The 288,358-nt window shown below is 41.4% G+C and overlaps 3 protein-coding genes and 1 long non-coding RNA gene across 8 annotated transcripts in view; 1 reads left to right on the forward strand and 3 right to left on the reverse strand.

The window, feature by feature from the left end:
- The first annotated feature begins 25,157 nt into the window (after nucleotides 1–25,157).
- KLHL8 (kelch like family member 8) lies at nucleotides 25,158–43,804 on the forward strand. 3 transcript variants are annotated; one of them, XM_013957404.2, is made up of 9 exons: nucleotides 25,158–25,364; nucleotides 32,967–33,515; nucleotides 36,556–36,742; nucleotides 37,419–37,562; nucleotides 38,400–38,511; nucleotides 39,273–39,441; nucleotides 40,066–40,225; nucleotides 41,404–41,605; nucleotides 42,134–43,804. In XM_013957404.2, the coding sequence occupies exons 1-9, from the start codon at nucleotides 25,158–25,160 to the stop codon at nucleotides 42,255–42,257; spliced, it is 1,854 nt and encodes a 617-aa protein (XP_013812858.2). In that variant the 3' UTR covers nucleotides 42,258–43,804. The 3 variants fall into 3 exon arrangements, with proteins under 3 accessions (XP_013812858.2, XP_067153512.1, XP_013812859.1); XM_013957405.2 differs by having other exon boundaries at nucleotides 25,293–25,364; nucleotides 33,046–33,515; XM_067297411.1 differs by lacking the exon at nucleotides 41,404–41,605.
- Nucleotides 33,334–42,187, reverse strand: LOC106496669 (uncharacterized). Its single transcript, XR_001294655.2, has 4 exons — nucleotides 42,103–42,187; nucleotides 37,951–38,049; nucleotides 35,473–35,591; nucleotides 33,334–33,413 (listed from the first exon to the last, which is right to left on the reverse strand). It is a non-coding gene; the product is annotated as an uncharacterized lncRNA (long non-coding RNA).
- Nucleotides 43,805–49,798: 5,994 nt separating the features above from the next.
- Nucleotides 49,799–157,412, reverse strand: AFF1 (ALF transcription elongation factor 1). 3 transcript variants are annotated; one of them, XM_067297413.1, is made up of 21 exons: nucleotides 156,964–157,412; nucleotides 124,682–124,802; nucleotides 123,216–124,127; nucleotides 91,962–92,003; nucleotides 89,313–89,399; nucleotides 88,481–88,517; nucleotides 88,051–88,102; nucleotides 80,161–80,215; nucleotides 79,992–80,029; nucleotides 78,367–78,523; nucleotides 74,742–75,662; nucleotides 72,017–72,114; nucleotides 68,839–69,085; nucleotides 67,302–67,393; nucleotides 66,715–66,778; nucleotides 63,421–63,557; nucleotides 62,229–62,300; nucleotides 61,544–61,637; nucleotides 61,400–61,443; nucleotides 59,711–59,940; nucleotides 49,799–56,688 (listed from the first exon to the last, which is right to left on the reverse strand). In XM_067297413.1, exons 1-21 carry the CDS (start codon nucleotides 156,978–156,980, stop codon nucleotides 56,567–56,569), a joined length of 3,639 nt encoding a protein of 1,212 aa, XP_067153514.1. In that variant the 5' UTR covers nucleotides 156,981–157,412; the 3' UTR covers nucleotides 49,799–56,566. The 3 variants fall into 3 exon arrangements, with proteins under 3 accessions (XP_067153514.1, XP_067153513.1, XP_067153515.1); XM_067297412.1 differs by having other exon boundaries at nucleotides 91,962–92,006; XM_067297414.1 differs by lacking the exon at nucleotides 59,711–59,940 and having other exon boundaries at nucleotides 56,595–56,688; nucleotides 91,962–92,006.
- Nucleotides 157,413–205,532: 48,120 nt separating this feature from the next.
- The window catches only part of PTPN13 (protein tyrosine phosphatase non-receptor type 13), a 100,101-nt gene continuing 17,275 nt past the window's right edge, over nucleotides 205,533–288,358 (reverse strand). The window contains exons 3-47 of the mRNA XM_067297415.1: nucleotides 287,372–287,437; nucleotides 286,203–286,388; nucleotides 283,288–283,381; nucleotides 270,002–270,565; nucleotides 259,025–259,120; nucleotides 256,191–256,290; nucleotides 249,983–250,202; nucleotides 248,519–248,593; nucleotides 248,236–248,410; nucleotides 247,616–247,769; nucleotides 247,338–247,476; nucleotides 246,766–246,918; nucleotides 245,204–245,386; nucleotides 243,965–244,127; nucleotides 239,639–240,062; nucleotides 239,369–239,466; nucleotides 237,441–237,497; nucleotides 235,365–235,457; nucleotides 233,852–233,959; nucleotides 232,973–233,104; nucleotides 232,115–232,581; nucleotides 230,880–231,023; nucleotides 228,710–228,803; nucleotides 227,772–227,857; nucleotides 226,743–226,905; nucleotides 225,383–225,597; nucleotides 225,182–225,280; nucleotides 223,153–223,514; nucleotides 222,644–222,818; nucleotides 221,122–221,280; nucleotides 220,264–220,435; nucleotides 219,922–220,132; nucleotides 219,143–219,213; nucleotides 217,485–217,546; nucleotides 216,603–216,759; nucleotides 216,077–216,253; nucleotides 214,549–214,628; nucleotides 213,229–213,284; nucleotides 212,062–212,165; nucleotides 210,661–210,809; nucleotides 209,948–210,038; nucleotides 208,876–209,213; nucleotides 208,097–208,312; nucleotides 207,308–207,370; nucleotides 205,533–206,361 (exon numbers count right to left, since the gene is read on the reverse strand). Of these exons, the coding sequence (XP_067153516.1) occupies nucleotides 206,281–206,361; nucleotides 207,308–207,370; nucleotides 208,097–208,312; nucleotides 208,876–209,213; nucleotides 209,948–210,038; nucleotides 210,661–210,809; nucleotides 212,062–212,165; nucleotides 213,229–213,284; nucleotides 214,549–214,628; nucleotides 216,077–216,253; nucleotides 216,603–216,759; nucleotides 217,485–217,546; nucleotides 219,143–219,213; nucleotides 219,922–220,132; nucleotides 220,264–220,435; nucleotides 221,122–221,280; nucleotides 222,644–222,818; nucleotides 223,153–223,514; nucleotides 225,182–225,280; nucleotides 225,383–225,597; nucleotides 226,743–226,905; nucleotides 227,772–227,857; nucleotides 228,710–228,803; nucleotides 230,880–231,023; nucleotides 232,115–232,581; nucleotides 232,973–233,104; nucleotides 233,852–233,959; nucleotides 235,365–235,457; nucleotides 237,441–237,497; nucleotides 239,369–239,466; nucleotides 239,639–240,062; nucleotides 243,965–244,127; nucleotides 245,204–245,386; nucleotides 246,766–246,918; nucleotides 247,338–247,476; nucleotides 247,616–247,769; nucleotides 248,236–248,410; nucleotides 248,519–248,593; nucleotides 249,983–250,202; nucleotides 256,191–256,290; nucleotides 259,025–259,120; nucleotides 270,002–270,565; nucleotides 283,288–283,381; nucleotides 286,203–286,388; nucleotides 287,372–287,437 (7,272 nt within the window). The 3' untranslated portion in view covers nucleotides 205,533–206,280. The remainder of the gene's footprint in view (nucleotides 206,362–207,307; nucleotides 207,371–208,096; nucleotides 208,313–208,875; nucleotides 209,214–209,947; nucleotides 210,039–210,660; nucleotides 210,810–212,061; nucleotides 212,166–213,228; nucleotides 213,285–214,548; nucleotides 214,629–216,076; nucleotides 216,254–216,602; nucleotides 216,760–217,484; nucleotides 217,547–219,142; nucleotides 219,214–219,921; nucleotides 220,133–220,263; nucleotides 220,436–221,121; nucleotides 221,281–222,643; nucleotides 222,819–223,152; nucleotides 223,515–225,181; nucleotides 225,281–225,382; nucleotides 225,598–226,742; nucleotides 226,906–227,771; nucleotides 227,858–228,709; nucleotides 228,804–230,879; nucleotides 231,024–232,114; nucleotides 232,582–232,972; nucleotides 233,105–233,851; nucleotides 233,960–235,364; nucleotides 235,458–237,440; nucleotides 237,498–239,368; nucleotides 239,467–239,638; nucleotides 240,063–243,964; nucleotides 244,128–245,203; nucleotides 245,387–246,765; nucleotides 246,919–247,337; nucleotides 247,477–247,615; nucleotides 247,770–248,235; nucleotides 248,411–248,518; nucleotides 248,594–249,982; nucleotides 250,203–256,190; nucleotides 256,291–259,024; nucleotides 259,121–270,001; nucleotides 270,566–283,287; nucleotides 283,382–286,202; nucleotides 286,389–287,371; nucleotides 287,438–288,358) is intronic.

The raw sequence follows: 288,358 nt of genomic DNA on the forward strand, positions 1-288,358 counted from the left end.
ATAAGGTAAAGCCTTAACTGGCAAATTAGAAACTCTTGAATAAGTCTTAAACTAATTAATGCATTCATCACCGCACAAAATTAAACCAAAACAGACCAGATAACATACCTACCTCATTCCCAAGTCCATTTTAAATGCAGCCTAGGTACTTAAGAGCCCACCATAATGACAGTCAGTAAGAATGAAGTTCTGAAATCTCTTACAATCAGAGAGCACAGGTTTCTAAGTCCTTTATCTTTGCTCAGATAAGTAAATAATAATCCACAGAAGACATTATTACCCTTTGAAAAAAGCAATTTCTCCAGTAAACACAGGGCATGCCACTTAAACCAAATCCTGCAGCTCTGACAGAGGGAAGCTACAAAAAGAGCCAGTTTATCACAGCTGTGATTAAGCATAATCTTTGATTCTTAGTGTTTTGTAAATTTATACGAGTGCTAATTTTTAATTGCAAATTTAGGAAAGATATTCCTGGAGAGCTAATCTTAATTCACAGACTTTTTGCAACAGAGTTGTGTAAGTTTTTCACAATTAATACAAAGCCTATTAGGAAGATCCTAACTAGGACATGTTTTGTCCTAGTGTTTTGAATGCTAAATTCTTTTGTTTTGCCTGCTTAATGCGGGCAAGTGCTGCCTCTGCTTCAGTAAGTGATACTCCTCCTCCAAAACTAATGGGAAAATGACAGTACAGTCCTATGGGAGAGATGATGTGCCATAATTTAGGTATTACACAACAGCAGAGCAAACCCTTCCTTGGGGGGAGACCGTACCATCTATTATAAACATGATAGCTCACAGATCAGCATGGGCTTTGAATGATATCAAAGGGGCAGTGGATGACCATGTATTTTGTGGTTCACAGTTATTAATTTGGTTTCTTCAGAGCACAAAAACTTGCCCTGTACTTCTTCTAACATAAAAAAACCCTAACTTTTTCTCCTGTCTTTGCAAACAAGCATACACCAGAATGAAGGTATTCTACTCTGAAAAGCTGGTCCCATTCATTTGTGCTTGGAGAAGAAGTCAGAAAGAAACAAGATCATCTTGCATGATTCCGGTCTTTACCTTCCCATACCTGCTCTTCCCCTTCCAGGTGCCAGGGAGCAGCAGGACTGGAGATACCCTGCACAAGAAGGCAAGCCAAGAGCTGAGGGTTACGGCAAGGCAGGCATCTCACCGACAGGGCACTGCCCCACAGTTCCCAAACAAGCAGAACAAAGCAGGTCTCGTGGTGGTAACCAGGGTCAGCTGGTCTGCCGATCGCCATGCCACTCCATAGTGATAAGGCTGGTCCAAGGTCAAGCCAGGAAGTTACGTCAGCAAGGCATGGACGGGATCAGCAAGGTACAAGGCTAGTCACAGGCATGTCTACAGCACAGCCCAGGCAAGGGCAGGGGCTGGAGCTAAATGCAGGTCCCAGGCCAATGGGCAGAGGGTGCATGGGTGAACGCCCCTGAGAAGGCTCTTTCTCACAACCTAACTGTCCTGAGCTACCTGCTATAACAGGACCTGCTCTGAGCAGGAGGTTAAACTTCCAAAGGTCCCTTCCAGCCTATACAATTCTGATTCGGTTTTCCCAGCAGGCTGATCCCAGTTTACAGCTGATCCCAGGTTACCGTATCAGAACTGAAGAGCTGACTTTGAACACTGGCAGCCAAACCTGGCAGAGTGGGGAGTGATAGTTATGGCAATTACAGGCCATTGCAGGCTGGTTAGGGCAATTACAGCCTGTTGGTGAACTCAGGGCCCCCACACCAGCAGCAGTTTGTGTTACTGTTTTAGATGTTATAGTAAACAGGATATTTTAAGTGCTGCCAGGTAGTCTGTACAGTTTATCTATAAACTTCTTTTAGGCATGTGGTACAAAAGAACAACGTGTGATGAAACACTGGTCAAATAACTGATCTTCAGAGCACAGATTATCTTTTCATCTACTTGTGCAATCCCTGACTTGGCAGGCATTTACTGGCCAGCCTTACTACTGAGTGAGGCTTGAAACTGCTGCCACATTATGAACAGGTAGAAATTGGTGGCTTCTGATATAATCCATCCTGCTGTCCTGAGCATTTGGTATTGTTCTGCAGACTGAGGTTCTCTGGAAAATGGAGAGCCCTTTTCATCCAGCTCCATTTGCTGTTAGGTGGTAACAGGTTAACAGGTAGAAGTTTGTGCTGATAGTCTAACTGGCACAAAAAATGGGTTTCTCTTCTGGTTGTATAATTTCTATGTAATAAGATTCAGAGTGTGGTAAAGGACATGTTCCCAGCTTGGGACTTTTTGCTTCATAAGCAGAATTGCTGTAGCTGAGAAATGGAAAGAAAGAGTAGGGCTGTAATTTAATTTGCCTTATACACTTAAGGCTGATCAGGATCTTGGCCTCTGGTCATCCAAAACTCTGTGATACCAATGATAATAGATTGTCAATGGAAGCAGAAATGCAAGTCTTGGGCTTCGAGGCAGCAAATAAAGAGCACATCTATTTGGCTTTTTCATTAGGTTAACTTGCATCTATTCTTCTAGTGAAGAGTTAGGTGATATAAAAGTAGAGATGCTTTAACAGCACAGTCAGAGAGAGCAGCACATTGGCAAAAATGTTTGCCTGAGACACTAGAGCCTAAAGGCTAAATCAGTACTTCACACACACATAAGTTTTTGACATTTGTCTCTTGTATTGCTGGAAAACGTTCTTAACTCTTCTCCCAGCTTTGCTTCTCCTGGTTCAAGCCCTTAGCACTCCCATTATCTCATAGTTTGAGCTTTTGCCTGAAGGAAGACATTTTTGTACAATACAGTCAAATGACTGTGAAGGAAGATGCTCAAAAAGATCCCTGAGACAGACAAGTCAAAATCTTGATGAGCAGGCCCTCCTTTCAGATAAGGGAAGGTCTAGCTCCAGAAGGAAAAGTCAGGTAAGACATTTGGTCTCTCTTGTACCAGCTATTCCCTTAGAGGCCTTAGAGTGAATCAGATTCTGATGGTAGCATTATGAAATAAGAACAATATATCTATCTAGGGAGTGAGGGAAGGAGTGCGCGCTCCTGCAGAGCCTCTTTCTCAGGACACTTACCGAGGGAAAGGGAGATCTGTGTTCAGTCCTGCTTTGCTGGATCTAGTTCAGTCTCTCTGTGCCAAGAGGAATTTCCAGGCAACAAAACTTACACGCTATTATAAATATAGCTATGGTTCTTCTGCATGTCGCCTACAGCTGCAGCTGTTCTGCTTGGCATAAAGGAACAAACATAAAAGCAAGGATTTAAACCTCAGTATCCTGAATACCCAGTGATCAGAGCATCAAATCATCAAGCCTTCCAGGCTCCTAGTTTCTTTTCCTGGCCATAAGAGACAATACAATTGAAGCTTATCCCAAAATCTGGTAGCTACGGGCACCTTGCGAGAGTATATGTGATCAAAACTCAGGTATCTACCTGCAGCAAGGTCCACAACTCAAAGACTGGTATCTCAGATTCTGGATTAGGGAGCTTATGAGTCAGATAAGTGATTCTCTCGCCTCCTGCTCTGTCTCTCTCTCACTCTTCTTTTAGAGTAGGTGTTTCTCTGCCTTCCCTGCCTCCACAGCCTCAACCAGAGCACTGACTGGAGTCATGTGCCAGGAAAATGACAGCACCACTGAGCTGTAGAATTAGAGTCTGGCTGAACCACTGATGTGTTAATTAAGAACAGAAGGAAGTTCCAAGGGAATAGTAAGAAATGCCTAGCGTTGAATCTCTCTGCTGGAATCAACTCAGTCTCCCACAGACGAGGTGAATAACTATGCAGCCAAAGCACTGGGACATTGGTTAGAAATCTATGGAGCTCCCTCCCCAGCTCTTGCAGCTGTTCCACTTGAAGACAGAACACGATTGCGAGGACCCTTCTGGAGTTTATGTACCAGGTGCACGATGGATTCACGGAGCTGCCGCAGCCACCATGCAGCGCTGCCTCTGCGACCACCCTGCCAGCTGACAGAGATGCTGTTTCCCAGCAGGGGAAGAAAGGAAGAGAAGTATTGACACCAAAGACTAGATCTATTTTTGTGAACTAACTGGGTCAGAAACCACCCTCAAGCACTGTTCCACAATCATCGGCATTGCTGAATCGTTAGTATGCTTTCTGGCATAGTTTGGCCCATGCCCTGGTGTGCCAGCAGGTGCTCAGGCATAGCATGGGGGCAGTGCAGCCCCCTGGTACAGTGCTGCTTGGTAGGCATTGTGGATGAGACCATATGTTTTGGAGGAGGAATGGAATCCCATATGGATCGAAGGGCTGTGCCACTTCCCCTCAGACTGAGAGAATATGCACTGGACTGCTTTTTTATTAGGGTGGATATAGCCCAAAAGTCTGTAGCATACGTGCCTAGCATTAGGCTCATCTGCTAGAGAGGTTGGCATATAACATAAATGAGATCAGTTTACCATATCCAAGGGAACTCACTCAAAGTGATCTCGACTAGCCATGTAGGTGATCTCAGTATGTTTGGCTGGAGCTATCTGAGCACACTGCTCAATCTTTTTCTCCAAAGTGTGAGATTAAATGGCCCAATGTACTGTAAATCAGACTGCTAGTGGGTGCAAACAGGATCCCAGACCCGTTCCTCCCCATTCTCTTACCACAGATCCCCCATGCCATCTGTCTTCTATCTTCCTCCCGAGTTTCCCACCTCAGGTCAGATGAAGCTGCTTCCTCAGTGTCCTTAGAAGCACAGGCCCTGGCACTTCCTTGAGCGCTGTCAAGTATGCTGCTAACAAGCCAGCAGAGCCACACGTTGCTGCCTTACCAGAGATGTATCATACAATCAACCTGCCTTGTCAGAGTTGTGATGCATATGCTTCCGCGGTGACAATCCTGGCAGAGCAGCAGACCCACAAAAATCTTAATGAGAAAAGATTTTGGGGGGGAGGTCAGGCCTTCAGGGTGCCCAGAAGCCCAAGGAATCATCTGGCCTGCTCCTGCCTACAGCTAGCACCATACCTGCTGAGCTAACCCACAGTCTAAATACATTTGTCTCTTGGGCTGGACCCAGGCCATAGGCCAGAGACTGGGGACTTCTGGCCCAGGCTGTGGACAAATGAATATACAAAGCTCGAGAAATGCACCTGATGCAAATAGTAACTGTAACTATTGCAGAGAGATAAGCAGAATTCAGTCTTAAAATATGAGAGAAATGTGGGCCCTGCATTAAAGGAGAAAATAGCTGTCACTGGGTCAGGACTCTATTTAAAGTTTGTATCCAGCATCCACAAGTTTTAAAACTAGGACAGTTTAAGTTGTCCTAGGGCAAGCTAGATCTATAATCATAGCCTTTCCCAGGTGCTTCTATTATGACTTTGTACCTCAGAGGGAATAAAACCCATTGAATTTGAATCTAGTAAGTGAATGAGTAATAGAGATTACAGACACAATCACACAACCAAATTACTAGGATGTAAACCTGGGCCTTCCAGCACAGTACATATTCTGCTGTAACTGCCCTTTTGCTCCTTCAGACTGGGGTACCCCGCAGGCAGCGTTAGCCTCCATGAAAGAGAGCTAAGCTGCCTGGCCTAGCAACAAGAGAAGAACAAGCACACAGCTCTGATTATTATGGAGCATATCGTGTATGTAAGGCCAAATACCAGCTCACCCTCCTTCCCCACAACATTTTTTCATGTGCCCATTCCCTAAGGTTTATCCTTCCTATTTCCAGTCCTCAGTCCTCACCAAATCCCCAAACCCAGAACAAGCCCTGTGATATAGGGCAGTCCCAGGCACCACACAACAGCGTGGAAGTCACCATGTACAGGGAGCAAGAGTAACTACAGTGCTGTTGCAGTGAAGCACCCAGTGGTTCTACTGACCTGCTACAAACTAAATAGAGCAGGACTGGGCCCCCTCACTTCTTACTAAAACTCACACACAAGCCAGAGATAGTTTTGGCAAACTATTCAACAGGTACAAATTGAAATACAGGAAATTATGTTTAAATCTAAGAAAAAATGTTTTTTTACTGTGAGGGTGGCTTAACACTGGAACAGGTTCCCCAGTGAGGTTGTGGAGTCTCCGTCTTTGGAAATATTCAAAACCTGTCTGGACACAGCCCTGAGCAACCTGCTCTAGTTGACCCTGCTCTGAGCAGGGGGGGGGGGTTGGACTAGATGAGCTCCAGAGGTCCCGTCCAACCTCAAGCATTCTGTGATTCCTCATTTTATTCTACATATGAAAATGGTGACTGAATTGTAACTCAGACAGAAGGTAGTAATAAGATGAGTAAGAGCCAATATGACTTAATAAACAGCTATGAAGTTCTCAGCCTTAAAAACAGAACAATTCTCTCTTGTAATGCCAAAGCACAAGGTGAGAAGTGGGAGCTAGGCATTACCTACAAAATATGTATCAACTAGGACACTGAAGAAATGAGGGGACTAGATAATGAAATAGTGATGTTAATAAAACCAAACTGAAACTGAAACAGATAAGACACAGCTATGGAAGCTTGCTTTCTTCCCGTCTGATAAACTCTGTCTTCAAAAACGTGTCTCTACACTCTAAATTGAAGAATATGGTGGGCATTTTTGCAAGTCGCTATTCCATTCCGTGTTGTATTTTACTTTAGGAAAAGGAGCAGTGAAAGAGAGAGAAAAAAAAAAAAGATAGGCATGGTATTTACAGGTGGAAGAAACAAATATCTTTTCAGCAGTTGTCAGAACATCTTAAGGTCAAAATACTGTCATTTCCCATCCCAAGCTTCCCTTATGAGATCATCTCAGTGATTTCTGGATGCACAGATTTAATGAAAGCTACTAGGACTGCCATATGGCCATTCAAAATGAACCCTGCAATAGTCATGGTGTCATGGCATATTTCTGCTGGTACAGCCTTTAGCTGAGTACAGTTAGTCTGCTGCTCACATGGAAGCCTACAGAGTGTCAGAATCAAAGCCAAATATAACAAAAAAGCAGTGTGATAGGTTCCCCTCGTCAGCTATGTATACAGCCCTGATTTGTCTTAAATTTCTCAGAGGCTCATTATTAGAGGAAAGAGCAACCAGTTTTACCATTAATCATTACTATCTCCATAATCATAGGTAAAATTTTCAGAAATCTCTAAGTGGTTTCACCTCATCTCAGTCATATCCAGTCTTGCTGAATTTTTAACAGCATAGATTAAAGCTCCCCACAGCACTGCAACCTGATCTGTCTCACAAGCAAAGCTTGCGATTACTTCTTTGGAGAAAGGATCTACAGCATTTTTCCAAAGATCTTGAATCCTACCCAGAATGTTAAAAGAAACATCATGAACCATATTTCTTGTCACAAAACGAGGTCTCTTGGCAAAAGCCATGATTTCCACTTGCAGGTAGATGAAAAGTTTGGTGAACTGCATTTACAGGTCAAGAGGTCATGTGCATCCTAGGAGAAGAGTTATGCAGTCACTACTGCAGCATCTAGGCTGAGGCTAACCAAAGCTGTAAAATGGTATTTTGAATTATTCCACTGAAATTAAGGACCTGAGATCACTGGGTGTTCACAGGGTTGCAAAGCTGTCAGTAAAATTCCATTCTGAAACTAATTTTTGGTACCCTACCCCTCGCAGATTCCTTCACTCTCCATCTAGCATTTGACCATGCACTTTGCTCCTTTCTAAGCATCTCTTGCATTCTGTACTTCTGCTACAGTTTGAGCTCACCCCTAAGAGTACCTCAGCCTCACTGCAAAACCTCTGCTAAGGTATGAGCAAATTTACATTTATCCAACAAGCCAGGTGTTACCAGGCAGAAACATGCTTTCATGCAAACCATTTTCCCCCTGGGTTCTCAGCCTTTTGATGTTCACAGCTGGTAGCTGATCATTTTCCAAAACACCATGATCAAAATCTTTCGAGAAGCATTCCAGTTAAATGGATGCTGCAACAAGAAAATACGTTCATATCTCAGAAATAATACATTGAAAATAGTCATTTTATTTTTATATAAAGATGTTCCAGATACTGATGCTCACTGGTGCCTACCAATTTGCTGAGAACAAGTGAATCCATAGTGGAAGAAAACCACTGAATAGGAACTTTCACTAATCCTTTGATGTTCACTCAGTTTTGATGATAAAATGCTGCTGCTTTTCTTTTAAAAATCTGGCCTGGAATATAGTACAGAAGTACAGGAGTACTGTTTTTAATATTAGACAGATTTGAGCTAAACTGCAGTCTGCATTTTACGCTTATCTAGTGAGATGCATCTGTGTAGAGGCACTGAAATTATACTGACCTGACAGACAGAAGAGTTCAAGTTCCTCTGATAATAAAAAACAGGAGAAAAAAATATTGATTTGGAGCTCACCTCACAAAGCCCTTATAGCATAGGCATGCTGTTAACACCAGTTTCTGCTGCATAGACTAATTAGCAGTCTTATCTGCTCAGCTAAACATTTTATTAGTGGCACATTTCCACTTCCACCTTCCTCTCTCTTTGACATAAAATGATAGCAAGACCCCTTTTAAACCTGTGCACAATTCCAAGTGGATTTTTATAAGTTTGTTTGCTAGGAGGCTAAGTTACAATTCACAGCAAGCAAAGTAATATGTGATAAAAAAAGATAAAACGTTTTAGACAAATGGTTTATTTCCTTAGACATACCCTTTTAGGTCACGCAGAGCTACATGTCAATTCCCGTGAATTCAATGAATACTTTCAGCCAAAATATGTGGGGAACATTTTGTAGGAAAAAAACTGAGCTAAGTTTAATTTTAAGGAGTGATGGGAGGGGACCAAATACAAACATTTTGTTTGATCTAAAATAATTTTTAATTTTTTTTAAATTAAGCCACCAAGACAAAATATGCTAGCACTGGCATGAAAAAAAATCTTTAATCCTGGGTATCACAACACAGATCTTGCTACACAAAGGCTCTTCATTTTATACATACTGGCTTGGTTTTTTTATGACAAATCTCTAGCCTGGTTTCCTGGGTTTGGCCGAGGAAGCTCACCTATCTTGGGCACACAGCTAACAGGCTACAGGACACATCAGGATCCCTACCTTCCTAAATAATCAAACTGAAAATAAGACTTACATAACAGAATTGCTTGCTATAATCACTTTTCAGCCCATTCTTGATTATTCTAAACCTTGTACACCTTTCCAGAAGGCACTGCCTTTCCCTGTCTGTCTGTACTGCACACACTGATTGGGAATACCACTGAAATGCAAATTAATCAATACAACTCATTTAGTATGATAAGAACCACTAGTAACAAATACTGATGTAGCATTATATAGCAGGAGGAATTTTGTAGACCTCATTTTAGGAATTTTTAAAGAGTACAAATGGAGTAAGAACATAACACAGGCAGAGTGCCAGCTAACACAGCTATGTTGTTCCTGGGATTCAAGTGAGTATCTTACGCACAGGCCTATGGAGATACTTTGTTAAGGATAAGCCTTTTATATCCATTACTTATAATGGATGCACGCATCAGGAATGAGTGGTTGAGAATCATTTGAAATGCAACATTTTGTAAAAGTAATTTATGCTCACTGTTTATGTATTTCTCTTCCAGATAAAGAATTTCTGATTCACAAGGACTATTTTTGTTCCTAATCCAAATGCTTACCCAGTAACCACCTCAGTGGCAAGAGTGGCTGTAGCTCACTTCATGCTGTCTCTCCTCAGCAGCAGTGAACGGATAAAAAGGACGGAGTGGTAGCATATACAAGACAGAGGCTGTGTTCTCCTTTGGCAGGATAATGTAAGTCCATGTATACCCCAGGCCTATATATGAGAAAGCAGCAACACAGATTTTTCAAGCAATTCTTTTTAAAGCTGTGGATTTTTGCAGTCTTGCCCTGTCACGCACAAGACTGCCCTTAGATCTGCAGCCTCAGAAGTCAAGAAACTCTGGCTGCCCCATACTCAGTTATTTGAAGCACAGATCTTCAAAAAGTCTTAAATACATAATAGGGGTTCCAGACAGCCAGATTCTAAAGCACAGTCCTCAAAACTTCTCTACCTTAAAGGCAGTTTTAGATTATATCTACGCTGTGCAATATCTGAGCTATCTCAGTAATAGCTCAAATGCACTCAGAAAGAGCTGTTTTGCATACATAACCCAACGCCTGTCTGCTGGCTTGCGTCCTGGCAGTGGTACACCTGAACTAGTGCCGCCCTGCAGTATTATGGTTGGGAAAGGGATTGTTTTTCATTCTGCAGCTAACAAACGGATCTCTGGATGATGCTGAGCAACACAGTGCAAACCTGCACTCTGGGCATGACACTTTCTTGGCAAGACAGAACAATTCGGCATTCAGTCTCAAGCTGAAGCCTCCTCAAGGTAGGTGTTTCTGCTCCTGCAGCATCTAATCCAGTAGGCACATGTGACACATACTGGTTTAGCTGAGCTTGGCAAACAATGCAGCAGTCACTCAACACCCAAAGATCCTTTTCACCCAGCCTGTCTGAAATCTGAGCTACCAAGTCATGGACTAAGTGAACCTGATTTTTCCCCCTGAGAAGTATCACAGGAAAAAACAGTTATTTAAGCGTTTACAGTCGGTTCTTTACTTATATATCTGCTTCTCATTTTTTTGAGAATAGTTACTATCAGGGAGAAGCAGTATTTTTAAATTCATTATTCTGAGGATGTTCCTGCTCTCAAAGTATCCCTGCTTGGTTAAGGGTCTGTATCTTCTGCCTGACTGGGCACAGTTGAAAACTATTTCTTAGCTCATTATCATTAATCATGGATACAAGATATGTTTAAAAATAGACAGCAGAAAGATACATGACAATAAAGCCCAGTTTTAAGAATCTATATTTTAATTTGTTGTCTCTCTCAATTTGAAATAGTTAGCCTTAACAGCACAGAGATAAAGGGTGAAAGGCTTATGTATTTCTTAAAAGAAGCCAACAAGCTGAGTAGCCATCCAGCTAAGCAACCATCCTACCTTTATTCTTTTGTTGTAGATTATTTTAAATTATCATTAATCCTGCCAAGAAGCTTCCCATTTTACTTTATGTTGCCTAACTTCAGACACAGTCTGAAGCTCAGGAGTGTAAAGCCCCTTTTATTTAGTAAATGTACAGTGTGCAGCATTGCATACAAAGACTGGCCTTTTGTGTTCATACATTATTGCTGCACAGCTAAGGAGACTGCTCAATACACTTAATTAAATATATAAGGATACTAGTCAGATTTTCATTTCCTAAAATATTATTCCTGACCAGTGTAATTTTGTAAATGTTAACTGCATTTATTAAAGGAAATTTTCTGATTCTACAATTCCTGGCCCAGTGAGCCAGTACAGTTTTAAACTCAAGTCTTCAACAGACCCCAATCACATTAGTTATTTTATATTCACTAACAGAACAGAGGAAAAGCACTTACCAAAATACGCTGCAGTCAAAAGGGATTACCAGGAGTTCAGCCTCAAAGTCTCTCCAGACAGAGAAAAAAGTTACCTCTTTCTATCAATAGAGATTATATGTTGCACGTGTAAACTGTTACTTTCAAGGACTTAATAGATGTGTGTATTTGAGGGCAGGAGGGGAGCACTATGCCCAAAACCCCCATGGCAGCAAAGCTAAACAGCAGCATTTTTGTGGGTTTAAGGCCTGCTCCAACCATACCTGAAGTCAATGGGAGCCTTTCTGGTGGTTTCCAGATTACATTACAAGCAGTAGCACCAATATTCTAACAAACAGAATTAAGAGCATGAAAACATGACTGTCTCATTTGAGATAGCAGACTGCCCACTGATTCCTCCTGCCTTCTTTCTGAACAGGGCAGTGAGCTAGTTCTAATCTTTATGAAGCAGCCCACGACCAACCATATATACACAAAGGTTAGGAATTTTCAAACACACAGACAGATTTTTTTTGGTGATTGCTTGGTTTTTATATTCAGAAAATAGCCATTAAGGCATTGCTGTGTTGGAATTTTCTGAGATATATTTACACGAAACATAAAATTCTCGGACTGTTCAAATCTAGTGCACTCTGGATGGTTCAGCACATAATGTAATCATTTCAGCTGTTTGACTACTACTGAATTTTCACCACCTCTTGCTTCTTTAAAATACACAAAGGGAAAGAAGAAATCAAAACTATTACATGGTTATATTTTAGATTATAAAGACTACTCCAGTTTCCCTTGGATAGTATTCTAGTTCTTGCTCAAATGTGCCAGCTGAAATACCAATGTTATTTAGTTAGAAATTTTTGCCTTTTACAGCTGTAAAACAAACGTGCAAGTCCTCCTTAGTGTAGTATACATATTTTCAGTGTGGAAATGTAAATTTCCAGCCAGTCATTCTGAGATAAACCTAGATCTGTAAAACACCTTCCTGCTTTTCAGGAACTGTACTGTAATCAGGAAAAAAGGAAATCCTAGAATTATTATGCATATTTGTAGAGCTGAATTTGACCTTCAGCAGTACAGTCCAACTTTCTACTTTGCCAAATGCAACTGGAAAAACTGTTCAGTTATTTAGCTGGGGGATTAGAAGGGGGGGATTTTTAGCTGGTTCTGTTTGTTTGCTTTGGTACAAGAGAGTTACCTAAGAACAGTTCGTTTGTACTTAAAAGGGCAGGTATTTGTTTAAAAAGGTCAGTGAACTTTCCCTCTTTCTTTGATTCTAACAGCCTGTAATACATTCCTGGCCAACTCTTTTCAGATTCGTAAGTGAAGTCTTACCCTTACTGCTCCATGGACAGAGGCTCTACAACCCAAGAGACCGAAATAAACCTGGAAGAAAGTGTGTAATGGGAAACATATTCCTAAACTGAACAGAGACAGGGTGGTGTATGGCAGCACCCCATGACACATACATATATTGTACAGCCCCAGGTGGGGAGAGCAGGAGCTGCTACAGCCTTTTCCTCCTCTGTCTGAGCTCACGGAGAGCAGTTCCTCTAAAATGTAGTGGGATCACTGTGGTCTGTAGTACTTGGGAGATTAGACAAGCGCAGCTTTGGCGGTGGCATTTTTTTCAGGGTTAAAATTGTTGTATCTGCCTCTGCTGCTCATTAAGGGATAGCTTTTTTAAATGTTGAGAAGAAAGGAGATAAGCTTTGATACATGTCAGACTGTCAAAGAATTGGAAATGGGCAACATGGTTATGAGAGAATGGCAAGCAAACAGACTCATTTCCACTGCAAAACCTGCCTGCCCTGGGATACCTAACATGTGCTCCAGCAGCACTCATGTGCCTTCACTAATGTGCCAAGAAAAGTTTTTTAAATTGAACTACACAATACTTTTTCCATAAGAAACAGCAAACCACTCTATCTCTGCTGGAAAAAAAATTGTCAAAGTAAGAGACCAACTACAGAAAGAACTGTAACTTTTCTCACTTGCTATTTCATAGGAGAGCAGAGCTGGCACAGAAAGATTAGCCTCTCTCATGCAGAACTGTCAGTTCTTCCTAACTTTTGTGGTTCTCTAAGAAGATAAAGCAAAGCACTGCCAGAGCAATTAATGCCAGCAATACTGTGTTAAAGCCTGCTGTTGGAGCAACAGTGGCAGCATGCAGTACATGCTCTGCACTGTCAGCTTAAACTGAGCTAAAATAAACTCAACTAGCCCATTGTTAAATAGCTACAGAGCCAAATGCACATTCCTGCTTTAGTGCAAAGCTTGCATTCTCCTCTCATTCAGCAGATCATTTCATATCAGCAAAAAGCTCACATGCAGCTGTCCCTTTTCACAACGTTTTGTCAGCGCTTCTTAAAATCTTTCATTGTCTGGATCATCTCCCAGACTGCAGCCTCAGAACTACTGCTAACGTGGTACGCTCATTTCCAGTCCATTGCAAACTCCAAATCACCCCAAAGCACAAGAAAAGAGATTTGCTGAGTCCTTGCACCATAAAAATCCTGCCCCATATAGTTTGCTTTCAATTAAATGTCAAGGACATTCAGAAATGAAATGTCAGCTTAAACACAGACTAAACCATTTGTTCTCATAACTGAATTTCGGAAAAAAAGCAAGTGCTGTGTTTTTTTGGTAACGCGATAAGCTAAAGATGGAAGAAGCATTTATCCCTTGCAAAAGCAGAGTACAGGGTGAAGACAGCAGTGGTTATGAGTTACTACCTTCATCACAATACAGATTTCATGTTTTGAAAAAAAGAAAGAAAAAAAATCTAAAAAGCTAAGGCTTCACAGAGCCCCAGATTGCACGTTCTGCTGGTATGGAGGAGGATACCACATATAAAATGCACTATATTCATCACCCCCTTCTGAATGATGACCTGGTATGCGGAACACCAGACATGCTCACTCCAAGAATGTGTAAGGGAGTAAAGGCACAGGGCAGAGGTGATAGTTGCACAGAAATGTTTATTCAGCAAATGAAAATCAGATTTCCCATATCCCTCTTGCTAGAATTGTGTCCCTTTCTGTTGTTTAATGACACTGTTCTTTCAATATTTTACTGGCTTCTTATTTTCTCTTCCAATTAAGGGAAAAGCTCCTTGTGCTTTCGTCATCAAGGTAAACTCCTCCACAGTTCAGGATCTTTTCCCCGTTTCTTTCTTATGCTCTCTTTATGGCTTATGTTTACCACAAACCTATATTCTTTACTACTCAACTCTCCTTTCCCTATCCGTCTTTTCAATACGCTTCCCTATCTGTTAGGGAAAATGTAAATTATGCAGCTCTTACTAAAGAGTGTCTTCCCTTCTTCCAAACCTATTCCTGCTGTCTCTGGCTTGGCTTTACCAGCAGCAGTGGCTTCATAACGCGTACCTGCATCTGCTCTGAGCAGGCCTGATCTAACTGCACAGTGGCCTATCAACATTTCGCACAGGAACCAAGTCTCGGAGGACATCTGATCAAGGAGACTCAAGATCTTCCACACTTGAAAAATCAACAAACAGAAACCTGAATAAAGTCACAGGTTAAAAAAAAAAAGGAAAAAGCTCTCGGGCTGGTTTGCAGGGGATGCCCCCAGGTGCGGGGCTTCGCCGCGCCGCAGCGCTCAGTCCCGCCCCCGCTCGCTCGCGCGCGCGCCCGCCCGCCTGCCCGCGGCGCAGCCCCGCAGCCGCCTCCCTGCGCACAGCGCGCCCCCGCCCAGGCTCGCCTACACGAGGGGCCGGGGCGCGCGCAGAGCCCCACTGGCCGGGCCCCAACGGCCTCCACGCGCCCGCCACGCGCCCCCCGCCCCAGCCCCAGCCACTGCCCCGCGCGTGCGCGCCGCGCCGCCCTCGCGCCGCCTCGTCCTTCCTCCCCGGCGAGGGCCCGCGCGGCGCATGCGCAGCAACCCCCCCCAAGTGCCCCGCGCGGGCTCGAGTGTCCGTTGTGGCGGTTGGTCCCGCGCGGACGGCAGGTGAGCGGGGTCGAGGCGGCCGTTGGGGCGGCGGGCGCCCGTCACCCGCAGCGACGGAGCGGCCGGCGGTGCTTGTCACACCGCCCCCGCCAGCCTGCGTAGGGGCAGGACGGAACGGGGCGGGAGGGACGCGCGTGGGGGAACAGGGGTGGACCGTGAGCGCAACATGAGCCGCAGGCCGCGTACCCGGGGGCGGCTTCCCCCTCCTCCCCCGCCATCGCCTCGCCGCTTCCCCTTGCCCCGGCAGCCGCAAGGCTCGCGGCTCCTCCGGTGCCCCCGCCCCAAGCAGCCGGGCTTCAGGTGCTGCGCCGAGGGTCCCTGCGCTCACGTTCTTTCTCCTGATCTTTTCTCTCTCTCTCTCTTTTTTTAACGTACTCGAGAGAAGCGACCACGATTGCTTTGGGAGACTCGCATTGCCTTCATGCCTCGCTCGCAAGCAGGAGCCTTGTGAGCGCTTGGCTGGTCAAGCAGTCAGCCGACTGTATGCGGTTCTGTGCTTTGCGTGTGTTTATGTAACTTGCTTCTCCCCCCCCCCCCCCCCCCAGCATTTAACTAAGAGAACGTTCAGGATTTTTTTTTTTAATTGATATATGTGATTAAGCTGTTTTTCTTTTTTCCCCTCATTGCTTCCCCCGTGTATTGCTCCCCCCACCCCAAGATATTTTCTTACCCCCAGATGCAACTTTGATGGTAGATACCTATCTTAAAATACGTTCTGAGTAGCCCCCGCTTTGTCCTTAAGGTAGTGAAGCTAATGGTCCATACATACTTGATCAACCTGGTAAATTAGGGAATGTTACAAGCCAGGTTAGGCTCACTTGAGTTGTAAATGGTTATAACTTAAAAAAGAATCTGTCTCAGGGAGCTAAGGCCAGTCTCTGAGACATGTAAAGAGAGGACAGACTCTGAACATGGATTTATTTTATTTTATTTAAGATTAACATAGCATTAATGCAGGACTGAATTATTCCACTAACAGGAGCAGAATTATTGAGCAAAAGGGAATTAAGATGTACTTGTCTCTTGTCAGAACATGGAGGTTTATTCTTTGAGATGCAGTAATAGAGTCCCTAGCTGTGGTGGCATCAGTTGCTGTATGATTCAAGCACAGTTACAAGAGCATATAAATAAACTGAGTTGTAAGGCTGTAGATTATAAGATGCTCCATAGTAGCAACTCACTTTTGTAGAGACTGCAGCCCAAGCAATTAGTGCTGTAGCCTAGCTGGTTTACTGTTGACATCCCCTTATTCACAACAAGTAAAATCATTTCAATTACCCCAAGACAATAATTTATGTTATTAGAAAACAGTGCAAGATATTATCTGTTGCTACGGGGGGAGAGCATCAGGGATTCCTAGCCTTCACTTCCTTCTCATATAAATGAGAATTTTGAATGCCACTACTCTACCAGCTCTTCTTCTACCAGCTCTCCTCTTTACATTGTCTGCTGGAGCTTTCTTCCTGCTTTGATAGGTTCCACCTTTCCATCTCCACTCAAGCCAGTTTCTTACTGGTTTGTGGGAAGCATCAGTTAAACAAGTTCTTATCCTCAGAGACATGGAGATATTTCATAAGCCAGATAGGGCCTCCATGTTTATAAATCTGTATTTCCTTCTTTCTGTAATAATTCTAATGCATTCTGTGGTAATAAAAGTTATAAAACTCAAAAATACCTAGCTCTCTGTGCCTGTTGCAAAGGCTTCTAGAAGTATAATCAAGAAAATATATCACATATGTGGTAAGATACTGCATCAGGTAAAATCACTAAATGTTAACAAGCTAAAGCAACAACAGCTGTTTTACATGTGCTTTGATTACTTGTAAGGAGGTAAAGCTGTGCAAGATTCAGCCTTGTTCATATTAAGCAACTGGGCTGAGGCTTCTGAATTAGTTTAGGCTGATTCCCCCACAAGCCGCGTACAAACTCTTATGCTATGTCAGAAGCAAGTCTGCTTTGTTATATGCTAAGATTACACTTGTGATAGTTACTGTGCAGCATGTAATCTGCAGAGTACTCATGACTTGGCTCATTTTATAAATTGTTAGTGGTTCCATATGGAGTTCAGTAGCCTGGCATCTGGTTTTCTAGATGGCCATTGATTTGGAATAGTAAGTCTAATCACTCTGGTCATAACAGAAGACTAATGTCTTCTGTTGAGTAACATTGTGTAATTACTGGCAGTAGTTTGCAGCAGTGTAAAATACTTCCATGTTAGCCAGCCCTCGGGGCTTCAGCAAATAGATGTTGCAGTAATAATTCCCCTCATCAATAGATACAGGTTCTTGGCTTCAGAAGCCTTTTATCTTGTATTACTTTTTTCCTCTCCTGCTTTCAAGTAGATTTTGAATGAGACACAACATGAATGAACCTTTCAGTTGTGGGACAAAAGGAAGAAAGTATTACCATATAGTTTGAGCTGTTTGACTTTGAGTGTCACTTGAGGCTGCAGCCTCAGTCTGGATGGACTAGATGGTGATCTAAGGCAGAGGCCTGAGAAAATGGGACTAGCTAGTGCATAGAAAACAACATTTGACTGTAGCACCAAGAGTGCTCTGTTGGGTACCATACCTTGATTCAGAGATCCAGGATAGAGGGCAGCTGACAAATAGCTTAGAAACTGTTTTCTTGTCAGTTTACACTTCCCAGGAAGGGCTGGCCTAAACACTGCTGTAGAGACCATCAGACTACTGTTATTTTTAATCTGATCGCATCAGAGACAACTCTCCTTGGCAAGGGACTGTTCTGTGTTTTTACAAGCGCAAAATACTGGTGGCAAATCGTGTTGCATTTACTGCATCTATCATTACATCATTTTGCAGTGTTTCTTTTGTGTTCTGCTTTTCCAATATTCCCAAGGATTCCTTGGATAAATAAATCATTTTTTAAATACATTTTGTATATCTGCAAAACAGAATCCTTAATCACTGTTCTAGGTATTCTGGTGGATTTTGTTCTGGAAAAAGTAAACAAAAGTAAATCAAGCATAGATAAATATTGGTACATTAGGGATTTTTTTTTTAATGCAAAACTGAATAAAATTGTCAAGCAATCATCTCTTAGAACCTAGCAAATAGTTGTTCTTTGTGGTGCTGGCTGGAAATGGGTTAAACCTCAGCAGAATTTTGTTGAGCATATTCGTATCTTAGATCAAACGAAGCAGTGAAAAAATTGTCTCAGAATAGGATTAAGGGATTTTGATGCAGAATTATTTCCAAAACGAGATTTTATCTATGTTCGTCATGCTCTACAAAAGACCTTTTCTTTCCTTTTTCTGTTGTGCTTTTCCAAGAAAATGCAATCTTCATACATTGTTTGTGTGTCTACAGCAATGATGTGGGTTTGGTTATATAAGTAGATGAAAGACTTTTGATGGTGCCAAATATAAGGAAGCTTTTTTCCCACCTCTTTCACTGTTTTCTGAATTACCCATGTGATGTATAACACAAAATAGTTATACATGTCAGCTTTTGCTACAAAGAACCTTTAAATCTTGAAAGAATCTAGACATTTTATAGTAGTGTTCTGTAAGCTATGTTTTTATGTTTTTCTACTAAAGAAAGCTAGGTAGTTTTAAACTAAATCTGTTAAATGTATGGTCTCTCTTTTTTTTTTTTTTTTTAATTAAATTGCTTTTCTTTTCCACTAAAGAGTATACTCTAAGAGGGCTTAGGCTTGGAATGCAGTGTGTAACTTAAACTGTCCTATATTTTCCTACCTTGCCTGCTTTGTCTGATTTGTCCTAATTACCGTGGACATCTGAGCAGTTTGGCATGAAGTTTCCTCAACTCCAGTGATGGAATTGGTAAATGGAGGAGAGAGAAGCATTGAGGTTTTGCTCAAGTATTTTGTGCATCAGTCCTTATTTTTGTCTCCATTTTCCTTCTTCATGATGCAGCTGTAATCAGAAGAAATAGTGAACAGCTGCTTGTGCAGTCATTGCCAAAGCTGCTGCTTGGCTGCAGTTTGCACTGCAGCTGTCTCCTGCTCTTCCTACTTTTCTCGCTCTGTCGCTTCTTTAGCTCTGCCAACTGCCCTGTTTCAAATGTTAAAGTTTTCTTATCAGAACAGAGGACAACAGCTAGACTTATTCTGTTAGCTAGATGATTAAACTGTAAGGATCTTGTCAGTGACTATAACTGCCTAATCTTGTGGTCAGCTAGCTGCACCACATAATTCCCTTCAGGGACTCATCAAACTCCATATATTAGACTAATTAATTTTGTACATGTAAACATGTATATGTCTATATATACACTTTCCATTCCCATTGGAGTCACTTGCAAAATCTTCCTGCTCTTATGGCTACAAACTTTCTTCTAGCAGAAAGTTGTGTTGATAACTATGTTGAACAAAAACATAACAAAAAGTTATGTTGAACAGTTGATGGCTGCTTTTTGTTAAAGCTAAGGAGAGTCAGTGCAACAGCTGTTCTCTCTCTTATGCTTAGAGAAGGTAATTCTGTCCTCTTTCAGTCCTTGTTTTGCTAAACTGCAGAAGGCAAACTTCTAGTCTCCTTCCTTTAACAGGCCCTTTTGTTTTCCTGGTCAGCCTAATGGTCCTTCTCTGCACAGATTATAATGTTATTTTTGTCTTTGTTGCATGTGGGTAACAAAAATTATGTATAGTATTTCAGGCAAAACTTCACCTGAATCTTGACTTCTCCTAGAATTTTGCCTTCTTTTTTTGTGACTTTAGTATGGTGGCTCATAATCAGCACTGGATCTACTAATACCGTAACACTCCTCACTGGAACATTTCCTGGTTCTGATTATAATGGAAGTCCTTGGTTTTGCTTCCATTCTGTATCATTGAAATATCTTCCTCCTTTGTGCCAGTGGAAGACAGAGGATGATCCCCTCTTTCTGGTGAATTGTCTCCCAAATTACGTGACGGAGGAGGCCATGTTCTCCAACTTCTAGGCTGGCCTGTCAGTCAGGAGTCCTAGTTTTTGAATTTCACGACAAAGGAAAACAGAGTGATGTTCGTGTCCTGCTCCTGTCTAATGTCTCGCTTTTCTTTTTGCTTCAAAATTATTGGGAAATTATAAGGAATGTAACTACTCGATCAGACTTACGACTTAAGAAATTTTATGCTTACTTCAATTTCAGATGATTTGGCTGGAATGTCTGAATCAAAATCTGTTAATTTTAAGATATTACTGTTATCTGAATGGAAGCAGATCTAAGATAATGTACCTGTGCTCTGACCTACAATCCCTGCTTATTTTTTTTATATTTGATAACAAATAGCTAGGATGGGGATACTCTGCCTGTTTTCTGAGGACCAGCACTGAGAACTGGAATAAAAACTCCAGTAATATAGCTAGCTGCAGTCTGGAAATGGCCGACATCATAAATATTTCTAAATGTTTGTAGCTTGAACAGCAGAATTGCTGACTGGCTGTTAGCAAACAATGGTGAGATGTAAACAGTGTGTGAGATATTTTTCATAAGACAGTTATTCTTTCATGAAATGTGTTAAGCAGCTGTCTACAAGGAATAATCGCAGATTATGTTATGAATGGGGCACTTCCTTTAGTTTCCTTAGTGTTGGTCACTTTCTGTTCAAAATTGTACTCTTAATGTAGTTAAAATACTAGATTGTGCCCAGGCTTGAAGACTCAGTTGCCAAGATGAAAAGGGAGCAAATCTTAACGATAGTTTAGAATGGTCATGACAGTATTTTGTTCTAGAAAGGACAGACAGTGGGTGTGCGTGTGCATGCATGCATGCAGTATTCACCAAGTACTAATGTTTAGACTAGTTGGTCATTGTTGTTGATAGTAGGAGTATCTCTAAATGGGTTTTCTGTCTCAGTTTGTGGATTCTTAGTACATAATTGACAGAATATCATGCATACTAACATAAATGCTTACTATTTCTCCTAGCAATGATTTTGAAACTAGTGAACTACTATTTCTATATAATTGAAAAACGTAAAATAAAACTTGAACTTCTGGTTCTTTCCCTATGCTCTCCCTTTAAGGCTGTGCAATGACAATATCATTCCACTTCAAACTGGAAGGAAGGAGTTGGTTTGATGAAGTATACTGACTTAAAATATGCATGACCTTCAGGTTTTTATAGTTTAATGTCTTGATTAAAGCACTACTAAAACTCAATTCTGTTCTGTTTAAAATCTGAGAAGATTAAAGGTCTATAGCTGGACATTCAAATCAACTCAAACCTGTATCTTCTGCAAACAAAACATCTGCTCTGTCCTTGTGCCTGGGTCCTGATAAGCTGTATCATATGCTTCTAATATATGATCTTAATATTGTGCATTACATCTTGTAATATTACTTCTGTTTGTGCTTAACTCTACTGGTGCATCATTTTGATGTGACAGATGCTTTACAGAAGGTTGTGTGATAGTGGCTCTTGACTTATTTTAAGTCAATATGATTGTGAAAATCCTTGATTTTAAAAATAGAAGATATAACTGAGGACAATAATATATCTCAAGTCTGGTACACCTTGGTACACCTTAGTTACAAAAGCAAAATGGATATATACAGTGATCTAGATGTCCTTGAAAGTTAACTTTACTCCTGGTATTTTCCATAGTAGACAGTGACTTGTTTAAAGACTCAAAATGTGAGCTGTTGTAACTAAGAAAAGCGGAGGATTTGTGGAGAGTATATCTAAATGAATTGGAGGAGCAAGATGCATCACAGAAATAAGATGCTCCTCAAGTGGTGACTTGGAGAGGAAGAAGGGAATTTGTGGTGTGTGTGTGTGTATATATATATATATATATATAAAGATTTTAATATCTGTCATAAAGTCTCATCAAAATGAAACAGAAAAATGACAAACTCCTTGGTGTCTGAATTTTACCATAAGGTTATAGTAGACATGTTTTGCAGAAACTGCTTAGATGAAGAGCAGTAATTTACATTCTTCTTGTTCCTGTATGCTTACTTTATATTGCCATGGTTTGTATTGGGAACTCCCTGGTGCATGTGATTGCCTTTTAAGACTATGTACCTATGTAATGGGCTTGGTCTTCTCTGGTGTGATTTCTAGTTTGTGCCCCTGCAATACTAGTATATACCAAGTAGATTAATCAAAATATGCACTAAACTTTTCTCCTTACAGATGAGAACTCTGAGGACCTCCAAGAGCTTCGCTTGATTTGAGCATCATATGAAGATAAAAAACACTGTTTAAAATCTTCTATGTTTGACTTCTGAATTGTTGCTCAGTTTATTAAAAAAAAAAAAAAAAAGTCAAGCCAATAGCACTTATTCAGCTTAAGAATCATTGGGTTTGCGCTGTTGTTTACAAAGGAGCATCCAGTATAGGTAAAACTTGTATCATCAGCCTGTTTTTAGATAAGCCACAGTATAGTTTTGGAAAGTGGTGTGTACAGTTGCAATTAAAGCATTAGGATAAATTTAGCACATATACTAGATGGAAACATCTCATGACAGAAGCTATGAACTATCGTTTGGTAGTCAGTGGTGAGACTGTCTAAAAGCAATGTTTCTACTGAGGTGTAAAAATATTTTAAGTGCGATGGCTAGGGGGCGGTGAAGTGAGCGCCAGTCAAAGACCAAAATAAGCAAGGGTTCCCTAGAGATGTAGGCTAAAGATCTTACTTGTGAATGAATAATATATGATGGTTTTCAAAACCATTGTACAGCATTTTAACTTCTGTTTCGTCCTCTTATTTGTCTCTGAAGCATTGTGTTAGCTTCATATCTCAACAGTAGTGACTTCTTGAAGGGCATCTTAAGTTAATCAAAGTTGATGAGTACCAGTTGTGAAGGATTAATTTGAAGATACAGCAAAAGAGAACTAAATGATCTAGGTTTTTTCTTCTAGGAAACTAAGAAAAACATCTTTGTATACTAATTTGTCAAGTGTGTTGCACAGTAAACAATTTTCAGCAAAAAAGGTAATCATTACTATAAAGAAACTATATAAATACCCTTTAATCTATAATATCTTTGAGTTAGTTTGTATTTTTGGAAGAAATAACATTTTTTTTTGGATATCTTTCAAAGTAAAGATACTTATTTTACTTACATCAGCATTTGTAAATAATCTAGCCACATTTGCTCTCACTTGATGCTATCTGGCCCAGTGCAACCAGCAGCGCTGGAACCACACAGGATATGGAGCTGGCAACAATGTTCGGAGCTACAGCAGGAGCACGTACGATCACTAGAAGCCACTTCCTGCTATTTTTCCAATACTGATGCATGAAGAGTTGTAAATCTAGGAAGGGACATGGATACTTTTAAAATATTACAGAAGAAAATCAATTCTGTTTCCAGATAAATGACTTCCATGTTCATTTTAAAAGAATTTTTTCTGACAGTCTACTTCCTCCAACACCACAGACCATAAGCAGAAACCACTGATTTACGGGAATGATCAACTCTTGGGGCAGAATGAAAAACAGCTGCATAGTAAATTAACCAGAAAAAATTAAAACCAGAACTAGCCAGTATAACAGACAAACATACTACTAAATATTTTCTCTGCTTTCAAGAGGCTTTTCAAGTCTTAAAATCTTACAAATCTGTTTGCTTCCCCTACCAACATCTAACAGAACACCAGCTTGTAAATTGAATCAATAACTCTGTGCTTTCAAACAGTATTTCAGTTTTTCTTGTGGGCTTCCAGAGAGTACCTACAATTACTATCTTTTTAAGAAATACAATCTTCAGTAGTCCTCCACAAAACACATGGATGTGCAGCCCAAATCTCATTGACTTGATGGAATATATGTTTTCAAGGATTTTAGACACACAGAGCTGAAATTGCAAGTGTGCTACTGAATTTGAAAAATTTTGCTCTTCCTCTGCTGCTTAACTTCTATTTGTAAATAAAAAGGTGGACTTCAGACTTAACCTAACTGAAATTTGCAGCAGCAGAAAGAGTAAAATACATGAGAGTGACGGAAGGGGAAAAAGCCCTCTCTCCATTGTGTGTGGTATCCCAGATGGGTCTTTCAACCCTGGAGAAGATGTGGTAACAGTAACTGAGATTCCCTTTAGTCAGAGCTATATAAATCTTAGACACCTTAAACTTCTTAAACTAAGCTAGGTAGACTTTGGGTTTAAAATAAAAGACAGCAAGCAGGAACAAACTTTTGCATGATACACACTTTCATGCTTTAAATATCAATCAGTTGGATTAATAAGCTGTTTAGATAAAAGGAAATCATTTTAATTTCAGAACTTTTCTGTAAATATAAATTTCAGTACTCTCTAGAAAACTTAGTTCTTGTTTAAAAAATATTAGAATATTTTAATTTTTCTATTTTGCTTACATTTGACTAAATAAACACCACATTTTCAGATTGATTTAGCTTTTGAAGGGACCTTGGAAAAATGAGCAGTAAATGTGTTAAAAACATACTTGTCTGGGTCAGATCAATAGTCTGTCTCTGACAGTGGCAATCAGAGATACTATTTAGGGAGGACACAAGCCTAGCTGTCTGTGGTCCATGCCCCTTTTACTCCTCTACCATCCACAATTGTTGGATTGTGCTAGAGGAGACATCCCTGCCTACTCTCTTTAGTATCTTTTTCAAGAAGTGTGGACAACAGGTTCATAAAGAATGGGTTTTCTTAAAGGTATACGCGTAAGATTCTTATTCATGGGTCTCTTCCCCCTTCCAAACCGCACTCCCCAGAGTAAGATTAGAGGTAGTATTTAGAACATGTAATCTTAAGAGTTAGATACTAGTAATACCTAATATGTCTAATCTACATTTATTTTAATATTATAAACAGGAAAATGAAAAGAACTTAACTGCATTTTTGGACTGACTCCTGATGGGCTGGATTTTGTCTTCGTGGGAGTATTTGAAGATTCACGCTGTGAAAGAAGAAACAGCCAATGGCTTCAGAATCCATGGTCCCAGAGCAGGCAAAACAGCATCTGATAAAGGGAAAAAGGCGGCAGCAGCAGCAGCAACCTAGGTCTTCCAACAGTGATGGCGAAGATGAAGTCTTCGTATTTGAAGCAAATGAGGCTTGGAAGGATTTTCACAGCTCTCTCCTTCACTTCTTTGAAGCTGGAGAGCTCTGCGATGTTACACTGAAGGTGACATAAATTGTCTTGTTCTCACCGTCCAAATCTATTGTGTTTAACAAAAAAGTGTGCTGTCGATAGCTGTGATTTGGCAGGAGGGGGGGGTATAGAAGCCATAGAATACCAATTGGATTGGAGGCATCTCTAGAGGTGATGTTTTTTTCCTCATTTAGAAAGCTCACAACTTAAATGTAAACATTCTAAGATATTGACAGTGCAGGAGAGGAGGTACATGACTTTGACCTCACCCAACTTGCCTTCTATGAAGCAAGCTCCTACAGTTGTTCAATATATTACTATTGGATCTCTGTGTACCTCCAGTTCCTCACATCCTCTTTCTTCTCATACACTTTCATCCTAAATTTATCCCTGTTTCTGCATTCTGTGCTGCTCTGCTAGATCTTTCTGAGAAACAGGATTCTCAAAATCAAAGACACCTCCCTTCCAAACAATTACATTCTACAGCTGATCAAAGAGTAAAGGAAAAAGAGGAAACTTGCCAGCGTTCTTACCAGTGTTACTCGTTTGTCTGCTTGCTTTAATGCATTCTTGGTAATTTAGCTGTATATTGCTTATAGCCTGATCACAAGAAACTTATATTTCACATCCATAACAGTGTCTAAAAATAAAGTAGTGCTTAGCTAACCATTTTAGCAATGCTACAGGAGACAGTTACATAAGAGAAAGATGAAACATAGTTCCAGTACCACGAACAGATAACAAATGCCCTTGAGAGAAGTTGCTTCCCTGCCACTTTCCTGTTGCATATCAACAAGGAAAACCCTCGACAGATGTGTCCCCATGGTGCCTCCTGGTGAGCATCGCATCCTTAAATAAGCTTGCTGTCCCTGATCCTGGGAGACAATGGAAGTATCTGTGAGGAGGCATGTTTCTCTCCCTTCCACACCTGTGGACAAAAGGAGTAGAATAAGCAAGAAATGTTTTTCTGCTCTGCCCCACAACAAATATTACATGTTGAAATTGCTTTTCACCATCTGAGCAGAAACTATGTGCAGCAGAATAGCACAAGTGGCTAATGACAGTTGAGTTAATGCTCATAGGATGCTGAATGGCAATATTGAACTTGAGTGCTTTAGTTTGCTGCCCCTGACATGACAGCCATGAAATGGAAGCCGCCTGTCATATTAAAAAGCATTCTGGGGAACATCATCCCTCTCATCCTTCTCCCTTTCCACCCACCCTCCTCCCAAAAAAGAAAAAGGTCTTATTTTATAAACATAACTAAACGTATATTCCTGCTAGGGAAACTTGGCTTTGAAAATGTACTTTACTAAGGCTGCAGTTCAACTTTCCATAAGTAAGTTATGCTTGTATTATCTTTCATTTGTATTATCTGTGTGAAGCACAGTAAATTAAGAATATTACATTGTATGACTTGGCTGCCAATCTTGTATGACTGAACTGCCAATCCTGAATTGAAGAATATAATCTACGGAGACTAGAGATGCACATCTTGTCCTAAGGCTTCCTAAATCAGTGATTTTCAGTAACTGGTAACCATATATTGAACTTGAATTTTCTGGAGGGCTTGCTTTTCTTTCTGTAGTGCTCAGGCATTTTTCATGTTTTGAGAATAATTGCTTCCAGACTGAACTTCTTGCCTTTGTCCATGAATTATGATATTGAGCGATTTTGACATAGTCATTGTCAGAACTGATTATTCCTTTAACTACTGAGTTTCAAAACATGATTGTATATTCTGTGACAGTAAACAACTGGAGGAGAATTCTGATTTCAAGATATCAATAAGCTAGATATTTAAAATTAAGCAGTTGTGGGTAAAATAGTGTAGCCACTTAATTCAAAAGAAAGATCAGATTAAAGAGGGGGATGATAGGCTGAATAAAAATCTGTAAAGGCAAGAATGGCCTAGTAGCTTCACCTTATATAGCAGACCAACTGGTAACATCTGTGTGGATCCAGAATACGATTAATAATTGCAGTATTGGCACTGTGACAATAGTAAACCCTGAGAGCGCAGGAGGAAGACTGTCTGTGCTCTGAAGAGTCAAAATCTGAAATTTCACCTGCAGTACTGCTCCTTAGGAAGTAGGAGAGTGGCAGATGTGTGCCAACTGTTTTTCTCCCGGTTGTTTTGTTCTAATTTGGTTGGTCTCTGACTTGTTCTTTCTGGAGTGATCTAATGACTTCACAGTGAACCTTCCATCTTTTCCTCTCTTTTAATCTGTACATTCTTTTAAAGTGTGCTTGCTTTCTGTACTGAACTTGCTGTTCACTAAGCAGGTTACACTTGTGCTGATAATACACAGTTTTAAAGGGAAAAGTGATTTGAATGGCACTTTTGTATTTTCAATCGGAGCTAAAAAAAAGCCCTCCCAATTATCCTATATAATACTTTTTTTGTAATTGCAAGTCAGCCTACTATAACATTTTGATCTGAAAATGAAGATGTAATTTCAGTCTGTCAAGGAAATTTGTCTCATAACTGCCATCCCTTTATGTTACTGCAGACTGAAAAATGATGAAGGCCGAAAGAAAGCACTGCTCTAACAAAAATAAGTATTAGTGATTAGAACGTGCCTTAAAAAGGAGACTGGTAGACAGACTAAAACTGACTGGTTTTAATATTATGAAGAACTTCAATAATTTATGCAGTAGGAAATTCTTCTTTAAACTGTTTTTGGGTGGGGGGGGTTGCATTTTATTTTCTGGCATATTCCTTTCGTAGCAGAATTGCTCAAAGACAGATGCTTTTTCAGTTAAGAATATCTTGGAGGGTTTTTGTTTGGCAGAAAGCAAGTGCACATGTTAAGTAAAGAGCTAATTATGCAGTGTTGCTTAACTTTTTAACTGTGACTGGTAAATTTAAGCTGCAGCAGACTTCTTGCTGATTAGAAACACTTGCATAAAGGAGAAATTGTTTCATGATTGTCTAATGACGTGTGTCATGCCAAAGTTCAGTTTTAATCCTTGTTTCACTATTTCTTAATCTCAGTACAAACTTTGCCTCTTAACCGTAATTAGGTCCTCACAGCTGATAGGACATTTTCTGAAACTTTAAACCTACAGGCAATATTCCTAGATGATTTTTGAGCAAGATACAGGAAGTTTATAACTTCTTTAAAGAATTAGCCAACTAACAGTTTTTTGATATTAGATGTACTTATTCATAGAGCAGTAGTACTGTCCCCTGTCTTATACATCTTTAACAAAATATATTCTGAGCATAAATAGTGGTTCTGTAGCATCTCTTGGAGGTCTCTGCAGACATTTCTTACAGCTAGATGAAGTAAAGTCATAACTAGCTTCTGCCTTAAAGATGTTTATTACTGAAAAAAGTCTAAGTTGCAGAAACAGTGATTCACTGTTGCTATTAGTGGCAATTATTATTGAAGATCAAGCTCAGGTAATTTGTGGAGAGTACACCTTCTCTTTTTTGAAAAATGTAACTTTAAAGCATGCAAGAAGCTACTTCTTATTTCCAAAGCACAGTCTCTTGTTAATTTATTTGCATGGCTACCAGTAACAGCATCTTCCTTGGTGGGAAGGATTGTATCCAGAAACGTACACTGTACATTTAAAGGTTAGGAAGAAGGATTAACAATGCAATGTAACTGTAAAGTGAAAAATACAGATCTTTTCTTTAAGGCAGAATCCTCTTAGATGCTGTTTAAGCTTCTGATACCAGTATGAGAGGCCTGCCAAGGTATAGATATCTAATGAAATATTTTATCCAGCAACTTCTCTCTAGGGTGAAAAAGAGAACTTTCAGTTTAACAAGATAAAAACTAAGCTGTATCTGTCCTGAATGTATTTATTTTCACTGTTAGTCAAATCTCATTTAAAAGCATTTGTTAAGATTATTTGCCATCTTATTTTATCTCTGCACAGTTATCCTCTGGCTTAGCTCTGCAGCTCCATCTTGTATAAGGTCTCAGCCTCTAACCTCCCCAAGTCTCTAAATGTCATGCACAAGCCCCCTCAGCCTCTTCTGTACTCCTTTTGCTTTGCACAAAAGTAAGTTTGTTTAGGTAGAATTGGGAAACCCTCAGTCACTTGCTGTGAGATTCAGCAGTTTTGCCTAATAATCTACAATAGAGCAGAAGATTGACCCCTCATGTGCGAATCAGCCAGGCTTGAGAGGAGGATGCAGAGATGGCGCCACGACCTTCAGAAGAAACACCATGCTTCAGTTTTAGAACTGCATAAAGCTTTGTCCTGGGTACATCTTGTATTTCTGTCTTCTGAAGAAAACTTCCTGAGGAGTGTTGTCGCAGCACCCTGCTTGTTGACAGTCTTTAGTATTAGATTCCAGTTATCTTCTGGGATACGTTTTTAAAGCCTCTTGGTTATCCTTTATAGCTACAGGTGAAAAGCATGAGCTACATGTTCACTTTCCAACACCACATTTTATATTTGCTATTAGACTTTGTGTATGAAGTATTTACTCTTCAACAGATGCTCAGACAGCGGTGGGAAAGTACTGCACTGTTGATTCAGTTGTGATCTGGCTGCTGCACTAACCCTGAGCCCTGGGGAGATGCTTAAAATGCTGAGGAGACTGTTAAGATCACATCTCTGTTCATTTCAGTTTAGAGATGATAAGGAAATAAAAACCATCAGAACAGGACTACAGAGAACTTGACTAGTTACACCAGTGACAATTTCTCAAACCAATATGCTGTTAATACAGCTAATCCCTTCCACTGTAAGCTTATCAGTAAACCAAAACACTTAACATTTGAACTGAATAGAGTTGAAACTACATTGCAGCATGAGCAGTAACTTTTCTGATAGGTTTTTAAGTACTTTCAGAAGCTTCCTTTAAGTATATCCTGCATTTTTAGGTTAATTCTGTTTACGTCAAATAATATGCCAGCTGGACACCATTGAAGCTAATTTGACTGCAACTCTTACAGCAGAGAAGTTCCTCATTATTGAATTTAAGGCGACACAAATTTTAAATATTAAACAAATTAAACTGTTCAGAGGGCAGATTTTCCACAACTTTTTGAAACATTTATCACTATTGAGTAGAGGTATTGTACAGTTCTCAATGGCCAGTATTTAAGGTCCCTTGTAAAAATATGATGGATAACAGCTTTCAACCAAAGGAGGATAAATACATTGCATAAGAATCTGCACGATGATGGAGATACCATTTGTTAATGTTTAAAATATATTGGTCTTTCTAGTAGCTGTCTCTCTAGAGACTTACAATCAGATTCTTGAATGTTAATTTAAATTAAAACTTCTTTTTAGGAAGATATGATGGATATTTTTTTTCTATGAATTCAAATGAGGAGTACCTTATAAGCATTGGTAAATCATATCCTGACACATTTTGGCAGTCTTTCAAGTCAATTTATATAAGAACTTTTGCTGACATTTATGCTACATGTTAGATCAATCAAAAAGTATCTCTTATGGGATGCTTTTTTCATGTATTGCCTGACACTTAGAGAATGAATATGCATGTTTTGAGCCTACAACATTACCAATGATGAAGCACTCCTGTAGCCTTGTCTTGCCTGTTGCAATGCTAGACTGTGCTGCAGAATACAAGTAATGGCTTGGGAGATAAAGTGAATTTTTAAGATGGAAGTCAAGTTAGTCAGATTATTACAAAACACATGTGAAAATGTTTAGAAAGCAAGAGAGACCAATTAGCTGAGAGTGTCAATCATGAACAACACGAAGAATGACTTTTTTCTTGGTAAATCTTACATTTTTACAGCAGCAATGAGCTGATAAGGCTCTCAAGTGCAATGTTAACAGCACTGCTTATTTAAGTGAATTACTTCCTCATTCTCTTTAGAGCATTTGAATGTGTTAAAAGCATTCAGTGTATACAATGACTTTATTTAAGTGGGTAAATGTCTTTTTTATGGTTCATTAATTTAAAAGGATGGAGTTCCTTCATTTAAGGAAACAGCATGCCATTTCCCTATCTTACAATCTTGCACGTAGTTAAAACATTCAATTCAGATATAACAGAATAACTTTTTGCCCTGGAATTAAGCTGTCCAGTGAAAATCAGTTAAGTTATCTTTGGAAAAGACATTCTGCTTTTGGCTCAAAAGAGATTTATTCTTTGCAGCCAAAGTGGAAATTCTTTGAGTTGAATAAAAGCTGTTGTATACTATTGCGTTGGCTGTATACAACAGAGCATTGCATTTGTGATGGACTTGACATCTATTTGTCAAGGGCAATTCTTACAAGGCTTGCTTGTGTTGGTGGAACATTTTCAGTATAAAATTGTTCCCTCATCTTAGTTGCTCCAAATTGCAGGTGAACTTTAAAACTGAAGAATAACTGTATTCTTTGCCTTAAGCCATCATGTTTAATTCCAGTCAATGGAAAAAGTTCAGGTAATACCACGGTTGTGCAAAAGATAGGCTTTAGAGTGAGTGAGTGTGTGTTTGTGTGTGTATAAACTCAAAAAAATTGTTAGCAAGGACTGGCCGACTTTAGTTTGTTATTGTGGTTTAAAAGAAATGCATTAGAGTTCAACTCAAGCTGTCTGACTGATGTTTTAACCCAGGTTACTTGAGTCCTACCTAAAATGATGCAACTATTACGTGTCTTACCTGCATATGCTACATATGTGACTTCGTGATACCACTTTTTCTCTTGCACAAGGGAAGGTCTGGGCCAAGAAACTTTGCAGGTCTAATAAATTTGTCAGTATTCTTGTTTTAAAAAGATTGCTTCTATTAAAAGAAAAAAAGAACAAAACCAAAAAAACCCCAAACACAGTAAGATTTTTCTCCTGTTACATCTGCACATTTTGTACAGAAGTCCCTTTCTTGACTTCTGATAAAATGAAAAGCTCAACTCTTTTGTTTTGTTTTCCACATACTTAGCATGACTGTGATTTATTCAGGAATAAAGATGGAATTTTTAACATAGGCATGCTATAAAGAAATGGAACAAGTTTCAGTCTCCTTGGTATGCTTATCACCAATAATTCTACTTCCAAAGACCATGTGGAAACACAGTGCTGGCTGAAAAGGGAGCTGACCTCAGGGTGAATACACTCTTGGTAAAGCTGTGCCTGAAGGGTAATTTTTAATAATCTCTGTGCTTTTGTCTAAATGCTTTTATTGCTGTGGTTTTACAGGATTTTGCTTCTGTAAATGGAATTATCAGTTCCTAAAACAACAGTAAAATGCAGATTTTTAAATTAAATAGTCTAAAGTTGTCACTTTACAATTTTTTTCCCTTCAAGTCTCTGTATAAATGTAAAACAAACAACTGCCTAGCAGTCTCCTCCTGTCTTCTAAGGCATGGATCAAAGGTTCTTAAGAAAGTTTCATTTTAAAAAATGGGAACAGGCTCTTGGGGGGGGGGGGGGAAGTTAATGATACTGACTTTTCATGTTACAGCCTTACCTGATTCTAGCAGACAAGTTAAAACCAAAATTTGCCTGGGATACATTGATCTAATGACAGAAATATGGGGCAAATGGAGTTCATTTGTTTCAATAAAATAAAGCAGCTCACTGCATATTGAGTCCAGAATTCCCATTTCAGGTTAACTGTCTTTTGTATTATAGTTTTAGATATTTTCTTTAAGCTAACATTTCAGTAAAATAGTCCTTTTTTTCTTTTCTTTTCTTTTTTTTTGCAGGTTGGTTCAAAGCTTATCTCCTGCCACAAACTGGTGCTAGCTTGTGTTATACCTTATTTCAGAGCCATGTTTCTTTCAGAAATGGCCGAAGCCAAGCAGACGTTGATTGAGATCAGGGACTTTGATGGTGACGCAATAGAAGATCTAGTGAAGTTTGTGTACTCCTCCCGACTTACTCTGACTGTGGATAATGTCCAGCCTCTCTTGTATGCTGCTTGCATTCTTCAGGTGGAGCTTGTAGCAAAAGCTTGCTGTGAATACATGAAGCTACACTTCCATCCCTCCAACTGCCTGGCGGTCAGGGCATTTGCAGAGAGTCACAACCGCATTGACTTGATGGACATGGCTGATCAATATGCTTGCGAACATTTTGCCGAAGTGGTGGAATGTGAAGACTTTGTGAGCGTGTCACCGCAGCACCTCCATAAACTCTTGTCTTCCAGTGATCTGAATATAGAAAATGAAAAGCAAGTTTACAATGCTGCTATCAAGTGGCTTCTGGCCAATCCACAGCATCATGCTATGTGGCTGGATGAAATACTTGCTCAGGTAGGGTAGACTGAGGCATTGGGTGCTTGGCCCATCACTGGTTTACTTCTCTATCAACTGTTTTCAGTTAGGTGGCTTTTAAGAAAGATGTTCTTACCAGTTGGTGCTTCATCTGTTATTCATAGCTGTTAGTTGAGAGTGGAAGCAGGTTAGACCTGAATATCAGGACAAAGTCATTTTCTCCAGGTTCTATAAAGAGAAGAGTGCTCACTTTATGCTAATGTGGGGGGGGGTGGAGGGGGGTTAGGAGCCAACAAAAAGCTTTATCTGTGCCAGAGCAGAAACTTTCTAGATTTATACACAGTGAAGTGGAGAACATAAAGCCATCACTTCACATGTTTGGATACTACTACAGTCTGAAATGCTGACTTCCTTTGTTGGTAAGTATTTGTACTTAACAAAGCAAAGCATAGCTATTTAGAAGTTCTGTTACACAGCTAGGAAAGTAAAACACTATAAAGGGAAGATGTGTCACCAAGCTGTGCTGCTTCTAGAATATTTTGTGTATATATAATTAACAGAAGACCAAGATTTTGTACCTGTATCAATGGACTAAGAAAATTGAGCCAGACCCTTTAATGCTCACTAGACTAGGAAAACCATCAAACTACTCATTACCTGCAGGATCCACAAAATGAGTTTTCAGTTTAAACCTCTAGACTCTTAATGAGTCCATTTTTTCTGAAAGAAATTTATAAATGCATCAAAAGGGTCACTCAACTGAAGCTATTTAAACATCCTTCAGAACATTCTCTTGTCAAAATATTATATACTTCAGTTATGCAAGCTCCATACATGCTGTTAATGGAAGTTTAAAATACAGTATTTGAGACAGGTATGGAGAGTCTGCACTTGAGTGGAGGAGCAGTTCCCATCTGCTAGAAAATGCAATATATATCTTAGCAGGAAGGAACACCTGTGCTCTTTCAGTTGTCACCAAATTATATATTTTGCTTCACAAAGTTTTGCACTTCAACAGAATTGCTAATATTTGCATTATGTAAGTACAGAGAAGTCCACTAACATGAGGGTTTCATTGTCTTGTATCATTTTTCACTTTTCCTGATGAAAGATCACAACTCTTTGTGAACTGGCTCCCAAAAAGCTTCCATTTCCTCTAGACTATTATGAAATTGTTGTATACTTGCACATATTTATAGTATACAACTAATAAAATTTAAGGGTAATGTTAATTTGAGCCTTTTTTTTTTTTTTTAAGAAATATATATATATTTTTTATGGTCCGTTATGTTAGGAATGAAGGTAACAGCTTTATCCTATTCATGGAAACTAAGTCTGGAACAAAGCAATGAAAAAGTAAACCCTTACTCTAAATATGGGTTATTTGCCAAGAAGTATATGGAGTTTTCAGTGGCATTGGACATTGTTGCTAGCTGAAAACAAGATTGGGATTCTGTTGTTAAAAATCTAAGCTACCCACATCATAATCAGACTTATGGGTTAACTTTGTCATAACTAGATTCTGAACTTTAGTCAGCCTTGAGTTCTTAGTGCATCATTAGCCTCATGAGTCTACTAGCAGGGCTATTGGTGATGCTTTGAAGCAGCCTAAAATGAGCAAGAGCCTAAGTAAAGGAAGAAAGGGGTTTGGAGCAAGGGGGTAAGGAAGAACTGAAAGAGACTCCTGCTGACTTGAAGGTAGGGACACTTGTCATCAGCATAACAATACCATCCTACTGCCTGGAGAAACATCTAAGACACTGGACTACTACTTCTCTATTGCTGATCTAACTGGGAAACTCCTTGACAGCGTTGGCCCAAGCCAACTACTATTTGAAAGTCAGGCAAGTCCCACCTTTTGGCCTTCCTTTTGTCACCGCAATGTGCTTTTACTTCATATTCCTCATGGTTTTTCTCACAAAGGCAAGTGAAAGATTTGCAAAAATCTTCTACTGTGGGGAGGAGGAGATTTCAAGGGAGTATTTCAGAAGCTCACCTTATTTCAGACCTGCCTTGTCCCTGGGGATTACTGCAGGCACTGACTGCTGGTGGCTGGGTAGAAGTGTCCCATCCCATGCAGAGCCTCACCGTTCTTGAGCTTGATCACCAGGTTTTCTGGGGAAACACAGGAAGGATTTGGGAAAGAAACATCTTAGTAATGAAGGCTAATGGAAAAACTGAAGTCTGTTAGTGCAGTAAAAAAAATTTTCACAATACCCACAGACCTCTGCCAGTACACTCATGTCCTCTTAGCTCCCATCAGCTGTTTCTCTGCCTCATGAGACTACTTTTAATATTAATCTGTTTAATGATCTTGGACCTGCTCTTGTTATATTCTGATGTTAATCTGACAAGAAGATTTCATAGTCTAATTTGAGTGAACTACACTGCATTATAATTTTCGTTAGTCTTCTCTGCTGCCTGGTCTGCCCTATGTTCTCCGGTGACTTTAATAATTGGCTCCCAACCTTTTTCTTATCCTGCAGGCTGTCAGGCCAAGTCCACACTAGAGAAGGGTGTTACTGTGCTAGCGCTACTTTCTTAATATGCCCTTAGTTCACGCTGACAGAGTGTATCAGTTTTTACTTGCCACTCAAATGAAGTGAATTATTCTAACAAAAGTCCTCTTATGCTGGCATATAAATGAGATAAAAATTCATATCCTTAACAGACTAATCCAGAATAGGCTATTCCAGTAAAATTACAGCCGCTGCCTGTATCATGTCTGGAAGAAATACCATGCAGCGCTTGATGTGCCCGCTGGTGTTGCAGCTAAGGCCATGCCAGCGCAGGCAGCTGCAGTCTTCTTGCCTGCGCTCAGCCTGGACAAAGTGACAGTTCTCCCAGTGCTGCTTTATGCAAATGGTTATAGCAAGAGTTTGTCACTAGAAGGAACTGTTCATGCCAGCGTTACTCTTGAAGAAAAACATGAAAGCAAACTGGAACATAGTTACTCTTTATTGAAGAGCGTGGGGCTGATGTTTGGCTCCGAGGTTGCAGTCTGGTATGTATACATCACTGTTAATAGTTAGATGCAGTCAGTTTAGCCAGTCATTCCAACTGTGTTCATTTCTGTCAGGTACGACTGCCTCTGTTGCCCATTTGTTTCCTTATGGGTGTTGTGGCAAAGGAAGAGATTGTCAAGCAGAATCTAAAATGTAGGGATTTGCTGGATGAAGCAAGAAACTACCACCTTCACCTGAGCAGCAGGGCAGTGCCAGACTTTGAATACTCCATTCGCACAACACCAAGGAAGCAGACTGCTGGTAATTAAATGTGTGTCTGATTATCCAGTATCGAGTGGTGTGGAAAAAGGGCAGCTCATCTGTTTAGGGTTAGTTAGCTTGGTATAAATGGTTGTTAATGACTTCATGCACAACTGGAAGAGCCGTTGTGTACCCCTCTGGTGATTAGGTTGTGCGCTGCATTTTCTTAGCAGAATTTTAAAGTCTTTGTTTGGAACAGTACTTATTTATCCTGATCAGCTGTATCTGTATTCAAGCTAGAACTTTTAAGTTACGTGTAGGCAGTATGCTTGAAACTATACAGAAAATAATGAACACTTTTTTTTCCCATATGAGAAGGTTGAGCTAACTTTTAAACTCTTTGGCTAACCCAAACCAAGTGATGCACGTAAGACTGCAAATCCTGTTTTTTACGTTTAGTTATATTTAACAAACAATACAGTTGTCTCCCTAAGAAAATGACAAAAAGCATATTTAAAATATATGTTACTTTTGCAAGGATATTGATAGTTAATTGCCAGAACAGCATGCCAAATGAAGGCCAAAACCCAGGGTCCAAAATGCAGGACAGTGAATGTGCCCCTTGGAGGGAGATGTGACCTATCTCAAACTGTATAGTTTTTGATCCACTCTGCTAGACAAATTTAACCCCATGTTTTCCTACTAGTTCTCTAGAAACCTCTTTTGTCTTCTTCAGGTGTGCTATTCTGTGTTGGTGGTAGAGGTGGATCAGGTGACCCATTTCGCAGCATTGAATGTTACTCTATAAGTAAGAACAACTGGTTCTTCGGCCCTGAAATGAACAGCAGGAGAAGACATGTGGGTGTGATCTCTGTGGGAGGTCAGTAACAAAACGGCCCTGCTCAAAAGGCACTTTTTTGCTCCTTTTGCTGGAATTGGTGCTTTTAGTAAATTAATCTGTCTTGTAATGGCTTAACTGGTGGATATCCTTTGATTTTGTACAGCTCCTTCCCCGTGAAGAGGTTATTACTTTTGTAACAATATGAGAGTATGGTTATTGAAAAGACATTAATGCTGTATATAGCCTGCTGCTAGCTTATTAGGTGATTTAACATTTACCTATCCATTTTTAAAGAAATGTTGTTATTCAGGATAGTAACCCAGACTTTGTTAATACTCATACTAGCTTCCTTCAGAGTTAAGTCCATACAGGCTTTTCTCTGTTAGGCAAGTCACTAAGAGTATAACTCTTCTAAGAGCAGACCTACCTTTATTTTTGGGACTCCAACTTCTGAAACCAGGTCCGTGCAGTCCGAGCAGCTTAGCATCCATGGCTCAACTCTTCCTCATACATGGTGGCCTCTGTGCTACAGCAGAACAAAGATTTTTTTTTTTACCTTAGAAAATCTGGAGAGACTGATATATCTGTGTAAATGTTCAAAACTGATCTGAACTGCAATACTCTAATAAGGTATATGAAGGTTTCCTGTATACATATTTCAAGATTTGTATAGCAGTCCATGTTAAAACAGATCTTTGGCTGAGTACAGCATATAAAAATAGGAAGTCCTAACTTTTTAAGAACTTGATACTGAAAAACTTCAAAACTTCAATGTTTACTTGAGCTTATTTCTCCATGTAGGCAGGGATATTATATAAATGAAAACTGAAATGTTGCCAAGCAATCCCTGTATCTAAATACGTGTACGCATTTCAGGTAAAGTCTATGCAGTAGGTGGACATGATGGAAATGAACACTTAGGAAGCATGGAAGTATTTGATCCTCTCACAAACAAGTGGATGATGAAGGCATCAATGAACACAAAGAGGTACGTGTCTTAGGATCCAACATGGGACAAAAAATTTAAGTCCCAGTCCTTGCTCTATCATTTATTGTTGATGCTGGAAAACATTCTCACGTCTATCTTAGGCCTTAGTTGGGTTCCCAAACTCAGCTACTTTTAGGATTTTTTTTTCTATTTTGGTGTTTAAATGCTAACACATTCTCTTATTTACTAGCAGCAGTTACATTAACACAGTTAAAATCAGCAGGTTTATCTCCATCAGATACAACAAAGACAGACAGGAGGCATAAAATTCAGGACTGAGGTAGAGGAATCGAATGCTCAAATAACACAGACAGGCTTGGGCCTTTGATGACCTTCAGTCAAAACAGTATCCCATGGCATTTTACAGGTCCCTCATCTTTTTCTCAGTCTAAAAAAAGTCTAGCCGCAACAGTCCTCTCTACTAGTTTTGGATCACAACAACAACATAGAAGTGGCTGGAAAAAGCTGAGGTGATGTTAAGGTAACACGAGAGCCCCCTAACGGGAGGCTGTGAGTTTATAAGAGACATTCTGCATAACGCTGCAAGACTGTCAGGCATGCAGAGAGCCCGCAAGTGCTGAGCTTCTGTTCGCTTGACAGTTATTGATCATTGTTTATTCTAAACATCATTTGCTTTTAGGTTTTCCTTACTTTTTTCCCATACTTTGAAACCGTTGCCAGTCAAGTAAAGTTGCACTTGATGCATCTTTCCTACTCCCTTAAGGATTCATATTGAAGTATTGATCCTACGATTTTATTAGGAGAGGAATTGCTCTTGCCTCCCTCGGTGGTCCCATTTATGCAATAGGAGGTTTAGATGACAACACGTGCTTCAGCGATGTGGAAAGATACGACATTGAATCCGACCGATGGAGTGGAATAGCCCCAATGAACACTCCCAGAGGAGGAGTTGGCTCTGTAGCCCTTGTGGTAAGTTACTGTTTTCTCCCAAGTAAGGGATGAACTGTGAGGAACCTACCTCTAGGACTACTTTTTAAATTCATCTTACAAGGCAAAACAGCAGGATTTTGAATAAAATACAGTTGGTGGGTCTGATCATTTCTGGCCATCAAAATTCTATGGAACTGTGCAAAAAATAAGGATATTTAGAGCCTTTATCACATTGAACTGTGCTCCCTGTTTTAACCATATTTCAGATACTGTGAGCAAGCTTGTCATCAAGACACCTTTAATTACACTAGCATAAGAGGGGAGAGGGAAACTAATGCTTCTGGTCTCATTCGAAAGACTGGTTCATCATGGTTACTATGTTTAATGTACTGCATCCATCACTACTTTAATCCTTGTGTTGTCATGTATGCTCTGCAAAGTATCTGGAACACTATACAATTTTTTCACTTGCTTTACTAGAAATAGCATTTGCAAGCTGTTAAAATTGGTCTATTGTCAGAATACTTAAACAGGACAGTATGGATACATCAGGCAAACTTTCTTCAAATTTTAACATTCCTTATGAAAAGCTACATGCATATATATATATTATATATATATATATGCATCAATATAATTTTTCTCTAAATAACTTTTTTTCAGAACCATGTTTATGCTGTGGGTGGTAATGATGGTGTAGCATCTCTTTCCAGCGTGGAAAAATATGATCCCCATTTGGATAAATGGATAGAAGTGAAAGAGATGGGTCAGCGAAGAGCTGGCAATGGTGTTAGTGAGCTCCACGGCTGCTTGTACGTTGTCGGTGAGTAGAAATGTGGCATTTTGTATGCTGTTTCTGGCAAGCACTTTAGTTTGGAATAGGTTGTTGTTGCTAAAGGGAACAGATAGACCTGACCTGCACTTTGTGTTCTTGGATGGGAGAAGAAAGTAAGCACAACCAGGGCACACCTACAGATATAATAGTGAGGACATAAAAAGAAGTTTGTATTTCACATTTCAGGAGCGCTATGCTGTCGAGAACAAGATGTCTACATGGAAAATCCTCATGAGACTACTCACTAATCACTAGTTTCCTTATTACGAAAGTTATTCATAAATCCACGTACTTTTAAAGCATTCAGTTCTATTCTGAGTGTAGACATCATTAGCTTTCTGGCAGAGTGATTACACTCACTCCACTGCCTGTTGACCAAAGCCTGCCTTATTGTACCCCAGCTGTGTATTGCATTTACCCGCTTTCCTGAGGGAAGAAGCTGTCTGTCAGAGTGATGATTACAGGGAGCAGGCTATGCACGTGCTTTCTTTGCTATCAAGTTTGACATATGACTGTACTTCCCTAATTGCACTCGTCATAATGGTGGTCAGCACATCATTAGTTCAGCTGAGTAAGCTACAGCAGTCAAACTAATGTCTTGTGTATTAAGTTAAATGATTAAAACAAGAACATAGGATTTTTCTGAGTTAGATGTCTGTTCCTTTTACATCTGCCCCACCAAGTAGGATGTTTCACTGAAGCCTATCTTACTTGAGGGTTTCTTTTTCCTGTTAAAGTTTTCAGCACTACTTCATTTTGAAAACGGTGCAAGAGCCAGTTTTGCTTCAGCCAAAATAAAATCAAGACCGTACTTTTGCTGGTCTTACTTTTCTTTTTCTTTTTTTTTAATTCCAAATTAGCAGTGACTTCATTAAAACTAAATATAGTATGAACTCAAGGAGCAAATAATACAAATACTCCTTGTAAAGCGGGGTGAAGAAGAAAATTGTCACTCTGCTAGGTGAATCTTCCCTTGAAGTTATCATACTCGGACAGGACTGAGAGCTGTTACATTAATTTTTTTTTAGGAGCTTTTAAAAGATTCATATAAAAACATAGCCCTGGACACCAGCCCACTGAATGCAGAGAATACCCACATAATGTGCATCCTGGATATCACCACCACTAAAAGTGGCTAAATACCAATATATGATGATTCTTTGCAGGTGGTTTTGATGACAACTCTCCACTGAGCTCTGTGGAGCGGTTTGACCCGCGCAGTAACAAATGGGAGTATGTAGCAGAGCTTACAACTCCAAGGGGTGGAGTTGGCATAGCAACGCTGATGGGTAAAATTTTTGCAGTTGGAGGTCATAATGGCAACGCATACCTGAATACAGTGGAAGCATTTGATCCCATAGTGAATAGGTAATTTAAAATTTTTCATTTGGCGTAATAAAACAATGATATCTGCCTATCTGAAAGCACAACATAATGGGAATAGTGTGCAGGAGGAGCATATTTGTTGTTTCCTGGCAATAATCGACTAATATTCATGACTCTAGGGATGTGGGAGTACTGCTCACGCCACTGGGTTTTTCTTGTAAATATTTAAGCATGGCATAAGTACGATTTTAAAAGATGAATACTTTCTAATCCTTCTTTTCTCTGTTTTTAAGCATTCACTTACTTTCTGTCCTTCTTTTCCTGTCCATCCCTTGTCTTCTTCCCTTCATTCAATAAGAATCTAAATTCTTGTGGTTGTTTCAGTCTGATTTTGCACTAAACAATCAACTTACCAGAGAAACAGTGAGAATAAACTAGTGGGGTGTATTTCTGTTCAGAGGAAACAGTGAGCCTGTACAGTAGTGTTTCAGCCACAGGAAAGAAATACTTTAAGCTGTTCAGAAAGGGCGAGAACTTACTTTTCTCTTTTTCCTTCACCGTCTTCTTTAGGTGGGAACTCGTCGGCTCTGTGTCACACTGCAGGGCAGGGGCAGGCGTGGCCGTGTGCTCCTGTCTCAGCAGCCAGATCCGTGATGTGGGCCAAGGATCCAGCAATGTCGTTGACTGCATGTGAACTCTGCCGCCTCCTCCAAATTCCAGAGGAATAACAGTAGGGAGGCACTGCAGAGCTTTTTAAACACAGTGTTTTGTATGGTAGGTTATGAAATAAACACGAAGCATTTTCTTTGTGAAAATGTTGCTTACTGCAACATTAAGGTTTTGGTGGAGTTCTGACAACTGAGAGACAGAAAAGCCTGTGGAAACACGGAATAGAAGTCTGTCTTACAGGAAAAAACCCACCAGAGTTGTACTTACTCCATTTTTAAGAGGTTGGAATTTCAAAATCATTTCAGGCAGCTGTTGCAGGGACTCATTATTGAATTGTAAACCAGGCACTGGGTGAGAAGAGAGCAGCAGTCAGTACTGCTGAGCCTTACCCAGCAGCCCTGCTAAATGTTTTCTGAAGGACTGGTGTGCCATTTAAATGTAACTTATTTTTCAGAAATGTAGTCTTAAACATTTTCTAGTTCTAGAAGAGCTTTGAAACACAAAGCCTTTCAAGTTTTAGAAGGTAACAACATCCCTGTTTCATACTAAGCTAACCAGAGCAGAGAGGTTAACTGCTCACCTCCCAAGGGACTGAGTGTCCACAGCTGCTGCTGGCTGCAGTGGAAACTTTCTTCAGACTGAAGACAGTCTGAAGTTGTCTTTTAAGTACTTTCTCACTTGTTGCAAAGCTGAAAAGATACTTGACCTGTTTGTGGGACTTAACCACTGGAATACTGGAATTCTTCTATCTTCAATAAAACGTATAGTAATGACTCCCTCCAAAAGGGAAGTTTCTGTTGAGATATCATTCCTGAAGTATAATTTGTAATACAGTGCAATTTGTCCTACTTTTAGATAATAGTGTGACAAAGTACAGAGTTCAGCGGTCTCTGGTCTGCTAATACCATTTTTATATGAAGTAGCAACACATCATAGAAGTTGCAGTATTCTGTTATGACCAAATAAAAATCACCTTTAAATGCAACTCTAGGAGCTTACATGTCCAGTTTCCGTATCTAGCAGCAATGCAGTGATAACAGTAGGGCACTGGCTTTTTTTCCCCCTTTTTTTTTTTTTTTTTTTTAAAAACAGTTCAGACAGAAAGAATCCATCCCCAAAACACTTAAATGACTGAAAACTTATATAAACCAAAGAGAATCTGCAGCAAAAAGCACTGGAAACAAAACAGTACTTACATTAAAAATTAAACCCAAAACTTAACATGAAACCCTGAATTCAAGAGCAAGTCCTGCTAGAAAGACTACAGATTACTATTCCTGAATCAATCTCCTTGAACAGACCAACAACTGACCAAGAATCTTCTGTGACCAAAGTTTCACATTACAGTGTTTTCCAAGTGACTGGAGATAGTGCAAAAAACTTCTTTGCATTCAGTACCAGGGAAGAGCTGTGACTGTACCAGCATACAGCACAGCAATGTTTTACTATTGCATTACCATCATCTAGCTTTTCTGTTTCCAGTTGCTTGCATGCTGGTGGCACCCAGGGACAAAATGAATGAACGGTACTGTAAATAATGGAACACTGCAATAAAACATTTGTATTTCAAGGCACCTTGTGTGACTGGAGCATGCTACTGTAGGCAACATTAACGGGAGCATTTCTTGGTTTCTGCTGGCTATAGTTCTGGACAGGAAGCCTTTGTCAGCAGGGAAAATCCTGTGTTAGAGCCATGGGTCAGAAGTTTTTGTGCACTCTGTTTACAACCCCGCACCCTATCTCAACCAGTGAGTGAAGAAGGGTTTGCTAGGATGGCACTGCTCCTGCTGTGGTTTTGCCAGAATGCCCTGGGCATAAGGTGGGACCTTCTGTAGGGCCTAACGAAGCAAGGGGCAACAAGCCCTAAGCCACTGCTGACCAGCCCCCTCAAGCTGGAGGCAGTGGTGAGACCAGAGCACTCAGTGGTGGAGTAGACATACCCGAGGACAGCGATAGCTGCTGTGCACAGGAGGTATGGCGTGTCACTGCTGTCTGCTTCCGTTAAGCCTCTTCCCAGCTTTTGCCTTTCCCAGTGTTGAAGGCAGCCTGTACAACCCCATGATACTTCTGGCTAGAAGGAGTGGAAGAGGTGTAGATTCCCTCTCTAAAACAAAGCAGGTTCTCTTCTACAGCTCTCCTCCTAGTGAAGAAACTTAAAGTACCACTGCCCATGAAACGAAGTAGCCCAGCACTGCTGTTTTCCAGCCCACATATCCCTCTTCTTTGTGGGAAAGTGCTACTGCCCTTGGGCTCCACCTGTGAACTCCTTACACCACAACTGGAGCGCACCAACATCAGTGCCCCTTTAAGGCACCAAAGGAAGATGCGTGTGGTCAGCAGGGAAATAAGGTTATAGCAAATGCACCAAGACACTGTACTGGATGGGAACACAGCTGTCAACCTGTAAGTGTAAAGTCAAATGGTACTACTAGCTGTGGAGTGTGAACACCACCTCACTAATGCACAGACTAAACACGATAGTAAGACAGTAATATTTCAGTTTTCTCCCCTCCTCAAACAACATTTGTGTTCAGGCTTTTGGAGGCACGTTGTTAGCAGCTAGTAGGGAGACTGAAGAAAAGTAGGAGAGGAACAGACCTGTTTCTGATAAAGCGGTGTTTACATTCCGAATTTTAGCTGGTACTGGAATTACAGGTATTTTGTGCAAAACTGGTTTCAGAAATGCTGTTGCTGAAAATGTGAGAGCAGTCTCAAATTGACACAGAATTTTTTTTTAATGGGACTACTGCAATAACAAAATGCAATAACTTACCCCCATATAAAGCTGCAGTGATTTAAGACCAAAAAAACTCCACTCCAGTTTTCTTTCTTCCAGTAGGGACAAAAGGACAATGCAAAATTGATCAAGAAAATGTAATCCAAGTCTAAGACAACAGAGTAGGTCCACTGTGGCTTTTAGTGATGAGGCAGCCCTCTACTGGTAGCAGTCCCTAATTCCTACCACATATTCTATTTTAAAATTAGACCTTTGATTTGTGGTAGCAATTCTTCAAACATTTGGGGTGGTGAACTCATTCCATGTAAACAGTAAGCATGATTCTTGCTGAGTCTCAATTTGGAATTTTTACTGCTTTTGTTAGTGTTTCTGCGTCTAAAAGCTTTGACCTCACCCATAAAAATTATAAATCTGTCTAGTGTACATCCTTGTACTACATCTGGCTAAACACAAGGAAACTATCTTTTTGGAAAAATAAAGCAATGCACACTTATAGTCATTCACATCAAAGCTTCCAGCCTGTAGCGTGGGGGTCCAGCTGCCAGTACAGGCCCCTGCACCCCTGGCAGCGCTCCCAGGCGAGGCCTCAGCCTGCACCTTCCAAATGTCCCTCGCCTCCCGTGCGCTGCCACACACCAACATGCTGGTCTGCCTCCAGCACACTTTAGTCTAAGCACTTTTTTACATACAGAAGATTAGCATGTAGACAAAGTTTTCCTTTTAAGTTAGGTTTCTGCAGCTGAGTGCTATAATAAAGTAGTAATTTCTGATTTTACTTGGGTCTTTTCCGGACACTCCATAATTGCCTGATACCTAAAAATCTTGCATGTATTACTGTTTATTTCAATTTTCTGAATGATATCCTTTCAGGAGTTCCAGAGTTTTTATGGATAAAATATGGTACGATTTTTTCAAACGTACAAAATACACATTCACTGCCAATCCTGTCAAAAAAGATTACGAGTTACTTTCCTCATACTGGAAAAGAAGTGGAAAGAAAATGCTTCCACCGAAGTGGCTGACCAGCAGAGGGAGGTGCAGCCCTGCAGCCACCCTTTGGCAGCTGGGCACCCCCACACCATATTTAAGCAACATATGAACACACGATCCATCAAAGATCTCAGGCTCCTGCCTGGAAGCTGCATGTGACACCCTCAAAACCCCCTAAATGCACAAGAAACAACGATCATTAACGCACAGTTTAGTGGACTGAGTGTCCTCCTTGTCAAATCTTATTTCAGGTGCAGTGCGATTTTGGGGCAGTTATTCCAGCATCAGTTTTGTTAGCCCTTGCAACGTATGTGTATTTAGAGCACAAAACACGCCAATTTATCCATCTTAACGGATTTTCTTATGTTCATAATCTGGTAACACATTTCTATTTTTTTTTGGAGCAGCAGGGAGGTAGCTAAATACACAAAAGTGCAATTGCCGCCAGTGTTACTGGCAGCAGATTATGAAACCCACACTCAGGCTGACCAGCCTCTTCGCCTGGACTCACTCCGACTTCATGCAAGTTCCAGCATCAGAAATGCAGAAAGTCAAGTAGTAAAAGGTATCGAAATCCTAGTGACTTTTATGGGCCTACTTTGCTATTCACAACTTTTGGGTGTGCTTACCTAAAATCAGATTGTTCTCCTGCGTCCTGACTGCATGCTTTGTGTACTACCTCCACCTGCACCAACGTTTTCCTTCTGGAGTGATTCTTCCGGGAGTTGGAAATGAGCTGCTTGAGAAAAATCATGTCAACAGGCAAAGATGTTTACAAATGGCAAACGCAGAAGAAGAATGAGAGACAGTCCTTCACTAACTCAGAGAAAGTCTGGAGTAAATAAAGGTTTGCTACAGATAAAAGTCAACGTTCAGATACAACACCGATCACACAGCTTTCCAAAAGCTCCATCATGACACAACTGCCCTGAGCTGCACAGAGAAACGTGTGTGGTTGTGTTTACCTTGCTTGGTGAGTGTCTGCTCTCTCTGCTGAGGCTCCTACTGCACGTTCACTGCGATAAAAGCTTGTGACCACTGTTCCAGCATGAAATGACACTCAGACACATTTTACAAACAAGTCCTCATCAGGCAATAAAAACTCAGCCAATTAACCTGTTCAAGCTTACTCAGAACCAATGCCTGCAAGGTGAGTAACTCCAGATTACTCTCACACTTAAATGTGACTTTCTACCTTCATCTAGGCTGAAATTCCTTTTAAAGCTATTTTCAACATCCTCTCGCTGGGGTGTTCAGTTTTGCAAATCTAAGTACTTTATTCTAGATGCTCTACTTTATTTTTTTGCTGGCTGCTTTTACCACATCTGTATGTTTTCTGAACCTTTGCATGTTCTCTCAACTGGAACTGGCAGAAAATACAGCACCCTTGGCCAGGAGATTAAACTTTTATTTTTAATTCTTTCCTGGCCCTGTCAACAAGTTTGGTGCTGCTGTCACTTCATGGCAATTTAGAGCAATTCTTTGGCTTCCAGACAGTTTCGTTTTAAAGCTGCTCAAGTATAAAAAAAAGTCAACAGGCAGCTATATAATTTCTGTCATCAGACTTGTCTGGTCAAAAGGGTCTGCAGGGGTTGTCATGCGCAATCGCTTTGAGCAAAGAGCCCCCACAAATAAATACCTGCTGTTTCCTCCCCCATGCCATGCCTTGTCATTCGCTATGATGTGGACAAGTTTAGCCCAGTTTTGGATGATTTTTTCCACTGAAGTGGTGACTTGATCTTTCAATTACCGCGCACAACCCGCGTGAAGTGGTGCCACAGCCAGTGTCCCGATTAAAATAATAAAGCACGCGTGCACTGGGCCACGACTAAGAGGACGCACGCACGCCTGTGGCTGACTGCTTTGCTTTTAAGTGCCCCTGCTACCTGGCAGCATCCCACAGAAGAATTTCTCTGATGCTTATTAAATTAATGGTCCCGAAAATGAATGTGCTAAGCAGGAAACTATGCAGTTCTAGCCGTTCTTGGGAGTGGCAGTAAGGCTTGGCTCTGGTTACATGGCCAGCAAGAAAACTTTGTGTGTCTCCATTTGCTTGACGGGTAAGACTGAGCACAGGCCAAGAATCACACGTAAATTATGAATTATCTTCCCCTACACACATTTTCCAAGAAGAAAAGCAGGACTGTGCAAGTCAGCACACCTAACCCAGCATGGGCTGATGGGAGGAGGTAATTGCAACTCCGTGCACCATCCTGAGCCAGTCTGAGTCAGATCCACACCAAACAACTACCAGAGGAAACAAACAGCACAAGGCAGCCACCAATATGATTGCATTTAGCCATCAAATAAATTGTCCTTGCACATTACTCCACAAAGCAGCTTTCTGCTCCCTTCTTACTGGTATGTTGTGCAAGTGGTCACCAGCTCCCCAGCCAAAATCACGGTCAGCACAGGACAGAAAGGAGAGGAATGAAAGAGCAGAGCCAAGCAGCCTTCCTTTCTTCCAGTTCTCAAAGGGCATGCTAGCTGCTGTTGCTATATTTCTGTTTTGTACCCTGTCTTCCTTCTACCTTCAAAAAACTGCCATGCCCTTTTCCCTCCCCCTTTTCCCAGCTGGTCACCCTCAGCTCTGCCTCACCCCAGCTGGTTTCCAAGCTCTTCATCACCAAATTAGAGTTGCTGGACCACTGCTAGGTCAGCTAACTATAACTTATTTTACCTCTGACAACCTCGCTGGTAATTCGGCACTCTCCATCTTTACCGAAGATCCAAGACTCCAGGTTTCCCTGCGAGATGCCCCACGCACGTGCTTTTCCTGCTTGTGACATCTGTGTGCACTTAGGCTTTCAGCCTAAGCCCTTCAGGGTAGAAGCCCGTTCAATTTTGGCACTAACGTTGCTCCAATATAGGCCAACACTCCCTCCACCAGAGCCTCTCAGAGGAACTCAAGCAGTCTGACGTGGGCACTACTTGCTCTGCTCTGTAATGCCCACGGCCACTTGAATGGGCACAGCTATCCTGGAGGAGCAGACTCCGTCACAGCGTCTCAGTTTCGGAGCCAGCGTCACTGCTATCTCCAGCCCCCTGTGGAATCTGTCTGCTTCTGTGAATACCGCAAGGTATTTCCTCTGCACCTCCGTGGGGTTGATTCACACCCACTGATGACTGTTTTCTAATAGAAGGTTAGTTACCACCCTTAATTACCATTTCTCTCATTGAAAGAAGGTCAAAGTTGTCAGACAAAATGAACCGGTAAAATGGACATCTGTTTTTGTCTTTTTTTAATGCTATCAACCAAAAGAGACAGCATCAGACCACTAGGCATGAAGTCATTACGAGAGGAAAAATGGGAAATGCATACCTACCAGGCATCCACGGCTTCCGAGACTGCTTGGCCCAGTAAAACACGCCCAAGTCTCATCAAAACAAATTGGACTTGGAAATACACTTCAATATTTGCTAAAGCAGTACTTAAAGAGTACTGATATCACTGTGTCAAGATGAACACCTGGATTTCAAACTTCAAGTTTAAAGCAATTAAAAATGTAGTTTTGACACCTTCCCTCCAAAGACGGTGATAAAATGAAGCCAGTGGCAAGTTCGTGTCATCGAATGCTTCAACCAGTTCAGCCCTTGTGCTGAGAAGGATGTTTGGTGCTATCACACATGGCACGACCACACGAAGCCTCAGCTACGGAGGTGACCTGCACCCCGCTGCTGGGCTTGGGTGGCTGTGCGTGACTGGAACAGAGGAGGTTAAAAAAAACCAGTTTCAGATCACAAAAACAATTCCCTCTCCCCCGGCTGCTTACTTTTCATTTCATCTTTACAGTTTTGACCAATATCCTTTTCATCTGAAGAATTTGAAGACAAGCAAGTCAAAATTCACTTTTTTAATTTATATATATATATATGTATGTATGTATCTATACACACACGTACACGGAGCAATTCATCCTCAGTACAGAAGAGAAACAAACAAAAGATCTGTGGCACAATTTCTTTGGAGAGTTTTTTTTCTTTTCTTTTTTTTTTTAAGCTGTATCACAGATCTGATTTTCATCTTTTTAAAGGACTACAAAAGGCCGCTAATTCTTATTCACAGAAGCCTCAGAGTGCAGATTCAGTGCTGAAGTACTTAAAATATACCCATCCCCTCCCCTGGTTTAGTTGCACATCTTTTCCCACAGGAGACTCTGTTCTGCGAGATGTCGAGTGTCCTCAGTATTCCACGAAGCTCTAAGACTCGACGGTACCCAGGCCACAGCTGGGTCCCAGCACAGGTGAAGAACTGCTGAGGGAGCGAGAACTGGCACGTTATTCCACAAGAGATGGGGACAACTTAACAGATTTAAGATCAATATGCCCCCTTCAGGCAACTTGACGATTGCTTTTTAAAGAATGTTTTCACCGAGAATTGCGGTGTTTTATCTATGCTCAGAGATGAGGAGCAAGGGCGAAAAAACCCAACCTTGGATGGTAACACTGAAAACACAAATCACACGGCAATGACCCGGCAAGGCAAGGACAGCGCGGCCGACAGCTGAGCAGATGAGCAGCAGTTTGAGCGCGATGCCATGATTCACGTGCAGCCTGGAGACCTGACAACATCACCCTTGCCTGCGCTCACAGCACTATAATAAGCATTCGCTTAACAAAGAAAACACCATTCAGGAAGCCCGTCTGCCTTCTGCCCTCATTCCCAGATTATGTCTCGCTGATCCCCAGTTCCCAGGGCTTTCTGAACAACAAAACAAACCAAAAACCTTACACAAAATGCTAACTAGCTCTCTGGGCATTTCTGAACAGCGAGGACAGCTCACGAATAAGAGTTCAGAAGCTGCCGCGCTTCCTACAGCAAGCAAAAAGGTGTACAGGTTTGGGGAACTTGAAGAAAGGCCTTGCAGCTGCAACAGATCACGCGTGGACTGACATGCACATGCAAATGTTAAATCAGAACAGAAAAAAGATACCAGTTGGGCTGCAGCTTTGCTTAACAGAAGTGGACAACATTGCTGTATTGTTACGATGAAACATTGGACCCAAAAAAACCCCTCAGCAATACTGAGCAGGAGAGGAAAAAGCCACCAAGAATTCCAGGAACCGTGCACCTTTGCAAAACGCATTGCCAAACACAAGCGACAACATGGTGCGGTTGTAACACGTACACATCCTTGTTTCAGGGACACAGAGAGTTTATGGAAACCAATTCAGAAATGCTGATGACGGCCTAGGAATACTGTTGATGTCGGGGAGTGACAGTGGTTCCTAAAAGTGCAATTACTACAAAGAAAGCACAGGCTGCCAAAGAGAGATTTTAGCGCTTGGAGACCAGGATAGGGTTGAGAAGCTGCAATCAACCTTTAAGGCAGCTGTTTGGCTGGAAATAATGTAAGGGTAAGCAAGGTCAAAGGGAGAAAGAAACCTAATCTATAACGTATAAAAAATCTCAAAATAAATTAGACGTGGTTTCAAAATTAGGTTTGGTCAATAAATAAACAATCAAACATTATTGGAAAACCACCCCAAAATATTTTACCTGATGCTGGCTGCCAGTCCCAAGACCTCCCATGCCGCCTTCACCCCTCCACAGCTTTTGGGCCCTTTCCCTACCGACGTGCCGTGTCTCCTTCCGCACTGCGCGGCTCCTTGCCCTCCCCGCCTCCATCACTTTGCCCCCAGGGCAGTCTGATACGTAGTGTGGAAAACCTACCTTTTGGGGACTACAGCGGGAGCCAGGAGGAGAGGAAACGGTGCGCCAGAGCACGCGAACGAGCCCCGAAGAAAAGGCTCCCTGCAGGAAGCACAGCTGCTTTTCAGCTACCCCTCTCACCCCACCAAAACCAGAACCAAGCCAAACTCGCAGGCATTTAACCCACACACCCTAGGCATATATAGCCGCAACCAGAAGCGATCTTCACACGGTCTTTTTCTTACCCTACGTGAATCTTTTAACTAGCCTCCGGCCAACATGGTTTCACGCTGCTTGAAAAAAAACCAATTGCAATGATTTTAGTCCCAGTTCCAGCTTGCGTGAGTAAATGCACCAGCAGGCTCCTCCAGTCTGTTTGGTAGCTAAAATCACACCAGATGCTCACCTGGGGATGTTTCACATTTCGCTTTTGATAAACTATGTTTTCTTTCTTTTATTCTTACTTCAATACCAATATTGCCATTGGGATTTTAAGTGTGCAGTGAAAAAGTGCATTGACCTAAAAAGAGTGTATATTTCTATATACAGTATCTGTAACAGCAAGATATCTAGTGAGTATTAAAACAGGTTTCAGTATCTTCTACAATTTACATACTATTTAAAAAAAACCCACATCCATAATTAGCAAATAGTCTTAGGTGCAACGCGTGTCGCAAAAAGGACCTGAATTATACACATGAACTATATCACAATAGTGCATAGAGATATGCAAAATCATTCTTCCAAGGAACAGTTACATTTTTCAACACAAAACAGAAAGTAGAAAAATACCCCAATGAGAAGTATAAGGCCATTGCCAAGAGATCACCTTACACGACCAATGAGAAGTAGAGCCACTACAGGAAATAAAATCCCAAAGGAGCACTCGGGCCAGCTGGCAAAAATCCCGAGACGGTCAGTACTCTCCTCCTCCCCAGGTTTCAGAAATGTAATAACAAACTGTATATGAGCAGATCCGCCTCCTATAACTAAGCCTTGCAACATCTTTATGGCACATGCATAACAGTACACTTGAATCACAGTTTCTGCCTTGTATTCTTATTTCCTTATTTAACTTGTCAGACTGCATGAAACAAAACTGTAGATTTTTCCTCCAAAAAACCCCCAAAGCCGGTCTCTATCGGACATTATTTGCCAGTTTGAAAAAGAGACCCCAACACACCCCCGAATCCCTCTCACTAGGATACAAGGCAGATGTCTGTGTGTTGTGACTCTCCTGCCACTCTGAGCCTCTAGATTTGCACCCATTCGTGTTCCTAAAGGAAAGGCCGAGAAGTGACAAACACGGAAAAAATTCAAACAATGACTTCTCGTACAGAAATTTATACTCAAACCTAATTCAGAAATGAAACACTAAGACCGTTCAGAGAGAAGAGGCAAATTACAATTTCTCTACAAGAAGCTGAGAACATGAGGACTCTTGCAACAACGCTTCACGAATAGGCTACTTCATTTATTGTTTATTACCCCATATGCATGAATCAATCATTTGGGAAATTCCATCACACACAGGGCAGAAAAGGTTATTTACAAGAGGGAGATGCACCCCCCAAAATAAATTTAAGATGTACAGATTTATAATGGGAACCAAGAGGGAGCGGAGAGGACAAAAACAAAAACAAGGACATTGCAGCCAGACTTTGACTTTCAGTTACAGAAGAGATCTACATCTCCACCTAGGTGGGGCTTTTCAACTATTAAATAAATGGCATCTTAAAAATAGAACATTTGACAATTTAAACACACGTATTATTTCTTCTAAATAAATATTGCATGGAAATGATGCTGCTTTGCTACCATAGCCTCCTTCTTTCCTTCTGGGACTCAACCATCACCTTTGTTTTTCCTTTGATTCCTGGGTTTGCTTCCTAATGGCAAATGGTATTTCCCCCACTCTTTTTGGGGGGCCTGACCAGGCCCCACTGAAAACTATGGGCATCTTTCCTCACCCTTCGTGGGCCTCTGACCTGGCTCAAGGTTGAAACATGATGGCTTTTTAAAAATTAGCTATTATTTACATGGTCTCTTCTACAGACTAAAACAGAACGTAGCTTCATGGTTTGCAGCTTATCACAGATGCTTCCAGAGCCCACTCCTCACTTTTGAGATGAGATCCCCAAAACGAAACCCCCTACGCACGCTGTGCTGGCTGCCTGTGATCTTGTTTCTGACCGCCGCCAAGGGGAGCTTGCTGACGGCTGCCCTGGGAGCGGGAGCGGGCCTTGCACAGCCACCGCTGCAAGGCAACGGGCCACGCACTGCGTTTTCCCCCACCGCCCAAACCGTCAAGAAGCAAATGGCAGCAGTGCATCTGCAGTAACCGAGTCTCTCCTTGCAGCCCTTGCTCGCCCAGCTCCCTTGAATAAGCTTTCCCAGGAGCAGAGCAGGACATTAGCGCTGCCCAGGTACCAAAGTGCTCAAGAGGCAGGGGAGGAGAGGTCCCCGGGGACCTGCGGCCGGAGAGCCGCGTGCTCCTGCCAGGCCAGCAGGCAGCCACAAGCACTGCTTCCCAGGGTGAGAGCACCTTGCCGAGGCGGCTCCGATGGGACAGCAGCGGCTGAACGGCAAGGAACCAGACCCGGCAGCAGGGAGGCAGATAGATGGGCAGGTGCAAAATGGAAGTACCTGGATGATGAGGGTCCCTATTTCACCTTACACTTACCCCTAGTGCTCTGCTGCATTTCTTGCAGACTCCCATACTGATTTTCAAGTTCAGTAAAGCTTTCTACCTTCCTTCCTCCTCAGCTGACAATCCTAAAACTAGCCTTATTTAAGTCAGAAGAAGATATCAATCCGCTGGTCTGTAATCCAGCTCGTTACAGTCAGAACAGCGGCTCCAAAGTGCACATTGAAACTTGAATTTTGTTTGCCATTCCCACACTTCCTGAGAATAAAACAGTTAATACAGAACCTCTGCCCATGCATTTACTCAAAGCAGTTGTTCCTCCTGAGAGGAGGTGCGTGTGTGGAGTTTCATAAGTAAAACTGGGGGAGAAATATGGACTTTCCTTCCACTGGTTAGGATAGCTTATCCCTGAAATGCACTAAGGCTTTTAGTAAAGTGAACGTAAAAGGACAGTTCCTTTAAGATCTGAGGAGACACACCTGGGATCCCGAAGGCCCTCTGCCACCAGAGGAGGTAAGAGGAGAGCTCTCGGTGCCGACCCCACGTGAAGTGCTGGGGCTCCCCAGCTCCAGCAAGGCTCTCCCACATGGTGCACTCCTGCCAGTGAAGCCTTCCCGGAGGAAGCAACTTTTAGAAATTCAGAACTTTTGGTGATATCTGCTATCAGTTTTCATGAGCCTTAAAACTGCGACCAAATATTTTACAAAGGGGGTACTGCTGTACTGCAGCACACATGTTCCTCCATCCTGAAATTATGTGGAAAAGGGAGCTAATTCACTGGAAATATTTTCTTTCCTGTAAGCACAACTATTCTGTGATGCCATCCTGCTCTTCACCACTCCCACTGGTCTGTCAGAAACGGGGTGAGGGGTGCAAGAGGGGACCAGAGAGCTAAGGCACACTATTAGGTATGAGGATGGCAGAACGCTGTTGTAATGCAACAGGAAATCTTTGGGTAAAGAAGGGTGCCATCTTACTGAACATGAGAATGCTGTGGATACGTTCTTCACTGTTATTGCTGTCTGCAAAACCACCATTTCAAAAATGCAGCCCCTGACAAGGAAGAAATGCTTGCAAACAGCTAATGATTCCCTTTTGTGTTCCCTTGAAGATGGATTCCTAAGTTGCTGGGCCCAACCTGTAGCTCAGTTGAGAAAGAGCACACGAGTTATCTCCCACATGAACGATGTAGTACTTCAGCACCAAATCCTGCTCTTAGATATTCACCAAGACCAGCGATGGTTGTGGGCAAACATCCAAAGGCAAAATTTGTTTTATGTTCCACATTCAGCAACTCAGTCCCACCTTAAGTAGAAGCAATTCCTCCCAATTTAAGCTCTAAGACTCAGAATCATGTCCAAACTATCACAGTGACCCCATATGGCTGTCTTCCATCCCGCCATTCCCCCCCCCCATCAAAACCGCAAACAGCAATCAGACGAGGAGTCAGCCCTCAGTGGGAGTGATGTTCCTCCACCACAGAAGAGACACGGAGCTTTCCCTAACCTCACCTGATAATTCCTCCACCGCAACTGTGTTTGGCTTACGAGGCTTAAACTAAGCAAGACCATAAGTGAAATCGTTCTAGTGTTAAGGGCGCGCGTGTGCATGAGTGCATGGCAAGGAAGAAAATCAAAGCAACGATGATTTAAGAAGTGAACTTGCAGCACTGAAGGCAGTGGTTTCACTCGCTTCTCAGTAGAGCAGCTGGCTGAAAAATGCAAGAGGGTGAGGTTGGAAAGCAGGCAAGGCAGACCACTCTGCCATTTTTATTTTAATGTAATGCTGTTCGGTGCTGATGAGGATTCGTCCTCCCCTTGCTCTGTCATCTGAGAAACAAAGAACCAGCATTATGGTTTGCATCTGTGTTTGCAAAAACACTTCTCTGAAATTTCTTCTGGGCACACAACCGTTGCAGACTGCAGGATGTTGCATAATAACTTCTGGAGGCAGATTTCCTTCTTGTCGGCACTTCTTCATGTGTGATTATTGTCCTGCTGGTTATTTGTAATAGAAATGTTTATAGACCATCAATACATTGAGCCACTCAGACAATTCATTGCACTTCGTCGTTTTAAAGGAAGGCATCATCAACTCTGAGGCCTTCCTCCATCTCTTCTTTTTCAAGGCAGCAAAGTGCTACCCTAAAAGCTCAGTTCAAAATTTTTCCAGTGTAACCAGATCCCTTCCATCTTGATTTATCTTCCCTTGCAGGTGCTTTGTATCCAATGATTCAACAAGCCAGACTGTTTCTGAGGCTTCCAAAGTGCAAAAGAGTTCAAGGTATTTCACCACCTTGAGCACCAGTTAAGGCGTATTTGTTTCCAGTCTCAGCCACTGTAAACCCTGTCTAGTGTAGTGTACCAGTTCAGTCATGCTACTGTTCAGTGCCAGAGTGCACACCGCTGTGCTGAGTTCAGCAAAAAACTCTAGAAAAAGGGGAGGGAGAAAGAAAACGGTTGGTTTTCACACAACAGGCACATCCGAAAGACAGAAGTGCAATAGAGAGAAACAACAGCAACATACTTTCAGTGAGGAAGTCTGATCAAACACGTTAATGTGAAAGAGCATCAATACTAGAAGGCCGAGAAGTGTAACAAACCTGCAAGACACAGCGTGCACGAGGAAAACCGCCTCGTGCCCACGCAAATTGAACCTCCTTGCATTAAAAAAAAAAGTTAAGATTTCACAATAAGTGTTCGAAAATTTGGGTGTTCATATCCAGGTCTCCCACCCACATGCTTCCTACAGGGCTCGACTCAGACCTACCCAAGTCGTAGGGGTGAGGGAAGGAGGGAAGCCTGCAAGCCCGGGCACACTGCCTACTCCAGCGCAGCTGCCGGCTGACACCCCTCAATTATGTGTGCATGATCAGACATTTTTTCCACAGATTTTAAATAAGCCAGATTTGAGTGCTTTTCTGAGCGATGCCTGGAAGCACACATAGCTGTCATCACGCTCGTCCCCATCCTTCATCCCCAGGCCTTGGAGCCATCACAGCTTCTCAGCAGAACAGGTTTAAAAATGTTGTTTTACGTGGGCAAAACAGCATACTCCCTCCTCAATCTCATGCAAAGAAACCTCGACCCACTAGATGTGAAAACTTTGGAAAAGAGTTCACCTCACACGAGGCAGATACCTCGTACAGCTCAGACAAGGTATGGCCAAGTTGCAAGTCTTTGATTTCAGTTGCTCGCAACTGGACACGTCAGGCAAATTTAACAACAGTGTTACTATCCTGCAGCCCACTTCCAACAAACTGTTCCCCTTCTGGCCTGGGAAGCAGATGCTTCGTGCAGCGCCGAAGCCTGGCAGGAGGTGATGGACTTCTGCACCTATGCAGGCAACGCAGCAGGGCCGAGCGCTGGCAGATGCCTGCTGCACGTCCTGCTGAGACAGCAAAGCACACCCTGCTCTGCACTGCCAACAATCCATGCAAGTTAGAGTAAATTACATGAAACTGTCAGATCTTTTTCTTTTTCAGTCATCTTTCCAAGATGTTACTACATGGCCCACCTTCCAGTTACATGGGCCTGTCCCAACCCCTCAGTTTCTCCAACCTTGGGCATAAGCCCAGGTGAGAATTTCTTCTTGTCTGTGCAAAGACCTCTTCAGAAGCAGGGGGTGTAACATTTTCACTCTCAAGCTTTCCACTTGCCCCCGATTTTCCTGCTTTTGTTTACAAAATGGGTATCCAGTCTGTCCACCAGGAACAGAGGATCTTTGCAGGAGCTGTAAGCAGAGAGAGAGGGTTCAAAACCACAAGCCGGGGCAGTCAGAAGATAATTTTATCCGTGAACACGGCAGAGTTTGGATTTAGAGTGACTCCACATTCACGTTTGCAACCTCAGCTTGTCCTCTCTGAGGAAGACTTGAGGCCAGAAGACAACCTGTTAGAGCGTCACAATCCACAGCACTATTCTGAATTACCATGTTGAGCTGGGTCCTGTCCTGGAACCATCTACTTGTGGACCCAGAAGAAAGCATTTTAACTCCGCAGAAGTGACTCAGAAACCAATTAAAACTAACTGTTTTCCGCTAACTTGAGACTTCCCTGTTTAAGGGAACCTGATGGCTGAAAGCCACTGTTGCTTTTCTGTTCTTCTTATATGCTATGAATAGCATAAAAGCGTCAAGGATGTGGCCTTTTAGTTTTATGTATTCACTCCCCCTATCTTTTGGCATCTGTACGTTACACTGAGTATCTTAAACTTCCAAATCTGAAACTCCTACACCAACCCAAACAGTCAAAACAACTGCTAAACCTCTACGGGTATTTGCTGTTTTCCTGCACAGATATACTCCTTCGGGAATACGTACTACCCTAGTAATCATTCACCCACATTAAAATAACAACATAGAACAGGTTTTGAGTTTAGTCTTGATTGATGCAAGATTGTTCTCAGACTGCCCTCCCACGGGTTTTCCTTGGTGACTCATTCACTTTCTGGCTTATCAGCAACATATGCTGCTCCTTATATTTGTCAGTCTTTAATCAGCCTTTTGAGGATATAGTCCACAATATTACGCTTGAATTGCTGCTGTGAGCACAATTTTGCTCAGAGGACAGCCAACAGTTACTTTATTCAAAGGTGACTCGCAAAACCTTTTTGGGTTTCAGCCCAAGCTGCCCGATTAGCATGCATGTTTTTACAGCCTTCCAAGAATTTAGGCAGGCATATCATACATTTTCTTTTTCAAGTTTGTCATGGAAATACATCCCTTCACCTTCAGTAGCTCAAAAAACCTCACCTTTTAGAAAAATGACACTATAACTTCATGTGGGATGGCACATTACAGTCTGAACTGCACCCATTCTGAGGGCTTTTGCTTATTCACCATTGTATGTACCACATGATAACAAAACAACATTTTTAACAACAAAACCATAAAAGAAAAGAAATAGCAGCAATTATAGGAAATGTTACTGGCAAATGCTTGTCACGGGCCCAGCAGGGACTCCAAGTCAAGTGTTGCTCGCTTACTCTCCTAAGGAGAAAAGCCAGCTTCACAGCTTTCAACACAAAAACTCTGACAGATAAAATGAAACCCAAGGCCACAGACCACAAAGCTTTTGTAAAGAAAGGGAACCAACTCAGAAACACAAGGCCCCCCAAAAGGAAAAAACGAACATTAAAAAAACCCCTTATACTTCTCATGTTACCCTGAAATGAGCTGGGTGCTTTCCACCACTTGATACCCTTGTCCCTTAGCTCTTAGATGTCTGAGCAGGCCAAGACAACCTTTTAACTGGAACACTCACTGAAGTACCGCCATAAAATATCTCCACCAATAACCTGCCAATATGCCCCAGATGTCTTGGTTACTTCAACTATTCAAGACTTCGATCTTTACATCTGGTGTTTGCTTACCTGAGTATTAGGATTTAAGCAAGTACATACATGCAAGCACAATACATTAAGACAGAGAAGCCAACGGGAAAAACCTTACCCTTATTCTTCCTGGCCAGGGCATCAGCCTGTTCCCAAATATCATACGCATAGAGGATATAGGAAGTGATGTTGACATAGGAAGAGGTGATGCTTGGGATATTAAAGGGGACGCTGACTGAAGAGCCAATGCTGTTGCCACCACAGTTGCTAGCATTTGATCCTGGCTGAGAACTCACAGAACTGGCAGGAGAGGGCATTGGAGAAAGAGGAGAAGGCGTGCCTGTGCTTCTGCGGGAGAGAGAAACACCATCATGAACACTTAACTTTGAAGTTAAATATCTTGCCACAGGTCAATCTCCTGCCAGGAGGTATCTGGTGTCATCCAGACCTGCACTATGAAGTGGAGTATTGAAAACTGAGATGCGTTCAGCTACATAACACACCGTTGTCCTCGGAGTGCAAGGCCACAATTTTTGAAGTGATGTGCAACTCTAAGGACTCCTCTTATGACAAAAAAAAAAAAAAAAAAGAGGGACTAGACCTCAGAAAATGCCACCCATCCAGCTTACAAAGTCTGTAACTACTTGTGGAAGTCTTACCCACATTCCCTATATAGTTTGCCTAACAAATTCCATTTTAGGCATGCTTAAGTTGCCCAGATATGGTGTCGTGAGATTTCTGAGAGATAGTCAAAGCAGTTGGGTCAGCTTAGGCATATTTATTCACAGAACTGGGAAAGCTACCTGTGGTCAGCTCACCCATCCTCTGGACGCAAGCTGGCTTCCTTACATCACTTTCCTAATTCTAAGTTACTCAAATAAGAGGGCTCCACCACCGCACTGGGAGACAATTTAGATACTGCTAAACTATACTGTGCAAAGTGGCAGAAAAACAACTGGAATTTCAACAGCAATATTAAAGTCCAAATAAGCATCTTTTAACAATTAAGTTAAAAAGGGACAGATGTGAAGCTAGGTATCTGTCTGCCAAATGCAATTATCACAATACACAGAAAATAAATTCTTACACATTGTCACAAAAATGCACTTGGCCACCTCAAGATATTTCCAATTAGCACATGCAAGTATTGCATGAAATGCAGGCCCAGTCTTTTAAGCATCAGGCCAAACACTCTTATGTGCCATTGTTCCTTTCACTTTTGCTGTCACATATACAGCAACACTGCTGCTGACACACAAAAAATGACAAAATTTTCAAAAATTAAATTAGAAAGTGACTTTTTAAAAAAAAACAGTGGATAAGCTAATGAGAAAATATTGAAGTATCACTTTAAAGTTATGCTACCACAGAGTAAAGGCATATTCACACAGGACAGCGGCCAGGGAGATGGGGATGCACTTACAAGTCCTATGGGGACAGAATTCCATTAGGTCTCCATGGATCTGAGACATCTAACAGAACAAGGATGAAAACTATAGGCGCTGTCAGAGAAGCACATTGACAAGACCTTCCCTGTTCCTCTGAGCCTGCTTCTTTGGTGGAGAACAGTTCAGTATGATATGCAGTAAATCTTTGCATCTTGTACCAAAAACAACTCTTTCAAACTGAGATGACAGCAAAGCGATAGCTGAAATATATTCATGCCCCTGACAATACGATTTCTGTCTGTGAGATAGAGAGGGAGCTGTGAGTCACTCAAATACAGCTTGCAACTCAAATACTCCGGCTACTACTTTTGCTCACAGCTTTATTGACATACTACAACATACCTATTTTTTAATCTTACCTTGCAACACATGGAGAAGGTGCTTGTGTTACTCTGGAAGAACTCTGCAGCAAAGAACAGAATTGTTAGATTTGGGTTTGACAACCAACATCAGTAGCTATCCCCATCTGTTAAGCTGGTAGCCTAATAATATACATGTTCTACCTTGAAGTGGTCATTGAGGATCCTGGAATACTTTATTGCAGTGTCTTTTTTGTAACGAAACATTGCCATGTGCAGAATGGACTGGCAGCGCATGCTGTGAACAGAAACACCAGAGAGTCAGCGCTCACATCTGCCTGCTGCCCGCTTGGCAGTAATTAACCTTGCAGAACAGGGGCAGACACATATCAACTTTATTTCAAATTCAAGAAAGCTCAATCTCTCCTCCTTCTGCTCATCATAAAGACTGTGAAAAAAAATCACATGAGAGGAAAAAACAGTGGAAGGGTCACATCTGCTATTTTACAGAAACAGGTGCCCAGCCTCTTATAGGTGCCATGGGCCCAGTGTGCCCCCATCCAGAAGTGCCTCAGCTATGTTCAATTGCAGCTTCTGTTACACAGCTCAAATGTGGACAGCCAAATTTCATTCTTTCACCTTAGGTGAAAGCCCTTATGCATTCTCAAGTTACCAGCAGATCAAATTTTAGAGCCTTCACCTTCCACGTGTGGTCCCTTGTGATATTCCAGCTCAGCTTAGAGATGTTTCAGTTCGCTCTGGTTTTTCTATCATTTTGTTTCCTTGCAAAATTTTGCTTCCCATTTAACTCATTCCTTCACCCCTGAAGGTCTTTCACTCCAGCAAGTCCAAAACCAGAATATGAAGGCACAGAAAAGCAGTTACGTACCATAACACAGCAAAGATTTTTTCATGTGAAGATGCTGAGGAGTCCATAAAGGATTTTAATGTCATTATGAATCTAAGGAAACAAAATTAACAGAATCTTGTCAGCTACCAGGGCTCTGAAGTCACACAATTTATAATGTAGTGCATGCCACCGGTCCATAAGGGGTGACCCCTTATGCCATTCACTCTCCTAACACACTAATTAACAGGCAACATCCCTACAAATAGATGCCCCCCCCAAGGGCCAGCTACAGATCTGGGGCCCAGAAGAGGTATCCACCTTACTACAGGTAAACTATTAATTCAAGCGCTTCTGGCCAAGACAGACATCTTGGTGGAAATCTTTTGGCAAAAAAACTTTTGGAAAAAAACAAGCAAGCAAAATTTATTTTTGAAAACAAAGAAGCAAAAGTCTTTTGGAAATACAGTCCATCAAAACCAGAAAACAAACTTAATGCAATTAAAAAAAAAAAAAAAAAAAAAGGCTGAAGTCCACCATGAAAGGCAACTCACAGCTGTTTCAGCCAGCTCTAAGGCAAAAAGTTGAGTCAGCCCTTGTAAATACTCACATAATCCCAAAGTTCGATATAGATAAAAAGACACCTGTTTCTTTTCTCTCCAGTATATGGTTCCTTGGGCTGCATTACCTGTGTATGTCATGACTATCACAGTGATATCTACTATAGCTGTGAAACACAATGGGGAAGCCTGCTATAAAAACTCCAGTAAAATGTACTGGTGGAGACATACATAGAAGAAACCAATATCATCTGCCTTCAATCAAACTGCAAGACCTTTAAAGGTACACTGTTCCATACACTACATTGTTGTTTTGTTTTTTTAACTGAAACACTGTTGATTCACATGCAATTGCAACTTCGAAACCAAATAAAGCCAAGGCTCCTTCGTGCCTGTGAATGTCTTGTCCAGTATTCACTGGTGTACCTCAGCTGTAAGGCTCAAATCCTGAGCAGCGCATGGTACCTAATTCTTGTGATAAGCAATGCTGAAACACTTCAAAAGATTTGGTTCTGGTGTCTTTGGATGGTCTGTCTGTCCTGTGTGTTTGCACGGCAACCAGAACTCTGCTCCATGATAAGAATCCGCAGCTGCCACCGTCACAACTAAACACCACAACCAGCCCTTCCCCTCCAAACGTGCCATGCGACCAGCAGGCTTCTGCAACCACTTACTTGATGAGATCTATGGTGTCAGCGAATATGCTGTAAGCTGATTTTGGTGCTGGTGCATCCGATTCCACGGCAATCCCATATTCAATGAAGGAAAGAGCAGCATCCAAGTACTGAAAGGCCTTTCCAGTCTTGTCGGTCTGTTGGGAAGAAAACTCTCATTTTTAGACTATGTGAAAAGCTATTTCTCTCAGGGTACTTGAACTCCTTTTCTCTCCCTAGAGAGGCAGAATTTGTAGAAAGAAAAAGATGCAAGTAAGGCCTCCAAATGGTATTTAAAGGGTTCTCAGCAACTCTTGTCACAGGGAAAGTGTCCCTGACTGCTTAACGGCGAAAGGCATCTGTCCTCTCTTGTTGCCACCCTTCAAGGTCTCAGCCTGTAGGCTTCTCTTTAGGAAATACGACAGACAGGACCATTCCGCTACGATACTTTCTGTCCTCACCAAGCTACATTTGTAGAGCAGACCGACTTCTCAACCTCTCCAAAATGTACCCTGCAGTAAAAAGTGCTAACTCCCCTTCCTCCAGCTCTCAGTCTGGGTCCTGGACAAGAAAAGCCCTGTTTTCAACCATGCTAACATTATAGGTGTTATGGTGGCAACTAGACATCCCTCTGTGCTAAACAGCATGTGCTTTAAGAGTCCTAAAGTGACTCCTCTGAGTACACCTGTCCAAATAGTTGGAAAAAAACACAAGGGTCCAAATGCAACCCAGCACTTCTGTAAAAGTGCAGGTGATGCCAGATTTACAAACAGGTCATGCAGAGCTGCTAAATGAGGTCCCACATCAGCTTTATGTGCTCTGGCTATCTGGGTCTCTTCTGGAGTAATTCTTTTCTTCTGATAATTTAGTATCCTCACATTCTTTGGATATTACTGCCTGGTCTTGGAGGCCTGCCTCGTGGCAGGCAGATGGGGGCTTCCCACTGCAATATTCACTGTGATCCCAGGGCTCTTCACACCCTCCCTTGAAATATAAAATAAGGAGAGGGAAGATCTCTCTGTTTTACCTCCCTGCCCACTCTCTTTAAGGCTGCTACAGGAGTCTTCTTCCTAGAGGAATCTTCTTTCGAAACTTGAGATCTTGTTTTATATTCAAATTAAGTATTTGGAAGAGACTCACAATAGCTTTCATTTGGTTTGAAATCTGTCCTGCTGTGAGAAAAAACTCCTGCATTTACCTTTACTTAAAAAATACAGTGCTTAAACAACGAAGTTTCAAAGGAAGTACTTTGGTGCATTTCTTCAGTGTGCAAGGATGTTTACTCTTACAGAACTTAGAAAGCTTGAACAAGATTTACCTGCTGTTTAAACAGAGACCCTCACAGATTACCACCTCCACAATCTGCACACGCACGTCCCACGACTTCATATGCAAACAGATGACAGCACAGTCAAATGGTATTGCTGACCTCCAACGGGAGCTGGATGTGGTATCAGCACATACTAACATTATCATCTGACTAGCTATATATTTTTGCAGGAACATGAAGATACCTTACAAACATGAGGGTTTTGCAGCCAAAACTCCTTCTGCAACTGTGAGTACTGAACCTTGAAATGATTCTTACACACATAAAACTAGTTTTCTTCTGATTTACTTATATGCCTTGACTGCAAATTTATCTCACTGAACTTCACTCCCCAGTTGTCCCCACAAATTTCTGTGCAGTGCCAACTAAATTCATACAAGCAACTGTCAGCAAGAGAACCTAAGAGGAAACTAACATATGATATTTTCAATGATGTGAAGAGAAGAAACTTCAATCTTCTATTTTTTAAAAAATCAATATTTTATGGCAAACGTTCCTAACAGTGTCAGCTGTTTGATTATTGGAGAAGTACAGATCTGGCAGAGTATACTGATCAGTAAACGTATTAGCTTTACAGTCACTCTGCATGTCTAGAACAGTGCGGTAGAGCTGAAATAAATATCATAGTTTCTTCCTGCTTCCTGTCCTCTTGTGCAGTGGCTGGACTAATGCAATGGTGTCTTCTTATCCTCCCACTTAAGTCACTGGCCTTACACGGCCATCCGTCTCAGGGTTGATCCTTCCACTCTAAGACCTAGTCCAAGCTCAGGCTGTTGTCTGTGAGCAACCACAGTAACAAGCCCAGCTTATCCAGACCCCAAATCTCTACATCCTCAGAGGAATGACAGAGATGATCAAACATTTCTTCCTCACTAGAACAAAAAATTCTCATAGAAAGTGTATCCTAAAACCCAGCAGAAAGCCTATAGCTGTGCCTACCTTCCCACTCCTCAGATATCAGTAAACTCTGCTCCTTCAGACTCTCCACACTTTCTCTCTGCTAAAGCCATCTCCCCGACAGCTCTGTGCACACAGACAAATGCTTTTCATTCTGCAGTATTTTTCTGATCTGCCTGCTCTCGGCTTTCACAAAATGAGATTTCCAAAGGCAAACCTGGGTGTTCTCATCTGGGAAACTCTTGTCTTGCCTTCCTGTTCTGTTCCCACTGAATTTGCAGCTGGAAAGCTGCAGCAAACATTTTACAGCTCCTGGATTGAATCCTCTCAGTGACAGGATTACATTATTAGTTCCCTGGAGATTTAGACTGTAGATTACCACTAGATCTTAACAGTCAACAGCTGGACAGCCTTTAAAGGCTTGGCATTGTTTTTTTCAGTGGGAAGAATTAGCAGGAAAACAAGGCAATTGTCACTTACAGTGTAAAAGAGTTTAAAAATTATTTCCAGAGATGAAAGGAACTCGCTCTGTAGATACCTATGCTATATTTTGGCACGAAAGGCTGAAAGCGACAAAAAAGTAAAACCTCTCACTTTATTTTTTCAGGTAAATGTCAACTGGCAACTGTAGATTACCTGACTGAGGCACAGTTAGCAAAAAATGTACTTAATTATGCATGCTATTAAACTGCGCACATCTGAGAAAGCCAGCTACATCTGCAAAGAGCACTTTCAAATCTTGTTCACCAGCAACAGAATTATCATCAGGATCCTGACATTTCGGAGGAAACTGTCTTAAAACTAACTTGTTTGATCCATCTTTCAAGGATTTTGTTACAGTTCTGCAATGCAAACAGACCTGCTAATCTTGGACAATGTCAACTTTGAATCCCATTCTCTAGGTCTGCTTATACAAAGGGAAATGTTTCAAAAATAGGCAAATAAAAACAGCCCCCTGACACATATGATTTGAACAAAATCCATTAGGTGGAAATAATGCTAGCCACCAAATCTTGTTCACCAACACATAGGTACCAGCTCTGAATGTGAGAACTGCTTAACATTTCCAGCACAGGGCCAAGACTTACCATAGCATCAGCTTTGTGCTTCAGCCTCTTGGCCTCTTCTATGTGATATTCCATTGGATGCTGTCTGAATTGGGGACAGAGAGAAGAAAAACACAGACAAAAAAAGGGCAGGATAAGTACCAGCTTTACCTTCATATCTAGAGGATGCTGTGATTCCTGTACAAACCCTCACTTATTATGCATGCATTAAAAATTATAATAATCACTAACTGAATGCTGTCAGCATGTTCAGAAATACACAGCATCTGAATGCACAGACAAGACGGTATGAATATAAATCGATTTAAAAAAAACCTACAATAGAAAAACATTGAAAACTTACATTTGGACATCAAAAAAAACTATGCTAGGCTATTATGAGGCCAAGTTTACTTCTTCACTCTCATGGAAAGACAGTAGTTATGGGATCTCATATCATTCCTCAAATATAATATCACAAACACATTTGGACTGAGATGAATCATACAGCACACTTTGCAGTACAACACACACAAATCAGACCAAAAGGGCTTACACTCCGGCTGAAGGACCAGCCCTGCCTGGTGTCTTCTGAAGGGACAGAAGAGGGGTATAAAATGAGAACTTACTTTTCAAACTTGACTTGAGGTCTCCTTGGCTTGGAGGTACCATTTGGCAAAGAAGGCACTGGGAAAGGATTTGTGACATCCCCTGCAGATCCCTGGAAAAATCACAGTGTAGAGAAGAAACTGGTTACAGAGATACCATCAAGAACAGATCTAAAGTCGGGCTTTCCTAAATTTTAAGAGAAAACATTTATTTGCCCCAGGCATTCTCCCTTCTCCATGCTCCTCCTCTTCTTTCCTTCTTCCCCAACCCTCCCCACCCCACGGAAGTGGAAACTTGGCTTCTCATCTAACTGCTAGTAAGGCTTAATACAATTCAAACTTTCCCTGAGCATGGAGAAATCAAGTAGCAGATTTCCTTGCACAACAACTAAGGTAACAGTAAGCCTGCTAACAGCACCTTTTCCATGGCCGCTAGCCAAGGCAGGAACTAGCAACATCCATTCACACCTATCTCTAGCTTAACTAGACAGCAATTGCTGATTCTGCATTACCAACTAGAATATCAGGAAAAGGAAAGTAGTAAGCCAGCTAATACAGCATCCACAGTCTCCCTTAAGAAACACATGTGAAAGTCCTGGACCACACACATCCAGAAACTAGCAAATGGCAATATAATTGAATTTTATAACCCAGTAATGTAAAGACCCAGCTGCAAGGCTCATTAACAAAAACTGGGTAAGCAAGCTATATAAGCTCATACCAAAGTTATAGTCAAAAATAGGGACTGTTGTTTCTTATTTTTAAGTGATCCACTCTTTCTTTTTGTAAAGACACTTATTTTTATTACTTTACTATTTGTAAAGACACCATCATGTCATACATGCAGTTGCATACAGTCAGAAACAGTTACTGCTAAAAACATGATTCTCTTGCCTTTCCTTTATACCTGGTTACCCCTTCTCACTGTTTTTCACTGGTGAGATGAAAATAGATAAAAAAAATTTCACAGAAGTCATCAAGTTAAATTGCCATGAACATTTCAAAATAAGTGTCTCATACAAAATCCACAGACACCCTGACTTTAGGTCAGATTCCTACCAAGAGACAGCAGATGGTTAGAGAGTTATGTCTGCACCAGCCAATCTCTCCCCTCCGAAGGGAATCTTTCTGGGATAGGTCACACTAAGGACCTTCTTAATGTCACGTGCAACATGGAAAGCGAGCAGAGACATTAGTGTTGCAGCAGCAGTGCAATCTCTTGGTTTGTTGATTTTGCCAGCAGAACCCTGACAGCATATTGCTCATCACACTACACCAACAAGGTAAGGTCACAAATGCAAGCCCAGAAATCCCCGTAACCACAGACCTATCTGAAGCCTCTGCTCCCTGTACACCTTTAGGGAAAGAATGCTCCCCTTTGGGCTAGCAAAATATAGTCACAGACATCCACTAAAGGGTCAAAGATGCTTCTAAGAGCCTTCTCAGGCGGCTGGCTATCTTCCTTCCCTTTTAATATTCTAAGGTCTTGTTTCTGAAGAGAACCATACAGCACCCCTGGGTTGCAGGAAATATCCTGCCAGTAGTAACTGATACCTACTTTGTTGCTCTTAGGCTGTTCAGGATGCTTTTTGTCCACTTTTTTGTGCTTGGAGGACAAAGGATCCTTGTGGCTGCTCTTGTTCTTGGCAGTGTTATTTGTGGCAGGCAGCTGGCTGCTCTCACTTCTGTCTCTCTTTTGGGCCATCTTGGTTGGCTTCGGTGCAGGATGTGCAGGAGACATGGGTGGCAATGGTGGGGGTAGCAGGAGATCTTTCTTCTGGATCTCAAATGAAGCTTTCGATACTCTGCAGATGGGAAGCGAATTTATCGTTTGGGATGAATACAATGTACACATATATATATATAGTAGTTTTTTTTAAAACTTAATTACATCATGTACCAATTCTGTTTATTCAGCTGGAGACTCTGAAAATGCGAGATGACTTATTAACATAAGGAATCCAGGAAAGGCAAAATGAAACTTTAGGGACGTCGCAGTGCATTAGATAACACATCTTCAGCTGTCAGCAACATATAAGCAAGTTGCCTTTGAAGCAATAATAAGCCTTAAGCCTTATCATTAAAGTAAAGACTTGCAACTAGGATGTTTGGGTGCTGCAAAAAAGATACCCCTCCAACACAGTCACTTTTCACTGAAAGAGGAAGAGAGGTAATTGCAGTGACCAGAATCTCTGGGACAAATCTCCCAGCAGTGCAATCAGCTTTTCAAGGCAAGTTAACCACAGCACTGCCTCTGTCTCCCCTCTATGGTAGAAGACACTTTTCTATGTTCAGAGATGCTCACCCTGAAACCTGATCCAAGTTTTGAGAGAATTAAACTGAGTTTTCCTTTGTTGCTTTGAGACTTGTCAACTAAATTAGCCAACACAGATAAAAGTTCAGAGGTTTTAAGGGAAAGAGACTTAAAATGCTGTGCTTCTAAATGGCAGAGCTGACTACATTTAGTAATACTTTGGCATTCCCAGATTTCTGATCATCTAAGGTTAGGATTATCGAGGAACTCTGATAGCTATACGCAGCACCAAACAACTGTAAACCTTATTTCAGTAGTCATTTACAACACTTTTTTTTAGCTTCTTGTCCAAGAAAACACAAAGTATCTAGAGTAGTGAATCCCAACTCATGGACTGTAACATCAGGAGAGGAAGAAGTTAAATTAAATTCTGTGGAGAGACTGGAGCACGATGTTGCACAGCTTGCTTAGTTCTGCTGTCCGTGGGGCAGTAACAACCAGGGTGTAGGATGTACTCACAGTGCAGCTGGCTGTACAACAACGCATTCCAAGAAAGCAGAAGGAAAGGAAAAAGACAAAAAACTGAGAACGGTCCCATCCCTTCTTCAGGAAAAAAGCTACAGCTGTGTGACATGCTGGAGCAGAAGCCAGTTTTCCCACGGTACAGTCCCTACGCGCTATGCACACGCTCCCCAGCCTCACCACCTCTTGCAGCTGATACATCCTGCATGGAGCACAGCAGCAGCCCCAGTCCTTCCTCCTTCTTCCAGCTGCGCTTCCCCCAACCTGATCCAGCACCCTCTTTCCCCCCAGTTGCATCCTATTCTTCCCAGAATATTCTTCCCAGCCCTTATACACATCTGGACCAGGCACAGTGAAAAGTCAATTAGCGCAGCAGCATCTGGGCTTGATTAGAGAAAGGGAGAACTGCATAGATCCATGCACTTCTGAGGCATCCGAGTTTGGGTCTTCTCAGCAGCTTCATGATGCAACAGGTGACAAAACGGAGCTCTGCAATATCCATCATACCCACCTCTGTGTTCTCAGATAGGAAAAGACAGGTCCACCCAGCACAGACACTGTCTGTTTACCTGGAGTCAGCAGGTTAAGTGCTGTTCAAAGCCTGGTACTGGTGAACGCAAAAGAAGCTGATGGAGCAGACAGTATCAGCGTTAACACCTAACGTTTTTCTTTCAGCAAGACCTTTCCAATCAACAAAACAGCTATGATCACCAAGCCAAAATTTACAGACATCTAGCTGCACTTAGTACAATATTTTTCTCCACACAGAAAAGTGAAGAGGCTGCCAGAATTTCCTCCACTGTGTACACTACTGCTCCATGATGGGAATGAGAGTCAGGGCTTTTGGGCTACACTTTCAGCTCTACCACCTGTTTGCAACGGGAGTCTGAGCAAGCAACTTAATTTGTCTGCACCTCAGTTCCCCCATGTGCAAAATGTGTTCACAATACCTTCGCACCTTACAAAGACTTTGAGAGCTTCAAATGTTTGGGAAGTACCATGAATCTGATGAAAAGCTCTCTGCTGCTCCCTGTGCGGTAAGCAAGCACAAACTCCCACAAAACAGCTAGGACAGCAGAACCCAGAATGAGGAAAATGTGGAGGGAGAAACAAAAGAAGTATTCTCTTGCCATCCCCTTAAATCCCTAAACCATTGTGCAAAACAAGCATGCACTGCTTCCATAGAAAAACTGCTGCCACCTCCCAGATAAGCTGTAGCAAGCATCTACTGACAACAGATTAACACTGTAGTTTAAAGAAGGGGAAATGACTACTACATCATCCCAGCAGGTAGGCAGCCTACCACAGGAGCTGCAACTAGAATAGTACGCTTAACACAGCCACCTTTTGCACACATTTCTTTTCCTGCATCTTATCTTAATGATGGCAGTGACACTGGTTTAGTACCAGCTTAGAAGGAAAAGCACTGTGCCCTGAATTGGCAATGAAATTTCTTGCAACATAAAAGGATTTCTTGAGGTATGTGTAACGTATGGATCAGAGCATGCAGCAGCCTAAACTGCAGGATGGACAAGTTTGTGTTTAAAATGATAAAGTCTTCATTCTGGTGTCAGCTACTATAAAGAAGGACAAATGCCACCACATTCAGTAGTTTTATAGAAGTGTAAAACAAATATGGGAGGAGGACTAGACGCTAAAACATCAGCCCATGCTCAAATGATTAAAACAGTAATCCTCAGCATTCAAAAGGGAGAGGAGGGGAGGTGATACTATGTATAATTGCACATCTGCAACAAATAAAAAAGGCAAATAAATTACATCTCATTAGACACATGGTTTCAGGATGTAAAGATAAATTTGCAACAGATTAAGTTTCAGACAGCACATTACATTAAGCAAACTCACAAGTATAAGAAGAACAGGAGATACAGTTCCTTAACCTTTTAAACAAAGGCTCACTTTTATGCGTCTTTCTGGCATCCCACCACTGTATACTCACTTCAATTTGCTGGAGTCTTTGTGAGTTGAAGACTGCAATGATTTGGTTTCTTTGTCTGATTTCATTTTCTTCCTATCAATCTCCTTCTCCATTTCCCTCTAACAAAAAAAAAAAAAAAAAAAAAAAAGATCACTTAGACTCTGCAAGTTCATATAAAGTACAGACCAACATAACTAAGTGTGATTGATTCATGTTAAAAAAAAGAAACAAAAAGATATTGGAACTGACAAAGCGGAAACCCACAGCACAGTGGACGTAAACTTCAGGTTCACCTGCAAGTATCCTAAAATGACATTTTATCTACTTTTGCTTGGGTAGAGTAATTATTTTGTAGGGGATGGAATAAAAGTGCTAAACCTCTCCTTGCTAGTTGTCCAAAATAATGGAACTTACGTTTCTGAAATTAAACATTTCACTATCTGCTCTTGGTGTTGTTGTTGTTGTTGTTTGTTTGTTTGTTTTTTAACCCCTAGTGAGCAGGAATCATAAAGAAGACTGAAACATATTAAAATTCTTTCTGCAAGTCATGAAGGGCAAGCAATCGTGTTTTGTGATACGCATGGTTTGTCAAAAGGAAGGGAAAAAGCAGCATTTGCTAGAGAGTTAAACTGCTCACAGATTCCCAAGACATGTTTTTTTGTTTTTTATTAACAAGAACCAGATATAGAGCAAAATTTTAAGTCGTCAGTTAAAATTGCTGCCTATATACTGTCCTCTAGAACAGCGAGAACCACTGAGGCAGAGGGTAATAAATAATGTTTTTAGTACATTCCACAGATCTTGCAATACAAAGCGCGTATTGCCAAACCATTGGCTCACCTGAATGAAAAATTTCCAAACCACTTACTACGAGACAAAAATTGTAAGAAGGAGCTGAGCTATTCAGTCAGCTCTCCCCAGAAAGATTTTGCCGCTAGCCAAAAGCATTCAAGGACTTGCTCTCCCTCTCTCGCCCAAGAGGATATCCAGGCCGATGTGGCTGTGATTGAACTGGGCGGCCACGTATGGAGCAAAGCCCACCTCTGGCCACAGGAGCCCTTCAAACGGTTTCTCATGTGCAGCTCCATATCACTGCAAGAAGTCTGCCAGCTGTACCTGACCTTGCTGCGCAAGACCCTGCCTGAGCTTCCAAGGACACTGAAGTACACTGCCATGACGCAGATGGCGAGGCCCTGAGATGGGTTTTCCTGTGATCAGACACGTAGGCTGCAAGGCAAGACACGCCTAGCGTCAAATAACTCTTCTCTTTGGTCTCTGAGAGGCCACCAGGAGAAGCGACAGATTTACTGCCTGTTTGTTTTTCTCCAGCTCCTCTACGCGACAGAGACACTGCTGGGGTCTCTCAGGTTCCTTCACCATTTCGCTGCTGGTCTTGATTCTCCCCCACAACCAAGGGAAGCTTAGACAGCGACAAGATTTAATGAAACCAGCCTGAGAATTGAGGTTATTCTCCCACTAATTATAAGCCACTTACTCCTTGAAGGGGCACCAAAAAGGCATGCGAAATATCCACAACGAATACCTGCATCATAACTATTCATCACGAGTCCTGCAATAAGCTGTTTGCCTGAGTGAACCAGCCGGCTGGGAGTATATTCACTGTGCCCTTTGGAAGCCGGCTTTCAAAAATGACATGCAAACAACTACTGTGCTGAATGAAGAAGGGGCTGTCTTATAATTCAAGGAAAGGCAACCATTACAGTTGAAGGACTCTAAAAGGATCTCTGGAAAGCCCTCCGCTAGAGACAGACATATCTTTAAGCATTAGCATCTCTGCTAGCTCCACAGCAGCTCCAACAAAAATCAAAGCAGCTTTCTATGTACTTATCCCAGTACTGAGATCCAAGGCAGGGTTTAGTCACAGTTTTTATCATCATTAAGCCTAGTTCAGTGAAAAGTCTGCATTTAATGAAAAACAAAAGGCATGAGGCTGCTAGCATCACATCTAGTATTCATATAGTCCACATCTGTATAATTCATTCCCCTTTCTCTGTGTAAATAAGCGATCACAACTGTTTAACAGAAATAAATGACTCCATGCAGGAAAAGACTGTACTACTCAGACTGAGCTTCTACAGCTAAAGGTGGCCGAATGCACATACACGGACACAACGGAAAGCAGCAGACCGTGGTGCCCCAGGGCTGTTCTCCCTCTGGGCGCCTCCTCTAACAGCAAGCAAGGTGCTCTCCTGCAACACACATTAAACGGATACCGGAGATGAATGCACAGCTTAGGAGGCACTTCAGATACCGTGCTGTTTTTAGAAGAGGGTGCAGGGGGAGAAGGCACTGCAGCCCTACAAAGCTCTGCTTGGGTTGAACGCAGAAGCCAAACACTACCAAAGGGCCAACAGACTGTATGTTGGCTGGGCCTGCTGAAAGCAACTCCAACAAAGGAGGGTTGGGATTTTGTTGTCTGAGGACACTGGTTTTACAAAAAAAAACAACGGAAAATTTGATTGAAAACACCATTTGTTAAGCAGCTCACGGCACTTTCTTTTGCTCAGCAGTGGATTTTTGATCAGTAAAACACATCTATGCACTGTTTTGAAATGTTTCATTTAAAAGTTTGATAACGCTTTTACATGAGGAAGATAACGGGTCCACTCCAAACCTATGAAGCAGAAACAAACTCCAAATGTTAGTTTTTCATACAACTCCATATTCACTAAATGACACTTTGGTCCTTGCAAAACCCCACTCCTCCTCGCTGTTCACCTCTCACCTTCCTCTTTTTGAAGGACTTGTCAGGATTGTCTGTGCTTTTCCTCTCCAAGTCCTGCTTCCTTGCACCCAGGAGCTCTTTAGCCTCTGCTTTTTTCTGGCGACTGCCTTTCCCAGGGGGCTGAGGAATCCTTGACAGGAGAGAGAGCTCAATTTTAACCACGAGGGTGTGAGGAACTGGGAAGTCCCTCACAGGCGATAACAACTTCTTCTCCCTGATAGGCAAGGGAAACTTGTCTTTGTGAAAATCCTCTCTGACCACAACAGCGGATTTATTGCCGCTAGTCCTGGTGGGGGTTGTGCCCTGGCTTTGGGTGAGAGGACTGAGGGTGAGATGCTCTTGGGCACTGCCACCAGCCAAAATGTCTCTCACAGGCTTAGGGTCCAATAGGGGCTTGGAGTTGGCTTGATGCGAGCTCTTGTGCTTTCTGTTCTCAGAGGGCTCTTGTGATGTTGGTTTCAATTCTTTTTTATCACTGGATTTTGGCCTCCCTTTCGTTTTTACTTTTGGCTTGTCTCTGGAAGACTGGTCTTTAACCTCATATGGACCAGGTTCACTTTCCACCTTCAGGCCTCCCTTGGGCCCCTCGTGCACAGGGACCTTGCTGGGCCTTTTGATCCCAACAGTCTGCCTCTGTGAGGGCTCCTCAGTACGCACAGGAGACTTCTGGCAGTTTCGTTTGCTTGGAAGATGAACATCCTGAGGAGCCCTGGCTACTCGGCTAGAGTTCTTGGGATGAGACTCCTTCGGTTCGGGCCGCTCACGAGAGGAATTGCTGCTGATACTCTTTCCCTGTTCCTTGTTCTCCTCGTGTCCATCTGCATGGGCAATTTCTCTGAGACTCTCAGTTGGCACTGCTGGTGGGTTCACCTTAGTTAGCCAGTTGTCGAGCTGCCACTTATTAGATGTTGGTGGATCAGGCTACAGACAAAAAGAGAAAGGAAAGATGTAAGACTGACATCTTCATGGGCTATTTTGATTCTAGCACAGGTTAGCAGAATCCAAGAAAATTTCCCTTATTGTTAAAAGGCCTTGAAAGTGAAAAACCATGAGAAACTGGGGATACTCTAGTGTGTACAAACGAACGCTTAACTCGGAAACACACGCTCCATTTTTGCACAGGATCGATCAAGCAGGTCTCACAAAATTCCCAGCTCTCTGTTAGCCCTACCTGTAACTAAGTGAGAGATCAGTGTACATGAAAGCTTGGTCCTGGTTTGCCCTGCACCAGAAATGAACATCCTCGCACAATCAGACAACACACAAAAAACACAGCAAGTGCAAAAACAGAACTAGCTGCTGTCCTCATGATTCTTTTGGAAAGTGTTTTTCACAGAGCACTCCTCTCAAAATTGAGCAATAGCTGTCCCATCTGTCACATCTTGTCCAAGTCTTACAGGTAGGCTATCAGGCTCCCGTGATTTAAGCAGTTACCAAAAGAAATTATACGGCTAACACACCAGGTCCAGCTCCTTTTGACTTCTCTGCCTGGGCAATCCAACACTTGCTTGCCTCTGGGTCAAGCAAGGCATGAGATACGATCAAGTTTTGAAGGCCTCTGGAATCACGGTCAGAGACTGAAATTCATTGCTAGAACCCCTGCCCTAATGAAATGGTAGTCTCACAAATAAGGAAGAAAGCAAAACCAGCTAATCCTAAAACAGACATCAGAAGCTGCAATTAGGGGCATTATTGTTTCAGGCCCATTCTGAAAACCTTGCAGATTTGACAGCATCGCTCAAATGTATATCCCATTATCTGGGAATCATCAGAGCACAGTTACACTCCCACCCTTACCAATTCTCTCCAGCCACAACCCTGAACACCAGAAAAAAGAAAGCCTAGTACATTAAAGGTTTTCAAGACTTATTAATTCCTTCTGCCTTGATTTCCTTCTCCATCCAGACCCAACTCCGTTTTGTGCTGTGGAACATGCTGGTAAACAAGGTACGTCTTCAGGGCCAAAAAAGCATGTGCTTAACTGTGTTTAGGTGACTTAAGCTGGGAACCTGGTTTAAAAAACAGGGTTTAGTTTTACCATGGGTTTGTAAGTAAAATTAACCCACAAATTCCATTATTGTTTTCAGACGAAAAATCTGCCTTGTTTTCATTAGAATTTTAACTTGATAGCAACTCAGGAACACCTTTTTTTTCTTCTTTGTTAAACACTAAAAACACACCCAAATGACTTAATAAATTGCAGTTTATAATATAAGGAGTTATCAGACAGTGGCATACTCTGATCCTTTCCTAACATTTCTCCTATTATCATTTATCTTGCTTGCAATCTACACTTTCTTACAGGTTTTCATTAGGTTTTCTGAACACAAAGTAAAGTAAGAGACAGTATTAAAGAAAAAGGAACTACTGCCCATAGGTCTTGAAGTCTTTGCTATTGTCTGTTAAGAACTGTGTATACACAAACAAGCCATGTGTATTAGCTTACTCCTTGTGCAACATGAATGAACAATTTGCTGAACAAAAAGGGATAAAATTGCCAGTGGAAGATAGCGAGGACTTCACGAAGGTGAGAAGGATCTTCTAATCTACTATTTTCTGGACAAAACAGGCATGATTTGGTAAAAGGAGAGAAGCATAACATCTGTTTCCTTCCCAAAACATTCATATTGCACAAGACAAAGTCTGTAACTGAACTGCTGGACGTTAAAGTGTATTAGATGTGAGATGAAGATACATTTTCTCAAAGCTTCTGCAATGTTTTCTGCACATAAAAGTCTCCCTGTTCATGTGCTTCTAAGCTAAAAGAAAGGAAAGGTGGTTGCAGGAAGGAAGAATAAATGAAGAGGTTTCTGGGCTTTGTGAGAATATGTCAAAACTGTCGGTGGATTGGTTGACATCAGCTGTGGTCCACAGGATACAACTGTGCACTTCCTATTGGCCCATGAATGTTTTGCAGGTTGGAGGATCTGTTTCACACCATGGGACATGAACACTTTTGCAGCAGATTTTTAAAAGATGCATGGTCTCAATTATGAAACTTTGAAGCACTAAGTTCTGTTTGTCTGCTTTTCCCAATAAAAACCCTCAGAAATGCTAGTACAGCAGTATCTGAGCCAAACTCAACAGAAGCAAGTCTAAGCACATTCCAGATCTTACTGAAGGTCTGATCACTTCAGCTGTGACCTGAGAGAAGCTTAACTTGTCACTCACATGCAGGAGCTGCAGGGAGGCAGCAGCTTCACTTAGGACAGCAGGAAAATGGTCTCACCCTGAAGCAGCCCACAGCCTTGGCACCCAGGAAAATTGCAGGTGGGCCCTCAACATATGAGACAAGCTGTGCTTCCCATCTGTGCCTTGCCTACACCTTGTCAATGAAGGCACTAATTCCTCCAGAAATGCTAGCCAATGGTGCCAAAAGAGAAGGGAGAACACTTCAAGGTTAGGCACTGAAAAGTCTAATTATACCATTACTAAGGGTTATTTAATAGACAAACTCTAGAAGTGAAGCAAAGGGCAAGGAAAGTTTGATGAAGCAGCAAAGACTTGAAGGGGACACCTGAATGATGATGGTATTTCAGGTCTCCCGTCCTGACCACATCCAGCCAGTGGGAAGTCTGAGGCAACAGGCTGCATTAAGCAGCCTCTACGTTTTATTTGCATTCACCTCAGGTTCTGGCGGTCTCGGAGGGTCGTTTGCTTCACTGTCACTTGAGCTGCTCTCCGTCTCTGAGTCTGACGAGCTGTCTGAGTCACTGGTGCTCCCTGACGCCGGGCTGCTGGAATGTGCTGATGCCACACTCTCAGGCTGTGACTGCGGGGCACTGCAAGGCCATCAGGAGATAAAATTAGAAAGCAGCATGGGCGAGGGTTACTTATTAATGCTATTGACCTGGCAGCATTCAGAAATAAAACTGAAACCCCATGTTTTGGCTCTGGAAAGAAAGGGGAGAAGGCCAAAGGAATACAATGCCATATTCATAGATAAAGCACTGTAACAAAAAAAACTTGGAAATAAGACCTTCACCTCCAACCCAGTCAGATGAATACACAAGCAGGACATCACTGCTACAGTATGAAACTGCATTTAGCCAACAAAAATTAAAAAAAAAAAAAAAAAAAAAAAAAAAAAGTGACACATGTTTTTCTGAAAGCCCCAACCCTCAAAAGAAAAATTACCAAATAAATGCTAACAGGAGAGAGAAATACATTTCTCTTTATTGTACTTTCCCCTTTAAATTTTCACTTCCTCAGCCATGTTTCTTGGCAAGGGTGCTGTAACTGTTCATTAACTGCCATCTCAAGCAGCAGCACTTTTTGCAACACTCAGCCTTACTCAAAAGTCTTTCCTGATGCACCAACAAATTGGACTGGATGAAAATGAGGCAGAGCTATGATTTTTAAGCACAATTTCTTTCTTTCTTTCTTTTTTTTTTTTTTTTGGTAATGGGCTTAAGTCAAAATGTTGATTTCTGATTTTGAAAACTGTTTCCCATACCAAGGTCACTGTGTTTGTGAGATACAGAGGCAAGCTCCTTGCTGATCCAGACTGGCGCTGCGAGAACACTCTATTTCAAGAGCTTTCCCAGAGGCAACGGATGCTGCCCAGAATCAGCGTGCCGTTGGGCAAGTCTGACTTTGTAGACCATTACCCTGTGCTTGAAGAATACAGTCATCAAGCCAAAAATGTGCTCTGTATTTAAGTGCTCTTCTTTAGAAGAAGTTTTGGGCTTCTCCACCCCTCTCCCTCTAATCCAGGTGCATGCCTGTTCAGTCTAACCTTGAACATTGCTTCTGACTAACAGTACATGGCAGAAACCGGATACAAGACCCTGACATATCAGGAGAAGCTGAAGAAGGCTGAATGACTCTGGCTAATCCTTTTCTGTTCTTCACCTACATGACTATTTCTGGCTTCCTTCTGATTTCAAACTGGACTCACATCTTAGACATCCCTATCATAACTAAGCATCCCATCAGCTCCAGTGCGATCTGCATATAGACTGGGGTGGGGACAGGGGGAAGCGGGGAAAAGGGAATGGTTGGAGCAATAACTTCTGGTTCAAAGGCACAATCCAGCATGCCTGGTCTATTTATTTCTAGTTGAAGCTTTCAGTAAAACCTCACTCAACTAAAGCCAATTTTCAACAGAAACTTCAGGCAGCTAGAAACCAAAGGTTGTATCTATTACAGAAACAAGGCACCTTTTTCCCATCTACTCCTATGTATAAAAGGCAGTTTTGTTTTCCCTTCTTATTTGGTCTAGCTAGCAGTTTTGAAACAAACCTGTACCTTGGAGGAGCAAATGAAGAACGTGGCTTTTCAACAACCTGTTTTGTTCACAAAAACAAAGAGGAGAGGGGAAGGAAAGGTTAGCTTAAGGAGCTTGGAACAACAGAATAGGTCATGATGATTTAAAGGGATGTCTGTGTGTGTAGTACATAAAACAGCTAAAACTGACTTGGTCATCACCACTGTCTTCACTATCACTGAGCTGAAGGTCATCCTGGAGCATTCTGAAAGACAACCAAAAGATAAAAATCAGCCAAGGCAGACACATTTTCAAGCAGCAGACACTGAAAAAAAAACTTGTTTGGTGCCAAAACAAACTGACCTCCCACATTCTTTTTGAACATGGAGCATACTTTATCCCTAAATTCTCTCATTACTTGAAGGGATGATAAAATGACTAAATGGACCCTAGGCCTCTTACTGTGCTTTCCACCTAATCTCAGGGCACTTTGCAGAGGAGGTCAGTATCACTGACTGCCCTCTACAGACTACAGAAATGAAGTTCAGGCAGGGGAATGCTCCTCCACAAAGGTTACTCTGGGAGCCAGCAGCAGAGCTGCCTGGAAAAGGTCCAGTCCTGATACAGCAAGAGATGAGGGCTCTGCGAGCTCCCCAAGGGACAGAAAGAGCTGTGCCTGCATGAGGAACCATGCATTTCCATGCTCACTGTTCGTCCTGGGCTGCAAATATTTCTCCTGGCATAGAGGTTCCCAACTCACACATGCCTAAGGAAATGCCACGGTGAAGACAGTCTCCTATTCCCACTCTACACAATGAACTTCATGCTCCTCAACACCTGACAGTGAACTATAACATCTAGCATTTCAAATATTCAATGCAATTTCAGAATGGTGAGGCACAAACTCTGTTTTAATATCACTTGAGTAGAGAGCAGGCTGCCTGCAAATGTTTCCAAAGGCATAATTTAGTCGTAAGGCTTGCAGGTGATAATTACTACTTCCAGCTTCACTGCATCACTGGGGCACTCAAAAGGCTGGAGGAGGAGGGATGTGTGGGGAGAGACCTGGCTTGCTGTCCTCCTCTTTAGGAAATATTCAGGTATCCCAAAAGATGACTGAAAGCAGACAAGCATATCTCTTGCTAATTTAAAAGCCTAGCAATTCAAATTTCAAAACTATCTGGAGATTGACCACTCAATCTAGAGAACTATACAAGCGACATTTCAAAAAATGGGACAAAAAGCTTGGGAATGGAGACAGGGTTTTTAACCATTCAGGTCAAAACTCAGTTTATTTCAACCTCAGTTCAAACTAACGACTCTCTGAGAAATTCTTCTCAAGCCCCAAAAGAAAAATCAGCCTCCCGCCTTTCACGACAACACCTTTTATTGCAAGAGAACAAATATGAAAGATCCCCAAAGAAACTGCATTGCCCAGCAGAAGTGGGGAGAAAGAGAGTTAGGGTTCCTGACACTTATTAGCAAAATAAAAACCAAACAAACCAAAAAACCTCAAACTCTTTCAAGCCTTCATTTCACGTTGTGAACAAAGCAAAAAAGATTCACAGCTCCTCAGGTCACCTCTAATGAATTCAAGCCATTCACTTTTACGATTCTGTGACAACAGAGTAGTAAAAGCCTTGAATAAAAAGGTAGCATTTCCCCTATTAGGCACTATCCCCACTAATTAGACAAATGATTTTACACTCATACCAAAGCAGTTAAAGTGCAAGGCGATGCTTTCATAGAAATATGACCACGTCTGGTGTCAAAGCTGGCTGTGGTCTCACAGAGAACAACAATTCCACAAACCAGAAGCAATGAATCCGAAATCCAAATTAAATTGTAAGAGCAATTGGCTTGTTGGTCAATAGATAACATCTATTTTAGCAGTTGGTAATTGGTGCTCAGGATTGAACAGTAACTTAGGCTTTCTCTCAGTACCTTTCCAAGCACCAGGTTGAAGGGCTATAATTCAAAAGAGAGACTCTATCTTCCCTTTAAAACAGAAAGCTACGTCATTCCCATTAGTGCTAATGGAAATTACACATACAGAATGAACAGAGAATAGACTCAAGCAATTATTCAGAAGGTTTATTTTGTTGCCTGTTCTATGTTGACTTCCTTTCAATCCTTTCAATATCACTAACAAATCCTCCTCCTCCACTATTTCAGGACAGAGCACAGCCCCCTTAAATTAATGGAAAACACCGTTAGTTATTTCCTGATACTTGAGAGCTGTAAATAGAAAACCCTCCAAAAGCATTTCTGCTCATACAGAAGGTGAGAAGGTGCTAGGCACCTCAACCTGCCCTAAAGCAAGATGATGAAATCAAAATGGAGCTGTACAGGGAACTCAGCACCCACCTACACTCGCACGCCAGAAACGACAAGACAGAAATTAAGCAGGACTGGCTGGCTACCACAACACACTTGTGGCCCATGAAACCCATCCCTTTCAGGAAATCCTTGAGAAACGTACCTCCTTCACACTGGACAACTAGCACTGCTCTGCGGAGGAGATCTCTGAGGAGGATCCGGCACTTGAACTACTACCTACTCAAGCGCAAATCTTATCTGATCTTATCTGATCTTTTTATTTAAAACTTGAAATCTAATAAAAATTTGCTTTATGTTGCACCTTTTTTTTCAGCAGGATGTATACTTTGGCACATTTCCTTTCCAAAGAAGATAGAGTTGGCCTGGAAACTGCCAGGAGACTGACTAGACAGCAACACTCTTTTGTGTGCATTTTATTTTGAAGTCATAAGCCCCTAAAATCTTGGGACAGAATGCAAAGGTAACTTATGTCAGGGTGCCAAAATAATATCTGGGAGCCAAATGCAAGTCCCCTTGTCCTCCTTTCCCTCCAAATGAGACAGACTAACTACTTGCACTCAACCACCAGCACCAACCTACTGAGGCTGTTCTTCAAATTACTAAGTCTTTTGTTGAAACAAGTTCACACAGCAGCTACAGTACAGTCCAAGGAAAAAAAAATTGGCTTCAAAAGTATATGCTTCTACAAGATTCCCATATGAGTCAGTTTACTGGAGATTAAGGTTTGGACCAATGTTCTTGTACATGGAGCAGGACAGCATGAAGAAACCCCCAAAGGTCTGCTCTGTCCACCAGAACAAAGCCATCCTCCTCGCACAGGCACTGCCTCTAGTGAAGGTACCGACCCTACAGCCCTCGATTAAATCCTGTTACTGCACAAAGCGCTCTCCATGCCACACAGGCTCCTCAGACCAGGCGCTCACCAAGCTACGTGCATTCGTCGTTCTGGCATTTTGATTTTGCCTTTCCCCTGTGACTATTGTCTCCCATCTCCCAACCTACACAACCTCATTTCCTCACACCCCTTCACTGGTGGAAATCACCTTTTGCCTCTTCTTTTAGAGTAAACAGTAGAGGAAGGTGCTAAGAGACACCACCTTGGAAAATGAAGTCCCTGAATTACCTATGGAAGGCAAACAACATACAGTTTGCAGCCATCCTATACACACTGCCTTGACATGTGGGCTAAAGCTGAAGTTCAGTGCCATTCCACCGAGACAGGCAAAAAAGGAATAGCAACACCACAGCCACTGTCCATGTTTCTCAGCAGTTTGGCCAAACGTCCACTGGGATCTCAATGAATTCTTTCACTTGAACCCTCTGAGGGAGGTACTCGTTCAAAGGTAGCAACGACTGTAACCTTGGGGACAGCTTTGAACCAGTCACCTAAAGGCAGAATACTTGACAATACGTTACTGACTGCAAGGCACAGGTCCTAGTCTGCCCATTAATTTAAATGAGCTTCTAGTGATGCTAAAAAATCCTAAAAATGTTCTGAGCATTTTCTTTTCATTCTGTTTTGCTTTGTTTTAAAAATTCTGGGCTACAGACTCACTTTCTTTAGAGGTACAAGGATGATGCAAGGAAACACTACGTAGATTTTGTTTTAAATCTGACTGATCTGTTTGTAAGCACAAGGAATGCCTTTTTCACCTGAGCTGTTGGTAGACAAAAAGCAGAGTGCAAGAACATTGCAACCTCTTAAGCTGTTCAATTCAGCATCAAGAAAGAACACTAAAGCTTCAAACGAGTGATACTTTTGCATGGATAGACAAAGCCAGTTTCCCAAATATAAGGCTTCAACAAATTGTTAAATAGCCTAGTTAAAGAAAATAAACCTGCTTTAATAATTTTAATGCTTTAATTAGCTCAGGAGTTACAAGATGCCAAGTTTTCATTTGCAGGACTTGCAGCTTATGTACACACCATCAATCTCTCTGTAAATCTATGAAAAAGGAGCTCTTTTGGGGAGAGAAGCAATTCTAAAATTAATATAGCTTGCCAGACAAACAGCTCCACTGAAAGCGCAAGCTGGTCTCTCTCTGCCAACCGAGTTAAAGATGCATTACTAAGAATGAGCTTGGCATCTCCCCTTTGTAAAAGAAAGGCTCCTTCCATTCCAATGAAGCCAGGTGCTAACTTAGGGGCTGTATTCAAGAATGAAAGCCATCTGGGAAATCCTTGTATGTTCTCTAAAGCTGAATGCTTAATTTGGGCACCCAGATGCACAGGGATTTCAGCCTCTAATTAACCAGCACAAATGCTGTTTGTTTTCAGTCAACTACACTTTGTAACATGAGCCACTCCAGGCAGCTGAATTTTCAGACAGTCATGTGCATTTTGAACAGCGAAAAAGAAAGAAAGCCCTGTTGTACGAATGAAAACAAAAACAAAACAAAAAATAAAGAGATACATCAGTTCAAGGAAGAGACGCAGAAGAAGTCTTGGGGCAAATCTTGGTTCACTCCAGCTTGGACATAAACCTAAACCACTCCTGCTCAAACTGCCTTTGTCGATTGTGCGTACGTACGTCCCTAGTAGATGAGAACTGGCTCTGAAATGCCAATCAAAGTTATCATTGAGAGAAAGACATTTACCCCTGGACGTACCAGAACGGTGTCACAGATCCCAGGTTCCCTTTACACCCCAAGGAGAACTAGTCTGGGAAAGTAACCAGGCGCCAGCGAATTTTCACTCCCTTAAACTTCCCATCACTGTTCCTGCTTAAGCTAAGTGTGCCGGGCACCCAGAAATTTGCTCAGGGATGTTTCCCGCTGCCGGTTAGGAGAAGGCAGCGACTCCAGAGGGCTGGCAGCGTTCAACAGGCACACAGACGCCACCTTCTCCCCTTGCCTGCCCGGGCCCCGCAACGCCGCTTTCCTGACTGACTCATGTGTACGGCAGCGGCCGCCGGGCTGAAGCAGGGGAGTGCGGACCGTGGGGAAGGGACAGGGCAGCCCACACACTCGAGTTCCCTCGCTCGCGCCGCGCCGTCCATGGGTTCAGCCCCAGAGGAATCCAGTTTGTTTTTAGCTCAGATGAAGTCCCCTGGGGCGGTCTCAATGAGACACTGCAGAAAACTAACGTGTGGAAAGTTCTGCCTGGGCTTCTAAAGCCTGGCCAGGAAATGCCCACCCTGCACGGCAGAAGTCGTTTCACTAGGAAGGTAACAAACATCATGGACCATCTCAGCAAGCCTGGGTGAGCCCTGTCCCAGCACATAAGGGCCATTTGTGAAAGCCTTCTCCAGGCAGTGCCCTGCGGGGACACCGAGGGCGGAGGGGACACTAGTGGAGGACACAGCTCTACATTCCAGACCAATTTTACAATTCCAGCCATGTGGGCTAGGAAAGGAGTTATTCCCAAGGCCAAAAAGTCAGGTCAGGATACCTGTGGCTTTCACTGTGCCCCGGTTCCCTGATCTCGGGTGGCACTTTTCCTTCCTGCAGCAGCAAAGCCGTATCGATCTAATGAGAGAACAGCCCTGGTCCTCTTTGGCTGATCTAAACACATTATCAGGCTCCTGCCTTGACCCAGACGCTCTGCACTTGTCTGCATTTGCCATGTTTGGAGGAGACATTTCAGCTGTCGCAGATACAGCACAGAAGAGCTGAAATAAAGATCGTGGGTACAGGGCAGCTTAGGAGGAAGACGGAGCCTGGAGCAGCAGAAACTAGTATTTTTATCAGTGAAATGCAAATCTCAAGAAATCGTTCAAGAGGAGCGGACTGGGGCGGAGGGACAGAGGAACAGAGGAAAGGGTTAGGGGAGTCGGCGACCGCTCAGCAAGCCTGAACCCCAGCCAGCCAGCAAGACTTCGCACTGTGCTGGAACAATATTATATAATTGTATATATAAAAATTATATATATATAAATTATATATATATATAAATTATATATATAATATATATAAATAATATAAATATATATTATATAATTATATTATATAATTGTTTAACAAGTATTACAGAAACTTGAACCTAAAATCCTACAAACTCAATGGAGATGGACAGATTCTGTCCCTCTTGCTTATGCCTATTCCAAATTTTATGAAATTGTTCATGATGTGGAAAAAAAAAAAAAGCGGTGCATCTTTGTAGTCTGTAGTTTGCAGTTTTCCATGGAAGAGTATCACTGTATGAAGTAATATGAGATATTTATATATCACATTAACTGATAGGCGTTTAATGATTCAGCAATTACCTTGCATATGGACCACTTAGCCTTATACACTCAGAAAGATTTATATTTGTTATTTAAGGCTCACAATCTATCAACGCTGCCATCTGGTCAGGTTAATCTTGAAAGCTTAAAATTCAGTCCACACAAAAACACTTTCAAGCAATTCCTGTAATTAACCTAATTAATAGATAACCACTTTCACCTACTAGGATGGTACCAAATCATTTTATTGCCATTACAAATCTTTTCCACCAACTCAAAATTTTCTAACAGAGTGAATCATTTATTAGTTGACATTGCTTTCCTGTCTTTTCTTGCCAATCCTTTACACATTGAAGCATTAAGAATATGATTTTCAAAATGTCGTGCCATGGTCTACACTCAAAATTCCTTCAGTAGGGAGAGTTAGATCTACCACAGCAAGAACTTTTGAAAACCTCGGAGACCCCCCACTTGCTGCTGCCCCCAGCTTCGTTTACTACAATAAACAAGAAGAACCGTTTGCAGCAATTCCCCAGTACAGAATTAATCTCTGCACACCCAGATCCAAACACCACCGTCTCACAACATGCTCCACGTGACTGGAGCCACATAACTCTGAACTGCTCCAATACCATCAACGGGCCTCATCACACCTATGGCACAATGACAAGAGCCAGAGGCAATATAAAGTGTTAGCTATTTTAAACCAATGTATCACAGCAAGAATTTGGAAAACTTAGAAAATAGCATTTTTCCAGTCTACAAACTAGCTTTTTTGGTGGCATGACAGGATACTTGTGAAATCACATCCCATTTGGTTACATGATCTGAAGAATAAGAGTGCCCTAATTAAAAAAAAGAAAGAAAGAAAGAAAGAAAGAAAGATACTAGCAAAGAGGATTTTTTATTGTTTTTTTTTGGGAAGGTGAAATTTCCTTTTCCTCCTCCCCTTTCTACCTGAAAATACCCATTTTTCTTTCATCCTCTGAGTTGCATTCACCAGCAGTTCCCACCCAGCTGTTAATAGTTTCATGGGCCAATAAGATTATACTGGTGAAGTGAAATTGTGCTTTGTAAAACTGTTGTACCCATTATGCATAAGCATGTATAAGCAGTTCATAAACAGTCTCACATTGAGGCTCAAATGATAAGGCACTTGCTTCTCAGAGAAAACATAAAACAGGAGGGAAAAGAAGAAATATGTAAAGTGCCAGAGAAGCTAGAGAAGTTTCATTTCACCCACTCTGCACATGCTATTATCAGAGAGCCAAGGTTTTAAAATTCAGTTTTAACACAAATAGTCACCTTGATTTTTAGAGAGAGAAATATAAACTGAGGTTTTGAGAAAGATAACACGATTTTTTTTTAAATATAGCTAAAACAAAGAATAACACTTTTCAGGAAAGTTTTCCTTGAACAATATGAAGAAAATGATTCAAGAGGGTAATACCTTATAAGATCTCTTTAAAATTTCACCTCTAGTTTTAACAATTTTTGTATCTGCAGCTTGAAAACATCAAGTAAAATTTTTGGTTCATTCTAGTTTCTTTAAGTAACTGCACAACAGAGCATGAAAACTGAGTCTGGTTACTTACGATGTTCTCGGTTGAGAATTAGGCAACGTTTTTGAAGGTGCATCATACTGTTCTGTAAATCAAAAATGAATCAATTGGTTTTATTTGCCTCATTTGTATCATATTTTACTCTATTGTCTTTGCGTGTCAAATTAGAAAGTCACTCTTCGAGGATATAATCATTTGCCATTGAGATTATTCACCATTCCAGATAAGGTTTCTTAACGAAATACAGTTTGTTCCCTGCTGTTGCCTTAATTTCTATTTAATGAACGTATACAACCTTTTAAGCACTGTCTAAATTCATCCTTTTTCAATAAAGCACAGAAAATTGGGCTACTTAATCAACTTAAGCATTTGATATTCTCCCCAACATACAATACACAACACAGTCACAAAACTGTCTGTGAACTCTTATGTAACAGCGAGTTTTCTTTGGATTTCTACTTACTCTGATTCTGTGCTACAGATCCAACATGCTGGGACTCCTAAAAAAAACAAAACAAAAAACCACACACACAAAAATAAACAAGAAAAAGGACAAAGTGAATACTGAGAATAAAAGAAACATGTTCTGTTTTAATAGTTGCATAAGGATGTTTTGTTTTCAGTGTGTTACTTACTGCACTAGAAGTCTACCTTGTCAAAGTTTGACTTTGAAATGTCAGAGTCTAAGATGGCCTGATATAGTTTAGCACGGATAAAAATGATGCATGCTGCTGCCGTCAAAAGTATGTTGTTAGCATATTAGTGGCACATTTATTTTTGAAGAAATATAAAATTTTAAAAAGAGCTGCCAAACATTTCTGTTTAACACATTTGGCAGATAGTTGTGTTGACAAGAAAGATAAAACATTTTGTATGCTGCAGCAGAGATGAGTTCCTTAAAAGGTTTTTGAAAAGCAGTTCAAGTTGGTGCTCACAATTCTAACAAATATGTAAATAATCCTTTGCCTCAAACATGTTACAACTCTAAAAATCTAAACCCCACTTACAAAATAAAAAAGGTAAATGATAATTACACTATCAAATAGCCCACTCAAAAAATAATTACTCAGAAGCACAATCTGATCTAATTTCTCAGTAAAAAGATGGGTTTCAAACAGCAGTTATATAACGTGAGATCCATCATGCTTTAATTTATCTGATGACTTCTAAAGATAATATCTCCCCTAACTGCCTTTATTTTATGAAAGAAGGACAAGATAGCTGAAAACATATCCAAAAGGCAGAAAGGTCTCTTCTAACATCTTAAAAGGTTTGCCCCAAAGAGGTTATTTTACCTTTGATGGAAATGGAAATTTTGAGGGCTCTGCTGTACTAGGTGTATGAATGGCTGTCAAAGGAGGTGGCCATGAGTGGGTCATTTCCTGGAAAGAATTTGAAAAAAGAGGTATATAATATTTTTACTGATACATGCAGGTGAAGTTTTACACTTTAAGGATTAAAACAAATCTAGCAAAAAAAACCTTGCAGACCCCAAAATAAACATAAAAGACTGTTCTGCAGTGAAAAGTTTTCCTTTGACCCAGCAGTTGCAACACAGTGAGTACAGAACTACTTGTCCCTCATATGCAAGCATCCTTGCCTTGCCCAAGTAACAGAAATCCAAAGGAAGCTTGTATAAAGCTCAGTATCTATTTTAAGGGTTTGCAGGATTAGGCCTCAGAATTACAGCTATCATGGTTAATACAGGGAAAAGTAAATAGAGCCCATATATGAGTAGCTCTTGGGTTTTTCAAAGCCCAGGACTTTCCTGTTATGGAAGTTCTTATATCCCATTACAGTAATAACATTCTGAAAGGCCTTTCATAACTCGAGGAGGTCAGCCAGAGAGCTCTGACCACGTGCCATTCCCTCTATTATTCTACCTAAAATATTGGCTAGTTTCAAGGATTTTCCTGTCACCAACGGAGATGTCTTTGACACAGCTCCAGCACATAGTTTTGAACCTAAGAGACCGCCTGACAAATTACTTTTTTAGGAATTCTTCTGCCTTATTCCCCTCCCCTTACTTTCACCCACCGTCGCTAACAGGTCCCAACTTCCTGAGCTCAGTCACAGTCCAAGGGAAAGCAGAGCACAAATACCAGACTCATGAGATATAACTCAGCAGGTGAGATGAACTTCCAACTTGCTTCTTCTGGCACTATGGCCCAGCCTAAAACCTTGGCTTGCACTGCAATGAATGTATTTGAAAAGTCTAGCACAGACAAAGACCTTTGTCTTGAACATAAGCTAAAATACTTTAATGAGGGTTAATCTAGACAAGGCCTTAGGGGAAACTGGGGCTTCCCAACTTCCCCAAGGAAGTTAAAAGAACCTTGGTAAAAATCACACAAGATCGATTTTTCTTGGCTCTTAATCCCCAAATTTAAAATCTGGAAGAGGGTAATATTCACTTCAAGGATTAAATGAATTCACAGGACCTGCCACCTTCACTCCCTTTTCAGGAATACCTTTCTCAAGATTTCCTCCCCAGCCCAGAATCTCCTCTGTACTTAGCACAAGCACCCACCATCCAGAGTGGTGGCACCACAACCATTCCCTGCCAGCTTCCAGAAAAAAGGGAACATGTTAAGTAAACAATACCGAGACTTTGCTCACCTCACCAACACTGATGTTGAACAAAACTCGCAATGAGCATGCACTGCACAGCTTGGTAGAGGGCTTAGAGAACTTAACAAAGCACCTGTCCGTGCAAAGCACTCTTTTTGTACCTTTTGCACCAAATACACTGAAGTGTGAAAATCTCTGCTGTGTCATAATTTACAAATGCTCTTTTTTCATCAGGGCAAAATTATGAAAAGCTCAGAAGTGTTTCCACTTTCCCTATCAATTAGCAATTCAGGGAAGAAATTAGGAATAAAACCAAACCAGAGGATTTACACGGGAAAAAAATCCACATTACAACCTTTGGCTCTACAAGCAGGCATTAGAGCAATCTATAGGGATTTCTATATGCAAGAACTAGCAACAGTCTCTCATCACAGCTAAGCTATGCAACTATTTGGTCACATTATCATTATATCTTCCCCTTTCTCCCCTCCCATTCTTCAGTTCAGTAAACAGCTGTGCAATCTCTCGACTGGACTATAAACTCTTCAACACACTGCACTATGCCTCTTCAGGTAGTTGTACATGCTTCCTTTTGGATGCTACAAAAATAGCGTTATGCATTACTAACGGGCAAGAAAACAGGATGTCCCATAAAACCCACAAGGCTGCAGTACTTCCGGCTGGAGCGCTCCCGCTGCACGCTAACCACCAGGCATCTGCTGGGGAACGCACGTGCACAGCTAACTTCCAGCTAAAACGCCACCACAACAACTGCTTCCGAGAGTGATAAAGGCATCAGGATTTTGCAACCTAAAGGAACATCGAGGGAAGTGAATCACAGCAACAAACACCTCGGTTAAGACTTCAGTATTTCTGAGTAATATTTGACCTCAAGGGACTCTTCTCAATATCAGCTGAACTGGCTTGAAGAACAAAGTGCATTTTCACACCATGTGCAGTGAATTGGTGACATGGTGTATGCTTGCGTTCAGGGGCCTGGCAGGAATCAGCAGCATGGATAGGTCAGTAAGTCCAGCCTCTCTGGAGGAAGCACAATCTTTGCATTCAAAAATGGCAATGCCCTGACTTGACTATGGAGTGACTCCAGCTGCTTCTACTGCCTCAGACGGCTTGTCACGCTCGCTCTTGGACTTACCAGATTCAATATTTACATTCTGATGGGAAGACTGGCCTTACAACTCCAGCTGCTTCTGAAATGGTTTGTTATCTTTACTTCTCTGCTGCAGCCTACCATAGACCCAATTCTAACCACCGCAGCATCGGCTGACAGAAGCAGAGCTGTATTTTTTTTCCCCACGTACTATTTTAATGCATGAAAGAACAGAGACTTGTTATTTCAGAAGAACACCTACCTTCAAAATTTCTTCAACACAATGGACATCACTGGGGAAGGTCTGCTACAACAAAAAGGAGAGAAGAAGCATAAGTTTGTTGTGTTCTTACCAACTGATGAGACAAACATTCATTCATCAAACATTTGCTTACCAAAGGCTCTGTGCATTTTGCAGAGGTCAGTTAATAAAAAAATGCTAATTAGAATTAAAAACCCATTGGAACAGCAGGTATTAATAAGGCATTTCTACAATGTTGGTGTTTTCAGGTCTTTAGGAGAAGTTGTAGTCTAAGAAACTTGAGAAAGGAGGAAAGTGTCTCCAAATAACATCTCTTGAAGAAATCACATGGAGAAAAACAGAACTCATTAAACAACACTCATTCAACTGACAGGATTTCACCTGTTTCATGACTTGTCTTCTTGTTTCCACCCACCAACATGCACTTGGCAGAAAAAGAAGCTAGACTAAAACACAAAGCTTGGAGAAGACAAGGTAGGGGTGGTGTGAAGTGGAGGCACCATGAAGCAGTTCTTTGAACCCCAGCTCCTAGAGTCATGTGAACATCTACTGCCATTAAAAAAAGTTTCTTTAAGCAATTCAATTCTAGCTCGTGCCTGCCCCTGTCCCTCAGGAGGGCACCAACTCCAGCCTGTTCTTCTGGAGCCCCAGGGGCTGCCTGCAGGAGGGACTCCACATGTCGTCTCGCAGGGGCCGGGGCTCCCCGACTCGAGTGCTGCAGGCACCTCTGAAGAGCAGCCGGAGGGCAGGTCGCTCCCTGACAGGGCCTGGCAGCCTGTCACCACCGTGCGATGGGGACGGGGGACAGCCACAGGAGTGCCTGCAACTGCCTTGGACCAGGCTCACGAGGGTGAGCGCAACGAAGCTCTGGGGAAGCGTCCAAAGTAAAAGCAATGCTAATATTTGCCAGTTATATAACAAAGAGCAGATATTACAGCTTGCGCAAACACACGAATCTGCTTTTAATACATCAGCAAAACCACTTAGCAGCTCCTGGCAGAACACATCCCCCTGCCACAGCAGCCAGCGCTGCACAGATCAACGGTGTGGAGGGGCCTAGGAGAGGCGCAGCAAACGCCTCCCATTTCTCAAGCCCCTTGAGGACAGGAGGTCGCACGCACCTGTACTGGCAGCACTGCTCCCAGGCGCCACCTGGCCATGGAGAAACCACTGGTTCACTTCTATAGATTTGCTTCTCATTTGCTAGCCACACTACCCACTGCTTTGAAAATACAAGTGTCTTTTATATGTAGTGTTTCCTTTCCTAATCAGCGTCATCCAAAAAAAAAATCAAAATGAGAAACAAGCAAGTAGCTGAGCAGCTATTAGCAGCAACTAAGACCAACCTCTTGCCTATAAATGAGAAAGGCGATGGAAATGTTTAGCTATCAGTGTAATAGCTGAATGGAAAAGACCAGGAAGACGCTCCCCAAATCAAAGGAAGAGGGCAGCGAGCCACAGCACATGATCAGAAGGATTTTCCCTAGACAAGGTAAACAGCAGAGCAAGCAAACACTTTAATGAAGTCCAAAAGTGTTCGGAGTGCTCTCACAAAAAGGTCACTCATCTGTTTCCCATATGCCACGCTATTTACATTGGAGGGGGAAGAGCAGACGAGGCATCCTTCTTCCTTGCAGCCTCATTTGTCTGTGTCTACATAAAGCTCTCATCAAGGCTGGACTCATTTGACAAGGATTTGACTTTTCTTCAGAAAATAACGCATGCATATTTGCTTCTGACCTTACTCACCCCAAGATAAACCAGAAGTTGAGACTAGGCCAAATCAGTCACATGAATGAAAACAAGAGGTTTGGTTGCAGCAAAGCTGGCATGAGGTCCCCAAAGCAGGCGGGAGGAGGCCAGAGGGACAGGAAAAAGCAAGAGGCTTGTATCGCTGTGATAGACATCGGTACGATTCACATTGCAGAAAAGGGACCTTTTGTTCCCTTTTTTTTCTTAGTAAACCTAACCCTGCAGTTCAATTATCTAATTTACTTCTCAATTTCATGAATGGTGAAGAGCGGACGCAGAAACTTGCATCTTGTTGCACAGAAAAGCAGTGTTCAACTAACATTTTGCTTCAGAAACGCTCCTGTCTGACACAACCCCTGACAGGACCATGGTAAAAACCCTTCCCACAGAAGAGACGAGGAATCAAGTCCCTGGCCTAGACCAAGTATTCAAATTCTCTCTACAGTAGAGCAACTGCAAAAAAAATCAAATCCAGTTTGCTTCTCCCATTCCAGATATTTAAGTTTTATAAGGGGATAAATGATGACAAAAGTGGAATTCAGTTAAGGTTAGAATCAGAGAGTATTTGCAGTGCCCAGTATGGATCTCTTAACCTCGCCCAAGAATTCACACGCCTTCATTAAGGTATTTTGGAAATGCCGAGGAGGCTTTGAAATGGAGTCAGGTGCACACGCAGTGAATGTCCACAGTGAAATCATCAGGAGGACTTACTGCAACCCCAGATGGCAGCACTCAGTGACAGGCTGCTATAATTGACAGGTCTGGTCTTAGCCGGAACTGCTTTCTTCTACGCGGCACAAAATTTCAAAGAAAGCAAACATCCCACAGTGAACAAGTACTGCTGAAGCATGCACCAGCACTGCAAGGTCTTCTATTTTGTGTGTTTTAAAATACACTGGTATGTGCCCCCCAAAATACATGCTATTCTGGAGATATAGAACAAGTTATGAGGGATGCTCAGGACTGTTTTCCGTCTTAGGTTGAAAGTTTTCTTTCCAGCATCATTTAATGAGGTTACTCTAGGAAATCTTCGCCCCTGCTGGAGACTCCCTCTAAGGAGCACAGGTTCTTTAGGCGTCCTTAATCTGTGCTCTGCTACACCGTTGCACCCTGAGATGGAAAAACTGAAGGACCTTTCCAGCAGCAATAAAATGTGCAAAGGGTAAACAAAACCACTGCCCACAAATGGACTTGCAACACCTGTATCACATACACAGTGAATCGTTTGCTTTACAGACTCAAATCACAGACTGTTCCAGGCATAAAACAGAGTTTGATTTTCAGCGCCAAAAGGCCAAGGGAATCTGACAGAGCTGTTTGACTGATCTCACGTGCACATCCCAGCTTTGCAGCTCTGGTTCGGGGGCTGCGACCCTGGCAGCATGGTGGGGCAGGAGGGGGGTCCCCGCATCGCCTCTCGTGCGCGGAGGTGCTACAAGGAAAGGGCTCCAGTAACACAGCAATCCGCCTTTAACCACAGCAATGCCTTCCGAATTAACCTTCATCGGGCCAAAAGGGAGAGCAGGTGGGTGGGCTCAGCAGGCATAGCGAATCTGTAAGGTTTTACAATAGTTATGGCCAAGGGAGGAGACAAAGTGCTGCCCTCCCCAAGCCCTAACTGCAGACCCTGCGACACTGCCATCCCCTCTCCAGCCCCACAGCAGACTGGTTCAAGGAACATCAGCAATTGCTCGGGTTTTGCTTTGGCCACTTCAGTCCCCTGAACGCACATTTTCCTTCCACCCGAGCTGCGGTATCTGAGTGTTCCCCGTCTTTTACAAAGCTACACGTACAGCGCCTGGAAGAGCCGGGCTTTCTGCACACTGAATTATTTTTTGCCAGGTCTCTTTCCCTGAATTCACTTTGCAGCTTTGTTGCCGCCTCTAAGCCACCATTAAACCGCAATTACCACCCAGCGGCAAGGGTTGCCCTTGCCAGCTTTGAGAAGAACTTAGGGAAGAGGAGAAATACAATGTTGCCCAAGGAAGAGTTAAAAAGCCCTGAAGCCAGAGAAAGCACGGAAAGGAAATCAGCTCCACTGAACAACTGTGGGTTTAGAACATCAAATATTACATGTTGTTTTCTATCCCTGCTAGCCGTTTTACAGCCTCTACAGGGAACACTGTAATGTACTCCCTACAGACAACTAGATTTAACCGCTGTGCATATTTTCTGGCTGACACTGCCATTTGTACAGTCTCCAGCTAGGAGATCATGCCACATGCATACTCGGTTTCAGTTTGGGAACGATGCAGACTTCTCTGAACGCCATTTTACCCCTCACAAATCTTGCTGAAGTCCGACATCAGGTCTTGTGCAATCATGGAACATAAAGAATTGCTGTTTTTTTTTTTTATTTTTCTTTTTTTAATGCCAACATTCCCATCCAAACTGACGCTGCATTTGAATAACAACCCTCCCTTCAATAATGCTAATGTACGTTGCAAAGAGTCTGGTTTTGCTCAAGTTAAGGCCCAGCTCCCAGTGATTACGACAGCCTTTGCACAAGGTCTGCGGAGCACCACGCTTCTTCATTCGCCGCGTTCCCCGCACGAGCGCAACGCCAGAGCTCACGCTCACACACCTAGCGCTGCTACTCACGCCCGGCCCAAGACTCCGGCCTGGTTCCTGTGTTGATGAAGGCCCACAAACTCTGGAGAGGTTAAAAGACTGGATGTAACTTGGAAAAAAATCTTGTTTAAAAAGACAGAAAACTATTAAAAAACCCCCAACAAACAAACAGGCAGAGGAAACAATCACCTTTATAATTTACAGTGCCTATCCACAAAAATCCCAAAGGACAACTAGACACAGTGTGTAGCATGGTTCACGCCTGTTATATGACCAATAATTTAATTTGAGAGACAGATATAAAGTTATACCCGTATGATATTTGGGAGTAGAAACTGGACTGATGAATTTGCATAGCAAGTTTGGCAAGGCTAATTTAATAGGCGACTTCCTTACTTGCAAGCTTAAAAACCACAGAGAAAGGCTTAGCAAGCTGACCAAAATAACATCAACCATCTCTTTGAGGAGGATGATCACAGCCCTTATAACAGATATAACAGACATTTCAGAATGTGCTAGTTTTTAAGGTGTTTGGGGAAAAACAGGATAAGAATAAAGTAAAGCCATTAAACAAATTTCAGGTAAAGGAAAGGAAAGAAACTACTGTTAATGTAATTTTTAAGCCTCTCATTTACCAGAGAACATCCAACATGCTTTTAAAATGGTGAGACACAACCACATTCTCTCCCTTTTTATACTTTTTGCAATACATGAATTTTCCATTTCACCAAGTTGCACAAGTGGCTCAAAAAGGCTGAATAATATTTTGCAGAGACATACCATCTCAAGGTTAACAAAAGATAATGCTACACGATGATACGCCTGAAGTGCTGTTAAGTATAGCTACAGTTGTCTGAAAAGTTGTCTTTCAGTTCATCATAATTTTCACATAATAGCTCAAACCAGCAAGACAAAGTTTTAACCCGCATTCAGTATCTCCCCTTCTGTGCCTCCATAAACTCATCCACTTTCTTTTCCTCACTGCTAGTGACCTCAGCCAAGAAGAAATCTCTATGCAGATATCTGTGAAAGTTAAAAAAAAAAAAAAAAAAAAAAGCATATAAAAAAGTACCATATATTTTTTAAGCTTTTTTTTTGGACAAAAAAATGGTGCACGTTCATTTAGCATCTACTGTATGTCCAACAGTTTGGAAATCTCTGCTCTATGCAAGTGCATTTCCCAGATAATGACGCAGGGAAGAACATACAATTTAGAGTCATCTCAGACAGTGCTACCATAATAGTTTTTCTTCCAGGAAAACATAGTTGAGGAAGTTATTTCGGAAAGATTTGTCGATAAATTCCTACAGACTCCAGCACCTGCCTTTCTGCTCAGTTACATGCACATAACACACTCAGTATATAATAATAAAAATACTGTATCCAGAAAGCCAACGTATGCTTACATAAAGTGTGTGTGTATATGTGTGTGTGTGTGTATATATATATATATATATATGACATATTGGGTGAAAAATTTAAATGAACTTTAAGTACAGTAATAGAGTAATAAAGCCCCTAATACCCCTTCCACTTCACCAGATCGTAAGCAAATCAATAGCTAGACTTGTGCAGGAATTACCATTTACATTATAACCTAATGCAGCTGACGAGATAAGGAGTATTTTGCTTTCCTCTATAGCATCCTTCTTTTACTAAAGAAGTTAAATGCTGTCTCCTGTACAATAATTCAACCACAAAAAAGGTACCTTGAGTTACACTAAAGAAGGAAAAGGTGAATTGACAGTTGAAGCATCTAATTAGGAATTGGACCGTGAAAGATTTTTTGGGTGATCCTCTCCCCATACATACTAGAGTAGCATATGATATGGCTGCTTTCACAATGTGATGGGATTTGGCCTTGCCCACTAAAAACCAAAACAGTAGGAACACTCAAAAACTGGGCATCTTCTTAAAGATAAGGCTTGGCCATAGAGACTAGATGGAATAAGCAGTGCTCTTTTGCTCTTTTTTAATGGGGACAGCGTTAAAGAGGTTTTAGGATTTTTTATTTTTATTTTTTCAAAGGTACTAGATAAAAATTACAACACACTTTTTATCTCAATCCACCACACGTGCTAAAGGGAGCCGAGAACGTGTGCATACAGCGCAGTTTGCATGCGTGGAGCCGGGAGGGAGAAGCTGTCTCCTCGTTTTTTCAATAGCTTGCCTCATCAGGAGGCCAGGGCAGAATAGTTTCAAGCAGGCGCTGTCGAAAAAAATCTCTTCGCAACAGAACTGGCCATACGTTATTTCAGAAGTCGTGGAGTGTCGCTGCTGAAATGTGTGGGCTCAAGTGAGGCCAGCAGCAGTAACAGCATGCAGATAGTGCAAAGATGACGAGATGAGGTCTGGAAGCAGACAGTGACCAGAATGGATACGGACTGCCTTTCAGGCAAGCATTAAGGTGTTACAGACCTTTCTGTTCATTCTCATCTCGGTAACTTCCACCCGACTGCTTATTTGCTTGCCTCTGCTGTCACAGCCCATTTTGAATTGCCCCCTCTGATGCCTTGCACATAAACAAGCTGCATCTTTCTCTGCATTGCTCAGCTCAGGTGAAACCGTTGTCTGAAGACACAGAGGCAGTTTAGGCGAAGAACTAGTATAGAATATATCTTTTCTTTATGCCACCTAGTACTTTCTCTAAATTGAAACAGCAATTTGTGGTGTATGCGTGTAGATGAAGTACAGCAGCTATTGCCCTTTGCTTAATTTCAGACTAGACTCCTAACACAAGCCACCAGTTCAGCAAAGATGAGAAAGGCCGATTCTGGGTTCCACACCACTTATTATGTTGTCAGGTTTCTTTATTCCCCAATTAGAACTTTGCCACTGCAACTATCAACAGAGAAGGTCACTTGTTACCTGGAAAATTGGGTTTACATTTACAGCTGTTAACCATTGAATATGTTTTACACACACACACACACATATATATTTACATACTTTTGTTGTTGTTGTTTTAATGTTAACTGCACAGGCTTTTGCCATTTGATTGTAGTGAAGACCACAAAACCGCCTATGCATGAAAGATGTTTGAATACAACGGGCAGGACAAAAAGCAGACCAAAAACTGTTGTTCTGTCCTCACTTCACCCGTATGTGCTTAACCAGCTCAGAGCAAGAGGAGATCCTGCATATTAGATAAACTCTCCTACCTATACATAAGTAATGCTCGGGATAGCACACTAACTTGTTCTCAAGAGCAATTTACTACCTACATTTTTGTGTAGTTAAAAATCCTTCCCCTTCACACTGTAGACATGTATGAGACTCATGCACACACAGAGCAGCTCTCTGAAATAGCCTGGTTAACAACAGAGACAACACATATTATAAACGAGCTTCTACTAATCTTGGTTATGGATGCAATTATTTTCTGCAGTGTACTGAAAAAGGCTGCCAAAACTTGAAGCTTGAATTCTCTTGGTGATCAAAACTCACACACACAAACTCATAGCGGTTTTCTCATCTTCAGGAATACCAGACACCAAGCAGATTCTCTTCCAAGGATGTTTAAATGTTCTGAATCACAAAATAGCTCAAAAGACACCTATGGTACCAACCCAGCTCTGGTGACTCTGAAACCCGGCTTACTCCAGCCACGTGTTCTGGAGGACACAGACAAAGCTGCTTTAAGGGAAAGCTGAAGCAGCAGCTCCTACCATCTCTTCTGGATTGCGTGTATCACAACAAATCTGAAGATTGTGTCAATAGATTTGTGATTAAAATCAGTTATAGTTAAATGGGCACCACCATGAGAACAGACTGTCAGCATGGGTGGTCTTTAATTGTGCAGCTGAAAGATGTTTATATTTTGCTGCAGACTGCATTTTTTCAACAGATTTCTTTCTTTCACTCGCTTACTGATTCCCAGCATTGTCTGACACACTGGAAACCCTTTCTCAAAAGGTCAAAAAAAAAGCTTTTCCAACTGTACCAGCTAAGGGCTCATTTTACAGACAGCAAGGTTCTTTAACAATCCTTCAAGCAGCAGCCACTTAATTCTACACAATATTCTCACTGTGAATAATAATTGTTAAGATATACTAAGAAAGGGGAAAAAAGAAATACAAAACAAGACTAATTACACAGCAACACCAGCAACACCATCCTGCCTGCAACGCAGCCCCCCATGGCTGCCAGAACGAGCGAGCTCACTGCCCCCGCCATGCGCACCCCTCCGCCTCCCTTCCCTTCCCCTGGCCTGAACCTGTGCTGAGATCATTCAGGAGTCAAACTGGCAGACAACTCTTTGCTTTTGTGGTAGTGTTATCTTTCTGGTGGCTCAGCTCCTTTAGCCATCTCACTGCAGGATGAGATGAATACCAGAACTGGTGCAATCAAGGAGGAAGGAGAGCGCACTCTTCCCTCATGCTCAGTGTCCCTTGAGGAAAACAGGGTTTTCATTTTACTCAGCTTCCAGTTCTTGGTAAACTCTTTGGATTCAGAGCCAACTAATTAACTCACAAGGTATATACAACTACCTAAATTTCCTCAGGTCAAAATTGTTTCCAGAAGTGCCCCATTTACAGCTTACCCTGCTTCTGTAGTGATAAAACTCCCATGATATTCAGTGGGAGAAGTGTTACAGCTCCTTGTGCTTTGTGAATCTGAAGTGCCTGTTCCATTGCATCCGATGCTGCATAACTTTAAAATAACAATTAAAAACACTGTATGAACTGGTTATTTTTTATTTTTGAAAAGATAAAGGAATATCCTCTGATGCAATGTATGTTTTACTACCAGCACATTTCCTTTTCCCTGAAATGCAGGTAAATGGGTAATGTTTTGTCATGAGATTCCACTTCTCTTCCAGGAATTAAGTTCAAGGCACTGCTTTTGCCTCAGCACTACAATCAGATGTTTGCTTGTTTTTACTTAAACAGATTAGAAACAAAAGAAGGTGATAACTCGGTTTTGAAGTGCAGGACCCGCTGGTGAAGCTTACTACCCACAACAGCTCTCCTCACTACCCACAACAGCTCTCCGGGGCATAAAAACCACATTTTTGTTTCCAACCCACAAGTCTTATCAGCACCTACCCCTTCTAATACAGCGCAGCTCGTTAAGCTCGGGCGTCCCTGCCCCCCTGAGGTGAACCTAACTTCATCCCTTGAAAGAGAAGCCAACAACGGTCTGCCAAGATGCCAACTTTCTCTGCCCCCGCAGGCGGGTTCCTCAGCCCACGAGAGCAAGCGGACTTTGAAGCCAGCAGCAAAGCTCGCCGCCACTTTGCCTGCTGAGGCTCGAGAGCAGGGCAGAGCCCACGCGCGGGGCATCGGGCTGTCGGAGCCAGCTGGCTCCCCCTCACCGAGCGCCAGGGTTGCAGAAGCCAGAGCTCAGCCGCTGGTACAGAACAGGCCCCAGGCGCTTCGCGGGGCTTCGTCACCTGCGGCCCAGCTCTGCGGCGAGCAGCGCCGCTGCGCAGACCCAGCCCACCATGCAGAGCCAGCGCTCGGAGCCAAAGCCCAGCCCTAGCGTACCCATCCCCAGCGCTCCCGCGCCATCCAAAACCCTGGGGGGGATTTGGGAGCGGGAGGGGAACTCAAATCAAAGGGCATGTGGTTAACCGAAAATCGAATGCACGCGCACGGACAAGTCAGAACGTTTCAGCTGTGTCACCTGCACTTGTAAACCTGGTGTGTTTGTGTAAGAAAAATAGGAGGGCAAAACACTGCTCTCACAGCTGCTGCTGTTAAAAAAAAAAAAAAAAAAAAAAGACCACCCCTACAAACCACCAGAGAGCTGACTACACATGGGAAACGGTGGCACTGAGGAAGAAAAAATAAAAAACAGCAAAATTGCATCAAACAAAAACAAAAGAAAGGTGTGGGAAGGTAGTTAGAACAAGATTTTCCTCCGATTGCTTTCAGTTTCAGGAGTTGTAGGGTTTTTTTTTTTTTAAGTTCATATTAAAGTATTAGCATTTCTTAAAGGAAAAATACAGAATTTGACTTAAAGCCTCCTGAGATGAATAAGTCTTTGCACTGTTGCCTGTGAGCTCTGGATTAAGTCAGTAACAAATCAGATAAAGATTGTGCAGAAACTTTGAAACAAGCGGCATTTTACAGACGTGACCATGCCTTCCTGGACTCCCACGCAGGAATGTTTGTGCAAATTTAGGTTTTCCTTGTTTCCATTTTTGTATTAAGCCCAAATACATTTATTGCATAATTGTGAAATACGGAGGAACTTCTATTACCTAGTGGTCTCTGTCGATACGATTTGCTTAAAATCTCAGATTCTACAGAGCTAAATATATCCTTAATGACTGGCTTCATAAATTATGCTACAGACTTTAAAGGGCATTTTGTTATGCAGAATATTGCCTTAGGTTTCATTACTACAGTAACCAGTAACATACAAACACTACTTGGCAGCAGGGTCTCTGAAACAGCAGCTCGAGCTGTTCTAGCGAATTCAGGAAACTGTTGTCACAGAAAGATAAACCTGGAAGAAGAGAAGCCAATTTTCTCAGCAGGTTGCCTAAGTCTAAAATCAATTTTCACAGGAGGTTAAAACTACCACAAGGCTCATCATTTCAGCACCGAAGAATACAGCTTGCTTCATCTGAACATAAACATGACAACCACAACAAAAAAGGTACAAGAAGGTAGAAGAAAGAGAGCCAGAAAGAGGAAATGAAATAGAGAAAGAAAACTAAAACAGAAAATTGATTTTGTAAAAATCTTGTTATCAGACTGTCTTTGGGGAAAGAGAGGAAACCTGGTGCAGCTGCAGTACTGACAAGGCACGACACAGTGCCTGCGAGACAGAAAAAAAATCAGACTGATAAAATACATGCTGGGGGATTCATTCGTTTCAGTTTCGTCCTAGTTTCGCGTTGCCGCCTGAGAGGTTTTCCCGATGGAGAGAGGAAGGGAAGCAGAACGAACAAGCAACACATCCTATTTCTACCCTTCCACCCACTTAGGCTTGAACGTAACGGAGCGAGACTGAAGCAATTCCAGCAAATCAAGGCAAAGCTAAAGCAGAGCTGCTTGTCATTGCTTACAGCACTAAGTTTCACTTCTGCATTTCTAGAGGCTTGGAAAATGAAAACATTTTATACTTTTTGCTTTCTGTGCACTAAAGAATGCCGAGGCGCTGCAGAAGCGTACAAAAGGGCTCTCCCGCAGCAAACAAAGCAAACGCCCTTCAAAACTGCGTTATAAACATACTTGTTTGCACACGTGTGCTTATGCTGCTTGCTTGTTTTTGACACGCGAGATGGGGTGTTAGGCTACCAAACCAAACCACCCGCTTCAAAGCCCATGAGAAGCCTCTAAAATCATTTCTCTGGGTGCTATCTTGAGTCCCTGGCAGGCGCCGTTCCTTAACGCGCGGTTTGCGTTTTGGCAGCTCTCCTACGGAAGGTTTAACGGGCCCCGCTTAACCCGTTTGCCTCCACTCCCCTCCTTTGCAAGGCAGCAAGTTCGTTTGAACTTGCTCCAGCGATGCAACGGCACAACGCTAGAAACGCTCCTGCTAAGACTCTGAGCCCACATGCACTCAGCAGTGCAGCTCGCAGGAGCAGGCAGCGGGTCCTGCTTGCCGCTGCCCTCGCCACAGCTCGGAAGACAAACCAAACCATTTCCATGAACCTCTACTCTTGCTTTCTTCAGCTGACACTGAATGATCCCGGCAATTTAAGCATTTTACATCAAAATGCTCAGTAAACAATGGCTGTACTGTAGTGCTTATGCGTGGGTGCCTGGAGGAAATAAAACATTCTTTAAAGATTTTACACGCTTTTCTAACTCTGAGATGGATTATTTTGCTCAATCTAAAAATAAATGCAAGGGCCTCATTCTTGTGTTCAAACAGCATAAGAAAAAAAAATCTCTATTTTGTCTTCCTTTGTCTGAAAGCGCAAAGGCTTTTTGTGTTCTGGGCAAATGGGTTGTCGATACATTTTAATAAAGGATTCTTTAAAAATCCTGAGTTGATGAAAGTAATTGCTGTGTCCCTTGCTATACAACAACAACAACCACAATGATAATATAACTCAAATCCAGATAAACTAAAGGTGAAAAGTATATGCATCCCAACCAGGACTGGGCAATGCAGACCACAATTCCAGTCCAGGCTGTTTATTTCATCCATAAGTTGCTCTAGGTGAAGAACCTGGGCACAAAAGCACCTCCACAACCTGCTGGGGACAACACGTCCTCCTCTCAAAAGCAGGAAAAAAAAAAAAAAGTCTCAGTAATAAAAGAAACGTCTGCATTGCAACTACTATCTCTACATTACTTCACAGTAATCTAATTTTAACACCTTGCTCCTGGCAACATTTCTTACCTTTTTAAACAAGCCACTGTCCTCTCAAGCTCTCTCCAAGAAAAAAAATTGAATACTGCTTAATGTGAATCTCGAAGTACTATGACCCTAGCAGACTGAGCTGGTGTCCTCTGGTTCCCTCCAGAACAAGCACACATTGTCTTTCAATGCAAGTGCTGAAGGTACGAAAACCTAAGAGCAACAAGCAAGGATTTCAAGTGTTTTTTTCTTTATTTCCAAAAACACCTCATTGCAATCTATGCTATTAGACATACTTTTCACTACGTTTTGAGTAGACTGACTCCTAGCCCACTCCAGAAAAAAAGTTGGTCACCGCAGCTGATACAGATAAAGCTGTACAAGTACCAGAGTGAAACAGAAATCATGTTGACAAGAGTTTTTTTGCTGATAATATCTGTCAGACAAATACATAAGATAGACCTGCACAATTGCTTTGCTGGTATAACTATATTTACATGGGAGTTTTTGCTGATATAAAAGTCACAAGAAAGCAGTAGGGCAGAGGGGAATCACATCTTTGATACTATTATTTGGAGGGGGAAGAAGAACAGCACAAACTTCAAGATGATCCTGGTTCAAATTTTTCTGAAGAAAAACAGCATGAAATGATGCATTACAGTGCATCAATTAGTTATATGCAAAATGTAATACACAGTCATCACTAGGAATGGTCTGTCAAGGTTAATACACATATACGCCTAAGTGATGCATCAATTACAAAAAAGTTGTATTAGAATTACCAAGTGTCTTCACTGAATAAATATGAGTTAGGAAAGTTAGGACATTCAAATGATGGGCTACATATTTCAAAGGTTCCAAGTTTCTTAGTAGCTCTAGCTTTACTTGCTGAAGTGATTTAATCATTTAAGAGCCCACATTTTGTTGAAAGTCAGCAGGAATTAGCCTCTTAAAAGCAAATACCATTTTGAAAATAAAATCTAGTCATTTAGACCCAAGCCAAGCACAGAAATTTATTAATTACTTTTTAAAGTAATCTGTCCATTAAGATACTTGTAAACATTAATACCAGTGAGTACAAAGGATGCACTTAGATTCTCAAATCAAGTGCTTTAAAAACAAAAAACCTAGAAACACCTTTCAAAACATACCCACGCTTCTCAAACTTTCACCTTTCCCATCCCACTCTTCCACTGCTCCTGCATGTGTTGTGAATACTCAATGGCAGTATCTCAAAATCCTACGTATTCATACAAGAAATAATTTCAAGTTACACAGGAGCTATAATCTTTGAGCTGGCAGACTTTTCATTTTGGACATAGTTTTGGCCCTAATATCGTTTCCTTAGATGGCAACAGTTATGAAGCATGCATCATTATATTACAGCTTGTATATTTTATTAATAACATTGATCCAGATAAATAATATATACTAGCAGAATCATGATGTAGGAAAACAGCTAAAAGGAAGTAAGTGATATTCAAACATACCGATATAAATATAGAGCATATCAAAAGGTCAACTTTAATCATTATTTTATGACTGAAATAATTCTCATTTCTTTGGAACTGGGAAAGGGAATGTATTCAGAAACCATCGCTACAGTGAAGTTCAAGTGCGTAGTTCCTTTCTTCCCAAATCCCCTGATGTGAGCTTGGAAAAAGTTTCAATAGTAAATTCTGATCTTAATTTAAGCTCAGTGAAAACGTAAGAAAACAGTAACTACATTTGCTTAGACCATCAAGGAAATCAGTGATATCAGTGGCGAGAGGTGTCCTGTGGTTCTCATGAACGCCTCAGATAACTATCTTTAACTACTGCTGTGTCTCAGAAGTTGCTTCCCTTTCCAAACACCACTTTCCCTTTGGAAAACAAGCAGAGTTAAATTTATGATGGCAGAGGTGGTGCTTGGTGCACTTCTCCTCAATGATTCAGTAAGCTGAAGGCTTCGAGACACAGGCTCGAACACAGCAAAGTACTGTTTTAATACTTAACAGAACTGCTTTTCTTAATTGAGACCTTTTATTTATTTCTTTTGAGTAGTGATACTTAATTAGATCTCACTGCCTTACCACAACTGCGGATAAAAATTTGGAAAACAAAGGAATTTAGAAAGAGGTTGGAGGTTCAAATAGCTCACCACCCGAGAGCAAGCCAATGATGGATGGTAGCTCGGTGTGGGACAGACGCAAACCCTTTAAGGGGAGCACGAAGGCATCAGCTGGTGAAAGTGGTGTGCCAACAGACAAGGCAAGTGGGAGAGAACTGAACAGAGATGCTTATTAATGGCTCCAATGGGTCCAAGGATACGAATCCCAGAGGGAAGAAAAAAAAAGGATAAAATGCGTGCATTGAGGGGACCTGAGTTTTAACTCTCTCCTCATAAAAGCAAAATTCTTAACTGAGAAAGAGCCTAGCTTCTATTTTTAAGCCTTAACGGAAATTTAAGAAATATTCTTAAATGTTTCCCACCAAGGGAACGTAACCTGTGGGAAAAAAATAGCAGGATATCCTTTTTGCTTGTAAAGGCAACTTTCCCCATTGTTGTACAGTTGATCCAAATGCAAACGGAATATTTCTATATTTTATGTTTTGGGGGTGGGGGAGAGCTGCCTCATTATTATTAAGTCATGTATACACAGATGAAAGCTATTTTCCCAGAGATGGATTAGATAAATCTCTTAGAAAAATACCTAGTCATGCCACAGAGGACTCCAAGCCATTGCAAGTCTTGTCCACCAGTCACCTGGTCACCAGTTTCAGTATATAATTAAAGTTCCTGTTACAAAACTATCTGTTAGGGTTAAAGTAGCTTAATTTTAACTTTCAGCTGCAGAATCGCTGTCAAAGGCTGACGAAGCCTGCTGCCAGGAGGTTATTATTACTACTTAACTAAACACTTGGCCAGTGCCTTCCAGCACTCTCCGCCGCGCTTCACGCAGCACGCACGGTGCCTGGCTCAAATCCGCCCTGCTCACACCGGGTGTTTCACTTGCTGACTTTGCCTCAGCGGGACTGAGCTCCAGCTCCCAGCCCGACTGTGCCAAGACCACAGGTTGCACATTCAAGCAGCACAGCTCATTGCAAAGGAACCGTCCCGTCACGGCTACCTTTGGAAATTCTTCAAAGCTAGGCCAAAGCTCCACGGAGCTGCCAAGTACAATTTTTATCTGCAACTAAACGAAGTAGGAGGCTCTGCGCTGACGTACCCAGCTTGCCCCGAGAAGTGATCCCTACGTCAGGTATATTAGCAAGACTGCAGGCCATCAGCCTCCCAGGCTCCTACAGCCGTCAGAAAACAAAACGATGCCGCGTGGATGGTACAGTCAGCTCTTTGTTTCCTTGCCTGTCTAATCTGGAGGGAAGAAGTGGCTTCTTTGCTAATTCAAAATACTGCCTGCATGCCTCATAATTAAAACCCAACCAAGGGGAGATGGTTACAGTATGAATTACCCAGGCATCAGCCAACCTCTGCCTAACAAAAAGCTTTTTGTGTCCATTTCTCTGAAACAGCTCTGGCAGCCAGAGCACTGGAGGAGACTTAATTACTTGTGACTCCAGCCCACTACACTAATTTCCATGTTTTCTATATTACTATTTTACTGCATATAGTTTCCTTCATATATAATTGCTAACATGTCAGTGATATTCATATCAAAACTTCTCAGAAGCTGGTGGCAAGAGTCAATCAATTCATTTGAAAGACATCAAGGATGCGAGGAGACAGGCTAATAATCTGCAGTCTTGTAAGGGATCAGGCTCCACTCCTTTGTATGCTACAATTCATTCTTTACGTCCTTTCAGGCAAAAGCATCTGCATCGGCTTAGTTTCAGATACAGTCCCCAAACGACCTCGTGCAAGTTGGACAACAAGCGTTTCCCTACGCGTACAGCGCAAAGGGCTGTGGGCTGGAGGACTCTGAGGAAACGTGTAGGAAAGGGTTGGACATGCCCAAGGGATTACTGCTACCATAGCAAACATGAAGATAAATACCATGCTGCTTCTCTTCTTCCTTTGGTTATGGAAACTCATCCAGAACCAGTGCGGTAACATTAATACCGTATTAGCAGAGAGGGAAAGGAAGGGAGCCGACCCGGCTCTGCAGTACAGCAAACCAAGGCAGCGAGGGAAGTGCTCATGTCCTCCGCATCGATGAAGTGCACGTTACATTCCCTCTGCACTTCCACTCGAGGACAAACAAAGCCAAACCGACAATGCGCAAGCTACATGACAGCCGAGCGCCTTTGGTACGACACTTGCTTCAAGTGAAAACATGCAAGCCGAAACGCCGCCCCTTTCACCTTGAGTGAACAGATGCCATCCGACCAAGACAGCATGTACAGCTCAATCATCTTTTTGCTCTGAACAGCAATGAGCTGACAGGCTGACTGTTAAAGCAAGCCAAGTACTCCTTCGAAAAGGAGGAGAAGGCTGGCAGGATCCAAATTTGACTGGACTTTGCTTCCTGTTACAGGAACTCACCCTCCATCTTCCAAAATCTATAACATTCTTCCCAAACCACGGCTGTTCAAAAGGCGCAAAAGGCATGTTGTAAAAAGGCCATCTTCTTGTGCGATGGAAAAAAATACTAGCCCTGAAGTAGTGAGGGACTTGAACTACAAGTTTTACAAAATGGATTGAAAAAAATATATATACCACAGTGTTAATAAAGAATCCTTCCACACATTGTTTATTTTACAATAGACTTAAAACATGCAGTCAAAATGCCTGTGTTCTCATTCTGTGCAAAACGGAAAGTACTTGTAAATATACACAGCATCGAGCTTAAAAATTGTGGGGAAGTGCTCGCTCAACATTTTTTGCATTTTGGTGGGCTTCCTCTCTAAACTTTAGGAATTCCTGTCTTTTGGGGAAATTTTGTCTATCAAATTCAATGGTGCATCAAAACAAATATTTGAATTTAGACTCTGCCGCAAAAGGAAAAAGTTCTCATATAAAGATGGCTGATGAAGAATTTTAATTTTCTTAATGCTTTTCAAGAAAAGGAAAAAAAGTAAGTATTGCTAAGTTCTCACTATTTGTTCTAAATTCAAGTAGTGCAAGAGGAAAAGACAGATCTTCTGAAAACTTTAAATAATCAGAGCTTTAGAAAGGCTGAATATTCAACAGTATTTTCCTTCTGACTTGATCAAGCTTAATAAGCAAGCCAAGACATTTCTAACTGCGACAGAATCTAAGTCATGCAGCAATACTTTAAACAGAAACAAAAAATTTAAAAAGTAGCATTTTCTTCAAAATTGTGTACATCAGCAACAGTCACAACTTTGTACACATAAACATAATTACAAAAATAGGGCTCAAACAATGAAAGCCAGGTACTTTGCTTAGAAAAGGTTACAATTCTGCTTACAGGACAAATGACCAAAACAATACAGTGGGGGTTCCTAAATTATGCAGCACCACCATCTATAACCCTTTACTACAGAACGAGTCCTTTGAATATTTTACATACAAGTTATATAAAGCGTGTATAACATACACATATGAAAAATGCTTTAAATATTAAAATTAATTCATGTTATAAGCATCCCTCCATTTGTTTTTAAATGCTATACATATTTTTTTTAAACAGTGAATCAACTATATCATCATAGTTGGCATTGGAAAACTTAGTGATCAATGAGGGCTTTAGCATTTGGGAAATGCTTTGATTTTTGGCAACCCAAGATTTTGCAATTCAAAACAGACCTAACTTCTCCCCCTCCATCAGTTCTGAGAGAAGACAAAAGTTGCCCTAAATCTAGGCATCTGGATTCCCCATTTCATGTCTCTTACTTTCTGTCGTTCCACCCTACAAGAATGGAGAAGTCCATCTGCCTGTTAAAATGACTGAAAACAAAAATATTTAATAATACTGGCAATAATGAGTTATCACCAGGTTCAAGAGTTAACATTCAATTTTGACAAAGGGCTCAAATTTGCATTTCTCCCAGAGAAATTTATTTCTGAGAACATTTTTTAATCAATCCATCTTTATCAGATGGAAGCTCTTCTTTACAACCTCAAAAACAAAATAATCATTTCTTAATAAAGTGAAAGCTGATATTCTTCAACGATAAGAGAACACAACATCAATAGCAGTTCTCCTTTCAGGACTGTACATTTGATTTTGTGGTTCAGATCCTAACCTGAGATTCAGGAAATGTGCAAGCAATCATTAGCTCCGGTTCAATCCCTGTCTGATCTCAGGCAATTTCTTCATGCCTTTATTGATCATCTTTAAGAATGGTCAGATTGATTTTCCATAATTTTTGTCTTACCTATGTGAATGGCTAACTTCTCATGGACTTTCTTTTCTTATGTGGTTATACAATTTCTGGCACATCAAGCATCTGGTCTCAGTCTGCATTAGCTGACACTACCATCACCCCACCGTTTCTGTGCTGGCCTATGCGACAGCTGAAACAACTAAGTTACTACATCACACTTGGAGGCCTGTTTTAAGTAAAGGAAAATAGGAAGTGTGAGCAAGAACCGTATTTCTAACTTCAAGCCCTGGTAACTGATTGTCGCGAACCGCACCAGTGACAGGTACCATTTATCTTGAAAGTGCACATCTGGATAAGCCACCTAACCTGGAATTGCTATTAGGGATGGTGAGGGCCACCATGATTAGGTGAAGCTTCATTATTTACTAACATCGCAGCTGACAAATGGGTTAAAAACGAGTGCACAAGTCCAGAGCTATTGCTCCAGCTTTCCTTAGGAGGCAATGCAAACCCCACAGCTGCTCCCTCCTCCTCCGATTCAGGAAAAGTTCCATCTTGAGGACAGGCAGAAAGGCCAAACTGCTTGTCTATAGCGGCTGTGAGAAACAAGGCTCGGGGAGAGCAGGTTATTTTATTAGATCAAGATAGCTGGGAGGCTGGGAGGGGGCACATTCGAAGAGGCTGGGCTGCCCGCACACTCTCTTCCCAGCCTCTATGAGCAGTTTACGGGCTGGGAAACTCGCTGGTGCCTCCCGCGCCGAGCCGAGTGTCTGCCAAACACCACGCTCCGTGCCAGGATGTGCTGCCAAGATCGCGTCTCATAGGATTTGCTACACCTGACTGCGTGCAAAAAGAGCACCTCAATATCTAATGGAGCTGATGAAGGATTTTACCAGTTTCACAAGGAAGTGAAACACTGCTAATGCAATTTAGAAAGAGAAGTCAGCACATGGGAAAAGAGAAGATCGAAAAGGTAGGGCTAACACCTTTTCCAACAGACTGTTACAATATCCTACCACTAAAAACAATTAAACACTAATTTTATTGTCAAAATAAGAAATATTCGTCATCATTATAATAAAAACTGGCAGCTAAAGCTTGGGAGGGAGGATATTAAAGACGACTCACACAGCAACATCATTAGACATCAGTGAAAGTGAAACCTAACACCTGAAACTTAGAAGCACAGAATAACTACACAACCAAACAAACCAAGAGGCATAATGGATAGGAAACGGATTAAGCTGAATGTCACGGCAGGGCTTTCCGAATGTCATTCCAAAAATGAACGTATTGGTACAGCCAAGCATGAGAAGCGGTGCAGCATGTCAGCCACGGATGTAGAAATTAAGGCTCGGGTTCAGCGGCTTAGCTTAAGCCCCTGCTGCGGGCGAGCTCCCACAATGCAGCTGGCAAAGCACGCAGTGTGGCTCGCGGAGAGCCGCCTTGCCACTCGGACCCTTCCTTGCCAAGCCCCAGGTATCCCTTACGATAAAACAAACTAGCTGCGCTGTAGTAAATACCGCTGCCCCCCTGCCCGAAGGGCCATGGTTACACAGGATCTTTCTCAGCGCCCTCCCACCATCTTAAACCCTACAAGATAACGCAGTTCTGTGATACGGGATTATACGAGCTGCCTGCTGAAGTTACTCATCATCAAAACAGCAGGAAAACTTGTTTTCTCTCTTCTCCCCTTAATTCCTAGAACATGCTCACCAAACCCCAGAAAACTAACAAATACATTATGTATTTAGCTTATTGCTACAGTACTTATATGTGGCAACAGCACTGCAATCACAACAGATTACAAGAAGCAAAAGCCATTATGGCCAGACTAGTTATAACAGGCATCACTGTGTTGACACAGAAGCGCGGAGCATCCTGAAGCTGCAAAATGCCATTTAAACTGTGGTTAACCGGCACCCAGTGAAAACCCCAGGAAGAAAGAAATGAAACATGAAGCTTGTTAACTACCTCCCTTCACCTGCACAATACAAAGAAACAGAGCAGTCAAAGAGCCAAAGCCCAAAGTACTCAGAAGAGCGTTAGGAAAGGAGAACAGCCATGCAATGCTCAAGGTAGGAAGAGGAATCCCTGTCGATTTTTTTCCCTGAAAATACATCTCTTGAACAAGCTACCACACGTAGAGTCCCAGAATAATGGGGAGGCTGGAAATAGGCCGGTTTAATCCGGGCGGCAGCACCTGCCAGGGAACTGGGGGCACTGGGAGGGAAGGAGTGACCCGGCAAGCCGCCCTTCGCCCATTAAGGGCTGCTTGGGTGGGGAGGGGCACCACCGCACACGGACATTTTAAGACTTGTCTTGTTTACTGGCTCTTTTGTCCTTGGATAACTACAGGAGTTAACTTAAGCGAGGCAGCCTGCAATTACAAGACCACTGAAAACACCCCCCCGCTGCCCACCGGCCGGGTCCTTCAGCGACCTCCTCCCAGCCAGGGGAGCGAGCGGGCAGGCGTCAGGCGAGGCCTCCCTGCACGCCTCCTCCCGCTCCCGTCAACACCTGAAACCGCTCCGCCAGAGGCGGCCGACTGCCGGCTCACGGTGGTGTGGGGCGCTTACCTCTGTGAACATGTCTTGCCGCCTTCCTACATGGCAAGAGCGGTTTCCTGTTTTCATACATCCCCTCGCCGGCCCTCATCGGTGTCACCAGGTTAGCGTCTTTTGTGCTGGCGGCCGCCCCTGGCCGCCCCGGCAGGAAAGAACTTTTAATCTCTTCCCTCGCGCCGCGCCACGAGAAGCTGCGAGCGCTCCCAGGCATAACTCCCTTGGCTCCTCTCCTAAAAACGCTCTCTCAAGTACACGGTTGCTTAGCAATATTTGCCTTGCCCCTGTACGTTCGCAATTGGCAACATCTGTCCCTTCGGCGGTTGCGCCTCGCGCAAAAAAAAAAAAACGTGCGGAGAGTTTGAAAGCCTACAGACAGGTTGGCCGAAGACGTTTTGTCAGAGCTGTCAGAGCTGCTTTGGCATTTTATTACTATTTTATTTCCAGCCCGGATAAAAACGTGTGGCTTCTTCCACAGGAAAGGCACACAAGGGAAAAAAAGCCTCTCTCATCCAGTGGGAATCACCTATTAAATCAAATACAACAAGTAGCTTTTTCTGTTTACATAATTACATCTGCATGCTTTGGCTTGATTTAAAAGAAAAAAAAAGCCTTGTAATTCTCCCGTGCCCACTGGGATTGGCTTCTATTCCTCATAAGATACCACACACGCGTCAGGTAAGAGAAAACAAGAGAGTCCAAACTTTGTTTATGTATTTAAAAATGCATAGCTCCTGCCCACATGCAATCCTGACCCTGTAACGGCTTGCCCTCTAGCAACCCCCCAAATTATTTGTGTTTCTGAAGCACCCCGGGCCACACTGAGCAGAATCAATGCCTCTAGACATGGCTGCAATGTAGTCAGTAAAGCTTGACCAAATGAGGGGGAAAAAAAATAAAATTAATGTGAGAGCATAAAAAGTACCAAGTGCTCTCATCTCTGAGAGCCAAAAAGGGACAGGAAGACGACTCGCTAAAAGGTACCTCTTTGTGCACTTGGTGTTATAACGAAAAGCAGAGAATCCTACAGCTAACCTTTATCTGATGGTAATTTATTTAATTTACTTAATTTATTTTAGCTCACACTTACTCATAATACCAAAGGATTATAAGAAAGGCCTTGGACCACGTTGCTTTGGGCGTTCATGTGCAAGTTATTAGGGATGTTTTCTGGGAATGATTTAGCTCAGTTTAGCTGAGTATTTTTACATGATGAATCAGAAAAATAGAATGAAGTTAACAGGACTAAGCGCTATTATAGCAAGTGTGAGTATTAAAATATCATTACAAAAATAGATGTGAAGAAACTGTTAAGTGTTTTGGTAAAATGATTTAAAAAAAAGTATTAAAAAAATCCTCCTAGAAAGAAATAAAATCCATCATCTTACAAAGATGCTGGTGAATATCCCTAATAACTTGCAAGCATTGCAAGCAGTGCTAACCACTGTGCCTAGTAATAAAATACTAGCAGAATCCAACCTCAGTTTTTTCCTAGCAAAACTAGATTGAATAACTTTGTATCATGCCAAGTTTGGCCTTAAAAATAAGCCTCTGTTAAGGCATGACAAGCATATATACATGTAATAACGAGTTCCCTTCCAGATTTAAAGGTTTTATGCCACATTATAAAACCTAATGACACAGATTCCATCCTGGTTGTTATTAGATGCTTATAATGGAGGCGTTGAGGCATGGCTAGCTAATACTATGTTGTGAAAAGCTGACATATACTTTGATCAATGGCAAAATAACTTTGGGGGAGTAGTGCTTTCTGCTCCACGGGACAAGAAGCTTGGCTGGCATGCGAGGGCATCGCAGACTCGTGAGCTGCCCCTTCCCGCACCCTATCCAGGGCCCTCCTGTCCACACACTAGGTACCTTCAACTGCCCCATCATGTCTGGTCAAGGAGGAAAGGGGTGTAGGAGAGAGAAAAGAATTAAAGAAAATACTAACGCAAATTAAATGTGGTGCCTGGGGAGAAGAAGGGGGAAAGGGGTGAAGGAATTCTGATTCACACTTTCCAAGGAGCATGTTTATCCTTTTCTTTTTTTTTTTTCTTTTTTTTTTACCTGTTTCATTTTAGTTTTACACAGGGTAAGATACTACAACGTTGAGACTCCACTGAGGCATGAAGTTTTCCATGAAGATTTTTGAAAAATGCCCCAACCAAAGCAGTTTGGATTCCAGCGGACTGATGAAGCTAGCCGTGTCCAAGGCAGAAAAGTCTTCTCCTTCCAATTCTGAAGGAATTCTTAAATAAACCATAAATTATTAAAAAAAAAACCAAAAAACTTGAGACATACTTACATTTAAACACATTTCAGATCAGAAACAAAGCTACCCCTCAGCTTTTCAAGATAACAAACCCCTCCTGGGTTAAAAAGAAAAAAAGTCTGCCAGTAGGCTTTCTAAAATTGAGTGCAATGTGGTTTTGCTAAAGGGTGTGAATTTTTTGCTTCCAAGAATTACACTTAAAGTGAAACGAAGCTCTTTCTACCTTTTGCAATCAACGGCCTTAAAACTGCAGAACGATGGAGTCAAGAGCCCAGGCAGAAGAACAGTTGAGGCCACCACTGTCACCTCCTCCTCCAAGATAAATGGCTGGCTTTACTTTTGAGGGGGGCAGCGATAAGCTGTCAGCGGCTGTGTTTTGTTTCGAGCTCATTAACATGCAGGTCGCCTGCCACCTCTCCCTGCCACAGCGCTCGCTCTGAAGTTGCCTCGCTGGGCTGGAAGGTTTGGCTGTCATCTGCTCTTAGCCTTCCTCGGGCCAATGCCTTTTTTTTTTTTATTAGTCATATTGGGCACTAATAATCATTCTGTTAGCGGTCTGAAACGCCTCTCATTAGAAATTGTAATGTGTTTCTGCTACAAGCTGTGCTAATTACCACTTCCTCGAATTTCATTCATGGTGATGTGTGCCCACAAGCAGGAAACCCAACTCGCAGTTTCAACTGCTACTTCTTTCTCACAAATAGTTTCCCCCTTGAGATGCCATGACATTAGTAGGTAGTCCTCCTATTCAGACAACAGTTTTGCACACTAGTTATCACCACCTGAGGTGCACATGAACAATAGCGTAAAATGAGCTGAGGTTTACAGAAAGCTTTCTTGTTTCCGTACGGACTGCTAGCAGGAGTGTTAGGCAATTACCACAAACTGTTACTATCCACACAAGTTCTGAAAACAGAACCACTTCCACTTATAAGAAACAGAAAACCTCTCTCTGATGCCCTCAACCTCAGTACCTGGTAATTCAACTCCTCTCCAGGAAGCTTCCTATCCTAAACCAGCTGCTTTACAAAACGCTAATGCTAACGCAACTGCGGCCCGCAGCTGACAGTCAAGTAATGCTCTTCTCATTTCCAAAGTAGGTTTTTTTGTATTTTTCTACATCTGCTCCCTTCACTGCATTTTTGCTTTCCATGAGTACTTATAAAAGCAACTACTCTTTGTTTGCAAAACTACAGGCTTCCTCTGCTTTTAAAAGATTTGTACAGAAAGCTTCGTAAGTTAAAAAAAAAAAAAAAAAGATAGAAACAATTGTTCCCATTTCTCATAGACCAGTTTTAAAGAAGAATTAAAATTTGTCACCCAAATAAAATCAGAATCTTTGCTGTTCAGGAATAAATATAACTGGATATAGTACATACATTTTGCAGTGTGCAGTTTGAAACTTAGTTTCAAAACCAGAACACTGTTCAAGATCAAGCAGTTCACGCTGGACCCTGAACTGGGTCCTCCTGCCAAAATTTAACTTTGTCAAGCAGCTCTGGCAGAAGACTTCACCTTCATCACTGGCTTGGCAATTGAGGTTTAAGTCATGATGGCAATGGTTAAATCTTCAAAGCAGAAGATGAGATGCTCCTGCAGGAGCCAAAAAACCCTTCAAAGGAAGAAAAATATCCAGCACACAACTCTTAGCATTATGGTTTTATCCTTTTTTGAGTTGTGCCAATTCCAAGTAATCTCCTCGAAAGATGTTACGCAGTTTAGGAAAATTCTTGACTGACCTATCTTTCCTATTACTGCTCTGTGCAGAATCCACAAATCCCCCATCTAACAACTCTTCTCAATCTCCCATTGCTTTTTAGAGCAATGGGTTTAGCAACCAAATTTGGACGACTGCTCTGTGATGGTGCTCAGAGACAGGCTACAGAGCCAAGCCAGTTCTTTGGTTCAAATCAGGCAGGAGCCCAAACCTGACAGGAGGACCGGTGAGGACTCGGCACCCTCTCTTGAGAAATGCTGCTTAATCGCATTCCCCCCTCTCCTTTCTTGCCGCAGGCAGATACGGCCATTCGAAGAGGAAGCCCAACCCTCCAACAGCAGGAGCACAAGCCACCCATTGCTGGTGACTTGACAGCTGAATGCAGCACTACAACTTCCTACTTCTTTAAAAAATGAAGCTCCTAAAATTTGGTATTTTGCCTAAAAGCCAAGCCCAGATCTTGAACCAAGGAGCATGAATCTCAAATTTGATAGCAGAAAAATGTCTTGCAGCTGAAAACCAGTGGTTGAACAAGGGACTTGAGTGTACCTTCTTCAAGCTTTACAAAGAATAAGATGAACAAAAGTACATCTAATTTATGACTTCTGGAACCTGCCACATGAACTTTGAATACCAGCCTTTGGTTAAAGCGAAGTAAAGATACAAGATGTCCTTTCGGCTTTTAAACCAAAACACCTGCTTCATGCCCCTTCTGCCCTTACTTCCAGCTCTTCCAGAGCGTAACGAAAACTGCAGCTTTGTTCCTGGGGCCAAAAGCAAACATCAAAAATCTAGTAGTAACAATTGTATTTAATGTTTCATTTGCTTGTTTTGCAATCACAAACCAACAAAAGGAGAAATTCACACAATGCTTTTGGTGAAGCAAGGAAACCCTTTTAAATCACGTAAAGTGCTTCTGACCATGGAGAGGGCAGCACAGGAGACACAGAAGTAACACCTTGTTACTTTTCCCTTGGTGCAAAGCAAAATAAAGAAACCATAAAATAAAAAGAAAAGGGGGGGGAATCAATCTCCCTTCTACATAATAAATGATAAATAAATACAGGATTGGTGGGATGAAGAGGATAGTAACCTAACGCTAAATAGTCCGTGTTCATTAAGTAAGACCAAATGGCAGTGTTAAATATATTTTTAAAGATTTTCTTTCTTAAAGAACCCAGAATTAAAACAATAATTTTTTTCCTAGTTTACCAGGTTCAACTGTCTGGTCACTTCTGCCAGTAAAAGACTCATTAAGCACTGAGAGAAGTCAGTGAAAAATTACTTACGCAGAATAGACTTTTAAATCTATTTCTGTCACCCAAACTCCTTTCTAGGTATTTAGTTGTTACTATATACTGTGCAATGATCATGTTTTAACCAGTGGCCTTCAAAGAGGTTTACTGAGGCGAACAAAGCTTGAAGACATCAATCCCACTTTGAATGCAGAGATTTTTGTGTGGATCCTGTGCTTCAAGCATAATAAAGTATTACCAGAAAGACTTTACTTGCCTGTTTTGGGGAAAATCTTTTTTTGGAAATCAGTGTTTGCTTCCCGACTTGTAGGTGAAAGAGGACAGTTCAATGATATCTCATTACAAGAGATAAAAGGAACTACTTCCTAACATTTATGAAACTCTGAAATGTAGAGAAAGCCAAATCTCCACTGAGCATCAAGAGCTATATATTTTTAGATGCCATGACTCTAATAATGCTTTAGGATTTACAAGCACTCTCTCTCAAACCTGCCTCACTGCTTCTTGGCCCTGCCGTAAAGTCAATTCCCTTTAAGGCATCACAGACTTATTTTGTAAATGGAGGTAATAGGAGGGTCACTGTTGGTGCTGTGGCTCTCCTAAAGAAATGAAAAGAAAGAACAGCTTTAAAAGCATCTTTGTTTAAGGGCTGGGGGAAAAGGTAAAACATGGCACATTAAGAGGATAAATACATCTAACTACATATGCTGTATTTTTAATGTCTTCTCGCAACAAATTTGGAAAGATGCCTTAAAGAGAAGGGGAGGAATTTTGAAAGGGAAGATTTTTATTGGGGGAAGAAAGGAAAGAGCTGTTTGGTTTCTGTATGTGAATGCAAAGTGAGTCACTGCACAGTTATCCACTGTGGATTAATTCACTCTACAGTGAATCTGCTTGTCTGTTCAGACTGGAAGGCTTAACTTGTCAGTGTTGCCATGAACAGAAGCTGTCAATAATGAATTCACAGCTGCAGGTGACACAAGCCTTAGAAATTCAATTAGCCAAAAAACATGTGGTAGAAGAAAGCACTTTCCTAAATGATGTCAAGGAAGACCACGGGAAAAACTGGATTTGGCATGTGGCTGTTTAGTGTAATTGGGGTCGAATAGCATAACTAAAAATCATAAACCATGCTCCAAGTTGCTGGGAGGAAGAGGAAAGAAGAGCAGAGAGTTTCTGCTAGGCTATACCCATTTATTGCCACAGCCACGGGAAGGCAGGAACCTTCCTGCAGCTCCAGTTCACCTAAACCAAATGTGATGGCTAACCTCTTCCCAAAGGAAGAGGTTCCCAAGATCCTTTCTTTGGGGAAATCTTTCACCTGCATGCAACATACACCACTGTATTTTTCCTAAAAGCAAACCTGTCCTCCAATCACATACTGCACATTCAGTACATGGAGAATACATCCAGGTGGGCAATCAGACTGTTCCTTCTTCTCCAGTCTCCAGGCTTAAGCAGTGAAAGACCACATTGTTAATTATCAAAATCAAATAGAAATAAACCAGTATGACAATGACAGGGCTGAACTGAGCAGATAATGTAATCTAGAAATCATGTGGTGGTTTTTTTTTTACTAGAACTTAGAGCCATTATCCAAAATGCCCATGCACAGTAGGTCAAGAATCTGAAGACACCTACATCAAATGAAGGCCCTTCAGCATATTCACAACAGGTTTCATCTATCAGCTTTTTAATGGAGTAAACAAAGTTAAAACTAGAGTTTTGGCTCGTACAGAACCACTTCCTGCACTAGCTTCAATTCCTTTCTCATTTTGTTCTTACTCTGCCACAGATCCAACAGCATTCCCACTGAGCGTGCATAATGCTACTTGTGCTCTGGCAGCTATAGTATGTTTGTGAACATTTGGATTCAGAGTCATGTGCTCAATGAAAAGTGAGCAGAAAGAAGTTCCGCTCACTATAGAGCAGCACAGCCAATGCTGCCCTATCTTACTTCAGATTAACACACACACGAGATGACAGGAAAAGCAAGGGGATGTGAAAGATGAAAATAGAAATGGGACCAGAGTTGAAAGAGAATAGAGAAGTCTCATTTCTGAGAAGTAAGCGATTTCAAAGATAAATAAATAAATAAACAACAACAAAAAAGCAGGCATTAAAAAGCTAGTTTTAAAACCAGAAAACCCCTTTAGCTTTTAAAATGGGTAACGAAGAAGCTGAGATCCTGTATTGCTTTACTTCTCCCCCAGGAGTAAAATATCTGGTCAAGCAAATAATGGAATCCAGCCTACACTGCACTTCCTATTTTAAGGTACAATGTGCAATGACAAATCTACTTTGAAGCAAATACAGTCTCCCAGCATGAAAGTATTTTCACAACTTCTCAAAGTAATTTTTCCAGTTTCCTGCCATTTTTCACTAGAAATTGCCTTAAGTTATTTGCAGCTGATCAAAACATCCTACAACACCCTTTTCCATGCAAACCAGACAACACCCATCCTCTCCCTTTTTATTACAAAGGCAAAATACAATTTGGAAAGTATCTCTGTAGCTCTCCTTGCCATACTGCCTTAAGTCAGTGCTGTGGGATCCTACATCCATAGGGCACTGGAATACTCTTGGAGCTGAAGGATGAGTACGGTAAAACTCCCAGACTTACCTGGCAACCAAGAGCGCGCGCGAGACAGAGCTGCAAGGCAGACAGCATCAACGTGCAGTTCCTCTCAGCAAAGCCGATACAATGGGTTTTATAAAGACATAACGAAAAAGAGTATTCGTTGAAGAAAACACACGTGCAACCACACGCCTCCTGCTCTAAAACTGCTTTGTCAGTGAGAGCTTCAAGCATCTTTATCTGCAACGCATCTGAGAAATCCAAGACTTCTGTCTCCATAATACATGACAAATTGGATGAGCAGGCTTGTAGTCAGCAAAAACAGATGGAATAGAACAAGGAATCTTGCCATACCACAACAGTTATAAAGGAAGGGAGAAGCATCCTCCGATTAAGAAACAATTATAATTATGGCCATCCCTTCCCTTCGAGTTTCCTAATACTTTCATAAACGATGCACCCTGATGACTTCACAGCAGGGTCCAAATGTAGGTGTGATATGCCTTCCGAGAGCTTCAGAAAAGCCTTCTAAACTGCTCAGGTAGCTGCTCTTTTCTCTTTCTCTGAAGTGAAAGCCAGAATGGACTAATCCAATTCTGCTCAACCATGCAAATCTCTACCACACATTGCATATGATCTCTAAACACCTCAAGTCGTACGGAAAACTACAGAAAATCTCTACCTGCATTCTCAAGTTTTCTTCCCTGTGGCAAGAGGACCAGGCAAGTAGCACAAGAGCAGCAGTGTTATGTTCTGAATTGCGTCTTTTTATCTGTGTATTCTACATTCAACCTGCTGCAACCAACTGAAACTTCTCCCTCTGGAAAAGTGCAATCCATGAAAACGAACAAAAGGGCAGAGCGAATGACAAAAGAGCACCTGAAAATTGAAGTCTAATTGCAGGTTTTCTATGCCCCAGAAAGTTACTCATTTTAAAAGACAGGACAGATGAAAAACCAAGTGTTTGCTTCTCAAGAAAATAACAACAAATATTAGGAACAGGTTGCTCTAGCAAGAGTAGAAATAACAAGAGATTCACATGCAACAGATTTTGGTCGCTGGCCCAACTGCCATCTTTTCACTGCAACAACTGCAGCTTTCCATTCCATGTCTTTTAAGACATCCCTCTCTCTTTCATTTCCTTGGCAGAAAAAGTCAAGTGTTACAGCTAGAATGAAGATATGCTTGCGCTGACTGGCCAGACTGGTTTGTGCCAATTAAGAACAAATAAACTACAGTAGAGTTCTGTTCATTTTTCTCTTAGTTGGGACAAAGAAAACGGTATTTCTGTTACTCAGATGCAAAATTTTACAAAACTTTTAGTATCTTAATTAAGAACTCCACTTTTGTGTTAAATTCACTTCAATTGCAACAATTTACTCAAAAGGTATGTGATGAAAGGGTAGACAGAATGGTTGCGTGTTTCCCTAGGAAGCTAGGCTAAAATCATCTGGTAGAAATCTTCAGGATGTTTCTTGTTCACATGAATACTTTCCTAATACTCTACAGTGAGATTTTCTAAACTGACTTAAGTGACTTCTGTGGTGTTCGCACTCACTTATCAGAGTCCCCAAAAATTCACCCAACAAGGTGATCACAGAACTCACCAGTCACCTATCCCGATACACCGTTAGGACTGTGGACCTCCCTACCCACCAGCTCTCAGACTGAATACTGACACTCTCAATGTACTAACTCCAGATGCATCATCACTTGACCTTCTCAGCATACTGCATCTCCTCCTTCACCTTCTCAACAGTATTGCACAGGAAAAAATGACAGCAATAGAGGCAATCTCCCTAACCATAAAAACCTGCTGCAGCATCACTGAAAAATCCACAGAATCATGAGGAGCGTTGCATTTTCATGATGCAAACAGATCTCACCCAGGTCAGCAAAAGCCAACCTCAAAATGCAGCTTCTGCACAAGGTAATAAGGTGTCAACAACCATCAGTGCTTCTGGTAGCCTCCGTCTTCCAAAAATCTATTCTCCTACAGCTGAACTTCGACTGCTGGTGACAAGCCCCCCAACACTTTCACTCACCTCAATGGGCTCAGAAGGGATTTTCAGTTTGGATAATTTGGCCTTGGCATTCGCCTTCAAATCTGAGATTTTTTCATAGGGTTCTCCATGGTATTCCTCCGCAAGAGGTTTGAGCTCCGGTGATTCAATTGGTGCTTGATCTTGGCCATCCATTGGTCTGACATAGGCAGTAGGTTTCTGCTGCATTGCACTGGTTTTTGATGGCAAAGATGGGGGAAAGGTCTGAGAGGAAGGCTGAGTGGTACCAGTCAAGTTAACGGCTGAATTGTCCCGACTTTCATTCTCCTGTGACCCTGCCACTAGGTCCTGAGGTGATTTAGTTTGACTGTAGGCCGGCCCATGACTTTTGTTGCTGTTCTGTGGCCTGGAATTGATATGCTGGCTGGAATGTAGAGGTGACAGGGGTGCCACTGAAGAAGACAAAGATGACAACAACGGAGAAAGCTCCAAAAGGGAGGCCTGCAGTTCATCAGTACGACCTTCACCAACAACACGCCTGTCATTTCTCTTGTGGTGAGAACCTGTGCGACTTTCCTGGCCACCACGATTGTGTTCTTGACCTTGGCTTCGACTACTGGATAAGCTGTGAGTTTTGGTGTGCAAACCTGAAGCTGGTTGTGTCCTTGATTGTGTCTTTTGGTAGTGAATGGAGTTGCTTGGAGGGGGAGGAGCTACAACTGGAGGTCCCATGGGCTGATGGCGGGTTGCGTGCTGGAATGAAGATGGTAACGTATGGCTGGTCTTTTCAAGGAAGAATGGGCGATCAGGCTTTCCTTGTGGGATCAGAGAAACAACACTTGTTGGTATCCCTATGAGATTCTGATGGGATGTGGTGCTGATGAGCTCCTTGACCTCCTCATAATTGCCCAGCATGTTCTGAATACGGCTTGACAACTCATCCTCTTTATTAGTCTGAAACAGAAGAACAGAGATGGGGATGTTAAAAAAGCATGTGAAAGACAAGCAGAGATCCAGCTCAAGAAGAGAGGCCCTTCAGGATCTCATTTTAATAAATCATGCTTCACCACAATGAACAAAGTTATGCAAGCTCATCTTGCTCCTGCAGGCAGTCTCTCCAAAGCAAAAGCAACTGCTCTTGTCAGTGTTAATTCTGAGCAAAGGTTGCAGTTATGCCTGCAGTCTGCACGGTCACTAACAACAGACCACTTTGCTTCAACTGTAGCTACAGACAGACAGGTAGCCAAGCTGGTCATGAGCACTCTCCCGCAATCTCCCAGAATACAGGAGGCCCCCAAATGAATCTGCCTAACCCAAAGTCAGTACTGTGCTTGCACAATCTACAGAGCTTTACACACATACTCTGATTATTTAAACTTAAGCAGATGGGATGATGCTGTATTTCTGTGCGTTGCGCTGAATGCTATTATACTGTACACAGGTGCCACAGTTCTTCCACCCAGCTTTTTTTTCTCCTCTCTCTTGACCACAAGGCCCTCTACCATTACCTTGTAAGGTTCTGCAAAGAGGGGGGCATTTTCAGGGAACGTGTCTCTCTCCTGCAGAGCCTCCTGATTCCGTCTCTCTCTCTCTCGAATACGGAGCAAGTTTCTATCCTCATTGTACAAGCTTTAAGAAAGAGATAACGAAAGGATGGTTATTATTTCACACAAGCACTATAAACAAATATCTACATTGTGCAGAAACTGCTTTTTCAGACAACAGCGCATGTCAAGCAAGTTAGTCATTTTGTAACCCCCCAGCTGGTTATAGCTGACAAATGAGTCATGTCAAGTGTTTGCCATGCTGCGTAATAATGTAACGTACAGCAGACACCTTCACATGCACTCCTTCCACGTGAATTTTACTCCTGACGCCACATATCAAGAAGAGTGGGAAAGGGGAAACTATCCATCCATTTAATGGCAAAACACAAGTTAGGAAGAAGTCAGCACAGTTAATAAGTACGTGAGCTGTCAAATCCAATTGCCATGACTGATGTGAAAACTACCGTCCTCATTCTTATCCTCATTTCTACCCCAACACTTCACAAGGGAATGAAAAGAACAAAGGGGGGGGGGGAACCAAAAAACACAATACCCCCACCCAATATTTTAAAGCTACTTTCAGAGGCTGCAGCCTTGCATATGATGCTCTCTCAACTTTAGAAACAAGCTCGAAAACCGAAAAATTGAAATGGAAATTCTGAAAGCTGCTTACTTAGGAAACCATGTAGTTGCATTTAAAGCAATCACGTAAACGTATTTAAAGAGAAGGCCTCTGGAATCTGGAAAACACCAGCCAGAATCCCTCTGTTCCTCCTGAAACACATACACACCCCCTCAACTCCATCAGCTGTATGCCAAATTAGCAATAAAGCTGTGTCACACGCACAGCAGGAAGACTCAATGAAAAAACAGATCCTGTAAAGTAAGGCTCCCCTGTGAAATACTACTGCAAAATGAGGGAATCCATTGCTTTAATATTTATGAACATTTGGGAAGAAGCAGCACGCACAGGCATTCCTCTTCTCTCCTAATTCTCCTCTGCTGTGCAGGCCGTCACATACCGACAGTTACTACAGGCTTCTTAGCACGCTCAGTTTCTGCAGTGTCCCAGTTTGGAGGGGAAGGAGGGGAGAGCCACATCTTCCCCACCACTGGCATTTTCCCAGATGCCACACAAACAATCATCTACTGACAGTTTAATCATTCCTAGAGGAGTGGTGGAGGACTGACTTTGTCACAACAGTTAATCAAGAGATCTGACTACTGCTGAGGGCTTCCTGACTCAATGCGAGCTTCGGAATATGATGCTCTTTGATAGCAAAGGATGCAGCAAGGATGTACTTGTGTCACTAAGAAAGAAAAACATATTCTGGGGTTAGACTATGCACATTTAAAATAGTTTCCAGCTTCATTAGTGCTGAACCGTTTCCAAACATAGCAAAGGAAGTTTCCAGCAAGCACTATGCACCCCACTTTTGAAAAAGATGCAGCCAACCAACCAAAAAAAAAAAAAAAAAAAAGGATCACAGGTCATCACTTTATTAGGTAGATCATCTCAGTTATTTGGTTACAAACAATGCATATGAGAAATGTTTCCTCTGCGCAGTTGATGACATCTTGCATGTAAAGAATTTCATATCTATAAGCAGTTAGTTGGTCACTTCGTGTGCGTTGGGAAAGTTTTGTACAGCTAGATGTAGGAGATCGTAATCGTAGAAGACGAGAAATTATGAGGAAATAGAAGGAAAGAAAAAATAGAAGAAATCTTGGATATAACTATTACTTGAAATTGTGTGCATGCAATTTTTTTTAAGGAATGTGTTTTAAGTTGACAGCATTTTTTAAACATTTCTGTTCAAGTTATCTGGAAAATTTTTACTGAATGAAACACCATTTTCCAAACATTCCAGGAAGCAAAAATGATTCTGTAAATATCCCTTACATAAACTTTTTTCTTTTTTTTCTAAACTCCCTTAAGAACAAGTGTGGAAAAACCCAAAATGATGTTTTTAACCACTAAAATGCCAGCCTTTGGCCTGAAGGAGACCTCTCAAGCCTCCCTTTCACAACTCTGTGATAATGTGGCCAAATTTCAGGAATGCTGAAGGCAGCCATTGAACAAACTTTTTTTGGATGGGCTAATTTAACCTGGATCAGCTCTTCGCCCCGCATCGATCCGCAGTCCCTTTCCCACATGGCTGCACCAGCACTCAAGCCAACACAACGGGGAGGCCAGACAACCAAAACTGCTGCCTTTGGTGGCAATCCTGGCTTTTTATCATTTTCCAGACTCCTTGCCCCTACAGTCAGCATCTTCCACTAACAAATTATATAACTCTTCTGCAAGGAGCTCTTCTGACCTCCGCTTGGTCTAATCAAGACTCTCACTGCAACCAGGTGCTCAGCTTCAACCCCCCTGCGGTATATTTACTTTTGTTTCATAATAAAGACAACACGTAGGGAAAGCAGAAGACACGCATACTGGATGTAATCCCACCTCAATCTGGAATTAGTTTTCTAAAAAAAGTTGCTTCACACTTTCCTTAAGCATCAGCTCAGTACACGTACTTGCTTTTGTTTGTTTTCCCCCTAGTACTTATTAAATTACTCACAGTGTTGGCTAGAGTACAGCACACGCAGAGATTGTGCTAGCTTTCCCCAGAATAAATTTTGTTAATGCAGATCGCAGATTGTTACAGCACACTTCAGATCGAGGTCTCTCTGAGACAAGCTGCTGAGCTGGCATAGCTCTATGCTGAAGCTTAAGATCTTAGGAAATGCAAGCAGTTTAAAATATTCATCTAAACAATATGAAGGAACAAAAGCAGCAGCCAGTCCATCTGTTAAATCGTTTCATCTTCCCAGATAAGCAATTGTTTGTCTGTTTTGGAGAAGACAGAGAAAGACATAAAAGCCATGAGGTCCAACAGAAGTCTTGGAGAACGCTATCAAGACTAGGAGAGTAACTTCTCTTCCCAGAGCAGACCCATTCCCAACCATCGTAACAACCTCAGTTACCTTTTAAAAACTCTAATGTCACTACTACAGCATACCACATCGCTTTGTAATCTGCATTATTATGTATTAAGGCACATCTAATAGTACCTGGAGACTTAAGATCTTTTAAGGTTCATTACTGTAGTCGTGGCCATCCCTGTAAAGCACTGAGGACTTTCAGAATAACAGCCTCCGCATGCTGTTGGAGCCCAACATCACAAACAGGCACTGAACACATCATATCCTGTAATGACTTCACTACTTCCTGCTTGTTTAGCTTTTAACAGTAATATAAAATCTGATCCCCTATGCAGCTTCTTCACATTAGCTTTATTATCAGGCAGCTAATATAGATCAACTTCCTTAACAAAAAAAAAAACCCAAAACACACACACACATTAAAACAAACAAAAAAGCATGCACTACTTTGGAGGGGTCCAGTTAACATCCCGAGTATCGTTTCTATATGCCAAATGGCTCACTTGGGGTGTGGGGTCCGCATTTTCACCAGTGTTCTCCCTTTTTACAGTGAATCTATACAGAACCTAACTTGGTTTCAACATTTTTTTCTATGGTTGCTGGGTAAGAAAGGTAGGAGGCTGTAAACTGGTTAGATTACTGTTTTTCTTGGAAAACATGCACCAACACGCCACCGTCAAAAGTAAACCAAGATGGAAAACCATTAGTGATAATCCACAAATATCTGAATAACGACGCGTGTATTTCAATGATTTGAAGAGCCCTGAGGTTATGAATCACTTCAGAGTTGGGCTCTGCTGCGAAGCAAACAAGTGGAAATTCTGATAAAGAGAGGAGGTCTCTTGCTGCGTTCAGGTTTTGTTTTTTTTTAACTTGGAAGAGTAGCAGTGTGAGCCAAAGCTCACTGGAATAGATGAAAATATTCTTATCTGTTTCAACAGATTTTGTGTTGGGCAACAAGCGAGCATCTTTCAGTCATGTAAAACAGGCCTGAGCTTGGACGCGTAGGAGTGAACCTCCTGCAAAATGAAAGAAAATCCTTATTTGTACACTATGCACCGTTTTATAAGGCAAAAATTTTGTAGCCTTCAAAAATACCTCTTATGTAAAAAGTTTATTTAATTTATAAATGGTAATAAAAGGGTTTATAAATGGCAAGTGGTAACTGTAAATCCAAATGGAAATTGTAAACCCAAGCATTCATATTATGTTATCACTTGTACCACAGGAGTAATTTCATCCTCCTCACCATCTCTTTTACCAATAACATCAAGTCTATGAAGAAAAAACAGAATGCGCATATATACACACATGAGCAAGAATTTCCCGGAGCGGATGCAGCAAAGACAGCAGTCTGGCATTTTGAAAGAACGAGGGAAAACCTAGCGGGCTCTTTTCATTTGTCCCCCTAGAATAAAATCTGTTGTTAGTCTTCATTGAACAGCGTTCTTCTCTTACATTAGGTCTTCTTGTAAACGTCTCACAATACCTCTGTTTTGGACAAGAGAGGCACGTTACTTGGAAGCAGTTTAAAAACTAACAGCAACAATAAAATTTAAAGGCACATATTATGATCTTGCAAACTGCCTTCTCCTAAAACATTGTGCTACATCCATGTGGATTACGGATATCCTTCTATTTCTACGCTGGCAAACATCCAAATTCAAAGCAATCAAGCTTTCTTCAGAAGTTCTGATTACATTAAAACTAACAGAAAACACGAAACAACTGTAACCCGTTTCTCTTGCAATGATAATATTTATAAAAAGAGCTATCTTTCCTATATGCAGCGCAGCACTGAACGCAAAAGATCTTGCACGCTGCTTGCAGCAAAAACAGCAGCTGTAACACGTCTAAAGACCTTTTCTTCCCCTGAACCTTCCTTGACCCGAAGCTCTCTTCCCAGCAATAAATTCTTTTTAAAGAGTGTGTGAAGAGAGAGAGAGGAGGGGCAGAGGGGAGGGGAAGGGACACTAGGTTTTTGCCATAATACCAATTCCTGCAGGTTTAAAAGGCAGCAAACGTGCCTGCTCTGGAATACGCTGGCTGACGCGAGTATTCTCACACGTACAGGCCTACTGGGCACAGCTAAACAAGGTTAGTCATGCATTATTACTAAAGACCACTTAATGCTGTCATGGTAACTAGTGGCCCAGGCTGCTGGCCGCGCGCAGCTGACTACCCATTTATCAAGTCAAGAGGTCATTCCACTCCATTTTACCACTAAGGAACTCCAGCCACCCTCTTACTCGCTTTCTAGAAGATACCAAGCCCATTTCCATTCAATATTACCAGTGGTTTTTCTCCAACCTAAGGGCACAAAAGGAAGTATATTTTCAAAAGCACAAGGATCACAGAACAAACACCTAGTAGCTACATCTCTTGGTCATGCAGTTGAGAAAACTAGCCCTCTCTTCCCTAAATTTGGACTAAAACCAGGTCCTTATACTAACTAAAGACAACAAATAAACTGACTTGAATTCATATGGTTTATCATTCAGGTGTCATGTTGCTGTGCACACTGCTTAATCTCTTACTGGGGGGTGAGGTTATTTCAAAAGGTTTTACGTTCTCCTATGCTAGAAGACATTCTTAATTCAGAATAAAAGTAGCTGCATTCTACTGAAATTGCCACATTTTTTCATACAGGCCTGTTCCAACATCTGTGGAGACCATGTTTTAGTCCACCGTTAACCTGGTGATTCAGGGTACTTCGCCTTATGCTTTTCAAAGGTCGTGAAAACCTGGGCTACACAAACTCTGTCATTCACAACACTGCGCGCTTTCCCAAATTCAGTATTAGGAAGCCAGGCAAAAGCTACTGGAGAACTGCTGGCAGAGCAGGCTCACCGGGGGCCTGGGCCAAGAGAAGAGGAGGTCTCCACGGCCACCAGACGCTGTCACAGGAAAGCTGTGCCACCTCTGCGCGTGCCCTGAGCCCCAGCCTGGCAAGTTCCACAGGAGCTCGCGATCCAAGGGACTCCAGGGCCCTGCTCCGCGAGCTAGAAAACCAAGCGGACAAGCTGGCAATGAGCCCTGCTGCTCGACAACTGCCTTCTGGCTGAATCAAGACAGTCCCACAGCGTGGTGTGGTTTTGACAAGACTGCGTCCTGAGAGGGGGAGGATGAGGGGTGGGGGACAGTTTGAAAACTGAGAGTTAAAGTAGTGCTGCACCCACTGCTGCTGGGCTCCACTCAAGCTCTCAGCAGGTAAACCCATACCCTGTATGTTCAAACAAGCAAGCTAGAAATAGCCAGATAAGGTTGGATATCTGTCCTGAAACACTATTTCCGTCTCGACTATCTTCAAAAACGCATGAATTTCTGATCCTTTAAGTTCTACAACAAGCATGCACATGCATAGACATACACACACACACCCTAAAACAAAAATCATGCCTTGCTACACACCCAAGTCATAAATACACTTAGGCTCCAAACCACCTGCACTGGAGAAGCTAGCCCACTGGCTCACATAAAAGAAAATTTCGTTCAAATAGTTTAGCAAGGCCCCTGACATCATCCAGGTTTGGGTCTGTAACAGAAACCATCAAAATACCAATGTGCTCTGAAGCCACCCTCAGCGGCATTACGATCTTTACTGTAGAGTTGCAAAAGCTTGTATGTGACTATCCAGCCCATGACAGCAATTTCAAAAATAGACTGGTGTGGAGAGCAATGCTGCCTTCTCCTCCTGTCCTGTGCATTCTAAGTATGAAAGAAATGAAAATAAAAATCTGCTTAATTGTAATAAGATCTCTTGCTGGCTACCTAAAGGAATTATTCCAGCAGCAGGGAAGGGGGTGGAGGAAGGCTAAAAGAAAACACACAAACCTTTGCTTCCTTCAGAAAGTACAGAACCTCTTCCTCCGAAACATTAAGAGGGAACATTTCCTTTTAGTACAACTGCAGGAAATCACAAATTTATTAAAGCCATTTTGTCATTAAAACAGACTCTTTTTTTATCATGAGAAGCTGCTGATCAACGTTTCTCAAGATCAAGACACACATTCTTGTTTAATCTGAAGTCAAGGCACATTACCAAAAAGAAGTCTAAAGAAAAATTCCACAGGATGCACTGTAACAGCCTCATTACTCGCACATGGCCCCAATTCTGCTGTCCTGCAAGTCTCAGGAGGAAAATTCCCAACAATTCATATAGGCTGGTTCAGATCTACAAAGATTAAATACGCAGTTTCGTTTGGTTAGCAGCCCACCAGCTGCAGAAGAAACTTGGATAAATGCACGGCACAGAAATTAGCCAGGCTCGACTCTCACACCGCGTTACCCAAGCAGCTTGCCTTACACAGTGGCCGTAAGACATGCAGATGAAAGACAGACATGAAAGGTAATAGCAAACAGTATCAAACATGCCTCTTCCCAACCTCTCCTTTCCTTTATAGTACCATAATCAAGTTGCGACTTGCTGGATATTTTTAAGTTCTGTTTCACACCATCAAATGCTATTTCACAGAACATAACACAGTTTGAACAGAAACAAATGATCAGAGGAAAGCATATGGCAGAAGTGCGGCAGATGGTACAGTCAGTGAATTATTTTCTGCATCATCATCAACCAGCTTTGGTACATGCTTTCCAAAAATACGTATTTTCCTATTGGAAAAATAAGAGTTGGACTTGTTTTTCAAGTTTTTGCTTTCAGACCACCAAGTCTATCCAGCACTGCCTACTAATTGTATGACAGCAGCATTAGACTGCTTAGCAAAAGACCACAGCCTCACAGTCCATCTGTACTTCAACGATGATTGAAACAAACCTCCTGGCAAATATTTTTAAATGAAAATGCTCAAAGGACATCCAGTATTGCTTCAATTTTTACTTCAACCTAATAAAAGCATATGGAAAAGTGATGCCAAATACATCTCTTCCTATGTTTCAGATCCACAGCCCTTCAAGGTACACCAAAAAAATGAAAGTGGAGAATGGCTGGGATGTTATGACAGACAGCGGGGAACTGGCAGTTTTGCAAGTAGAAGCTTAGTTGGTTTTTGCCAGAAAAACTCAGTTTTACCTGCGTAACATTAAGCACCCTCTCTCATCTTGCTTCTTCCACAGTAATCTTTGGGTTCAACCTGCTACTTACTTGTTTCCTATCACTGTTGTCAAGTTTAAAAATACATTCATTACTCAGCCATGATAAGGTTTTAGTTTCCTTTCAGCACCAACAGGACTTTACTCATCAAGCAGTTCCCAGGAGAAAGTCTTAATGTTTCCTGAGAAGTGCTGAGTCCCTGCAACTCCCAGTAACTTCAACAGGAACTGCAAACACTGAGATGTTCTTCATACATGACAAGCACTTCATGGAATTGAGTCCCAACCCCCCCAGATCCTCCAATGGCTATATTCTTAAAAAACAGCCCAGGATCTGGAGCAGTGTTTGTCAGCTGTGAACCACTGAAGGCTCAGAAGAGGAGAAAGATGATCTGCAAAAAATTTTTTTAAAAAACGGCAGTAATTTCCTTCCTGTGCCTACTCAAAAGAAGCAAACAAATAAATGCTTTATTTCCCTTAAATCACTGAAAAGCTTAAATCTAAATTTTATTCAGTTGTAAATGAAAGCTGTTATAGCAATATTGCACTAGATAGGCCTTGGGTATTTTCAAAAAAGGTGTGGCACTCCTCGGTCGAAAACATTTCTAATGCCAGTGCTCCAAGCTCTGGTGGTCCCTGAAGCAGCAGAACATCTCATTCCACCTCTCCTCCACAATGAACGGAGCTTTCACATGTGATCCAGCCATTGTTAAGTCTCCACAGATGTGTAACTCTTTCCATAAGCAGGAAACTCTTGATCACAAGAGGCAAAAAAGCCTGGTACTATGAATACATAACCCCAACAACCCCCCTCCCAAACTTGTGCAACCCTGAGAGCCCGGCACATAGCATACAAACACTTAAAACCTGTCAGCAAAAGGACAGTCCAAACAGAAAGCAGGAATTCACACTCAGAGACAACTTCACTTAAAAGCTGCATACAGCTGCAACTCAAGAAATTTAGAAAGATGTGAAAATTATTCCAATTCATACAATCTTCACCTAATTATTTGTCTTCAATAGCAGCACTTAATTATGTTGCTGTAGTTGAAGCATCTGAACAAACCGAAAGAGGCAGTCTCTTGATTTAGGATGCTAAAGAAATCAAGTCTCCAAAGAAATCTAAGCTTTCACCCTCTCCCCAGGTATGCTAATGTTAATAGAACGCTGTCAGAAAAGGTGTTAATTATAAGTTATTCAAGGAACAGGAAAGTTGTCATTCTCTATCTAAATGCAAATATGCTCAGAAGGGCTTCTGAGAAGGTGTGGATGTGTGAAGTGTAATTACAAGGAGAACAGACAGGGCCTTGGAACAATGATCAGTTTAAGGCTTTGTTTGATCTGGATGTGGCAGGCAGAGGAGGAAACGTGAAAAACTTAAATCACCAGGTACATGCAATGAAAAACCCTGACCACTTCTCTCAGAGACAAGCACGCTGTACACAGCAGTCTAATTCATCAGGCACACATCTCAGGATTTCCCCCAGCCAAGTATGTTGTCCAACTGCCTTTGAGCCCTTAAGGCACATATGTGCTTTCAGGTACATGAGGAAAGGAGAGGAAAGATCTGAAACTCAAGTGCTATTTCAGTAATTCAACATACTACAAAGGAGGATTCAAACAAAGCTACTGGTGCCTTGGCTGCAGTACTGATGGAGAAGCTCTAGCAGATTCCCAGCCTAGGAGGGGACGTGAGTGCAAGAGTGTCTCCCAGGCTCCTACAGCCACCCTGCACCTGCACACCACGTAGCCTGACGGCTGCTCTGCTGACCTAACCACGACAGACTGCACTTCAATGTTAGCAGCTTGCGTAGGTGAGAGGAGCCCGTGCCTCTTGTCTCTTTGTCAGCAAGGATCAAAACATTAGCCTAGTCAGGACACAGACGCACACACGCACAAATCACCCAGGTTATTTTGCACCGAGGCAACAGTGAAGAAAGAGTTCTTCTAAACTTCACTCTTTGTACCAAAATTGGAGACCTCAGTCTGCCACTAACACCATTAACGCTCCTCTGCTACACAGCTGAGCAAACATTTTCACATGGACACAAGTGCCTCGAGAGGCTCTTCCACAGTGCACTCCCCAAAAGAACGCCACTGTGGTTCAGCTCAGCTGGTATTTTGAGAAACGCACACTGAGATCACTCCGACAGCGTGTTACATCCTGGCTTTGTCTGCGAATCAGCCTGCTCAGAGAAATGGGATTCCCCGCTGAGCAGATCCTGTTCCCCGCTGAGCAGATCCTGCTCTAACGGGGAGGGGACTTTGAGTCAGTCATGATCACCCCAAGACCCATCTGGAGAAAGGCCTGAAGAAAAGATCACACAACAGAAGAGACATTTACCCTTCAAAGGTATTTACATCATGCCTTCCTAGATCAAAGGCCGCTGGAAGTAAATACAAAGCCTTGGCTTTATCAACAAACATACAGGGTGTAGCCTTTCCACCAGAATGTAAACTTTGGGTATGCTGGTAAATTAGGCTCTGAGACAAAACATCTACTGTCAAAGCACAGGAAAAACAGCTTTCAAAAGACAACATCTCATTGCCTCTCGCTTCTCCCCACACCAGTCATGTACCTAATTCACATCCTTTTCTCACTCCATCCTACCTGTCTTCTTTCAAGTGGTCCCACATCCACTCACCATTTCTAAAAGTCTTTTTGCAAGAACTACTTCAACATGCAAGCTCATAAGCTATTTAAAAGGCGTTTTTAGAACCCTCCTTGTGTACCCCTCACTAAGCACCACTGATCGCTGCAGTGACTGTAGGACCACATTCAAATTTTCATTCATCACTCTTCACCCTCTTTCCAAATTTGCCTCAGCGTCATCTTGCATTATCTCAGTGCCAATTCAGACTGCTCTTAGATGTTATCTCTCTGACAGCTCATCTGTGCTGAGGCAAACTCTTTCCGCATTAGCTTAACTCGAATGAGAACAGCCACACTGCAAAACACTTGATGTGGCACTGAATTAACAGCCAAGAGCACCTGCATTCACATCACTGTCTAGTCTCCTCTCCATGACAGAGCAAGCATCAGCAACATTCGAGCTGCTTCTAAACCTCAACACATCCACCAAGGACCAAGAGATGTGAGCTGCCTCTTGAAATTGAGCCGAGAGCATCCGAGGCAAACCAGTCAGGAGGCACTGGGTCAAGGCAGTGAAGACGAGCACTTTGCATGCGAGTGGAACAGAACTTCTTCCTGTTGTAAAAATTGCTGTGCACAGACTTACTGTAGTAATTCACCACTGTCCACTTCTACTATATAGTTTAGAAACTCACCTTGATTGCCTAAGAAAGTTGCAGTTTCTGACCTTAAGGAGACAAGCAGCTAAAAGACATCACCGAAACAGGTTTCTTCGGTGTACTGAGAGGTAAACACTTGGCAGACGGCTTTATATCCTTCCATTCCTCTCCTTCCCCCAACCCTGAAGAGCATATTTTGAGTCTACTTTGCACCATGTTGTCTTTTCTGTTTAGAAACTCAGGATAGCACGTGCTCAATCATTCTAAGGTAACAAAAACAAAACAAAGCAACACTTTTTTCCAGCAGAACACAGTATAACAATCAACACCTAATAACTAAGCTTAGATTTTTTTCAAGAGAGTCCTATGAAAATCAAGTGCAAGAAAAAGGATTTGTAAACTGAAAATGCAGTCCATTTTGCATTTAATACACTGCTCAGCGTGGGTTATTTCTGATCAGACTCTTCATACGCACATGCAATGGCTTATCATGTGAAAAGCTAAACCCCAGCAGCAAGCTTTCCCAGGTAATGAACAACAGATTAGCAGTAGCTATGAAAAGATATGCCCAAGAGCCTATGAGTTACCTTTACAACAAAAACGGCTATTCCTTTATACCTTTCACTTGGCTTGTGTACTTACATACAAAACGCCATGTATGCTAGGAGAGCAACCTTACTAACACAGACACCTGTGAAGTTGAACCTGTGTTCAAACAGCTCCCTAAAGCCAGCAGAGCTCCTTGCAAAAGAGCTGCAACACATCTTCAGATCAAAGCCAAGACTTCTACCAAATACTGCATCTGAAGAAATAGGTTACAAAGCCCTCACTGACTGCTATTACACTTCTCTATAGAAAGTGATGGAAAAAATGAGGTAAGGAAAAAATAAGGAGACAAGGAAAAGATAAAGAAATCACAGAAACTTCTCCAAGGTTTCTTAGTTCAGTGACTTTTGAATGCCAGAGGTTGTGAATCCTGCCAAAAAAAGTGTCAAAATACACAGAAGAAACGATCCCTCATGATATACTCTCATTCTGATTGCCTCAGATAAGGAGAAGGAAGAAAGACAGTTGAAAAATACGCGTTTACGTGAGCCCCAGTCACCTTCCAGGGCTAATCTTGCTTCACCCGGTCTAAACATTACAACACAACAGATGCAAAGTATGTTTAAAAGGAAGTGACCTACGATCAAATCTGACTAGAGAAAGTGTGTTTAAATAACCACAGATGTACCATAGTAACCCAGGGCTGCAAAAGGACTGTTGTCATAGTACACAGCCTTCTGAAAAAGTAACCAGTCTTCTGATATACTTCAAGTGTGCTACCTACTGCCTGTTTTTGTTAAATATTTACTGTTGTTAAGATAAATTTTACTGTCGCAGAAATCCAGCCTTTACACTACCTGTTTTATGGGCAAAGCCATCCTGAATACAAGATCAAGCTCTGCATTTACCCCAATCGGAAGTGACCTTTTCCCATTCTTATGGGTTTAAAAGTCAAAGGTCCCGGTACAGTCGCCCATCAATGAAAATCAACCTCGTACTATTCCTTATCCGCCACAGGGCAAGTCTGTGCGTACTGGCAGCAAGGTAACAAGCTACGATGTGTCGGCTGCTGTGTAGTAGCTCTTCCTGTGATACCTAAATCCTGTCCCTACAGCACTGGCAGCTTGCTGCAAGGTAGTTTTTTTTTCCTTTACGAAGACAGAGTTCAAGTACTTTGCAACTGCCACGAATTGAGAATGTATAAATGACTCCAGACAAACGTGGCCATGTTAGACCAGCACAGCGGCAATCTGGTTGAACAAATCAGTATCTGGTCTGCATGAGGACACAGAAAAGGACGAACATGAAAAATTGAGGTGAAGATAGCCAGTACAGACCCAAGTCTGCACCTGCTTCTGTTCTCTGCAAGGATTATGGCAGCCGGTACAATCCCCACACCTCAGGAACTTACTTAGCTGCAGTATTAATCACTCCCACCACTTTCTTCCTCTTGATCACCTACATTGCACTCATAATAAAAACAATTGTCCACTTCTGGCACTTAAGCCAACCTGAGCGATCAACATAAAACTCAAGTGTTTGCTTACAAAACTCAGGAAAATGATGAGACCAAAGTAAAAAAGGTGGAAGAATGCCAAAACTCAAGGTTTGTGAAGCACTGCAAGATCCTCAGACACTCTGCCCTTCAGTGCACTGCTTCAGCTACGCCATTATCTCTACGTCAAATCTTTCTGTAGCTGCTTGAGTCGGTTATACGGGGACAGAAACCCGCAAACCTTTTAGAGGGGGGATAGCCTGTCACTGTGCTCATAACTGCCGGCACAATGAGAAGGTGTTCCCCCCCAATGGAAAGGCAAATGCATTTGTGCGATGTTATATGAACTTGCCCATCCTCATCAAAACATCCCTCTTTCCAATTCTGAGTCCTCACAAAGCAGACTTGAATAGACATAAATGGTCAGCTGCTGCCTAGTGAATTTGAAGGCTTTCTGCAATAAGGTGCTACATGAAATCTCTCATCACATCCATCTCCCTATGAATTCTTCCTCTCAGCAGTTGAAATTCAGCAGCTCTGATGAACTACTCCACATTTATCTGGAAAAGGGGAAAATTAAACTTACATTCTATCCCATGGAAAACCTATCCTATTTGTTCATTTGCATTTGCTTTGAAAAATCTTTTCTTGTTTAGTACAATCAATTTATTAGTAATGTGCCTAGAGGCAGCAAGAGAATTAGATATTGCAGTGACAAACCACCAAGAGTTTTAACGAAAGCAGGTTTCTATTTCCTGACAACAGGCTCCAAATAAGTGTCTTTTACAGGCTAATCCTGGAGACCTTAGAGAATATGTGAAAAGGCTACTGCAAAGTAGTAGTGGTTGAAAAAGATTAAGTAAAACTTTTTTTTTTTAATATTAATTTCCCAGGCATATTTCATTAATTTGTTCACACGCTTACCACATTTTCATTCGCATACACATTTTGATCTCAGTGATTGCAGGAAATGAAACCATGATTGCTTAGAGCTACCATGTCTTCAAATCAACCGTCCAAACATTTTATTCCTTACCTAGCACAGAAGTACTCAGTAAAGCAAAGCCCAACAGTCCCCCCAACCTGCTTACTGTTTCTTCAGGGTACCCATAAAAATGACAAGCCTTTCAAAGAACTATCCCAGTAAGAAATGTCTTAAGGAAAAAGTAGATCACAGCAAAATAAGAAAATTATATGTAGAAGATATTGACTGTTACATTTCAGGGGAAAAAAAAAAATTTAATTATCCGTCTGAAACAATTTTGCAAGGTAAATCAAGGATGCATGTCTTACAATCTATTATTCTCCCTCAGCTCTTCCAGTATATATAAATGCTTACCACAGGTGAAAGAAGTCCAATGCAATAAATTTTCTACTTTAAGACCCCATTAAAATTATTCAAGCAGATGTGCTTTTTATTCACTGATTTCATAGAACTGCCTCCCTAAATACTATTAAAAAAAACATTCTATCGTTCTCCATTGCACCAAAGAACTCTAACAAGATATATAGATAGTAAAAAAGACACTGAAACATTTATTGAGCAGCTGTTTTATGTGTCTGCATTTAAAATCTCTTCCTCACACTCCTCGCCACACAGTTAACACTGTATATCCAGCTGAGTAAATACATCACTGTTTCTGCAGGAATTTGCTTTCAGCTGAGCTTGCTTGCCTATGCTGTCAAGCAGCTCACAAGTCCATCAGCTGTATTGTCAGGCAGCCCACAGGTCTCGTATCATATATATTCACGCACTGTATACAGCATCCTCATTTCACGTACAGCTCAACCTTCTCATCATTCCTTGCCTCCACAAGAGCCTATATGCACACACACACCTTTTACACACCTATGGGACATCGGTTTTAAGTGTTATCTCATTTTACTTTGCATGACACAAATGTATGCACGTACATCATAATTTATTTTTTAAAAATTCTCCTCTCAAGACAATGGAAGCCCCCATGCCATTGTAAAGCATATAATCCTGTTCCCTTAAACATCACCGGAAAAAAAAACCACCAAAAAAAAAACCACCATAAATTTTTTTCAGAAACTTGATTTCACTTACCCCTTCCTAAATGCTGTCAGACAGTTTGCAAGCCTTGCACTGACTGCTGCATAACTAACCTAGAAGTCTTTAATCTCATACTTTAACACACGTCCTAAAGAGTCCTCCTTTTCCTACTCTGCTACTATCTCAGCTGTGGGTAAACGTGAACTACTGAAAGCCAAGACCCCAATACAAATAATGCCCGGCTTAGTAAGAAATGTAACATCTGCCTTCACATTTATTCCATCTGTGACTGCAAATCTAAAGTTGTTTGATGAATAAACAGCACATCTAATGCTATCAGTAGTGCTATCAATCCTAACATGCTATGATTTTGAACAGAAACAAGTCAATACTGTAACTAATCTGAGATTAAGAAAAAATTAAAGGGATACTAAAGGCCCAAATTACATACTTTCAAAGAAATTAGCTGGGGAAAAAAAAAAAAAAAACTTACCACAAATGAAAAGGCCTCCTATTCTTTAAGTTTTCCATTTATATAACAGCATGTACCAAGTAACAGGTTGGGCAAGTCTTATCTGCATAGCAAGGACTAAGTAGGAACAGAAAGAGATTAACGATGTTTGTAGAAGTCTGTTTGTACACTGAAGAGCCTATTTAAAAAGCTTTTCTGCAGTCTCTGCCAGGTTATAATTGTTCCAGAAGTATTTCCTAATCTTTCCATCTACACACAGAAGTGCCTGCTGATCTTTTTTTTTTTTTTTTTTTTTAATGGTTTGCAACTTTTGTTGGATTTTATCAAGGTGCACACACTCCGTATCCGGGTACCTCTCTGTGCTGGAGTTTCAAACTGCATTCGAATCATTAGTCTGATGTCTATATAACAAAGCCGCTCATTGTCATTCAAAAGGACTTGGAAAGCGTTCAAGCTATGCAACTGCAATAATCCATGACAGGGTGCATTAGGCAGGTACTGATGCATGCCTAATGCACCCTGCAAAGCATATGCCCCTCCAAAATGCTCTGAAGTATTTCATTTATCTTCTCCTTTTCCTGCTTTAAAAAAAAAAAAATTAAATGTAGTTCATTTTATGCAAGCTACTATCACTATTAGCAACAATAAAAAGCTATTTTTTTTACAATAATTAAAAAAAATGCTATCAATACCTTTTTCCTTCAGCTCTTAATATATTCTTAATATAACGCTGCTATCTTTTGCTCGGCATTGGAAGCCAGCTGAGGAACACTGACCTGGTCAGCGTTACCATCATTAATAACACTTGTGGGCAGGCACTGGGAACATGACATTCCGGCTCGGATCAAATGTGACAGCTCGTTCCCGTTCCCACAGGGCAGCACGGTGGGTTTGGCAGTGCCAAGCCCCACTGCAAGCCCGGGAAGCCTCGCCAGCTTGCCTGGCGCAGGCACGGTGTTTGATTTGCCTGCGTGCGCACATGAGACACAGCGTCCTACAGGAGCACAGGACGTCCCAAAGGTGCAAAGAAAGGTTTGAGCAACAGCGGGGCTTCTGCAGACCGATGAACTCGAGCAGGGCTGCTCTGAGGCAGCCCAGGGAAACGGCAGAGTAAACGGTGGGAAAGGGGAGCACTGGTGGGAACCAGCAAGGCCACTTCCAAAATATTTACCTTCCCTCACCGGGCAGCGTGTGCTTTCTGAGCGCATATTTCCTGATAACCCTGCTCCCTCCAAGAGAGCACGCTGCAGTGCACTGAACTTATCGCAACCCACAGGTATGAGTGAGGTTTTTGCCAGCGGGACAATATTGAGCCAACCTATTTTTACCTGCTGCTGCCTAATCCGGGGGAGGTTTCCAGAAGACAGACACGGCTTCTCTAAGAACTAACGCGCCTTGGAAGACTTGTGGCAAGGCCAAAAACCATAATGTCAGTGCCTTTAAGCATCCCTCCTTTGCTGTTTAAAAACAGACAGTATTTTTTTTTTTGTAAACCCGATAACAGCAAAAGCCATGATTTTTATAGGGGGGCAGAGGGACAACGCATTTTTCCCGCTGAAATTGCCAACTACCGCACACTAGCAGTTATCTGCCAATAACTGGGCAATCTGCTGAATACTGCTTTTTCTGGGTTGCCTCAGGACAGTGCACACATGAGTATCTGGCCATTATTAAGTGTTTTTTGTGCATTTGCCCTGGTAGAATCTAGGTGTCCTACACAAAGTAAAGGCGCAGAAGAACGGGGCAATTTCTGCCTCTAAAAGCACTCACTGCCGTCAGAGTTTATTTGCACTGCTTAGCCTGATGCTCACACTGGCAATAAACCATTGCTCTCAGCAAGTGAAGTGTTGAGCACGTTTCATTAAATATTCTTCCTTCCCCTCCGCCCCCCCCCCCAAGTACAGTAATTGTGTGTTGGATAGTCATTTACAGCACTGCTATTAAGAGATTACTCCATTAGGTTTTGGATTTCTATCGGGTTTTACATTTCCATTAAAAGTGGTGTGTTAAACAACCAAGTAACAGAATATCATACGCCCGCAAGAGCCTCGCGAGCGGCTGTCCTGACAAGCAGGACCGGCGTGAAAGTGGCCAGGAAGGGCAGGCAGCGGCTGGGGGCGAACAGGGACACGCTCCTGTCATGGGGGGGCCCAAGATTTAGGGAGGGAATGGGTGGCACGACTACATATTGGGCAGTGCGGGGTTAACAGAGGAAGAGTTTTCTGCCTGCCAGGAATCTGGCTGCCAGCAGCGGACACCCGCACAGAATGGAGGGGTCACTCTGCAAACAGCAGCTTTGCTCCTGTGCCCAGAGCTGCGTAAGCAATGGTAGTTTCTTCCCAAAATTACATAAGTGGTTAAATTTCGGTAAGAAGCGACCAGTCCTGTAGCTTACATTGCAATACACACGTGGGTTCTGGTCATTCAAATATTTCAGACATCTCCAGTCTTTACGCAGCCTCTTACAACACATTTGCCACCAAGGAAACTGGAAAATGAGAAACGTTTGCCATTTCTGTGTTTTGGGGGATTTTGTTGTTTTGATTTTTTTTCCATTTGGGGGTTTTTGTTGCTCTTTTTTTCCCCCCTCATTTTACTAAGCTTCATTTAAACTTCCCCTCCAACCCCTGCCCCATCCCCAAAACAAAATCGCAAAGCACCCAGCTTTATTCATGGCTAAGTTGATCTTCTTGTAGGTGTGTGTGTGTGGGGGGGTTCTTCCTTCTTTTTCTGCAACAAAGCTCTGCTTCTCTTTCCCAAGTCACTGTCCTCTGCCTCATCCATTCTCTGCCCATGCGTACTGGAGGTCACCAATGACCTTAGCTGTAACTCCTGCAAGTGGCAACTGGAGAGGAAGTTCAACTTTATTGTATTAAAAATATGCCCATCTCGGCCATCAGAACCTATGGTCACACCAGGTTTGCCTTTTTTTTCTAAACAAAGCCAAACCCGACAGCCAACTAGTCAAAGCACTTGTTATTACATTACCGCTCTTCTATTTTATTGGCTTCAACACTACTTGTATCATTTCTTTTCTAGTTTTAACTTTCTAAGGAATTGGTAACTTCCCAAGACTGTTCTCAACTGGCTATCCTTTTGTCCAGGGAAACTACCTCTCTCGAAGGAAGTCAAGTTTGCCCAGGCAACATTGGTGGCGGTTTTGTGCCAAGCTGCCGACCAAGGCGCGAAAATTACACCAAGGTGCTGCAGAAATACAAGGGAGGAGTTTCACTGGGCCTACGTTGTCTTTTGTGCATTCAGCCATGACTCAGAGGGTCATTCCAGGGAGGTCTTGCTTTCTCTGATAAAACCAGATGCCCCTGCCCTTATTACAACTTTCCTGGTAGCATCAAATGGCCTCTTTTAGTCCCTGTCCTCAATGTCATGCTGGTGAAAAACAGTTTGGAACGAGAATGAATCCGCACTAGCTCTCGCTGACCTCCCAAATATGCCCCTCACTCAATTTAACTGCAATTCGACTGGAAGCAATTCCAAGTTATGGTTTTGCTCATCACCCTGAGTGCTAGGCAGGAGGCCTGCGCTTTGCACTCCGGGGGCAGAGCAGATGCCCTACAGAAAGGATCTTGTCAAATTTCTTTAGAGGATTTTAAATTCTTCTGTATACGCTGTCAGATCTTTCCCGTCCCCTGACACTGTTTGTCTGGTGCTATATTTGGTGTCAAGCTGGGTAAGCCTCTTGAAGAGCCTGCTTCAAACCAGAGAGCTTTCTGCGTCATCACGGGGACATGCTTCCTCTGGATTGCTTCATCTCTCTTTAGTCTCTTGCTGTCCCCGAGAATCATTAATGAAATGTCCACAAACATGACGAACAGGAACTCCAATACCAGCTAACACCCAAAATAATCATCCAAGTAATGTCCAGGGAAGCCATCTGTAGAAAGCTAGGCATCTAAATACAAACTTACCATCAGAAAGGATTCAGAGTAACTATTTTTTTTCTTTCTTTTTTTTTTTTTTTAAGTGTAGATCTCCCCAAATTCTCTACAAATACTTCCTAATGTATTCTATACCTTTTCAATACTATCCAGTTATTTAGGTGTCATAGTTACTAAACATGCAACCACTTGGAAAATAATAGCGGTTTTACACAATAAACTTGTCATACATGGATATTTCTGGAATCCAGGAGGGGAAGAACAGATAGAGTCTCCACTCCTATGTTTTCATATTCCACCTGAAACTTTCTTTTTATCCAACCTCACCTCAGAAAAACAATTAGAAACCTCCCCAGCGGGTATATTGTGTCTCGGTCTCTCATTTTTTCACTTACCACAGCACTACTTAGAAATACGACACTTGCAGCAAATGCACACAACAGAGAAAGAACAAAAAAAGAGGACATGGTGAAATTAATATCCCTCCCCTCTCCCACATCTCTTTCCTTCTGTCATGCACACACAGAGATGTCATTCTCCAATCTAAAGCTGTGATTCGGTAACCCATTTTAAGCACCTGCTTGTACACACACAGGTGCAAAAGCAATTCTCCATGTTAAAAATCCAATTCAAGCATTCGTTTTGAACACAAGCTTGAGTACCGTTCTTGAACAGGATTGCTTTCTCGAATTGGATTTGAAAGCTTAAAGCCAAAGGAAACATGAAGAATAGACACTGATCAAAATTTCTCTTTGCCTTCTCAAAAGTAGCTCATTGCCTTCTAATATATGCACGTAGTAAGCCTCTCAAAGGATATGAAGTGGATAGGTCACCTGGAATTGAGTGTATAAGGCTGAAGGCTAGAATTTGGCCTTGAATGAGACAGAAAGAGGGGAAAAAAAAACCCTGCACACCATGAAATTCAGAGCAGCAGCTGGAACTCCATCCTCCATTTATACCCTGCTGAGACCTGTGCATCACACCAGCGCCTCAGCTTCCAGCACGCTCTTGGCAGGCTGAACTCTCACAAACTGTTTCAACCCTCCTCCAGTTTCCCAGTTTCCATCAAGACTTCACCGTGTGTCATGAGGATTTGAGATCTGGATCTAGTCAGCGTCTGTATCTCACTTATACTCTATCTTATTTGTACATAGTCACCAAAGTGACAGAGAAGAGGAAGGAGTGAGAGTAGTTCAAGACTTCCTAAGAAAAGTACATTACTTTAATTAAAGACCTTTTAAAAGACTCTATTAACCCAAATGACTGCTACCTGGTTTTCAGCCCTTTCAGCCCTCACACCCTGTTTCAGGGACTTCTCTAGAGGGGAAAAAAAGAAACATTCAACAATTCATCAACAAACAAAAACAAATCGCTATTTGCTTGGCAAATTACCATACCAAATGGTCTTTAAAGCTGTTACACTTGAATAAATACAGTTTATGTCAATATCATCTGTAAATTGCCTTCCTTAGGCTGAGAGAGAAGAGAATGGTCCATTTTCAAGGAAGACATCTTAAAAAAGAAAACCATTAACTTGATATTTAATCAATGTAAAAGGAAACAGGGAAGTAAAGAATTCATTTTCCTGCTACTTCACCTGTCCACAACTTGCTTGCAACTTATCCATTTTTAAATTATGCTTCATATATCCCACAAACAGCTAGAAAACAACAGATCCAAGGGAAAAAAAAATACGAAAGGATGACCTATAAAGAAATCCATCCAAAGAATAACAAAAGGGGTCGGGGTAAGGAAAGCAATTTGTTTTTTTTTCACAGTACCTTCTTTTACAAGGAGTTTCCTACCTGATTCTTTCAAGAGGATTTTATTTTAGAACACAATTTTTGAGGTTTGTTTTGCTGTAGCTGAAAAATGACACCACTACTCCCTGCTTTTTCTTTTGAACAGCACAAATAATTATTGCCAAATTATAAAGCTACAAGAATAAGCAGAGCGCTGAGTAGAAACGGTCCAAATGCAAGATTCTGGACTGAGACAACATGGTCTCCATAAAGGTCCCTTCAAAATTAAGTACAGCATAGATTCAAAGTCAATTCTAAAATTAAGGACTAAAATAACCGCATTTGACTACAGAATGACACAAGATGCACCCCAGCAAAGGACTGAACACAAACTAAATATTCATTAGGTTTAAAAATTAATCCAGATCATGTCTGGCTTTACAAGCATTACAGCATTAAAAATACAGGATAGACTCTTTTTTTTTTTAATAGCATGTGAATATGGAATTTAATTGGTTACTAAACTGTCACGATAAATTCTCTTGCAAGTTATTCAAATGGTGAAACATCATCAACACACACCGTTACAGCTGTCAAAACAGAGCCTGAGAAGGTTTTGGTTACAATTATCAGATTACTGCAATTACGAACTGTTTTCATAATCATTTAAAAATTACAGAAAGAAGGTTCTGGCTAGGAAAAGCAGTGCTAGACTAGATCAGTCATCCACACTCTATGAAAAAGTAATAGCAATAGGCTCCCTGAATGCAGAGAAACACATCTACTGTATCTCAGTTTGTCCAGCTTGCTTAACTGACTTGGAAAAAACACACCCTTTCCAAATCATTAAGGACCAAACTAAATCATAAATTTAGGTAGCATAAAAAGCCACATTTTACTTTTATAATTTCTGCAGATTTCTAATTTATTTTATATTTTTTAATCCACTGTGGTCCCACTCTTGTGCAGTGTTGCACAGTCCATGCACCACATGAAAGTTTACACTGTGCGGCATACAGGTCTACACACATGCAAACAAGTCTTCATCTGGCTGCAACCTGACTAAAGGTTTAAGAGTTATTTACAGGCATAATTTCAAAATGAAAAAGATTCAGTTCCCAAATCTCATATCTGCAAGCAAAGACCACCCCTGAGAACGAGAAATAGAAACATGTCCATGGATTTAACAGCATCGGAAAAATTAAAAAATAAAGTCAAAAGCAAAATTCTTAATACTATTTTCTTCCACTTTAGCATCTCAAAATACACTTCACTAAAATATTAAAGTAGCTGTGCATGGTGCGATGCACCAGGCCAATGCCAGAGATGGTGACATGTAGGTGGAGAAAGGCCAAGACCACCGCCAGAAGTGTCTCCAACTCTACAGCAGCTGGATCACTCACCTTTTCCTCCCCTCTGCTGCTTCTCCCTTCCTTCCAACGCATACCAGCCAAGCAAAAGCCCAAGCTGCTGAACAAATCCGAGAACTAGATGATGTAAACTGATACCGCAATGTTTACATCTCCAAAATCAACATCTATGTTTGCTCTTAGCAAGGCTACGCTACAGGGCCGGCTTGGCAACATGCTAAGGGTAGGTGCAGAGCTCCCAGTTAGGGGCTGTCTCATCTCTGGCTCATTTGGAACAAGGGCTGAGCTCACCCAGCTTACCCACAAAGGGTTTGAAGATGGTCTAGAAGGGGAAAAAAAATCCCGAAAAGATAACTGTCAACATTACTTTTTCTTCCCCTTTCCCAATTTAAATTCTTCATCCCAAACAGGCTAGACTGCCTCGTACACACAATTTCCAGTATCTGCATAGAAAGTCTTTACCAAAAATCCAGGTTTCAGCATAGTTTATTCTTGCATAAAAAGCTGCAGTCTGTGGACGAAATGTATAACTATTTTCAGTGAAACTTTAAGTACTCAGAGGTACTCTTTTGCGTGAAATGAGTTTACATAAACTAGTAACCTTTCCCTTAGTTTTTGTTCCTAATGGTTTCCTAGCAGGCTATAAAACTGCTTGATTCAAACACCTGAATCCTACTAGGAAAGACTAGAAAGTAGAGCTTTTCTTTTTTCAAATGAGACTTGCTGAATGATATGCTAAAAATTTTTATAAGCTTTTTTCATAGCTAACTTATGGAAAAACACCCCAACACCTTTTACAGCTAGCTGGCACATCTTTCTACAGCATTAATAGTGTCATTTATGTTCTTCTCTTTCAGCTTTCTTGCTTACCAATTTTTGATTACATTACGCCATCTAACTTAAGGATTCTTCATTTTCCCAGCAGGAAAGAACTTCGGCCAGCTGCTTCGTGTGTCACATCATTTTTATCCTGATTGCCTGATAACATTAAAAATTGCCTATAGCTAGAAGAGCAATGGCCATACAGCTATTCCTTTCTCAGCATGCTCCATGGAAAAGGCTGGGAGAACTGATGCCACTTTTGTTACAAACAAGTAGAGAACGGTAAATGAAAGCTTTGTGGCACTTGATTCACTAGTTGACCAAAAGTATTTTTTCCACAGGCGAAACATGAAATTGTTGAGTTTTTCCATGTCAGCCAGTTTAGGAGTTTTTCAGCCCATTGTTTTTCATGCCTCACTGTAGGAGTCAACTGATTTTCATGCCGAATGTAATAGAAAAAAAGAAACCTATGCATTTGAATACCACATCACACTATTACGGTGTCTCAAATCACAGATTATTCTTTCACAAAGAGAAAAATGCAATTCTACCTCTTCTTCTTTCCCACCAGGATTTGGGCAATTCCACAAAACTTTCTTAGGCTCTAAACTAGTAGGTTTTTTTTTAATATCGGTAGCACATAATACCCACAGAACCAGGAATTTACTCTTAGCAGGTCCACAAAAGCTAACGAAGCAAAGCAAACCTACTATTAGGTTGCTGAAGCCAGCCTATGTAAAATGTATAGGGGTTTGCAAACAGATACAGTTGACTAAGTGTTCCAAAACCTTGCCACGGTGATAACATTGCTGTTAAATATTAAGTGATTCTTGCATCTTATCTGCAGAATGAAAGTTATAGAACAGCATATCTTAAATCAGAAGTCTTGAGAACTAAAACATTATATATTTAAAAATGAGAGATACACAGTTTAAACAAAATGAAAATCCTGAGCTTTCAAAAATAAACATGTATAAAACACACACACACACACACATATATAGCATATAAACTTCACATGCTTCTGAATTAACATTCTTAAAGATTTAAAGCTTAAAAACTAGATAATTCATTTTGAAGGGAGATGTGCCAGCCTCCTATCCACTTGCTCGAGACACAGCAGTGGGGAAGGCATCCTACAGCAAAGTTCCCTCTCCAGATGTGGAGGCATTTTAAACCTCTGCTGTTCATCAGCCAAGCTCATTTTGCAGTTCAGACCTAAACTTAACTGTAAATTAAGCTGGGACTAAAGAGTTCAGAAGCGGACTTGCCTTCTGGTATCAAATATGTAAGAAAGGGAAAGCTGGGGAAACGGCAAGCAGACCAACCGCAACTAGCTACCTGAGCAGGTCTTGCACTGGTGGAGGCCAGTGCAAAACACCCTTCTCCAAGTATCATGATGGATTTCATTTTTCATGTGTGAACTTAGGCAGAGGTCACTTTTTCGCACAAAAACTGCAAGGGGCATGTGGTACAAAATCAAAAGTACAACCACATGTTACATCTAGTTACTACTTTTCCTTCTCCCCATTTTTGCCCCAGACAAATACCAGAAACAAATGTAACCACTTCATCCATACACTGGAGATGCAATGTAACATTTTAAAATAAGAAACTGTAGCTGTACAACTTATTTTGTCAAAAGACACTGGGCAAGAACAGAGAAGTAACTGTCATCACATCAGACTATATCGCGCTAGTAATGGAAAAAACTAGTTTCTCCAAAAGAGGCATATACTATGAAGCCCGTGATCTATGTGTAAGGCATCTTCATTTTTGTGCCTACAGAAACCACAAGGTTTTTAGTGTTTGGGTTGTTTTTTTTTATTTAGATAGACAATTCTAAAAGCAACTTTAAGAGCAACATTAACCAGTGTTTAACATTCAGTAAAACTGAAGATACTTTCAGACTGGACTACTGGAAATAACTTCTAAGCATGGTCCCACAGGGCAAAGATGGGTGTTTTCCTTCACCAATGAAGAGGGTTTTTCTTTTTAATAGGGCATTAGCTGCTGGACAAAGCAGACTGTGCTGCTCCAAGGGGTTCACTAGGTCTTGGCCAAGAAGGAAGACCCTGGCCCCTGCTGTTAAGAGCGCTGCTAGAGTTCTTCAACCAACTCAGTGTCCCATCCCCTTCCCCCCATACGCCAGAGAAGGGGCCTTTTCCACAAATACAGAGTTTACGCTAAGCTTTAGCCAGCACAGTTAGGTCACCTCCACAGTGTATTTTTTGTCTGTACTTCTAGCTGTGCCAGCAAAGCTTTTAATGGTAACCTTTTAATGGCACCTCCAGGTACCAGCAACGTTAAGGGACTCTTGAACCCAAATGAAAAGAGCAACATTTTACCAGAGTGCTTCTACACTGCCAGTATATTGCCTGTGTTCAAATTCGGATGGTTTTTCCAAACCAGCCTGCTGGGGAGAGGATTCTTGAGAAACAGCTGCAGACCAGTTATGAGAGAGAGCTGTACTTGCAAAGATAAATTACCTCTGTAATGTCTCTCCCCCCCCCCCTTTAAACACAACCTTACACACTGTAGCAGCATAAGAACACCGAAAGCAATTTCTTACCAGGTATCTACAATTCTACTACACCTTTTAATAATTCCTTGTAATTTCAGATGCTAACGGCTATCACTATTTCTACCTCTAATGCCCATAATAACTCAGCTCAAGGAAGAAGGAAAAAAAGGCCTCTCCTTTTAGGAGAGGTGCATGCACTCAAGCGCTCTCGCAGCCTCTCACATAGCTCACATAGACACGCCAGCTGCTAACACTACTACACCATAACGGAGCTGTTCATACACCGATGAGTACATCATTCGCTGCTTATAGATTCCACAGTATGTGATATTCTATGCCAAAAAATGTATATAATATAAACACTGCCATATGCGTGTGAGTTTGTTTTTTTTTAAATAAGAGTTTCTGTTGTACTCTTCCTGGTTTCTGTATTTTTTAGAAGCAAAAAATGACAGCAGATTGTAAAAAAGCCTGCTTTTTTTTTTTTTTTTTTTTTCAGTTCTGAGAATGAGTTTTACTGTTGTCACTGAGGTTAAACATTAACAATTTGCTCGTCTAGCTTTCTTTAAAAATTACTGCAGGGACATGATTTTCTCTTAACCTGATAGGTAACCCCGCAGAAACAACATTAACGCATAACCTCATGTCACAGTTACGATAAACACGTAGTACAGCTAAAAAGGACAGCTTCAAACACCAAACAATATCTAAGCCTGAACTAATCCTGAACACAAACATGGCTATGTGGAGCATATGGCACCTGTGATAAAGTTGCAGACTTGCCCTGCTAGACACCTCAGCTACACAGCTGCGTGCCCACGTATATACTCCTCCCTGCCTGCCACCTCCCTTCCACAACAAGAACCAGGCAGCAACATCTGTGCAGCAAAACACAGTGATCAACAGCTTTGCTTCCCAGCAGCCTAGCACAGAGCTGGGTGTCAGCTCTGCACAAACCAACCACAGCCGCCGGGAGGAAAGACAGGCTTTAAGGATCCTGCCGCTCGCGGTTTGCCACAGCTGCCTGATTTTGCATAGATCAAGAATGGGGCTTCTCTACCCCAAACTGTCTATGAGCAGACAACTTTGGAAAATCTGCTTCCACCACATTCTTGCCCACAAATGCATTTTGCTGGAGCAGTGCAGCTCTATCTTAGTCTGCCTGTGAGAATACCACATTGCGGACTGATATCTGCCCGTACCAGCCAGTTGCTCCACCTCAGTGTGTGCTACGTACATCTTTTATCATGGATTCCAATAACTACAGTAGCCTAAATTGCAACACGGAACAAAACAGGTCCTTTTTTCACTATGACATACCACAGGGGAAAAATCTGCATGTTGTGTTCGAGCCTGAACAAGATGGGTATTCTCCCATTTTTTTGAGGCTCTGGCATCTCTACATTACAAACACTCCTTTGCCATCATCACTCTTTAGATAGGCAGTAAGCCAGACCCTGACTTCCCTACCACTCTGCATTTGAACCGGGGCCTTAGAAAGACACCCAACACTTTAAGAAAACTCTTCCTCACTTTGCTGTAGTCTACTAAGTAAAGAAGAATGTCTTAGCTGCATTCCTACGTACTTTACGGAGATACCTTTTATGCTATATTTTAAAGGTATTAAAAAGCCTCATGCTGTCATTCACTATGACTACGCACAAAAAGAAAATGCTGAGGAGAATTTATGCAGCTCATTAAAAGCTTGTTTCCTGCTCTTCATGTTGCATCTTGCATTTGAAGTAGCAAACTTTTTTCTCCTAAAAAGCAGCGAGGGGATGCCTCTCTGTTCAATATGCATTCAGATTCTGGAAAACTAAGTGATCTGGAGAAATGTTCCCTTCTGTACCAGGTCAGGTATCTCACGACAGCAGTATTCCAGAGATTTCAAGATGCTTGGTCTTAATACAACTTGGAACTGTAAAACACCTCCATCACCCAGCTCCGTGCCCCCAAAACAAACCAAAAAATCCTTGAAAATTCCACATGTTCTGTGAATATCTGTTCTCTGTGGGGGAGCTTCAGTGCTGGGCCAGTTCCCCTTATGGGCTGCCCTGGAGCAATAGACTCGGGGCTCAGAAAGGCCAGGCAAGTAAGGAACTGTGAGCTGAAATTCCCCAGTAGCCTCCAAAACAACATGGAGGCTACTGGGGAACTCCAACAAGACACTGTTTCAGCCCTTCTTCCCCTTCATCCGTTGACTGGAATGCAGCATCCACAACACTTGGATTTCTGTATCAACAGGACCAACAAAACAAACGAGTTATGAAACTTGTCTTTAGATCTGGCCTTGAAAGCTGTGAAACAACATGGAACAAAACCAAGTAGCACCATTCACTCAAGGTAGCTTTCCCTCAAGGAAACAGCCCCATCATTACTCTCTTCAGAAGAGACTGTTTTGTTGAATTTACCTTGCTTTAGACAGAAAAGAACACTATGGCCACATTTTACTGGTGCCCAGTGTCACCCTCTTTTCATACTGAAATGAGTGGATGCAACCCCATTTCCAGATTGTTCGGGGTGTAGCTGGTTTGATTTGGCTTTAGGGAGCAGAAACAGAGGGATTCCCAGAGTGGTGTCCACCATTAGCATCCCCTGCAGGGCTGACTCGGTAAACAGCAAGGTGAGCCTGGCAGGGAAGACAGCGGATCACTCAGGTTTCATGTTGCTCTGACTGTACTAACGTATCAGCTACTAACAAAGATTAGGAAAGTGTTTTCAGTCAACATTCCTGCAATCATGCTAATAACGACCACATCTAAAAGGGAGTTTTACAACAATCAGGAATTCTTAGCATCCATATCAACAAAGTACTAAATTATCTATCTGCCAAAAATAAAAATAAAAAAAAAGAAAGAAAAAGCATAACGGGCTCTGCAGATATTTAGTAAGAGCTCTACCAGCCTGAAGAAAGCAGCCTACATCTTCAATAAGCAGCTTTTCATTTAAAGACCCTCCGCTTGTGACTGCCTAAGCAGAGTACATTTTTAACGAAGTCACAAGCAAAAGAGAGAGAGGCTCCACCATTAGGTTCAGGAGCAACAGCCTCGTGCTTCACTGATTGCTGGGTGCTAGCTGTCAGTGAGAGAGGGTCCCAGGCTCTTCCACACACCTCCTGCGTGGCTTTCCACCTATCTCCTAACAGCTGAACCGCATCTGACAAATATCACGCTTCAGCTAACATAAAAGTAAACTTGTCCCCCGTTCTGATCAGTTCTGCTTCTGTTCACAGGTTCCCGAGTGCACCATTAAAGCTGACAGGAGTCCTGTTGCCTGGGGACACGACGAGCATCAGATCATCTGCACATTCCAGAAATGTGCCTAGAGAAGGCTGCAGCTGCAGTCCTGCAGCTCAGCCGGCAGCTTCAAAAAAGAACATGAAAATCTTCATTATAAATAAAACAACACATACTGAGTGACAGCTTCTCCACATAATGGTTCTAGATATAAGCTAATTACAATACTCCATCATTCCAGCAAAACCAAAACCATACCCACTTTATCACACAATCATTTCTTTAAGAATATCTTAAAAATTGCTGTGGCATCCATTGACACATTAGTTTCTCAGTCATCACTCTTACATTTTTTTTAAAATGCTGATGAACAGCAACGGTCATGTTTTGTCTTCCCAACCCCTCCACCCTTCAGAACAACGAAATCCAAATGCTGTATTAGCTGCCCAGGGTCACAGCATTAGCCAGCACTGGAGCTGACATCGGGATGCAGGATTTTCTTGTTACCTATCCAGCATCCTCCCCTATTTCACATATCCCCTTCACTAGCTGTGCATATTAAAAAAATAGAGCACATGAGAAACGGCAAACCCAAGCAAATGGAAGAAGGCCTCACACCAAGTGATACCCTAAACCCTACAGTGTTCTGTATCATATTACCTCACCGGTAACTCACTGGGATTACACAAATTGCTTTTCTTTTGTTAAAAACAAACAAACAAACAATCTTGTGTCAGCTACTTAACAGAGTATAGCCTCCGACATATTTTAGCAAACTAATTCTGCAGGAGACACTTGGCCTCTCATTCCCATGCAGTATAACTCCAGTTTCTTATCAGGAATATGAATTTATCCTTCAGTGTTGAATAAAAGCATATTTTTATGTGCTCACAGAGCACAAATCTCTTGGACTGAGACAGATACCCCAGTTGATCTGTGTCACCAAAACAGAAGTACCACAAGCACCGAGCTTTCCAGTAAATGTAGCCTGTCTCCTGCAAGAGATTCATTTCTACTGCTCGTGTTCCCTCCTACTCCCTTTTAAATGAGCAATAATCAGACTTTTAATACTGATCTTCAGGCACATAAAGGTTGCCTTCATACTGACTACGCTGAAATGCTCTGACGCAGTTTTACAGCTAAGAGCCTCACAGCATCCTAAAACTGACAGAGGCAAACGCCAATGCACACAACAGAGGTGAGGGAGGGCACAGAAAGGCGAGTACAGATTTTGTCTCCATGTATATCTCAAACAGTAGGTCAGGGGTATGGCCCTTTTACCTGTCCCACAGTACTCAGCCTGGAGACTCAGTCCACTGTCCTAGTTTTCAGTGTGAACCACAGAACGTCTAAAACTTTGTTCTCAGCTCCAGGAATCTCTTGTCCACTTTCCAATGTACCAGATGTGCTTCACTGGCCTTACCCCAGCCGTACCCTTGTTTGGTTCGTTCGCTGAGGCTGGGGGCTACTGCTCGGACCTGGCTCCCATGGGACCTCCTGCCACCCAAGAAAACAGCTGGGCGACTTCAGAGACTTCAAGCATGTCCCTGGCCTTGGATCTAAGCCAAGTTTCAAGGCCAGTCAGCAGCACTAAGATTTATGCTGTATCCTCTCTTTAGCGTGCTGGCATATTAAAGCAATGCACTGATAATGCAGACCAGTAAATCACGTGAATAAGTGACCATACAAAGAAAAAAAAGATGCTGGAAAACTAAACCTTCATCTCTTTGTTAAGCACTCCCAGCCGCCCCTCTCCCCACACATGGCGAGAGCAGGCAGGTTTAAGGAGAGAACAGTTCAGCTGTTAACAAAGCAATCCGTCTTCCAGCTCTTCCTCCCCAAACCTCGGGGTTCTCTCATTTTGCAGTTTGTAATTTAAAGCCATTTCTTGGCTTCAAAGCTGCAGAGAAGCACCACTGCGAAAAATACTCGGCTAGTGCCAAACTTCTGTTTAGGATACGCCACCATTTTTTCTTCCTGGAGGAGAGGGGAGCAGGCTGGCTGTTCGGTATGGGACTTAAGAGCAAAAAGTTTCTCTCTTCAGCATTTCCGAAATGCCCATTAAAACATCTTAAAAGCTAAAAGGCATTTAATAGATACCTTAAATAGCAAGGCTTCATGAAATACTATGACTGAAGAAAAGCCACTTCCCCCATGCTGAGTGTGAAATTTACTTTACAGAGGATGTTCCCCCCTCCAAACCCTCAGAGAGCAGGCAAATAGTTGTATTCTTTAAAAACACTGCTAGCTGAAAAGTATTTAATCAAGGTCAGTATATTTGCTTGAATTTTGTTCCACGACAGCAACTACAGTCGATCGTTCTTTTTCACACGCTTCCCTACAACCCCCACAGTCCATCCCTAGCCTTCACCTATTCAGCAGATTCACACGCAAGCAGGCACAACCTGCTTCCATTTTATACAGCTGGTTTTCCAATCCAACCAAATACAGACCATTTACCTCTTAAAACGAAGCTGTAAGCAATCATAAAACCTGCTTTACATCGGGCTGGTTATAGGAGAAAAAAAACAAAAAAGAAATAATAAGACATGCCCACAAGGGAGAAGAAAATCGTTTTCAGAGAGCTACTAACTTGTCGGATAGGGAGAGATTTGACAGGGAGTAATTAAGACTTTGTTTTTCTAGTTTAAAAAAAAAAGTTTATGCTGGAAAGAGATCGTGGACACCTCATTGAACAAAACATACAAACAAATCTATCCAGGACGTGTATCCAGACACAATTTTTTTTCCCTGTAATGCGGTGTTAAAATCAACAGAGAATTGTGCCAGAAAAGGAGAGGAGGCATCATGAGGACGTCAAGACTAGGAAGGAATTCTTGATGAAGTCTACAGCCCTCGATAAAAGTTATTCAATTCCATACCTCGAGTGGGCAGCCATCGTGAAGTTTATACCGCCGAAGGTCCTCTCTCCATGAGCGCCTCAGCCCCGCTGCCCACGCTCTACCCCCCTGCCAAAACCTGCTTTGCCATTTGCTGGGCACTTCCCTGCCCGTTTCCTGGTTCCTGCGAATTCGCCACTCTAAAATGTCACTGAGCTCCTCATTCTCGGAGACCCAGTTTCCCGAGCCGGGACTCGCCAGTTGGGTGTTGGATTACACTCATTTGGAAAGACATCCGGGCACCGGGGCCCTCCTCCGGCCCGGTGCATCCAACGCGGCGGGGAGGTGGCAGCAGCTCTTGGATTTGCAGCTCAGGGAGACGCAGCAGTTGCGGTTAAAAGCTGACGCCTTTCTAAAAGCTTGCCGGCCCGAAGCAGCGCGGCCTCGCAGCCAGCCGCTGCGTTACTCGCCTGCTTCTCTGCGGCGAGCCGGCCTCGCAGCGGCCCGAACCCCAGGTGCCCCCATCGGCCGCGCTACCCCTTTTTCGGCAAACTTTGCATGGTACGACCCGACCTCCTTAAATGGACATGTTGTTCTGTCAAGGCAAGAAAACTGAAGGATTGGATTAGCAACGCCCGAGCGCTGCCGCCGGAGCCTATCACGGCCGCAGCGCGGAGCAGCCGCCGCTGCCGCCGGCCCCGCCCGCCCGCCGCGCGGGACGGGACGGGACGGGACGGGACGGGAGCCGCCGCGCGGCAGCAGCGCCTTCGGGAGCCGCGGGCGCCCCGCTGCCGGCCCCGCCGCCGGGCTCGCGGCGGCTTTGGGGTCCCGAGGAGAAACGCGCAAAACCGAGCCCTTTGCAGGCGCTGCGAACGCGCCGCGAGGGCAATTCCCCCAATACGTATAAAGCGCCCACAAAAATATATACCCCATCTGGAAATACAGATGCAGCAAATGAAAACCGGAATATACTACCTAACTTGCCCATACTTAAGATGGGAGGTTAAGAAACTTAAAAATAAATAAATAAGCAAGCAACTGGGTCCTAAAGCCGCCCAAGTGTTCGACCTTGCTTTGGAGACTCATTCAGAAAGCAGCAATACTTGTCCTTTGCTCTGGGTGTTCCTCGACACGATTACAACAACAGACTACTCCTACAACTCTCTTCGGCCGGTAATTAACCAAGTATTCAGCAGGCAAAACCATTCGTTCAAGATCCTTCCAACCTCTCCTGGCAGGCTGGGTATAGGTATGATTTCTGGCAGCACTGCAAAGTTGCGTTCTTCATATTTTTCTGTCAAAGTACTCAGCAGATGCTGGAAGAATCGAGTCTACGCTGTTTCCCTAGGAAACAATAAATTAGAACAACAACAACAACAGACCATTATATAAAACTTCTACAAACAGGTTATAATTTTAGCAGGGTAGCTTTAAAATATTATAGCTAAACTATCAGGAAACGCTACTGTCAGATGATTATGACAGTTTCCATTCTACTCCTTTCATTCTGCTTATGACTTTCTCAAAACAGATTTTTTTTTTTCCATTCCTTGTCTCTGCCCAGCAAGGAGAGATTATAAATAGAAAACTTGAACAGAACAACTGGCTCTTATTATAAAGTAAGCAGAGAGTACCGTTATTATCTTGCATGATCAGGGACCTAACTGCTCCTAAGTGACTGGGGATTTGAGGTGTCAGCTTGATAGCACTTTAATGGAGAATATCTATTATGATCTTGCTGGAAGAAAATATTCTGTGAAATTGCTGCAAGCTATAAATGGAGGTAAAACCACTATCATTTCTGAATACAGGAGTACAGTTTCACAACAACTAACAAACAAACCAACCCATAGGAGCTACAAGGCGACAAGGAAAGATGGATATGCAAGGAGCACTAAGGCTGGTAGAGTCACTAAGGTTGGTAGCTAATACTTGATACTTTGCAGCAATAGCATTTTTAAATTCAAAGCATGGTGGAAGTATTAAAGAGTTTCTTCAAGAGGAAAGCGTAGCATCTCTCTCTTCCCTGCAAGCCTAACTCAGACTCTTAACTCCAATTAAATTGATACCTGTGACCATTTACATTTTGCACACAGTATACCCACATGGTTAAAAGGACAATTTTGTCAATCCCAAGGAAACACACCCTACCCCCAAACCCACCACTCCATCTGGAGGGGGGCAAATTAACAGCAGACACAGTGACCCTGGTGCAGGAATCTTATGCAGGTACAAAATGAGCAAGTCCTCGATATTATGAGGACAGCTCAAGCAGGAGGATTCACCAGCTCACAGTCAGAAAAAATATTGTTATGGAGACTGTCAGTGCTGGAGCTGGGTTCACAAATGGCTAACTCTTCTCATTCCTTTCACCAATCCTAAAAAATGGCTCAGACGCCAGAGGGTACCTCAGTCCCTGGACTATTGCTGGTCTCTCTCCTACTCAAGTGTCCCATTCTGCCAAGTAGCTAGATAGCTGGATAAAGGGAGGAAGAAAGGCTGAGGGCAGCCAAGTTATCACTTGAAACACAAGAAACTAAAGCTTAAACCCTTACCAAGTCAGGGCAAAAACTTCAAAATCTATCTCCTCTATCTTTGACAAATACTTTGGGCCACTTAGCCATGACCTTCCTGTGGCAACCATTCAATTCTTAGTATTTCAAAAGGTTTAATTGAAATAAAACATAAATTGAAAACAGGCCTTCCACTTTTTTTCTTTTTCTTTTTTTTCTATTTGTCAAAATAGAATCATAATAGGCATAAGGGATCTCCAGAGGTCATTTAATCCAGCCTACCTATTTGAAGCCCACCCAACCAGATCTAGTTGTACCAAGCCTTGCCCAAGGAAGTTTTGAGCATCTCCAAGGATGGAGATCTCACAACCTTTCTGGGCACCTGTTTCTAATATTTAACTGGAATTTCCTGTGTTGCAACTTGTGCCTGTTGCCGCCCATCCTTTCAGGGTTCACCTCTGAGAAGACTCTGCTTCTCTCTTGTCTGTATGCTTCATTAGGTAGCTGTAGACAGCAGTAAGATCCCTCCTGGCCTTCTCCTCCCCAAGCTGCACAAACCCAGCTCCCTCAGCCTCTCCTCTATTTCATGTGCTTCATGGCCCCGGCCATCCTGGTGGCCCTGCTCTGGACTTGCTCTAGTATGTCAGGGTCTGTCTTGCACTGGGGAGCTCAAACTGGAGCCAGTACTTCAAGCGTGGCCTCACCAGTGCCAAAAAGAGAGGAGGAATCCCTTCCGTCGCCCTGCCAGCAGCCCTCCTGCTAATGCAGCCCAGGCTACAGTTCGCTACAAGGACACCTTGCTGACTCCTGTTTGTCTTGGCCACCAGGACATTTGGCCTGCGTTACCCACACAGCAAAGTCAGGATTCTGCTCACTTTCAGTGCTGTGTATGCTACCAAAAGGTAAATTAGACTAAATGCAGCTTTCAAAATATATGTCTTTTTCTTCTCAGGGCTTAATCACAAGCATTTTAAATTGCCACCACCATCCCCCACCCCCCAAAAAATTCCCACATCTTCTCTCAAGCTTATACATCGCTTCAAGGAACTTCATTCTTCTCCCTAAGAAAAGCTGTGGAAAACAAGAATGCAGTGGGTCTGACAGCTTCGGAGAAGAGAATGTATTTAACTGCTGCTAGGAAGTTATTTCTAAATATAACCAAAAGCACTGATAATTAAACATAACATTATCAACACCAAAATTGCATATGCAGCCAGCATTTTGGAGGGGCTTTCCAAACAAAAGAAAAGAGGCTGTGTGCCCTAGCAAGTTATAAATATAATTATCTTCTGCAATTTCTGCCAAAGACACTAGGAAAAGGGGAAAAAGGAAAGGAAGTGATTTACTTATTTCAGAGTATCTACTTATTTTAAAGTAAAATAATTAAGAACTCAGTTTTCTTCATGTACATCTTTCATGCAAGTAAGCACAGAATCCTCCTTTTTGAAGGAAGGGATGCAGTGCAAAGAAAGGAAAAAATTGAAATCTATGCCTCTATCTCAAAGTTTCACCTTCAAGGTTTTGTTTCCTAGATGTATCTAGATGGTTACAGTGCTCTGAACATTAGTAAGCTATTGATAGGAAAAAAGCACTGCCAAGCTGGTGAATTTAAGGTCCTTGCACCATGCCACTCTGGTATTTAGCAAAGAAACAAAAACATACTGCTATACTATGTTCACATCCTGTGCTGTAAATACAGAATATTGACACGGTGAATTACACTTCTGGCTACCCCCCAGTTTCCAAATCTTGCTAAGACCTTTGGAATCTGCACCTCTCTGAGAACCTGCTAACAGGTGCTTTTCATGCCTACTTTAACACACAAATTCAGACTATTTTCCATATGTTACAAGAAGTTTTGCACTCGAAACAAAGCTGCTACACATTTGGAAAATAGCAAAACATGCCCATTGTATGAATGGGTAAGCATATGCAGAAAACAGTCGAATTACTTCATGTCTACCCTAAGGAAATCCTGTGACAGAGATGACACTGAACACTTCTCCCTCCAAGACTTATGCTTCAACCAACTTTTCCCCTCAGCGAAGGGAACACTGGCTACTTCAGGCTCCTCAAGCAGTTGGGGAAAGATCAAGCCTTTGACCAAAAGCCAGATCATCTACTTGAATTAAAATGAATTAGAACCAGAGCCTGCAGCCCAGTATATGTTCCCAGATGCGTGACACAAGCTAGGTGACATTGCTTTTAAGAAGTTTGTGAAAGAAAATCGTTAAGTAACATCACCCATTTGCTTCCCGTGAGATCAGTTTTGCATTGGCCTGGGGGCTTCAGGCCAGTACAAAGAGACTCTAAGAGCACGCTATGGGACATCTTCAACCATTTGCCTGCACTTAACCAGGCTGAAACCTGCTTTGTTCAAGAAACATTTGAAACTTGTCCACATATAAACGCCTTTTTTCCCCCTTGTCTCCAGTACTAAACAAAGCTATCATCTGTACAGACTGCACAGGTACTGTGTAGGAAACTGAGAAATATGATCCATCTTTTTCTGGCTGGTGGCAGGTTCCTTTGCTAGATGTGGGCACACACATACCATTGACTATCATGATATTTAAGAGACTATACAGTGAAAACAGTAAGCCAACTTACATATGCAAGACTGCTGCGTACATCAAATGTGTATTCACTGTGAGGTTTATACACACATTTTCTCTTAACAACTCACAACTTTAATAAGATGTTGCACTGCATACACAATCAAGTAGCAATGTGAGAAGCCAGCATTTTGAAGCAGATGTCAAATACAGTTAATTTTTTTTACTTGATAATTTCAAGGCCAATAAGCAGTAAGAAAAGACGGTTATTTCTTTCTTAGGATGTGAGAAAGGGAGAACACAGTAAAAAACGAAGAAACCCCTAACATACCCATGCAATATATATATAGGCTTTTCCTTCTGTTTTATGAATGCCTATATTGTGGAGAGGAGCAAGTTCTCTAGGTCATATGAGCACTTTCACTGCTGGGAAGAATTTGCAAAGTGGAAGCAAAGGTAAGAAAAGTTCAATAGAAAACATCTGCTTTCCTTATGCCCGCCCTTCCATGACTCTACATTCAGTCACTTCGGATCATGAAATGCATTTCCCCCCCCCTCTTAAAACATTAATTTGACCTATTGTTAATTTAATTACTGTTATTTATTGTAGTACAATAGATACTGTTCTTGTCCAGCGGGGAAAAAAAGTCAAGGAGAAGGGACGCACAAGTTACAGGCACAGCTGCTTTCTCTTTTAAGACCTTTTCAACTGTTTGCACAAGTTTTCTTAATCCAAATAGTTCAGACTGAAGTTTCCCACAGAGGGTATCTACCTGAAGATTAAGTAAAATTCATTTCAGCTCTTTCAGGCATAACAATGGATGATGAAAAAAAAAAATATATATATATACACACACTTGCCACAACAGATGAGCTTTTTCCAGGAAAAAAGATCAGAACAATATGTTTTGTTTGCATCAAAAGGTTCTAGCAGGTTTTTCTCCCCCCACCTTGAAAAGCACTTGGTCAAGTGTTTCTCCATTCCAGTCTTGTGAAAAGGGATTGATGTTTAACAGGGTGTTGGCCTTCACGGCAAGGCCTTCCTTGTTGATCCAAGGTACACGAGGCGGTGCCAACGCGAGGCGCCTGCACTGAAAGCAGGGAGGCTTTCAGGGAGAGCAAGGACAGTGAGGAGATGGGGCAGAAGCGGAGAACCTTCCAATGCACCGTGACATCTCAGTTTCAACATGTCTCATCTCACAAATGTCTGTGTAACCCTCTGATAAAGGAAAAGAAAGGTCTGATTGCCCTCCACACTGCCAGGTGAGAACCAACTACCATCAATTTCTTCAAAGCACAGAGCAAAGATCTCTGCTGAGGATCTGAAGAGGTAACAAACCTACAGATAAATCAGATAAAGATGACCATATGATACTGTAGCACAGCAATACCATTTGTTTTTTTATTTTTTAACCTAATTTGCACACCCCTTGCACACATGCCATGATGAAAAAGATGCTATTGTTTTTGCAAAGATGAGCACTTAAAATTTAAGAAACATTAACATCACTGATACCTCAGCAGTCACGACTCAGTCTTTCAATACATGACCACGAACCATTTGGATCCCACCGTTAGTCCTCCGGACAAACCTACCCTGGGAACGAAACACTGCTTGCACAAGACAGGGAGCTAGTGTTCATACAAGCTCTTTGGGTCTTGTTTCCTCTTCCTCCTCATTTTCCACAACTTCTGTTTCTTCTGACTCCCTCTCAAGGCTGTTTTTCAGCTCTAAGAACTTTAGCCTCCCTTGCCCAGAGTGCTGCTTCCCGAAACCCGTACCCCACTCCTTTCAGTGCATAGCTTTGCTCGGCTCCTTGCAGCAGTCGCAGCGAGCGGGGGGTCCCAGACCCAGCCTTCTGAGAGCCTCTGCCTGCCCTCACAGTCTCAGTGCAATGGAAAGCGCCATCACATGGCTGGTCCAAGGGGCTCCTGCAGCAGCAATGCTACATTACAGACCCTGACATGTGGGGCTGTACCTGGCAGAAAGGTCAAATACTTCCTGGGCAACATCCAAGCAACAAATTCAGCACAGGTCATTACCTTCTATTCCTCATCTCCGAGTCTGTGCACCTCACTGCTCGAGAACTTCTGGCTTCTAGGAGCCCTGCTGTATTTACAGGATATCATTTAGTGGTGGTGCTGGCAAGGAAGTCAAGGGATGGTTAAGGCAAGCACTCTGGGAAATTCTGGTTTTGTCACTAAATTCCTACCTGAACTTTACTTAAACTACATAAATCCCACTGTTTTACAGGACAATCCTTGAGCTATCAGTCTGATTTGCTGAAGTGATGACCACTCACAGCTGCACCTGAAAATCCACAGACCTTGAACATAATACATACTATACAGTGCTGGGTACTTTTAAAGAAAAATATTTACTTGTTCGTAATCAGATACCTAAAACTAGTCCAGACTTTTGACCAATACTATCTCAACTCTACGCCTACAAAGTAGGGCTACTCATCTCCCAAGAAGGAAACGGAGACGAAAGGTATGAAGTACCACTGAAGAGACAGATATGTTATGATCAGCACTGTAGGAAAGTGCAGGGAAAATTCTGTCCTCAAAGCCGAGTTTGAAAAGTGCGCACTTACTGCAGTAGGAAGTCACATGCAAGAAAACTCAATGGCTACTGAGTATATTGCGTCAGCTATAATTTATATTTCAGTAGAAAAGAAACTTTTAAATTAAGATAAAAAACCCACCCTATGTTCCTTCCTTTTTCTTTACTTTTCAACAGGTTTATTCTCAGTAGTGTGTATAATCCTCAAAACATGCTTAGCAGCATGCCAAGAATAGCTCCACTCTGATAATTTGGCAGATATACTATAGCTGCCAACCATCTTTACAGATTAATATGTATTTCTATAATACTGGAATAATGGTACTCTACCTAATGCTCTCTTCCCTTCCCCTAATTTGTGTCATGCTGAATTTGCATGAAACAAATTCAAATAAAAAGTGTACAAATACCATCCTTTAAAAAGATTAATGGAGTTGCCATTATGGCATGCAACGCATACCCCTGAAAACAGCTTTTAAGTAAAATCAGTATTCAAATAATCTGAAACCTTAGGAGGAAACAGAGAAGAAGGGAAAAAAAAAAAAAAAAGCACAGCTGGGGAATATCAAAGTCTAACTCCTGGAACAGAGGAAAAACACTACTAGGAATCAAAGCAGGAAAGAACTGGAAGAGGCAGGACACTAGGACAAGACTTTCCATAGTATTACTCCCACGGGAATATGACACACTGCTGAATTGCAGGGCTTTTTTGTTCTACTTTCCTAGGGTTTCTTTGGGAAAAAGAAAGGCAAAGAACACAGCATCATGTGTGGAAACCACATCTCAAGCATGCTGAATATGTAACAGGGATCTTTTAAAACAAAAGAAAACAAAACATGCTCTGTATCAAAACTTTAAGTTAAACAAGGAGGTATTCAATGCAGATAATACACTAAACATTTTCTTACTACTTTTAGATTTTCCAAAGAAGCCCATCGATCACATTAAGTGCTTAGTGGGGTCTTCCAAGAGCCAAATAAATAATAATTCCTGAACCGTGCTGATAGCCACTTTCCATTTTATATGAAGCAGAGGTGCAGAGCACTGAACATCCCACCCAGACCAAAGGCTCAGAATTCCTATGCCACAGGAGTTTCACTTCAAAAAAATAAAATGAATAAAATAAAAAGCAGCATGAAAATGGCATTTGCTTCAACTTTCAAACACGCAACGATGGTAGGGCCGAGAGGCTCAGTGCCCCAGGCCTCTGGCTCACCAGCTGCCTTAAAAGGAGAAAAGAAAAGGAAAAAAGAGAAAAAAAATGTCCATTCTTGTTGGACAATTTGATGAAAACTGATAAGTTCCTGTGGAACATTTTGACTCTAAGAAATCAGAGCTTCCCCAAAGAAAAACTTTCTGTCAGAATATATCCTGTCAGCTGTAGATCCCTCCCTTACATCTGTTTTCAAAATCAGCAGACCGCAATTCTTCCCACCTGTTTTTTTATTCACTGCTCAGGGATACAATTTTCCCCTTTTCAGGTCCTTGTCTTTGAAAGACATATTTCAAATGAAGGAAGCAGTCGCTATTAGGTAAACTGCAAACAGAATGAATCAATAAAACAGGCTTTTCATCCACTTCAGTTCACCAGAGGTTCAGAAATACACTCATGGGGTGGACTGGATTGCCAAAGCAATCCTTAAAAACTTCAGAGGCAAGGTCTCCTACAGGTGATGATAATTCAAACTATATTTAAGTTATATATTAGAATTTTAATTTTAGAAGATCCATTCTTATCTGCCTACGCATTGAACGAGAATGGATTTCAGAGAGGGAGCTTGTGATTAAACACTGCATAGAAATGCAAATCCAGCAGAACAGCAAACGAAGCTGTGCAGGCAGCCTAGATCCGTCATGTCCTAATTTTGAATTCCTAAACACGCCAGACTACTGACCTTAGGCATAAGTGGTAAAACACAGGACGGGGGTACGTTACGTGTATTTTATACACAGAGCACCATCTCGTCTGGCCGTTTACCTAACTGCATCTGCAGGTGTTGGCCAAAACGAAGCTGAGATTTATGGAAAAAAAAGCCTCAGAACAGTATTTCTTGACTCGACAACAACAGTGCATCCAATTCCTAAGTGTCAGCTCAGTACTACTCAGTTTACACGTCCACAGATTTTGAAATCCACAGATGGTATTTTATCTGCAGCCTTGTTGTCCATTCAGCTTTTTCCTCCTGAAGCATCTGGAGTTTTTCCACATGTTTTTCCAAAGAACTTCAGGAAGCCATTCCTTAAATTATTCATTTTTCACCTGCTATGAAGTTTAGTAGCTCCTGGGCCTCTTCTATTGTAAGATCAAATTGGAGGGTACTTCTAAATATTCAGCATTTCTGAAATGCTGAATAACTGGGAGTGGGCAGGGTAGACAAAAAATATCCCCCAAACCCCTTAGATCGCTAGCAATTGGTAGCTATTTTTTGTTACAAGAATCCAATAAATCTGTTTGTTTGTTCAAATGGGCAGACAACATCCCTTGCTCAGGAAAAAAAGTGATCTGCCATTACACTAATAAAAATAATAAAAGTAAGACAATCCATTAAATTTGGGGGACAAATCCCAGAAGCTTACATTTTGGAAAAAAAAAAAGAAAGCATAGAGGACAAATGAAGGGGGAATAGATGCCAAGCTTTATAAAACAATCACTAGGTTAGATACACAGGATGTTAGCTTTCCTTAAGTATCATACTTGCTGTAGAAGAAATGATGAATTTGTTTATACACATAAATGGGTCAAATTCATGCCCCTACCAACCCTTTCAAAACATCTCATTAAACTGTACCACGAGTTGTTTTTCTTTTTTTTTTTTCTTTTTTTAATAGACACACACCCTTACTTTCAGTTCAAGAGTCGCTGCTGTCTTTTAATTAAAATGTACTCTCCTAGCTCTGTTGACAAGAAATTCATCTTACCACCACCATTTATTGCCACTGATGAGTCCTTTGCATTTGGAGGTGAAAAGGGTCAAACTGGTATTGTGATTTCAGGCATCTGAAGCAGCAGAGGGTGGCCTTTTCATTTGCAAAGGGATCTTCTGCCCCGGGTCCGAAGGCACGGGTGGCATCTCTAAAGGCTCCACTGCCCCACACTCACAGAACAACTCCTAAACTCTCAGCCCAGCAAGTCTGCCCTGGTGTTAACACCCTTTTCCCTTGCGCCTCCCTCACCACCTCTCCAACAGACCAGAGACCACCTAACTCCAGAGAGATTTATCCTTCAAGGAGTTGCTAATGTTCTGGCAGACCCAAACCCTTTGCAAACCTGTCTAGGGCTTGTAATTCTCGTGTCTTCCTCCACAGCTAGCTAAGGAACTAGCTGCGCAACAAATAGGAACATTGCTACTGTAAAGCACAAGTTACAAGTGTAAAACATGGCATTACATAGGCTCCACAGATTTAGAAGCTTGATTAATCTTGTCCCCAAACTCCTGCCACCAAAGTACAGCTGGAAAATGAGCAAAATACAGAAACCCACACACGCAAGCATACACGGCAAACCAGTTTAACAAGGTAAATAAAGCTGCATGCTGTGTGCAACAGGTAGAGTCTGGGGAAGGCTGAGGTCGCACAACTCATTATTGACCTCGATTCAGCACAGCACTTCTCAGCAGGTTTGCTGTACCGCACCTTCTTAAACGTAGCACTTTCCAGAACCAGAGCTCACTGCCAGCAGCACGTCTTTGCTGGGCAAACCACGAAAAGCACTCGGGCTTCACGGGGTCTAAACCACACTGCGTAGCTACGGTGAGGCCACAGAAGCAGCTGGGCAAAGGAAGGAAATTGAGAACTGTACTGAAAAAAAAAAGAGGAAAAATACAACCAAAGGGTCATTTCGACTTTAATTACAGAAGACTAAAATGGATGCAGCTGGTTATTGGGGGGGGGGGGGGACGACGACCCAGCAACACCCTGCTCTACAGATATTAAGAATCAAATGCTTCTGAAAAGGGGGAGAAAAAAAGCCAATGCATTGTCCTTCAATATTTAAATTAAAGGAAACAGATTTAAAAAAGAAACCACCTTCTCCCACGAACCAGACTGCACTGGATGCTGCACCCTACCAGCTTTTGGCAACTGTCAGCAGGAATTTCTATCATCTTCCTTGGCATTACTCACTTATCACTCCTAATGCCTTAAAATTTTCCATAACCAGTACAAACTTTCACAAACAGTTAAAATCAACACAGAGAAGTTTATAGTTCTTGTTGGCTTTGGCGCTGGAGCTGTCAGAAACCACACTGCGAGGAGTGTTAAATATCCTGATTTATATTCCAATTGAATCAAGATAACATCTATGTACAGAACACAATGTACCCTTCAGATTCACTACAGCTGTCAGATTCATTTTGCAGTGATATCCAATCCCTATGAGGCAGCGAGGTATGTAGGACAGCGAGCAAGTAAATCCCCATGATTTTGGTTAGCTTCTCAATCAGGCTGCTCTACATTATATTCCAGCCAGGATCCATCCAGAAAACAGATTTTTTCAAAGAACAATTCCTTGCAGATATACTGCCAACATAATAATAATAATAGTTAGATTTATTTTAGAGGATGACAGCGGAAGAAGGGCAGTGGTGTGGTTTGGATGCCTTTAGAAGATCTAGGTTGAAGGCTACCCACTCCTTCCCCTTATGTAACTGTGCAGGGATCATCATCCTTCTGTGCCTCAGGTTGGAAAGAACATTGACCTGTGCTCTGAGGATAAAGCACACTGGCAGCTGCAGAGAGCCAGATGAAAGTGTAATGGGAAATACAGAGAAATGACCAAAGGAAAGGAAAAAAAAAATTAGTTTTGCAAATGAGACTGCTCCAAGGGAAAACTCTCTCGTTTCCTGGACTTCCCATGATGCATACTTGCAAGACTCAGCCCCCCGGTCTGGACTGCCTTTCTGAACTCAAGACGTGTTATAGCGCAGAAACAGAGCGCTTATTCTAACGACCGGGTTTGTCTCCTGCAGATCACTGGGATGGCAACGCTGCCCCCTGCTACAGCTAGGCTGTGGATGGAAAAGGTTGTGGAGCAACCAAGCCTGCTCACCAGTTGGAAGAAGAGATCAAAACATTATGTACTACTGTAAGCCAGTCTGCAAACTTCATCTGATGCCTGCAGTTTCCACGGGACAAGTGGCCATTTTCACCAGTGAGGGTCCCATCAAGACCCAGTGTAAACACCATTCATTTCACAACAGATTCAAGTTACAGAGGGCATCAATTCTTTTGTAAAAGACAGCATGCTAGGTTTGAAACCCTTCCCCCCATTCAGTCATGATTCTTGAAACCATCTAAGAATCAGTCACGGAACCTGGCAAGTCAAATTACATCAAATTAATTCCTACCCATTGGTGCTGCTCTGGTTGACTGTAGATGCCATTGCGATGTTTCCATTTAAGTCAGCTCATCTGGAAGAGAAAAAACAGATATTTAACATATCTCTTTTGTAAAAGAATGGCGCATTGTATTCAGTAGATGCCACCCAAGCTTTGCTTTAATAGTCAAAGGCCAACTCAGGAACATCCTTCCTCAGAGACTGAGGGGAGAGAGAAAAGGGAGAGTTAAATAAGCAAACCTGAAATATCTGCTGTATCCAAAGCAAGCAAATCATTATAGTATAGTCATGTCTAAAGTGTTTGTTACCATGAACAGAAAATGAAATCTAAATGTTTATTTTTTGTGTGTGCACACTGCACACAGGTCTAGATGTTACATCTGTAATCTCCATTTTAAATTAGCTTTCCAAAAGCACTTTGCAGCCCGACATTAAAACATACACAATACTCTCCCCTCCACACGCTCTCCCATAGATATTTTCAAAGTTTTGTGAATCTCTCAAATCTTCCCAGCAGTCCAAATCATCTTTCAATTATTTTCAGGATAACGGTGTGAAACACCATGCAACAGAAGGGTTAGAAGTAACCTAAAAAATAAATGGCTTACCCAAGGCAGTAAATCATTGGAATTACTGCTATTCACTCGGTAGACAGCTTCCTCCACAATCCCCCATACATAGGCTGAGGCACAACCTCCGTATCAAAAAAGCTTACAGTGTAAGAGACTGAGTTCTGAAAAAGCTTACAAACTTAGGGATTGGTCCTGTAAATACTCCTGTTGGTTTCAAGGGGACCTCTTAGAGCAACAGACATGACAAACTAATGAATGTTTGCAGAAATTGGCTTTAACTGTATAGGAATGACAAAATATAGTTAGTAATTGTGGGGAACAGCAAGGCAGCAGGAGCAGGCATGTGCCATGGGCTCACATGGAGAGGTCCTTCAAAGGATTAGCCTCTAGCTAGGCAGCAGCTGCCAGTCTCCGTGCTGAGCCTTTCAGCATTCGAAGCAGGGAGCCAAAGCATAGCTGGCCGAGAACCTGTCAGAAGCAGGCAGCTCGGGTAACGTTTTTTGAGGAACACACTAAGTACAGAGCCTGCAGTGGCCGTCTTCCCAGTGCTCCTAAACAAACGATCCATAAATGTAGGTAAGAACTGGAGAGCTCCAAGACATCCATTCTCCCCTTGCCCCATCAGCAATGCTGCATGTCAGAGATGGGCTCTTAGAGAATGATAAACTCGGCCAAGCGCATGGCAATCCAGACTACTACTACAGGTTCCCATGATATCCTGCTCAGTTTAAGAATGAATATGCCAGTGCAGCACTGCACTCCCTTCAGACAATCAAATATCCTTCTGATGAATGGACATGTCTGGGCAGGAAGGAGAGAAGAGAGAAGGAAAAAATACAGATAAAAATACAGCTATAGAATTAAAGATAACACTAGAAAAAAATTTCAAAGCAGCAGTGGTGAGGAAGGAAGCAAAAAACAGAAAGGGAAGGATGTTGCAGCAACTACTGCAAGACAAGAAAGCCCCTCCTGTCATTGTAATGGCAGCTTCACCTAGCAGGGCACTCGGAGTAGCTACACTTCAGCCACTAGATAACTATCGTCATTTTGTCTGATTACAAAAAAACAGTCAAAATAAGTCTTCGACTTGCTCAACTCCACATGAAAGGGATGAACTTGGAGCATACTTCCTCACACAGCTTGTCTCACTCTCTCCAACATCTCTTCCTCGCCTTCCTTGGTCTGTCCCAAACACATCTTTAGTTTCTCAGTACTGCAGCCAAAGTAAAGCACATGCAGAAGTAACTGCATCAAAACAGGTTTTGTGATACTTGCGACACAGGTGCCGCTTTGCACCCAAGACATTGCCTACAAGGAATTGTGAAGAAAAGGGAGATACCTGGAAAGACAAAGGCTAGAGGAACAATCCTATACTGATGGAAGTATAAGAACATTCCCGCAGAAGGGAAAAACTCCAACAGGAAGAAATAAGACTACCAGTGTCTACATTTCAGTTTGTGACATTCATCCGCAGTATCCCACCTCCTGAGGGAACAAAACAATTTATGGCTGGAGGGCAGGCTACAGTAACATTATGTGAAGCCATGTGAGCTCACCGAAAGCAACTGAAATTAAATAGGAGCAGATGCTTTGATGATTAGATGAAGAGGCTGACCTCTAGGTCATGGTTTTAATCCCAGGTCAGATACCATCAGATGACCAGTCTGTGGAGCACAGAAAGACATAGGCCGCTAAAGATGGGAATCCTTCCAGACAACCACCTAAACTTGCAGCTGAGAAGACTAAGGATTAGACACACATGGTTAAGGTCAGAGGACAGATCTGAAAGTGAAAAAATGCCGGTGTCCACTTGAGTTGAAAATAAACAAAGGTGGGAGAAGTAGGAAGCACGTACTGGAAAAAGCTCTTCCAGCCGGGTTTTCAATTTTTATTTATTTCATTGTGTTCCTGGCCTTAAAGCATTCGGATGAGTTTCCTTAGCCAGAGCATGGATCTTGCTTTGTAATGTAAGCATACAGAGATGCATTCACACATTTGACTAAGCAGGGTGCTGGGCAAGCCTCTTCTGTTGCCAGCTTTTCCTTAACATAGCTACAACGCATGGGATTGTCCAGCCATAAAATCTAGATTCCGCTAAAATATTTAGAAGTTTTGCAAACGTCTTTGACGGGGCCAGCATTTCAAGCAACATGTTATATTAACACAGCATGAACTTTTGGGTGTGGGGGCATTATTAATCTAACATGTTTTGACAACTTACAAATGCTTTTGTTTTCATTTTCTACTACCAAACTACGTTTTAAAACACAACCTTTCCTCTTTAGCGTCAACTAACATAGCTAGGTAATTTTGCTACAAAGCTTTTTCTTTTCTAAAAGCAAATATAATGTTATAAGCAATGGTTTTTGCTCAAAATCTTAAACCGTTTTTTCCTTCACTGATTTTCAGTGGTTTGCCCACCTCCAGCTGAATGTTTTAGAAATTCTAGGATGCCGATGCTTTCCTTCAGAGTCACTGTCAAGAAGCACTATCTTTCAAAAGGTTGACGGAAATCACTTCTAGCGATTTAGTGATGACAAATGCTAATCACATTTGTGAAGCTTGTTTCTGTATTTCTCTTTTTCTTTGTTTCATTTTTCAAGAATCAAGGCTAAATAAAACAGATTGAAAATATAAATTAAATACCGGTGCCTATTTATACAACCTGCTAACTTGTCCTCCAAGAACATTGCCACTAGCAGTCAGGTAAAAATTAGCCAATGCCACAGCAGACTGAGACTTAGTTTGCTGTATGCGAAAAGGTCACATTTTTATCGTTTGCTTTACTGAAGTCTTAAAAATAAAATTCTAATATTATTTAGGATACATTCCAAATCTTATGAGAAAAAGGAAAGATTAGCAACTACACATTTTGCCATATGTAAAAATACTATAAATAAGCCCCTGGCTGCTGACTTCTTGGGAAGAAAGTTAAGTCACTGATACTGACACACAGCTCAAGAGGGTGCGACCATGGTCCCCAGGCTCCTGAAGGCAGTATCACAGTAGGTCCAATAATTAAGGATGATGGTTAAACATAACACAACTTGGAGAGTCTGAACAGCTTCACTGGACAGCAGACACATATGGGGTGGGGGAAGAGGGAATGAAACAAAATCACTCTGCCTCTGCAATGATATTACACACAGAGGCAGCGCACAGGCTCCTAACCATGAGATACAGCTTCATATTCCATATGGCATTGCACCATGCCCCAGTGAGCCAGCTCTGCTTTAAGCATTGGGCACAGATTAATCAGGAGAAGATTAATTAAAGGTGAGGAAATAGAAAGCTGCTGGGGCAGGGGAAGAAACTGTCCACACCTGTCCCCAACCCCAGGTGAACCAACGATACCTCCTAATCCATGGGACCAAAGGCAGTTGGGGACTAATCAGTTCAAACATCACCACCTGCACTGCACACCTCTGCAAAACAGCTCTCAGGAACTCAAGGCCAAGCAGTTTCTGTTCCACAGCCCAGCCTGTCCCCAAAGCAATGAAAAATAAGATATTTGGAAGCCTATAAGAGTTGGAATTGTTGTCTCATCACATCTCAAAAAGGACATGAAACTAGTTAGTGACTGGCTAGATCATGAGCATTAAATACCAGCTACCACACTAATGTTGTCTTTAAAAAAAGAGAAGCCTGTCTAAGCTAAAGATACACTCCAACAGGGGCAAAGATCAAGTCTCCCTTGTGAGGTTGATCAGGTGGGAAGGACATGTATGCGTTCAAGGAATTAGTTCAAGCAAGGTAATTTTCTGCACTAAGAGGTTACAGAAATCCAACTGACTCTGCAGGAGCTCAGACTTTCACGAAAGCAGAGCAAAGTAGTTGTGCAAGCTGCAAAATGTATGGAAGCACAGCAAGCATGTGTATGCAGGTGGATATCGGATTATCCTTAGTCAGACACAGGGCTAAGTTTGCTAGCAATAGGTCTTTTTCTAACAATCACCTATTATCAGAAAATGTATTTACATTGAATGTTAATTTGTAATTCCAGTCAAGCTGGCTGGAACCAATTAAAACATATATAGAATACCATTGTTTAAACCTTTTTATTAATAAAAACCCAAGTAAGATGCATATGTACCTACCTTATCTAAAATATATTTGTATACTGCAAGTAATATTTAGGAACAGGAAAGATTTTTACAGCTGAGACTGGTAAACTCTGGCTGTGTACCTAGGAACTGTAAAAAGCATTATCAGGAGTTACACAAGCAGTGAAGAGGTCGGCCAGTAGCCCATATGGCTCAAGCTCTTCTCCAAGGTGTAGAGGTTGCTTGTTTCACTGGCTTTACACATTGGATGGGTTATTCCCAGTTGTCAACTTCCTATAGCTCCCAAATACTCACTTCTGCTTCACATTTATCCCAAAAGAAAGTGCAAGGCTACTCGTTGGCAAAGACGTTGAACTCTTCATAGTCATTGTTTTAGATTTTAAAAAGCTACCATCATAGACAATCACAGAATACAATAGCAGTAAAAACAGGCACCGAAACTGTGCTGATTTGAATTCTTATATGTTCCTTACAATGCTGTATTTGGCAAAACTAATTTCTGCTTCTCTTAGCTGGACATATTTCTATTTCTCTTCTCTCTGCCTTGCTCCATCAGGTCACAACCAAACAGCTGATCTGATGGAGCACAGACCTGTTTGGAAGGCTAAAGCTGATGCATCGCTATCAGGAGTTTCCCTTTCCTTCCACGCTATTAACACTGATATAAATACAGTATTTTTATGGGCCAGGCTTGATGTATTTGTATATATAATATTATTTGAAGGAATATCTCAATGTACAGTCACATCAGACTTCAGACTACTACTACAACAACAAAAATACACAGTTTTGACTTCATCTCTCTGATTTGGGGTTTTCACACAAGCTTTACTTTCTTCCTCTGTGCCACATTGGGTTATAGCCTAACTGCAGCATAGACCAGTAACTTGGCTCACATGAGATCAGGGGTGTTGCTCACCTGGTTAAAACTACCCAGATAAGCTACTTACAGAAGTAGATCCCAAGTTAATCAGTTCCAATTTACACATCGGGCCAAAAAGCAAATGGGGGGGGGAGGGAGAGAACAAACAAAAATGACTGTGCAATCAAGGAAAATCATCAGGAAACTTGAATACAAGCCTGATAATAAGAAAGCATAAAATACCTTTCTATAAGCAAGCTGATTTCTGTTAACCGGAACCAATAACAATTCTACACCTAATCTCGTTTCCATATAATACTAGAGCAATTTTCAACAACTGATTACTGTCCCAGAACTAAAAAGGAACAGCATGCTACACGACACCACTGTAACACTGGTGCAGGTATTTTTAATACCGTCGCTAACAGGAGGACTGGAACCAGCCTGCTCTTCTCCTGCCCAAGGCAGCAGCCTGAGCTTGCGGGGAACGCCGGCGGCACACGGGCGCTGCTCAGTGCCCGCTGCCGCGGGAGCAGCCAGCCCTCCGCAGCCCATCGGCGAACGGGCCGCGCCACGCCTGCACGGGCAGGAGCGAGGCGTCTCCCGAGCGCAGCGCAGCGCGCCCAAACCCCGCCGTCTTCAGCCAGAGCTGCGGCAGCATCGGGCCGCTGGCGCGGCCGCACCGCCTTACCCGGCCGAGGTGCGCTTGGGCTTGCACGCCAGCAAAGCGTGCGCGTTCGCCTTTGGGTGCGAGTTTGAAATCCGGACACGCAGCGGTGCGTTTTGACGCGTGGCGGGGGCCGGGGACACCGCCGAGCCCCGCACAGCCGGCCGGGGGGGTCGCTGCTGGCCGCTCGTTTGCCCCCCGCCCGCGCTTCCACCGGCACCGCCGCGCCCGGCCGCACCGCCTCCCTCCCCAGGAGGAGCCCCCAGCCGGGGCAGCCAGCATTGGCGAGGGCGCCGCCGCCTCACCCACTCGCCCGCCCGCCCGCGGCCCCGCAGAGGACCCGCGCGTTCCCCGCCGCGAGGCAGCGCCTCACCTCTGCCGAACCGCTGCCGACTCCCCCCCGGCAGGCGCGCGCGCGGCGAGGCACCGGCGCCGCGGCTCCTCCTGCCCGGCGCTTGCACGGGCTCCGCGCCCGCCGCCTCCTGCAGCCGCCGCCGCTGCAACCCCGGCGCGCGCGCCGCAAGGTGAGCGGGGCCGGGCCGCCGCGCCGCGCCGCGCCCGAAGGCTTCCGGAAACGCCCGAAGGCGCCTCGGCCCCCCCCGCGCCACCTGCCGCGAGGCCGGCGGCGGCGGGCCGCGCTGCATTCAATTTGCACACTTTCCCCCCCGCTCTCGGTCCGTTTGGGCTCGTTTTGCAGACTCTATGCAGTCAACTGCATATGCCAATTCGTTCGAGTGCTTCCACCGCCTTAACACTGCGGGTTTTGATGGGGGGAAATGGAATTCCCAGCAAATGAAGGCTAGAAAAAGATGCGACTAAATTTCTAATGAAAATTAATACAGTAGATTAGTAGGAAACCCTGTTTCCATCGTAACTAATAATCTTACTTTTTTCCTTCAGATTATGAGTAAATAACTTTTTCTAATTTGACATTGTGGTTTTCCCCAAAGTATGCGTATTTTCAAAAGGAGATGGGCACAGACTGATAATCCTATAGCAATGCAACCCATATAATATGTCACGTAATGGCTTTTTGAACCAATGAGAACTTAACCACTCCCTTTGGAGAAGTGCAGGAGCAGCCTTATTGTGAAATAATATAATAATATTTTCATACACAAATTCTACATTATTTATCCACAGGAACAACCGGCCAAGTTAGTACAGTAAAGGAAAAGGTGAACTGGAATTCAGTCAAGCTACCCAAAGAAGCATTTTTTTCCAAGTATTCCAGTCAAAGAAACATGAGTGAATAAAATATTGGCTGACTTGTGAGAAGAGGCCACCTGCGCTCAGGGATATCCTGCTATAACCTTATCGCAAGCTCACAGTAAACAAACCTTGTTGAAAAAAATTTCATCTTGTGCCTCAAAGAATATTGTGAGGGTGTGTCGGCAGAATTTTGTTACATGGTTTCGATATGTAGAAAGAGCACGCTAGGCCATATGCTCCTCGCCCCTACACGTGTACCAGCAGCACTGAGGAATGCTGCAAACGCAAGAGCAAAGCGGACGGGCAGGAAGATAAAAGTGCAATCTGGCCAAAGCCCAGAGCCGATCTTACAGCTATAAAACAAAACTCCCAGCTACTCCCAAAGAGTTCTTTGAAGCACGCTCTAAGGAGCAAAGGGGATACAAGTAGCCTGTGCGCTGCCTGGCAATGCCTAGCTGCATACTAAGCCTCTCAACGTACGTTCTTGCAGTACAAAGCTCCCAGAGATGCTGACGCGCAGAATATCCTACTTGCTATAGATCACATGACCACGGATTGTTCCGGTTGGAAGCACCTCGGGAGGTTTCTAGGTTAACCTCCGGCTCCCAGCAGGGCCAGCCATAAGATCAGACGAGGTTGCTCAGGGCTTTGTCCAGTCAGCTCTCAAAAACCTCCAAGGACAGAGACTGTGGAGCCTCTCTGGGCCCGCGCTGTGAGGTGCCCCCAAAGCAGTTTCTTCTACAGGTTGAACAAGCCTTGGCCCCTCAGCTTCTCCTCATAGAGTAAGTGCTCCTGCCCTAACCATCTTAGCGGCCCTCCACTGACCTCCCTCCAGTTTATCAACCTCTTTCTTCTTCTGGGGAGCCAAAACTGCATACAATATTCTATACAAGGTCTAACAAATGCCGAGATACTCACTTCCCTCCATCTACTGGCTGCGCTCCTGGTGATACAGCCTGGGATGCTGTTGGCCTTCCCTGCTGCCGGGGCGCACTGCTGGCTCTGCCCAACTTACTGTCCCCCAGGGCACCTGGGCCCTTTTCAGCAGAGCTGCTCCCCAGGCACCCAGGCCCCAGTCTGGGTCTTTGCAAGATGTTCTTCCTTCCCAGGGGCAGGACGTTGTTGAACTTCATAAGGTCCCCATCAGCCCATTCCTCCAGCCTATGTCCCTCTGAATGATGGCCTTATCTCAGAGTGTGTGGACTGTTCCCCCCAGTTTCTGTATCCTCTGCAAACTCGATGGGAGTGCACTTTTCCTCCTCCAGCTCGTTAATAAAGTGTTAAACAGGACAAGTCCAGGATAGACCCCTGAGGTATTCCACTTGTTATGGGCCTCCAGGTGGAGCATGACTGGTTAACCACTAATCTATGAGTCCAAGCAGTTTGTTTTTTTTTTTTTAAACGCATCTATTTATCCACCCATCCACATCATAATGTCCTAATTTCAACAGGGTTAGATGGTAGCCTCTGGCTCTGCTCAGGTCCACACTTTCTAGATGAATGGCACATCTCATTCTGATACAGCTTTACTGACCCTCCCGTAAGTATCATGTTGCCAGAGTGCGTCCACTGGGATTGTACATACAGAAATGTATATACTCCAATTTAATGGAGAAAGCTACTTTGATCCCAGGGAAATATAAGGCAAATAGCTGTGTATGGGACATTAATGTGCATTTATTCAAGCACACTGATGAATTGTGTGACTACTCCTGTTAAGAAATAAAATAACCTTAAACCTGTAGGACTGCCTGTGATAATAAGAGACCATATTTTACCTTATCTACCAAAGGCAAACTTTGTTTTCTGATGCCTCCAACTTATGATGCATGGCTACATCATAAAAAATGCAAAATTGACATTTGTTAATTGTTTTGTAGCTGTAAAATCAGCTTTGCAACAGCATTTGTCAGCAGTTTGTAGTGACTGTTTAGCTTGAATTCCCGTTGACTGTGAACCCTAAGGAACTGCCAGTTTCACCGGACTCACAGGGAGGTCTGCAGTTTACTAGGCCTCCTAATAAACTGCAGACCTACGGAAGTTGATGGGACATGCTTACAGACATTGTTGGAGTAAAACCACAGAGAGGCTGCTGCAGCTCTTATCACAGAGGACAGTGCAAAGGGAGTTGCTCTTCCCACAGACCTGATTGCCTTCTCTCAACAATCTCTTTTTCACTAATGCACTCTTTTGGCAGCACAAAGAACAGAGACAAATGTGCTTTTCACTGCCAGTATCATTCCCCTTTACTACATTGTTAAACAGGCTATAAAAAGAAAGCTCTAGTTCCCAAAGGTATTACCTAGTTCAGGAATAAACAAAGAGGGGAAAGGAAAACGTGCTGTCATTCCTGGGGAAGTGTACTCCCTGATCAGCGACTCTCTCGTGGGGAGTACAAGGGCTGCTGGTTGCCTTAAGCCTTCTCTGCCTTAAAGACCTCCTAATAACTACATTAAAGGTTTAAGCATACCAAGTTTATCTAAAAGCTGGCTCAAATTAGCTACTGAATTTTCATACACACAAGCAAGACGCAATAAAGTTACTTAATCAAAGCAAAAGAAGTACTTGCCTACCATTACACAAGTACATGTGCAAGACTTCTAAATTTTTGCCAAGTGTTTCTGCTCAAGCTCTGGAAGCAAATGAAAGGAGTTTTATCTTCAAATATGTTGTGCTTTCCTAAGGAGTTCATTAGTATGGAAACAAAACAGTAACAACAGAAATACTGGAAGAACTGACTCTGAGAAGCCTGATTGCTGTAAATATTCTTTTATCATCTTCTTTTCTTTTCTTCATATGTGAAGAAGTATTTTCAACTTGACTCACATCAGACTATGAGAGAATTCCCTCAGTGTTCACGCATGCACACACATACGCACGCTGAAAGATTTTCTTAAAAGTTGTGCCAGATCCTGCAGATAGATCTTTAGACATATAGAATTTCTGCACATGGTAGAGAAACTGCATGCAGAGAAGCAATTTCCACAATATTCTCTGCTTCACACAGCTTCCTGTAGATCCTCTTGATTTACTTAACAGGACAGGCCAAAAAACTAAACAATATATGAAATGTATCTCATCAGAGAGCCTGCAGTAAACCCAGCATGTACATTTAAGATCCTGTGATAGACTCTGGGAAAAGGGGTCTTACGCTTTTGACAGGTCTTTTAAAAAAAGGCCTGAAAGGTTTTCATTTTGGAAAAAAAAATAGTAAGATTTGTTTACTTGCTTTAATCTGAAAAAGTCATATGCTATTTCAGAAACAAACAGAAATTTACAGGTGATTTTTCATCCTTTTTTAATTTGTGGATCCCTAGAAATTTTAGCGAGTGGGTAGATTCCTGAATTTTCACATACACAGACTGTCACAGAGCAAATATTTACTTCCTTTCTTTATTTCCCTTTCCAGACTCCTTTGCATAGTTGAGGGAATCTCAAAGGCTCCTCTATCTTGAAAGACATTAGATAACACATTGACCAGGGCCTAGGCTCGTGGCTCCTACTGTCAAGTAATATGTGCAGATAGCAACATTCAGGAGATAACGAAAGCCAATCACCACCACGAGGTCTTACAGCCAGGAAGACAAACTTTAAAATATACATGAAGTGTTTAGCCCTGTAGACAGCCTAGACCAGCAACTCTTAAGCTTATGGCTGACTGTTTTGGGGGACCTTTGGACTCTACCCTGGCAGACGACGCTGTACACAGCAGGTACCTCGTGCCGAAGGTCTGTCTCCCCCTTTTAATGGGTAACCCTGACGGCTGGGACGAGTTACTTTCCTATCAACTTGGTTTCCACAGAGTCTCCAGGCTGGCACCCACAAACGCTGCCATGCCAAGTGGTGCTCCCACTGCAGCTCTCCGGGGAGCATGCGGCAGCTACTTCCTCGCTGGGCAGGAAGGCAGGTGGACTCCTGCCTCTGCCCCCAGCTGGGGTGGCAACCACACAACTGGCCTGAATTCCCCTCTGGTTGAGGTGCTGTAATCCAAATGCGTCTAAGATGTGAAAAGTATGGTGTCACCAGCTCTGTCAGTTTTTGTCAAAAGCATTGTACTGTTTGGTGACGTGGTTGATTCTTCTGCATAGGAACAGGGGCTGCCTGCCTGCCTGTGGACCTGAGTCACGGGCGGGCAAATTTCAAACACTCTCAGGCACTTTCCACTCCTTATTGGCTCTTTACTCCACTAATGACGGACACCAGCTCTCTTTAGGCACCGAACAAGAAGCTAACACCTAAAAGAGGGCTCTGGATAGCAGGGCAGGAGAGGGAAGGAAGGGGAGACCCTTAGGCCTCAAGCTCAGGTATTGCAGCTCCTAAGTCCCTTAGCATATTTAATGCCTAAGCCTTGCTTTAGGTAATAAGGATCTGTGTTTTGAAACCAGGTGGTCTTAGAATGATAATCATATACACCAACTTAGAAGCTCAGAGAAAAGGGGTAAAACAGTTGCTCTGCATGGTACAAACTACACAATTGGGCCCCAAAAGGATCAGCACAGTTATAAACATTTACCCTTGGTCCCTCTTACTTGACCTTCATTTCTCCCCTCCTGTATGTAACTATTAACAAAACAACCAGTTTTGGCTCAGCTTTATCTGGTCACCATTCCAATTAACTTATTTAAATACTGCTTTTTTTTTCTGGGAAACGGCAAGACACTAGAGTTGCCTGTGATAAACAGTAAATCTCATTTAAGAAAGGGACTACACAGATGTTAAAGAGCTAAAGCTGGGTACAGTGGGGGTCTTCTCTTTACTGCAGAAAGCAGCAGATGGTAGCTAAGAGCCTGCAAGGATTCAGAAGAGAATCAGACAGTTACAAGGATGAGAACATCTATAATTAAATATTAGATGTGAAGTAGCAGCAGTTAACAGGGCTACAAAACATGCAGTTGCTAACAGGGAAAGAAACTGGGTCTAGAAGAAATTGCCTCTGTCAGCTAACTGTTCCACGCATGCCCACGCACCTCCTTGTGAAGCTTCTGACTGTGGCCATTATCCAAGGGACTCAGTAAAACCGAGGGCAAAAAAACGGATGATTCAGAAGAAATCGAGATGAAGAAGATAAATCATGTACAAATTTTGTTGCTCTGTTCACTCAATTTCTGTCAATCTAGTATTATTTATTTGTCTTGTCTATATAGCAAACTGATCCAAAAATAACTGAAGTCAAAAGAATGATGTCTAATGACTTCATCAGATTACAAACATTTGGTTTTGTAAAGTTAACAAATTATCTTTTGCTCATGTTTGTCTGTACCAGAGCAGTTTGTCTGCTAGAGGGCAGGCCTTGGTTCTTAAAGCAGAGCAAGTCAGCTTTCTAAGGGCAAGCATGAGTCCAGCACTGGGCTCAATTTCCATCATTGCAAAAAACACAGGCCATTCTGAGCAGGCTACTTTCTCAAACTAACAGGAGTCATAAGGTCAGCATTAGTACGGGCCAAGAAAAAGGGACAAGGAATATACAAAACCTCCTGCCTGTTGCTGTTCTTTGAAGGACTTTGAAGGACCAATGCCAAGAATAAGAATGAAAGAAAGAAAGAATGAAGGAAAAAACTCCTTCATGTCCATCCTACCCAAGAAAGAACAGAGTTTGGCACACTAGGAGGAACAGCAAAACCAAGGTAAGGCCTGAGAAAGATTAGATCTTAGAATGTATTTTTCATTTGGACATTTCTAACTACATAAATTTGTTTGGAATAGAGAAATCACCCACTCAACTTGTGAGAAGACTGCAGTACCAGCAAAGCAGCAGAGGCCTGGCCACAATGTGAGAAAGAAATCAGATCATTATATCTAGACACTGCGTGTATTGAAAGTGGATTCCGAGCATGCCATGTCTTGGATCTCCTTTTCATACCCAGCCTATGTATTTTTTTTAATAAATTAACCAACATGAACAAAACTAGCTCACATGAAATGTCATGTCTTAATTAACTTAAGTATAGTCTTTGGCTGCTGCATGTTATACGTACTGGAAACACATGTGGGTTATTTACTCATTTTGCTTTTTCCCAGAATAATTTTTAATATTTTTTTTAATGCAAAGTGCAAGTTAGAAGAGATGCCGATGCTGGCAGTGATAGGCATTCTGCTTTTGCTACTTGCGTGCATAACTGAAAAAGGTGTGCACGCTCATCTGTGAAAAATTGCTCAAGTATCTTCTCCCTCAAGAATTCTGTCCTCCCTTCCAGTTAAGGAGATGCACTGCTTCTGAAACGGTGTTTTTCTTTCTGGGAAGAAACAACAAGCGAATCACCTGTCTGACTTCTGACTTGGCTGGCAACGCTGGAATAACCCTTTGGTTACCGCTCCATGCAGGCAGGTCACTTACTGTGCCGTAGTTCTCAAGTCCCTAGCTGTCAGTTCTAACCTTTTCTCTCACTCCCTTTGTCTGCTCATTTAGCGAGTAAGCACTTTAGGAATGATCTATCACTAAGGGCAGCTTTCTGAACAATGGGCACCTGATGCTGCCAGTGTAATACAAATTAAGGTAATTCATCAAAGCAGTCCACTCTTCAGACTTTTGCCATGACAGAGGCAGTCCCCACACAGATGCCGTGACATCTCTTAAAGCTCTCTAAAGGAGAGAAATATTCCTTTAGCAGGATCTATTTCCTAGCAACAGTAAAACTACCTTATTGGCAGCTATTAAATAGGTAAGAGTATATGGAAGAGCCGAAAAACACAGAATTTAGTATTATCTGTGTGTCCTAGGAACTTTCATGTCTAAATTCAGAGTCAGTGGAGTTAAAATGTGAATTTAGTGCTAGCCAGTGTCTCAGAGCTGCTTTTGTCAACATTACCTAAATGCTGATTGTGTAAGACTCTCCCTTCTTTTCTTCATTTTAAGTTAGAATTTGAAGTGTTAGCAGGTTGTCTAACAGGAGTGTTAGACAGGAGTATAATTTTGGCAACAACGTTTTAATTCTCCTAACTCAAAGTAAAATCCCAAATATCAAATCTCTCATGCTTGGAGAAAGGATGGAAAAGGGAGGGGTGCCCTCCAAATCAAAATGTTCTGAAATGTCTTTTCTGCCTAGCAGTGTCACTGAAATGCTGCGTGCAATGTCTGCGTGCTGGTTTGCTGTGCTTGACACATTGGAATCGCTGCATCAGCTCATGTCAATCCTCAGTTTGATCTTGATTCAATTAGTTGCCAGTGGCAGCTGATTCAGAGGAAACTTCAAGAAACCCTCAAAGAGCTATTTTTAGAGTCAATAACTGTCCCGGCAGTAACGCTGCTTCCTGACTACACATTAGCCTTCAGTTTGGGCTCTGATGCACTGTCACTCCATCCAGTATTTAACTTGGCCGACCTTGCTCCTCCAAGCCAGACCACTCTCTGCTCTGTCAGTCCCAGGGAAAGATGATTCCACGTTGGCAGCCCAAGTTAAAGGGGCAGTTTTATGGTGGAGACATGCTCTTGCTGCCAAAAGTCATATCCCTGAAAACATCTCTTCTGCCAGGCCTTCCCCTAACAGTGAAATATCACGCACGTGACAGAGAACTGGTACCTGGACAGGCTGCTCACTACATGGCAGAGATCCAGAATTACAGTTCCAAAACTACCAATACAGAGCACTCCTAAACAAGAGGAATGACATGGCTATCCTACTCCTTGAAGAGATTCATTTTTAAAGCTGAATCAGCAGAGATTCCTCCCGGAACCCTACCCTCTCTACTTGGAATTAATTTGACACACTGCAGGCTGTTAAAAAAAAAAATCCATTAAAATGGCCTTACCCGCAATTTGCATGGTGTGGTGATTCCCTGCAGAGAAACGATTCATGGCATCCAGCTCCCAGAGAACAGAGGCAACAATCTGAAGTTAAAGCTGCAGTAGCGTTTTTCTCCCCTGACAAGAAATAAGAGAAACTCAGAACTCCTAAAATAACAGCAAAGTCACCAGGTTCAGTGCCCCTTATCTTCTTTAACATACTCACAAAGATCCAGGTCAAAGATGCTGTGTACATTTTCAGTAAATGGAAACTAGGGGACAGCACTGCAAAGGTAAGCCTACAACCATTTCCCAAACTGCCTGTAAAACTAATATTCAAGAGGATAGATACAAATGAACAGCCAGATGTTAAATTTATTACCTCTGAAATCTTCCAGGAGTTAAAGCTGAACTATTCTGGGGACAGGTCATAGTTTTACTACATTCATAAGAGACACAAAATAAAATTTGAGAAGGCAAATACACAGAATCCAGCATTTATGATTTTTAAGAAGTCTTAATTTGAAAGTGAGCCTCATGATTTCAAGGGCAGGTGGACGACATCATTTTTAAGAGGGATATTGGCAAAACAGTACTTCACATGGTGTCACAGACACAATAAGGTGGCTACACCTTTTCAAACCCTTGTCTTCTCCAGTTACCTGATTCTTCCCACTGCCTCTCATGATACCCAATTTCTTCCCTTTCCTCCTTCTATACAAGAACAGAAAGCCAAGAAACCCAGGTTCCTTCATCCTGCCAGTTTTCAATCCCCCAGGCAGCAGCAGCTGCTTATGAAGGCTCTGGTATCATATCCACTCTGCTGCCCCTAGCAATTAATCCTCCGGCAAAGCAAGCCAAGGTAATAGATGGCTGTGGCCGGTCTTTCCTGAAGGTTCATACTGGATGATCTGTACCCAAATATGGGCCGCCCTGACTTTGTATTTGCAAACGCTGCCTCAGCTGTGCTGCTATCTTCAGGGTTACTGTGGGTTTGTATTGGTGTAAGGCAGAGGCAAGCGCATGCCATTTCTTTCCTTTCGGAGAAGCGGATGATTCCCTTGGATCCATTATTCTCTGATGCATAAACAGGCTTTCCAAGCAAGGAATTAGGGCAAAGACCTAACAAGAGAGAGGCTGCCAACCATACCTCCGAGCTCTGCCGGAGTGCGAGAAGTGGCGTTGCGTCTCCCTGCCTCTGCGGGCGGAAGCCGCGGGGCCAGCCAGGAGCCCGAGGTCACAAAGGCGCTGGGAGGTCAACGCAGAGCCCGGCCGGGGCAGCGCGCCGGGCAGGCCGCTCCGCTCGACCTCTGCTCCCGCTGCTGGCAGCGGCAACGCATCCAGCACCCCCGAGACAAGTCAGCAAGGCTGGCCCGGCGCCCCATCTCCAGCTGAGCCCTGCTGAACCTCAGGACCAAGGCATGTGGTAACAAGCCATTTAAGAAACCCTTAACAACCAGGACCAGAAATGCAGCTTATTTTTCCAAAGGCTGCAGTACTGGAGCAATTAAATAGGAAGAAAAAAAAAAGGAAAAAGAAAACAGGGCACGAGAATTAAATGAAATAATGCGACTTGCATATCTCATAGGGCACAGCGCACTGATGGAAAGGCTGGGTTTCCCCATCTAGAAGGGCGGCGCACAGGCCAACTACCAGACTGGCTCCTTTGCAACAAGAATTTCACGTGTAAACCATTTTTAATGGAATAAGAAAAACAAAACAATGCCGAAATTCTGTAGCCAGCCAACAAACACCGCAGCGGCCCAACTTTTTTGAAGTGTATATGGGCAGGTAATGCACGGATGCCCTTCAACTCTCCCTCAACTACAGCATCTTCTTGAAAGATTTAGTATTAGAAAAGGCTCCCGCAAACCTGCCTGCTGATTTTACTAGCTTGATCACAGAACTGAGAGAATGCCCCTTCGCAAAACCCAACAAAGTGATCCCATCTGGTGTCAACAGAGTATTAAATGGTCTCGGCGAAATAGACTCAGTTAATCTAAAAAATCCCAAACTAATACAGCACTGATGAGGCAGAAATCATCAATTCAAAGAATTCATAACTTGCTGAACAAATCAAGATTTTTGCTCAGCTCTATAGTGGCAAGGCATTTTTGTATAAGTTGACTTGTGCAGTTCAGCTGCTCAAATTACCTGCCAGCTACACAATCTTTTTTACATCCAAGGTTTACACTGCAACTTTATCTCCGGAAAGTTTATATGGCAAAAGGGAATCCTGTATCAAATTCCTCTTCAGGGTGGCTTTCAATTGCATGAGAGTAACAGCACTTAAAGTTCGATCTCATATAACGCAGCTTTGCTGGAAGAATCCTTGGTGTGTTATGCCACAAACTGGTCTCCAGAGGAACACTGGCTTAACGCTCTGGAACCCAACAAAAGTGGAACACTTGGATGTAATAAAAATGGTCTACTTTAAATAAATTAATAGAATATTCTATGTCTGTCTTTTCATGAACTGTATATTTAATAAAATAAACAGTCTGGCTTCCAGCCTTTTCCACTGGAGATTAGTATAAGATGTCTGGCTTATGCAATGTGCTCAAACTCCTGCTGCACACCACTTGACATTCCTGTGTATTTTCTGAATGAGCAGCAAGCTTTAGATACTTTAACCAAAATGCAGAGCCCGAATAGTTTCCTTTCTGTGCCCAGTTTAGTATGTAGCTGATTATGGAGCAGTTCATCTTCAGTATTCCTGGTGCTACAAGAGACTGAGTTCTATCCAACAGCACTGACTGCAGAGGCAAAACTGCATGAGCATTTCCAGCTTGAATGCCCAAGGAGACCACACTGGAGCGATTTTGCTGCCTGTAAGATCAGAGACATCATACCTATTGCCCAGCCTCTTTGCACCTAGCTCTGTTTAGCAGCCTGAACCTCTACAGCCACTGGTATCCCTGGAAATAAAATCAGATATTGAATTTCATTTCAAATTAATTATGTTGTAAGATTTTCTATTTTTTTTAGCTTTAAATCTGCCGTTTTCTTTGGAAGGACACAACCTTGTCACATTTTCTCATGCTGAACGATGGAGTGAAAAGCAGAAAGAGAGAGATTTCCTTTGCTGTGGTAGTGTATTTTAAAACTTCCACATTTATTTTCCCCACAAAAGTTCTCACAAAACAAGCTTCCTCTTTCCCAGTTACCACCAGTCGTTGCACACTTGTGCTTCACAGTCTCTCCCCCTCACGTAATCCTAAGGAATTACTTTAGAAAAACAAGGCTTGCACTATGCAATTTATGTACAAGTAAAATTTGAGCACTCTACCATTATGATTATAGCTACCAAATTAAAGTAGGTTATCTTCTTTCTCTCTTACAGGGTAAATCCTGCTGTTATGCAAAATAACAGTAGAGGGAAGTAATGCTTCTGTCCGTAGTGCTGTTTTTGCTCTCCTAGTTGCACAAATACTCTACTCCATCTGCGTGACCTTTTGTAAACACACCTATCTGGAGAGAGGCTTCTACCAGTCGGGTACTCGGTAACAGAGACCACTTTCCCCGAGGAGCACTCTCCGAGAACGGCATGTTCCCCGGCTGCGGCCCAGGCCTGAAGACACAGACCTTCACAGCTCTGAGGGCCGTGCAAAGTTGCTACAAGCAGGTGGGAATTTTACTCGCGAACAGTAGAGCAAATTGGATGACGCCTGTCAACCTGCTTTAGAGCAATACGCTGCAACAAGGCGCTCTGGTCATTCAGTTTAGGATTCAGCTGAATCATAGACGTGATGAGTATGACTCAGAACTACTGGGGCGCAGAGAGCGTCTTTTGGAAAATAAGGAAGTTCAGGACAACGGCAGGGACATGTGCATGTGTGCACACATGTGCATGTGCTTGTATATGTGTATCTTCCTATGAATAGTCATGTAGCTTGTCCTAAACATACTTCTACATATAAATATGTTCATAAGCACATGCAACTAAATTATAAATATATACATATATATCCAGCACTGCTTTTAAAATGTTTCGTATGGCTGTAATGTTTTAATTTCTTGTTCATTGGCCAATAGTACACCGAGGTTTCAGATACTACCTTTTCCTATACAAGTAGTGGATGTGTATATATACATATACACACACACACACACACATATATATATATGTATGTAAGTGTGTGTAGTGATATATAGAGAGATACATAGCTATCACTTTTATTTACCTTTGCTTAATTGAATTTGGTTTCCCAATGCCCATTCACCTGGCTGTGTTAGGTTCTCGAACACTAATGGGATCACTTGAGCTGCACTTTTGCAGGTCCATAGCACACACACAACAAACTACCCAAAGTCTTTGGACCAGAGAGCTTGCTTTCTGTGTGTTTACAGTGCTTAGAGCAGTGCTACATCCCAGCAGGGGCTCTGAAACAAACCAAATAGCTGTAACAACGATGCATTTATCTGTGTCCTGAAACGCGCAAATGTAGAGAGGGTGGGATGTCCCATTTGTTTCCCAATTCACTGTTGGCATTACCACAGCCATTTCACAAAGTTGCAACCCATGTTCCAGCACAAACTTCCAGGACATTAGATACCTCTCTCCAGGTCCCAATTAGCCAACAAGGCAGGGCTTGGCGCCAGAGTGTTTGCAGTGAGCAGAGAGACCCTAAAATGCAACAGGAAGCCCTTTACAATAGCTATAGCATGAAAATAAGAGCTAAATATGAAAATTGCATAGCTAACCCATGTACCTGCTAATTCTTCACCTGTGAATGGCTGGCATCGGAAGCTTGAGTCCTGCCACCCATAAGCAAGATTAGCACCTCAACACCAGCCACATGGATTCAGTCAGACTAGCCACAGTCTAATCTCAAGTAAGCTTTTCTATGCCATCTGCACATATAAAGCTAAGGACACCTGTTACGGGAAAAAGACAGGATTTGTGCTAAGTGGAAAATGTCACCATCAGCATTTAAAACACAGTATTACTTTTATCACATTCTGATTTAAGAACTAGCTCATCCTTCTGAAAGCATTCAGGGACAATCAGAGCCCCTGAGTGACAGCACAGTGACCAGAGAAATTTTGGCAAGGAATTTGGTTAAAATTGAGATTTGTCTGGCTCTTGTTGCCAGAGCACGGAGTGTCTGACCACATGAAACACTGGTCTCATTCTCTCTCTCTCCCATCATCATGCAGCTGGGGCAGGTGTTAGAAAGCAACCATTCAGGTTGCTCTCCATCAGCAATCATTTTTCCCCCGTTTCCATGAGAGCACTGCCTAGTAATGCAACACAAAGACCCCTTTCAGCAGTTGTCAGCAGCTCCTGAGAGAGATGCAAGGGGACCTATGTATAGGTTGCTTTATGCTTCTCCCCAGTTTACAATCAGATGTACTCCGGACAGGGAAATAAGCGTGTCCGTAGCCAGCACTGCTGTCCGAATGATGGTTTTGGTGCACAGAAAAACACTGTCTGCATGGTGATCTGTTAGTGTAGGAATAAGCAGAAAGTTCAAAAAATTTAATTGTGAGCAGATGAATCACGCAGCTGTGCCAGAAGGAGGTATTGATTCATTTGTTGTTTACCCAGTTAGAAGGTCAAATGTCAATTTAGGAGAGCTTTTATGAACTGTTTGCCCCTTGTTTAGTAATCATCATAGGCGGACCACTGGATGTCAAGTGGTTTAATGGGCTGGGATTAACTCTGCATTTTGTGTTCTACAGATTTCTCTTCACCTTTGAACTTAGCGAGAATGCTTACTCTAACTTATTACTTGCACTCAGCTTATTATTCCACCTAACCCGGCATATATTCAAATTTTTCCTAAATGTGGGTTAGCAAAGATTTAGTGTAATGATGTCAAAATATTCACCCCTAAAGCAGCTCCGGTTCTCAACAGTATGCATTGTATCTCGTGTATTATTCTGTAGCATGATGGCTTTTTGCTGACAACTCCTCCTTTGGTCGAAAAGATTCCCAGTACTCAGGAGGCACTATATTTTCTAAATAATGAATCCTTTAAAATCATTAAACTATCATTATCTCCTGACTCTTTAAAATAAAAATTAATCAAAGACTTTAATTTACCCTAGCTACAGTTGTCAAATGAAAATGGACAGCAGACATCTGCAGCAAAAATACATGTGACAAGTGAAAAATAGATCCATTTTGTAACTTGGAAAACAATATAAAGAACTGGACTATTTTTTTCACTTACAAACATTTCTCCAAATGCTCTACAGACCAGTGCCAGGAAAGGGCAGGGCAGCAAATGCATTTCAACTTAAGGAGCCTCAGGAAACTCTCTTTCAGTGAGTTTTCCCATTTCTTTCTGTTCTCCACAATCTAAACTGAGCATTTTAGATCAAAAGAGCCTGACCCAAGCCCACTGGACTTAGGAGAAAGGATTTTCATTGATTCTCCTAGCCTTTAATCAGGCCCAAAAGTCAGTTTTCCTTTTATGCATATGGAAAATAAGAGCAAACTTGAAGCAGGGATTTGAAAGTTTGTTCATTCTTCGCTTGACGGCTTCTTCACAATCACATAATTAAAAACAAAAGTTAAGTAAATTCCAGGCCAGATCAGTCTTCCTAGCTAACAGGAACTCATTTTGTAGGTGGCCACTGTGAAAAAGAAGATACTTCAGCTTTTGCCGCATCTACAGAAGTGAACTTCATCAGGTGCAGACTATGGAATACGGTTTACACAGAAAGAGGACAGTCAAGTCTGTCTTACAGTCTAGCAGCTATCATGTGTAAGTGCTCTGTGCCTACATTCAGAGCAGCGCAGTATGGTTCTTCACACTGCTCTAGTCTATTATTCACTATTTATTATGAGACCGTGACTTAAATGTGTTGAGCAATATCCAAACACATTGTAAAAGAGAGGCCAAGTTGCCTAAGACGTACATAAAGACCACCCAAAACTGAACAGGAAAAAGGGGGGGAGATGAGATTTTCCTTTGCTTGGGCAGAAAAACAGCAACACCACTGTGAAAAGAATGCCAGTGATGCAGCTTCCTGCTCATGGTTCCTGGTGACCCTTTGCACTCCTCTGGTGTCAGATTAATGGAAGGGGAAATTTTGGCCTGCAAGTGCCAGGAAGCTAGCTAACAGTGCTAAAACAGGTTCAACGTAGGTAAGCTACCCCAGCAAATCATATGAAAGAGCAAACGCTTAAAAAAAAAAAAAAAAAAAAAAAAAAAGTAGATGAGATATATAAAAAGTAGAATTAAAATAAATATTTCAGTTCTACACCATTGGAGTGACCTGCATGATTTCTCCACCTTAAAGTTTTTATTATAAAGCCTTATTTGTAATCATTTTAATTTTCTTATACGTTCATTGATGAGACTAGACCTCCACTGACTGTAAGGGTAGCACAAATAACTCAGCATGACAAAACCTACCTCTTTCCTAATCATCATGCTGAACCCTGTCCTCAAAAAGTACGTAGGCGCCTAATCTCAAAGTGACTGGGAGACAGTAGTCAAGCTTAAGAACATGGACTGAGGATCCCTGTGCCTCAGTTCCCCGTATTACAAAACAAAGATCGTAGGAGGGGGCCATGGCAGGATCACTGGAGCCAGTCCACCGCAATCACTGCCAAACAAGCAGCTCGGTTCAGGGAATATCTAAATTAACAATGGCCCTAAGGGAAGCGTAACAGTGGCCAAGATGTTTATTAAGGCAAATCAACCTATTTTCTCTGAGCCCTAAAGTGAGTAAATGAGCTGCAAGTGCAGGCACTTGTGCACATAAATAATTCAGTTCCCCTAAATCTTGCCTTGGAGCTCCTGGAAAAGGAGCCAGAAAGGTAACAGAGAAGATAAATAAGTAAATTCTTTCTCTTCTCAGAGCTTAACAAAGCAACAAAACAGGCTTTAGTGGTTCTAAGTTAGTGGTTCTAAGGTCTGAGTTTCAGCTGTATGTCTCAGGTTCTGTTTTCTATTTTGGGTATGAAGGTATTGGACTTGGACTCATTTTACTGCTATACGGGTCTTACTGAGCTCCTTTCTGCCAAGAAAACACATATGGACAAGATGAACCAGAACGGTGCATCATCTGGAATCACTGTGAATCCGGAAGATGCTGAAAATTCTATTCATAGGCTGTGAAGACTCCCCACATTTCATGTCCTCATTTCTGTTCTTTCTATTGTACTGGAAATATCACAGGCACGACCCTACGGAATTTGCTTTGCTGCCGAGGCATTTTCCCTACGAACTAGGAAAGCCTGGAATGACAGTTTGTGCGGACACCCTAATGAGTCAAATTTTCATGTTGCAGAGAGCCAGAACTGTTGAGAGGGGACTGATACCACCAAAAGAAGGTATTGTCTGCTTCTTGAAGAAGCACGGTGCCATTCTGAGTAGGAGCTAATGCAGTAATGCATTAAATTTCACCCAAGGCATCTGACTGAGGTTTCACATTCAAGAAAGGAGAAGGCCCTGTTTTCAACCTGTTTTCAAAATTTTGAAAAAAAATTATTGTGTACAGCCCGAGATAAATTGCTACTTTGACCAGCTAATGCAGTAACGGTATAGATTTGTTTAGTATTCATGGTCCCCTTTTCCCAAACACTTCAAAAACTTCACTGCTCATCTGTTTAGACCTGAATGAAGTTCAGAATTCCAAATCCTCACTCTACCAAGTAATCAACTCCTTTTGAGGTTAAAAATAGTGTTTTTTTTATGTGCCTCCAAATCTTGTTGAAGAGATTACACCACACTGACCTCTCAGGCCTATGACACTGACTTCTGTAGTCTTGGAACAGTCACTTTGCAAGTGTAAAATGTGAATACTAATAATTAGCTAACACGGTATCTTCAAAACTAATTACTTAATGTTGAAATAAAACATGTTATAAATGGAAACATAGCAAAACAGAGCTCCTGCAGGGCTTTCCATCAGAAAGTCTCAGAGTGCTATCAACAAAACCTATTTGTCATCACCATTTTACAATAGGGAAACTGAAACACAACATATTATATGACCTGTTATAAGTCAGAGTAGGATGCAGGTCTTCTCAAATCCCATCAGAAGCCACATGTAGAAAGCAGAGATAAAGCAGGGGAATAAAACAGAAACATGGATATGATACTGAAAAGCATGCAAGTATCTGCACTTGCCTTAATTAACATGCTTGATTCCCAGTCATGCAAACTCATGCTTACACTATAGATAAAAAAAGAACGTAAGCACATCTCAGCTTCTCACCTCCTCGAAGTTCGGGCCTGCCCAAAGGCTGAGCTAGCCCCTGGCAGATATGGAGACCACTTGTGAATGTTCTTGCACTGGAAATGAGGAGCCCCATTGATCTTGTCACTCTTACATTTCTGGGGAATTTCCCTTTACAACTATTAAATCACTAGCTGTCTCTATGGGGCAGCATTAAAGGCATGCAAACTGATTCTGAGCTGGACAAGTTTCTAGCTCAAAACTCCTACCACAATGACTTAAATGAGCTTTTCCCATCTTTGGCTGTAATTACTGCAAGAGGAAAACGTAAACCCACTTCCCCAAATCACATAATAAAGCACCGACTCTTTATTCTGTAGCTTTTTAGAAAGCACATTCTTTTCATAAAAAATATTTTTAACTTCTGAGAACAACAGCTCCTCAGAAGAATTTCGGCTCCCCCAACACTCCTATCAGGATTAATGACAGCACTGAGTCAGACTCCAGAATATAAATGCAAATGTAGCTGTATCGCTTCCCATAGAGTTTAAAATGGAGCTGTCAGGTGAAATGGGTCTATTATTGACAGCATTGACCCAAACTAGTTTCTTACTTTGACTAAGCATTTCTACCTTGTTGACTAAAAATAATGTATATCCTTATCCTTTATGTATATAATGTATATCCTTTATGTGTTTCTATGAACATAAAGAGAAAGTTTCTTTGCAATGTTAAGCTGTAAATTGGAATCTGATGGTATTTGAGCATGTTTGGCAAAATCTTGTCATTAAACTCGAACTGAAAAATATGCCAGTAGAAAAGTTTCTCTGAACATGTGCAACAATTTTTTTGTGCAGGAGGTGGTGAAGGAAAGGGTGGGAGGAAAAAACTCTTGTGTTTCCTTTATCTTTTTCTCCTTTTGAGACCTCCCTATCCTGGTGAAATAGGTAAGCACACAACAAGACCACATTTTCAGTAGATAAACTTTCCTTAATCAGGCCACGAACAATACAAGTTTCCAATTCTGGTAAATGGATGAAAAAAAATGTAATTGGAAATAATCTTCTCCTTTCCCTGTGAGAACCCTAACATCATAGTTTGTATTCAGTATACTATGTATGGGTGCTGAAAAGGTTTCAGTACATTTACTTTTTCTCTCTTTTTTCCCCTGTAGCTATAGAAGCTGAAAGGATTTCTGAATTGAAAAGATTAGCTAAAATTGAAATCCAGAACGAGCTTGCACAGCAAACTGCATCTGATCTGCAAGGAACAACAATTGGTGCAAGACGACCCCTGCCTCCCTCCGAGCACAAGTTTAACCCAAACCCTTGAAGTCCTCACTCCAGCCGTACCACAGCCCCATTCAGCCCTCTCACCCAGGCCAGGCCCCAGCTCGCCTGGTGGCTCCCATACTTGCCAGCACAGTGCAGAATTTGGCTAGGCAAGACTTCTATCCAGCATACTCCTGCTCTGCACGGGGACATCTGAACCTAAGATCTTGACTGCCTGATGTCTTCTCACACAACACTCACTTGTCACACACAGCTGCCTGAAAGATTAAGGCAAGAGCTAGACAGAGGAGGAAACTTGTAGCAAGAAATAAACATTACCATTAGACCAGATCCTTCACAGGCATTTTGTTTCTATTGTGATTGTTTGGCACACTTACCTCTCGGATTCTTCTCCCAGAAGAATAAATCAATACACGGTAAATGAAGCAACTTTATGTTCACACAGAAGGGTTGAGGTTGGAAGGGACCTCTGGAGATCATCTAGTTTATTGCCCAATGACATCCAAAACTATCAACAATATTTTCACAAAAAGGGTCACTCTTTCAGCATTCAGCCCAAGCTATACCTAGTTTCTCATCCCCAGCTGATTCTACATCCAAAATAATCAATGATTTTGTTGTCAAAATATGTACCTTGAGAAAGGCATTACTGGAGCAATTTATTTTATTAACTATTGGGCAACACTTAAAAAAAGTGGTTGCCAAAATCAGACCTCAACATCCATACAAAGGTACTGCTTTCCACAATGGTCTGCTTTCCACACAGTTCCAATTAATTACCATGAATGAGATGCTCACTTAGCACTTACTAATAGAGGCTGAAATGAAGTTTCCTTGCCTTTCAGTTGTGCGCTCATACCACAGCTCCTTTGGGCTTGAAAGTGAATTTTTACAAACAGCAACTGACAGGAAGGTAATACAGTCACTTTCTCCTGTTTTCATGCGCAAGATTGGATGATCTGAATTACATACAAGATGCTGAAGTTCTCAGCTGAGCCTAGTACTAAGAGCACTGGCAAATCTCACCAAATATAAGCAAGCAGGACAACTGGACAACACAACACAGCCAGACCACACAATAATTTGGGCTGAAAAAGCCAGGAGACCTTGAGTGATGAGATATCTATGTGCTTCCCTTGATTACACTTGTTTTCTGTCCCAGTTCCATAGCCTTGGAGTAATGGAGGAAGGTTATTGTGTTTCCAGGAGCATCTGATACCATGCCTAGATCCAGAGAAGACAACGGAAAATTGTTTTCAAAACTGCATTATTCCTGTGTGCTGTAGATCACAAACTCACTGGTCACCAAACAGGCTTTTTAATAACATCTCCCTCTCACAAAAGAATGATAATAAGAAAGAAAGAAAGAAGAAAGGTGATTCAGGGGGAAAGAAGGCGAAAGTGTGTTCAATTCTGAAGGTAAACACTCCTACAAGTATATCCACATGGCTAGACACACAAAATCCCACTCAAGTAAATGGTTTCCGTGAATTCTGTTCTAAGGTGACGGTCATTTTTAAGGCAACCATGACCATGCCAATGCTACATATCACTAAACAAGTAGTTCATATCCAAAGTCCATGGACCAGAAGGCCCAGGGCAAGTGATCTGGGCTGCTGGAACCACAAAACAGTTGTGATAAGGACCTATTACAGTACATGAGAATTGCTGAGAGCTAACAGTGATCCAGGAATGCAAAAGGGAAAAAACTGGGGCTCTGTTGGGCAGAAAAAATACCTGTGCATGAAAAAGCAGGTTATAGGAAGGGAACAACTGCCTAATAATTATCATATAAATGGACAACCTTGGTTGTTTAACTTTCAAGCCTGCCTCACATAGCTCCTGCAAAACTAGCAGCAGAGGTCACTGGCCTTTGAGGCATTATTATTTTTTGTTATGACTGTAAAACTTATGACTGAAAAAGTCTTGTCACATACTAAGGCTCCACTGAACAATGCCAGAACCTAAGAACAGGTTCACCTCTAGGAACTTGCAACCTATATATAAAATAAGAAGCAACAAAATGACAGCAGACAGACAGAAGAGCACAGGAAACCAATCAGACTGACAGTCCTTATTCTGAACGTACCAGCAGTCTGTGTGGCATAAGAGCAGGGTGAACTATAATGGGACAAACAAGATCGCAGGCAGTCAGTTGCCTGTGCTGACTGTTAGAGTCTGGCCAGTTCAAATGGGCTTGCAAAGTCTGTTGCTTCAGAAGGTCCCGTGGTGGCAGTACCCAAGAAGTGTTGTTCTCTCTCTTCTAACTCAGAAAAGGACATGCACAGTGCTCGCACTACAGTTGCTACAGTTCTGCTGGACTCCTGACTCTTGACCACTCATAGCCAGGATATTTTTAAACCCGCAACTGTTTGACTAGGTGTTACAGAGCAGATACATGAGAGATTTATTTGCTTGACAAGTCAACAAGAGTCAAAATAGCTGTGGAAAAAGCGATCCCATTCTACAGCAGATAAGCAAGTGCTCTTCTGCTTTATTCCCTAACTCGTCTGACTTCCAAAAGACTCCTGCAGGCTTGCTCAGCACATCTAAGCCACCCCACACAGACAGAGAATTCTGTTATAAGCAAACTGCTGGAAGGCCTCAGTTCTGATTTTGGCGGCTTGGCACGAATGCCTAACACAGAGCTGGAACCAAATTCAGACTCTGTTACTGAAGCTTCGAGTTCAACCTGGGTCAAGATTTCAAGGCAAGAGCATTAGCTTCAAGTTTCAACCAGTCTTTATTGAAAAAAGTGTTTTCTCTAACTCCACTGCTATCAATTAGAGAGTGCTTCAAACTCCTCAAAGAATTCTTTGCAAGCCAATTATTACGCTCTGCAGCTGTTATTAATGATCTGCTCCTTGCAATGCAAACTACTGCATGCTCAGCTGGAGGCAGAACTGCAGCTATGATCACAGACAAATACATTACTGGGGAAATGGGAAAGCAGAACGCCTGAACTCCAAATATACCTTCTATGCTTAAGTCTATAAACTAAGGCTGGTATTAGCCATACTTTCAGACCCAACTTTTTTGTCTGCAGAATAATCTTCTAGTTTTGGAAAAAGCAGCTGCTGGACCAGCCAAAGGCTAATCTCAACACTGTAGGATTCCCTTATCATCAAAGGCACAAACAATGTTTTAAGAGTTGGAATGGTGACTTGTAGCTGAAGGAGATACGAAAAGAGAAAGAACAGGATGGAGAGGAATGTGAATGCCTTCTGCCTTTGGGCACACAGCTAGCACAGGTATTTGGGACTGCAGTATTGGTCAGAGACGCTTAGAAGCACAGACAAGAAGTCTGCCAGTTCTCTGTGTAACACTGAGCTTTTAAATGGTCACATTGCGACACACATGCACAACATGCAGGAATATTCTGGTGAGAGGCGATCCAAGCAAGCCAAAGTTCAGACACACTTGCTAATTTAGGTGAGAGCTGCACAGACACTGCACCAGTTCTCATAAGGGACAAGGGACTTCATTTTCCAGCACCAGCATTCCCGCATATTTCCTCTAACCAAGTCTCAATTCACCACATGGTGCAGGGAGAAGATACCCAACACATACAACTTCTACAGCACAGTACTTCAGTTACAGTGAAATGCATTAGAATGATGGTACTGTGTGAGAAACAACAATACTAGCACCAGGAGACTAAGAAACAGAAAATATGAAGGGAGAAAGGAAATCTGGTCTTTACAGTCACGTTTTTACCTCACCATGCAGGAGTCCTGTTCCTGAGTTCAGGCACGATGCTGGGTAGACTCATACAGATTTATCCACAGTTTGTAGTTAGACTTGCATCCAAGAAGCTCACATCTAATCCTCCCAATATAGATTACACCCTAAGACTCACACGAGGTGTATATGAAGAACTTCATCATACTGGGAGAAAAAAAGTTATGTTGTCCTAATTCTTAATTCTGAAAGTCTCTTCAGAAGCATGTGGAAATATTCTTACAGTCTGTAGTAACTCAAGCTGTTTTGCTGTTCTCATACAGCTTTGCTTCAGAAACCAAATGAATACCCCATGATTTCTTCACTAGATCTTCAAAATCAATAACTAGCTCTTGTTCGAGCCACCATCAACCATAATATTTGCTATTGCTATCTACAGTACTACTGCGTAGACAATTCAAATATGACACTATCATACCATTCTTTCATGCACAGTTTATAGGTGTACAGGCAATAACATACACCTGACGCGAGAAGTGAAATGAAGCTGCTGGATTTTGGCAAGTGCTTTAAAAGAGCAGCAGATTTCAATGGGAACGGCAATGCTATCTGAGGAAGATGAAAGAAGCAGTGAATCTCAGATTGACAGTGCCCCTAAAGCTGGCCAAGCACAGCTGGACTCCATATGCATTTTGCAAAGGGACAAAATTGGCTTTGAGAGTCACTCAAGGGTTTATTACAAAAAACATTGAGAAGTGTACTGTCACATCAAAAAGTGGAAAAATCAGTATAAAAAATGAGGTAACCCTAAAATTTTTTAAAGGATGGTAACACTAAGAGGAGAAAAGACTTGGAGATTGTTTTTCTGCAGCCTTTAACGGGCTCTCACCAATGGCCCACACAGTTTAGCTGCAATTTCTCTCCCCACCTTCCCCAGGAATCTAACAGTCTTGTAATTCTAACTGAGCTGGCAATACCAAAAACATTACTGATAATCATGATGCTGGAGACGTGAGAGGTAACATAATGGACTCATGCAGCAAGTGTTCTTTAGGAAGGGAAGGCTGATAACTGGCATACTGCCTTACTTTCCACACACGGCATTCACCTGAATTTTTATAAAAAAAGTAAAAATGGTTTAAAGTCTATAGAGTACAGCATAGCACTAGAATAGTGTGAAAACACACTCCCCCCCCCAAAGAAACTGTGTATACGAGGCTGTGAGAGGAATTATGAGCACATATTAGAAAGACAGCTGCAGGATATGCCATATAGTTCTTTATGTCATCTCTTGGTATATCCGTTCTTGAGGACAGTTTGAGGTATCTACAGTCTGGCTTTAAGAGAGCTGAGAAGCCAAATTAGCCCATGCAAAGCTCCTCGCTACTGAATAGCAGGCAGTTTCTGGGACCCAGGTTAACTTGTTTAGAGGTAGCACACACTTTGTTTGGGAATCTGGCTGCTGTACTGAAGTAGTGGTTGGGGCCCTACCAGAAGAAAAATGCCATTATGCAGCTCATCACAGTAAGGCAAGGAAGACCAAAACTGCTTCCTGGGACTTATTGGAGGAAATCAGCACCTAAACCTGTTCTTATCTCAATGATTTATCCTTCAGATCACACCCTTTTAGGGAGCAAGATCTTCATGACGCTTTATCAAAAACAAGACAACTCCCCTCCTTCAACATCTCATTAAGAAACAAAGATCCCTGCCGGGCCCACTTGTTCAGCAGACACAAATCAGAAGAAATAAAGCACAACAAAAGAGGTTCAAATTCAGGCCTGAATGCTACCCAGAAGGCATTCTTTGGCTGTTTTTACAAAGAAGCACTGTTCCTTACCCCCTCCCCAAACTTTCCTGATGACTCACTGAGGAAAAGGGCTATTGCTTTGCAGGGTGCAGCTGTTCTTCTCCTCCTGAGGACAGCTAGCTGAAGGCAGCGAGCACTGTACTGCTCCTGCATGAAAGACCGCTTCCCTCCAAGGGCAACAAGCTATTTCCAAGACTCAGCCCCCACCACCTTCCTCGCACCAGCCAGTTTTTCAAGACAGCTGCCCACCATGCTACTGTTGGGGACCAGATGCCAGGCCCTCTTTGAGCTTAGCACCATTTCTGCTCTGGGAGTCTTAAAGAGGACTCAAATGTGCTTCTAGGACTTCATTCATAAATCAAAAGAAAGATACATTTTTTCTGCAGGTCTTAGATTTGACACCAACTTTGACTTACCTTCAGATAAACGCAGACCTAACTTTACTTTGGGGGGCGGGAATAATGTTTACTATCTTTTTCTTTTTACCAATTTGGTTTGGAAACATTATGGGGAAATGCATTGATTTGGTGTTTTAACTGCTAAACAAAAAGGTGGTCTAAATACAGCAGTGAAGATTTATCGTACACAGCTGTATATCAGGCATTTCTCTGGTTTTGCTGTGTTATAAACTGCTTTTCTGCTTTCCCTCCACCTTGCTGCACTTTTCTGCCTTTTGATCAACAGGTACGTACAGACACAGCATCTTTTCCAAGTCCACACCCAAACCACTGACGGATTCAGTCAGACACGCTTGCATCACAGCTAAAACAAAGTAATATACCATGGAAGCCCCACAGAACTCACTGTGCCTCTAATATTCAGAAGCATCGTTAAGCTGTTCTCTCAAAAGCAGCTTATATGACAAGTGACATATCCTTGAGTTTAGCCTTCATGAGGCCAAGATAAGCTGCCCTGGGAGGCCAGCACAGAACAAATTCTCTACTTCAGCAGTGCTAACAGCAACAAACCATTTGATCTTTGCCCCTTGGTTTGTTCTGACTTGACCATCTGTGGATGCCATAACAAACGAATTCAGACTTGCAGCTTGATGATGACTCACACTCTTGAATGTTAGCAAAGCACATCCCACTCATCCAACAAAACTTGGTCCTGGGCTCTTAGGCTTCTGCCCTGCCCCAGATATTAGAGAAAAGTCAACACAGACATTATGTATATTAAAAACAGGCTTGCTTCTGTCATTAATACTGAAAAGACACAAACCAAGACCTTGTTAGCATACTCAAGGGGCCAAGCTGCTTTGGTTTCCTAGTGGGAAAGTATTTCTGAATATGGAGGAAGTCAGAAGCACCTACAGATGCACTTTAAAAGCATTTTACTACCTGTAAGTCACCTTTTTTTCCAGCCTCCTAAGCTTTGGTTATGATATTGTTCTGCATCGGTATCCACATGCACTATCATCCTGGCCCAACTGTTACACTGCTCTGCCTGTCTGAAAGGGGTTTGCAAGGTGGATATCAGGATAGCTTATGCCAGACATGAAGAGTCACTAGAGCTTCACTATGATGTAGTTCTCCCTATAGAAAGATTTCTCTCATTTCGGCTTTCAATGTCCTCCTGGATCCCACCTCGCCGTACAGAGAGCCAAGTTTTTGCAGCTGCATTTATATGAACACACAAGAGGATGGGCCTATTTTCGAGCTTGCACCATCAGAGGATGGCATACAAGCACTTTAAGGGGAATAATGGCCTACACCTCAGCTACAAACCTGCTCCCATTCCTTAAGGAAGATTATGAAAGCTTTAGCTACCATCTTTCAAGATCCTCCTGCAAAACACTGTACACTTGATAAAGAAAAGCATTCCCTACTCAAAGAAAGCTTTTCAATCATTCTTAAGTACTTTTTTTCCCCAGGTAGCCATTAAGCTAGGTTTAAAAGGAAGTAGGTTATACAGGAACAGGCTGCTTAGAAGCATTCAAGTAACAACAGTAATTAGCCTTCAAAATAGTCTCCAAGGAGCAACTGATATTACTTCTCCATAGGCTGCTGCCCTGCTCTTGCACAGGCAAAGAGCATCAAGAAAAAACATGGTACAGAGAAACTAATGGCACAGGGCTGGAGCAAAGCATATATGCTTTTGTTAGCTAATTCTGACTGGAAGAAGAAAGGATCCTTTCTCTCCTTGTTAACACAAGGACAGTTCTCCAATTACAACCATAATGGGTTATATCAGCTTCTGTCTGGTTCCTCATAGAAACTAAGCTAAAGCAATCACACTGTGTGAGTATGTGTATTTCCTTCCAAGAAGTCAGAAACTATTTGGTCCATTTCAGCCAACCTGAACATGCAAAGTGTGACAGAGGGCAAGTTCCAAAAAGTGTTTTTTGGGTTTTTTTTTTTTTGTTTGTTTGTTTTTTTGAAAAATCACCAGATTGCCAGTTAGGCAGAAGACAGACATGCTCTCTTACTTGTTGGGGACACAGAGATCAGGAAGCATTCCAGCTTTATTAGATAAGAAATTCCTCAAGGCTGAGACATAAACATGGAAATTCAGGACACTGCTCACAGAAATGCCAGTGCTACCTTTTACTGTACACGCATGACTTCTTAGGAACACCTGCATGTTTTCTTGTTGGAGCCAATTTGCTTTATCATAAAGTCAGGGTAATCAGAAATTGAGCCAAGACAAGAAAACTTCAAGGTAGCAAACGTGTATCATCCCTGCATGACCTTGTTGCCAGCTACATACTGATGGTATTGGAAGGACAATTTCAGACGGAAAGAGCCGAATCAAGCAAATTGAAGCTGGATGTAGAAATGCCACATTTATCCTTTTTGTTCAGACACAAATGCTTTGCCCCTCAAGAGCTGCAGTTTCTTAAATAGAGTTAAAAGAGTTAATGAGGGAATGGGGCATAGCTGGGTTTCCCAGCTGATCTCCTGCAAATAGGGGTCAATACTATACATACACACTAGCAGAGTGAGTAGACATGTCTGTTCACTACAAACATGCTCACCTTCCTAGGGTGATAATCCAAGAAACTGAAAAGGCTGTTTCAGAATTTGTTTGTTTTTTAACTTTTTGGGAGAGGGGGTTAGGTCAAGGTAATCATCTTTGGCTTTTCTACGCCCATCATTAAAAGGAGAGGAGGTACTATACAACGCAGGACCACCGGGCTAATTATCCTCTCAGATAATAATAGCAGGTGAATTTGACCTTGAGGAACCTGAAGAACATCTAACCAACCAGGCCACTACCATACCATAGACCTTCATATTTGTGAGGATAAAAAGCAAATGCTGGAGTCTGATACTGAAGTATGCTTCCCACAGGTTGTAATCTGCTGCAAATTGTTTGCACAATACCAAGATGGACTTCACATTCTGTACTATGCAAAAATCAGTTCCTGGTTCTACATTTTTCTTTGTCATGAAACTCTTAAGGGAAGAATTCAACTGTCTTCACCTTAATATCTAGTTCTTTAATTTCTAAAGAGCAGACAAATGCAAATCCCTTGCATTCACTATTTATGTTAAAGCAGCAGCAGTAGAGTATCAACAGACTGCGATTACTTACTTTGCCTGTTGACAACGTAGTCCTGAAAATCTTCTGTCTTCTCTTTCAAGCTCCTTCATACAGGTGTACCATGACACGGCTAGTCAATCTGCCTCTGCTTCTCTATCTATCCAGAATTCCTGTTCCTTCACCAAACTACACTGCTCTGAAAATGGCATAACTTTTCAGCTGTGCTGGCATGCTAGAGGGAATATCAAAACAGATTTGCTGTGATTTGTTGCTATAAAGTAAAATAATAAATAAGATCATAATATTAACGTGACAAGTGAAAAAGACTCTTTTCCTTTTATAACTCATGCTGTTGCTACCTAGAATACCATGAAATGAGGATGGTGACAGAGTTTCAGTTTTGGGACAGCAGAACACTGTAGGCTAATATTTTGAAGACTGAACACCCTGGAGAATCACAAGTCTCTGAGCTTATTTCTACCCTTGAAATGTAGAATGCTATGAAATTGCTACTCCTGTGCACTTCCTGAGAGCACAAGTCACATAACAAGACATGAGCTTCAGCTCTGATAAGGACATAAAGCCTTCCTGTCAGCTGGGACAGGAACACTGCTCAAACCTAGGAATGGGCCTGTGCTGGCTGGTCGCAGTGATTCATTGCCAAAGGTTCCCATACAGCATAAAATGAAGATTTCCTTTCAGAACAGTTTCAACTGTTTCTAATATTAGCAAAACACTGCGTTAGAATCTGATATTCTGCCTCCCACCTGAAACCTGGTTGATTTAAGCAGAGTAGATTACATTGTTGTCATCTCACTGCCATAGCCTCCAAGTACAAACACACCAAAAAAAACATGATACAGGTCTCCAATGCCCAATTATGCCCCAAAACAAGAGGGGAAGGGAAAATATCCTCCTCTTTTACCACAGTGTGGAAGCTCTCCTGAAAGGAACTCACAGTTCTGCAGCTTTTCTCAAATGAACATAGTAGAACAGAAGGACACTGAAAAGTCAAGATGCAGATGCCCTTGTGTTGCAAATTATGTAAGATGTGCAGCAACCATAGTGAATGATGCCATGTAAGGCCAGAGAAATCAGTCACGAGGACACAAAAATACCCAGACCCTCTGATCAATATATTTTAAGTGTATTTTTATTTACAGAGTGGAGATGCCTAATCAGTTATAAGTTTAGACACCTAATAATTCAGCTTTTTTTCTGTAAAAGTATATAAATATATACATGAAACTCTACCAAGTAAACATTATAAACTGCAATACTTACAGTGAACATTCACTACCTTTCTTATACTAACAGGCATCTTTTAAAGCTTAAATACTGATTTAAAGATACCCTCTATAAAATAGCTCTAACTGTACTGAAATGCCAAAAAGTTCTGTGCCATAAACAAGCTTTTAGAAGAGACTAATAAAATGTCTTTGTAATAAAGTTTGCCAGGATAAAATACTGCTTTGTACCCTCGCTCCCCACCCCATAAGAAACATACCCAAAGCAGTTGCAGAACTGCAGAAGGCATTATAAGATTTTTTTCATTTATTTTTTTTAATTAAAATATTTTTATTTCAGTACTTTATCACAGATTAAGAAAGCTGCAAAAAATGCAACTTTATTAAATATTATTTACTGTTATACAAAGTCTCACATATGAGTCCATGGGCTGAAGACAGTAGTGGTACTATATGAGCTAGACCTTCTCCATATACTATATACCTTCGCTGGAATGATGGACAGACTGTATAGCAAAGATACTTGACAGCAACTGAAGAAAGGGACTGGAATAGTATTGGCAGAACAATCAAAACATGCAAGAGCCTCTGGATTTCCTCACTTTCTTATTTTAAAAGCACTTTAGGTTCAGTATTTTATTTGCCTCTCTGTTGTTCTTCAGCTTGGAGATGATTCAGGACATACAGGACAACTTGATAGCAGAAAATGTACTGATCCTGTAAAGGAAAGGAAATCACAGGGCACATCAAACAAATGCTTACACTAAGCAATTCACTCTCATCTGTTCTTCACAGGTGCACAGCGCTTGACTTCAATACTATTTTGAAAGGTAAACAAAGAAAAATACACAGCAGAGAAACATGCAGCTTCAGCTTCAGGAAATACAGGCACTCCCCTGACACTAAAAGGGTATTTTCATACAGGAAACTTTTACTCCTTTCACATCAAAAACTCTTCAAAGTGAGTAAATACTTTACAAAAGTAGATATGATGCAAGCAAATGACTTTAAGGTCTTTCATCAAACTGCCTAACACAGAACTTCAATTACAATGCAACTTCTCATCTTACAGTCTTGGTGATATAGGTTTGGGGGCTAATATATGTTGGGGGTGGCAATGGCTGATAGCTCTTTTTTAAAAAAAGACAGGATTTAAGAAGTCTTCAGCGTTCAGAGAAGTGGTTCAAGTATAGTGTTCAGAGAAGTGGTTCAAGTATGAACAGGACCTTGAGATGTCCAAATTCAAGGTAAGGTTAATTAGCTCCGGATCTAGATGATTCCTAAAAGATTCACTTAACTTGTGCTTAAATACCTCCCTAAAGGAGATTTCAGGATGTCTCCAATAGCTTCAGTGATTCACAGCAGCTACCATTAGGCTTTCTTTTCAGTATCTAATCCATATTTTTGCCAAAAACCTCAGCTGATTTCCTCTCTAACACGTGCTTTAGTAGAAGAAAACTCCAAATCCTTAGTAGAACAGATTGAGAGAGCATAGCTCATAAAAAATTGCACATAATTATAATTGTTAAATACAGACCAATATGCACCAGTCTGCATCCGATTTAATTCTCACAACACAAGCATTGCATTAGATGGCAATTCACATCAGAATTGTGATTCCAGCGTCCTTCCTGCAGTGCATATCCGGACAAGCCAGACTCACCTCTGTCTGAACCATCCCATGTCGCTGCAGACGCATCGTGCGCACCAAGTCTGAGATGTCAAACTGTCAAAACAAACAGCAGCAAGTGAAGTGTCCGAAAGAGACACACACATGGATACACAGCAAAAATTCTCAGCATTGCACCAAAGAATCCAACAAAGTATATTAAACATTCAGTAGTAGAACAAATAAAATTTACTATATGCATATTTGGCAGGTTACCAGCATGAGCTGTCCCCATGCAAAAAGTATGCAGCCCTCCTGCGTAAGATACTCTCCTTCTCTTTCTTCTATCACTGTATACCTCCACAGACTCTCTGGCTTACTTTTAAGAGTTGATCATGCAGAAAATTGATGCTCTTGGCCCAGTCTAGCAAAATGCTTTTAATTTCCCCAGAATTATAAAAGTTCTAGAAGTTAAGGAAGTGCTTAGAAGCCCTACTGTGCTAAGCATGGCATTATAGTTCATCTTCTCTAAAAATCCACAAAGGGTTTTGCCATACCAGCTCGCTGAAGGACACAAACATAAGAAAGCTAGCACCCTCTTGTGGATCACAGAAAGCATATCTTTGGTTGTGCTGGAAAACGTGTTTCCTTATACCACTGTTTCAGGCTGAAGCGTTTGTACACCTCAAGTTTCTGACAATCTGCTTTGTCCTTCATTTTAAACACAGAGGTAACATTGTCATTGAGGTTGGGATTCAGTTCTTTAAATAACTGAATACCTCCCATGGAACACAGTTCATTCAAGTCAGAAGCATGGCTTAGTCCATCCTCTTAGGTACTCACATCAAGATCTCTGCTGATCAGCCCTAGAACAACATCTATACAGATAAGGGTCCCTGACCGTCCAATGCCCGCACTGCAGTGAGTTATGATAGGTCCTGATCTGTGGACATGCCGCATGTAGGAGATAAAAGTGAGCAGGTCATCCGGTTGAGAAGGGGTGTCATGGTCAGGCCAGGCGATGAAGTTCAGATGTGAGACGTGCCGTACCTCACCTGTCTGAGGTTTAAGAACACAATGACACCAAAATATCACACAGGGCAGAAAAAAGGGAACAGGTAAGTTCCTAAAAGAAACAGTCTCAGGAGAGAGGGATTTGCCCAGACCAAATTACAGGTAGTCTGTAATTCAATAAAATAAGAGAAACAATGAGCTACACTGAAAGTAAGCAGCAGGTAATTAAATAGTATGAGATTCACTGTGCAGACTGCACTAATCACACAAAGTAATGAACCAGCCAGACTGAGTTATTAGAGATCTTCATGCCCACATATCTTTCCGTTTCTGCAGCCAAAGACATCTAGGGAACCACATTTAAAGCCTCACTAACATCATTAAATCATCTCCTGGACCAAAGACTTTCTCCTGTAAATGTCACATGGTAGCACAAGCTGTAAGGAGGAAGCATTGCCTAATAGCAATCATCAGACAAGGAGGAGAAACCCCAAGTTACTGCTCAATGCAGACATTTTGACTGAAAGCAGGCAAGGCAGAAGTTTGAAGACAGAAATGCCAGCACTCAAAATAAATTCTCAGAATGAAGAATAATTCAATTCACTTACTTGGATCTCTTCTAGCTCCAGCACTCTAACGACAAAGCCCTTCAGCTGCTGGAGTCTTACAAGAGCAAGCCGGAGTCTATCATTTATCATAGTAGTTTTATTGAGTACATCTGGCCAATAGCGCTGGCATTTTATCTTTTCTCCTTCAACCTCCTGAGTCATCATGGCAATCACAGTACAGTTTTGTTCCCAAACCATTTGCCAGAAATCTGCTACAGTAGTAGGGAGAGGTCCTTGACACGCAATGTAAATGAACTCTTCATTCCCTACTGGCATGCGAATGAAGCTAGCATTGATGTATCCACCTTCAATCCCGAGAGGTACTCTAGTGGTATCATCTGCAATCCCAACACAAACAAAATTACTTTAATGCTATGCAGGCACATAATTAAACCCTCCTAACAATAGAGATGCCAAACTTTACACACTCACATGCTACTTGTCATCTCCAAGGACATTCACAAATATTTCAAAAATATATCAGTGTAATACTTGCTTTAAGACACTGATTAGTACTTCTCTTTTCATGAAGAAAAAAAAATGGCTCAGGACAAACCTGACCAACAAGACAGGCAGGGTATCTGACTTGAACTAGAGCACCCCTGAACCTCGGGTTGAAAGTTTCTCACTTAGAGCTAGTCTTTGTCAGTTCTCACTTCTCATCTGCATACCTCACAGCCAAGACAAACAGAATTTTGATGCTGAAAGATTACTGACAATAGTATACATATCTGTTATACCAAATTTACATGGGTAAAATGGAATAAAGCTCTCTGGCTCCATACATTCACGTGTATTTCACCCTGTTTCAAGCAGGATCTGCTGAAACAACTGAAACAATCTTTAAATATCCATCTCTACTTACTACATTAGTCTTTTGCTCATTGATCTTTAACCTTTATGAATGTTCACTCTACATGTTTAGAAAATGACCAGCAGATACTCTGGGGTTTTTTGGCTACACAGCAGCAGAACTAGGACTGAGAATCAAAATGTGTTTCTTCTGATCCAATTCATCAGACCATACAGGTGGAGACAAACTAACAGCACCGAACATCAGACTGGGACTTACATGGAAGTATGTTTTTATATCTGTTCTTCTTCCTATTCTCTTTTGCTTGTCCAATCAAACACTGATCCAAAGGTTTTAACTCTTGAAGATTCTGTAAACAAATAATTGCATCTTCAGTAGAATGTCCTGAACAACAACAAATGTTAAGAGCAGTTATATAACCAAGTCTCTAATAGACATAAGACAGGAAAAAACACCAAAGTGGTTATGCAAAATAATTCAGTCACAGAAACAAATCTCATTTCACACAGCTAAGAAAACACAACACTTGGGGGAGTGTGGGGAGCGGGGGGAGAGAACTGTTATCCAGTAAATACTTTAGCTCCTTCTCCAAAAAAGAGGTGGTTTAACATGGCTGACTGTTAACACTTTGAAAAAACTGTTTTCACATTTTCCTGTGCTGCAGCTGGATTTCGTAGTGGTTATTTAACCTCCTCCATGTCTGTTAACTTCATACTCATTTAAGAATTTTCCAGAAATAATAAAATGTAAATGCACTTCTGAATCGAGCTGCAGCTCAACCTAATCTTCTCTCTCAGCTGCTGGTGGGGGAAGGGAGAGACATTTGGTAAAGAAGTCTTTTCACTCCTTTGAAGAGCTGTGGTATTTAAGGCAGTGATGAATCAACCATTCAATTTTAACTGTTTCATATTGTTAAAAGGCAACATTTTAGAAAGAAAAAAAAAGGCTTAAAAGGACAGATAGCTACTTACTTCAATCTCTTTAGAAGGGACACCCTGTTCCAGCAACCCCCGCAACATCCTGATGACTGACTTTAACCTGGCTCCTGTGTACTTGCCTCCAGGAAGCACTTTCACAGTAGGGAGCGCAGAGATCTCTTCATTTGTCACTGAAGGACAATCTAGCAGAAGAACAAGACTGATTTACGTGTTCACATAAATAGCTAAACTACGGAAATGTCAACTGCAGTGCAGTGTTACAGTTTCCTTGTTACTGCTGTATACGGTGTTCTTGTCATGCATGTCCGACTCATATACCATTATTATATTTTTTATAAGAAGCCATGACCAATAAAGCACCCTTGAGGAAAACAATCTTTTCACCACTGTTTGCTGCCTATTATCTCTAGAATCCATCCATATACCCTCAGCAGTACACAGATGACCTATCTGTTAGGCATGTAAAAACAAATAAAACAAAAATAATACAAAAGTAAAATCAGCTTTGGTCAATCCAGGAACTAGAAAGAGCATTTACTTGAAGTTCCAATAAATACACTGAAACAAACACATCAAGCGTAATTCTTAGTATACTTATAATCGACAAGATGGATGAATATACACAAGGATGAATTCAGAACTTTGCACTTAAACACCACAGCCTGTGACTCTGTTTTTAGCACTTCACATCAAGATGTATTTTAAGTGGTAATTGTAAGATGTGCTAAATGCACTGTTTTCCAATAAAACTTGCTTTATATCAAGGCAAATGGCCTTCAGTGTTCCTCTGAAACACAATAAAATTAATAAACTAAAAGTATCTCTGGCATCATAATTGAAAGTGTCCTAAATCTGCTGATGTAGTCAAAAGGTTTTCACAGATTTTTTTTTTCATTTAATGAAGATTACAGACACAAATCTGCTGTATATGAATTTCAGGAGTTGAAATTTCTAATATTATTTCAAAAAGTAAAGGCTAGATTCTGCCAAATTCATCAAATTCAGTAGTATTTCACTCTGCCAAACTGAGCAACAGTGGAAAAATGAGGCTCAACATAAAGGGAAAATATTGTGTACTTTGAGCATGGAGTATCTGATATGTCAAGCAGATACAAGATATTGATCTGATCGCAGTCCAATGACACAAATCATCATATGTCGTTAGAGCTTTTGGCAAATAGATAACATGGAAGAAAACCTCAGCTAGTTTCAACTCTGACTACAGGCCCAACGCTGCCAACACTTGTTCCTATAAACTGTCACAATTGGTTTATGTTCAGCTGTAAAGATCATTTCTAGTGGGTTGCTGAGCTGTTTAATTTCCCATTGCATCTATCTGGATATCCAGGACATTTTAAAATGCACTTCTGACATTCTGTGTATTTAATGTGATCCTCAATTTTGCCCTGATTGTTTATTTATTGAAGTTCTTGCCTTTATGTACACGTTCCTGGTTTATTGATTCAATTGGCAGTTCATCACTTCCCCATGTGATTTCATCTTCGTCTGCTTGGCTCAAGGGAGGTTGTGGAGGTGACCTTAAAAAGGACAAGGAATGGAAGTAAAAATGAACACCTGGAGATATCCAACACATTTGGAATTCAAGGCATTGCCAGAAAGCAATTTATAATTGCAAGTATTCTGGACTGGATGCACACCAAGGATCTTGACATAAAAACTTTCTTTTCCTTTTTTAAATTAGTAATGGAGGTTGGAAAAAGATAATGGCAGGGAAATAGCTGGGAAGATATGAACTTACTAATTTTTTCATTGTAATTACATTTCAAAGGCAAAGTAGCCCAACTGCAACCTGAAACAGATCTGTACCTTTCAAAATTCACTACCTATGCACTGGACTATCTGCTTTCTCAATAGTGAATTTTCTAGGTTTGTTGAACATGGTGATAAACATACGAAGTATTTACATGCCAGAATGTCACTTTTCATGCCAAGATTTTAACCAAGCTTCCCAGAAATTTAATCAAAAGGAAAAAAAAAAGTTTATGCACCTTGGCTGAAGCATTACTGAGACTGAGGATTAGAATTACCTAGCACAGAGACACGAGCCTGGGAATTTCCAGGACTGAAATAGGTGGCTCAAAGGGACAGCTAATCACTTGGTCAGGTTTATACTTAGTTTTCCATATAAAAAAATAAAGCCTCAAAGCACCCAAGTGGGAACAGATTAATCAATGGACTATGTGGGCACTGTGCTCCACAACCAGGAGAAAACACATTTAGGAAGCTTGTTAAGATTCAAACTGAAGACAGTATTCATTGGAACTTTTTTTCCACATTAAAGTACCAAATTTCTAGCACAATGCTAATTAAGTTTTTTGGCATTATCTGAACACATCTCCCAGTTATTTGTTATAACCAAATATCAAAGGAATAAATTCAGCCAGGGTATGGCAAACCATACAATAACTGACTAATATTCAGGCAAATTACAACCTCTTGGATAACAAGACTGGACAGCAAGCAATTCAACAAGACATTGCACAGGTATTTTATGGTTTGTTTGCATTATGACATATCCCTCTTCAGAGCTTCCACATTGTACATGTTTGCTTTCAACCAGCACTAGAAAGAAAGCCTTACCTTTCTGGAGTAGCTTTTACCTCACAATGTTCTTCACAACCATTTATGTGTGTTGGCTAGTGGAAAAAATATTTCAAAACACAGTTAAGGTCATAGTTATAACACTCATCCACAGTAAATTTTAAACTATGTGAACAGAAACAGGGAGTATTTCTGAAGGCGACCAAGTTCAAAGACATTGCTCTTTTAGACATCTCACTACCCCTAAAAAAAATAAAGAGGAGAATACTAAGTATTTGCAGAGAGGCTCTACTGAAAACAAGGACAAAAGCTGCCTTAAAGTCCTTCCTGACTCATGGCAGCAGTAGCACCACCTAAAAGTAATCCAACAGACCCTTAATTCTTTAAAACCTTTAATGAGGAAAGTTCAACAGTGAACGTAAATGCCTCATTTCTGCCTCCTGTCAAGGCACCCACTCCTGTGCAGAACAGAACTGGGCTTTACTTCTAAATGGTAGTTAATTGTATGTATGCCTTCCTCAACAGAAGTTGAAGGCTTGGCAGAGAACAGGACCTTTCAATTTTCTTTTTGAGAAGGAGAAACTCTCCAAAGTGATTTATATTTATCCATCTTAGAACAGTTTCCACCAATTTTTCAAAGACAGTTTTACTTTTGGATCACCTAGAGAACGCTGACACTGAGGCAGATTCCTGATTTGACTCTCAGCTCCAGTAACTGGAGAGAAAGCTGCAACAACCAGAACGTGCTGGATAGACAAAGGTCCACTAATTTGAAATATGAGATACAAAACCTGGACATCTAGACAGCTTTTGTCTTTGTTTTCAGTAGAGGCTCTCTACAAATACTCAGTATTCTCTTCTTTCTTTTTTTAGGGTTAGTGAGATGTCTAAAAGAGCAATGTCTTTCAACTTGCAACTTACAAGTCAGTAAGGAGAGAAGAAACCTCAAACTGACATTTGGGATAGATAAATCTACACAGTATTCACCATGACTTGTTCCCTTGTTTGAGCAGGAATCAAGGAAACTTCTTAGCCAAAATGCCTAGAATAACATTAGAAATATATCACACCCACTTTAAAAAAAGCTGTTGGCTTTTACATGAGAAACAGCTTGTGCTAATTCTCTGCTTAGTTCTCTTGCATAGTTAATTTACCACTGAATAATTAATTATACATTACCTCAAAAATAAGTTTCTGTATACCATTTACAGCTACCACTGGTAAAGATGGTTTCATCGACAATGCACATAAGATTACTTCCACAAGTTCTTTGCAAATAAAGAAAATAATAAATTGAAAGGAAGTATCTGAGAAAGGGTAATCAGCAGACAAAGGTCTACCAGCTTCTTGCCTACTCACCTCTGAAAAATCTTCAGGTAAAGATGATCCGTCACAGTCTGTGTCTTCAGACTTGTCTTCTGTCAGCTTCCCATTCATCTCTAACAGAGAAACAAAATCAGAAGATACAGAAAAATATTGTTAGAGGTAGGTTTCTCAAAAACAAGGCTTCTTTCTGCCTCCTTTCCATTCAGAAACAGTGCACCTTTCAAATGTGCACATAACTACAAAACTAGAAAGCGGTCAAGTGTAGAAGGCCTTAGATGCACATTTGCCCTTAAGAATGTTCATTGTATGGGAATTGTCATACATGCACACACTGAAATACACCCAGGAGTCACATTCTCACAGATGTGAATGTTACACTAGTCTGGCACTATACAGGAATACAGGTGCTAGAGTAACTGAAAACGACTTTCAAGTCCCTTTGCTACCAGTGTGTTGTAAAAGGGGTCTTAGTGTATAGGAGAATCAGGCTTTATGCTTCCTTCTTTTCAATCAGAATGCATGCGATGAAATGTGAGGTCGCTTGCATAGCAAAAAGAATATTTATGCCACAGTGTAATGAATGGACAGACTACTGTCAGTAAATTAACAGGTTCCCATGTCAACAGTTTTTCTCCAATTCAATTAGGTTTAGACCTCTAGTAGGTCTAAACCTGGGTTCTACCTGCTCTTTGTATTAACAAGTCCTCATCAAAACATACTGGATAAAATCCTATTTGCTGTAGCAACTCCCTGCAGTCTTATGGGTTCAATGCATCTTCAACTGCGAAGGCCAGATCCTAGCCGGAAGGAACTGAAGTACTGGATCTCCAATGATATTCCCCAGCTTAGGTTCAGGCTTAGCCAGAAACTTAACGTTCCCTGATTTCTACTGTAATAACATATGACAATAACCTAAATTGAAAGAGTAGAAAAAGGGCTAAAATAATTATAATTTTGGAAGGGATATATTGAATTCTGGAGGGAACTTCCACAGCAGTAGCAAGCATCTTGCTTGAACACTTGGAACATACACACATACTGTGACACCACACAGGAAAAACAAATCCCTTTACACACTAAATTTCAGTTAATAACAACTGCAGCTGAAGACATGGAATGAAGGAAAAGAAAGCTACACTGACAGAAGAAGGTGCTGAGCTCCTTGAGGCTTATATAAAAGAGATGAAGCAACTTGGCAAACAGTTTGGTTTTGGGGAGATCTCAACACATTTCCAAGTTCTGCAATCTGTAGTCAATGAAACTTTGAAGTCTGACTGCATGTGCACAACCAGGCACCTAAACATTAATTTCACTCACAAAAACATTCTAGAACAGGATGCATTTTCCCAGATTACTGAAAGCAAAATCCAGATTTACCAAACAAACTTCACTTCTGAACTGCATCTGAACTTCACTGGATAGAGCAACCATATATCTGTGTTCTCACTGGGAAACCTTCACTTCACAAAATCATTTCAACTTCACCTTAGTAAGTACTGAGCATCTTGTTTCAAGAGGTATTTTGTTGCTAATGACCCGTTTTTTCAATGGCTCTCAGTACCTGGCAGATGATCATCCGATGTGGCATTCTTGAGATGCAGAAGGTTCTGGGCCTCTGATGTTGCATTACTGCGATTTAAAAGGTTCTGAGCTTCCTCATCTACAACATCCAACAGATACTGAACAACTTCATTGTGATCATCCTCATCATAATACTCATCATCTGGAACTTCTGTTTCTAAAACGAAATGGCATAAAATGACAAATTTTCACAAAAGAGGAGGAGGAAAAAAAAGAGGGCAGACACCAAGAAGTATTCTAAGACCTTCTTTTTAAGACATAAATTCTGGCTGATATCATGTTTTTCCTTCATTTCACTCCTATACAGAATCTAATTTCTGCTATCTACTTCCAACATCAAATAATTCTTCTACAGCAGAGCACAGGACCTGGAGATGATCTTCTAAAAATGAATGCCAGCCTAACATTGACTTCTTTCAGCCTATTCAACAGTGCTATTGCCTTCATTCTCTTGTACTCATGAAGTAAAAACTGAATAATGCTGCCCCAATCTCATCTCTTCTTACCTGATTTGTCACTGTGTTTAGACAAATCTGATATCTGATTGGTAAAGCCAAGGGAAGGGATATCTCTGTACCCTGTGAGATTCATTAATCCTTTTGTTTGATGGATATTATTTTCCATATTTGCATGAGACACTCCTAGGATGCTGTTGCCATTTACCTAACAAAGCAAAGCACAGTACACATTAACTTTTTAAGAAGTTTAGCATTTTATTTTAGCAGCAAGCAACCCTTAAAAACCGCAGGGCTCTACTTAGCAACAAATAAAAAAGAACCACAATAATCTCATGTCTGTTACTCTTCTGAGATAGCTGGGTGGGTGGGTGGGTGGGGCAGGATTCTACCTGTAATTTGGTAGTTTTTAGGTGCATTACAAGTTTTAAATGAAACTGAGAAAACAAAATTTGAGGATCTATAAAATACTCCATGGAGATGAATAAGCAACTGCTACAAGAGAACACATGATAGTATTTCACATTTTTATTATATCCTCTATAAAACATATTCAGGTTTCAATACTCTCAGTCCCACATCACACCATTTCTCAGAAAAGACAAGGGAGAAAAAGAAATAAAACCATCTGGTGAGTGTAATATGTAATCATCTGCAGCAATTAGGAATAAAGTTTTCTGAATCACTGTCCTGCATCCTTCTCATAAGAACACTGGTCTTTCTATAATGCAGTCCCAAGGGAAGAGAAGGCCAACTCCAAAGATCTGTGTATTTATATTGACCACTGGTTACTCGCATCAACTGACAATGTGAATTTGCATGTTTGATGCAATGCAGTGCGAGGTTTCTTTGTTTGCCTTTTTCTTTTTTAAACTTGTATGAAAGTGCATTTCCATTAACCAGAGAAAATACACACAATAGAGTAACGTATACCTTGGGCCCATACGCATCAGCTGACATTTCTGTTTTACCACAGTGATCACCATGGGTGCAGCCTAAACAAAATTGGGGCGGGGGGAAAGGGGAGAGAAGAAAAAGACAACAACTTAACAGTGATATTTTCACAGTGATTAAATTAGCCTCAGCAGTGATTTTTATCAAAAAAACAAGATATTTATGTTGTGAAATGAGTTACATTTCTGCCTGATTGCTGGGCATTGCCACACTGATGACTGCATTTTATAATGGGATGTTAAGTTCAATGGGATCACAGAGGATGAATGCTAATATAAATAACCAACTCTGAACAAAAGACAAATGTTGCTGATAACATAACACCACAATGGAAATGGCTGCGCTTTATAGAAAAACAGGACATGACTCCCTTTCCCTTGAAATGTATAGAATACAACCTTGCAATCATATATCACCAAATGTAACAATATAATTAATGTTGTTCCTTCTCCTCTTCAACAGCCACGGGCACCCAATGTTTTCAGAATGACTTTTTAAATACACAGTGTACAATCAAAAGAGAGGTTTTGTACAAAAGTTATACAGATATTAAATTCTCTTTTCTGTCCAACAGAGAAAAGCTGTGGCTTTTTTTTTTTTTTTTTTTAAAGCATCCAACACCCGTGCCCTTCTTCAAAAGGTCATTCCCTACTTGGTAAAAAGAGTGATACTATGATTTAAAAGACCACCACCTATCTGAGATATCACATGACTGGTAAAAAAAACGAGACAAAGTGGAATCAGTAGATACGATATACCTAGTCTTTAGTGAAGTTCAGGATTTTCTTATACCTTATGCACTGATATAAGCAAAGAAAGATCTACATGAAATTACTGAAAGGTAACTGTATACCTAGTTGTGCACCTATGCATGACTAGACATGTACAGAAAAGGAATTTTAAAGTGGGGTCTTCCAGGATTTGGTCATAAGGCTTGTTCCTAATCGGTATCTTCACTAATTATTTGAAATAAATGGTGGAGTACAGTTGTAAAACATGTGAGCAACAATAAACTGGAAGAGTTGCAGTAATTTAACATGGCAAGATAAATACTCAAAATTATCTTGATTCATTAAGCAAAATGTGAAAAACAAGACTACAATGAATCAAGACAAATGCAAAGTGCCATATTTCAAAGGAGAAAGTAAAAGTTTAAGGTAAGTTACAACCTAAGGAGTGGTTCCACACAGAAGCAAATGCAGGCGGTAAAGGGGTCTCAAACCACCCAAAACTGTGTTTGTTTGGTCTTGAAAAGAAGAGTCTAAGGTAACACCTAAAGCCATGTCATCTGCAACAGATGGAGATTTTCATATTTGGTCAGAGGAAACAGGACAGAAGGGTGGTGGTGGGGGACAGGGGGAGAAGCAGTTGAACATACATCTAGAAAGACTTAAGCTGGATATTAGAGAAAAATTCTCAACTACAAGAAATGTGGAATCATAAAACGACTACTGTAGAATGTTTTTTAGTGGAGCTTTTAAAGGAAAGATCCAGCCAACGTGTGCTGGAGCTGATCTCAGTAAGCAGAGTTTGAGCACAGCAACCAGAGTAGGATGATATCTTAAGGCCCATACCAGTTTCTTCATTCTTATGAACACATGCATGTCACTTGCGATAGGTAACCAAGCAATCCTTACCGTTAGCTTTCACTGACCACAGATTTGCACTGTCAGGACTTTGGGATTTTGGAATCACTGGGTGACCATCTCTATGAAAAGAAATGTTTACAGACACTTTTATATTAAAAAAAATAAAAATAAAATCATGGTAGTCAGACATAAGTACATCAGTGTCTGACAGTCAGTAAGACCGCTAATCATGATCTCTAATAAGAGTGTTCTGGAGCGTTTAGAACATGCAGTGTTAGAGGTAAACCATTAGTAGTTAGGATCCTATTTCCAAAAGCTTAGAAGACTTCATTAGAGCCCGTTTCATTCTAGACTCTGACAAAAGATTCAGCCTCACAGTCTCAGGCTAGAGCTCAAAATCTAGAACTCTGGGAACTTTGCATCTGAAAATAAAGCCCTCCATGCCTCAAAACAGAGCACATCTAGAACACTACAGGCAATGTTTTTCTTTCATCAAAAACAGTTTTATTAAACAGTTTGGTGATAACTGTTTCAATGCTCACAGTGTGAAGTAGGCAAAAAAAAATGAAAAGCGTAGAGATAGTTCTAAAGAAAAGGATATTTTGACCAGTTTCATTCGAAACACAGAAGGCTCAACAAACCATGGAAAGTGCTAAGCACAAAAACTGAGAATGTACGGCCCCTTGTGGTGTCAATCCTGAATAATATGCCAGCTATTACCACTCTGGTGAATCAGCTGTCATGCCAGGAACATGTTTTACCCATATATTCATACAATCATGTGAGAAAAACAAAGTCACAGGCAAGCATTTACTGCCAAAATATACCTGGTCACTTTGAGCACCACTTTAGGAAGGGATGTTTCCAGCATTCTTTTGGCTTCTTTCAGAGTCATTCCCTGTGTGCTTACTCCATTAATGTAATGGATAATATCTAAGGCATGGAGACTCTCGTCTCTCGCAGCAACTGATTTGGGGAGAATGTCACTAATATATACAACCTGGTAAAGGCTGTCATGACCTCCCGATAAAGACAGACCTGTGCAGGAAAAAGAAAAGAAAAGAAAAGAAAAGTATGTTCTTTCTTTGTAACTAACTTTTTTTTCTTTCACAACTAGACCATGAAAAACATTCCACGTTAGAGCAAAAAGTAATATAACTTTGTGTTACCCAGCTCCTCCTTATGGCATGTTAGCGTAATATCAGGCAGTAAATGAGGTGACACTGGCATCTTGGGTAACTCCAAAACACGTCCTAGCACTAATCTGACAGTCTTTGGGGCAGCTCGGAGAAAATTTACTGCATCTGTGTGACTCATATTAGTGACATCCATGTCATTAACCTGTAAAGATAAAAACACCAGAAAACTCCTAGTTATGTTCCAAGTAGAACAGCTAGTGTTACTGAGGAAACTGAATTACTACCACTCCTATTTCACATTTCACATTAAAAGACAAAACTATAGATTCTTTATATGACAACAGTTGCAGCCCAACATACTTATCCGGAGAGACAGAACACATGCACATAACTGAAGTGTCACAAGTGAGGACACAAGTTCATAGTCCAAATGTCAGAATGGTAAGCATTAAGGCATATAATCTGACCGTTCCTATTAACAAAAAACTGAGATGCCATACTTTTTAAAGCTCAGATCTGAAAGTCTGACTCAGAACCTAATCCAACTTGGTATGTAGTTGTCCACCTTTCTTAAGATTTAAAAGTATTCAACAGTGTTTCAAAGCCCTGATCTAGCAATGACTCACACACATGCCCTATGTTATGCTCGTCATTGGGACTACTCATAGTGACTAGAAGCCCCCATGCAAGCTTGCACTGGATCAGAAACTAATACTATAATTAAAAACGTCTCTACTACACAATGTAACTACATAATTGCTGAACTTTACAGTGGGAAATTTCTTTCCATTTACTTCCTAACACAATATGTTAGCCATGGAAATTTTTTGAGGCTCAGAGTTGTCCTTTTCACACAATTCCTGTGTCTGGAAATGCTAATTCTCTCACTTTTATAAGCCGGTCTCCAGGTCGTAGTCTCCCATCACTTTTGGCAGGATCCTGAACAATATCATGAATGTAGCAGCCAATGTTATCATTTCCTTTGGTCACTGTAAAGCCCAGACTGCCCTTTTCTGACTTTGTCATGGTAACTTGGAGCTCTACTTCCTAGGGGAAGAAAATAGCACTTTACAATGCAGACAAATAGAAACAACCTGAACACTTGAATGAAATTAAGACAGTTAGACAACTGATTTACCTATTCGTTTAACGGGAACGCAAGTCTTGATAGTACCAAGACACCTGTCTCAGCAGGCTCAGGGAAGCAGCTTCAAGTAAGCAGCTCTAAGGAGCTCAGATGGACTACTCTTTTGCATGGAGCTAACCATGGGCCAAAGGCCTATGATCTAAACAAAGTTACGATGGCACACTTCACAGCTGACACCTTTTTTATCCTCAATTAGCTGTCACATAGTAAAAGGCTCTGCATTTTTAAAGTAACAAGACTACACCGGCTATATCAAAAACCGTTCAGCTGAAGAAAGCAGTTGAATGTATTTTCCTACAAGAAGATACAGTACTACAGTTTATCTTGGAACTGAACACATGCATATGCTTTGCCTATTCTAATTTGCATTCATTTTGGATTTGAAACAAACAGATGTATCACCATTTGCAATGAAACTAGCACAGCTTCAGGAAGGTTTGAGAAAAACTTTAGAGACTAAGAGGACAACATGTTTCTTCTCAAACTGGAGTACTGGATTAGAATGGCTTTGTAACCTGAAAGACTCTCACAGTTGAGACACATCAATGCTCAGTTTTCCATCTTTTCAGTCCATGAATTGATCAGGTCTGTGAGAATATGGAACCACAAGTCCCTTATGCTACACAACACACAATGCAGCAAAGAACTGGGTCTCCTGAAGTCCCTTCCACCCTGATTTTTCTCATGGTCTTCAAACAACCACAGAGAATCTTAACAGGGAAGAAAGAGCCTAGCACATAAGTTTAGTCTGAGAACATTGTCAAGGTGTTGATAAGTATTTAATGCCAAGTTTTCCAGATGGAAAAGACAGACATAAAATACATGTGTATACATGTGGATACAGACACATGGACACATCCGCACTCACAGAGTAACTGATTATGTAACTATCTAATCCAAACACGCTCCAATTCTGCACGTACAATTAAGTCAGATTTAGCGTTGACAGACTGGAAGTTTGTATTTAATGGAAGCAGTGATGCTATATAAACCCCTCAAGGCTAGACAGAAAACATCTGCAAACACTTGCATGAACAGTCATAGTCCAATGATTACAAATGGCACACTGTAAAGTATGTGAATGCTGTTTGTCAAGACTCCCTCCCCCCAGTTTAGTGCAAACATAACTTTCAATTATTCCATCTGTAAATCAATATGCATAGCTTCTATTTAGTTACTCCCAACACCATGTCTAAAACTACTTCCAGGCAGCCACAACAGTAAGTACATTTATGTTACTGAAAGACAGAAATAGGAAATTACCGGTTCATATTCTTCAGCGTTTTTTTCCAATTGACTGAATAACGAAGCCATTCCTCCCAGGCGCGGAGTCAGCTCAGGAACGGGACTAGCATATGAGTCATTTATTAAAACTGACGTGGTAACATCAGGAACAGTTCTACAGGTTGGGATCAGTGGCAAATCCAGTGGCAGATTGCTACAAATAAACAAGCAAACCATTGGAATGCTTTTAGTATTACAGGACAGCCTTCACCATGACTAAAACAGAATTCCGCAAAAATTCAACAACTCATTTTGCTTGTATTTAGGCACAAACTCCAGTATTTCTACCAGTATATCAGAACTCCGGGAAGGATCAGCTCTTACAATGTGGCTGTCATCAAAAAACAAATATATGAACCAATATTGACTTGACATAGAAATAAAAAAGTAAAATAAAAAAACCCTTTGTATTTCCATGAGTAGGCCCAATAAAACTGTTTTTGTAAACACCTTCTGCAAAACTACAAGGATCATTGGGAGCAGCATACCTGTCCTCAAACTCTGATTTGCTAGGAGTCTCCCGAGCAGAATACAAGATGGTATGAACAGCCTCTTCCTGATCACCGTGCATCTCGTACTGGCTATGTGCTTGTGTCATAGCTTCATCGGAGGTTTGGTACAGGGCAGAACTCCAGCCAGGGCCCAACTGTGCTGGAGAATCTATCACCTCCTCATCACCGCTTCCACTGCTGTCACTGTAGCTGTCTCTCCTAGAGGGAGATTTTAGCCTTTTCTTGCTCTGATCAGTAGTTTCATTTTCATCTGAGCTGTCACCTTGTTCTCCATTTGATGGACCAGTAACTTCTTTGCTGACATCTGGAAATACTTGTTGGGGTGAATGGATGGGAGTCTACAGAGAACAAGGACATTTAATGCATCAAACTCCAGTTTTGATGGTAGGAAAAAATTGCAAAGACTGCATAAAATTACTAAAAACAATTAATCAATGGCTCCTTCCACTTAGATGTTGTCTTGATTGGGTGAATGCATCATAGCACAGTTTCACCAAGTTTGGGACAAATTTGCCAAGACAAGCGTGCAGAACTTTCAAATATATACTGCTAAGCAACTGTAAAATCATCTAAGGAAAACAAATATACCCTTGGCTTTACTCTTGGGAAGCCTGCTGACAGATGTCTTGACACTCTGCCCAGCTGTCGCCTAAGCAATTACCATGAAATCCCTTGCAGCCAGAATACACTGATGATGATTGTGGTGTAGCTGAAGTCAAAATAATCTCACGCAGAAGACAAGCAGGGAAAGTCTTAAGCTAAAAGCTTATCAGACAACAAAAACTACCATAATTAACACAAACTGGGGACTGTTCAGCCAAATTGTTAAGTTCAGTTAGAACCAAGGACAGTTTTGTCAATAATCACATAAACCCAAGAATGACGTGTCAGTTAACAAACGCAAAGTTCTAAAGCATCATTTATGCTTCTATTTGTCAAATTCTTGTGTTCATGCATTCATCAATCCATAATACTGTTATAAACAAAAACCGTCATTTGCTTATTTATATATATCTGCTACTTTATGAAAATCACTCCGCACTATGAACACGTTCATTACAAGATTAATTATTTGTATCAGTGTTTTATTCAGTTGCGTACCTTCTTTTCTTGCTCTAATTTTAAGTTTGTATTTATAAATACAAGTTTCTGTGATCATACTTGAACTGTTTTTACTGCTTAAAACTTGAATTAAAATAACTTAAAAGTTGAAGACTTTATTTTCCATACCTTTTATATGTTCTTCCCTTTATTATGGAAACCCTGCTTTACAGACTTGAACTCCTCTCTAAATTCTATCCCAATTCTCTTTTGAGGAAATATATATATACACACACACACACACACACACATGCACACACACACACACACATATAAAATTGCCATTTTTTACAATATCCTAAAATTGCCTTCTGATCTTTGAATTTATTTACTGGAGCATTTTGAGAATGTGTTTTGGGACATCTCTCATTTCCACTAAGTAAATAGGGCAATTCTTTTTTCAAGGTTTACATGCAGCAAGACCAAATAAATTGGTGTTTTATACAAAATTACAGAATCACAGAATCGCTGAGGTTGGAAGGGACCTCTGGAGATCATCTAGTCCAACCACCCTGCTCAAGCAGGGTCACCTAGAGCACATTGCACAGGATTGCATCCAGGCACGTTTTGAATATCTCCAGAGAAGGAGACTCCACCACCTCTCGGGGCAACCTGTTCCAGTGCTCTGTCACCCTCACAGTGAAAAAGTTTTTCCTCATGTTCAGATGGAAAATTCCTTACATATGTTACAGAAAAATCTAATTTCTATTTGAGACTGACTTCTTTTCACATTTCTATAAAATCTGCTGGACACTCTTGAGGGATTTACCACAGGAACCACCTGCGAGCACCCCTTCCCACCCCAGCTTTCCACCCCGAGTTGCATTTCATTAACTAACCCACCAGACCAAATAAACGAACCTTCAAATAATAATTAAAAAAAAATACATGCCAAAGACCTTACCAACAAAGAAGGATCAATGTCTGGTAGTATCCCAGGTGGTGGCCGACAAAGGAGAAGAGAGACTTCTGGAGACGTTCCTCTCAGAGCGGAGATGACTTCCTATGGCCACAGTTAGATTCAGTATTAGACACAGACCCCAAGACTTGCAGGATTTGTATGGCATGAGTTTCACTACTAAGACAGACAGCAGAGAGCACAAACCTGCTGGGATAAACCCTTTAGCGATGCCCCGTTCACTTTCAGAATGACATCCCCAATTTCTATTTGCCCGCTTTCTGCGGCGGGCTGCCCAGGGAAGAGCTTTTTCACCCTCACAATAGTCGAGCCCAATTGCTCTGGGGTAAGGTTGTCTTCACGGCAGAAACTGAACCCGAGGCCTGAGCTGTTCTTCAGCAACCTGACCTCAAATGTGTTCTCTGCAAAAGAAACAGTAAGAGATGATTTCCTACAGCACACTGTCTGTAACAAAGCAGCTTGGACTCTGACTTGGGACATCAAAGTACACACACTCTCCCTCATGAGGTTTTCCCTTACTTCCAATTTACTGAAAACAGACATTTTCGAAAAGATCCATGCAAGTTAAACAGGCTTAGCCAAAAAGCTGATTGTGGCATCTCAGTGTGCTGGCTTGCCCCTGACAACACCTGCACTATGCAGAAAGCCAAGGTATCTCCAAAATACTATTCTCTGGGAAGTCTGTAAGGAGCCTGTTATAGCAGAGAGTGGAGTGACTGATCATACATTTGTGACAGCAGCAACTGAAGTTCACTTAGGGATCTGGCAGACAGCATAAATCTCACAGCTAGGCACTGTCCTTGCACGGCACTCCTTTCCTCTGGTAGCAGTAAGTCAGCATGGCCCCTCTGAAAAGCAAATGCAGCACGTACAGGTAAAGCAAAGGAGCTGCTACCAGGGAGGGCAGCACTCTGCCACCTCTGGGGCTCACCTGTTGTTTTGGCCACCTTAGCAAATTCAGGAACACCAAAAGGTTTCTGCAGCACTTTCCCTGTCCGGGTAGGCTTCCCTCCCCTTTCACAGGTCTCCAACAGCAGGAGCTGAAGGATGCCAACTTCTAGTCAGCTAGACACATCCCCCTTCTCCAGTCCCCCCCAACCATAGTTCCTCCTCTCATCCAGGTCTTTTATCCGCTCTCAATCTAGACAGGAACAGCGGGACCTAGAAGAGCTCTCATCTATATGTGAGTATTTCAGCCTCCATTTGGCAACTCTCCTTATCAGTACCAGAGCTAGCAGCACCTCCTACCGCAGCCTTGCTACAGCCCTGACCTGCAAGGCTGGAGAAATTGGGAAGCATCAAAGAACAGTGAAAGAGGAAACAGTTAACAGTCACTGAACTGAGTTACTGAAATATCAAAGGAAACCTTCAAAACAAATGTAACAGCACAAGGAAAGAGACTGCATTATGTGCAGAAGTGTGGTATAAATTTCTACTAGCTCTGTCTCCTGTTGTTTTTTCTACTCTAGAGAAGGTATCTAAGAGAAGAATTACAAAATCTAGAAGATGCTTTAAAGGATCAGGTATTTCTCCTACATGATCTGACCTGCAGTGACAAAGCTGTAGTCTTTGGCATTTGTAGCTTTTGTTGCTGGTTTCTCCTGAGGCTCGCACTGTCCCACCTGATTTGGAGGCGTGCACTGTGGCGTTACTGGAGCATGAACTTTGGCCACTGAAAGCTGCCCTTTTTCCAACAGCAGATGCACCACCTAAAGAAATGAAACATTCTCCGGTTAACTGGCATTGGTCATGGAGATGGTATAGTCTAGAGTACACACTTCCTTCTAACCTGTCAGGGTCCTAATTCTACGGTAACTAACTTTATGGATACCTCCCTCGCTCGCACATCCTTATTTCGCTCATTATTTTAAGGGCTGTGAGTGACAAGTTCCACAATACACAGACCAACTTGCGAGATATTTGCCAACACAGAGTCAGAAAGGGTTTTCTTCAGATAAGGCTGTGAGGGGTTAAGAAGTGTCAAAGACATTGACATTCTCACATGGGTATAGGGAACAGATTTTAAATCATTTTACAAAGTGTGCACTGACATTAGTCCTTAGCAGCTCCGGATATGTGCATTCACTGGCTATTTTCAGGTGTATACATATTTCTGTATACGAAGTAGCAGCCATGAACAGCACTATCAAATGAAGAGATACCACTGGCAGAGTCAAGTGCCACCCAAAAGGGCTGAGCCTCAAGCAAAGCCAACCACATAGCATGTGAACACAGCTGCATATATGGAGACCCTTGTCTTCCCAGTGGTTCAGATTCAGGACCTGACTGGAGCATGCTACAGCTGCTTTCCAACCCATATGCCTGGGCTTCCCTCCTGTGAAACCCAGGGTCAAGGAGAAAATGCATGGCGTGTAGCCCTCTTGCTCCACACAGAGCCAGAATTGGGCTAAGATGGGCAACAAGACCTAAGACACAAGAAGCCAAAGAGTCTGAGAAAGCACACCTAAACCAACCAGGATACTGCGGGCAATTCCAGTCTTCAGTTTCCTTTACCTCAATTCACTCATGAATAGGTGGTTTACTACAGACAGGAGGAGAAAGAACGACTGCTTACCTGCCCAGTGTTTCTCAGTGTCTCCACAGCTTGCTTATGGGTAGCACCTTCCAAACTAATCCCATTGACTGAGAGCACACGGTCACCTAGAAATAAATGACGAGTAACTGAGGAAAAATTAAGCAGAACATCTTCTATAAAACTTATATGGCACACAGACACTTTTGGTTACTGAAGGAAATTCTCCCACCACCTCATACTCTGAGGAAAGAACAGAATTTTATAACTAAACTGTTTTGAGACAACTCCATGTCAAAGCTGGTGATCCCTATCAGAACAACGTTCTAGTAACCAACACAGAATTTTTACTAAAAACAAATCTTAGTCTATACCGGGAATTCACACTTCACTAAGGAACGAGGGCTGCCTTACAAACAAGCAAAGCCATAGCAATTGCTTCCATTTTCTGTATCAAGTTACCCAGCATACCAAGCAAGAAGGTCACAAATAATACAAAGCCCTTCTCTCTTCACAGCTGGCACTGAGAAGTGTTCTCCGTTAACAGAGACCACTAGAAAAAAAGAAATTCCTGCAACGTATTTAGTATTTTTTCCTCCAAAATCTCAGCAGTTTTCCGTTGGTTCTGCAGTTGTTCTATATTTTGTTTTAATATTTTTTCTTCTTCAGCTGCAGAATTAGATATCAAGTCTCCAGCACTGAGCATTTATTGGCCATTAATGCGTTCCACAGCCCTTTGAACTGCTCATTATTGTTTCATTCCGCTTCAGCAAGACAGTATTTAAAGCAACACAGGCAAATGAAGTTTCTCAGAGAAACAGCTCTTCTTCCCAGTGACACAGGAATAAGTTAAAGGGGGCAAACAGAGTTTCTAGCTGCTAGGCCGCAGTGTATCCCTCTAGTTCACCACAGACAGTTATCTGAATTCACTCATCTGTTTTTCACGTTAAGAATGCCCACCAAAAGAACTAAAATAATACCTTTTTCTATTCTGCCATCCGCTTCAGCTGCTCCCTTGGGAATAATTGCTTTCACATAAATACCACCATGTCTTATGCTAGTATTTACACCACCCTAAATGGAGAGCAGAAATATGATTTGTCAGCCTTTTTGTAGCTAGAATGCTTAGCACTTAAACACAGTGGCACACACTATAAAAGCTACACTCAGGAAGCACTCTGGTTACTGGCATGTAAAAGCAACAGCCAAACTGTCCAAAACAAAATGTTACACATGGCATGTTTTCACATTTGTGGGATTTATTACAAACAAAGCTGGGGCGGGAAGGCTGTAAAAACACAACACATCACGATGCAACTGCCCCCAAAACAAACAAGTGTCCTTTGGACAGGAACATGTTTACACTGTACTGGAATTCACATGCTTGCATGCATATCAAAGCTCAGAGATGTGTGCAGCAGAGCATGCATCAGGAGCCACAGCAGAAGATGCATACCCATGCAGCGTCCTACTCCAATTCGCCCTCTCTGATGTAACATGAAACTAAGGAGTGCTGCTTTCTCTCAGATCATAGAAGTTTGAAGGTCTGAGCTGAAAAAACCAAGCTCAAATGGCATTGCTTTTGGAGGGTCTTAGCTTTTCTGGCTCACAGACAGCTACCACTGCACTACTGGTGCTTCTCCATAAACTTGGAGGGAAGAGGGAGCCCAACAACGCGTTAACGTGCGCTTCCAAAGCACACTGTATTACATGTGAAAACTTAGAACACAGAGCTAATTGTACACCTCTTCTTTTCATCACTGTACAGGATGGCAATGCAAGGGTCAGAGTGGAGGAGGCTGAAAAAGGAAAGCACAATGAAAATACCACTTGGTCATCCTTTACGGGAAGTCTCTGCAATGGTTGGCATTTTCTAACATTTTCTACAAAGCTGATGTATGCATGCAGCAGGCTTGCTGCTGTTCAACAACTACCTCCTCCTGCATCATTATGCCTCCAGCCATCTGAGATTATGAGCTCTGCTCCAAAACATTATCAATACATTTTTTTAAATTCTTCTAAGTAAACTTTTCTTATTGCCAATGTATTATTTACAATAGGTAACAGGGCAATGACCCAGTCTATGGACCCAAGATTTCTGTAGTCTAAATTTACTTCTTATCAAATATTGCAAATGCTTTGCCTACTTCCTCTGCTATACAGAAAACATTTTGTCTGACGGGACAAGGCAATATGACTTTGGATAGACTGGGATGTTAAAAGAACAGAGTTTCATTTTGTTCCTCTTAGGCTTGAGAGGTTACAGGCCGCCTGTGCTCCTATCCACATGGCCACACTGGGGAAAAGGCTGACTTGGTTTTAGGGATAAACAGTGAAACCCACCGGCTCTGAACTACAGTTAACAACTGCTCATTGTTGTCATAATTTATGTTATTTTTCCAAGTTACTGTGTAGTTTGGTGATCAATCAGATCAACAGAGATAAACTTCGAGTATTAAAATACCCAAATCTTTTTTTGAACATAAAATAAGAACAAGAGCAGTGAAAAACCTATGTGTCTCAGATAAAAAGCATTCACTTTGCCCATAAAGTGCTACTTTACAGTATAGTAGGCCCAAATGCAAACTACCTTCAAAATTTTATAACCTGATGAGAAATTAGTCCATTAAAAATACATTTTTGTCTCCTAGTGCAATAGCCTTGCAAGAAGGCGGTGTCAATCGGGTCTCATTTGGATAGAAGTAAGTTTTTTTGTTTTCTGCTTTATAACCAGCAGGGGGAGAACACAGAACAAGGCATTTGTGGAACTGCACGGATACTCTTAGGTAAGGCTTCCCACACCACTGCCTACGATGCCTATCAGTAAAGGTCTTATTTCTTCGTGCTACTCCCTTGCAAATGTGCCACCTATCGTTATTAGGTGGCACGGGACAAAGACTGTCTTCCTATTTGTACTCGCAAAGTAGCTTCTGCGGGGCTCCACGGTAAATCAACAAACAAAAAGGGTTACTCGGAGGGGAGATGACAAGAAAAGGGATTTCTATTGATATTTTTCAGCTTTTGTAAGATTGATTATATAACAGTAAAACTACACATTGAACAGCGGCTCCATAAAATACTTTGCTTCCTTGTAGTTTAGCAATTTAACAGGTTGCTGGGAGTAGAGAAAAAGAGAAAACATCTAAAAACCTTGTCAAACAGTACCGTGACACTTATTCCCAAGCCGTTATCTTTTTTGGCTAGTTCAACCTCAAAGATATCTCCAGGTTTAAGAAGTGTTGCAGTAATCTTTTTAGAATTTGTTTTGCTTGCTGTATTTGCTGAAGAAGATTCCTTTACAAAAAAGAAAAAGCAACAGAAAAGAAAAAAAGAAAAGGATTTTCTGTTAGAAGTTTATAGTTAAGACCCTAAAGGGTGTGTTTGAGTTAGATGCAACCAAAAGGAGTCCATATGGGAGAGTACTAATTAGTAAGAAAGATTCATAAGATTCATTACTTTAACTCTTCCACTGCTGCAGCTGAACAGGTTTAGCCCAGGAATATGCTTGGCCTTCAGTGACCAAGTCTTTACAGTCCAGTGCACCTGGTCATGAAACAAAGAATCCATAATACTGAAAACCCAGAGTCTGTTGGATTCATTTGCTGGAGCTGCAAGAATTTCAGTGAATGATCTCCATCAGCTGAAAGGAGGGATCACTACGAGTTAGGAATGAATTTGCAGTGCTTTGCACAGTGTACTTTTGGAAAGGTGAAGCAGCAAGCTGGCTCTGCTCAGAGCATGACCGACTGCGAAATTCACCTGACAAGTGTAGTTTTACAGGTATTAGATTAATCCCAGAAGACATGAAAAGGCAAAGAAATTTATCTGTAGAGATGGTCATTAGATTATGACCACCTTGGACAAGCATACAGACTTGAACGCAGATTTTTTACAGAATCAACATGAGCACTACACATGCATCCCCGGGCAGAACCTGCCTGTAGTAAGACATGTCCATGTCATGAGGTTCTTAAGCTGGAAGCATCTCATTCAGGACTCGTTTCATGCAGCCTTTTGAAGTTCTTTGAAACTACAGGCATGGTTTTTCTCCATTTACTTTTGGGCAAAATGATCAATTTAGGAGAAAAACATAGAGCATGACTTGATTCTTGTGAGCAGATTATTGCCATTTCACATGGCCATTTCAATTCTTTTGTAGTTCAAAGCTGTATGTTTTCCTCATTTCAAGGACCAGAAGCACTAGGTTTTGAAAACTTGTACCAAACAGTAGTACTCAGTGCATTTGCAATTCAAAGGATAAGGTGCTGGCTAGGCTGATCTTCCCTCCCTCCCTCCCACCCCCTTCATCTTATTCACACTGACAGCCAGCTCTTTCACTATCAGTGTAATACTGATGGGAAATGTTCATATGAAATACACTATGCCTTTTTAGCTGCCTGTTGCTCCTGACTGCTGGAATATGTTGCTTCATCCATGTCAGAATCCCCTCGGTCAGAATATTCCACAGATTCCACCACCCCAGGCCTTTTAGTTTTTGCTCGGGTACTGTCAGACGAGGATCTTCTCTTCTCATTGGCTTTAGAAAGCCCAGACAGGGAATCACTGTAATGCTGAGGATCCTGCTGGGCTCTACCACTTGCACGTTTGCCAAAGAAGCCAGCTGTCTGGCTCTGAGACAGGCTGGCACTCTCAGTCCTGGAGTCCTGGGAGCTCATGCTTCCGTCCCGCTTGCCTCCCGACAGGCCAGACAAACTCCCTGAGACGGGCCTCTGGTGACCCCGTGACCGGCTGTGCTCTTCTGAAGAGGACTCTGCCTCATTGTCCTGCACTGATGATGGCCTCCTTAAATAACCTCTTGTCCCATTAGTGAGGTGCGCAGGGTTAGACGATGCTGCAAACCAGGAGACAAGACAGTCAACAGTAAATGCTAACACCTTATCTGCTGTAGGACAAATTCGTCAGCTCTTTAAACCACCGCATAAGGATTATCAGTTCGAATCATGCGGAACACTTTCCAGATAAGGTGCAACCAGCACGTCCTCACTGAAGTTTCCTGTAACACACTTAGTTCATTCTCAGAACACAGTTTCAAGCAGATATTAGCTGGGATTGCTTACAGAAGTGACTAAAGTTCAGTGCGGTGTTTTAAGGCTAACTCAGTTGTGATAAATGCTTCACAGGAAACAAAGCAAGTGCTTTACAAAAGGCGTTAGAGAAGGCAGAGCACTCAAACTCAAAGAACACATCTTTAACAGTAACGTAAGGAATATTTCTCTCCATACCTTTGGATAGCTTGTCCTTGGGCTGAGAGATGACAAGCGTCACATCTTCAGGCGCATTCTCTAAAATTTCTAATGCTGCATGGTGGCTGACACCCTCCAGACTCGTGCTATTCACAGATATTAGTCGGTGTCCTGCACAAAAAGGTTTGTTCAGAAAACAACAATACAGCATTTACATTTTCAACCTTCAGTGAGGATATGTGAAAGTGTAAGTCCGAAAATCTCTGCACAATGTACAGATTAAAAATTACTGATGCTAGAAAAAGGAACCCTAATAATTAAAAAAAAGAAGATTATAAATATTTCTTCTTCTTAAACCTGCCAAGCTTCTCCATATTACAATATTTTTCCTGACTTTTGTCACCCACTTCTACCTTCTCTTCTGACTTACAAAAAGAAAATACAAAAGGAAAAATCAAGAAGTGAAATAAACAATGTACAGTTCAGTCTACGGCACAGACTAAAACAAACACATTTACTAAACAAAATGAAAATCCTCTTTGTGTTATAGCAGTCTTAGGCATTACCTGTGCCGGGATTAGGTTCACTTTTTAAAAAACCAAAGTATGGTTATGGAGGTTTGAAAATTGAAATTTCAAAGCATCTGTCAAGAGATAACAGCAAATAATACCTTTTCTTTGTAGGTAATTTTAATCTTCTATTCCTTCAAACTTTGATTTTTTTTACTTTAATTCAAACAAAAACTTTTATTTTCATAGTGTTTAACAAAGAAGTATCACCAGTTTTCAAAAGTTATCAAGAAGGTAACTAAAGGTTGGTATTTGTAAGTGACACCCACAGCCATAGATGAAAACGGCACTAAGAAAATGTTCATTCTTTCCTTTCATGTATACACCTCTCCTTATTTACACTATTCACCTGGTTTTAGAGATCCTTCCAAATCAGCTGGCCCTCCAGGAATAACTGAATGAATAAAAATTCCCAGATCAAGTTTCCCTGTCTTCTCTCCACCAATTATTTGAAAGCCTATTAAAAAGAGAGCCAAAGTACGCGAATATGTCAGTCATCAGTCTTTAACTTAACGTAGTACACAACTCTATTTCAAATCAGACAAAAATTTAGTTGGTCTAATAAATGTAAAGTAAAAGAAAACTAAACATCTTAAAGAAATCCACCTGAAAGTAAATGGTAAATAAAGATTTAAGGCACAGAAGTGATTTGAAGAGTTTATTTTGATCAAGTTTTATTGTATTCTTATTTTTTTTATGCAAATCAGGCTTTGTCTAGCTGCCTTCTGCAAATCTCCAGCAAAGGCTAAAGATGACGACAGTGACAACAGAAACACACACACAAACATATGATATTATACGTAAATTCACTGACCAGATGAAATGTATTTTCGCTTACAGAAAAAAATTGTTTTTCTCTGTTGTTAGATGTTTCACTTAAATGTCTGACCTTGGCTTTAAGAACACAGTTTTACAAACCCAATTTTCTGTATTAAAAATGTAAAACACTTGTCTTTGCATCTGAGGCTTCCAGTCTATTTCTGCAAATTCTACCAGGTATATCTGGGAAGGATGACCATGATTAAAAATAATAGTAATAATAAAAATTGAACAAGTCAGTACTTCTTTACTCAAGTTGAACCAGCAAAGTAACATGGATTGTGTGTGGAATAAAAAAAGGGTGCATGTGAATTTCTTTCATCTTTGGTTAAGGCTAAGATACCGTGTAGGGTCAACGATAAATATTTTGATCTTGTAGGCTTTTCTCCCTATTTAGATTTAGACAATAGTTCTATTCTGAGTGACACAACAATTTCCTAAAGGACATTTCAAAGAGCCTCCCTACAGTGGAACTGATATCAAATTATTCATTACTCATACAAGGAAAAATTGTGTGGGTTTATGAAAAAAAGTTAGCAGTAGAAAAAAGGAATGGAATCCAAATATCTTGTCTTCCAGGTTCTTTTTAACCTCAAATTAGTGTTCCATACAGTGATATTTTGAGACTAAGAACAAAAATGTACTTAGCGCATATTGGCTTCAGAATGTTTTTTGTCTTTAAAGCCTCAAAGCTGTTGCAGCTGTGTGGTGTACACACAGACACAAACTTTGTATCTAAACACAGAGAAAAACTTTAAAGGACCCAACTTTAGGATGATCGTTTCTCACTGTAAATACTATCTTCAATTTATAAATGGAAAAACTAAGAGACAGCCTTGTTTAACATCACTCCATGATTCAGTAGCAGATGCTAGCAAGAAAACCTGGGCTTCAACATCCTAAATCAACATCTCAGAAATCCAGCTGCTATCCATACTGGTTTCTTCAGATCTACAATAAATACTTAAAATAACAGGAAAATCTATTTTACTTTTGGCTTCTATGAACAAACAAGACTTAATAATAATTTTAAGGCAACTTACCTAAACCCAATTTTTCATCCTTTTTCAAGTTCACCAAAGTGATCTCTCTTTCTGGTGAGGAAACTCTGCTCTGCGCTGCTTGCAGAGCATCAACTGAAAAGCCAACATTTCATGATCAGACACTAACTGAATGCATTCATGATGTTTTAGGTTTGCCCTTAAGTTCTATTCCCTAAATAAGACTACTTCTCTGAGCAGTGGGTCCAAGTTTAGTCTTCCCAAGCCATATCCAAATTTTAAAATCCTTGTAACTCACTCCATCCTCAGCAATTAAAATCTTGCATTCCTCCCAAGAAAAGAACTTACTGAGCAGAGCCTCTTGGAGTATCAACAAGATTAAGTCCTACAGTTTTCCAACTTACTGGGCTCTGTTCAGGCAAGTATTTAGACCTGTGCTTATGTGCCTTGCTCAGGGAGGAAGGACTTAAGCACATTGTTAAAAGGGAAACTGAGGCTTACAGTGCTCTCCCAGATCAGGGCTACTAAGATCAACCAGTTCCCCCCACTACGCACAGTCATTTTCTGCACCCATAAGCCAAGCCAGTTTATTCCAAAACAAGCAATAGTAATGCAATGTTAAAGAACATCAAAAGCCTTATCTAAGCAACCAAGAATGTTTATACAAACAATTCTCTGCTTGGCAAATATATTAACAATTGCATCAGTGACATAACAGTTATGTGATATTGCATCAAATACACCAGGCTTGAACACAATCTACTGCTAGTAGCACTGGCCACAAACAAGGGGCTCTGCGGTGCCAGCTTTTGAGCGCGCAAGCGTGCATCACAAAACCATGCAATTCCAACACAGTGGTTGCTAGCTAAAGATACATATTTAAACTGACAACAGAAAAGATTATATGAAGTTACTAAAAGGTTACTCAGTGAATTCTCTTAATGATGATCCTTCCTTTATAGAACAACCAATGTCAGAAACATCTATAAAAATGCATCTTGTTTAAATTTATTTCCTCATCTGCCACTCTGAAGGCTCCCAATTCTGCTCCTTCCAAAATCCGAGTATCCTTAAAACAGAACTATGTTACTCTTGAGAGTTCCCAACAGGCTGAAGTAGACCCAGGCGCTTTAGAGACAGATGCAGACCAATTTGGAAAAAATCTCCCTCTCCAGCACTTCAAAAAAATCCCCAAATTCTCTCAAAGTCTGAAATCATGAATTTGCTACCTAGAAGAGGTATCACTTGCTTGGTCAGCCAAATACCACCAGACAGAGATAAAGAACAATTTTGTTCATATGATTAACACGCTCAACTGCTATCTACTGCTTTGGAAGAGCCTGGAGTCACAAACACACCTCCTATTCAAGCTGTACTTGTATCATGGTAACTGCCGTGCTCAAGAGCTTTATTGCCCACAGATTACTGTCTGGTTGTCTGAGCACCCTTCTTAGAGAATGGCTTTCCTTCAAATCTGTGCGCTGAGCTGATCGCGCGAGTGCTCAGCAACGTTCCCAGCCGCGTGGCTGGGGAGCCAGAGACAAGCCGTTGGCAGCAGCACCATTTGCCGACTCTGGAATGCAGGGACAGAGGTTTGCCATAAGTGGAACGGGCACTTCCACTTCCAGAACAGCAGAAACCTATTGAGCTTTCCACGCTCGTAGGAGCAGAAAATACTGGTGCAAGAGAATATGGCAACAGACTGCCCCATCTGGAAAAGGGATTTTATCCTCAGAAAAACAAAACCAAAAAAACCCTAAAGAGTAATAAAGCTAATCAAAAAATGATCATCTGGGGCTCTACAGGATCATTAGTCACACAATAAGGGAAAAGAGCTTTGAAGAGCATGGCATTTTAGGTAACAGCATCTTTGAAGTGTCAAACTAAACAGATTGCTTTCATAGTCAAAAAGGGTTACACACAGATGTAAAAATCTCCCCCAAAAAGCAATCCACAACGAGCGGATTCTGTGATTAGAAAAAGGTTCTGTCCTACAATTAGGAGAGGTATCTGATTTAAGAATAGCTAAGAAATAGACAGGATGGGTGGAAGCACTGTTTTAAGTAAAAACTAAAAGTAACTGAAGTACTTAAATAGATAGGTTATTGATCAACTTACCACTGTCTTTCAATGGCATTGATGATGGAAGATTTCCAGAACTACTCATGCTCACGCCTGGGATGTGAATGCAAATATTAGACATTGTTAGCAACATTTCTAACTTGTTTCTATTTAAATGAAAGGTACCAAGAAGTGTTTCAGGCTTTACACAGAGTGTACATGAGCTAACTCTTGATACAATGTTACTTATTTATTAAAAAAATAAGTAAATATCAAAGTAATTTTGCTTCAGCAAATCCTAATTATTCATGATCTTTGATCAGAGTTCCAAGTTTAGATGGATGCTAGCTCATGCAAAAGGCAAAGAATTAAAGAAAGGGTAAAGGTATGGCTTTTATGACCACTATTAACTTCAGGTAAAATTAATGGAGTTTTAAGAAACCACATAAATCAAATACTAACATGATTTAATGAATATGCCTGACTTAATAAACCAACACGAGAGGAATCATTGTAAGATTTTGCACAGTAATAAGTAAGTTTGTACAGTAACAAGAAACTTGCATTAAGTATCTCCATTCAAATTGGTTTGCGTAAAGGACCATATTTTCTTCAGAATGATCAATGACAAGAAATTATGGCTGTACTTTAAAGAGGATGAAATACTTAATGTACTAAATTATGGAAATAAATGGGGTAAATTACTTCAAGCTTCTTAGCAAAGCAGACATGGACTTCTCAAACCTTGATGTACACCTCTAAACCCTACAGTTTCAGCTGATAAGCCTCATCTAGTAAGGAAAGCGTGTACCTCAGTGCTGCCCGGAGATTCAGCAGGACTGACCAAAGCATAGCTAAAAGCCCTACCAGAATTGCTGCCTAGGAGATTATGGGTAAGCGTATAAAACCACTAACTGTGAACCTAAAAGCATAGGATAAATGGCTACAACCAGCCATACAGAAACTGCATTCTTCATCTCATTCTTCACTGGCTCATGCCCTTGGTGCTGAAAAAGCGTGGTCCTCGAGTCAGCCCCAGGTTCACATGTTGTGGAGGCTGGGGGAAGTCGCAGCAGGTGTTTGCATGTCGCTGTTTGTAGTGACTCCTTTAAACCAACTTCTTGCACTTAATCTTTCTGACGTTCCATAATTACTCAATATTATGATTTTAAGCACACAAAAAAGCAAACTAAGGTTCCAAACATTTCAGTCATCTAAGATTTCTATTACTAGAACAGGGAATCTCCTATATAACCAGAGAATGAAGGCATATAAACATTAAAAATTAACATACAATAATCCAACATGTTAGTTTAAGTGTATTTAGCTACTCTGGAGAGTGTTTTTTTCTTCTGTTTCTTTGTTTTTTTTCTTACTACCTACTAAGACTATCTGTGTGCCAGCTACAAAAACTGAGTATGATCTGTTTCAGTGCATTACAGAAGTCTTCTTGTGAAAGACCTAATGCACTGCAAAACTCATACCTAATTTATTATATCCAGGTAAGAGCAAACCAAAGAGAATTGTGCCAGTCCTGCTCCGAGGAAGCAGACAACAGCCAGTTTATGCCAAACTGAGTCCGCTTCCAAAATCACCCACCCCTCCCCACCCCCTCCACGAGAACATCGACAAGTTCATGTCAAACAGAACATGAAGATGGGCAAATGACTAAAAAATTCTTACAATAAAATGGCACCTCTAAGTGACAAAATGGAAGATGTTTTCTGGAGCAGCTTTTACTGTGTAAAGTACTGATACTTCGCACACCTGTGTACTGACTGCTTTTTTGCTTTAGGAGGAGGATTTTTTGATTCTTTGAAGCAATTTTTCAGTAACTATAAGCAATTTGCTTGGATTATTTTAGCATGTGATACTTTGTTTCCTTCATTAAGTCAAAATATTACCATCAGTTAGGTGCTGTATCAAAGTGTTATATCAGAAGCAGTTTTTGAGGTTAGTAAACACAGTGTTTTTTGCATGCTGACCTACAACATAGGCTTGACCGGTGTCTTCAAGGGATGAGGAGTCTGATTCATTTTTCTTTCGTTCAGGGCTTCTACTTAAACCTGCATGAGATTTTGAACTTAAAGGGGAGAAGGAGAGAAGGGAAGCCAGACAGAGGGAAGAAGAAGATGGGAGAGGGAAGGGAAGGATCAATGTAATAAAATAATGGTATGAATTACAAATAAAAACTGATGCAAAATATACATCGACTGTACACAAAGATACTTCAGAGTGGTCAGAGAGACCCTTACTTGTTCAGTTTTAATGCTCCTGCTGCTGATCCAGTGTCAAATTTTGGCATTTGCTGAAAGACTCTTCCCATTATGTCCTCTATTTTGGGGGAGGAGGAGTCCAAAGCAGTGATAATATTTTTCCGTGGAGGGTAAACTGAGATGTGGCTCTGACTCAGATCATGAAACGACTTGCTCATGACCCTGGGTCTTTCCTCCCATGAGCTCTTCTCGTTCTTTTCCTTTGAAGAGCCAGGAAGCGGTTGGAAGAGTGAAAGCTCGGAGCAGGACAGCCTCTTCAGAATCTCTGCTTGGACTGACAGAGGTCGGACAGCAAGTCGGTTCAGGGTACTGCTGGCCAGGCTACCTGTGCTGATTGCTCGTCCCATGTTAAAGCCTTTGACGGACTCAGCATGAAGGTTTAGGCTTCTAAATGAAGCTCTTTCTGCAGAATTTTTTTTAAAACAAAAACCAAACAGATTTAAGTTATACAGCAGTGCTAATGTGACATCCTTATATAAAGCATGTATTTTAAATAACCGGCTCACACAGTGCATATTTTACCTTAGTCATAATGCTCAAGAGTATGTACCGCCATCAGAATACAGTTTGCTCAGGAAGCAAAGTCTGGGTTTAATGACAGTACACTAACCAGACCATATGCTACATTTAAGTCCATAAATGCAGAACAGCAGAACATTTATCCCATTATGAGTATAAAGATTCCTATTCCCTGCTAAACTGCTACGCCTTACAGACAGACACACCACCCCTTTCTGCAAAGCAAATCATATCCTTGTTCCCACTCAAGCTGAAGAGACCTGGAAGACTGTTCTTCCTTAAAGCTACTCTTACAATTCTTCTCCAGAATTTCTCAAACAAATAGGGCTCCCACACTTCTACACTATTAAATCCTACCAAACTTCCATCCAACCATTTCTTAGCTTTTTCTCCACGAGACACTAACACTTATAATACAGCTGCAAAGTCCTGTGGGCTGAGCAGCGTCTCTACCTGGTACAAGAGCATCTGCTCACTCAGGTTTGTGGCACTTGGGGACTTCCTCTGCCACAAACATCCTAAATGTTTTAGCATAGAACTGAGCAGGAAGTGCGGACTGGGCTCTGCCAGATTTTTGACTCCTGAACTAGCAACCCCTTAAGCAGCAGAGAAAAACAGGTTTTGGACTGTAATTAAATTACTCTGTCAGCTGAGCCGTGGGAACTGTCTGGGTGAAGGTTCTTAGCTGAAAGCAAATGCAAGATAACAAAACTTAGCCTAACCCTCTCTTATTGAGAGCAAAGCTGAGCTGTGCTCATTTCTATTAGCCTAACTGCCTCCTAAGGCTAGCAGTTAAGTTCCTGTGGCTTGGCTTTCACACAGAAACTTGATAAGCTGCGGCAACTTGTTTGCTGGTTAGAGTCTTTAAGGGAAATCAGGCCATCTGAACCCTTCATAAACTTTAAAGTTTTGGAGTCAAATCACAGGGAAGACTGAGGAAAAGCAATCCTTAACTTTCTATATATTTCTGATTGAAGGTTAACTGGTGTTGTTTTAAACTCCACACACAGACGGGAAATAAGCTGTTTTAGGAAAGCCTGGCTGCAACTCAGAAAGATAATGCCTAATGAAAAGTAGCATTTTCCTTCAGCATTGCTAAACACACAATTATTCATCATTAAAAACTGTGCTTGGCAACTGCAGTCACGGCACTGTCATTTGAAAAGACGCTGCTTCCTCCACGATCTTGGGCAGGAAGCAACTGCAACAGTAACTCAAGCTTTTTCTGTGCTAGGCTTACAGACAGAGAAGATTTAGTTTGGAAGGCATTTCTGATATTTTTACAGGTGAATTAGTATACAACTACTATTTTCTTGTACACATCAAATACCTGCTGCAGCCATAAGCACCGGACAGACTAGATAAGCTGCATAAGAATAGTTATGCTGGATGAGACCAGAGATCCACAACTCTCTGTTTCCCAGCTGTGGCAGAAGCTAGCAGTGATGCTTGCTCTTGTTGCGTTCCCTTCTTAGGGAAGGGTACCTTGCTAAAATATCTTTAGAGCTCCACACTTGACGTCTTACGTACCCCCTGTCAACACAAGACAGGATTTTCCCAAGGATTTCAGGTGAATGCTTTCCCATCCCTACATATGTAGCATATTAACATTCTCTCCATATTTGTCCAACTCCTTAACTGAAAATTCTCATACGCTCAGAAGTCTTCCCTCTTAAGACTGACTTAATCCTCAGTTCATCTTTGCGCTCTTCTATATGCCCTTTTAGGAACACAAACATCCACCTTGAAACTCACTGGTCCTTTCTGTTCAGTGCATTGCCATAGAAGTTGTACGTAAAAGAAATAATTCTCTCTCAAGTTATAGCTAATCTCCTTTATGTACCATAAAATTTTGTTAGTATCTTTTTCTTTTTTTTCCCTGAACTGTTTTTCTTTGTGTCTCATCTTCTTCTATTCATGCAGAAAGGATGTTATTCAAGAGCCATTTTCCTTTTCTTTTTCCAAATCCAATGCTTTCTATTAGATGTACATATGTTAAAATGGTTTTCCCCAGGTCACTGAAATCAACCTGCAGCAAGTCAAAGACATGCCACAGTACATCACAGGGCCTAAAAAAGTGTTCTCCTTTAAGTATCCATCTTCTGTTTCTATGTTTCAAGCAAAAAAACAAATTCATTCACTGTAGTTATGCATGTCGTGCCTTCTCCCTTTTCTCAAAGTATTTTATCCATTCATTGCTTGAAATGAAGGTCTGTTAGACCCTGAAATACCACATTTTTTAAAAATCAGGCATTTGAATCTTCCAAAATCTGCTAATCCCCTACCCCACTAAACACAGTACATACACACGCTTGTGCTCATTGTGCTCTTAAAAAAAAAACAACAACAACAAAAAACACCCCAAAACAAAAAAAACCTAAATCCCAATCCTTAAATAAGCCTTCAAAAGGTTCACGTCCTGTGGTAGTCAGCCTTGAGTTAATAATATTGTCATCTGCCCTTTTCTTTACTGTTTTGCTGAGTTCTTCCAACCACCAGTTCCTACTGATACTTTAAGAACTTGGGAACAAAAATAAAATTTGGATGCTTCTACAAGCCAAAAACAACGTTTCCCAAATACTGCCTGGCATTTCGCTCCCGTAACAGAAGGAAAGCAGTAATTGCCATTGACATACTATTTTGATTATCTGCTTCATCATTGGTTTGTCCCATCTGTGTTGCAGTAATTTCAATGTTTTAAGATACGATTCTATTACTACATATATTCAAGAAAGAAGTATGGCTAATCAATTTAAATTAGTAAAATTGTAACAAAAACAAACCTTTCCTTTGCATTGTTTTTACTTTTAGTGATCAAACATAAGGGAATTACCCAAAATATTACTTTATTTACTTCTACTTTCAAATGATTGCTGAACTCTGAGATCTCTGAATTCAAAGAAAATTGCAGTGCACAGAAACAAACTCTTATTTTCCAGACTCCCACAGCGCAACACATACTTTGTATGTAACAGTAACCAAATTTGCTTGGACAAGAAAGCCTTCTATGCACTGCTTTGCTTTGCTTTTCAGGATAAACTGACACTAAATTAGAATACAGTATGAACACCCTGAGTCACTCGGTCCTATTTCTTTGTGCTAAGTTTGTTGGGCCTGATGGAATAGAAAGGCTGCATAGCTGTCACAGGCTGCTCTCTCTCTCTTTCTCTCTCTTTTCTTTTTTTTTAAAATATATAATTAGAGATCACAAGCTCCACAGTGATGGGGTCAGACTCTAATCCCAGCTGCGCTAGTGGAAATCTGGATTAACAGCAACTGGAATACAGACAGATAAAAACATGGAACAAAGAGAGAATGAGCAGGCAGGCTGACCAAAATAGCACTTTCAGGTCTGCACTGAAGGTCAGCCAGGCAAGCAGGAAAGAAATCAGCACAGAGGCTTTGCTCAATCACTGCACTCTTGAGATAATATTATCTACCTAAAAGAACTCCATTATATTTTATATTGTGCACACAAACTAGTTGGCAATTCCTATCCAAAGAAAAACAGCTAGCCTCAATTTTGTTTATTAGTATGGTCCATCAAAATTTTTAAGTAGAATAAAGATAGTTACACCCACAGCTCAGATATGCAGCCTATTTGCCCTAGCCTGATTGCTCCATTTTATCTGTAACTCCAAATTATCAAATTAATTCATTCCACATCAATCAACAGGTAAAGTCATATTAGGGAATAATTTTCAAGGCTTCTTCTGAAAAAAATCAAAAACAAATTATAAAAATACATACTGATTGCCACTGAAAAGCAAACATAACAGTCCTTACCAATGTCCTGAGTGTCTTGGTTGCTCTGCCTGGTTCTCATCTGTAGCTGGAATTTATGCTGGGAAGAGCAGAGGTGCAGAAGATATTGACAAGTCTTACTAGTGTCGGTCTGAAACGCGTGCTTGATACCATCTGATGTGTTCTGCAAAGTAATTTTCTTCTTCTACATGGAAAAAAAAAAAGGCAAAGACAATGATTTCTTTTAGCCTACAAAGAATTTGGCATTTTCTTGTGCACAACGACTGCAGCATTCAAAATTTCCGGAACTAAAATGCATTCACGGGAGAGATTTCTGTTTAATATATCAGCTCAAAGTAATTTGAGATTTATAAAGTACCACTTTAAAAGCACTTCTGGGCTAGCTGAGATGGCACTATTTAATTATCATTTAAACAGTCTCTGTTACAGGTTCCTGCTGAATAACGACAGCTAGTCCTATTACATTTTGGAGGATGGGGATTTCTAAAACCTCCCAGGAAATTACAGTTCCTAAAATCCAAGCAAAAATGAAGCAGGCTCTAGCTTTCTAGCAAGTTGTCAGACAGACTGAAAAGTATCATTTTCAATACCTGTATGAAGGCAGGCATTTGAATTTCAGGACCTGGTTAAATACTGACACATGACCACCGGCTTCAGGCGTACCCGTTAAGTTGGCTGGCACCGTCCAGATCAAATGTCAGCCCCTGTCATCCAGTATCATTTAGCTTAACTACTCTTGGAAGTATCACGACCGAGAAGCAACATAGGTGCATCTCCTCACTACGCAGAGTACTGGCATCTGCCAAGTAGCCAGTCCTCTACGTGTCAGGACTCCCCCCGTCTCTCTGTCTCTATCCATGTCCCATATGCCCGGTGTGGGTACAGTGCCCTGAAATGCAGAAAGTGTACAGAACTTCTCCTCGTGCTCAGAGTAGGCTCTGACCTGTCTCTGTAAGAGCTCTTTCCTGTTCACTCCAGTACAGATTTGTCAAAGTTCATTGCAATACGCAGGTGCTAAAATCTTTTCTGAGGCTGAAAATTCAGCAGCATAGAGTCTATGCTAACAAAAAAGTCTTAAAAACATCAAAATTTCCAATATTATCCCATAACACAATACAAACTCATCCGCAGAAGACGCAGTCACAGGTTATGCTCAAAAACATCACCTTAATTTGCACAAGTAATGAACACAAAGAAACTGTCTAGAGATAGATATAGGCTCGTTCACATAGACAGAGGGAAAGAGACAGACTGACTTACGCTAAAAGATATTTTCTTTGTCTCTCTCCATGGGAAGCGTAGTACAGGTGTGCGGACCCCATTGTGAACTTCAAAAACAACAACTCCTTTGGAACACACTCCCAGGAGGATGCCAGTTTGGGATTTCTTCTCAGGCAACACATGATGAAAATGAATTCCGTATTCTGTGAGCCTCTGACACATCTGTACATATCAATGCAACGAAACTTCTAAGAGAGTCTGAAGCTAAGGTTATTACAAGTCCTAACAATATATATGGAACTTAGAAAAAAGACTGCTCTTTGCCTAGTAGTTCCATTTATGTAGGTTACAGACACCATGACAACAGAGACATCAGCTGGAAGTGTTCTAGATAGTTATAAGTCTTGGTAATATCTCTTGACCTGTCCAACTCCAGAGCAAATTAATCAAGCATTTATTAAAGCAAACAACAAAACTATGAATAATGAAGACCGATAAGCAAATCATAAACTTTCCACAAACCAAGTGTTAGCAATGAAGTGTTACCAGTCAGATGTATTTGTCATTAACACATTCCTTAAACACAGAATTAGATCAACACTTTAATTCTGTGATCGCTTTAAGCTACCACAACTGCCAAAAGAAGCAGTTTCACCCACTTTGCACTCCCAGTTATTCGTTCTTGCTGCTGTCTCTTCAGGACTGGCACAAGGGTTTGATGCAATGAATCAAATGAGGGAATCTAATTGCTCTCCCCCTGCAACCCCCAGCAAGGTTAGGTTTAACCAGGATCGAGTCTCCCAGTCTTGTTCAGGGTGACTCCTTTATGGTTACAAGGACAATCCTGCCAAATGAGTGAGAGCCTTGGAATGGGAACAGGCAGCTGAGACTGACACTTTCACTTCAGTCTCAGTGTGGCTGGGGAACTACAATGTAATAGTTATCTAGTGTCTCAGTGGCAAACCCTCACCCAGGAGTTCATTTTCAGCCACTGTATCAAGGCAGAACTTCATCATTATCTCATGGGAAACAGCAGCAAAACCCATAACTACATTTCATAGTGTGTCCTTTTAGAATAATCCAAATACGTATATGATTATAGTTTCCCTATCATCTTACCTGGTATCTACAAAAGAAAGTCTGCTTGATAATATTTCCAGCTTGCTTCATACCAAGTATCCCAAACAGCATAAGCAGCATTAACTCTAACAGAATTTTTCATTATTTAAATTCTTTGTTCACAACAGAAAGAACAAAGCACTTAGGGAATGAAGGGCGTACTGGATCATAATCAAAGCTTCCTTCAGAATGAAGGCAAAGACCAATGGCTGCTTGCAACTGGTGTATTTGAGCTAAAGCAGAAAAACAACTCACAGCAAAAAAAAAAAAAGGCCTTCCTCCCCATCTATTATGATTTCTTTTCTCTTTTAATGATGCATCTTTTGAGAACATCTTTTCAGCTTTCTTCCTTTCCAGCGTTTTTCAGAACGTTAGCTGTTTTCCTCTGTTTTCACTTGAGGCCAAAGTATTTCTATGCACCCATACTCTCATGAGGAATTTCATACAGTGGCAGACTAAGGACGTGAACCACTACCACTTACCTTCAAAAATTCCAACTCTGTCTCTTTTTCAGAAGCACCAACATAACTGCTATGCAATTTGGGCAGCTCTTCTTTGATGTAGGACAGATCTAGTTTCTCCATCACTCTTGCTGGTAGATAGTGCTCTAGTCTGAAATAGGACATGCCGTGTACCTGCAACATGAAACATTTTTGTGGCAGCATCTCCATATACTAGTACAAGAGCATGACTGAAGCATAAAGATAAATTTTAAACAGAATTATACATCCCAACATTCAAAACTAAGTAAGCGAAGGGATTCAGAATTTCAACTCCGAACCAGAGCTGAATTTCATGTATGTCTTTCTATTCAAGCCTAAATCTACTTCTGCTAAATAAAGAGGGTTCAGTACCCAGATCTTCAAATAGATTCTGCAACAGCCCTATTTCTATTCTCTCTCTGTTGGACTGTAAGAAAACTACAATTGCCAACAGTGCATCGGCTGAGCTTCCAAACCACGGCAGAACTGTCAAGCACGCATGGCAACTCAGAGTCCATTCAGTAATTGAGCAGCAAGAACAGAGTTTCTCGGAGGTGAAATTTAGGTCGTACCTCTGCCTGGTAATCTCCATACTCAGCTTGGAGGGCTAGGGATGCTAATAATAAGGCTGTCTCATCGTCACAGTGCATCCTGTCTTCCAGGATGTCCTTCCGCAACTGCAGATAATACTGGTGACAGGTCAGAGTATGTCTGGGGGGAAAAAAAAATAATAATAATAATAGCACCTTTGGTACCTGCCCTTTTAGGAAATTTACAGTGTTTGATTAACATCCAACTTCTGTCCATAAATTTAGGGCTTAAGAGGTTAAGAAAATGGTCATACACTCACTGTATAAGACTGACATCATCCACAAAAAACTTTATGCGAAAGAACAGAATGAAGTTGACAGGGGGCTTGTTCTTTTTCTTCGATTCTTCTTTCCATCCTTCTGGAGCTACTTTACTCAGCTTTATGTCAGGATCAACGAAGAAAAATTCATTGTCTGCCATGAAGCGAAAGGGAAGCACATAGATAAAAAAAACATCAAAACCCACCTATTTCCTTCAGCTAGAGGATAAAGGCTGGATTTCCAATTCTCTGATTTAGTTTTGAGCAGCAAGGTTTTCTGATGGCTAACAATGGCTTATTAGCAGAAAGGCTATTAATGGGAACACTGAATAACAGCAGAAGTGCGGGTCAGAGCAATACACCTTGCAAAGGCAACGAGCATCAGGGAAGAAAACTCAGCAACAAAAGGGAAGAGGCTGCCCAGGCTGAGCTGCTGTTACTCGGGCAAAAGTAGAGTTTTATTTTGGTCTTCATTGAGGAAGATATTTTGCCTCAATACAAGAGAGCATGACTCGGTGTTTCACAGATGCCAGGCAGTCTCTGCTTATCTGTTCTCAACACCATGTAGCTAATTCTCATTACTCTGTACTTCATCAACTCTATCAAATCATTGTTCCTACCTCTTAACGTAGCCAATCCAAACAAGTGATGCTCCACCAAGCCAATGTGGGCAACGACCATATCAAAGACATCTTTACATATTGTTTTGGTATCACAGGTCAGCTCCAGCTTCTGTCCGCTTAGAAGCATGACATTTACTTTTCGCCTGGTGTCATCGTTCTTCCCTTTCTTAGTCTGTATTTTGTGAAATAAAATATCACAACATTCAAGCTCATGGTAAAGGTGCATTTGTTAGTTTAATACATTTCCCCACCATTGATTACTGAATAGTCCCTTTCTTACCAAGATAGACTTTGGTAGATCCAAGGAGATGAATGGCTCAATAGTCATTTTCACAAACTCAGGGCCAAAGAAATTCTGCAAATCACAAGAGTATGAATGAACACTGTGTTGCCAGAGCAACAGACTAAGGGACAGTTCCAAAGAACCTCATTTTGCCAGCACGCCACACAAGATACACTGGATGACTACAGTGTTGATCACATTACTACGTACTGCATATTTTCCTTCCTTTTCTGGGCAAAAAGCAAACACCGTTGTATCATCTTCTGAGTTTACCTCCCTCATCAACAGCCTGGCATGATTAAGGCCTTATGCATCGGTGCCAACTCTGCCTTGACAAATCTCTGACAGCAACACACAAGTTTTGTCACCTAAAGACTGAAATGTTTTAGTCTAATTCCATCTACTGTATTCAAATAGATGTTCTGTGCAATTTCTTTCAGCCTGTAGGCAAAATAAATGTTCTAGTAATCCACCCTCACTGTGAATGGTACGAGGTTGTCTATCCAAACAGTTAAGAGAACTTTTCTGCACAATAGCCACTTCAATACTGCCTTTAGAAAGAGGCACAGGATTTACCTTTTAAGGGAAAAAACTGCAGTGGTTACAGCCTACCACCTACGGTACACACTAAAACTACTATATATGCAAGCCTCATAGGGAAAAAAAAGACTAGTAGGTTAGGGCCTATGTGAATGAACTGAGCAGAGTGCTGTGGACTGCAGAGAAATACAGGGAGTATTATCCTGGATTAGGACAGGAAATTCACCCAAGTCTTGTTTCAATTCCACCTCCCCCCCCCCCCCCCAAAAAAAAAGCACCCAATTCACAGAAAGCAGCAGAGGGCATCAAGCTGTCACCTCTTCAAAACACTCAGCCACTGCATTTACCCACTTCTCTGTCTCCATCCTCCTCTGTAATCTTATACTTTATCCACACATCGAGACAGCTGGGAAAGGAAAGAGGAGTTTGGAAGGTGATTCAGTGTGAACACAAGGGCCAAATGAATCCTGTCTACCTTTCTTTCCCTTCCCAACTTGTTTATTTAATAAGCTTTGATGCTGGCAGAACACACCTACATCTTAATCACAGAGAAACAAATGCAAACAGAAGTGGTTGAAAACACAGGCTACAGGACAAAAACGCATCCTAATGAAGTTAGGATGCTACACAGCTTAACAATGAAGTGGCTGACAGATACAGCTTTTAGTAAAGACTTGCTGTCTTTGTTAGTGTCTTTGGATGCTGCTTTAGGCTACGTGGCCACTAATGCCACAAAACCTCAGAAATTTACCTTGTGAGAGTAGGTCTTTCCTATCAAGACAATGCCAACCACCTAGTACTTAATTTGTTAATGACTGTTTATTAGAGGACCCAGCTTTTAAATACCACAAATTTGAATTTCAGTTGAGACATTGCTCTGTATGAAAGAAGATAAGAGTTCACGTGAGGTTAAAGCATTACCCTCAGTTTTCTTTGTGTCATGGCCGTTTCCAGGGCTATTTCTCTCAGCGGATCTCTGGTGATGTCAAGCATTGAGGACCTAATTGCATCTCCCGGGTAAAGGTTAGGTCGGGACTGCCTAAGAGCCATTCTGGCTTGCAGTTGCATCATTTCTTCTTCCTGACGCTTCAGCATCACTTCTTGACTTATTAGATTGCCTTCAAATGGTGCTTCATGCTGCCTATTGTATAGTTAGAGAGGATAAAAGACATTACTGGCATGACTAAGACACTCTTCTGCATTAAAATATTATGGTTGAAGGAAGAGTTTAAGAACTTATGTAAGTTGAAACCCAAGAAACAAAAACTAGCCAATATAATATACTATTTTAAACACATTTATTCAGCAACTGGGGAGGTTAACACAAAGTGTTCCTGGATTGAAGCACTCTACAGCAATGGATCAATACGGAAAATGAGCGGAACATGCCAAGTTTCCACAGCTGCCTGTCATTTATTTGTATGAAAATAAACCCTCAACTGCAGTCCAAAAAATTCATGACACTACAAAACCAGTGAATCAATACAAAACCAGCAAATCTACAGCAGGAAGAAAATATGAGCGCTCTGAAAGCTGAAGTTTCTCTGTTCAAGCAGAGACTGTGAGAAAGGCATGCTTGAAAAGCTGTTGTTTAAAAAACAAAACCAAAAACAAACGCACTTTATATAGGCACATATTGCTCCAATTACTTCTTCTACAGCATTTCTTCACTAACTCCTTGCCCAGCATTGTATTTTATTCCCCGAATTTTCCTGAACAGTAGCATAGCTTAAAGTATTTGCTATATTTTACTTAAAATATTTGTTCTATTTTATATTCATATATATTTCAGCATCCTATATTCTAAATTATTCTAAATATCATAGTATAAAATTTTTTCAGCTTCTTATTTGGCTGGAAAAAACCCCCACCACTTTCTTCCTTTCAACTCCTACGAATGGGTTGGTTGATAAGCAGGCATCCCAAACAAAATAAATTAAAGAGCCTAAATGAATCATCTGAAAGCAAAAAAACTCACAGTAGTATTTGTGAAGAACAGTGCAACTTATCCCCCCAGTTCCTATCTCAGCAGGTATGGATCTCAAAGGTCCTACCAATTCTATTCCCCATGGAAGCATCAGGAAAGAAATCCAGGTCCTATTTTGGGTAGCAAAAGCAAGAACAAAAAGCAAGCAACTATTTATTTTTACCTGAAAATTGGGAAGCTAGGAAATGAAAAAAATGGGAAGGGACAAGAAAAGAAAAAGAAAAACAACTTCCACTTCCCTTCCTCTTCCCTCTTTCCCCTGTACTTAATGGAAAATCACCTCTAAACCAAAAACAAAATAAAAGCTAATCAAAGCTTCTTTGGAAATGCTAAAGAAGAAGAAGAAAAAAAAAACCACTCTCCCTCCGCTTACATACTATACAGAGGCAATTTTTAACACAACTGGATAGAGGAAACTAAGACTTTCATTCATCAAAACACATATTTGGTACTTCTAAGTTAAGTGTTAAGTTTTGACAGTACATTAGAATAATGAAAAACATGAAAGAGGAAAGAAAAAGCATTTGAAATCTTGCACATCCTATGACACAAGTCCAGGAATGCAGAGAGAGTCCTGCACTGACATAGCCATTCATACTCAAAGCTCATTTACAGACTTTAAAGGACATAAAAATTTATATACTTACTTTTAAAAAAAAACCAACAAAAGGTATGTTTGATGAACGACAAATCAGTTACAAAGAGAAAATGCACCTGTCCAGACCGTGCGAGTTTGTGTGCATGATTTTGAATTTATGTCCATCTTTTCACAACACAGTTTCTAACAAATGCCAACAGTACAAGCAGTGCACTGCATCGTCTTAAAATTTCCAACATTTAAGTTGGTTTCGTTGGCTAGCATCCAAAAAAAGCCTTCAAATAAGAAGAGCTATGCCATTGCGAAAGAGTCCAAACAATAAAATGCCATTAACGTGCCAAGACCCGAGCAAAACTATCCTGAGGTTCCTCAAATGGAATTTCGAGGAAGATATACAGTAGTTACTGGAAAACTTATTCATGCAGCCCATCATCCCTTCCGCTGTGCTGGGCTTTCATAGCATTGCTCTCCTTCTCCCTCCGCTCTTCCTTTCTCTGACAGTCTTAATGATGTGCACACAAAAGGACAAAAAAAAAAAAAAAAAAAAAAAAAAGAGAAAAGGCCTCAGACCTGCAAAGACTTGTGCACATGCTTAGCTTTTCACAGAGAAGAGGCTCATTAAATATCAACATACGTGGGAATATTCACAATGAACTAAGTTAAATACGCCCAGGAGCACTCTTAAGATCAAGGTGTCTAAGGATGGGCTCTGAAACAAAAAAAAAAAACAAAACAAAAACAAAACCACACACTTTCTGAACATAAATGACTATGAATTAGCAAAGATGATATGAAAAAAATGAGACACGTTGCAACCGGCTATATCTGAAAACACTTGCTAATCTGAAAACCCCTAATGATGAAAAAAAATGCCTTTTTAATAACAAGCATACAGATCTGTGCAATGGCAGCAATCATAAATTATTTGTGTAAAATACTCTCACAATGCCGGTTTATCTTCTTAGTTCACATGTGTTAGTTTTGCTGAGAAGTTGAGTACAGGGCGGAGAGAGGAAGCTCAAAAAACCTAATGCTGCAAAAATTTTCTAAACATAGTATATAAAAGCTATCACCCCACAGAAAGAGCAGGCTCTGGCATCGTGGATAAGTAAAACGACCTCTGGCTTGGTCAGACTGGCAATTTTCTATGAACGGTGGCAGCATGATTCACTCTTTAGCTTCCAAAACAAGGAAAGCATCTCTCATTCTATAGAAGAGACCTGTTGACAGGTAGAGCTCTTTTGAGAAGCTCAGAATAACCAAGTATTATCACTGCAGCAAAAAATCCAAGTTACATCCTAACAGGTAACATCATGGAAGTATATTTTCTACAGTTACCCACCTGACAAGTATTTAGCTGCTACTCTGTGTTTTCTTCAGTTCTTGATTGCTAACCAGATTCTCACAGATTCTTATTAACCCAAAGATGGTCAGCTGGAAGGCTGACTCCTATAAAAGCAGCAAGTGAATTAACTCCTTGCCCAGTGTACTTACCAAGAAATTACCACGTATTGGACCAGAGAAGGAAGTTGGAGGAAGGGAAGCAGTAGGCATTCTCCAATGCATAGTGCAGTGGAAAGACCAGGAAGAAGCTGAGAAAGAAGGATGTATTTTAGTAGGGGAAGAGGGAGATACAAATGGCATCTATTGGATAATTGGAAGGAAAAGGAAACAGAAATCCATGTCAGCTGCTGCTCCTAGAGAGAAAAAGGAAGAACGAGTAAAGGAGGAAAAATAAATAAATAAAAATCAATAGGACGAAAAATAAGAACTACAAGAAGCAAAGAGGAAAAACAGCCACAAGTATCCATTACTATGATGGAAAGCATGCCAAGAAGTTTAAAGGACAGCAGTCACAGAACACGAGAAGGGTTTGAGTGTGCTCCTGAACTACTGAAAAAAAAATCTATGGCTTCTGCTAGTTTAGGAGTAAGCCAGTCTACCTCAACAGCGCATGTCTCTGGCTGATAAATCTCAACAGCCTTAATGGTCTTTTGATACTGGCTGCCGATTCCTGGAAATCAGAATTCCACCACTGGGTACACAGCTCACTTTTACAACAATTATTTCACAGGTAATTAAGCAGACTCCCTCTACAGACATGCCACAAGAGCACTAAATTTAAAATGTTTTTAAGTACAGATGGTATCTCTGAATAGAGAGAAAAACACTAAAACATGCTCCCAAGTGCTGAAGGGATCCAAGTAATGGATTAAGTCACATACCCTTCCCCAAACCCTGAAATCAAACGCCTTGTCTTTCAGCAAAGGCACAGAGGGGAGACCAAGCAAAAATTCAGATCCCAAAGTATTAAACTCTGGGGTAAGACTGTACAATAACATACAGTTAAACTTTGTTCCATTGGTAAGCAAAACAGGGGACTCCTCGCTGCACTTCTAGATTTCATGCATATACAAATTACTGCCATTAGAAGGTACCAGTCTTAACAGACCAATACAAAACAAAACAAGACAATATAAGATGAACCATGAGAAAGTATGTTCTCACTGTTTTACCAAGGCATTTTCACTTGCATAATAGGCCTGATTCATTTACAACAGTGTGCCTGGTTTACATACCACATACTTCTTGCCGTTTTTGAACCAGCTTGAAAACAGAAGCAGAACTTCTCTATCAGCACCCACCAGTTATTGCTGTTTTACCCTGAAGCATAGCTATAGCGTTGAATTTGCAGCTTTTGTGGATTGAACTGAAAGCCACTGCAGAAACAATGGTGACTTAACAGTAGTCACCAATTGGGAGGAGAAAACAAAAAAAAAAAACAACAAAAAAGACAAACCAATGGCAGAGAAGTTGCGAAAGTTATAAGCTTATTCTGTAGTCACAGAACTAGCAGTCTGTTTTGCCATTTCAGTATGAAAGTACTCAGGTGCTAAAATAGCATAACATGCAAAGTGGATGTTTACAGGTCTTTTTAACAGGGTTACATGGAACACAAACCTGTAACCTGAGTCCTAGGAAATCTGCCCTAAAAGCGCACATATTAGCCAAAATCCCCTTATATCTGGATCGCTAAGTCTGCCTGCACACTGCAGTAAAACACATATGCTGCTATACGAATAGATTCCATATTCCCGCCAACAAGGCGGCGTTCACCCAGCTAAGCAATGCCTAAGGATTTTTCCCCCACAAGAAATGCCAATACATACATTTTGAAACAACACTATGTGTTTCAGGCAAAGAATAAGTGGTAAGAAAACCAATGCAGCTGCTCAGATCACTGAAAGCTATAAAATTCCCAAGTTACTGTTCCCTTGTTCATCCATCCTCAGACACAGTCCTTCCTGAGACCCTGCCTTACTCAGATGCACTGAGGCTACAAAATACAGTACAAGCAGCAGACGTTCACTTATTTTAATCTCAACATTCAAAGCACGGCTCTACCCCCTACTCGCTGCACATCACCCTACACGCTACATGAACAAGGAGGACACATTTGACAGCCTTGCCACAGTACCTGGAACAGAAGGATTCCCATCCAGCCCATAGGGCAACATACAAACATCCTAAAATATCGAGCACAGCAGCAATCCTTCTCCTGATCTCCCCCAAACAAGGCAAAAAGCTGCTAAGAGATGGTTTTGCTGTTGTACTGGGGTGAAGGGAGAGGGCAAAAACACACGTGTACTTTTTTTCTGCTGTTTTATTACGCGAAAGCTGTTTGAATCATTTTGGTCAAGCATTCAAGGTGATTCAGCATCTGGCAGAGACTAAAAGAAGAGAACTTTCCATCTAAAAGGTCAACCTTCATAAAAAAGTCTCAAACATTTAGAAGGCAATCACTCAGAAAACCTAGCAGGTACTGCTACATATGCTGCTGCTAAAAGATTATGCACAAAGCAGAACCTATTTTCAAAAGGAACACTGATAAACGGCACAGCATTTTTATTAAAAAAAAAAAGTAATATTCAAATATATGGCATGATAAAATATATTTCAAAAAGCATAAATCTTTAAATTGGCCTACCTAATCAGTGTTGAGCTTTCATGTGGAAAAAAAAAAAAACAAAAAAAACAACCACAGTAACATAAACCCTAGAATTTGCCAGAAAAAGCAACCAAATATATGGCTTTTGGCTTATTAAAAAACAATTGCATGCTCTCATATTCCTATAAAATGAATACATTTCAAAGTAATCCTTACTAATATCAACACTTTCTAAAATATTCCCTTAGAAGAATACTATTGAAATAAAAATGACAAAGTATTTCCAAGCAGAACCTAACTCGTGACCTGCTGACAGATACGGCAGCTAGTCACAGCACAACCCACTCTCCATTAAATACGGGAGTTGAATTTGGACTCTTAACTGGTATAGTTACCTCTACACCACAGCACATCATGAGACTTTTACTGACTGCAATACGCAGCTCGGAAATGCTGTCATCTTCAAGACACAACATGCAATTGACTGAACGCTAAACAGAAGTTGGGATCATAGAGAAAAATTTCTTGCAGATTTAGAATAACTTCTCCTATAGAGACCGTGCACTTTAAGATACATTGTTTTCACATGGTTTACCTTGCCCTCTGAGAATTAGCTTGACTTGATGTTGAGATATCATCAGCGCCTGGTAAAGCACCGCTGGCATCATCTCTCTTGAAACCTTCATTTCTTCTCACTAGCAAATGAAAACACAAATTAATACCTGACCAGGCTACAAAACGTAGGCAGTAATCCTATCTAAAAATCAAGGATTTATCAGTCATATGAGGTTACTTAGAAGGGATCAAATTTGTATGTTCTGCACAATGGCATTACAGTATTAGACAAACTAGCATTATGAAGTTGATTCTAGTTTTCAAAGAGATCCTATTGTTTCCGCCAGTGAAGATAACTGCTACACAAGTCCTTTGAAGAAGAATACTAATGAAGGCTTAAAAAATACAATAAAAATACACACACAATTGCATAAACACCATTCCAATACGAAACGTTTCTTTTTCAGCCAAGAGTTGAGACATTTAAATTGCCCAAACATCATACAAAACCATTCCAAAACAGAATTAGAGCAGCTAGATAAGGTAATAACGCATCCAATTCCCAAGAAGGGCGTTAAGAAACCACTACAATGCTGAGCTCCCATGTTTAATTTTAGTTCCTGAAATTTGATCCTTTGATTTATCACATAGTGATTTTTTTTTTATTTTTGTAATGAACAAGCGCTATCCTGCTTGTAACAGTCATCTCCTTCGCTGAGATGTTTTCCTGCAGCGACACCTGCGATGCTGCACTGAAAGCTTGATTTTGCCAAGCACTTTGCTTTGATCTCTTACTGTCCCCGCAAGGAACAGAACTAGCAGGAGAGCTCTTGTGCAACGCATCTACAGCCACGTTGATTTTAAAATTGTCCTTTTTGACCGTCATTTCACAGAGTCCAACAACAGTACTAGCAGTCAAACAGCAGCTCTCTTTCACCTTCATGGACTTAAGAGCTGTTGACTTTGGATCAGAACACACAAGTAGCTAAATGGTAACAGGCAGAAAAATGAGGGAAGCAAGTTACAGGAGCCTGCACCTCAAAAATGAGCTTGTTACTTGCTACTCATTACTGCTCCTTAGGCTTCTGGCTCAGGATGTGGGAGGACAGACAAAAAAATGAGGAAGGAGCTGAGAAAGTTGTGAGGACGTGGAGGTTTGGACTGGAATTCCATGCTGGACCAGAGGTGCGTGGAAGGAGAACAGGAGGCCGTGGCGTAAGCCTGATGCAGGTTTCGGGATTCAACACACACTTTGGCCAACTGGCGCTCTACCACCTAGGACACACAACGCTGAAGTCTGTCCATTATTTCCCCATATTTTTTCAAATGACTGGAAACTAGAATAACAATTGCAAGGAGCAGCCCATGCCTACAGCTTGTCATGGCCAGAATGTGAACGCAATGGTGGAGGAAATGAAATGACCTGAAATGAAATCCAGCCATCAGCCATTTCTCAGATCAGCCAGAAATGCAGTTACTGAATCAAAAAGCAGTTACTGAAGTCATTACTTTCCCAATTATAACATCCCATCACTGAGATAAATCCAGTGCAAGGAGTTTTAGTCTAGGATTCACACCTTCCTGGCACATTGCACATTTCTTCCTGTCTTCCTTCATTTGTTCTGAAATAAATCTGCTTCTTGCTCTTTGCAACTGTTCTATAGCCAGAAACAAATAAGTCTGGACAAACTATTAAATGACTAATTACCAATACAAAAGTAATGACCATAACCAAAGAACTTTCATGTTGCTTAAACCTCCCAAGGACAGGTATGGAAGTGAGATGAGCAGCTGGACAATTTAGGATTTCAGGGTAATTTTGGGCCACAGTCTATTCTTCCTCCTTTGACTACAGCCTCCTCCTACTGTTAGGCCTCTGCTTCCTGTTTGAAGTCCTCCCTTCCTTCTACGCCAACTACTCCTAAGCTCCTCACCATTAAAGCTGGTCCCAGCTCTAGAATCACGGCTCAAGTAAGGTCAATGCATGAAGAGCAGAAGCAGTATCGGGAGGTGCTAGTGCCTGCTAGTATCATCCAACCCTTCAGCACCTGGCATTAAGTCTACTAGATGCCCAGATGATTTTCAGTGTGACAGCAATGAGAGAGGCTAACTGCTTCCTGCACTGTACAAAAGGACACATGCATGCCACGTACAGTGCAGCTATATAGATCCTCTTTGTTTCTTTTCACCATCCTAGCACTTATTAAAAAAAAAAAAAAAAAAAAAAAAACTCAAAGCATTTTCTTCCAGGCTGTGCTTCCATACTCTGTGATGAAAATCCTTCCTGCCATATATCAGCCAACAACTCTTCATACCACCTCCTGCTTTTCAAAGTCACTAATTTTGTAGAGCTTTCTTAAAATTTATCATACTCATAGCCTATTCTATTTACTTGCTTGCATTACACCGAAATCTTTGAAAATCTTTGGCTTATGCATTATCAATGACTTTACCCTTGCAGTAATGCTCACTGAAATCAAAAGAATTAAGCCCTACATGTTCCATATAAAGCTTTTGTAATGTACCATAAATGGACACCAGCAAAAATTTAATCATTTTTGTGCCTCTGAAGGCAGCACAAGTCATTTAAATCAAGCACTCCAGTAAAAAGTTAACCATTTCCAGCTTTCCCTACCAAGTTTGTTTTCAGAATGCCAAATGTCAAACTTGTGTCTGAACAGACTGCCAATTATGCTGACCTATACACAATACTGTAATTACATGAGATCATCTTACAACTTCATATTACTGGTAATTACCAAGTCTCCTACTAAAGATTTAACTTCCTTCATGTTTGTTGAATCTATTTTTAACCTTCAACTCCTTCTTCTGTTTTTAAGCACTATTTATTTATTTATTAAACACAGGTCTTACCTTGCCTGAAATCTGGTTCCGAAGAAATAATAGATGGACTTTCACTCGAAGTACTATAGACATCACTGTGGTAAGATTTGTACCTTCTCAAAGGTTCTGAAAGTTTAAATAAGGGTATCAGAAGAGTAAAAGAGCAGCAGTTCTAAGGCAAATTCAAACACAGTGGGACATTTAAAATTTGATCCTTTCAAAATATTTCAACATTCTTTGGCTACGGAGTTTTTATGTAAAGGAAAAGTATCAGCAGACACCGTGCAGTCTCATTCTGTCCCTGTAGCCTGCCATACTGCAGTTCGCCTTCCCTCTCTTGGCTATCCTAACAGATCCACCTCCTCCAAACTTCTCTCTCATGGCCACTCCCAAGCTAAAACTAATAGTTTTAAAAAAAAGGAGCAGACTAAAACATTTGGTCCACAGCTTGTGTGCAGAAAAGAACCAGGACTCAGTCCCTGGTTCCTTCACTATGAAATAGCAAAAATATCTAGAGAGATAAAGCAGGACCTGGAAAACTATAATTCATTCAGCTTAGCTTTGACATCCAGAAAATATGACTGAACAATCTATTAAGAAGCCCTTCTAGGATATTTAGTTAACCAGAACAGCTAAATGGATTTGATGAGAACAAATCAAGACAACACAATCTCAGTTCCTCCTCTGAATGGATTCTTTAAATAACATACTGAAGCAAAGGAATCAGTAGATGGACTATGTCCTTGATATTTGTAACAATATCCCAAGACTTTCTTACATGCAAGCCAACAAACAACCATATAGTGTGTTTATAGGCAGAAAAAGAGAGCCACATTTGGAGACTATCAATGTTTCTCTGTCCAACTGAGAGGACACTTCAGGTTTCTTTCTTTTCCAGAAGGCTGCCCTTGGCCCAGTTACAGTTAACATTTTTGAAAACAAAAACAATGATTTAGAGAAAACATATAACAGCTGTAGATGAGACCGACTGGAACAGGCTGCAGGAGAACAGCCTCTTCAGGAGATCAGGATAAAAACAAACAAAACCAAACCAAAATTTGATAAATTGCAGAAATGATCTGAAGACTCACAACGAAAGATTCTGTAAAGACAAGAGCAAATCACTGCAGTCAGGAATACAAATGTCAGAACACACGATGGGGAACAACCGAGCAGGCAGCAGCAAAAGGTGTGAGGTTAGAGCAGATCACAGCTTGAAAAGATGCGGTCATCAGCAATGATGAAGCTGCTAAGAGAAAAACTTTATTAACAAGACCATTACACAGAAGAAATGCAAGCCTATTTTCTACTCAACCCAGAGCTGCTGAGGACACAACTAGAGAATTAAGGTCATTTCAGAGACAGACGAAAAAAAGGATACAGACAAATTCAGCAACTTTGCTTCCCCTCTCCAGAAGGGAGCAATAGCACCAAAGGGTATGAAGCTCATACAATATAATCCCTGACTACCAGTTAAATGAAACAGCTTTACTTGCTCTATGGAAGACATGAATAAAAGCAAAACAGAAAAAAATGACGGAGATGGGCAAAGGCCTCCAGTGCGCAAAATGCTGTTATAAAGAGAACCATGATCTGCTGTTTTGGAAAAGAAGAAAGCCAGCTAAATCTACAGGTTAAGAAAAGTAGCTCAGATACTAGGAACAATTTTCTAACTAAAAGGGTAATGGAACAAAGGAACAGATTAACTAAGAAGGTTGTGAAATCCTTTTCACCAGAGAAGAAGAGTTAGATAAAGATGATCTAAAGCTGGTTGATCAAACCTGAATGCAACAACTTGAGGCTCTGACGAGCAAGTAGTGTGCAGAAAGGCTCTGCAGCAGGACAGGCTTTCTCCTTGCAGAATCAGAGCCCGCATTAAAAATACTTTTTCCTTTCTACCCTATTAATTGGGAAGACTTGATGGAATCGTTAGGAACTGTAGCATGCTAATACCCGCATGATCTGAAACAGTTTTAAACTCATTTTAAAAAAGCAATACATTTTAAGTTAATAGGTAACATTCTCAAAACTATGTTTTGAAACAGAGTTTAAACCCCATCTATCTTTATGTTTACAAGATGATTTCAGGCACTGCAAAAAGGAAATCAGAGCTTCCATCTTCCAAGTTCCAGAAAACAAAATACCCAATGGAAAATCCTACAAGAATAATAAAAAAAAGTGGGATAAGCGGTATGGGTTCAGAAAAAAAGGCAAAGAGGCAGTTGAGAACACTACTTGTTTAGACTTCCTACAGTAGTATGGAAAACTTCAAATAGGAAAAAGGCAGGAAAAGATATTATATGATGCAAGAGACCAAGACTAAAGACTAGTTCATGTCAATTTTGGAATATGTGTTTCCAAAACCTTCTTCCAGAGAGAGAGGCATTTTTTGCATTTCTCCCAGCTTACTTGGATTGCACAGGTCTCTGCTGCCCCAGCAAATACAAAAAGATTGTGTGAGGAAACTGTGAAAAGCAGGCAAAGCAACCAACCCACCCGCAAAACCAGCTTCTCCCTCCAGCCCATTTCAGCTACACAGCCAGACAGCATAAACCACAGCAAATACTAACACTAAAGGACATGTTTCACGTTATTCTCACAAATGAACACCACTGCTCGCACATGTGCCAGCCTTCAACCTGCAGAATCACGTGGAGAATTCACCTTGGGGGGGGGGGGGGGGGAAATACGCGCGCTTTGAGTGTTTTGGTTTTACAACAAAGAAATCCGCTACCAATCTAGCAATTACTTGCCTAAATAGGGAAATATAACTCAACTTCAGCGGGGAGCCTTTTGCTGTGTATTTTTAAAGTGTCCTCAGCCTTTTAAGTGAGGCATCAATCCAAACATGATACTGAAGCTATGGTACAGAAACACTTAACTGAAAACAGATCTCTTCCTTCTCAGTAGTTTTATTTGCTGTAGATTTTTCAAGTCTGCTATGCTGACTTTGAAGCGAGAGAAAGGAAAGGGAACAATAAAATACAGCATGAGATTTTAAACAGATCTCTCATTATTCTACCTAGTCAGCAGCCTGGGCTTCCTGAATCACACACAACTTGTGGCTCCGTCCTGGTTCTTCCAGACAAGAAAATGTGCAGAAAATAAATGCGAAATGGTAGAAGAGAAACATGCAGTTAAAACACAAAACAAGTGCTTATATGTGGTGGCATGATATCCGACTCTGCAGGGTATTTGACTTCTCTTGACTCAGCCTGGTAGCAGGAGTTGGCACCCTGCTGTAAGCCAAGGATTACGTTCATGAGCCAAGAAACGTAAAGAAAGATTCCCAATCACTTCTTATCTCGCTGCCTTCACAGGCCTCCACGGGAGGCCCAGCTAGGTTCAAACCTCTTCTCCAAGTAGGACATTCACAAGCAGAAACAGAGATGGGACCAACCCTCCCTTCTTTTCCCACATTTCCCCCATAAGCAAGACAGTACAATGTATCCCAGTAACACAGGCAAAGATATTTTTCTCATTTTTTGCAGTGATTTTACAACCTTTCTATATAGGGCTGCATCAGTTACCACCAGCCTGTTCAGCAGATGGACAAAAATTTAAAGGAGATGAAGAAGTCGGAGCCTGCAGTTTGGGGTAATTCCTCTAGAGTTTTCTTCTCTTTGCTCAGTTTGGGAATGTATATACACATATATTTTTACATCTTAATCAAAGACAATGTTTTTCAGGGGTATTAAATTCTAAATATGGAGACTCCTTTATCTATAATGCTTGGAAAATTCCTCAAGTAGTTCATGCAGTCTCCTCTCCTCCAGCAAATTCTCCTCATCTTTAACAGATCATATTAGGATTTAACTTCAGAGTAGGCACTTGGATCACCTCCAGGTAGAACTTCCACTAATTAAACAGTGGCTTCCAAGGGTCACAAATCCATCTTCTGGGATCATATGAAAGTTAAGATTTTCATATAATAGTTTCAAAAATGAAGATAAACTTTGAGCCTGTGTGGCTGAGGAGGAACTGAAAGATGAGATCTACAAAAGCTAAGGAAGACGATAAACAACTTATCTCCCAAATTTCCCAATTTTCCATGAGATTTTTGAACAGCCTTAATATTTTTTCATTTGTGGTGACTGAAGAGAGACTTCAGAATTGACTTAACTTCTTCTAGTAACAGCAAGAATGTTGTAGCAAAAATTATTCTACCAGTTACCCTTCTCATACATTACAGTGTTTGGATTTCAGTATCTTAGCGGAATACTTCAAATTATTTCCTACCTCAGTAGAAACAACCTGAATTTAAATGTGTCATAATTTTAGTCTACAACTAAAATTGATAAATAAACCTTGTAACAAAAATGTAAATTAACATGAGATAACATCATGATGCAGAGCTGAAGGAAATAACACAACTCGAAGAATCCGTGTTCATGTTGATTAGTGCTGCACTGGTGCTTTTGCAAACTCCCCACCAAAGCCAGCAGAGCACAACCTTACAGGCCCCTAAGCCCGCACAAAATCACAACACACACTATTTACGCAAGGCAAGAGATGCAAGCCCAGACAAGCAATTTACAGAATGCGTCATCCCGGCCAACTTCAACAGAAATCTGAGAACTACGTTTAGCTTGGAACTTCATTATCCCAAACACGACTCAAATCAGAGATACAGGTTTTCAAATGCACATTATTACAGAAATCACTGGCTGTACGGAGCAGGCAAAGGACAGAGATGGGAGAGTTAAACAAGCAGTTTCATTGCACAGAGGGAGGGAAGGAGCTCTTGTTTGCCCTTTGGGGTTTTTGTTTGTTTGTTTTAAGATGTGTCTATTATTTAAGAGTTTTATTAAAATACCATTTAAAACACATTACAGTTCTTCAAAAAGGGGCTGGGACATGCTTCTTCCAGAAGAGTCATGCTTACTCTTCCCTTCCTTTTTTTTTTATCTAATAGAACTTGAATTATCTTACATGAAGCAATAAAGGTTTAAGAGGAAGAGTGCAGTCTCAGAATAAATCCCTGGTAAAAAATCATATCCCTCAAGCAGGGAGCCAAATCCATTTGGCATTCCAGGGCAGCAAGCTCACCACTCCGTTTAAGCATGTGAGATTTCCACCTTCCACATCCTAAACTGAAAAACTGTATCGTGCATGCAGCCCATGTCACCTGGTGCAACCAACAAGCCATCCCAGGGATTTCCCAGAGGGTCTAACGGACTCCTAACGTAGAGGTTTTGGCAGGATCTGGGTGACAGGCAGAAGCAGATCCTTGTAATATTGCAGAACACATGCAGCTCTATGGTTAGGCTGTAGATTAAAACAGCAAGATTAAGGATAACAATTCCAGGGGTGATAGAAGTCAGTGTCCAGCTTGAATTTAAAAAAAGCCACAGTTCCTTTCTGGATCTGGATCATGTTATCTAGGATGAGAAAGCACACATGTAGACCAAAAGCATGCCAAATACAGGTTTTGAAGGTTTTTTTTTTTGATGTTTTACCAGACTGAGAATGTAATGTGTTGATTAAAAATTGATAACCCGAAACCTGCTCCCAAACTGATCAAGCTGCTCATATTCTCTTAGATTATTGTCTCTTTGAAAAGGAGATAAAGCACCTGCCACTTTGCAGTTCAAATATGAAATTGCTTTACTACCTGATGTTAAACTAAGTTATTCAGAACAAAAATAATAGTGGCTGATGCCAGAGTATTTGTACTTCATAGAAACATCACAAATATTACTTGCATCCTCCTTGAAAAGCCTATTCCTACCATCTCAGTAAAATTAATGATTGAAAGTTTTCCATCTAACTGGCAAAATAAAATCATTCTATTTTCTTGCCTTCCAGTTTCATGAATATGATTCCTGAACACTGTTCTAACTGAACCTTTTCCATACCGGACATACCAACCACATGACAATCCATTTCACCACCACTGAATTCAAATCATACTTCAGCACGATGATCATAAGACATGTGTAAACAGGGCCTCAATTTGCTTCCACATGCATACAGTATACATCACTGTACATGACTCACATTTCCTCTGCTTAACCTACACAGAAACTCACTACGTATAATTCAACTGAAAAAAGAAAGTATGCATTTCATTGAATTTGCAGAGGTAAATCTATTAAGCAAATATTCCTCTTCTGCCTTAAACCCACCTCTCCAGTAACTCCTGAAATAAAACCTCTGGGGTTTCATTTACCAGAATACATTTAGTATTAAAAGCTAGCTGCTTACCTATAGAAATTTCTCCTTCTTTAAAAATGTGACTTCAAAGACAGCTTTTAGAAGCTGGACATTTAGAGTATCCCTAATCTTAATTCCCCACCCAAACACTTGCAGCTGTGACATGGAAGTTATATAAATGGGGTCCAGATGAGTCTTCAGGATAGCTAATGAATTAACAAAGTTTTCTGAGATAAATACACGCAGAACTTAGGAGGCAGAGATTGACCTCTAGAAACACAAAATACTCTGTTTTTGCTGACTGTCTCAAGCAGAGAGGAACAGGTGAAGAAGAAAGAGGACCTAATCTTTGGGTTGTATGCTGCAAAATCAAAGGTAAAAGACAGAGGGATGAACCAGCGGAGGCTCTGGGATTCACACGGTTTCCAACTGCACCAACACTCAACGAAGACAGCCTGGCGAATACTCCCAAACCACCCGTGCTGCCCCGGCCCTGGATGCAGCGTTCCACAGCTTCAGCAAGAGCAACTTCTCTGGTATCCTTCCCTCCTTCTCCTCCCTGCCCGCCACGTAACCCGCAGCCAGCTACACTACTACTCTCCTAACTAGTACTGTGCTGCTGTATTCCACCAGGACATCAGCAATCTCTACTCTTCTTCATTTAAAACATCCCCCTAAGCAATACTGCATATAGAAAAAGAAGGATGCGCATTCACTACAGTAATGCCTAAAGCAATTCACTTTTAGTTATACATACACTCAAAACAGGGACAAAAAAGCTACCAAAGCAAATAAAGAAGAGAGATTCACACAAGGCTACCATCTGACAGCAACAGGCCATGCTATCGTGCCATTCGAGGGTAGGCCTGGGATGTAAAAACTGAAGTCTGTTTACGCTTCGTGACTCTCAGAAGATACAATCAGTTTTGTGGGTGAGAAGGCAGAGAAAGCTGGGAGCGAGGGAGAACGGATGACGCTTTCATGCTTTTAAGCGGCAATCCAGGCTTGCAAAATGTAAAAGGCAGAGTACTTTTCTCTCTGAAATGGGACACTATCCGCGGGTGCCAAGCAACAACTGCCAAGTTTCAAAAGAACAACAAAAACAAATCAACCCACTTGGTACAGTCCAACTGCTTGGTTTTAGCAGGTTATAACTTAACAACTTGAATCAATTCTGCCAAAGATCACAAAAACTACATAACAAAAACAAGACTGAATAATAACAGTGGAGACACAGAACTTTCTCTTCCATCACTTGGCAAGATTAAAACACATTTTTGGAGTCTGTTCTTAGCGCTCAGAACTGGCTCCTGTATACCTGAACTCCAGTAGCATCTCTTTCCCTCGGCCCCCCCACCTTCTGGCTAAGCACTTGACCACGGACAATGACCCAAACTTTCTTCAGTACGCAGCAGATAAACAACCTCAACCCTGAAACAGCACAGTGGAAAAACATACAAGAGAGCAAGTTCATGAACAAGGCACTTAAAATGACAGTGTCTTTGGAAGCCTTCTGAGGCTAAATCTGAGACCTTCCAACTGCAGATTATAATGCAGTTTAGATGGTCTGTAGCTCATTACAAATGACTCCATTACAGTACAGCTGTAATTAAAGCTCTGTCATTCTTTCCACTATAAACCCTACTTTTCATGAGTTTATAATTTGGGTTGTAAAAATCTGTTCCGAGTGAAAGCTTGGCATACCAGAGCCTATGCATGGGAGCATTTTCCAGGACAGTCAACTCCTTAAGGTTTTATGAATAACAGAAAAGTTTGCCAGGTTAACCCAAAATAAGTTAAAGAAGAAATGAGCCACATGTCACTCAAGTTCTTCTGTAGTTTGAAGAGGCAGTTATATCTGGCAAAACTTAGTGTGCAGAGAGTCCAGTGTCATTTCCCAATTCAAAAAACAAAGACAATGAATAGCTGAAAGCCGATTACTGCAGCTAATGTGTAACTAAATGTAACCTAGACCTGGATTCAACTCAATTTAAAATACCTCCAAATCTACCAAAGAGAAGACAGACGCTCTCCTCTCTACGAAGTCCAACAACCAATCTTGTTCCCACGAGTCCTTCCCCATTCTGCCACCCCAGCCTGAACAGAACCCTTATTCCTGACTGGAGAAGCTTTCAAAATACCTTATTCTCTTTCTCCTCCTTTTCTCTTTCAGTGCCTGTCCTTTGAGGCCATGCTGTGTCAGCCTCGAAGGCATGGTGTCGTGATCTAGGGACAAGAGTGGGAGTTGCTGTCACTTTCTCTGGACTTCTTTTCCACTCCATTTCTAGGTGTCATCCCACCTGTCAGCTACGTGATGACCAACCGTGGGGAGTAAGCTAGCCATGCATACAGTGCAGCCCAAGACACCACCACCCTTGTCAGGGCAGATGACATATTTTACTGTGGCTTTTTACACAGTTCCTCACATCTCTGAGCTAGGCTGGGTTTATGTCAGAAGAGCAATTCCACAAACTCTTGCTAACGCTCAGTGTATGGAAAGATCTGCCTACCCACTAATTACTTGAAAATTAGATACAACAGTAATGCACTTGAGTAACTTAAACACTGTATTTTTCATCTCTTTGGCAGATTAAACTAGGAAAAGAACCTTTTATAAAACATCTCAAGAGATTCATCTGTTGTAAACCAGAGGTGAGATAAGAAATAGTAAACCATATGAAACAAAGAAAGGAAAAGGAAGAAGTCATATGAGACGAGTAGAGTTCTTGTATTAGAGATTTTTGTAAATCTGCTCCTTAAGGTGAAATAGAATACTTTCAGTCAAGCTTCCCAAGAAATCTCAAAATCTCAAATGACAGTGATTAATTCTTATGTGAAAAAGCATTCCCCATCTTACTAATATTCCTTAGAACTGGCTCTCATTAACAATTCACACTCACAACCAGATTTTAGCCCCAAACTTTTCTTTAAATAGTTAACTGACAAATAAATGCAAAGCCTAAAATAAATGGCAGAGTGCATTCCCTCTAACTTCAAAGAAAGCATGAAACATACCTCCTTCCTCTGTCAAAAGCAGAGACCTCAAAAGACAAGAACATCACAGCACAGCTATCTGTTGAGAAAGTATCTTAATTTTTTCTACACGTAACTACTGTGAATTCAGAAGGATGGGCAGTGAGTCATTAACTATTGCCCAAGTCTTCTCTGTATAGATTTGTCACTCAGCTGCTCTGCCTATAAAGCCCCACCTCCTGGTTTACTTGAACTGCACTTTCACCCATTCCTTACAGGAATCGAGTAGTTTCACAAAGCTGAACTATCTCAGCTTGCAAGGCACAGGCATGTTGGGCTTTCTGCAGTCTCCCACTCTCTTTGAATGAGAATGACAAACTCTTGCTCATCAATGAGACTGGCCAAGCCTTTGGTTATGTTGTGTAACATAAACCTGTACAAAGCAGCACTCCTAAACACGGCTATTTATCTTTCCCAGTGCAGGAGTGGCCTTCTCTTAAACTTTGTGAGCTGCCGATCTTCAAAGATCCAAGCTGACTCATATTCTTGATATGGTCCCCTTCAATTTCAGACTCCTAGAGCAGAAAACCAACCTCCCCCCTACCCCATCAGACTCCTCAGTAGATCATTACAGGCGGTGAGCTTCTATTCTAGATAAACAGTGGTCATCTCTATCGTACTATTTCCATCTACCTTCATTCCTTCACTTGGTAATGTACCATTCATCAGAAGGTGCTAATTTGACAGCACAACACAACTCCAGCTTTCTTTGCTGTACCACTAGTACAGGAATAATGGCAGCTTTTCAAACTGCCACCTGCCATTTCAGTAACATGCCTTCTTTCTGGAACACAAGGATCACATCCACAGGAGAGAAACAATATACTTGCCATGACAGTTTCAATATAGGCATCTTCTGAGAAGGCCATAGGGGGCATGAACAGAGTGATTTTTAGAACCTGAACCCTGATAAAAGGCCTGATTAACTCTCCTTAATGTTCCTAAGGAGGTGTTTAAGCTTCCATGCAGGAAAACTAGGCAGAAGCTATTGTTTCACACAGGCTGTCATACAACAGCCAGACAGCAATGAGTTTTCAAAAGTATGGATTTGAAACACATTCAAACAAATGACCCAAATAGCTCTGAATGCACAGCTCTTATGGCACACATCTTAGATGAGTTCTGACCATCGTGAGCTGGACCTGGCCCTGCTCCCAGTTTTTAATCCAACTGTCCGATTTTACAGCCCCTAAAATCGCATCACATTTTCAAAACAAACAAAATATGCAGTTACCATTATAGGGCTCTGCATAAAGACAGTTTCATAAGTTTCTACACAACAAAAATAAAGGTTTTTTTTTCTTTCACGTGTTCTTTTAATTAACTGAGAGAACTGGTTGCCAAATGTTCCCACTGAAGTAAAGATCTGAACAGTTGAGTCCAAAAGGTATTATACATGCATGTGTTTAACTGCATCATCCAGGGTTATTCCGTGCAAAAACGGAGAGATCTGGAAATGACATACTCCCTTTCCTCTGGGTATAAATCCACCTCTAATAGACAAAGATCAGAATTTTCCTTCAAAGAAAATTACTTGACAACTGGCTGTTAACAACTTCCACCCGCCCCCCCTCCCTCAGTTGATGAATTTGATATGGGCTGACTTACAGACAGTAACTGTTTTCACTGAGTAATCTGGACAACCACGTTTACCTTCTTTGGCAACAGGTATTCTAATGCTTTGACTTTACCTAAGAATAGAAGATGAAGTGAGCATCTCAGCAGTTTCATGAGCTGCTACAAGAGAACTCAAAATTATCCTAAGGAGAAGTCCGTTTAACGACTGGAGTTACCAGAACATCCAAAAACTTTACTAACCTTCTACATTCATGGCTTCCCTCAAAAGCTGCAATTTCTTCTGTCTCTCTCTTATCCTGTCAAAGGCACTTGATATTGCTGCAGAAGTTGATGTCTCAGGCCCATGACGTGTTTGGTCTAGTTTTTGAGGTCCAAAGACATCCATTGCTATGCTCCCATCAGAATATCTTGCTTCCTTGTTTCTGGTAGTAGCAGAAGTCCGTACCGTAAATGTTTCACATTGATGACTGTGTCTGTGGGAGTCTCCAGCATGGTCCCTCTCAGCTGCCTTGTCATTTGTGCAAAGCAAGTCTGTGGAGGAAGCCCATACTTTCCGCTTGGGAGTAGCATCTGTATGAAGGTGACCTTTTTTTTCAAAATCACTGGTTTTACATCGATGCGGACAGAAAGCATCCTCCTGTCCTGAGTTGTAATCTGTGGAAATACCTTGGAAAAATTCCTCCTCGCCTTGTGTTCCTCTAATGGACAGAAATCCCATAGACTTGCTAAGCCCTTTGTTAAGCATGGTCTGTTGAAAGAAATGAGCCTTGTGTCCATCAGATGCATCAACCATCAGGTTTTTTCCTGGAATAAGAAGAAAGTATCATATATGTAATTTTGCACATAATATACAGCAGTGCAACAGAAGTTGCTAATTTTTTAAAGTGTACACTGAGCACACATTTCAGCACCAACTTTGTCAGGCAAAACACTGAGACAGTTACTTAAAGGGAAGCCTCAGTCATGAAAGACTAACCCCAAATAGTTTTTATCTGACAGGCATTTTGGCATTTTATTTATTTCTGAAGTGCTCAAGAAATAATTTATGGCCTAGTATAATTCAGCATTAACATTAAAAACGTATTACCACATACATGTTGGAAGTTGTTTTCTCATTAGTTTAATTTTACTTAGTCTGGACTATCCCCAAAAGTACTGTTTAATGATTAATTTGAAATCATCCATTCCTTTCACATCTCACACCAAAAGACACAACTTACATTTTTTATTGCCTTACAAGTCCAGGTTTGTTCTACAGACTTACAGATGCCCTACGGTAGTGTCAGTAGTAAGAGAAGAATAACTGTGCAGTTAGGAATTTAAAAAAACCTGAGTCTTAGTGTAATGACCATTTCTGATGATGACAGAATCACTCAAGATGCATAATACTCTAAGATAAAGACTGACAAAGCTTCCAAGGTCAAGGTGATTCCACGAGCCTGTTTACTTCATGTTTGGATCAGCCAAAACTAATAATATCTCTCTCCTTCCCTCTCTCCCACCCTCCCTCCTACAGTGAAATCAGTTCCAGAATAAAAGAAACTGATAGAGGTAGTACAATATCAATGAAATATGTACACTCTGAACAATATCGCATCATGGTCACTGAAAAGTTTTGATGCTAATGTAGGTCTTGGGCTAAAACTTTCTCAAAAGTATTAGCCCAATCACGCCTTTAAGATCCTAGAGAGAGAATGAGTATCAAAGACTGCCCAACCACTTCCTTTCTGTTGGCAGACTACAAATTTTTGAATGCTTCCACATTATTATGAAAATCTTAAGTCTATTTCAGATATCACATGCAGTAGTCTATCTTAACTAAAACTGATCAAGTACATTGAATAAATGATCGTGAAGTTGAAGCCTAACCTTTTCAATCTGCAGCATGCACACTGCACTAACATGGCAATCTTAATCTCACCGCGGTATCCCCGCTGAGAAAACCTGAGTGAAAAAAACTCAGGGCCAGGCTGCCAAGAGACGTCTGCCCACGCAGCTGGGGACAGCACAGTACACGATGCCTTTCTTAGCACTAACTCCATCCCTAATGTGATATTACCATGTATGGCTTTTAACAAGAAGGTGCCTTGAAGTCCCCCCATAAAAGAAAACAGTCATGAGCTCTAAGTAAATTGCTGTGCTGTACCTTCTGTTCTGAGGTGGCTTTGCAGCCCTAACTGCTGCTCTTCCAGAGCTGACTAAGCCCCACTCAATTGCCACCCTTGCCCAGCAAGCTCCTGCTGACCTTCCTAGAACCTCTTATGCTTTTGCTCTGAGTTTCCCAGGACACTTTAAGGGCATTCATCACTGTACTTATAAATGCTTTAAAAGCTTATGGCCTTGCACTTTTTAACTCTGATATTCTACTTGAAGGGGGGCTGTTTGTTTTTGGTTTTTCTATCTGCAATATTAAACTAACACCAGGTGTTTTAAAAAACAAACAAAAACACAAAAACACCCAAACATAACCAAGGAGCCCCCTGCTCCAAACATCTCCAAAAAAATTGTAAAATTTTAAGATTCTGATCTTTAAATATTATATACAAAAACATATACATAATATAAATATTATATAAAAAGATATTATATACATGAAATAAAAATGTTTTCTGTGTTTGTGTGTATGTGTGTATACATATAAATATATGTATATATGCATGTGTGCGTGTGTGTGTGTATATATATATAAAAATAAAAATAAAAATATAAATATAGATGAAGTTACTTGAAAGTAATTCTACAGTTCTGTGTGTTCCAGATATGGAAGACACATTTCCCTTGTGTTCCAGATATTCAAAAGAATAAAACAAAGATCTTTGCCAGTGGGAATAAACTAACTTTCCAACTACTTGATACATCACTTAAACATTTTACAAACAGGCCTCTTACCCTAAAACTCAATTTAAAAATATTTATTTCCATAGTCAGGCAAATCTTATGTAGATATTCTTAGGCTACAGATCCCTCAGTAAGGCAGTAATGTATTATTACATCTAATATTCAAGGACACACAAAAGTCTTTTAAAAATAGCCGCTGACCGTAAAGTTCCTGTCATCTATTCAATGCAGTGTGCTGATATTCATTCTGTAAACACAAACGTCACATTCATGCATGTATATATCAAGGGCAGGTATTTTTAAACAAGATTTGAACTCAGGCATTAAAGATGAGGATAGAAATAGAAATACTGAAATATATAAGACTGTCACCAAAAAAGGCAAATCAAAAGGATCTCACTGGGTAGAAACCTCTTCCTCTGAGAATCCTCCCCAAGAAAGAGAGTTCAAGAAATTTTTAGGCAGGAAAAAAAACAAACAAACAAACAAAAAAACCCCACCCTCCTCTCCCACTGTTTTCACGTTGTGTTTAATGTCCAAACAACGAAAAAACTAAACTCTTCTAAATTGCAAGTATTTGCAGGCACGAGACCTTAGCAAACAACAGAATGACAATGAAAGAAGAAAAAACAAGAAAAGGAGATGGCTACCCCTCCCATAATACCACTGCTATAAATACAGGATTACTTGGTACAACATCAGTCACAACTCAGAAGAATGCTCCTGGTTCAAAAGATCATTTAGGTCTCTGCATGTCCAAGTGTTTTCCTGTTTCAGGATCACAGTCACAACATTCTTCATGTACCAGCAATACCTTCACCACAGCGCGCAGAGAGAAATGAACAACTGTGTTGCATGCTGGTGAGAAACTGCAGCGCGGGAGCACAGCCATCGGTTAAAAAGGAGTGCTGGGGGGGGCAGGAGCATCCTCCTCACCTCACCCCAGCCATAGTTACGTGGGACATGCAGCAGCCAGACTAGCCCTAACAGCCGCTGCTTCCTGCCCGGGCAGAAGCTTGGAAGACCTGAGCTCCTTGCCTCAGCACGCAAGAGATGCTTTCTGTTCCCCAAGTCATCCACCCACTTGGGTCTTTCTTGTGAGGAAAAGCGAATGCCATGAGCGGTACCTCATCAGCAGTGACTGGGAGAGTACTCATTGCTGCAGCTTTGCCACCCGTTCAGTTAGTTGTACGATGAGCTGTCCCAGCAGGAGAGCACGCATGAGGCGGATGCCCCATGGAACTCTATTTCCACCCTGCTCTTCCACTCTGACTGGAAACATCTTCCTTGAAATTATTTCCACATTGACTTGTGCTCCCAACATGAGCACGTGACCACAGGGAATCTGTGGCTGACCTCAGCATTTGGTCTTGAGGCTGTAAAATCCCCTTGGGCCTCTTTCTTCTTTATTATTCTCCCTATTCCCATTTCTCTCTCCTTGTCACTGCTCTCAGCACTTCTTCTCACCTTTGCAAGGCCCATCCCTCTCTGTATAACCTAATTTAAACAAGCCCTGCCTAAACTGTTACACAGTGTCAACAGGAGCTGTTTAAGAATCATCCTCACAGAGAGGGCAAGACAAGAGCGGGGCACAGGGGGTGCACAGCACAGGGAAGTGGAACCCTGAGAAGGCAAACAGAAACAAGGCAACAAAGCAGTGACTCTCGCATCCGTACCATACTTAACACCAGGCGAGCACCTGTGCTGCCCTCTGCAGCAGAGGTCAACACAGAGATCCAGGAAAAAACTTCTCAGCACAGAGGTAACTCAATTGCGGATACCAGTGAACTAATTTGATAATCATTACTTAAGCAACCAGGCCAACTCTTAGATTTTTAATAAGTTAATTCTGTCCTCATCACTCCTTACTTTCCTAAGTACTACCATAGACTTCAAAAGCCACAAAACCAGCTGTTGAGGAGTTTTTCTTGGATGCCGCTAAAACATTACCACAGAATTATTTGCATCAAGAGGTCTCAAAGGACCGCAGTGAACCTCTTGCAGCACGAGGCCAATGTTTTCAGCACAAGGCCCATATTTCTGGCTATTCAGCTAACTGTACACTTCCACAACAGGCAAGATGGCTATCATATAGCCTTCTTTAACAGCGTAGGCTTCAAAGCACTTCTTCAAAAGCTTTCTCACACCCTTAAACTTAGTTTCAGTTGAATATCATATACAAGTCCAAATTCATTGAGCCAATATGTAATTTATGCACCAACTTTATTTTTTCAGTTTTTATGATGAAATGCATGGAAAAAAAAGTCCTGCTGAAGAGAAGAATTGCCAGTGAAAAATTATATATGAAGAATAAAGATCCAACTCATGATCAAAAGGTAATCCAGCTGCATAATGGAATGACAATAAACTTTTATGGCTTTAAATTATAATGGACTGAGATTCACACTGAGATTCACACTGTGACCTTCCTAAAAAAAAAAAAAAAAAAAAAAGGCTTGCATCGTAATGGAAATTCTGAATATCTATCCAAAGTTTCTTGGCTCCTAAAGACATTAAGTATCTCCCTTAAGACCACACAGAGCTACTCCATGCTTCAGTTCCCCAACAGTCAAATCAGAAAGTGCTTCCCTAGATCCCAGCAATGGTGATAGGATAAGCCAATAGCAATTAAGTTACTACACCATGTAAGTGCCAACAAGAAGCAAGCTTTTCCCATCCCCAATTACTTTTCTGCTGAAGTAATCTCTCTTTCATGCTCATCAGAATGGTATCTGGTTCCTGATTTCAGGTGTTGCCCTTGAGGGTTTATATCCTCTACTTGATGTTACATTAGTGCAATTATTTATAATTACTGTAAATAATTCAGATGCAATTATAGTAATTGCATGATTCCAAAGTATAACATATAATGAGAGAATATATACAATAAAAATAGCAATTAATCACCAAGAGTACACAACAAAATCCCTTCTGGTGCTGAAATGAAATTCCAGTTTTCCACACACTTTCAACATTCACTAAATGATCACCAATCTCTTTCCTTTTTCCTTTGGTGTCTTCAGCTGTGATACAGCTACACCCTCTTTGACAGCAGCATTATTCACAAATCATCCTTTATTCACACTGTCAGTAATCTTATGGATTTTCCTCTGAGCAAGAGAGCTGTAATCTGGTCCTAAACAAATTCAGTCTGTCTGCAGTTACTTGTGTACCAACTTGATCATACAGCCAATTGATCAAATACTATGCAAGTGCAAACACTGCCAAATGCAACTGTAGACTACATCTGTTTTTACTGAGTAAATGCAGCTCAAGCTTCTTGAAACCCTTTCTCATCCTCCCCTTCTTTTGTTTATCCAAAACAGAATACCTTTTTCAGCTCCTGTGCACGCTTAGTAATGCTTACAGATATATATATATGTGTGTGTATATAGAAGGCGGAGGAGGTACTGGCAAGAAAGCACACACCATCAATGCCAGTTTGGAAGGTCTGAAAAGAGGAAGTGTTTACACATAAGTTTAAAAAACATCTCCCACACCATCAACGTGCAGAACACAGAAGGACAGAAAAATCCTTATTCCAAAACAATGTGGCTGGTTTCTCAAATACAAGTGGGTGGCTGATGCAGGAGTTGGATTTGCAATCCCTTCAGGGCAGGCTAAGAGCCAAACTGAAGATAACAGAGCCAGATGTGGCCTGTGGGTTGACTGCTCAAAACGGCACCTCCTCCTTCGTCTTATTCTTTAATTGTTGTTAAGAAATCCCAAGTTTCAGACTGAAACACTCCTACAACAATGCATTTCTTGTGGAGGAAGAAATGAGTTGGACACAAGGACTGTTCAAAGCGCTGCGAGTAACGGCAAGGCTATAAATACTTTAGAAGAGTATGTGTTCTGCTCTGCACTGGCGTGGCTCCTCTGTGAAAAACAAGCAGATCCAGAAACCCACTTACCCCACTTTCTCACTTATGTTATTGGGCTGATTTCTTTTCAGTACATTTCTCATGGAAGTAGGCAAAAGGACCACCCTGCTATTTCCGTTCTTGGATTTCTGCATGCCCCAGGAGAAGCTCAGTCGTATAGCTGCTTTTCTGCACAGAAACAGCATTTTACATCTCTGCTTTGGTTTTTCGCTCACTTTCGTGCCCCTTCTTTTATCCCGAAGAGTCTGAGTTTCCCTTAAGCACCATTGTGACAGCACTCCCAGTCCTGCCAGGCTGCAGGCTCAGTAAAGAAGCAGCAATTGCGCTCAGGTTTAAAAGATCTCTCCCAACACAGTCCAGTACGGCTGGATACAAACAGAGAAATGCTTACTGGAAGAAAATAGAGCTGTTCTCCGAAGTATGAGAGAGAAGGAAAAAATTTTTTTTTTAATCTTGGAATCCAATTTGTTTTGCTGATCTCAGGAGGTTATTCTCCACCTACTCAGTTTTGGTATTTTAGTATGGAGGGTGACAGGAACAAAAAGATGATATTGCCAGATGAGAGATTTCCAAATCAATGGAACAAAGTGCTCTGCCGCACTTTTTGTCAAGTGAAAGCCACGTGCTTAGATTTAGCAAGAAAATGAGCAAGCAGTTTCAGCTCACACTTGGTGGAGGTCACCACTAAAAGCCATTTCATAATGGACTAAAAGCTGTGGTTTCTCCCAGTTCAGGAAGTAAACAATCAACAATCACTTTCCCCAGATCAAAACCAAAAATGTATATTTTTTATTTTCTGTGAGTTTTTGCTGAGCAGCTAGATTAGCAATAAATATTCTGGAGAGTAATAACTAAATGTTAGCACTTCTTGTTAAAATTGAAAGTAGCTTCACATTTAGTCTTAGGATCTTTCATTCAGTTTAAGTCACCTGCCATTTCTGCTGCAACTAGCAGAATGTATAATTAAACAGAGGATCAATCACCATCTAAAATGTTATTCAGGATTTTGAATAATTTCCTGCCTTCATGGAGGTAAGATGGACCTTTCTAATCTTTTAAACTGACCTCAGCCTTTATAAAGGTGGCATATATTCTTTTGGCAGAGACAAAGGAAGCACTTTTGCAGGATGGAACTATAGCATTATTCACTTTTAAGGTTAACTCATGATGGTCTACCACACTGTGCCAGTCAAATCCAAATCACAGCACCTTGTGGTAAGGAAGCAAAGTCAAGAAACCTGTTAACTAAACCTCTTTAAAAGAAGAAATATCTCTAGAAGGTCTGTCCTTGGCGTTCACAGATCATCAACAGGAGTTGGAACTTGGTAAATAAACCCAGGAGACCCACCAACTCTTCCTTGATACAGGATTGAACTACTGGAGAGCTGGGAAGCAGGCTCCCAAGCCCATTGAAGTTACAGCAATTTTAGCCAGGCTTTATGCAGACATGCATCCTTCGAAGGATGGGGCCGTAGTTTGTCAAAAAAAGACTAACGTGGTGAATTTATTCTTGCTTTGTGTTTGGGAACACTTTGAAAAGTACTTACTCTTTTGTCACACAAATGAATTATATCAAACAATTTCCGCAAGCAGTTCTTGAAGAGAAGATTCCAAATGTCTACAGTGTTTTGAGTATGAAACTTCAATAGTACCCACCGGGTGAGACAATTCAAACCGGTTGTACCATTTCTATCTCTGCTGGCTAAGTCAGTTCCTAAATACTGTGTTATGAGTATGACTTGACTAAAAGCAAACCTTCTGCAATATTAATTTAAGATCAATTACTTCTCCAGTCAGTTCTGTGATAAAGCTCATCCACAAGGATAGCCGCACAAAGTAAATCCATGAAAAAGACAAAAAATAAATTTAGTTGAGGAGAATATTAATGTGAAGCTATTTATTAATTTAATAATTATATTTAAGATGTAAAGACAGAAAAACTGCTGAAAATATCCAAACAGTATATAAGGAGAGCAAAACATCTAATTTATACATGTGAAGTGAAAAAATATTTCAAAGTACTTGCGCTACTCCAATAATAATGCCCCAGCAACTGGAATTTTGAATGACTATGGTATGAAAAACTGAGCCTAAGGTCTATGACTTTCAAAGACGGAAAGAAAAAATCTTAGCATTTTTCAAAGACTGCAAAAATCTAAGGTATTAGGTGGCTAGTCTCCAACTAGGAACCCATCTCTTTTCAGCTGAACCATCTCTGTATTCATGCATACGGCATGATATATCAGCAATCAGAAGTTAGATACTAATAACAATATTTTAACAGTCTTATGTTCCTAATAAAAGCCCCTGCTATAAGCTGTTTATTTTGCCATATGACAGATACTCTGTTTATTCAAAACTCTCTTTAAATATGATTTTAACACTGACTAAACAGAACCTTGCAAAACAATGTACCTCAATGAGGCTCCCCAAAATTGTCCTTGAGCTAAACTCTGCCCAAAATCTCTTCTCAGAGGAAGGGAAATCGAGCAATTAGGGAAAAGATGCTTGGCATAACTTCAAACTCATTAGAAAGAGAGTTCACTCAGTACCATAACATTGCCTGGCAACTTACTGCCTTTGTAAATGTGTGTAGTTCTGCAATTGCAAAAAGAGGTATATATTTCAACTATACACAGCTGAAGAATAGTACAGTGTCAAGAGAGGGAAAAAGGATTCAGTGCTTGACTGAGTTTGTTTTTTGTTTCCCTTCTTTTCCTTTTTTTCTTTTTCTTTTGCTATTCCTATTTTTCTAAAGCCTTCACCTGGCCTTCTACTTGTGGCTCCTCAGCTTATGAGATTATCATCAGTATAATTAGCACTACATTCCACAGCTCACTTCTCCAGAAGTCTAAAAGCTGCGCCCCCAGGGTAGCTGTTCTGTGTTGTTATTGACAGGATTAGCACCAGCAAACCAGCATACTGCTACAACAGAAGAAATAATAAAGCATCAAATTGCCTTGAATCGAATGTGAGCTGTCAGTCATTAGTTATCAGACACCCCTTTCACTGGGCCCTCACTAACTTTCAAATAGTTAACTCAGCAGATATGCCAAGTAGAACTGAAAATAGCCAGGGCTGGGTTACGTATGTGGGTTTTTTTTCTTCTGTTTTGTATTTTACTGTTACTCTGTATTCCCTAAGGACTGAGTGCAGCAGGGATCCAAGAATGTCTCCAAGAGCGACGAGGAGAGAGTTAAGATGGTGCTGGTAAGATGTACCAGAGAATGGGACCAACTCCAGGAGTAAAAGTGGACAAAGGTTTGGGGGAGCACAAAGAGTTGCAAGCACTCTATAGAAAAGAAGAGAGGCTGAGTGTCCTTTGGGCATGGTATAGAGAAATTGGGGGAAAAAATGCAGTAGAAGAATGACTGGCAAAATAGGGAAAATAAAGAACTGACTGCAATTCATGTTCTTCTCTGAAGATAGACTCAAAATACCAGTAAACAATAACAGCATTTTCTACTTCTATCTCTAGAGATAGGCGGAAGATGGAAGAACAACATCAAATTATTCTAAAAGCAGACAGGAGCTGAAAGAAATTTTTGCTGGTTAACAGTTCATCTTGACAGAAACAGGAAAAGTATTCAAGACCATCTATTTAATAATCCATTCCTTTGGGAGCAGGGCTAGAGGGATGCAGACAAACTATGCTTGCACTGGAACATCATGCACAAACATTCCCTGTGGTGCTAAACGTTATTTGTGACACTCAAAGCATGCGCACACTAAGTGCCTACTGATTTTGACTGAGAGATCATTTAAAACCATATGTTGAAGTTACTGGTTGATAGCAGCTGAGTCAAGCAGGCTCCTCAGCCTCAGAGGAACCTTCAAGCCTAGTTCATCCCTCAGCCAGTGATCCCACATTGCACAAACACTGTAGGGAACCTGTTCTGCTGGGCACCGAGGAAATCCCAGGCAAAGCCAGAAGGCAAGTGAGCATGCAGCAGCCAGCCAAACATTCAGCTCCACAGAGCTTCAGCGCTCCAGACACTGCACCCTAACTGAACTTTGAGTTAATTAAAATAAAAAGCAATGCCTTTTAACCATCTCAGAGGCACAGTCATACATATGAAATGATTCAAAGAAAGCAAGAATAAGAGGAAAGAACATTCTGGCCACGACATTTTAGAAATAAAGTCAAAGGATGCAGTGGGAAAACAACAATTAGATCATCTGGTCTATACCCTGTAAATAAAAGGCATAGTCCCCAGAGAACGTTTCAGACATTAAAACAGATATTATTCACCCTAGCACTAAGCCAGAAATCCATGGAGATACTGGCTAGAGCAACTGCGCCAATCTCCAAAATTTAGTACAACCCAAACAAAAAGTTGTTGTCAAGACAGTTAAGACTTTGGGGACAAATATTACTTCTGGGGAAGAAGTCTGCTAAAAAGATTAGGCAGAAAACTGTGAGTGGAAAAAACAAACAAACAAAAGAAGAAAACCTCAAACCATACAAATACCTAAGGAAGAAGAGAAGTTAAGGATTTTCTGAGAAAATGAAAAGCAGAAGAAAAAAAGACCTTTCAGTTGTACTGTTGAAAAGAACAAAGAAAAGAAAATCCAACAATGTTAATACAATGAGAACAGAGTTTAAGGATAGCCTTGCTATGGCTCCAAAGCTAAAATTTTCAAAACAGGGAATTTATGATGATCACAGAATCAAAAGCAGAATAGCTAATGGGAATGCAGGTATGGAAATAACCAAGCTTGAGGTAGAAGCAGACTGTTACTGTGCTCAAATCAAGTTCTACAATGCTACATAGCAAATTATTAATTAAATGGAAGATGCTGAGGATTTGAAAAGCAAGAGAGAAGTACAAGCTGAGGAATGTCAAAGAGGTTAGCACTGGCACAAGAACAAAGGTGTGTAAAGAAACTGTGAATATGACTAAACTGGAAATTAGTAGGAACAAGGTTGAAGAGGAAATTAGGAGTGCTTTAACTATCAAGAACAATAAGCTGCTGGAACAACCTTTATAGAACTGGGGGAAGGGAAAGGAATTAATTTTAAGGCAGAGCATAAGAAGTTCATAAAAGAACATGAGTCTGTTTACAAAGCCGGTGGACCACATTCAGTCCCAATTCCCAGAGATTTTTCTATTGCTACAAAAATATTCTGGAAAAGAAGAAAAAATGATGACAACAAAAAAAAGAACCCCCAAGGAGGCAGTCAGAACAGTGCATTTGCGCAGGAAGAGAAGACAGCCCGTATCAGAAACTGTTCCTAAACCCATCCTGCCATGTTGGGAGAACAGGCAATCAGTGATGTGCAGCCCCAGTTTTTAAACGAAAAAGTAGCCAAAACCAGGCCCAATCCTGAAGGAGTCAGCACAGGAAGAAGAGCAATGCCTTGCCAGGGTCATGTCCAACTTTTGTAGTTTCTATTGCCTTTGACAATTCTATTGCAATTCTCTGCACAGTTGCTTGCTTTCAGAAGACACAAACCTAAAAGACAGGGAAGCAGCTCAAGCACATCAGCAACACATTTTTGTTCCAAGTCTTCTGGTAGTAAATAGGCAGAGACAGATAACGTGAGGCTGCTGAAAACCCTGTGTTCCTAGCATTTATGGCATTGAGTGTTTGTGGGGGATGTCAGACACTGGTAATGAGATATGCCATCTACAGCATTAAGTCAAGAAGGGTCTCCACTGATTATCACATCTCACTACCTGCATTACAAAGGCTCAATGAGAGTGATCCAACTGGTGCTTCACAAAATGGTCCTATTCAGCCCCACACTTCTTCCAGAAAAAGATGAGACCAACCATTTGGAAGAATACTACCTCTTGTCCCAGAAGCCTGACACAGAGCTGATGCTGCCACAAAGCTTAAGTGAGAACATCTAATAAAGTCTTGGCCAGCACCAGCTCTCATTCCTTATCACTGTACTCCTCCTTGTCCACAGTGACAACATCAGCAGCAGCCGGTCTTTGGAACAAGCTGTCTCCTCCACCCTCTCCAAATTTCTTCTTTTCCTACTCTCCTGAGGTAACAGTGTACCCCTACCTTGCCTCCACATCCACCTCACACACCAGCAGCACTGCAGAACTGTGACAGTGTATGCAGTACCTGCTGTTACAAGAAGAAAAGGGGGAAGGGAGAAGCTTTGTGTGCAAAGATAGGAGTCCAGGGCTACCTGGAAAGCAGGGAAAGGCAACGGGCACAAACTGAAACACAGCAAGTTCCATCTGAACATGAGGAAAAACTTCTTCCCTGTGAGGGTGACAGAGCACTGGAACAGGCTGCCCAGAGAGGTTGTGGAGTCTCCTTCTCTGGAGATATTCAAAACCTGCCTGAACGTGATCCTGTGCAACGTGCTCTAGGTGACCCTGCTTGAGCAAGGGGGTTGGACTAGATGATCTCCAGAGGTCCCTTCCAATCTCAACCACTCTGTGATTCTGTGAAAGAGGCTGTGGCAAACAGGGCTGTGAGGAGGTAAATCAGAGTGCACAGGAATGAGGGAAGTAAGAAAACCCCCTTCCTGTTTCCCTAGCTGACCCACCTTCAGCTGAAAACTTCCTCACCCCAAAACAAAACTTCTGGCTGAGAACCTTGAAAACACATTCTTACCATGAGGACTGAACTTGAAGATGATGTGTATTTTCTTGAAACAATTACTCTTATGTATCCATCACGAATGCTGAGCTAGACACTGAACCACCATAAAAGTTCTGTGAACGTCAGCAAGGGCTCCGCTATGCAATTCCTTTGGCTGCAAAATCCACCCAGCAAACTGGGTCTTCTACAGGGCTGTACTTATTACTATGACCCTTGCAGCAAGGAAGCATTTACCTGTGGGGAGACCTTTTCCCCTCAACCTGTCCCGAATAGCCTGGCTCCTGTCTGGCTGCAATTTTCTATCTCCATTGCAAGAAAGTTGATCCACCTGCAAAACAGGCAGGAACACAAAGTCAAACATTAAAAGAGCTCACATCAGTGTGAAACAGGTACCTGTTAAGTAAATGCACAACACAGGTTAGTACCAAACATTTAAGTACAAGTTCGCAATGGAAATTCAGAATGTTTACAACAAAAAAAAAAAAGGCAGGGGGGAAGGGAGAATTATCTATGAGAACTTCCCATAGAATAATCCACACTTGTATTACCAGTGCAACATTTTTCAGTACACATTTGGTCTACCTTTTTCAAATAAATGTAAATTTAGTTCACACATATATAACTTAAATACATCCTACCCTGGTAACAAACTAAAAGGAGAACAACACTTGAAAATTTTCCATGCTCCATGGGTGGAACATGATTGGTCCGACAAGTTTTCTACATAACGGAGAAAGCTATATTGTATGTGATAGTTTTAGACTGATAACTCACACAACTCATTACGCCTGTAACAGCTTATGCATTTTTAAGAAGTCTTTTCTTTAGCCTCTCAGGAACATTCCTTCTTTGCATTAGACTTCACTATACTCATTAGTAAGTTTTAATTAATTTCTTTTTAAATCATTGCCTCCCTAACAAACTGACTTCACATATGCAATCATTCAAAGAGGAACTTATTTGCTGTAACAAAGAATCTTTAGTGAAGTCTTTTGATACAGTAAGAACCAGCATTACTTGGACAGTGTCTTAGTTGAGGGGGGGGAACGAAACAGCCTTCTATGCATCACAATTACAGTGCAATTCAATTATAACATTAAAGAGATTGATTCAATCTTGTGCCATATTGCCCTTTACAAAACATACTAACATAAAAAGTGAAAACATTGAACAGGACCTTTTACAGTGCTTCACAGATCACCAAATGACCTCTTGTAGAGCTAAGAAACATCTAGCGCTCCAAAAGCCCAATCAGGATTGGAGGCACACAGGTCTTTAAATAGGAAGTTGTATACTCTGGTACTGTAAAACCAACCTTATGTACTCTTATTATTATGTTAAATATTTAGGCACACAGAGCTAAACATTAAAACCTGCAGAGAGCAAAGCTAGCCAAGATGCAGGAAGACACAGAAGCACAGCAATGTCACTGTTGTCCTGTCAACACTTTGGTTCTACTCTTCTATTTTGTTCCTTTTGTCATAAACACTGCAAAACCAATGCAGTGACATGTGTGACAACTTAAAAAAAAAAAAAAAAAAAAAGCTGAGTGGCAGAGGAAATCCAAGAGATAAGCAAAACTTTGGTATTGGATAACCGCCATTTATTCTGCCCCTTCATTATTAAGGTGGTATAGAAGACGTGACGACTTGCTGGATTCAGCACTCATCTGGACTTCAATGTACACATTTGGGACTGCCACTACTGTCTCCAGCTGTCCAGGCTAAATTTATCTGTCACACTAACTTCAGGCTGCCTTTGAAAGCCTGCTAACAAGAACAAGATGATAAAAAGCAGCAAATTTGCTAAGCAGGCAAGGCCATCAAGAACATGAAGACTAATGACTCTTTCCCCACCACACTGGTTGTTTCTATAGCTCATGGCCTAATTCAAGGTCTGTTTCTTTGTTTTTAAAAGCTTAACTGACTAAGGCCTTATAGGCCTCTGCTTCATTGAATCATAGACCAGCTCCATTTGGCAAATGTGGAAGAATCAGAACATTAGAGCGAGAACTTGATTGACAGACAGAACCTCACAGAGACTGGACGAGACTTTGTGGAGGACAGGCTCAGAGCTGTTTCTGGAGGCCTGTCAGCATCAGCTTCTGCTGAGTATTAGACAAATACAGAAAACTTGTGCAAGAATTTTCAAACCAGATTTAGGAAGAACCTGTCTAACAATCAAATAATAATAACATTTTTAAGAGTAACCAGTCAAACTTTTTTTTTTTTTTTGGTTACAGTTATGTGTCTCCAGACACCAATTTTACATTAGCAGAATCCCTATAAGACCTGAAGAGTTTCAGCAGTGTAAAACAAGATAAAATTCATTACCATCAAGGGATATAATTCCAGCAAAAATACATTGCTTGGCATTTGTTACAACTATAAATAGAACACAAGAAAAGGAAATAGTGGCCAGAGAACCATCTAATAATATTGACAATTTGTGATCATCATTTCCATTCAGAGCCTTGAAACCATTTGGCTGTTCTCTGATTCAATGGTGTAATGTTGTAGGTGAAGGGAGAGGCTGCCTGTCAGGAATAGTAACTTTGTGAGATGAGTTAAATTGTTTTCAGGAGGGGAAGAAACTACATTAACATATTTGTCATCATTAGACAATCAAGGCCTCCATGATAACCATATCCAACAGCAGGACAGAACTGCAGGAGAATTGGCATGCTGACTGAAAAAGTCCCTCTTCTTGTTAATAAGCAACTCCCAAAAGTAAAATGTAATTTTAAAAAAGAAAAAAAAAAAATCACAATGATCATTTTTGAAACATTTTAATTAGTTATCGATCTGAGGCTTGCCCTGAGTTCATCTTCCTTTTTTTCCCCCCCTCCCCTGTTTTTTCTTATTTTCTTCCAATGAAGACAACCACTACTGAAAATGACCTTCCTCAGCAACAGCAAATGTGAATGACTCCAGGAGGAACTGTCAAGCGCACCAATTCTCAGCAGTGTGAGAGAAGCAATTTCCTCCTCTTAAAATTTCAGAATTTTTCCTTTCAATACTCCCCCTTTATCAAAATTGCAACAAAGAAAAATAAGAGGAAGAGTGACTGCAGAGTGACTCTGAATTAGCATCTTGGCTCTGTTCCTGCTTATCTCCATTATTGCTCAACTATTGCTTATAAACACTTACCCCAGACAGGCTTCCCAGAACCAGTCTAACCAACTGTTTCACATATGAGAAAGAAGGGGCACAGCTACTGTTCCTTATGTGGGCACTGCAAGCATCCAGAACAGTCCGTACAGATACACGGGCATAAATGACATCTTCACACATGCCCAGGAGTATGCTGTTGAGATGATCTCCAAGTTTGATAGGCTAATTATAAACAAAAATGGGGAGAATCAGTTTTAACAGTGATGCGGAGTACACAGAAATAAAACACACTCAACACTGTAAAATGACTATTCATAAGACTTATTGTCTACATTATCTGAGTGCCTATATGAAAGCCATCTTCTAGGTGGTGAAAAATAGTTATAGGTCAGGGGACAGGGATTCAGGATCTAGATTGAGTTCCTACTCTACAACAATCTGGTCCGAACCAGTTGCCTGATCTGCAAGGCCAGTACACCAACACTTGCCTTTCTCAAGGGCTTAATGACCAGTGAAAAGGTTTGGAGGGGTTTTTCTATGTTGTTCTTAAACATTCTGTCAGTCACAAACATAAAATTCCATCCTCACCAGGTCTTTTGGCCATCACCAGCATTTCCTGCTCACTTCACCAGATGTCTGACATGGCAAGGCAGAAGCAAGACCTGGCAGGTCCGGGGCACATCTGCCCCATTTGGAGCCCTTTCCACCCCATGCTTGGTTAAGCTCTGCATATTCTGCATACCCTTTCTTGGCCACTGTGTAATGTAAGCATCTGTATCTGCCAAGTCCAGACTCACAGAAGTTAATGGCAGCAGAAAGAACAAGTTGCTTTATTATGAGTAAAGCAACAATGTTGCTTAAATATTTGTTTTTAATATAAGCCTAAAACAGAAAAATCGTTTTCCTCTTTGTTGTCATGCAGCCTGTGACACTGAAGGATAGACTAACTCAGATATCTTCATGGAAACTAACAGAAATGTAATACCAACATCCTCTTTCTGAGTGCCAATAACAATAGCTAAGAAGAAAAAAAAAAAAAAAGTCCAAACCATCAGCACACCACAAGGAAAAGCTCCAAGCACAGGAAAGAAATCATGCTCTTCAGCGTCCCAGGAGGATACTTTGCCCTGCTGATTCAAATGTAGCAGCAGTCACATTAGCTAGTCTGAAGTTCTAACGCTACACAAAACCAAAACAAAACTTACTTGGCTTTGAGGAACTTCATGGTCAGCTCCCCAAAAAAGAGTCATACCAAGAGAATAAATATGGATCTGTAATAAAACACATGACATTTGTCAACTCATTGAACAGTATTAGATATGTAAAGCAGCCCTTTACAGCAGAGCAACTAACTCGACATCAATTTGCCTATATATATTCTCAGCATTTAGGCTGAGTGGTCTTCTCTTTTCAATTGTTCTCCTTTGTCAGGAGAGTCAGAGCAGCAAATCCCACCGAGACAAAAGGTACTGCATCTAATCAGTGCCTCCAAGCTCTCCGTTCAATTTTAAGTCTTCATCTCCCATTAAAGCCAGTCGTACATGTAATCCAGCTGATCAACCTTGTGTGGGGCAGATTGCAAAGCTCCTTAAAGCTTTAGTCTGAAGGCAAGGCAGACCTTAGCAGGACTCAAACACTGAACTACACTGCCAAGAGATTCCTGAGACTGGGGTCAAAGGAAAAAAAATGCAATGAGCATAAAAACAACAGATACAAAGTATGAAGCAGTCACCTTAATATATGATCAACATTTTAAGATTAACATAAATTAAACATTACATGTATAATTAACAATTAATATCAACATTAAAGATATATTAATATATATCTTTAACACATTACGTCAAGGAACAGAATACAACCTTCAAATACTGTAGAATTAAGAGCACAACAAACACAGCCTCTATAGGTCACTGTAACAATAATGATACACAGACAGATAACAACTGAAGAAAGTGGTAACATTTTTTCTGGAGCATGTTAAGTAACATATGCTAGTGATGGCTCTTTCTACCAAGTTAACATTGAGTTAAATACTACTTCTATTTGTGCAACTTAAAGCAACAGGTTTATTAAATCATTTTACAGACAAATTACATTAACAACAATTACAGGAACAACAATAAATTATAAGTGATTCAGTCAAGCCAGCCTGTTCCTCAACTACAAGGAAAACATTCCACTTAAGTCCT

Source organism: Apteryx mantelli, chromosome 5, assembly GCF_036417845.1.
Source record: "Apteryx mantelli isolate bAptMan1 chromosome 5, bAptMan1.hap1, whole genome shotgun sequence".
Classification (NCBI taxonomy): domain Eukaryota; kingdom Metazoa; phylum Chordata; class Aves; order Apterygiformes; family Apterygidae; genus Apteryx; species Apteryx mantelli.

Coding starts and splice junctions, on each gene's coding strand:
- AFF1 (XM_067297412.1), bottom strand. Junction 89,400..91,961: donor GTGTTGAAGAAATTTTGAAG/GTAGGTGTTCTT, acceptor AATTCTTTCCAG/GAAATGACCCACTCATGGCC. Junction 61,444..61,543: donor TCCTCAATGACCACTTCAAG/GTAGAACATGTA, acceptor TCTTTGCTGCAG/AGTTCTTCCAGAGTAACACA.
- KLHL8 (XM_013957404.2), top strand. CDS start 25,158: ATGGCTTCAGAATCCATGGTCCCAGAGCAGGCAAAACAGCATCTGATA. Junction 36,743..37,418: donor ACCAAGGAAGCAGACTGCTG/GTAATTAAATGT, acceptor TGTCTTCTTCAG/GTGTGCTATTCTGTGTTGGT. Junction 40,226..41,403: donor CGGCTGCTTGTACGTTGTCG/GTGAGTAGAAAT, acceptor GATTCTTTGCAG/GTGGTTTTGATGACAACTCT.